The 288,358-nt window shown below is 41.8% G+C and overlaps 3 protein-coding genes across 10 annotated transcripts; 2 read left to right on the top strand and 1 right to left on the bottom strand.

The window, feature by feature from the left end:
• Window positions 1-8,112: 8,112 nt before the first annotated feature.
• On the top strand, window positions 8,113-33,464 carry PSEN2 (presenilin 2). Of its 4 annotated transcripts, none has more exons than XM_035111461.2 (11): window positions 8,113-8,270; window positions 14,898-15,071; window positions 16,344-16,576; window positions 16,917-17,058; window positions 20,229-20,296; window positions 20,620-20,840; window positions 22,390-22,488; window positions 24,298-24,375; window positions 26,560-26,667; window positions 28,478-28,596; window positions 29,350-33,464. In XM_035111461.2, the coding sequence occupies exons 2-11, from the start codon at window positions 14,928-14,930 to the stop codon at window positions 29,503-29,505; spliced, it is 1,368 nt and encodes a 455-aa protein (XP_034967352.1). In that variant the 5' UTR covers window positions 8,113-8,270; window positions 14,898-14,927; the 3' UTR covers window positions 29,506-33,464. The 4 variants fall into 4 exon arrangements, with proteins under 4 accessions (XP_034967352.1, XP_034967349.1, XP_060128949.1 ...); XM_035111458.2 differs by having other exon boundaries at window positions 26,557-26,667; XM_060272966.1 differs by lacking the exon at window positions 8,113-8,270 and adding an exon at window positions 8,290-8,442 and having other exon boundaries at window positions 26,557-26,667.
• An 18,729-nt stretch (window positions 33,465-52,193) lies between these two features.
• COQ8A (coenzyme Q8A) lies at window positions 52,194-109,760 on the top strand. Of its 2 annotated transcripts, none has more exons than XM_035111470.2 (15): window positions 52,194-52,330; window positions 69,663-69,857; window positions 73,487-73,903; window positions 76,823-76,889; window positions 85,039-85,113; window positions 90,478-90,600; window positions 94,674-94,759; window positions 95,170-95,310; window positions 97,944-98,025; window positions 99,486-99,579; window positions 99,822-99,963; window positions 102,617-102,724; window positions 103,975-104,040; window positions 105,919-106,005; window positions 108,388-109,760. In XM_035111470.2, exons 2-15 carry the CDS (start codon window positions 69,681-69,683, stop codon window positions 108,673-108,675), a joined length of 1,953 nt encoding a protein of 650 aa, XP_034967361.1. In that variant the 5' UTR covers window positions 52,194-52,330; window positions 69,663-69,680; the 3' UTR covers window positions 108,676-109,760. The 2 variants fall into 2 exon arrangements, with proteins under 2 accessions (XP_034967361.1, XP_034967362.1); XM_035111471.2 differs by lacking the exon at window positions 52,194-52,330 and adding an exon at window positions 53,152-57,052.
• On the bottom strand, window positions 108,904-276,255 carry CDC42BPA (CDC42 binding protein kinase alpha). 4 transcript variants are annotated; one of them, XM_035111463.2, is made up of 38 exons: window positions 274,553-276,255; window positions 236,958-237,049; window positions 228,207-228,290; window positions 223,489-223,584; window positions 222,658-222,806; window positions 201,143-201,236; window positions 200,084-200,284; window positions 199,255-199,503; window positions 197,856-197,935; window positions 196,854-197,020; window positions 194,810-194,932; window positions 188,484-188,617; window positions 186,251-186,493; window positions 184,851-184,961; window positions 182,011-182,258; window positions 171,554-171,659; window positions 170,320-170,444; window positions 166,542-166,647; window positions 165,583-165,731; window positions 164,396-164,487; window positions 162,110-162,186; window positions 149,871-149,990; window positions 146,431-146,511; window positions 145,613-145,718; window positions 145,195-145,331; window positions 144,205-144,344; window positions 141,959-142,040; window positions 140,738-140,954; window positions 138,670-138,732; window positions 137,452-138,045; window positions 135,977-136,074; window positions 135,347-135,431; window positions 133,171-133,294; window positions 131,793-131,910; window positions 126,552-126,737; window positions 121,249-121,366; window positions 118,727-118,884; window positions 108,904-117,030 (listed from the first exon to the last, which is right to left on the bottom strand). In XM_035111463.2, the coding sequence occupies exons 1-38, from the start codon at window positions 274,728-274,730 to the stop codon at window positions 116,899-116,901; spliced, it is 5,463 nt and encodes a 1,820-aa protein (XP_034967354.1). In that variant the 5' UTR covers window positions 274,731-276,255; the 3' UTR covers window positions 108,904-116,898. The 4 variants fall into 4 exon arrangements, with proteins under 4 accessions (XP_034967354.1, XP_034967358.1, XP_060128948.1 ...); XM_035111467.2 differs by lacking the exon at window positions 126,552-126,737 and having other exon boundaries at window positions 274,553-276,253; XM_060272965.1 differs by lacking the exons at window positions 126,552-126,737; window positions 194,810-194,932 and having other exon boundaries at window positions 274,553-276,254.
• Between the last annotated feature and the right edge of the window lie 12,103 nt (window positions 276,256-288,358).

Below are 288,358 nucleotides of genomic sequence, written 5' to 3'. Positions count from 1 at the left end.
TGGTTTAGACCACAGTGCCACCCGCATACCTTAGAAAATATACGTACATGTTTGCATCAACAGTTTCTGGGAATAAGATGAGGCCAATGTTATTGCTTGCTGTTCTTATACTGCCCTTATTATAGTGGAACAAAGCATTCTTACCAATAGGAAAGAAAATAATACAAGATTGTTATTATGATTATTATTAAAAGAATTTGCGTAATTTCCTTTCAAGAGGCAGAGTTAGGTCTTCTTTTTCTTGACAATACTGGGATTGCTGCCGAGTACTTGAGGCAGTTGCTTTGGTTACCACTCTGCTGGGCACAACAATAATCCTGACCCACCCCCCTCTACCCCACCCACTCACCCTTTGCTTCCCTCATATCCAAAGAGAGAAGCAGGGGCAGATGCTATTCCTCCTGTTCAGACAGACTGTAATTGTACAAGTTGCTCTCTCTTCTCTCTCTTTCTGAGAACCAACTTGTGCAGCCAGCAATGAGTAATGTATTGTGCTGACTATAAATGGTATGAATTGTGGGAGCTCTGACCATCCACTTCCATCCTCCTGGTAGCATCCTGAACAGTTGAGGGAGGAGAGTCATATACGGGTGATATGTTTTCAGGTAGTTTTAATTTATATATTATCTTGCAAGCTTTTTTGAGACCCAGACGTGGTTTTTTAAAAAGTGGGGTATAATGCCGACTAATCAATTGATTAATTTGTTGCCTTTTACATATGTCAGGGAGATTACACAAATATCATTAAAGGAGGAGGAGGAGGAGGAGGAGGAAGAAGAAGAGGAAGAGGAAGAGGAAGAGGAAGAAGAAGAAGAAGAAGAAGAAGAAGAAGAAGAAGAAGAAGAAGAAGAAGAAGAAACAATAGAAAATAAACACTAATATTATAGTGAGCTTTTATCCCGCCATAAGAGACACAGAAATGATTCTGTTCACCTCTCATTGTATACAATATGCAAACTGGGAGGGATTCTATCATCATCATCATCATTATTCATTGCATTTTTATACCACTTTATATTTTAAAGGAAAAAAAATTCAAAGTTGTTTACAACACATTAAAACATCAAATGACACAATTCATAATGAAACAAATTCAACCATCAAGAAAAATATTTCAGATCCATCTTTAAGTGACATTTTCATCCCCCGTATTGATTTACCTACTTAATTTATAGAGCTGCCCCATATCAGAAGGACTCTAGGAAGCCAGTGTGGTGTAGTGGTTAGAGCAGGCATCCCCAAACTTCGGCCCTCCAGATGTTTTGGACTACAATTCCCATATTCCCCAACCACTGGTCCTGTTAGCTAGGGATCACAGGAGTTGTAGGCCAAAACATCTGGATGGCCGCAGTTTGGGGATGCCTGGGTTAGAGTGTCAGATTTAGGACCTGGGGGATCAGGGTTCAAATCTCTATTCAATGTCATGCTCTTCTGATTCTTCATTCTCATGAGTTCCTCTGTAATGGAAGCCCATATCCATCTCCTTTGACTGGATGTTTTACTTGCAATACAGTATTGGTCAGATCTCTTATCTATGAAATGTGGCAGCTTCCATCATAATTTGTTTCTGTTAGGCAACTCCTAGTAAAACCCAGAGCTAATGGAAAGCAAAACACAGCAGCCTGCAATGCTGCAAACACGTCTCCCAGTGTGTTCTTCTTTTTAGCTGTGCTGCTCAAAAAGTCAGACAGAGGATTTACATACACACCAATAAATAGATAGCTTTAATTCAAATTAGTTTCCACCGGTTAGGCATCCCCCACCCCAATCTGAAGTTGTATAGCCGTGTACAGTGAACAGTTTCCTTGTAAAAGCAACTGCTGCATCTGCATGATTGATTAAAGATACTTAGTACCGTAGGTACAGTCTGAATAATAATACAGGGCTGTTGTAATTGCTCACAGAAGCAGGACTGCAAAATGCCAAGTCTCAGGGCCTCTGCCCTCATTACGCATTGCTTGGGGAAGCCCTTAGTGGCACAATGGCAATGTCTGGCAGCTGCAACTGTCAACAGCAAAGATATTTCCCTACATTCAAAGGAGAGGATTCATCATTCTCCCTCTGCAAACAAAACAGGCTCACTGCATCTTCAGGGATGGAAAGGCAATCCCAGAAAGCCTTAGGAAGGATTAGAGGTTCACAGGGAAAGTTCCAGGGAACTGTGGACTCCTTTTTCTGATGCATAAGAGATTTAAAATAAATGTGTGTGTGTGTGTGTGCATGTATGTGTGAAAGTCTCTGAATTCTCTCCCATTTAGGATTGACTTCGTTTTGAGAGGAAATCTCATTCATTTAGTACAGCAGTGTGGGAACCTGTGGCCCTTTGGAATTTGTTGGACTGCAACTCCCACCAGCTTCATCCAGCGTGGCTAATTGTGAGGGATTGTGGAATTTGTAGTCCAGCAACAACTGGAGCCTCAGAGGTTCCCCATCCCAGATTTAGAGGTTTGCAAAGTTACAGTAACACACACAGAAACGAAAGAAGGCCACCAGTGAATAAAGTTCAGGGATCCAGGATTGTACATCACCAGCAAATTAACAAAGCTCGAGAGCCAGGATTATTCAAAGATCAGTGCACGTGTACGAGAGTTCCCACATTACAGCACACTTGATTAAGGCCCTGTTTGGGCATTCAGGCAATACATTCCTGTCCAAGAGCAATGCCCTGACTTTCCCACATTAGGCAGGAAGGTCTGAAAGGGTTCTTTCAGTGCATTCAGATGAGCACACTTTGCCTTCATGTGACTGGGAGCCCTGGTCTCTTGAAGCTTTGATCTGTACCCACCTGAACAGGGTTGGAAGCCCCCTTCAGTTCTTGGTGCTCAATTTGAGAAGCTCTCCTGTGGGGATGAGGACACTGGGGGCTGGGCTTGTGCTGCTCCTATCGCACATCACTTTGAACGCCTGAAGAGGGATGTCAACAGATTATAAAGCCTCAACAAGGAAGCCATTGTGTGGACTTTCCACTGAAGTTTAGCTATGAAACTCAACTCCTGCTCTAGAACAAGCTTCTAGACCGTGAGTTCATTAAACAAGTGGTAGCTGGTGCCTATTTTATTAAGAGTCCTAGAAAGGTCTTAATCTGCCCCTGTAAACCTGGCCCAGTTTCACACAGAAAGTCAACAAAAGGACTTGATCCATGTTCCAGTTTTAAAACAGAGCAAGATGAGTTTTTCTACACACCTTAGAAAGGTTAGCTAAGCAAATCCAAATGCTTGCCATATCATGAATTGCTTTGACTTTTAGTTTACAGTCGCTAAAAGGGACAGAAGGTTGCAAATGTAATGGAAGTAAATAACATGGTGGTCAAGGATATGAAGCTTTCCCTCAGCACAATACTTCTCGGTCCTAGAAGGGGAAATGACTGCAATACTCAAATCAGAAATAGATGCAGAAGGCACACTTGCCGAGAAATCCCCTGTAACAAACTCATTGGGGTTTTCAAATCTTGCTAGAAGGTGTGCAAAACCTTCAAATGGTAGAGAAAGTAAAAGGGCCTCCCTTGGGGAGAAGCTCAATCTATATTTCAGTCTTGTATGCCTTTCAGAGACTCTGTGGAGACTAGTCTATTGGGGAAAATAGGGCACTGCCCCACCAACCTCAGTCAGCTCTCAGCTTGCCTTCTTACTTGCAAGCAATCCACCACTGAGGGTCTTTCTGTGCCCTTTCCCTCAGCTTTTTGTTAATTTAAATATTTATAATCCACACTTTCATAAAGTTTATCATAAAGTCAGACCATAAATACCCATAAAACACAAGAACACCAATAATGTTTTAATGTCCTTGGCTCCCTGTTTCCTTTGTATCCTGCCTCTTAGCACCCTAGCCTCTCTGAAATCCTCGGAATTATGTGAAGACATAAACATGGCAAGCATTAGACCCTGTCAAAACTAAAACAATATACTGTATACAAAACGGTGCTTTGTATAATTTATTTTTAATGCAGGAGATTTGCTTTTTCTGTTATAAACATCTATTTTTAGATACAGTGCTCCAGCATACTTGCCGACAATATATTGTGTGTGTGTGTGTGTGTGTGTGTGTGTGTGTGTGTGTGTTTTCCTGACTGGCATAAAGAATTTTAATAAAGGGCTGTATGCTTTTTACATAAATCAATGTAAACCTGCCGAAATGTGGAGCACTCCAGCTATGATGCACCAAAACATGTAAGTTTATTTGTGGTTGATTTTCAGTACAGAAGTAATCCCATTAAAGCAATAGAATTATTCTGTTTCAGAACTCAGCATTTGCTTGCCTACGTTTACAGAACCTGAGCAAAAATGAAGAGCATGTAAGTTATTTTATACACTTCTGTGGATTTCTACAAGTCTCTAGACCTCATGAGGCAGCCAGGGTGAACTTACAAGGGATTGAAGCAGAGGTGAAAGGTGCTTTTGCAAAACATGCTCCCAATGTCTCCATACACACTGGCTCTACTTCAGACCTTCCTAAGATTCAGTACCAAGTGCTGAGAACACACACAGAATCCTTTCTGCAATTGTTATCCCCTTATGGTGAGATGCTAAGCACACCTAGGAACCATTTTGCAACAGAACCTCTGTTTCGTCAGGATACAGTCTCCATTTATTGGCCTGACCCTACTTATGAATGGCGCTTCTGATTTAGAATAGAACTGAAAGATGGAGTTGGGCGTCACGTTCATATGGGTGGTAAAGGTAAAGGGACTCCTGACCATTAGGTCTAGTCGTGACCGACTCTGGGGTTGCGGCACTCATCTTGTGTTATTGGCCGAGGGAGCCGGCGTACAGCTGCAAGGTCATGTGGCCAGCATGACAAAGCCGCTTCTGGTGAACCAGAGCAGCACACGGAAATGCCGTTTACCTTCCCGCTGTAGCGGTACCTATTTATCTACTTGCACTTTGACGTGCTTTCGAACTGCTAGGTTGGCAGGAGCTGGGACCAAACAACAGGAGCTCACCCCGTCATGGGGATTCAAACCGCCGACCTTCTGATCGGCAAGCCCTAGGCTCAGTGGTTTAACCCACAGCGCCACCCGCGATGGGTGATACTGGACACCAAATCCCCAGCTCCCAACAATTTCATATAGGTATTAAAGAACATTAGAGACATGATGTTGCCTTGCAGAACCCCCTAGTAGAAATACCATGGGGCTGAGCAACAAGGACATGAACAAGGAGCCCCCCTGCGCAACTCTCTGGTATTGGTCCTGCAGATAAGAAAGGAAGCTTGCAATGCAGTCTAGAAGGACACTGTAGTCAATGACACCAAATACTGTGAGATCAAGGAAAATCAATAAGGTTGGCCTCCCACTCCCCTTTTCCCAATAAAAGTCAGCAAAAGGGACAGGTAGGTAGCCGGGTTGGTCTGACGCAGTCAAAACAAAATAGAAATAAAAATAATCCTTCTGGAAGGATTTTTTATTTTGTTTTGTCAGCAAAAGGGAGTTATTCATTTGTTACATTTGCGAGCCACCTTTCCACTGAATGGTATTGAAGGTGGCTAACAGCAACATTACAAAGACAGCATAATGTTGTTGTTGTTTAGTCGTTTAGTCGTGTCCGACTCTTCGTGACCCCATGGACCATAGCACGCCAGGCACTCCATAGCACGCCAGGCACTCCAGCATAATACAATACAATAAAATGGCAATGAAATTGAGAGTAATAAAACAAAGGCAGGTAAAACAACAACAACAACAAAACCCAATTATAACACATTTCCAAGTAGGCCAAAATCCTATGTAATAAAAATGTATTTTTTAAATACAGCTTTATTGTGTGGACTATTCTGTATGAGGATAGGGGGTTGAATTCAATGGGCTTCCCAGGAATACAATTTCACTTCAAAGTAGGTGTTTTTTTTTACTAGATCCTAGAGCCACTCATCATATTATACACTGACATAATATTTTTAATGCGTTGAAGACTTAGAAAAAGTCCTATAATAAATATGTTCATATGGAACCAGGGGGCGGGAGAGGCAGCATGTAGATGGAAGCAGGAACTGGTGTCCAAATACTCTAGCACAGGCATCCCCAAACTGCGGCCCTCCAGATGTTTTGGCCTACAAGTCCCATGATCCCTAGCTAACAGGACCAGTGGTTGGGGAAGATGGGAATTGTAGATGGGAATTGAAGATGAGAATTGTAGTCCAAAACATCTGGAGGGCCGAAGTTTGGGGATGCCTGCTCTAGCAAGACTTTTAAGTGTTGGCTCTAGCAGGGTGGTGTTACTTCAGGCAACAAAATATCTTAGCCGTGTGGAGTCCCCTCAGGTTTAATCTAACAGTCTAACCACAACACTACACTTATAATTATTTCCTCAGGAAGCTTGACAATTATGAATCAGAGAATGACTAGAAACAATAATTAAGTTTCCTCCAGGGTCAGCTGCTTGGCATGTGATCTATTTAGAAAAGTAGAATGTGAAGCGAGATTCCGCCTGCAGGGTTCTTAATAGCTGCAGTTAGAAACAAAATTCTGAAATATATACGAGTATATCCCTTCTCACAGTGTGAGTAGGCACAGGAAACTGTTCAAAAAAGTCCTTAATAAAACGTAAGCTGGTAGAATAGATTGTTCCTTGGCTGGTTACATTTATTTATTGCATTTATATTCCATATTTTTTCTCCAAGCTCAGGGTGGCGTACATGGTTCTTCCCGGGGGGGGGGGGGTGTTCTGCCAGAACTTGGCAGAACTCAGATCCAGCACCTCTCAGGTGGGCACCATTGCCCACCTGATCATGGAACTCATCATGGTGAGTTCCAGCACGGGTTCTTCCTTTCCTCGTTTAACCCCCACAACAACCCTGTGCGGTGCGTCAGGCTGAGAGGCAGTGACTGGCCCAAATTCACCAAGTGAGCTTCATGGCTAGGTGGAGATTTGAACCCTGGTCATCCAGGTTCTCGGCTGGCACTACACTATAAGTTGATTTTTTTAAAAAAATTAAGACAGATAGATAAAACAGAAGTCATGCCACTGTGTAGCTGTAAGAGGGTGTGGGAAGATTAGTTTGTGAGTGAAATCTTCAACAAACTTGCAGGGGAAACTCATTGTAACTCTGTAATTTTCTTCTGAATGTGCATGTTTAGGGTTGAGCTGTTCATCTGGGGAAATAAGCGCCTGCCCAGTTTTTAAGGAGCAGTGTTTTGGCCTTGAAGGCCTCTAGATTCAAATGCAAACTCAACTTGCTGTCCTAAGCATTATTACTTGGAAGCGATAACATGCCACCAGTTCAAACTTGTCCTTAAAATACAAAATACCGGTAGAAGATACAGTAAACATGTGGCTTGCTTTTGAGTAAACATGGTTGAGATTTGCCCTGCATCACTCACAAAACTGATATCCTCACAATTAGCTTATTGCATATCTTTGGACCATACATTCAGTAACTTCGTGATTGGATGCACTACACAGCTACCTCAACAAATACATCTCTCTCAGCCACATGCATATGTTATTAATAGTGTGGTGCAATGGTCAGAGTGTTGGACCAGGCACTAGGAGATCAGGGTTCAAATCAGTCGCTGCCTTTCTGCCCAGCCTGCCTCACAGGGCTGCTGTTGAGGACATTATTATTATTATTATTAAATTATTATTATTATTATTATTATTATTATTATTATTATTATTATTATTATTTATACCTCGCCCATCTGGCTGGGTTTCTCCAGCCACTCTGGGCGGCTTCCAACAGAAAATTAAAATACTGTACAATAATCTATTAAACATCAAAAGGTTCCCTAAACAAGGCTGCCTTCAGATGTCTTCTAAGGGAGCAGAACCAGGTTTTCCACCTTGAACCCCTTGGAGGAAAAGTAGAACATAAATGCAATCAACCAGCAGTGCAGATTTATAGACAGGAATTGCAGAAGGTGACAAAACTACTGCACTCCCTTCTCATGCATCCATGGCCGCGAGCCACAGATTCGGCCTCATTTCCCTACCGGGCTCCCAACGCGTTGCTGTTAAAAACACACACACACCCCAACAGAGGAAATACTGACGAGGCTTGCTTCCCATTGGTAGGTTGCCGCCCTGCCCATCTTCCTCATTGGGCAGAAGGCGGGAGGGAGGGTGGGCATTTCCTGAGCGGCAGCCGCCCGCGTCAATGAGCAGACGCGGCATTCCGAAAGCAGCCTTTCGAGAAAGAGAACGCGCCGGAGCCAATCAGGAGCGGAAGAGCCGTCGAAGGGGTTAAGGAGCCGGGCGGCCAGGTGAAGAAGTCCTGGAACTCGTGGCTTCGGGTCGCGGCAGAATCCGGCCGGCCGGGCGGCGCGACCCAGCAAGGTGAGGGTCTCGGAGGCGCGGTGCAGCGAGTGCTCTCTGTCCGGCAGCTCCCGACTTCCGGGAGTCTTTCTGCTTTTAAGGATTCCAGCCTTGGACTGAATCCGGTGCAAAGGGCTGCGGGCAGCAAAGTAAGACCGCGATGCGAGTGGGTGGGAAGAAGAGGTCGCCTTAGGTAAGAGGGGGGAAAGGGAATCTCCCAGGACTCTCTCCCTAAGGGTGGATCCCTGCTATGGGCCTTCCGTGGAGGAGTGGGGAACGCTGGAGGGAACTGTGCCCTGCAGACTTCCTCTTTACCAGGGAGTGGTAAAACATTTAAAATGCCTCCCTGCTTTGAGTATACTGTAGTTCGTGAAAGATGCCCAGCAAGCTCTTAGTGCAGGCTCTTCAGTGTGGGTGTTATTATTTCTGCCAGGCATAGGCAAACTCGGCCCTCCAGATGTTTTGGGACTACAAGTCCCATCATCCCTGACCCCTGGTCCTGTTAGCTAGGGATGATGGGAGTTGTAGTCCCAAAACATCTGGAGGGCCGAGTTTGCCTATGCCTGATTTCTGCCATCAGTAATATTTTGGGTGTTTTTGCATTGCCCTTTTAAGTGAGCACTCCCAAAATCATCGTTTTATGTTTTGTTTTCCTATCCAAGGAAAGTGAAAAGTATATTGCTGACACTTATCTGATCACAGTTATGGTACGCTATACAAAGTGTTGTCTCCAGGGTGGCATATGAGTTTAATTAATTAATAGCAACAACAACATTGAAAATGTGAGCTTAGCTACTGCTAACCTATGACCAGGGTGGGTGCTATCATTAGGCCAACTAGGCGGCTGCCTAGGGTGCAGACTTCGGAGGAGTGCAGTACTGACTTTTGAGGGGCATGTATAACTGTGCATGTATAAGCTACTCTGCTATTCAAAAAACAAAGTTGTTTATTACGAGAGTGAGCATGCACACACATAGAATACAATAAGCAATGTTAATATATAGCAAGATTTCAAGATCCTTCCTTATTTGAAAGGCAATAGCATAGCTGACAAGTTTTCCCTTTTCTTGCGAGGAAGCCTATTCAGCATAAGGGAAAATCCCTTAAAAAAAGGGATAACTTGGCAGCTATGCAATAGGTCAGTGGTAGAGCATCTGCTTTGCAGGTACTCTGATTCAGTCACCAACATCAAATGTCCAAAATCCTGGAGAGGCACTGCTAGTGAGTCTTGACTAAGGTTGGGTGACATTTGGTTTTCAACATAGTGATATATCACCAGCTAATCATCACAATATACCAATATCTCACGATGTCTGAAATAAGGATGGAACTATATAGAGGTATTGGCTGGCTTCATAGTTTTCCCCACATTGTGGTTTTTGCATAGTGCGCACACATCATGATTCTTGATACAGTCGTACCTTGGAAGTCAAACGGAATCCGTTCTGGAAGTCTGTTAGAAGCTCCTGCAGCCAGTCGGAAGCCCTGCCGGACATTCGGGTTCCAAAGAACGTTAGCAAACCGGAACACTCACTTCTGGGTTTGCGGCGTTCGGGGGCCAAAATGTCCCAAGTACCAGGGTGTTCGGGATCCAAGTTACGACTGTATATATTGCCAGGTCAAAACTTCTCAAACCAATATCAAATTATGGACTTCAAACTGGTTTCCGGCAATATATCACCCAGCCCTAGTGTTGACAGTGATGAGCTGGATCAACCAATGGTCTGACTTGGTGTAAGGCATGTTCTTTCCCACAGGGGAACATGTGGTGGGAGAGAGGTGGTTCAGCTTGTGTAGGTTGTGATGATTTCCTTGCTTGACCGTCATACTCTCATTTTCCACCTAACCTTGAGAATGTTTGCTTGGGTGTCAATCCTAACCATTTCAGGGAAAGCAAAGTACCTTTTAGAACAGTAAGTAACCTTGCTCCTGACTCTCTAAAGATTGCATTGTTCTAACCTGGCACATTGTAAACAAGATGCCTTTTTTTTTTGCAATGATATGCCAGCCGGAGTTGTGGGTAAATTAGCAGCTCACAATCCCAGCTGTGGACATAGCACGAAGTAGGGCTAATAGTATGTAGATATAAAAATTTAGCAATGGTGTGCAAGAGAACTCCATTAATTGCAAGTTGTGCAAAGGTTACCCAGAACAGATTGTGTCGTTGGGATTCTGTTAATGGATTTTGTTCTTAAAATTGAAAGGTGCTACTGTTGAGGCTTTCCTGGGCGCCTGTCACCTGCCCTAGGAGGAAGCCCTTTTCCTTAATTGTGTGGGAGCAGATTGCAGGAGCTCAGTGGGGAGGAAAGGCACTCCATTCATGCTCAGAGGTACTCATTTAGTCATACGCGTTTGTGCCTTTTTAAGGATGCATAGTCAAAGATGAGAGAGGGTAACATTAAAGGAGCAGTGGAGAGAACTGCAATATATATTTTTCTGTTAAAAGTACTGGTAAGAAATGTGAGGACTGGCCCTCAAAAAGGCCTATAAAGAAAGTTGGAAGTGGAGTGCCTAACTGTGCATTCCATGCTTGTCTCACAGTTAGACCTGTTTGCCATGTGGTTAGAGAAGCTCAAGTGCTGGAAGAAAGCCCCATTGCCTGTAAATTTAAAGGACCATGTACAGTAAGTGCAAAACAGGAGCAGATTGTGTCCGCTTCTAAAATAACCACTCTGTAGATGAGCCCTTTTCTTGCTCCACTTCTGTGCTAGTGCAGCAAATCTTGTCATGTTTGTTTCAGTCAGCCTGACTCCAGTGCACCTGATAATCACAAGCCACATGGGAGCTTGTTGGTCCCCCCTTGCCAATTGCTGCTCGTCCAAACAAACGCGCAGCATCAGCAATGCGACACAACACACTTGAGCTCTCTAAGCATATGTTCTCATTTTTGTTTTCCAAAGCTGAAGAAGACACAGTGATAGAATTACAGAATTGTAAAGTTGGAAGGGAACCCAAGGCTCATCAAGTCCACCCCCCTGCAATGCAGGAATCTCAACTGAAGCATCCATGGCAGATGGCCATCCAACCTCTGCTTAGAAATCTCCAAGAAATGAGAGTCTGGCACCTTCTGAGGGAGTCAGAAAGTTATTCTTGAGGTTTAGTCAGAATCTCCTTTCTTGTAACTTGAAGCCATTAGTTTGGGTCCTACCCTCCGGAGCAGGAGAAAATAAGTTTGCTCCATCTTCCATGTGGCAGCCCTCTAGATATTTGACGATGGCTATCATATCCCCTCTCATTCTCCTCTTATCCAGGCTGGACTCCCACAACCATTTCCAGAGCCTTCTTGGTCATAAGATATTTTGAACTAGAGGGGATTCCCTTGTCCAACTTTCCGCAGTCCAACTGGAGCCAACAGTGGAACAAAAGCAAATGTGTCTGGACCTGGGAAGGCAAAACTGACTCCATTTGTGAATTTAATGTCAAGCTTCACAACCCAGAAACCAGACTTTGCCAGCTGGGTGCCTTCCCATTGTTTTGGACTACATATCCCATATATAACCCAACACGTGCTAGCTAGGGCTGATGGGAGTTGTAGTCCAAAACATCTTGAGGGCACTTACTGGCAAAGACTGCCCTAAGCCATACATTGACATGCACATTAAAGTACAGATTTGCATCGGGGTTAATACAGATCGGATTTGTATATATCAAATTATAAAACTGGCCAATAGTCAAGAGCAGCCAGTTCATACTCTCCTACAGCAGAGGAAATCTTGAGGTTGGAAACTCTTGCCGATCAACTGCAAATCACCCCAGTGTCTCCCCATCTCTTCCTTAGAGGAAGCTGAGCGTGAGTTGGGCTTATCAGGTAACAGGGAACAAGTGTAAATATTTCATTTTGCTTGGTCTTGAGATTACAACATGAAGCAAGATAACAGGTAGAACTTAGAATAGAATCTAGGTTTCCTGCTTCTCAGTAGATTTCAACCTCTGAGGCCTGGATTTCAACCTTGGGAGGCCCTGCTCAATGTTACAATTAGGCTGAACAAAATCCGTATCGAAGGATAGCATCCAGAGATTCAGAACCAGTTGCAGCACAGGTGATTTTTTTCCTTCCCTTTGTGTGAGGTGATTATTATGTTCCAAAGTGTTTTCAGAAGGCTGTTATGAAGATATAGCCACAAATCAGTTTGGGCAGGGCGGATGCTGAACCCTGTAATGGGGGGGGGGGAGAGGAGCGTGTATGTTGTTTCCCCACTAGCTTCCACTCTACCTTAGGCTCATAGGCCACTCAGAAGCTGGATCTAAACGCATTGGTGCAGTAGTGTGCTTCTTTCAGGAAACAAAAGGGGAATGGCATGATGGGATGAGTGTGACTGTGTATGACCGGGGTCAGCAAGGTATACTGGCCATTGGCCGGATCACTCCCATGGAGATTGTCCGTGGGCCGGAATGGTGCAGCGCGATGCCGGAAATCACGTCTGTGCATGTCCGTGATGCCAGAAATCGCTTCTGTGCATGCCCAGATGCTGAAAACCGCACCTGCGCAGAAGCGATTTTCGACGTCTGGACGTGTGCCGATGTGGTTTCTGGTATCTGCGCGTGCGCAGACGCGATTTCCGGGCTTGGTGAGTCCCCACACCACGCTGTACTGGTTTAGCGCACTGCGTGGGGGACTCGCTGAGCAGGTAGCTTGGTTCGGGGGTGGCTCGTGGGCTGGTAAAACGGTCTTCGTGGGCTGCATCCGGCCCATGGGCCACATGTTGCCAACCCCTGGTGTATGGCTCTGTCCATGCTGATGCCCTTCAGTCCTGGAGGGCATGTTACCAGTTCTTTTGTGTAGGGAAAACGTGACCGTGAAACATTCTAAAAGGCCAACTTTCTTTGCAATTTACTACTTTTCAGTGAATGAAGGTTTCCTTTCCCCAACCCTTGGTTTAAGTGTGTTTCTTTGATTGCAACTCCCCATCCGCCCCACTGCCACAGGCATATCTAGATGAGCACCAGTGGTTTTTCAGCAAAAGGATCTTGCTTTTCTCTGAGAGGCAGGTGATTGGGGAAGGGAGATTAGGTGGGTAGTAAAGGTAAAGGGACCCCTGACAGTTAAGTCCAGTCACGGATGACTCTGGGGTTGTGGCGCTCATCTTGCTTTACTGGCCAAGGGAGCCGATGTTTGTCCGCAGACAGCTTCCGGGTCATGTGGACAGCATGACTAAGCCACTTCTGGCGAAACCAGAGCAGCGCACAGAAACGGCGTTTACCTTCCTGCCGGAGCGGTACCTATTTATCTACTTGCACTGCGTGCTTTTGAACTGCTAGGTTGGCAGGAGCTGGACTGAGCAGAACTCACCCCATCATGGGGATTTGAACTGCTGACCTTCTGATCTGCAAGCCCTAGGCTCTGTGGTTTAGACCACAGCGCCACCTGCGTCCCTCTTCTAGGTGGGTAGTAGTTACCACATATTCCCCATCAAGACACTCGAAGCACATCCTGAACCTCCGGGATGTTGTCCGGCTTTCCTTTCTTCAGAAGTGCCATTAATCCTTTTCCAAACCAGTCGGTCTATCTTTGGAACTGTGGAACTCAGAATTCCTATATTCTTTTGCCTCAAGGCTTTTTCAAATTGTGTTCCACTACTCCTGCCAAAAAATGAGCACCTCTCTCTGTGTGTCTTATATTTATATGTATATATGAACTTTTAAGTGGCACAAAATACAGTTCCAGAGTGTGGATTAGTTTAGCATAAGATTCACAAGATACATGGGTGCTTCCCTGTCACAGTGCCTCTGACAATGGAAAATATAATTTGGCATTGCTAGTTCTAGCTATATCTAAAAGAGTTTTTAAATCCTTTCTATTTAGGCTGACCTCCTGTTTTAGACTTGTGATTGATGAGCTTAAATTTAAAATGTTTTTGTATTCCACTAAGTCCTAGGTCTATGGGTTAAACCACAGAGCCTAGGGCTTGCCGATCAGAAGGTCGGCGCTTCGAATCCCCGCGACAGGGTGAGCTCCCGTTGCTCGGTCCCAGCTCCTGCCAACCTAGCAGTTTGAAAGCACGTCAAAGTGCAAGTAGATAAATAGGTACCGCTCTGGCGGTAAGGTAAACGCCGTTTCCGTGTGCTGCTCTCGTTCGCCAGAAGCAGCTTTGTCATGCTGGCCACATGACCTGGAAGCTGTACGCCTGCTCCCTCGGCCAATAACGCGAGATGAGCGCCGCAACCCCAGAGTCGGTCACGACTAGACCTAATGGTCAGAGGTCCCTTTACCCTTTCCCTTAAGTCCTTAGAACAGGTTCATTAATTTTGGTGGGTCTAAGTTAATCACATTCATGAACTTCAATGGGTCTACTCTGTGTAGGACTAACATTGAATATCACCCATAGGGTGTTTTTATGTTTTACTCTGCTGAAACTTACACAGGCATCCTCTGACACATGCACCAAAAACTCTGCAGGGGTGTGTGTGTGGAACAGGGGAACCCCCACTTGTACAGGTGGAACCCCTGTGTAAGTGGGGATTCCCCTGAAGTTTTGTGCCGATGCGTATAAATTGCCTAGTTTTTCTTCGTTGTAAATTGTATTGTGCTTTGGTTATGTGTAAGTAGCCTTATGTGGGCTGTGCTCAAAATAAGTTCTTAGGTGTCATGAAATTGACTTTTTCTTGCCATTCTCCCACGGCTCAACCTTTTGTGGGTCTCTAATATAGCACTGCAAGGTTCTCTGTGAAGAAGGGAGCATGATCACCTTCATGAACAACTCAGACAGTGAGGAGGAACCCTGCAACGAGAGAACATCCTTGATGTCGGCTGAGAGCCCCCTTCTGCCTTCTTACCAAGATGACACACAAGCACCGGAATCAGGAGAGACACTCCCGCACAGGGTAGGTGTATATTCCACTTCTGGGAAGAAGGAACACTTTGTAAAACACTGATCTTGTCCTCTATGCGGGTTCTTCCTGCATATGCCTTCCTGAGTCACTTATCTGTGTGGGTTTTTTTTAAGCCTTAGAATGAGTGACTTAAGGTGGAGACGGTACAGTGGTACCTCTGGTTAAGAACTTAATTCGTTCCGGAGGTCCGTTCTTAACCTGAAACTGTTCTTAACCTGAAGCACCACTTTAGCTAATGGGGCCTCCTGCTGCCACCACACCGCCGGAGCACGATTTCTGTTTTCATCCTGAAGCAAAGTTCTTAACCTGAGGTACTATTTCTGGGTTAGCGGAGTTTGTAACCTGAAGCGTTTGTAACCCGAGGTACCACTGTATTCCTGTTAAGAGGAGCTGGGGGTTGCTCAAATTCTCTAGAACAGAGATGGTCTGGTGACCAAATGTAGCCTTCTGGACTCTCCCCAGGCCACAGCCTTCACTAGCACTACACCTTCCTTTTTTCTGGACGTGCTTTTTTCTAGCTGGAATATCACATTCCGAATGTGTACCAATTAAACTGAGCAAAAGTATCTTGCTTACCTGGAGCATCAAATTTTGTGGGGGGGGGGGGGGAGGAGAGAGAACCTCTGACTGTTGCATGGCTGGAATGTAGCTTATAGTCCAAAGGTAAGAGTCCCACCTGTGTTTTGCCTATGCTTCTGCCCACTCCTGTCATGCGACACACACACACCCTCCTCAAAAGATAGCCCACTAGGGAATATGGACCTCTGTCTGAAAGAAGGTTCCTCATCCCTGTGGCAGAACATAGGCAAGCCCTGTGCACACCAAAGCCTCCAATTATTTGGGTGGGTTGTTGAATGGAGGGATTGCCGAGGGCAAGGATCACTGCCTGCTCCTTCTGTTTTCCAAGTTGTACCCTGTAGAACAGGCATAGGAAAACTCCGGCCCTCCAGATGTTTGGGACTACAATTCCCATCATTCCTAGCTAACAGGACCAGTGGTCAAGGATGATGGGAATTGTAGTCCCAACCATCTGGAGGGCTGGAGTTTGCCTATGCCTGCTGTATGTAGGACATGCTTTTTTTCTTTTTTACATTTTTGTGGGATAAATGAACTTGGGTAGGTTGGCAATTGAGCAGATGAGCAGAGTGGGATGGATGGAGGCAGGGTAACTTGGGCGGGCAACTGGTGATCCAGGTATAGGACCCTCTCGGGAGGGCAGGACCTGCCAGCTGCTAACCCCTGTTGCATGCTCTTCCTTTGTAGAAAGGGCGCCCTGGCAGCAGCGGGAGCTCCAACAAAACTGCGGATGGAAACGCGGCCGACACGGAAAGAATAGCCAGAGTGCTCGCTGCCGTGGATAGTGAGGAGGAAGAGCTGACCTTGAAATACGGAGCGAAGCATGTGATCATGCTCTTTGTGCCTGTCACGTTGTGCATGGTTGTGGTTGTTGCAACCATAAAGTCGGTGCGGTTTTACACCGAGAAGAATGGACAGCTGTAAGTAGTCCTTGTCTGACCCTGGGTAATGTGATTGCCTTTAAGGCTACATCCAAACAAGCCTCCTTTCTTTTCACTCGAGCTTTTGCTGTGACCCTTTGCTATTCCAATACGAATCTCAATCCCTACTTACTGGAAGGGTCAGCTTTGAAGGGATGCACCTTGTTTCTGCCACCTTTTCGTCAATTAGAGTTGGGGATTTGCATTGGCTTAAGTATGTTGCTGATCCGCAACACAACTTGGAGGGCTGGATTTGTGTCGATGATTGATTTGTGCCAGAGCAAAACCACTTTTTAAAAAAAGAAAAAAGAAAAAAAGACATGCTATGCTTTTCTTGCAGGATTTATACCCCATTTACGGAAGACACGCCCAACGTGGGCCAGCGTCTCTTGAACTCTGTGCTGAATACCATAATCATGATCAGTGTCATAGTAGTAATGACGATCTTCTTGGTTCTATTATACAAGTACCGTTGTTACAAGGTAAGGCGATGGCCTAAGATTTGCAAGCGATGAAAACAGACATACCATTTTAGCGGTCCTCACAATGGATCTTCTCAATTTGCCTTGTATACCTGTAAGTCAGAAACCAGTCATGTGTTTTTGCTCCTCCATTCAAGTGTATTGCTCACATTTTTATTTTTTCAAAGGCTCAGATATTTTTTTTAAAGCAGTTTAGATATATTTCTAGAGGTATCACCCATGAACAACTTACAAACTATTCCAGAACTTTTCCAGGGAGGGAAGTGTGTTGGTGATGCCATATGCCAGGGTAGCCAACAACCTTGGTGCCTAATAGATGTAGGATTTCAACTTGCATTAGCTCCAGCCAGCATGGACAGTGATTGAGGATGATGGGAGTTGTAGTCCAATAGCATGTCACCAACACCACATCTGGTATAATAAGCACTAGCCAATAGATACCTTCCACAACCAGCTTTTCTTCACTACAAACAGAAGAACATTGAAAACCTGCAGAATCATTTGATTTAGGCACTCACCTCAGGCTCTCTCTATGGTGAGAGCCCTTTCAGACTTCCCCCTTAGCTTTTATAATGTTATTTTAAGAGCCAAAGATGCATTGTGCTGTTTCCAAAATTCTGCCATGGTATTGCTGGGCAACTTCCGTGCTTAGGCTCAGAATTAATATGCTAATTATCTTTTCTGAACCAGACTTACTTCCATAAACGTGCTATTTCCAAAATTCTGCCATGATATTGCTGGGCAAGTTCCATGCTTAGGCTCAGAATTAATATGCTAATTATCTTTTCTGAACCAGACTTACTTCCATAAACATATCTTTTAACCCTGTCTGTTTATTTCCCTGTGTGGCCAGAGTTCTGAGTGAGAAGGGTTGGACTGATACTGCGCCTTGCATAGTACAATGGTGATCATGCAGTCTCAAAACTCCCCTTCCAAAAAATTAGGGATTCTCATTCCTTAACTGAAAGGACTGATAATTTGGTCATAGGCAAGAAGGGAGTCCGATTTTTATATTCAGCAACATGGAATGTATGGTCATCTAATAACTGGTAATAGTGTGGTTTTTGCTGACAACCCTACAGATATTAAGAACGTTGCAGGATACATCATTTTGTGCCTGTCCACAATATTTCAAATGGGTTTGGGTAAACAAGCCATTTCCATGGGATTAGACTGACATGGAGCTTCAAAAGAGTTTCTTCATGGCACATGAATCAATTTTTTTAAAAGGCAAAATGAAAGACCACTTCATTCCAAAATAGGTCAAGAAACTTGATTGTGTTGAAGCATGAAATTGGTCTTTTTAAAACAGGCCTGCACATTTTGTAACCCATCGAGCAAAGAGCAGCCCACCTGCCATATATGGTGGTCCACAAGGGACTTGATTAAACTGCCTGTCCTTGCTGTCTGCCTGGGATTACGAAAACAGAGCTTGGCAAGCTACAGTACATATCTGGTGGGCTCTGTCCAGCGGGGAGGTCAGAAATTGTACAGACCTCCTCTTTAAACAATCCCAAGTGCATCAAGGAAAATATCCAGCAGTTCATTATGAAGAGTGAGAAGTTGGGAGATGGCAAGTCTTCAGAAGACACCAAAGAGTGCTTGCGCAACAGCTTTCTCTCTCTCTCTAAAAGGAGACTGTGACCAGTTGTTCATCTGGTTTATTAGTTATTTTGGATGACCTCCCAAGAACTTAATAAAGCTCAGGCACTTTATCAAAGAGAAGGTAATTGAATGTTGTAAGGATTTAATGAAAGAACAGGAAGAAGCACTTGAAGAAAGCACAAGCGCCTCTTTAGGTAATACATAGCAAATGCATCCCTTCGCAAAGAGTTGTGTTTAAACAGTATCTGGGCGATCCCTGCAGGCTTCCTAAATCGCAGTAAATTCATATAATAGGAGGTTGATGTAGGCTAGTACAGGCATGGGGAACCTGCGGCCATCCAAATGGGCAAATTTCAAAAGAGAAGGGATCAGATCACCAAGAGAGGTTGCCACCTAGTTTCTATGAATCAGTTTGTTTGTTCTGTGTCCCCTGAACCGATAGGCCAAATAGCGCGTGTCACTTTCAGGCCACATGCTGAGAAGGCAAGGAAGAAGACGGGGAAGGGCTTGGGACCGTTAACTCCAGTGGAGAGAAGAAACCAGTGGAGTGTGTGGGAGAAAAGTGCAAGCCAAGTATAAAATGATGACACTGGCACCCAAGCAAGGAGCACACCAGGGTGCCTCTGAACTGAAGAGAATGTGGTCCAAAGATTCCTGGGACCTGTAATATGGAGATCTCGTGACAAGTACTTTGGAGCAGAAAGATTGGAAACCTTTTGTCCCTGTGGTCCTCACAGATGTTGTTGGACTCCAACTCCCATCAGCCCCAGCCAGTGGTCAGGCATGATGGGACTTACAGTTGAACACAATTTGGGGAGCCACAGGTTCCCCATCCCTGAGCAAGACATTGAAAAACCTCATGAATATACACTGACCTTTCACATTTTTGAGCTTTGCTCAAAGTCACTCTGAGCCAAAAGGTTACTATTCCCACACAATCCAGGACTTTCTAGTTTCATCTTTCCGTTTCTTGCACTTCCTGATTGCTGCATCAGAAATGTTTCCGTAAAGCAAATGTGCCTTAAAGCCTGATGGATGGTAGGTGCATCTGTTTCATTGCTCTTGATGATGTCAAGGAAGCCCTGGAAAGAGGAGGAACAAAACACCTCAAGAGGGAAGCCGCATGTTCAAAGTCTTTGGCACACAGGTCTAAGCCATGGTGTGCTTTAACCATGGTTTGTCCAAAGCCTATTTTGTTTTCCAGCTGCTCTTGGCTTGGTGTTTCTGTGGTGTTGCAAGTGTTTGGGATAGGGTGGCTAAATGAACCATGGTTGTTGGGTTCAGGCTGTACTTTGTTCAAGCCATGGTTCAATAGACACCCAAAAAAGCAATGGCTTCACATCATAGTTTGATGCTAATAAACAAAACGCTTTGGGTTGGATTCAGAAATTCAGACAAACCACACTTTGCCAAAACAAGCCATGGCTTCATGTTACAGTATATGCAAACCAAGCAATAGCCTGAAAAACAAGCAGTATGGTTAAAAAACTAGCTGAGGAGAGGGGCACTTCTTTTATATATCTGTGCAAAGCAACCACATGTACCACTGTCTTCTGTTTTAACAGTTCATTCATGGCTGGCTCATTCTCTCATCTCTGATGCTGCTGTTCCTCTTCACCTACATCTACCTTGGGTAAGTGTGAGTAAGTGGTTGATCCTTAGCAACTCAGCAGGGCTAGACAGAAGGTAGAGACCAGCCAATGACTGTGTCAGTAAATTAGCATGCGTTTCTGACTTCCGAGTGTTTGATAATAACAAAAAGATCTGTTTTACATCAGGGCAAAATCCTCATTGCATTGTTTGTCATGTTGTCTTCTAGTGGTTACGGTACTTTGCGAGCCACCCAGAGTGGCTGGGGCAACTCAGTCTCAGGTGGGCAGGGTACAAATAACAACATCATTATTCTTGTTGTTACTTGTTTCCTTGACTAAACTTCTTTTTCGTTTTGTTCTGCAGTGAAGTGCTAAAGACCTACAATGTGGCCATGGATTATCCCACTCTGTTCTTCTTCATTTGGAATTTTGGAGCCGTTGGGATGATTTGCATCCACTGGAAGGGGCCCTTGCACCTCCAGCAAGCCTATCTCATAATGATCAGTGCCTTGATGGCTTTAGTCTTCATTAAGTATCTGCCTGAGTGGTCAGCCTGGGTCATTCTGGGAGGCATATCGGTTTACGGTACGTCTGTAATGGAAGAGATTTCTGGGTAATGGAAGAGATTTCAGGGTGATCATTTTCCGTTTCTATTCTTCATCACATTCTTTAGCTAGGAAAAGGAAACTCATAGGAGCTAGCCTAAATCGGTGTTTGTACCAGCAATATTTCGTAGTCAGCTAGTGGCCCCTTTTCCATCACAGTGTTTTTCAGGAGGATGGCTGAGAGAGGAACCCTCGGGAACCTGGCTTGTATCGAGTCGCATAGTCCTGTCCACACTGATTAGCAGGGGCTTTCCAGGATTCAACAGGGGACATTCGCTTTTGCATGCACAGCGAATTTGCACCTGGATGACAATAAAATAATTGATAAGTTGTTTTTGTCCTTTTAATGGGCCCGAGATCTCCTCCTTGACACATCAGCTTCCTCTGCAAGCATTGTAGAAGGCTTCCTAGAAAGAAAGCTGGAAAAATATCATAAAGATCGGTGCAGGGATTAGGGAATCATGATGAATGGAAGAAGTTGGGAAGCTCTGTTTATGTTTTTGACACAAACTGTCAACAGATAACATTCCTTCTATATCCCTCCCCTGTAACGTTCTGTGAATGGAAGTAAAGAGGAGAGACCCATCACTTTTTTGTTGTCTATTGAACCATGGTTTGATCCAAGTATAGTTAGAGTTATGCCTGAACCCAACAACCATAGTTCATGTGGCCACCCTACACCTACTTTTTAAGTGTAGGTTTATCAGTGACAAAACTACTCCCCCTTCTCTCCCTCTCCCCTCCCTGTTTTTTATCTACACACAGTCTGTGTGTCTCTGAATCGGTCCCAAAGGTTTGAGAAGGATCCAAGTTGCTTTAGGCTGTTTTGGAGGACACCCACTTCACTCTGGACAAGGGTTGAATCTCTGAAAGACCCAGTTTCAGATTCATCTGAACCAAATGCTAGCTCCTCACCCTCTGGTTCCTTCCCATGCCTTGAGGTTGTTGCCCAAGGTCCCTTTTTCAAATTCTCCCAACCAATGAGGTTTGGACAGTGGCCATGTATGTAAGCACCTCTTCAGCATTGGCCCTGTGTCTGCAAGAGGTCTTCCTAGACAGGCCCGCCTGATATCTACCTTAAGTGTCTGTCTGGCACTAGGTAAAGATCTCTTTTGTTTTCCCAGGACTTGCAATTTATTTGGTGGGGTAGCACTGCAGTAGCTCTGATAATTTTTATTTCTCTGTTCTGATTCAATGCCATGGAGTTGCGTTCCCCTGCTTTCTATTTTTCAAAGTTTTTTTATAGCTGTGTGTTTTTAATTTGCTGCTCATGATTTGATTTTTGATTATTTTATCTTGTAAGCTGCCAAGAGGGCATATCTATAAATAGAACAACTCCTTACACTGCAGTGACTGAAATACGTCTGCCATGCATACTTAAAAAAAAAAAAAAGTAGGAAAAAATGACCTGCTAAATGGCAGGAAAATGAAATACTTATGAAGTGATTTGGGATCAAATTGATTTCTCTCTCTCTCTCTCTCTCTCTCTCTCTCTCTCTCTCTCTCTCTCTCTCTCTCTCCCTTTCCAGACTTGGTGGCTGTCTTATGCCCAAAGGGGCCGCTCAGGATGTTAGTGGAAACAGCGCAAGAGAGAAATGAGCCCATATTTCCGGCACTTATTTATTCGTGTGAGTAAAACAGAGGGGGTGTAGGGGCGTCCATTGCAGAATATATCCTGCAGTGTAGCAACATTGACTCAGGACCGCAATACCTCAAGGACCGCCTCTTTCCATATGAACCTACCCGGACCCTGAGATCATCTTCTGAGGTCCTTCTTTGTGTGCCTCCTCCTCAGGAGGTGCAGAGGGTGGCAACACAAGAACAGGCCTTCTCTGCAGTGGCTCCCCATCTATGGAATGCTCTCCCCAGGGAAGTTCGCCTGGCGCCTTCATTATACACCTTTCAGCTGCAGGCAAAAACGTTCCTTTTTAACCAGGACTTTGGTTGACTTGATTGACACCCTTTGCCCTTTTAAAATGTGGCTCTTGGGGGGGTGTTATTGGGTTGTTTTTTTAATTTTGATTATATATATACTGTATTGTGGTTTTTATGTTGATCTTTTCTGTGAACCACCCTGAGACCTCCAGGTAGGCTATAGGGCGGTATATAAATTCAAACAACAGCAACAACAACAACATCCAATACAGGAAACATTTGATCCTCCAGATATTCCTGAACTACAGTGCCCATTAGCTCCACCAAGCTAATGGCCAGGGTGATGGGTGTTGTATTTTAGCAACATCTGCTGGGCCAAAGCATACCTGCCAAGTTCCTTTCTGAAAAATAAGGGACCTGACCGGAAGTAGCATACCAGAAGTAGCGCGGCGGCCATTTTGGAACTGGGCGGAGCATGCTCAGAAGTGACTTTTGATGCTGCTGTGCCCAGTTCCAAAATGGTCGCTGCACCAGAAGTCGTGCTGCAGCCATTTTGGAAGTGGGCATAGCAGCATCAAAAGTCGCTTCTGAGCATGCTCCGCCCAGTTCCAAAATGGCCACCGTGCCAGAATAAACCAGGAAAAAACAAAAAAATCTGTTTTTTTGGCTGGGGACAGCTGGAAAAACGGGGGTTTCCTGGGGAAAACGGGAGACTTGGCAGCTATGGGCCAAAGGTTCCCCACACTTGCTATAAAGAGCCTGGAACTGAGAATGTGAAGTACAGCTGTTTGATGAACAGGACACAGCTGTGGGCAGCCTGAGGTAGTTCCAACAGACCTTGACACTTGCACATAAAAGCAAGCCCTGACGAGGGTGGCAAGCTTGCAGCTGCCACCAAAAAGGTGACACTTTCTCGGTTCCCTGGTTTGCACATAATGGGGGGAAATTGGCCTAATGTATGCTGTGGTCTTTGTGCTTCAGCTGTTGCAAAAATGGTCCTGTTTCTCATCCGTAGCTTCATAAACCATGGTTTGTTTTGCTAAAAAGCTTCATAAATGGAATTGCTCAGCTTATGAAGCTCTGGATAGTTGTCCAAACACAGCCAGCAGAAGTTCTGCTTCAAAATGAAAAATCTGTTTTGGCTTAACAAAACTTTGTGTTTCTTTAGTTTGGAGAATTTTTTGAATAACAAACTGATGGATTGGGCAAAATAGTTCCCAGTGCACGCAATCTATGTACAGTGGTCCCTTGGTCCCTGAACGGCTTAGATGTCAAACAAATTGGCTCCCGAACACTGCAAACCTGGAAGTAAGTGTTCCTGTTTGCAAATGTTTTTGGAAGCCAAACGTCCGACGCGACTTCCGCTTGAATGCAGGAAGCTCCTGCAGCCAATCAGAAGCCACGCCTTGGTTTACGAATGGTTTCGGGAGTCAAACGGACTTCCTGAACTGATTAAGTTCAAGAACCAAACTACCACTGTACTGATGGGTAAGTCTAACTACCTGCAATGCATTGTGGAATATGGAGCTTAGTCATTTATTATTTTCCTTTCTGCTCTATAGCTACTATGATGTGGACTGTGGGAATGGCAAAACAAGACATTGCACGAAGGAGGTCTTCTGAAGCGACACGGAATCAAGGTGACCTATGCATTCTCTGTTTTGTTTTATTTTTAAGTCTTCATCCTATATAATAATGTCCAAGTTGTCCCTGCGTCCAACCCGTGTGTCCCTGGGTCACTGCGCATGTCCCCCAGGGACACAGGGATTGGACAGCAGAGACAACCAGGGACACAGGGATTGGACGCGCGCGCTCTCCCCACCCCCCCACCCCTCTGCCAACCGCTGCTCCCGGCCGGACAAGCACCTCACTGCAGTTGCGCTAAAGCGTGAGGAGGAGAAGGCTGCTTTCCCCCCCTCCTACCCTCCCCGGCCACCGGCGACTAGCAGCAAGTCCCCCCACCCCTCTGCCTACCATTTCGTCGGTGGAACTGCCTCCGTCAAGGGACGGTGCCCCCACCCACCCACTCAGCCAGCCCAGCCGCCCAACACCATGCGCTCCTCGGGACGCAGATCGCTGTGCCTCTGACAAAGCCGTCTTGAAGGCAGGGAGGGTCGCCGTGGATGTAGTCGGGATGGTGCCGCCGCCCGCCGGGTTCACAATGGGGCGAAAGCGGGTGACTGCTCCTGGGAAAGTCAGCGTCTCAGGGTGTGAAGGAGGGAGGGAGGCTCATCCCCCCAAGACAAAACAAACTTCGCTGTCGTACTGGAGGTGGGGGAAGAGAGACACCTTTCTCCCATGAGCGCGGCTCCCCTCAAGTGCAGAAAAGATACCCGCTCCGTTGCCACCGTCCCAGAAAGCCCCCGTTTGCCTTTGTAATTGTTATCGCCACTCATTATGGTAGTACCTTACAGTATTTGTCTCAAGCCTCACACACTGACGAGGTGTGGAAGCCCCGCCTAGGAGCAGGCAGGACCCTGCCCGCTTCTCCCCGCCCAACCCTCTCTTGATTTCAACCTCCCAACCAGCACCCGCGCGCGCACGCTCCCGTGTCCTGCTCCGAGATTTCAAGTAAGGATTCAGTGAGATGGGTTACGGAGCAGCGTGCGCGCCTGCGCGGAAACACCGATTCCCTCCGCTCTCACTCTTCCCCCAACCAGCAGCCGCGCGCGCACGCTCTCACATATCCTCTAGCGCCCGTTTTCTAAACGGGCTGAACAACACTAGTTTGCTTATAAACAGCATATGAATTCATTCTGAAATATCTTGTTAGTTGGCAAAAACAGTGGGTGTACTTTGCTGACTGAGACTCCGACGATACACAGTGGGGCTACTTTCGAAATTAGACTTCCTAAACTTCAGTGAAATAGTTAACACTGGCCATGAAAGGAGGGCCACCTTTTACAACTTGTGTGTGAGTGAGAATCTCCCAAGATTTTTCTCAGACCCAGATCTATTTGGCAAGTACTGAGATCTGCGGATGAATCCCTGATTCTATTCCAAATGTTCCGGATGCTAGGATGCTTTCCACTAGGAGTAGGGTTTGCTACTGTTGTGCTTGGTTCCCCCCCCCCCATAAAAACAACCTGTAGTCCCCTTTTTCTTTTCAAATGCTATTTCATCAAGTCTTTGCGGAGTTGATGTACCGTATTGGCCTGAATATAAGCCGCACTTTCCCCCCAAATTCTGACCGTGAAAACTTAAAGTACAGCTTATATTCATGACCTTACAGTATGCAGCCAGGTGAGTGGGGCAAAGAGTGCCAGAAACATGGTGAAGCAGCGCCCACCCCGCGTGTAGTTCCCTGTCCTCTCCCCCAAGGCTGGGAAGGGAGAGAGCGAGGAAGGGGAAGGGCCATTGGCAACACAGCGCAGCAGCCCCCCCCCCCAGTATGTAGCCAGGAGCAGTGAGGAATGGAGCGGCTTATATTTGGGTATTTTTTAAAAAAATTCTCAACCCCCCCTCCCGAATTTTAAAGCCTTATTGGCCTTATATTTGGGCCAATGCGGTATTAAGGCTGCTTCTTCTTCCAGCCTTCATCGATTTGCTTTCATTGATATAATTCTGGTATGTCTGTGTTTAGGATACTTTCATTATTCTTGGCTTCACTTTGTGCTGTGAACTGCTTCATCAAATTAAGATGGGGAAAAGTGGTATATAAATATTGTATGGAAATCCTTGCCTGGAAATGTTTTGACATATACGGACTCTTTCTTACAACCGTCTGTAGAAGACTCCCAGCTTATAAGATGTGCTTGTGTGCCTATATCTCCAATAATTGTATGTACTGAATTTTTGCGGGTGGCTTTTGGTCTTCTCAGCAGAAGGAGCACGGAACCATGATGACGGTTCTTACCCTGAGCCAGCCGATACTGACATGAGGAATTCAAGAACAGACCATCCGATCGATCCTCCCTTAGAGGAGGAGGAAAGTAAGTTGAGACCCTTTTATGGCCACTTTGCTGGTATTTATACGAAATACGAACTTGGACATTCTCTTCACCAGCTTGGTGTCTTCCACATGTGTCTGGCTGGTGCTGATGGGAGTTGTAGTTAGAAACATCTGGAGGGCACAAGGTTGGTGAAGCCTGCTCTAGTATCTTTAAAATATAGGAAGCTCCTTTCAGATTGAGTCCATCGGTCCCTATAGCCAAATGCCACCCTCTGGCTAGAAGCAGCTTCCAAAGGCTTCAGGTTGGAGGTCTTTACTAGCCTATATTATGTGAAAGCTTTCAAATAGAGATACCAGCTGCTTAACATGAGATCTTGTACCCAAAGCAGCTCTACTCTCTTTGGCCCTTTTGTACTAATTTATGCCAAGTTACATGCCATGAATTGGAATGGAAAGGTTTGGGGCTATGGCAGAGTTCTTAACATCTCCCTGGCATTTTTGAGTGTCAGTTTCTGCATCAGCTGATAGAGGATCATTTGGTGATGAAGCTTATATCTGGGGGGTGGAGGGGTTTGCTTTTGTGTGTGTGTGTGTGCACGCGCGCGCTTTGAAGGATTTTTGTATTGTGTGCTTTTAGAAGTGAATTTGAGAGTTTGTGAAAAATGTCTAGGAAATTAAATTAAAATTATTCCTGGGAGGAGTCTTGGAATACATCTGCATTCCAATGCATTCCAGTGCTTTTTCCACAATAGTCCTGTGTCCTGGAAATGCTATGGTTACAAATCATTTGCTTTGTCAGTACAGATGGTGATGTTCAGTTAGGATTCACATGAGGCAATGGCCCCAAGGCTTCCCCTAATGATTTGTGTGGACATTATGTATGCCTGACCATGAACTGGATCAGATACAGATTCAAAACTTTGGAGAATTAAAATCCACACTTCACACACACACACACACACACTACACACAGTCTGGAGTGAGTCTCCAGAACCCACCTTTAAAGCAGAAGGAAAATTGTAGGAAAATACCTTTTCTCTTGAGAAGTATCTCTCTTGCATGGCCACTAACTGCATTCCTTTGTATGTCTTCTCAGAAGGAAGCCCTACCGAGTTTAGCAAGACTTACTCCAGTGTAAATGCGTGTAGGATTGAAGTTCTGTAAAACAATCTTCCATTGCTTGCTATGAACTCTCCCTCGTGGCATCCAGTTTCTTGCTTTAGCAAAAGCTAAAGAGCAATGTCCTACAGACATGCAGAAAAATGCACCCTACTTTTTTAAAAAAATTACCCTTGATGATGCTGGCACAGATCTGAAATGGATTTAAAGCAGGTGTAGGAAACCTAAGGCCCGTGGGCCGGATGCGGCCCAATCGCCTTCTCAATCTGGCCCGCGGATGGTCCGGGAATCAGCGTGTTTTTACATGAGTAGAATGTGTCCTTATATTTAAAATGCATCTCTGGGTTGTTTGTGGGGCCTGCCTGGTGTTTTTACATGAGTAGAATCTGTGCTTTTATATAAAATGTATCTCTGGGTTATTTGTGGGGCATAGGAATTCGTTCACCACCACCACCCAAAAAATAATCTGGCCCACCACATGGTCTGAGGGACGGTGGACCGGCCCATGGCTGAAAAAGGTTGCTGACCCCTGATGTAAAGTATAAGAAACTTGATCCAGTTTCTCTAGATCAGCGTTCTCTTTCCCCACCCACTAGAGAGCTGCAAATGCCATGATGATTTTGGCCCCGATAACAGTGGAGAATGGTTGGTGATAACGGCACTGCATTTCTTGTCAGAATAGCAATTCCATAGAGTTGACGGAATCCGTTCTTTCCCTCCCTTCTAAACAGGAGGCGTCAAATTGGGCCTTGGGGACTTCATATTCTACAGTGTACTTGTGGGCAAAGCAGCCGCCACTGCTAGCGGTGACTGGAATACAACTCTGGCTTGTTTCGTAGCCATCCTGATAGTAAGTGAAAACGATAGGTTATGTCTTGATGTTATGCCATAAAGCCAGGCTAGCTGAATCGATTTCAGCTGCGGAAGATGCCTGCCCACACGGGGTCCATCCCCTAAAAGGTGAGAACTCGCCCCACAAGAACTCGGCCATGTTGGCTGGGGTTGATGGGAGTTTGGAGTCAGACAACACCTGGAGGGTGCTAGGTTGGCGATGGTCGATTGATTGATTGATTGATTATATTTCTATGCCGCTTTTTATTCAAATAAATCCCAAAGCGACTTACAAACAAAAGATAAAAATAGCATTACGGAACATCACAAATACAGCATAAATCGTATAAAATACATAACAAATCATCAGTGAAACGATCACAAATCCTAATTAAAACAATTCCCATCTGTGTAACTCTATTAACAAAACAACTAAATGAAAAGCTAAACATCACAGTTACACCAAAAATCATAGGATTCGCAAAACGCGACAGTATTCATACCTATAAAACAATATTAACAACATTAACAAAATAGCAGCAAAACAAAGAAAGACCTGTTGAATTTGTACATAGACCTCCGGGTATAGAGCGGTGTATAAATTGAATAGATAATAAAATAGTAATAAAATATGTGTGTTGGGATTTTGACCTTAGTCTTTTAAGATGCTGCAAAACACTTACAGTATTTTATCTATTGGTTTTTTAATCTCTTAAGGGGGGGAATAACCCGGCCTTCTTCTGAGTAACGTTTTTCTCCTCCTCCTCCTTAGGGCCTGTGTTTAACTCTTTTGCTGCTGGCAGTATTCAAGAAAGCGTTACCTGCCCTCCCCATCTCCATCACCTTTGGCTTGATCTTCTACTTCTCAACAGATTACCTTGTGCAGCCTTTCATGGACACCCTTGCAGCCCATCAGCTATATATTTGAAAAAAGCAAACCAACTAGTGGTGATCTCCTCTGGAGTCTTTTGCTGTGCAACAGGACATTTTCCGATAGATATGGTTTTTACACTTAGTGCCATATATTTTTCAGGAATCCCAGTAATACACATGTGGGAGTCTCTCCTGAGACTCAGTAGCCCAGGGCCTTTGATTTCTGATGTGAACAATTTGACTGGGAGCAGGACACGCACAGCCTGATCCTATCTGTGTTTACTACTGATCTCAGTTGGACTTGCTCCCAAGTCAGCTTGCATAGCATTGCGATAACCCTGAGACGCCTGGCCTCCTGCTTTAGTTTAGCGTGTAAATGAATGTGAAAATGCATTGGTTATATTAGCCCAAGGTGAAACAAAATTCCTCTCCCAGGAGGTGAGCAGATGATGAATGTGTGAGATTCCAGTTTGCCAGAGATGTTGCAATCGTAGCGAAGAATAATCATGGTTTTGACGTACTGCTGCGCCAGCATGCTTCCACTGGCGTAACAGGGCTTCTGTTTCCTCTCTTCCCACCAGGTATCTCCAAAATCTGCGCCAGCCCCCCACAGCTGATTTTGAGGGTGAGCAGGGGGTGGTCTGGATGGAAGTTCAGTTTCATGTGCTGCAGTCCCCATGCCCCTACAGAGCTGCAATAGTACAGTATGCTTTAAAAAAAATACTATAAAGCAATAGAATAAATGAGATTTTTTTCTGAAAGGGTATTAGATATGTTAGCCCACGGTGAGAAAAATAATTCCTCGGCTGGGAGGTGAGTAGCTGGCAAATTTAAGATTCCTGCTTACACTACAAATTTGCAAAAAATGAGTAATTATAATGGTGGTGGTTGTGCAGTCTGTGAAAATGCTCCTTTAAAATAGGCATACAGCTAAAGTGCAGGGGTTGTGTGGAGGCAGAGCTGCACATGACTAATATGTAGCAGGTTTCCAAATCTCTTGTTTTTTCTTTAATTGCAGCCGTGGGGGGTTGGAGGCCCAACTGGAATTGCGAGAGAGGGGGGTGGGGAGGGAAGGTTTATCCTTTCCGCCCCCGGCCATGATCATGACAAAATTCAAGGGCTCCATGCGGCTATAAGGGTTAAGAAAATAATCCCATTGGCACCAATGGGACCTCCTCTTCCTCCTCCTTCCTGCTAACCCTCCCAGCCGTGCCAGGGGTATTTCATGGATTTGTTAGCAAAAATGTATGTGCCGCTGGATTGTAATAAAACCTTTGAGTGGTTTACAAGAAATATTAAGGTGATCAGTGAAAAGCATTTAGTAATAATTAAAACGAACCGTAAAGAGAGATTAAAACGAACCGTAAAGAGAAATTAAAACAAATCAACACCTACATGTGTAGATAGACTTGCCCAAACGAAAAAGTTTTAAGCGTGAAAAAGTGTGCAGCAAATGCACCCGCCTGATGTCAACAGGCAGGGAGTTCCAAAGTTGTTGTGTGATACTCAAATAGCAGTTTTTTTACAGTTGTGATGCCTGTAACAGTGCAGAGTCCATAGACTGAAGTGGTCGAATGGGCACCTACAGGGTGAAGTGATCGCATGAGTAAACTGGCCCCAAGCCATTAAGGGCTTCATATACAAGTAGTTAAACCTTGAACTCGGCCTGGTGAAAAGGCCCTCCCCAGCAATGACTTTTTCAGGAAAGTCATTGCTGGGGAGGAAAAGGAGAAATCTAATAGCCCCGCTTCTCATGCTACCACCCCAATAATTGTTGGGACTCCCGCACACCTGTCGCTAAAGAAAAGCCAGGGACTCCATTCAATGTGTGGTTTAGCCGCAGGAATGAAGCCAGAGTGCATGCAGGGCTTCTTCAGCTTTGCCACCAAAGCCCTTCCAAGGGAAGGAAGCAAGTGGATCTTAATAGATAACGACCTGCTTGCTTGCATGGGAGTTTCCACACACCCCTGCGGGACACAGCAAGAAGTGCAGGAAGCAAGAAGCACAATGGATGCTTGGCCTGTCTTGCCCTCTTCTCAACTGAGCTGCCTGGGGAAATTGGTGCTGGTTGGGATGGGGCTACCACCCAGATGTGCTGAGCACGTAAGTGTGGTGACACACACACACACACACACACACACACACACACACACACAATCAAAATCTTTGTAAGACCCAATGGTTTTTGTAGCACTGATCAATGTGAGCAAGCGGATCAAAAATAAAAATTGAGCTGTAGGGCCTTCAGTGGCAATAGGGAGCCCGTGGCCCTCCAAATATTGTTGGGATGCCAGCTCCCATCATTCCTAACCGTTGGCCAAGCTGGCTGGGACGCATGGGAACTGGGAGTCCATTCAATATCTGGAGGGGACCACCAGTACAGCATACTTTTAGATCCTCTAGCAGAGGACCCAACTTTAAGTGGAGGCTAGTTGTAAAGAATGGGGTTAGTTACCCTGTTGCCTCCCTCATACGTGAATTGACAATCAGGCCCAAAAGCAGCCCACATACAGCCTCTTGCTTTGCACTGTTCAGGAATGATTTGGGGAGAAGCCATTGATTGAGGCCAGGCAAACTTCTTTCGGCTGTGTGGGGTGTGTGTTAAATGACTAACTTGGAAATGCTATGAAAATATTTAATGTAAGAGTGAACTATTTGAGGAATAATGTTTGTACCAAAACACGGGGATGAGATTTTAATCTGGTGTGCACATTAATCTAAATGAGAAACAGTTGGTGCTCAAAATATTCCAGACTTTTGCCCCGCAAATACTTTACTTCTGATTTCGACTTCCTCCCAGGGACATGGGTTGTTTTAAGGTTTTGGTTTTTATTTTAAATCTGATCTGCTTTGCTTCCAAATATCCTCTTCTAAGAACAACGCTAATTATGTGATTTATCTGCCTAAGCAAAAGAAATAGTCTAATGAAGCAAAATGGACTGAGAAGGGTCGGGGGGGGGGGAATCCAATGTAAGAGACATTGAAGTGCAGCAGCTCCCATTGATTTCGATTTTGGATGCTTGGTGAATTGGATTTGTGTGGATTCAATCTAAACTGATCTGAACCTTCCTTTGGAATTTAGAATGTGATTTATTCTTTTCAGATTTTTGCAAAGCAGTTCATAGCTCAAGAAGCTTACCAAAATGTGTTTTTTAAAAACTGTATTTTAGGATGAAATGCATACATTTGGGCAGAATATGTGTACGCTTGCTCTTTTATGAGTATGTGTTCAATTCAGTGTTGATTTTTCTTTAGACATCTAAATGATAATTTGTAAAGGTGTACATTAATGCAGAAATGGGGCTGAACAGACTTCGGAATGAATATGTGTAAAAGTGACACAGACTGTTCATCCCTAAGCTTCAGTGGGCTTGAGCAACAGGATTGCTTTATAGATTGTGCCTGAAGTCTCCTTCTGCTTGTTGTTGTTTAGTCGTTTAGTCGTGTCCGACTCTTCGTGACCCCATGGACCATAGCACGCCAGGCACTCCTGTCTTGCACTGCCTCCCGCAGTTTGGTCAAACTCATGTTCGTAGCTTCGAGAACACTGTCCAACCATCTTGTCCTCTGTCGTCCCCTTCTCCTAGTGCCCTCAATCTTTCCCAACATCAGGGTCTTTTCCAAGGATTCTTCTCTTCTCATGAGGTGGCCAAAGTATTGGAGCCTCAGCTTCACGATCTGTCCTTCCAGGGAGCACTCAGGGCTGATTTCCTTAAGAATGGATAGGTTTGATCTTCTAGCAGTCCATGGGACTCTCAAGAGTCTCCTCCAGCACCATAATTCAAAAGCATCAATTCTTCGACGATCAGCCTTCTTTATGGTCCAGCTCTCACTTCCATACATCACTACTGGGAAAACCATAGCTTTAACTATACGGACCTTTGTCGGCAAAGTGATGTCTCTGCTTTTTAAGATGCTGTCTAGGTTTGTCATTGCTTTTCTCCCAAGAAGCAGGCGTCTTTTAATTTCGTGACTGCTGTCACCATCTGCAGTGATCAAGGAGCCCAAGAAAGTAAAATCTCTCACTGCCTCCATTTCTTCCCCTTCTATTTGCCAGGAGGTGATGGGACCAGTGGCCATGATCTTGGTTTTTTTGATGTTGAGCTTCAGACCATATTTTGCGCTCTCCTCTTTCACCCTCATTAAAAGGTTCTTTAATTCCTCCTCGCTTTCTGCCATCAAGGTTGTGTCATCTGCATATCTGAGGTTGTTGATATTTCTTCCGGCAATCTTAATTCCGGCTTGGGATTCATCTAGTCCAGCCTTTCGCATGATGAATTCTGCATATAAGTTAAATAAGCAGGGAGACAATATACAACCTTGTCGTACTCCTTTCCCAATTTTGAACCACTCAGTTGTTCCATATCCAGTTCTAACTGTAGCTTCTTGTCCCACATAGAGATTTCTCAGGAGACAGATGAGGTGATCAGGCACTCCCATTTCTTTAAGAACTTGCCATAGTTTGCTGTGGTCGACACAGTCAAAGGCTTTGGCATAGTCAATGAAGCAGAAGTAGACGTTTTTCTGGAACTCTCTAGCTTTCTCCATAATCCAGCGCATGTTTGCTATTTGGTCTCTGGTTCCTCTGCCCTTTCGAAATCCAGCTTGCACTTCTGGGAGTTCTCGGTCCACATACTGCCTAAGCCTGCCTTGTAGAATTTTAAGCATAACCTTGCTAGCGTGTGAAATGAGCGCAATTGTGCGGTAGTTGGAGCATTCTTTGGCACTGCCCTTCTTTGGAATTGGGATGTAGACTGATCTTCTCCAATCCTCTGGCCATTGCTGAGTTTTCCAAACTTGCTGGCATATTGGGTGTAGCACCTTAACAGCATCATCTTTTAAAATTTTAAATAGTTCAGCTGGAATATCATCACTTCCACTGGCCTTGTTATTAGCAATGCTTTCTAAGGCCCATTTGACTTCACTCTCCAAGATGTCTGGCTCAAGGTCAGCAACCACACTACCTGGGGTGTATGAGACCTCCATATCTTTCTGGTATAATTCCTCTGTGTATTCTTGCCACCTCTTCTTGATGTCTTCTGCTTCTGTTAGGTCCTTACCACTTTTGTCCTTGATTATGGTAATCTTTGTACGAAATGTTCCTTTCATATCTCCAATTTTCTTGAACAGATCTCTGGTTTTCCCCATTCTATTGTTTTCCTCTATTTCTTTGCATTGCTCATTTAAGAAGACCCTCTTGTCTCTCCTTGCTGTTTTTTGGAAATCTGCATTCAGTTTCCTGTATCTTTCCCTATCTCCCTTGCATTTTGCTTGCCTCCTCTCCTCCGCTATTTGTAAGGCCTCGTTGGATAGCCATTTTGCTTTCTTGCATTTCCTTTTCCTTGGGATGGTTTTCGTTGCTGCCTCCTGTATAATGTTACGAGCCTCCATCCATAGTTCTTCAGGCACTCTGTCCACCAAATCTAAATCCTTAAACCTGTTCCTCACTTCCACTGTGTATTCATAAGGGATTTGATTCAGATTGTATCTTACTGGCCCAGTGGTTTTTCCTACTTTCTTCAGTTTAAGCTGGAATTTTGCTATAAGAAGCTGATGATCTGAGTTACAGTCAGCTCCAGGTCTTGTTTTTGCTGACTGTATAGAGCTTCTCCATCTTTGGCTGCAGAGAATATAATCAATCTGATTTTGATGCTGCCCATTTGGTGATATCCATGTGTAGAGTCGTCTCTTGTGTTGTTGGAAGAGAGTGTTTGTGATGACCAGCTTGTTCTCTTGACAGAACTCTATTAGCCTTTGCCCTGCTTCATTTTGAACTCCAAGGCCAAACTTGCCAGTTGTTCCTTTTATCTCTTGATTCCCTACTTTAGCATTCCAATCCCCTGTAATGAGAAGAACATCCTTCTTTGGTGTCATTTCTAGAAGTTGTTGTAGGTCTTCATAGAATTGGTCAATTTCACTTTCTTCAGCACCGGTAGTTGGTGCATAAACTTGGATTACTGTGATGTTAAAAGGTCTGCCTTGGATTCGTATCGAGATCATTCTGTCATTGCTAACACTCCTTCTGCTAACACTCCTTCTGCTAACACTCCTTCTGCTAACACTCTAAAAACTATATCAAGATTAAGTTTCAACCATTTTTCTTTCCAAAACATATTTTAAATTGCTTACTTTCAAAAAGGCTATTAATTACATACAGTAATATATTGATGAATGTTACCTTTTTAAGACCGCTCGCAAATCCATACAGTATTTGCTATTCCATTCACATATAAGCCGTTTCAAGGAACTTTGTAAGAGTTTATGTTTTAAAAAATTGATCTACTTTTTCTGTTTATTAAATGAGCTGCTTCTCAATACTCTGGTGCTGCAAACATGAAGGAAGAATAGAAAGTTGGTCAGGAAAATATTTCCACTGTTATTTTGTGTATTGATTTCAAGATTATGAAGTATATTCATGGGGCTACTTTTGAGCTTTGCCATGTGCAAAGGTATTGAACTGATGTTTGCTTAATTGGTCTAGATCTCCCCCCCCCCTTTTTTCTAGACTGTAAGCTTGCCGTCTAGCATGTTCTGCACTTTTAGGTGCTTTTTTAAATACTCATTAATGCACCTGTCAACTGTAGCAAGGTAGCAAATATTTTGTGGACTAGAGAAATCTTAATCACATATAGGGTATGCACAAGCCAGAACTATTAACTTTCAAAATGTGGACTGATTTATCCCGCAATGATTTGTTGACTTCAATAGGATTGCTCTGATTATTCTTGGAACTGGAATTGAAATGAATAGCGACTACATGACAGATCTCTTTCCCTTTTATAATGGTTCTGACTTTCGTCATTAAATTTTTATACAGTTTTGCATAGATGATCAGGGGGTGGGCCAACAGGAAAGAATTCCACCTGAAATCTCTTTGAATGTAATTCTAGCAGGTTAATTCTCATCATGGGATGTTTGTGTGGCTGTATGTCTGTGTATTTGGTGAAAGGGAAACAAATATACTGCATATATACAGGAAATGCTTCTAGCTACATTAGGAAAACAACAACAACCCTGTGTACTTACTGCAAATGCAATGTATACAATAAAAATAATACTTACGAGGAAGCACTATTTTTAAAAAAGTGATTTACTTTTCTGAAATACATCTCTCGTGTTACCTGAATAAAAGTTGTGAAGAAGGTGTAGGAATTCTCTGATCATCTGCCAAAAGTTTCTCTCTCTCATTGAGCCTCTAGCAGCAAACTGAATCTGTGGCCAGCAAGAAATTTTCCCTCTTTTTTGTTTGTTTTTTTCAAATAATATTTATTAATTTTCAAACAATTCAAAATACAAAATTTGGCAAAACCAAAAAAATAAAACATTAAAAGGGGGGGGGGGGGAGAAAACCATATCAATTCTTACATTGAATTAACATTGTGGACTTCCTCTATTCCCCCCACACTGGGTCCAATTTTAAATCTAAATTAAGCAATTTTCCTTTATCATCTTAAATCCTTTTTTATCACACTTTTTTCCATTATCTCACAACCAATTCTAATCTAAAACAACACCAACTATCTTCAACCTATAAATTTCCCCTCTTTTGAATAAAGTAAGACAGTTGTTGTTCTCCATTCCACAAGATCAGTAGAATGAGATTTTTGTAGTTGGCCGCCAGAGGGCATTGTAACAATAGTGGATGTTTCTTCTCGGTGCTCGATATGTAATATGTCAGGTTTGTGTAGTACATTTTGCGCTTGAAAACATTTCACATGTATCTCGGAAACCCTTACGGGTAGCCAACACAGTGCCCTCTAGATCATAGAATCATAGAGTTGGAAGAGACCACAAGGGCCATCCAGTCCAACCCCCTGCCAAGCAGGAAACACCATCAAAGCATTTTTGACATATGCCTGTCAAGCCTCTGCTTAAAGACCTCCAAAGAAGGAGACTCCACCACACTCCTTGGTAGCAAATTCCACTGCCGAACAGCTCTTACTGTCAGGAAGTTCTTCCTAATGCTTAGGTGGAATCTTCTTTCTTGTAGTTTGAATCCATTGCTCCGTGTCCGCTTCTCTGGAGCAGCAGAAAACAACCTTTCTCCCTCCTCATTATGACATTCTTTTATATATTTGAACATGGCTATCATATCACCCCTTAACCTTCTCTTCTCCAGGCTAAACATACCCAGCTCCCTAAGCTGTTCCTCATAAGGCATCGTTTCCAGGCCTTTGACCATTTTGGTTGCCCTCTTCTGGACACGTTCCAGCTAGTCAGTATCCTTCTTGAACTGTGGTGTCCAGAACTGGACACAGTACTCCAGGTGAGATCTGACCAGAGCAGAATACAGTGGTACTATTACTTCCCTAGATCTAGATGCTATACTCCTATTGATGCAGCCCATAATTGCGTTGGCTTTTTTAGCTGCTGCATCACACTGTTGACTCATGTCAAGTTTGTGGTCTACCAAGACTCCTAGATCCTTTTCACATGTACTGCTCTCAAGCCAGGTGTCTCCCATCCTGTATTTGTGCCTTTCAATTTTTTTGCCCAAGTGTAGTAGTTTACATTTCTCCTTGTTAAAATTCATCTTGTTTGCTTTGGCCCAGTTGTCTAATCTGTTAAGGTCATTTTGATCCTGTCCTCTGGGATATTAGCCACCCCTCCCAATTTGGTGTCATCTGCAAACTTGCTCAAGATGCCCTCAAGCCCATCATCCAAGTCATTGATAAAGATGTTGAACAAGACTGGGCCCAAGACAGAACCCTGTGGCACCCCACTAGTCACTACTCTCCAGGATGAGGAGGAGCCATTGATGGGTTTGGTCAGTCAGCCAGTTACAAATCCACTGAATAGTAGCATTGTCTAGCCCGCATTTTACCAGCTTCTTTACAAGAATATCATGGGGCACCTTGTCAAAGGCCTTGCTGAAATCAAGATAGGCTACATCCACAGCATTCCCTTCATCTCCCAGGCTTGTAATTCTGTCAAAAAATGAGATCAGATTAGTCTGACATGACTTATTTTTCAGAAACCCATGCTGACTTTTAGTGATCACAGCATTTCTTTCTAGGTGCTCACAGACCGTTTGCTTAATGATCTGGTCTATAATCTTTCCTGGTATTGGGCGGTAATTGTTTGGGTCCTCTCTTTTCCCCTTTTTGAAAATAGGGACAACATTTTCCCTCCTCCAGTCTGCTGGGACTTCACCTGTTCTCCAGGAATTTTCAAAGATTATTGCCAGTGGTTCTGAAATCACCTCTGCCAGTTCTTTTAATACTCTTGGATGTTGGGGCATCATTATTAACCATTGGAGCAGATTGGAGTTGTAGCCCAACAACATCTGGAAAGGCACCACCAACTTGGTGACCCCATCTTGCGACAACTCCCTCAAGCAGATTGGTGCTAGACTCCTATTTCATTTGGATAGGAATGAACATCAAAAAAAAAGGCTGGGGCAAGAGTGATCACGTTTGTTTTAAGTTAAAATAACCTGCCATTAGTAACAATCCAAAGCAGAGTGTCACAGAGATGAGTGGAAAGCATGGAGAGTTGATGAAACAAACGTTTCTAAGAGAACCCTGCATTGCCGATACCATAAAGCTAAATAACCGCACATAGCATGACGAAAGCAACAAAGATGATGGCCAAGGTATGTATGGTACATGCACACTGACACCTGGACTAGAAAAGGAGAAGCATTGTAGAAGGAAAGAACAAATGCTGAAGAGCTGCAAGTCCATAAGAAATAGCTCTTTGGGTAGAACATGAGACTCTTAATCTCAAGGTTGTGGGTTCAAGCCCCATGTTGGGCAAAAGATTCCTGCATTACAGGTGGTTGGGCTCTCAATCAGCCTACACCTGCACACATTTTTCTCTTTTAAAAAATAATCTTTATTCATTTTATAAAAACAAAAAAATACAAAAACCAACAACAAACAGCACCTAATAATTCTTACTATTTTCTACTTTTGCTTAACATCTTTAGGTGACTTCCCCAAGTCCCCCCATCTGAACTCCACTTCCAATCATCTTTAGCAGTTCCTAAAATTCAAAATATATCTAAATCAAAATATTAACTATATTTTAAAAAATTACACTTCATAAGTCCTAAACATAGATTAAAATGCAACATATAACTCCTATTTCTACTCCAATAGCCTATATCAACTTCCTTAAGCATTTCAAAAAATTAAATATTACAATTTTCCCCCAAGTATAATTTAAATTTCTTCCAATATTATTCCATCTTCTTTCTGGTTGCGGAGTCTCCCAGTCAGTCTGGCGAGTTCCATAAAGTCCATCATCTTCATTTGCCATTCATCTAATTTCTTCTGCACCTGCACACATTTTTCGTTGGCTTCCTTGCCTACCTCCATACAAGAGGAATTTACATCTGCTTTAATCCACTGAGTAGCCTCCCCTAGGGAATGTATCAGTAATTCCTGCTTCCTCTCCTCACACGTAATCTCTTCCCTCCCCCTTGGGCTTTCTGAAACCCTCAAATGTTATTCTGGTTCAGGTCTGCGTCCTCTCCCAGGAATGAGAGGAGGTGGTTGGAACTGAAGACAACTGAGTACCAGGGGGCTGTTTATTTTCCTGCCACATACCAGCAGGGGAGATAACAACAATTACAGCCTGTACAAATGTGGGCACAGTGTGCCTGCCTCTCTGAAGGTATCAGTGCTCTGCACTATTTATGGTATGATATAAAGAGAGATATAAATAAACAGCCTCTGAAGTGATGGCAGCTGGAGGCATTTATATGCAGGCCTCTCTGAGCAAGGTAAAGTATTGGGACAACCGGGCTGGAACTTTCCTCAGACTTAGCAAGGCTTGAAGCAGTCAGTGTGGATGGACTGGCAACACAGAAGGCAGGGCAGTCTCGAGCAGGTCGGCCGCCCTGGCGCTGAGGGGCGGAGATCACTCTGGTGCCCCCGCCCTCGCAGGGTGCAGCATGGTTTCCGCACGGCTTCGCCATGCAGCGTCCGGCCTACCGGCCCGGCGCCCTGGCGCACCGCGCCACCGGGGGTCTACCTAGAGCCGGCCCTGACAGAAGGACATATTGGGATAAGGGACACGTCAGCCTGGGGCAAATGAGGTAACCCAGCAATGCTATGATAGGATATGACATAGGAAGAAGAAACCTATTTACAGTACAGTGAACTGTCTGCAGGGCCCTGTTGGGTTGAAAGGCAGCATATACATTTTAAATACTGTGTAAGCAAGACAACGGAGCCCTCTAGAATTCCTACAGGATGAACTTCATGTATCTGAAGCATGTATTAGGCAACAATTACATAGTCCTACCAGGTTTAGCGGATTCTCAACCCCAGTTCATATATCCTCCAGCCGTTTAAATCGAAACAGTTTCTCACTTAGAAAAGAGTTGAATAACACATCTAAATTATCTATATTTCCTAGGGTTGTTTTTTTTTTAAAAAAAATCCTCTGTGCTACTCTCTACCAGATTTCTCTAGACCGGCCTCTATTCATCTACTGAAAACAATAACACCATTTTAAAAAAATTATATCCCATGCTACAAAAAGGATTATTTGAGGATGTTTTTACAACACAACCCCTCCAAAATATAACCAAGAGAGGTACAATAATATAAAAACTAATAATGGATAAACAGCATATTAATTTATTCAGTCATTTAATTTAATTTATACTAATTCCTTCTCATCCTTTAACCCCCCTTACATTTTGGAAAGGAAAGCATGCCCTAAGCCACAATTTCTGATCAGACCAGGAAGAAAACATCCAAGACTCCGAAAAACATGTAAAAATTCCTCATTCCTGACCATATGCTGTAGGAAAAAGGGAGTTGAAAAAGGGAATTGACTCCCGCATGTTTGTTTGTTTTTTCTGACCCATTCCCAAGGAATGGAAAACCTGTGGCTCTGCAGACATTGTTGAGTCACATGCATCACCATGCATTAGCTGTGATTCCTACACTGCAGGGGGTTGGACTAGATGACCCTTAGGGTGCCTTCCAATCTTATGATTCTCTGATTTTAGAGCGCTCTTATACCACTTTAAGTCACGGAGAATCCTGGGGACCATAGTTTGTTAAAGGTGTAATTCCTATATTATATATTATATAATTCCATCCTTGGTAACTTGGTTGTAGTAGTAGAGTCCTTTAAGTTCTTGGGCTCTATGATTTCTCAAAAGTTAAATTGGTCAAGCAACATCAATAGTATTATTAAAAAGGTCCACCAGAGGTTGCATTTCCTGTGTCAACTAAGGAAATTTAAATTGCCCCAGGAAGTGTTGATCCAATTTTACAGAAGCATCATTGAAACTGTTCTCTGTAATTTTATTACTCCTTGGTAGGGTACAGCCTCCAAGACAGACAAGAACAGGCTCCAATGAGCTGTAAGAATTGCAGAAAGGGTAATTGGTGCTAGCTCGCCTACAATAGAGACAATCTATGCTACCAGAGTTAAGAAGAGAGCAGAGAGAATTGCAGCAGATCCTTTACATCCCGGTCATCATCTGCTAGATTTACTCCCATCTGGACGTCGCTGCAGGTCTTCATATACAAAATCGGCCAGGCACAGGAACAGTTTTTCCGCTTGTGCCATTAAATTGTTAAATTTGTAGATGTGTAGCTGAAGGGGAGGTCAATTATGCGTGGGTTTCTATGCTTATTTGTATTGTGAGTGGAGCAGTGTGTGTATCTTTACATTGCATTGTAGCCGAAACAAATTCCAAGTATGTTGGAAAATGTACTTGGCCAATAATAAATTATTCTTATTCTTATTCTTCTTATATCATTTCTTGCAACCTTATCATTTCTGTTCTCATCCTGGGGCAAAGTTCTCAACTAAAGGTAACTCTTCCAGGTTAGCGGAGTTTGTAACCTGAAGTGTTTGTAACCTGAGGCATTTGTAACTCGAGGTACAAAGTGGGTTCTTTTAATGTGTGTTGAGTGGGTGTAGCCTAAATACTTTTGAACTACATGTCCCATCAGCCCCAGCCAGTACAACCAACAGGGCAGTCTGGAGCAGGTCGGGTGCCCTGGCGCTGAGGCGCAGAGATCACTCTGGCGCCCCCACCCTCACAGCGTCCCGCCTGGCTTCCACGCAGCGTCCCGCCTGGCTTCCGCGCAGCTTTGCCGTGCAGCGCCCCACCTCCCGGCCCGGCGCCCTGGCGCACCGCGCCACCGGGACCTTACCTAGAGCCGGCCCTGACAACCAATAGTCAGGAATGATAGAAAATGTAATTCAACAACATCTGGAGGGCTACAGGTTCCTTAGCCTTGCAGTAACAAACTGTAGCTTAACCCAGTTTTTAGCCGTTTCTATTTTATCTGTAAAGCTGCCTTGAGTCACTGTGGCGCACATGAATTTCTGATGATATGGAAGTGAATGTCCTTAGTTCGTCATTGGTTGAACAAAGTTTTACTGTTTGAAACGTGCAAGGTTTTCCCAGCACGTATACAAGTAGATTTGCACATTCAGAACTTCCCTGCATCCTAATTCATATAAATGATGTGTCAGACAGCTGCAGGCAAAAGGGCAACTGTCTCACACCCCTGCTGATTCATGCCACGCACACAACTCAGATTCATAGATTCCATTATACCCAATACATATATTTTCTTTATTTAAAAAGAAGGTCTTATGAACTTCCAGGTCACAATAAGTTAAACATAACTTACACCAGCTTGAAATGCAAAATCTGGGGTGGGGGAGAGAGATTGGGTGGCGCTGTGGGTTAAACCACAGAGCTAGGGCTTGCCAATCAGAAGGTTGGCAGTTTGAATCCCCGTGACGGGGTGAGCTCCCGTTGCTCGGTCCGAGCTCCTACCAACCTAGCAGTTCGAAAGCACGTCAAAGTGCAAGTAGATAAATAGGTACCACTCTGGTAGGAAGGTAAACGGTGTTTCCGTGTGCTGCTCTGGTTCTCAAGAAGCGGCTTAGTCATGCTGGCCACATGACCCGGAAGCGAGATGAGCGCCGCGACCCCAGTGTCGTCCACTTTACCTTTAACTTACACCAGCTAGAAATGCAAAATCTGCCAGAAATAGTAGTGGCAGGCCAGGGATTTAAATGCCTGAATGACCAACTCCTCTGATTTCTTTGATATTTTTAAACCATACAATTACAGGGTCATCTAGTAGTCCAACCTTTTGCAATGCAGGAATTGATCACAATCAGTGGATCTTTGGGATCAGAAAACCAATTACAGCAGAATATTTTGTATCTGTGTGTGGCTTCTGGACACAGGCATGTATAAAATGTTTCATAAGGCTTCTGCAGCACTTTGTTCAAAGTTCATACCAAGTCCAAACCAGGGGTGGGGAGAAGATTTACTTAGCATGTTAATAACCAATTTAGTATTTTAAAACAAAGTTTGTGGATGCAAAAAACTACAACACAACTGGCAATTTGATGAGCAGTTGGGGTGGAGTGGGGAGAATCTGGACAAATTTCCTGTTCTGTTAAAGGTGTGTTCATGCAGGAGTTTATTTTGGGGCGGGTTCTTCTTCATAACAGGATAGCTCATTCAGTTAGACTAGAGCAGGCATCCCCAAATCTCGGCCCTCCAGATGTTTTGGACTACAATTCCCATTTTCCCTGACCACTGGTCCTGTTAGCTAAGGATCATGGGAGTCATAGGCCAAAACATCTGGAGGGCTGCAGTTTGGGGATGCCTGGACTAGAGCATGGTGCTGATAACAGCAAGGTCGCAGATTCAATCCCTATATGGAACGGCTGCAGGAGGTTGGACTAGATGACCCTCAGGGTCCCTTCCACCTCTTCAGTTCTATGATTCTATGCATTTACCTGTTTTGCAGCATCTACATGACGCTGTTGGCATTAAAATGCCAGCCTGTATCCTCCCTCCCTCCCCTTTAATCTAGATTTACAATGCTGGGGGGAAATCCAGTAAAACAACAAGCACAACTTGTTGCCAGCACCCCATCTGTGATCTCTGATTGGCCCTTTACAATACAAAGTCCTTGTCTGGAAGCCTCCTCAGAGCCAACTGGGTGAAGCTGGATTCATTTTGGAACATACAGATCTAGAGCTGAGCAGAAATGTTGTAGCTGGACAGAAGATTAGAGCTGTGAACTCTTTTTTGACCTTTGATTCCCTCAGGGGGGAAAGTTCAAGGTAAAAGGGGAGGGGGGAAACACCTGCCAAGATTTAGGACTTATATTGGATTTGCAAAGGTTATCTCTGGAAGCAGCAGCTGTTGGGCTTGTGTTTTCCCCTTCCAAGAAGACTGACTTGTGCTAAAAAAAACAGAGAAGTGGACAATATTCGTCAATGTGCAAAAGCAACCACAGTTTCAGTTCTGCTTCCCAAATCTTTGTAGGGTCGACCAGAACCTATTGATGGCATATTTTGTCATATTCTGTCAGATGTGACTTCAATGGACAGAGCATTTTGCTCAGATTTACTAAGTTCCCTTCCACATAGTCTTAAACTGTGCTTTAAGTTTATTTGTGTGCTGATTTTACCTCTACAGCCAATCTATCCTGCAGTTGCAGCATAAAACCAGTGGTTCCCTCCTTTGTTGTTGCTTTTGTTTGATGCAAACTACAGAAATCGCAGGGGCGCAGATGAAATCACAGTGGAATAGCTGCAGCCAGAACACTTTTTTTAAAAAACAACAACAACAACACACTACAAGCCTGCATCAAACTCGAATTCCTATTCAGGTCTCTTGCACACACCTTGTCTACCAGACCAGACCAGACCTCCTTGGGAGAATGTATTACAGTGGTACCTCTACTTACGAATTTAATGCGTTCCAAACGCACATTCTTAAGTCAAAAAAAATTGTAAGTCGAATCCCATAGGAATGCATTGGGAGAAAAAATTCATAAGTCGAAGCAACCCTATCTAAAAATTCGTAAGTAGAAAAAATCCTATCTAAACCGCATCCAAGATGCCGGACGGAGCTCCGTTCGTAAGTAGAAACATTCGTAAGTAGAGTTATTCGTAAGTAGAGGTACCACTGTACTTATTTCAGATATTTCGAACTGCTTATGTCTCAGTGTTCTCCCATCGGACCATGCCAATTCATGCTCAGGAGAGCCAAATCATAACAACATCATCATTACTTCTCACCCTCATTCGGCCAGCAATTCACCCCAACATTCCAACCATTTGGAAGTTTCTGCTCTTAATTAATTATCTGCCTAATGCCATAGTTGTGGAATGTTTCTCATCATCAGATAAACTGAATTAGGACTAGTCTAAATACCACTATGCAGCCCAATAATTAGAGCTTCCCTTTCTCTTTTATTCAGCTGCCAGCATACTTAAGAATCTCTGACCTTGATCACATCAGTTTGTGGTGAACTCATCATAAAACCCAACAGGCTTTCTTTCTCAATAGAACAAGCTTTGTAATGCAAAACCTCTGATTCAGCTCATCCCATCCGCTTACTGCTTCTCTCAGCCCACAACCAGCCACACAATTGCTGCTTCAGATTCATGTTGATACGAGACCAGGGTAGCAAGCTGTTTTGTTATGATAGGAGAAGGCACCAGCCATGTAGTCTGTGTGTGTTTCACAGCATGGCCTAGATTAGAATTACAGGGCAAGATTTAGCATCCACTCCAAGCGCGGGTGGCACCGTGATCTAAACCACAGAGCCTAGGGCTTGCCGATCAGAAGGTCAGTGGTTCGAATCCCCATGATGGGGTGAGCTCCCGTTGCTTGGTCCCTGCTCCTGCCAACCTAGCAGTTCAAAAGCACATCAAGGTGCAAGTAGATATATAGGTACCGTTCCGGCGGGTAAACGGCATTTCCATGCACTGCTCTAGTTCGCCAGAAGTGGCTTTCTCATGCTGGCCACATGACCCGGGAAAACTGTCTGCGGACAAACATCGGCTCCCTTGGCCAGTAAAGCGAGATGAATGCTGCAACCCCAGAGTCATTCATGACTGGACCAAACGGTCAGGGGTCCCTTTACCCTTTACCAAGCTCAGGTGGACTTAGGGTAGGCACTTTCATAAGCGTTAATACAACATCTCTCCCTTGCATGCCTAAGAACAATATGGCACTTCCTCCCTCCTTTATGTTCCAGAAACCACTCATGATAAGGAAATAAATAAATACTTCATAGAATAAAAAGAGGGGTTCCCTTCTTTCCCCACCTGTTTTGCAGAGGCACCATGCATCCATGTATATCCCAGCTATTTAGGAAAGCTAGATGGTATTCGAACTCCAAAATGAGAGTTGATTGATATGGTCTGACTACCTTTCCAGTAACCCCAAACTGTACCATGCAATTGCTAAAGGCTTCTCTGATTACCTCCCTGACAGGAAGTTGCCAATGCTGTTTGGCAGATTTTTGACGAATTTAGCAATGTTGGTGCTAACTCCTTAGCGCCACTGTGCCACTGTGTACATTAGGCGTGTACACAAAATAGAGGTGGCTTTGGAGCCTGCTCTGAGTTGCACGTGTCCAGAGAGAAATAATGACGTAGGCATGCAAAACAAAAAGGATCTTACTGGAAACAAGACACTACATGGATGACTTATGTTGTTATTGAGGTTTTTCTTTGTCTATTTCTGGGTCTGTCCAGTCTAAATTTTAAAAGCAAAACCCACAGGCACCTAATCTAATAGAAGATATCCTAAACAGAATGTTGGACTAGGTGGGCCTTTGGTCTGGTCCAGCAGCGCTTTTCTTATGTTTGTGGGAACCGTGGGACATATGGAAGGGTATTTAAGCAGGACCGGCCTTACCATAAGGCAGCCTGAGGAGACTGCCTCAGGCAGCAGGATCCCACTGGGATTCTGAGGTGGCATATCCTGCTGCTGCACCCGCCACTGAAGATGCAGCCTGAAGATGTTCTGTTTTGCCTCAGGCAGCAAAACAGGGTGGGTTGCCCCTGGATTTAAGCATTTCATTTTGATCTGCAGTTCTGATGAAAATTGCCTCCTCAGTAACTATCATTAGCCCCAGGGAAGTAGATCCCACTGAAAAATGAAGCTTCCCCTCGGGGCTAATAACAGCCCCTGGAATATGTATGGGGGGCAGTTAAAAAACCCTCACCTCGCATCGGGATCCTCATTAGAAGTGGCTATATTTAATAGTTATTTAAAAAACAAACTAAAAATGTAACTTCAAGCAATACATATAGGATCACAACTAATTTGGCTGCTTGTTACCACTTTTCTTTCATCAAAATGCCTGTCCCCTACTCTCCATGACCAGCTGGTCTTCAGATTTGGATCTCATTATGTGTGAGCTATGATGAAATAAACTCTTCCTCCTCCCACCAGCTTAAGCAGCTATTTCTTGTGGTATAGTGCCTGGATCTTTCCCTGTGCTTAACAACCACCACCACCACCACAACAACCACAGGAGGTTTGATCACAAGGAAGGAACATATCTGTCAGTCAGGGTAGCACTTCTGAGTTTGCTGGACCCAAAGGCCTGACACAATACAGTACCATATAAGGCAACTTCCTAAATCACTAGTTTGTTTTTTTAATATATTGGTCATATGATGAATGTACTTCAGTTGGATCATAGAATTGTAAAAGGACCCTGAGGATCATCTAGTCCAGCCTCCTGCAATTCAGGAATATGCAGCTTCCCCCATACAGGGATCGAACCTGCAACCTTGGCATCATCAGCACCACACTCTAACCAACTGAGCTATCCAGATATATTGGTTGACCCCAACATCTTGCTGTTGTGTTCTTATTTATGGAGTTAAATAAAGCACTTCTTCTTTCACTCCAGAAAATCCAGTTCCAACCACCCTAGCCCTGCCTTTAATCAAAAAAACCAAAACAAAAAAACACCAATGTAAACCCTCATAATTCAACAATGAGTGTAACGTTATAGGGCAACAAATGTTGATGGTACACATTTCAACAGACTGTGTTGCAAAATGCTAAGTATGTGGAACCTCCTTGTTTGCTTCCTTTGCCACCAGAAGATCTGTTTCTGTCCCAGACTTGCTGTGGCTTGTTGCCTTCTTCATCTATTCTAGACTCACTTGTGGTCTCTCTCGTGTCATTCAGTTTGTATTATCTTGGGGCAAAGCATCAGGTGCCGAGAATATTGCAAATGCATGGGTGCATCCAGTTTGGAAGGAGAATGCATACACATGCAAAAACTTCAGTGATGGTTGGTGCCTATTGGCACTGGTAGGGCAGAAGACCAGGAGGCCTACAGTAGGTAGAGCCAAAGCCCATAATTGGCAAAGACAATAAATCAGGGGGTCAACAACTCGCTGCTGTTGTGGCATAGAGAAAAAAGTAACATCTTTCAAAGCTACCTAATTACAGGTAGGTAGCCGTGTTGGTCTGACGTAGTAAAATTTTTTTTAAAAAAATCCTTCCAGTAGCACCTTAGAGACAAACAAAGTTTGTCATAGGTATGAGCTTTCATGTGCATGCACACTTCTTCAGACATGTATCTGAAGAAGTGTGCATGCACACGAAAGCTCATACCTATGACAAACTTAGTCGGTCTCTAAGGTGCTACTGGAAGGTTTTTTTTTTTTGTTAAAGCTACCCAAGTTGGTGACCATCAGGAGCAAGTTCCATAGTTTAACTATGCACTGTGTAAATAAATTATTGTTTTATCTGTTCTGAATCTTCCAGCTTCCTTGGGTGTCCATGAGTTCTGGTGTCATAAGAGAGGGAGAAAAGCCTTTTATTATTATCATGAATTATCAGTAATGTTCCATCTCAGAAACTGTTTACCTGATTTGCTTGGGACCTGTTGGGAATTATTTATGGTAACAAGTTTGTACCAAGCTTGATTGTTCAAGTATGACATACGTAAAACAAAAACTTTATGGAAAAACGAACCAAGGCTTTAGTACGTGAGACGGACCAATTAAATCTGCAATCCTCAAATAATATTGGATAGTATATTCCCCAAAGATATGTGGGACTACTCTTTGTGCAAGTAATGTCAAGCCTGATGCTGTACAAATTAAGATCCAGCTGTTGAAACTCAGCCGTCAGGGTAAATGATCTTATGAACAAAGACAATACAAAGCTAAAGTCCAAATTCAACACACAGAAAGGTTAAGAAAATTATCCACTTAAAACAAGATGTCTGAATAATATTTATTCCAGCTGAGAGGAAAGAAAGCCATTCAACTATATAAAATACTGGAAATTAACTTCAAAAACCCTGACATGCAGCTCTGTGGATACAGAGACAGATGGGGAAACTTGGTATTTAAAATTGATCTTTCTGAATGAAAGTTCTTTATGAAGTATGTCTAACCTATTGCTCTACAAATATTCCACTTAACACATGCATATCACACATACACGGAAAGATTGACAGAGGTGCATGATAACTCTCTATGGTTTGTTGTTATTTCTAGGCTGCAATCCTAAACCAACTTATTTGGATGTAAGCCCTGCTGAGTTCAAAGGGGCTTCCTTATGAGTAGACATGTATAGTATTGTATTGCAAAAAATGTACCAGTAAATGTTTGAATATTACTAAATACAGTTTGAGATATAATGGCTTATTGGATATATATTTATATATTTTTGTTGTTGTTGTTTAGTCATTTAGTCGTGTCCGACTCTTCGTGACCCCATGCACCATAGCACGCCAGGCTATAAATATTTATATTTATATATCCACAAAGGAATACAAACCAATATGACTGTAGCCAGAAGACACAACTGCTCTGAGGTCATAAGCAAATCCCTTGTGTTTACAGGTATTCTATAATAAAAGAGCAAATACACAAATACCCCGACAAATACACATAAGCAAATACACAAATACCCCGACCTCTTATAATTCTAGCATATCGCTCCACAGCTTGCCATGTGTTTGTGGCAGTTTTCTCACTTGGTTGTCTCTTCTCATGTGGAAAATGAGAATATGCCAACCTGCATAAAAAGAGTTGGGGTCTGCAGTAATTTTAGCTACTTTGGGCATATCAATTTACAGTATTTGCTAATGCAGGCATACGCAAACTCTGCCCTCCAGATGTTTTGGGACTACAACTCCCATCATCCATGAACATTGGTCCTGTTAGCTGATGGGTCCTGATGGGAGTTGTAGTCCCCCAAAACATCTGGAGGGCAGTTTGCCTATGCCTGTGCTAATGCAATGGTCCAAACATGACTATACTGTGCATCAGCTGAGAGTCTTTCAAGTGTTCACCAACACCACACCATTTTAAGCCTGGCAGCAACCAAGAGGAAAGTTAGTAGTTCCTTACAGTGTTTGCTGATTACGGTAGTCTTTTTATTTTTTGTTTTCTAACTTATTTAGCTAACTGCCCATCTGACTGGGTTAACTCAGCCACTCTGGGCAGCTTACAATTCTACCCCCACCTGCCACCTCTCTCTCTCTCTCTCTCTCTCTCTCTCTCTCTCTCTCTCTCTCTCTCTCTCTCTCTGTGTGTGTGTGTGTGTGTGTGTGTATGTACGTGCAGCTAAGTATTACACTTCAAGCATCTAATGAAGTGGATTCTGGTCCACAAAAGCACATGCTATTATACAATTATTTAAGGTGCCACAAGACTGTTTTATTTCAGAGAAGAGAGAAGCCAATGATCAAAACATCCCTTTGAGCTTCCCTTTGGGAATAAGACTGAGATACAAATGTAACGAATAAGATTAAAGTGTCGACTTTTATTTAGCTGCTGCAATCTGAATTGTCAACATGCTTTCTGTTTTAAACATGAATTCAGAAGCAGGGGGTTTGATAGCCCCAATAGTAGAGACCCAAACGAACAGTGCAATCTTGACTTGATGTTTACTCAGAAGTAAGTCCCACTGAATTCAGTGGGTCTTGCTCCCAGGTAAGTAGGGTCAGGATCGCAGCCTTATTTTATTGGCTGTCTCCTCTGCTACGAGTAAATAATTGGCAAGTGTGGCAGAGAACTAGGAATTCTAGGTCAGGGGCTGCATACTTTGGTGGCCGGCACGCTGGATGTCAAGCAGGGCAATTGATATTTGCTTCTTTCTGGGTGGCTATTTGTTTACGCTTCTCTGCGAAATGGTAAGGCTATGAAAACGAAGGGACTGCCAAGTCAATTTGAATACTTTTAAGTGATTAGTTGCAACATACATTTTTAACCCTTTTTGAAGTAACAAAAGGAGTATCCTAAAAAAGAATAATATTTTTATTTTTAAAAACCCAGCAACCTTTTATCTTTGCCTTTTCGCACCACACCATTTCTCTTCCAAATTATCCGCCCTGCAGTTACGAAGGACAGGCCCAAACCCCACTAACACAGGAAACGTCCACGCGTCTCCCCCCTTCCCTGTACCAACAAGCATTGCACTGAAATGCCCTGTGCTGTGCAGATACGTGCAGGGAGACACGTAAATTCAGGGCGGCAGACAGGAGCTTTTGGGAATGCGGCCTTTGTTAGACAGGGAGTCCGGGAACCTCAGCTTTGTCCGAGGGCGGGGACGACGAAGCACAACCCCGGAGGGGGGGAGGAAAGAAGCGCACGGCGGCAACAGCAACGTGCCCCGCTGCACATGCACCGACCCTCCTCCTCCTCTCCGCATCCATGCCCAGCCCTCCCGCCACCGCGTCGGAGCGAGCAGCGTCCCCCGTGCTGGGGGCGGCGTGGGGGAACGGACGAGCGGACACGCCGCCTGGGGATTGGCGGAAGCTCCGTCCGCCCCGGCTTCCCATTGGCCAGAGCGCGGGCCCCACGAGCCGAACACGCTCCCAGCGGCGTGGCAACCTCGGCTCTCGCGCTAATCCCCGGGCAGGGGAGGGCGGTGGTTACGGCAGAACCAATAGGCGCGCGAGGGGCGGAGCCTGGCCGCGGGGGTCTCCAGCCGACGGGGCGGTGCAGGAAGGGGGGGGGGGAAGGGAAACGCGAGTTGGTAAACAAGCTCGCGCACCTCGTGGTGCCGCGGGGCGGAGGCGAACGGAGTCGCCAAGCGGGCACGACGCTGCTGGTGCTGGTGCTGCAAAGCTCTCCTGCCCGGGGAGGTAAGCGAGCGAGGGGTACGGCGGGGAGCGGCCCCCTTGCATTTTGTACGGCGGGTGGGGTGGGAAGCGCGCTTGCGCCAGCGGGGAAAGGTGGGAGCCCAGCTTTTCCTCAGCGCGACGCCCGTCCCTATGCACGAGGCCCAGAAAGGGGCGCGGGTGGGTGGGGAAGAAGCCGTTTCCAGTAGACGACCTCTTCCTCTAAGCGCACACCCCTTCCACCCAAGGTAGGGCCGGATCCCGGCGGGGAGACTTTTAAGTGGCGCCGGGCCAGATGCGCTCTGTTAACGGTAGGGAGGGTTTCGGCTCCCCTTTGCAGCCCTCTCAAGTGCTTGCGGGTGGTGGGCGAAGCGAGCGGGACGACCCCGGGGTTGCACGTCGGTGCCGACTGCAGCGGGGGACGGGCTGCCGCTAACGGAGAGTGGAAGGGCCGCACCTCGCGCCGGACACGGTCTTTGCAGGGCCGGAGCTCGAAACAGGAGGCGTGGCGCTCTTTCCTGCTTTGCTCGTCCGTGGGGCGGCAGCAGCTGCTGCTGCAACCCCCATCCCTATACCTTGTATTTGTTAATGTCCATCGTCCCAATCTGCAGCCCCCTCCCCTCCCCAAATCTCCCCAGGCCTGCTATATTCGTTTCTCTTTAGTGGACGGCGTTTTTCTTTGTAAAAATATGTAGCGTATTTCAAAGTGTCTGGTTGTCAGATGGAAGGGCTCTGTCTGAAACCATTTTACGCCTGCCAAGGAAATGCTTAGAAAGCGTCGATAGAAACAAAGAAGGTAAAACCACTAGATCCGAAGGATTCAAGCTGTGCAGGCCAGTAAGTAGGGGCGGGGAGAGAGGAGGAAATTCTCTTTCGAAGTCCCCTTCCAGAAAGCTATTAGTTTGGTTTTCAGAAGCCACATGCTATGTGGCAGGCGATCCTGAATGCAAAAAGTAGCTAAATCCCGCCCCCCCATAAACATATGGAACCATTTTTCCTTGCTAGGTTAGGTTTCTTAATTTTTTATGCATTGCTTTCCACCAAAACGGCCACAAAGTGATTTGCAACTAAAGTAAAAATGCTATAGTAAACTCACATAAACATTACTGTAAATAAATTCAATCATACAATATATTATAGTACAATATAGTAATAATGATAATATCAAATGTTCCGATGATGTCCAAATGACCTTGAAAACAAAAATGTGTTTGTCAAAGGCCTTCTTAAACAGTGGGCCTTCTTGAACAGAGGCTACTTCCATAATCAGGGGCTACGGTACTTCAGAGAAGGCCCATTTTCTTGTCACCCTGTGAAGGTGGCATGTAGAGAAGAGCTTCAGATAATAGCCTCTCGGTCCTGGCAAGTTCATATGGGGAAAGGCAGTCTTTTAGATATAGCAGTCCTGAATTGTATAAGGCTTTAAAGGTCAAAACCAGCAATTGGTCCCAGAAACAAATTGGCAAGCCAACGCAGTTGGGTCAGAACCAGTGTTACATGTTTCCACCTTAATGTTTTGGTTAGTTATTTACCTCTGCTAAGTAGTCCTGCACTAGCTGTAGCTTCTGACCTGTCTTCAAAGGCAGTCCCACATACAGTGCATTGTAGTAGTCTAACCAGGAGGTAATCAGAGCGTAGACAACTGAACCCAGGTTATCCCTGTCCAGGTAGGGTTGCAACTGTGCTATTGGTCAAAGTTGCTAGAAGGCATTCTGTGCCACTGAACCCACTTGTGCCTCCACTGATGGTGTTCCATACAGAAATACCCCCAAGCTGCACACCTGCTTCTGTGCTTCTTCAAGGGGAGTGTGACCACATTCATCCAGAACAGGGTGCATTCCACTAGTGCCATCCTTTCTCACTTCTAGCCTCTTCCATTCCCCTAACTTCCCACACTTTTATTTGGATTGTTCCCCCACCCCCATTACTTGAGTGTTACAGATTTGAATTTGCCAGCTGTCTCTGTGCAATATGTCCATCTTGAGCCTAAATATAATATGCACTAAGGCAATCCTCTTTCCAGTCAGCCTGATTAACCTTGCCTTGCTCCTGAGGTGAGCCAGCTCTGTACCATTGACCCAGAGCTGCTTGTATGACTTGGTGGCACAAGCCTAAATACTCTGCATTGCAAAAAGCCTTGGATAGAAAAACGAAAGGTTTCTTTTGGTGTATTGAATAAATGTATATTAGAGTATATTTAATAATTCCCCATTGCATTGAGAAGAAGTGAAGAAAAGCACAATTTACCTGCTGTGTATTAGCGGCAATGCGATGGTGACTGAACATTTTAAGTGAGTGATGTCAGTGTTTGTTTAACGCACCTGCTGTGTAGGTTGTGGCTCTTGCCGGTTGCCTGATGTACACAGTGTGTCTGCTTGTATTCCAGACCTGATGAATTGGTGTTCCTTCCAGTGATTAGGGTAAATGCGAACATCTAAAGGGCTGTGATTCATATTTTTCTATATTTGCTGTGGATATACCGGTAGCTCTCTTGTAGATGCTCTCTTGATCCGCTTAATACTTGGTATTCCCCTTCTTGCAAATCCTGTATTCTGTCACTTGAGCAAGTGAAAGGGAAAAAGGAGGGGACTTATTTTGTCTGAGAGCTTAGGAAGAGTCCTGCTGGATCAGGCCAATGGCACGGCACGTCTAGTCTAGCCATCCTGTTTTCACATTGCCTGGCCAGATGCCCATGGAAAGCTTGCAAGCAGAATATAGTTTATTAGCCAGAGGAATTGAAAACTTCCCATAACTGCATGTGCACAGACCTTGGCTCTACTATGACCAGCCTTGCAGATAAGTGTGCAGAAATGACTACTGCACAAACACCTTACTACCTGTCCCAGATGTGTTTGTGGCATAAATGGACTGCATAGAGGGAAAAGATCCTGACAAAGAAAAACCCTGCCTGTCTGATGATCACCTGGAGTCAAGGGATCACAGCAATCGCTAGGTACTTCAAAGACTTTGGTCACAGACCTACACTTGCCTCTGGGAGAATTTAGTTGGCTGGCTGAGTATTTTTATTGACTTGGTAGCCTTAGTTGTAACTTGCCCTATAAAGACATGTTTATAAACAATAAAATGAAAAAAGTAACAACTCTTAAACCCATTCTTCCAGTACAAAAGCAACAGCAATAAAGATAGCATTATCCTATATAGTTACTTTACGCAACAAACAATTGAACAGTAGATGCTTGTGTGCAAAGTTGTAGAACTCTGCTTAGCATCACCTTTGTGGAAAGTTGTTTGTTCTCTTAGTTTTTGTTCTAGAGGGAAACCAGATGCTGCTTATTCGTCTTGCAGACTGACAACAGTTGAACTTTTAAAGTCTTAAGAATTCAGCCTTTCTACTTCATTGATAGGGACGCGGGTGGTGCTGTGGGTTAAACCACAGAGCCTAGGGCTTGCTGATCAGCAGGTTGGCGGTTCGAATCCCTGCGATGGGGTTTGCTCCCGTTGCTTGGTCCATGCTCCTGCCCACCTAGCAGTTCAAAAGCATGTCAAAGTGCAAGTCGTTAAATAGGTACTGCTCTGGTGGGAAGGTAAACGGTGTTTCCGTGTGCTGCTCTGGTTTGCCAGAAGCGGCTTAGTCATGCTGGCCACATGACCTGGAAGCTGTACGCTGGCTCCCTCGGCTAGTAAAGTGAGATGAGTGCCGCAGCCCCACAGTCGTCCACGACTGGACCTAACGGTCAGGGGTCCCTTTACCTTTACCTTACTTCATTGATGTTACTACGTTAGATACGCATTCACCAGCCATGGGCAGCCAAAGGGGTCTCTCTGTGTCAGAGAGTTGTGGGGCCTTGGACCCCAGGCTTGAATGTGCCCCTCTGAACACTCCAGTGTTAGAAACTCAGATATACAAGCTAAACCAGGGCTACAGTCGCCACAATGGAATGCCTACTTGCCATTTTGGGGCCAGACGGCTCGAAAGTCATATTTTTGAATACAAGTTTTTGGTTCCTGAAATTTGTTTTCATTGTGCAGATAAAATATAGCAGGTAGAATTCCATAGGATGTGTTGCTAGTGTGTGAAAGCAGTCCAGATCCAATGAGCCTAACTTCCAGATGGTGAAGACATCAGGTGCCATTCTCGTGCTTGGACTTCTTCACTTGGTCGCACGTGGCTGATAGCCAGGTGCAAAATGTGCCTGGCGAAATTTGGAATGCTGGAAGCAGCTCTGTCTGGCTCTCAGGACTTTGATCTGCCCACTGCTCTGGACATGCCCCCCTCCCCTAGGTCAACGCCCTCACTGACCCTACTTTGCACCCTCCATGAGTCTTGTTTGCCTGGCTGCCATCACTTGCTTGAATGGAGGATTAAAAAAGAGTGTGTGAGAATATAGAAAGTAGCTGACTACAGAGGTTGAACTTCCATTTCATTACTCCATTCCACATTTGCCTGCGGCCCTGCCCATCACTGACATGTGGCCCCTGGAAAGTTGCTCAGAAGAGGACTGTGGCCCTTGGGTTGAAAAGGATTCCCCACACCTGCAGTTTGTGGCCTCGTTGATGTGGTTGAAAGGAAAGCAGAGCAATATGTTTGGCACCAGCTTGGCTGCAGCGAGTTCCTGGAAGGACTCCACTCTGGATTCTGTTGGGTTTACTGCTTAGACTTTTCTTCTTCTGAAGATATCCCACAAGGATCAGAGTTTTTCTTCTCCTGGATGGGCTACCTTCCCAGGTTGACGAGCCCGCCTGCCCCTCATTTCAACGCCAGGTGCTGGAGACAGAAAAGGGAAGGTGAGTTCCCTTGGTGAGTTTTATCAGAGAGAGACGGCAAATGTCAGGAAGGCAAAGACTGTTTCTTTCAGAGGGAGGAAATGATAATGTAGAAGACTGTGGTTTCATGTCTTCGATCTAAGAGACTTCAGGGTTGCTCACGTTTCTTTACAAGGATCCCTTTAATCACTGCTGATAGTGCGACTCTTACTGCAGGCCAAATCTGCATAAATAACATGCATATCTTTCTATGACTTGACCAGGGTTGAAAGCCGTGACCCTTGTGACTTTGAAAACTGAGATAAAATACGTTCGTAATCATTTATCTTGCACTGTTTGCGTGTATGAGCCAAAAATGATGACCTTGGGAAGCCACAACAACCAACAGTGTTGCTTCTTTATCTTATTTGAATTCAGTGATGAAATGCAGGAGATGGGGAGAGCAGTCAAGGGTTCCCATACAACCGTGTTAGCTGTTCCATTTTATTCCCAACTTACTATTATTTGACACATTGGAGATGTGTATCGTGCCTGTATATATAAAAGCAGACGCCAGATGCTTTTCTTTTCCATGTGCTGTCACAGGCAACTGCTTAATTTGCAATATTTAAAAGACTAAGAATAGACCTTGAATCTTTACAGCAAGAAGAATTCTTTTTGGCCCTCTCCTCCCCAAAATAGGCAACTTAAAGGCAGGTGGTTCTGGGATATTATTTCACACCATGCCTGACAGATTGAAGAGCTTGGAGGTTTCTACTATTTTAGCCCTTGTTGTTAAGGATTGTGGAGAATGAAGATAGGAAATATGGAGCTGTGCTTTAACCCCCCCTTCCTTGTCCCTCCCCAAGTTTCCAGACTAGTAAGCGTCTTCCTATAAAATATGCTTATGCTTTCTATTTACTAGAAAATCACTAGGAGTTACAGCATGAATCTAATGTAGAAGTGCACTCGGGTGTTACTTTTGTATTGCTTATTAGCCATCTTTAATATAGCATTTGTGTTGCTGTTAAATTCCTTCCAGTCATTTCTCAGCTTTATTTGCACATCTCTGAAGTTGCCTGGCCTCTTTGTGCCCATGTTACTAGTTGCAAACAGGTAACAACCCAGTATGTTCTAATGTTACTGAAAGGAGCTTTTAAAAATAGGTCAGGCCTTCCTTGGTCTCCTTATTGGTCTTAAAATTGTCTGGAACTCCAGAGTGCATGTATTTCTTTTGGGACTTTGTGTAGGTAATATTTCCTGTGCTGGCACAGGTCTTCCTGTCTGCAGTTCTGGTTTGGCAAGAGTGGGAACTTGCCTAGGTGATGGGGCAAATAGAGTCAGCTGCCCTCATATAATTGTTTCAGGATGCTGAAGGAGATATTCCTATACAGTGGTACTTCTGGTTATGAACTCTTCTGCTTACGAATGCTTCAGGTTACAAGCTCCGCTAACCCAGAAATAGCTGCTCCTGGCTGTGAACTTTGCCTCAGGATGCGAACGGAAATCGTGTGCCTCTGGCGTGCATGCAGCAGGAGGCCCCATTAGCGAAAGTGCGCCTCAGGATAAGAACAGTTTCAGCTTAAGAACGGACCTCTGGAACGGATTAAGTTCGTAACCAGAGGTACCACTGTACAAGGCAGTAGAAGGTAACTCTCTACCCAACCTCGTTGGAGTGCAAACTAATTTCCATTCAAGTCCACATAGACATCCCTGCCTCTGATCTTTGCTGCTCCAGCTCTCCCATTTTCCCACTGTCATATAAGAGCTCCTGCTTCCTTAAATTCTTTATTTTATTGCTTGCTGCCCCGTAAACTTGGAACTCTTGCCAGAATATTTGCATTATGCCATCTCTCCCTTTAAAAAACATATTTTCTGTGAAGCCTTTGGCAGGAGACTGTTAGTCTCCTAGTTTCTGTACCTCACTATAACACATGCAACTGAAACAACCACTTCCCAATTTACCCTGCTTCCCACTTCATCTATCTTCCCTCTGTTGAATTTGTTGGAGGAACTGAACATGGAGGAAGTGGTTAATTTCCTTAATGAGCACAATTTACTCCATGTTCTGAGATAAGCCAACAGGTGCAAGGTCAGGCAAGCCAGTTGCTATGGCAACAGCCCAGTGCTGTCTGTATAAGAGATTAAGGCATGTCAGTGATTAAGGCTCTTTTGGTTCAGGGTTTTTGTGTAGTGTGTCAGGGTCAGTCTTCAGAAGTGAGTTGTTGTTGTTGTTGTTTAGTCGTTTAGTCGTGTCCGACTCTTCGTGACCCCATGGACCATAGCACGCCAGGCACTCCTGTCTTGCACTGCCTCCCGCAGTTTGGTCAAACTCATGTCCGTAGCTTTGAGAACACTGTCCAACCATCTCATCCTCTGTCGTCCCCTTCTCCTTGTGCCCTCAATCTTTCCTTCTTTATGGTCCAGCTCTCACTTCCATACATCACTACTGGGAAAACCATAGCTTTAACTATACGGACCTTTGTAGGCAAGGTGATGTCTCTGCTTTTTAAGATGCTGTCTAGGTTTGTCATTGCTTTTCTCCCAAAAAGCAGGCGTCTTTTAATTTCGTGACTGCTGTCACCATCTGCAGTGATCAACGAGCCCAAGAAAGTAAAATCTCTCACTAAAGAGAAAGTAAAATCTCTCACTCAGAAGTGAGTTGGCGCCTGTGTTATGTACTGTACTGAATTGCTGGAGCAACAGAGATACTTTGTACTTGTATATACCTGTATCTGTATCTCTGTCTGAAAAAGCCTACAAGCTGTATGTCCACATCGATGTCCACAGCTGTATTACTGAACCCTAATCTTCTGCAGCAGTAAACTATTTTGGAAAGCAGGTGACTATTGAGAGGTTGAGATCCATGCATTGTGTGGACTGGAAAGAGCAAGACCTCTTAGAAGCCAAACTGTGCGCGTGTTGTAAAGGTCGCTGAATATTTTGAGAGTGAACTAGTAACTGTAGGATCGGGGCTTCATTATGTAAAAGGTGTTTTGCCCCATATATAAGAAAGTGAGCTATATGGTTCAATACTGTGGCTTTTTGTAATAAAACACTGCATTTTCATAACTTGTCTTCCCATAACCCGTGCCTAGTTGGATAACGACCATTGAGGGAATACACCGGGATAAAATCTAGTTGGTGCTTTTGTGCTCATGGAAGCAGGTGCCTTCACTAATGAAGAGTGGGGGAGGTGATTCATCCCCCCCCCAAACTTCCTTCTCCTCTCAGTATCCCTAAAACCAGTTCCAGAGAATTGGTTTCAGAACAGGGTGGAAGCTGGGATGCAGAGGCTGCCATGCTAAAGAGGCAAGAGCACCAGTTGAATTTCACAGTCTGCTGTTAAGGTGACTAATCTTTTCCTGGATACCTAATTTGCATGTGTGGAGTTAGTGTGCAGTGTGCTATGTACTTACAATATTCAGCATAGTTTGCATCTCTTATTGCAAAAAACAAAAAAAAGTATGTTCTGGCTGTCTCCGCAGGTGAACAGTGTGTCCACTTTAAATTGTTCTTATATGGTGAGTTGTCAGTTGGAAACGAACTGCCAGTAGGCAAAGTCCGCACTGATTGTGCTAGTGTGTTTGTTTATGCAGAAATTTATATCTAGTTCTCCTTCTCCGAAGGAGATGCTCAAAAGAGGCCAGCAAACTATAAAAGCAGATCACAAAAAATACAATTGGATAATATCCTATCCCCAAGATAGCTAGATAAAATACCGTGAGTCAGATGTAAAAGGAGCACTACAGAAGGGATCCAGGGATAGCAACTGAGAAAATTAAATAGCAACAGAATCAAAGGCTTGTTTAAAAAGAGTTGTTTTCAGGGCTGGCAGAACTTGGGGAAAGAGGAGGAGGATTTAATGTTGATAGTCTACATTTGGATGTCTGCTAATGTTAATTGGTGAGTCAGTTTTCAAGCACTTTCAAGCACAGTTTGCTTGAATTATTATCACTTGCCATTATTGTTGACAAGTAAATGTTGAATTTCACTAAATTTTAGACATCCACAGTGATGTATTTGTGGCTGCTGTTGTGAAATGAACTGATTATCTAACATGGGGCCAATTTGTGTGAAAGCACCCTTGACTCTCCTGCCTGTGACAGAAAAAAATATTGCATGTTGAGAATTCTCTGTATTAGGCCCTCTGCACATAATTGAGCTTTGTTTGCTACTGATGGGGAAGCTAAATCTTTGATAGAAAGTAATGCAGCAATTGGCAGACTTGTGACAGTTTGTATAGAGTGGTCTTGTCCTATTAAGCAACTGATGTTATGAGAGGGATCTTTTGTTCTTTATAGCTTTTGTAGAAACAAATTGCTTTAACTAAGTTGAAATCCTCTGGGAGGGAAAAAAAGGGTTCCTACTTTTTAAAGGGAAACCTTGGGACTTAACAAACTATGTGTTATGAGAAATAGGTTTCTAACAGTGCACTGTCAATTTTGAGGCACAAGTTGAAGTTGGGTTTTCCTAGCTTCACTGTACAGAACGTAAAATGGTAAAATCCAAATGTTCACCTCACTTTTTGAACAATGTGAGCAATGGAAAAGTCCTGGGGTTGGAGCTGGGATAGGGTCCCTGTTGCCTCCCATATGTTGTTGCACTGCAACTCCTATCAACCCCGGGCACCATGACCAAGGATGATGGGAGTTGTAGTCCAGCTATATATTGAGGGCCACAGGAACCTCCTCTCTGTTTTAGAAAGAATGAGAGGCAGTGCTGTAAAGGTGAGAGGCGTCATGGACCCAGGAGTCCAGCAGGAGGACCAAGTGGCTTCTTTGTGACAGAGGAGGTGCTTCTGCACTACCACTACTACTGTGATAGCTAGAGAACCATGTTGCATCTGCTGGCTCAGTAGGAATCAGGTGACACATGGAGCCAATAGGGCTCTACCGAGTGCAATAAATCAGCTGACTGGAGTGTGACTCCTCAATTTGGTTTAGGGATTGCACGAACATGCAGGCTCTCGGAGAAGAACTTGTAGCCCTCTTTACTGCACCTCCTGGTCCATTTCACTGCTGTTTGGCTTAGTGATTCATCAGAACCGGGACTCATGCTTAAGTGTTCTCCTTTCCAGGCATGAGCTGAGAACAAACCCCATGTCTCACTGTCTTGTGCGGACCACGCCTCTAACAAACTCATTGCTCAGGCACAGATTGAGTTCTTATTGCCCATTCCCACTTCTGAACCCATACTTGGGGTCCCCCCCCCCAAAATTGATTCATACTAGTTTCTTTCTTTGGTCTGTTTCTGCTGCTGAAGTCAAGGCACTGATGCCAATATTTCCATCAGAGTAAGTAAGCTGTAATTGGCTTGTGGACATTATCCTAGCAGGAGCATGCCGGCTACTTGTTTGGAGCGGGTGGCCGGCGATGAGTAGGCTGCAGTTTTGTAATACTGAGCCTAATTGGGTGTAAGTGAATTATTTCTAGATCCATGACCAGCATAAAGGAGCCTGCGTTAATTCCAGGCATGCAGCTGATGGCTACAATTTTGCACATCCCTAGAAAATGTCTGACCTGACCTAATCATGATGATGTAAATAGAGTTGCCGGTCCAGAACATTCATACTTACTCTACTGATGTGTCTCTGCCTAAAATAAAGCAGTTGGCGTGCTTTCTCCTGGGTTGGATTTTTACCCCAATCTTTCTGTTGCCTCAGGCCTTTTAAGGAGAAAACTGTCCTTAACTGGCTATGACTTGTTGGCAGTGGGCTTCGGTCTTTCAGCAACTTTGGGAAATAACTATGTGCTCTAGTTGAGTACCTGGAACGAACTAAGTTCATAACCAGAGGTACCACTGTACCCAGTTACAGACAACTTTATTTTTGTTGGTGGTTTTAGAAAAACGACCGTAAGGTAAAGGGACCCCTGACTATTAGGTCCAATCGTGACCGACTCTGGGGTTGCGTGCTCATCTCGCATTATTGGCCGAGGGAGCCGGCGTACAGCTTCCAGGTCATGTGGCCAGCATGACAAAGCCGCTTCTGGCAAACCAGAGCAGCACATGGAAACGCCGTTTACCTTCCCGCTGTAGCGGTTCCTATTTATCTACTTGCATTTTGACGTGCTTTCGAACTGCTAGGTTGGCAGGAGCTGGGACCAAGCAACGGGAGCTCACCCCATCACAGGGATTCGAACCGCCGACCTTCTGATCAGCAAGCCCTAGGCTCAGTGGTTTAACCACAGCGCCACCTGGGTCCCTACCAGTGGGCTTCGGTCTTTCAGCAACTTTGGGAAATAACTATGTGCTCTAGTTGAGTACCTGGAACGAACTAAGTTCATAACCAGAGGTACCACTGTACCCAGTTACAGACAACTTTATTTTTGTTGGTGGTTTTAGAAAAACGACCGTAACCCACCCTATTTTATAATATTTGTAACCAACCCCATCTTGACAGCTTGGCAATTGAACCCAGCCATAAACCCCATTGCAACAGCCACCACACAGCTGTATTCCAGAATATCTAGAGAGCCACCACAGGTTAGCCCCCAATTGCTGTCCTTGAGCTCATGGGTGGGCTCTTGATCCAGGAGAGCCAACTGTCACCAGAAGTATAGGGGGAGGGAATTTTTGTCAAATGAAAGGATCTGATTTTGCTATGCACAGGTCTTTGGTCTGTGATCAGAGTTTGAGGATTGAGGGAAGCCTTTGCTTAACCTGGGCTCTTCTCTGCTTCAGAATCTCATTTTTATGTTTGATTTGTTCCAAGTGCTCCAAACATTGATGCAAATGAAATAGGGAAAGGGCAAAGTGATTGTGTAACCCAGCCTACGGTAGGGCGCTTTCTGCTCTTTTAATGATGATGTACCTACTCTTCTGGAAGGAAGAAAATCCTCCAACATGTCCTTGTTTTTCAACATAGTAAATCTCCATAGAATACTTCATGCACAATAGTTGCTGGGAATCAAAGTCTTTTCTGCTGTATTTCTTGATAAGAGTCCACAAGAGTTCAGTAGACTTTGAAATCCAAGGCACAGCAAGGAGAATAGTCTGCTGTCCTTTTATTTGATTTTTTTCTTTCTTTTTAAAAAGATATGCCTTGTGCAGTAATTGGTACAGATCCAGGATCTATTATCCTGTGCAATCTGCATTCATTCACGCTGAGATAGGGGGAAGCATTTTCAGCATTGCTGAAAATGATGTGAAACGATAAATAGCCCAGATATGTTGGGGGGGGGGGAAGGCAGAGGAGAAAGGGCAGTCTGTGCACTTGGAAAACAAAACCTGCTGTTGATCTCAAATGGGTAGGAGGAGGTTAGAATCTTCCTGATGATAATATAAACAGGGCCAGTTTGTCAGCAGCGCTCTGTTGATAATGAACCGATTGTTTCCTGTCCACATAGAGATGGGTTTGTCAAAACCACTCTGAGGGTCAAAGATCTGCTGGAAGAAGCTGAGTCACTCTGTTTTTCTCTTTAGGGTTGATGGTTTGCTTAGGGAGCTGCACGTCTGCTGTGCAGTGCCTCTGTAGCCTTAGCCCTGTTGCAAGCCAAGGGTGTCTAAGGGATTGTGCTGGTTCATAATAACCACGTGCTATTGGCTGCTATGGTGCTCAGTCTGTTGCATATGTGATGTCCTGAGAAGCTTTGCTTGCATTTAAAGTCAGGGTTCAGCCCATTATTTCTAGATCCCTGCATGTATGTGTCTATCTTAACTATCTATCTATCATCTATCTATAATCAATCATATGCTAATGGTGAGCTCATTCTCTGAAAGTGAAATCCTTACGTAGCCAAAACGGCACTGTCCATACAAAAGAGGGAGAAACTGGCATAGAACCATAGAATTGTAAAGTCAGAAGGGACCTTGCGGATCATCTAGTTCCACTGCCTGCAATGCAGGAATATGCAGCTGCCCCATACAGAGATCAAACCTGCAACCTTGGTATTATCAGCACCATGCTCTAACCAACTGAGCTATCCATGGTGGGGGAAATTCAAGGTTTGCAGAAGGACAAAAACATTTTTGGATAAACAACCCCAAGAGTGGGGATCCCCAAACAGCTCCCTGAGCATCTGCTGTGGTCACAGGATGCTGTTTGAGATGGGCAAAACAGAAAACCGGGGGTTGGAAAAAGAAATAGGCTACTCTTGAAGAGAACCCTGGAACAGGAGCACTCTACACTACAGCATTTTGTTGTGAGTCCCAAGGCTGGGTGGATATTTGAACCTGGATTTTCCCAGTCATTCATTCGTTCATTTTATTTGTATTCCGCTTTTCCACACAAAAAAACCCTGCTCAAAGCGGCTTACAACAAAGAAACAGGGATGCGTTTCAAACACAACAAAATCAATTTCATAATAGCATAGCAAAACAATATATAATAACATACCAAAATAACACATCCCACAACAGCATGTTGGTACAGTATGAGAAACTTAATCCCAAGGTTCTGTGTTCGAACCGCACGTTGGGCAAAAGATTCCTGCATTGACATTTAACTTGTCAAGGTAACAGAATTGGGCCTCTCTGTGAACGTAAGATAGAGCCCTGTTTCTATGACATTTTCATTCCAAGGAAGCATGTGGAATTCTGCCAGCCCTGAGCTTGGTCCAGTTATTTATCTGCTTCACATTTAAAACTAACAAAAGGGAACTGGCCCTATTTCCTCATCGATATATTTAGCTGGTGGAGAGCTGAGTACATGTTGAGCAATAAAAGTTTGCTACTTGTTTCCTTTGCAGCTTGTCCGTTAACTTTATTTTGGAAAACGGGTTGTTCTAAAAGATCTATTCTTTCAGTGTGACTGTTTTCTTCTTCTGTTGTTTCAATGCCTTGCTTGTTTTCCTCCTGATTTTGTTATGCTCAGTGGAGTGTTGCTGGCAGTGTATGCCAGTGAGGCTCCTTATACAGAGTCAGATCACTGGCCCATCTGTGGGCTGCTCTGACTTAAAGTGGCTCTCTCTAGCCTTGTGAGTGTCTTAGTGGTTGGACTGGAGAGACTGGTTCAAATCTCTGCTCAGCTATAGGAGGTCACTGGGTTTTGGGTAACCTTGAGCCTGTCACTGTCTCTCAGCCAAACCAACCTCACAGGGTTGTTGTGGGGAGTGAAATGGGGAAAGGGAACTGTGCAAGCTGCTTTGAGTTCCTTTGAGGAAAGGCAATGTAATGAATAAAATCAGTAAAAGGCCTTTCCTAGTCCTTCTACTGAAGAGCAAAACAGAGAAATACTCTCTGGACCCCTAGCACTCGGAAACAAATGAAAGGGCAGGGTAATAATGGTAAATTTTTACTAACACACACACATACTGTATATAAAATGTGTTAATGAATTAGAGCAATATCAATGGAGTAATTAAAACACCCACATGTTGAGTGCTATTTGATCCATTTTAATGCAGTCACTGAATGTTAATAAATGCCACAAAAGAAGACTTATTAAGCAAGAGGTACATGGATGCTTTAGCTGAGATTCCTGCCTAGCAGAGGGTTGGACTAGATGACCCTCAGTATCCCTTCCCCGCTCTACTGTTCTATAATTCTATGATAATGATTGCTTGTGGGAAGGGCCAAAGAGCTATGCAGGGTGCATAGAAATCTGGGGGCATATTCTCTGGCTTGAGAAAGAGAGAGAGCCCCAGGTGCGCATCTTAAGGATAGCTGGACCCAAGTCAAATGCAAAACCTAAATCGAAGCAAATAATTTCCCCTTAACTCCTCTTTGCTCTGTTGCAGACAGAGCCTTCTTTGTATTCAAAGTTCCCCGATGAAAGGCCAATTGTGGCACTAGTTGTGTTAGGTTCTGTTTATTTACTAAGGTATTCTTCTTTACACTGCTGTGCTTTTAATTTTTGCATAAGGGCTACATTTTTTTTAAAAAAAAACCCAAAGAGCTGAGATTCTTCAGGATCCTGAATTCTCTTCCCAAGACCTACTTTCTTTGCCAGTGAGTTGTTTGCCCAGAATACGCAAAGCCCCTGAACATGACAAAATCGTGCAACCATGGAACAATAATTTCAGGTGAAAGAAGCAGGACTTGGGAGTAAATGCTTGCTTAAAAAGAAGAGTTTATGCTCCTTTTGCTGAATTTGTTTGTCAGGGTGTTCCTGGAACAGGTCCCCCCCCTTACTTCTTAAGGTGCTTATTTCCATTGCAGAGAAGGAAGCAACTCTATGGTGTTTCCTTTCTAGGAAGCAACTCTATGGTGGCTGTTTCCTGTATATGACAGTGGCTGCTTGCAAGGAATCATGGGAAGGATTTGAAAACACAGTAAATAACTGTATTTGCTTGATGCCCATTTCGGTGCGAGCTGTACTTCATAAACAGTAAAAAGGAGAAGAAACGAGGGGCAGCGGCTGGGAGAATAAGGGCATTTGGGTTATCGCAAGTCATGTATGTGGTATACAGGAACTCCTCTGTCTAGGGGAAGCCAACCTTCATGAAAGGCCATCTCCATTCCGAAGTTCATTTGTCCGTTGGAATAATTTGTGAACATGGCCTAACTGGTGGTGCTTGTAGAGGAAGAGAGATCTGTGGGTGATCTAATATTGCGCACAAGTGGATTTCCAGTCGCACCAACAGAATGTCCTCTTCTTAAAGTCCCCCCTCCTACTCCAGAGGGTCTCCTAATTTATACAGAACATCTTTGGGAGGTATGTTTGAGGGGGCTGTGGGCATCGGGGAAGTAGACGCCTGTTCTGCCACTGGGTAGGCACAGTTGATCTGAGTTTAGGCACTACAGATTTTTGTTGCATTTCTGTAAGGGCACTTGAATCTGACGCAGAGGCTGCCTTCACATCATACATGTAAAGTACCTCCCCTTGCAAAAGAATAATGGGAACTGTAGTTTTATCCAGGTGCTGGATATTGTAGTTCTGTGAGGGTTAAACTACAGTTCCTAAGATTCTTTCTTTTTTGGGGGGGGGGTTGCTTTGGCTGTATGCACACCATGGATTTAATGTTTATTTCCTTAGAGTGCTTCAGTAAACTTTCTAGGTTTCTACTCCCTGCAGATAAGGGAGTTCATTAATTTGTGGAATGGCCCAGGTACCCTTTTCGTTTTCAATTTGCCATGTTTCTACCTATCTAACATATAGATTTGTTAAGAGGCTTTCTTTCAGCTGAGAGGGGGCTTTTGACTGGTCAGTTTTGGTAAGCAAACAGCTCCTCTGTTTGTAAACTGTCCTTGATTTCCCCCCCCCCCCCAAGACACTGGCATTTCTGCTCTGCTGTTCATTGTCTGCCATAAGCCTCTCATGCTGCCTATACGTGACGGATAAATCACAACTTTTTCAAGGTAGTTTTTTCCACTTCCACAGAATGTAACTGGACCAGCTTATTTGTGCGGCGGAACAAAGGCTTATTATGACAAAACAAAGGCTTATGACAAATAAATCTTCTAATGTCAACAAGCAGTGCAGACTCTTAAAAATGGTTACCTGGAGAATGGTTGAAACTCTGGCAGTTTCCAGGTTAGGGTGTAGCCAGAATTCTAATTGCTCAGTGTTGACTTTTCACAAGGACAGTAATTGGTGAATTCACATCAAAGGGGGCTGTTAGCCATAGATACAATTCTCTGCCAGCTAGGGCTGTTGGCTTGCTGGGGAGAACTGCAGAACAGTGATCTGCATTGGGATAGTGAGGTCTTTATGCATTTTGCAACTGCCACTGTGTGGGTCCATAGCAATTCCCTTCTGACTCTTAAAACTGCAGCAGATAAAAGGGACTGAGCAAAAGTTTCTTTTCAATGGTCCCAAAGACTGATGAGTACAACTTCTAGTCGAGTTGGCAGGTGCTTATTATAACATGGTTAATTAATTGCTCACATTAGAGACCAACATGTTTCTTAAATATTAGTCTTCTGAACAAAAGAACAATCCTGGTTTTTGAGACAAGATCAGAGAAATTTAAAAGGATATCCTTCTAAAAAAATTTTATTTGGTGTCTGCATGTGGCTTTTTTCTTTTCGTGCCATTTCCTACCCACCTAAAATCCTCTGGGCTGGGGTGTTGAAGGCTCTTCCAGAGGCAGCAGAGGTGGTTTCCAGACAACTGCTCAATCCCAAATGCAGTTTTCTTTTACATGTGAAGTGCAGACCCTTGTGTTGTGGTATAAATTGCATTGGAGATGTGTCCCATTTTCAAAGGGGGTTTGCTGTGCCATGTGGGGAAAGATGATTGAATGGCAGGATGCAAATTCCACCAATGGGTATGTTTTGAGTTGAAAGAAAATGTTTCCCTGGGTTAGGTTGTCTTAATGACCATAGAACAGTCTTCCCCAACTTGGTGCCCTCCAGATGTTGTTGAACGACTGATGGTAGTTGAAGTTCAGCAACATCTGCAGGATCATAGGGTGGGAAAGGCTGCCCTAGAATGTGTGGCTTCTTGTTCGGATGGGTGATGCCCGCTCTCAGGCTTTCTTTACACCTTTCACAGTGAGAACTAAACATTGCAAATAGTCTTCTGAGCTGTTTTCGCAAAAGTCTTGCTGGTAGCATTTTCAGGTCTAAGAAAGTTGGACCTTGGTGTCTGTCTGAGGGCTTGGCAAGTTTGGCATGTGAAATTCAAAGTGTTGAGGAGACAATCTCCTGGTGAACTGGTCAAAGCTTTGGAGACAGGGTTGAGCACCCACTGACTTTCTCATAAGTACTTGGAAGATAGTCCTTTGGTTTTGCTGTACTGCATATAACTGTTGGTTCTCTTTTCCAGTGCTGGAAGTCGTCAGTCATGGCAGGCGATGCCATCATGGTGATGCGAGGACTGGCAAAGCTCAGCAAGGCGGTTCTAGAAACACAGACAGTACAGCTTCGGCAAGCTGTCCTTGGTGGCGATGCAGTAACCATGGTCAGGAGCTTCCAGGCCACTGCTGAAGAGCAGTTCAGTGCTGCCATGGGGAAAATTCAGGTAAGAGTGTGGGTGCGCGCGTGCCACCATATCAATAAGTATTTAGCCTGTTTTTTGTTTCTTGCCCAGTCTCTTGTCAGTGAAAAGCATGTGAGGTTGCAATAATATACACATTTAACTGGAAGTAAATTGAGGACTGCAGTCACAATGTAGCAGTTGTCAATTTATGTGTCCCTCTAATCCAGGGTGGTTCTCCAGATGTTGCTGAACTACATCAGAAAGCATGGCCAACAGGCAGGGGTCTTGGGAGTTGTAGTACAGCAATACCTGACCAATGGCTGCTGTAGTCTCACTACAGTGGTACCTCTGGTTACGAATGCTTCTGGTTACAAGCTCTGCTAACCCGAAAGTAGCTGCTCCTGGTTGCGAATTTTGCCCCGGGATGTGAGCAGGAGGCGCATGCGCAGCGGGAGGCCCCATTAGTGAAAGCGCGCCTCAGGATAAGAATGGTTCCAGCTTAAGAACGGACCTCTGGAACGAATTAAGTTTGTAACCAGAGGTACCACTGTATTCTAGAAAGTTGACGTAACTGAAGATGCTGCTGTTTAAAGATCTGGCAAAACCTTTTGCACGCTGTGAATTTGGGTAATTGAAATGGAAATATCTTATTGCTGGATCTTTTGTTTTGTTTGTTTCTTAAAATTTATATCTCACATTCATCATCCCACAGGCTTTCTCGACATCTGACATCATACAACCCTAAAAACAATATTTGAATAAATCACATGCCCTTTTGAAAGGACATATTATTTTGATTTCAGGCAAGCTGATATTAGGAAGGGCAAGAATCAGAGAGGTGAAGTAGAATAGAAGGTGACACAAGGAGAAAGAAATTGAGCAACATGAAACCCTAACCTCCATGGCTATGTCTGTTGGTGCCCCTTTTGATGTGGGTTCTGCTTGTGCTCCCCATAGCAGCTAGCTAAAATTTAAAAAGTACACATCGATTACTGTACTTGAAACACAATTATCGTCATGTGTAGTTCAGCCCTTGGTGGCCAATGTATTATTTCTCTTTAGCAATTGTTTAGAGAAGAGGGAAAGCTGCCTTTTCCACGGATGTGCAATGTCTGCCTAAAAAACCTGTAGTTATTTTTGTTTCCTACTGGGGGTGGGGGGTGGAAATGTGAAGTGTTTTCCAGTAAATTACTCTTTGTTTTTGGTGGTGTTCTTGCCAACTTCTGATACTTTTAGCCTTTTCTAAACTACTTTTTATTGGAAGAGAAGTGTTTCCATTGTGTTACCTCTGTGGCGGTGTAGTTAAATCGGCCAAGAGGTGTTATTAAATGGCATTCTGGAAAAATCTGTTATTGGGACACCTAGTTCTCACAATGTAGAATCTAAAGACCTTTCATTTTATTATTACTCTTCCTTAAAAAAAAGGCTTCCAGCTTTCATATTTTCAGACATATCTTTGCCAAAGGTTTGGAAAAAAGAGGGGAAACCGGAGAGAGTCTCCCATTGTGAAAGAAGTCTAGGCGGTGTCTGAATCATGATACAGATCTTTGGAAGCACTGAATATATAACTTGAAAACAATTGTTTTATAAAATAGGTGTCGTAATCAACACTGTTCAGTGCTTGTCTCCATTCACAAGCACATTAACTAGCTGATACATGTAAATATATTATTTGTTGTGTGCATGAAACAGTAGATTTTCACACCAATGGCCCATGGTCACAGGATAGGGTTAGCTTATGTAGACTAAAAGAGAGCTATGAAGGGGAACTGCTAGCCTGGACTTCCTCAACCCAATGCCTTCCAGATGTTTGGACTATGGTTCTCTTCAGCCCCAGCTGTTCTGGCTGGGGCTGGTGGGAGCCAAAATATTTGGATGCACTAGATTGGGAATGGCTAGAATGGCTGCTCCCTTCGTAGCTCTCTTTCAATTGGGATTATTTCAAATGGGATTGGCCCACCCGTTGATAAAACTGCTGAGTTCTACAACGTCTCAAAATAGTAAAAATAGCAATTTGTGCAGTGGGTTGAATCCAAAGTTTCCACGAGTGCAGTTCTGTTCATAGGATGCTCTGCTGAAGGTCAGGAGGGAAGTGACTGTTGCTGATTCCTCCTTCCCACTGTCCTCCCACCCCCCGAAAAGCTGCTCTGAATAAATCCAAGGCCCCTGGAACTGTGCAAGAGGTGATGTGGTGGGTGGGACTGCATGGAGAATGGGTAGGAGATGGTTGCCTATCTCTTTCCTCAAGCAGAAGCTTCTAATGAATCGCAGAAGGAGCTCTCTGGATCCCACTCATTATAAACATAGGTTGATGTACACCATTAAGAACATTTGTGCTAAACGGTTTCTGCTTCCAAGGAAGGCATACTGATGGAAGTGGCACACCTGGCCCTGTCATGTTGCGGGATGAAGCAGCCTGTTTCAGGAAGAATTCAGGAGGAGGGAGGTGAGGGATAAATGAAGGCAGGAATTCTGGTCAGTGGAGTACAAATACAGTGGTACCTTGGTTGTCGAACGCCTTAGTTGTCAAACAAATCGGCTCCCGAACGTCACAAACACGGAAGTGAGTGTTCCAGTTTGCGAATGTTTTTTGGAAGCCAAATGTCTGACGCGGCTTCCGGTTGAGTGCAGGAAGCTCCTGCAGCCAATCGAAAGCTGCGCCTTGGTTTTCAAACCGTTCTGGACTCCTGGAACGGATTAAGTTAGACAACCAAGGTACCACTGTACTAAAAGTGTTGGCTTGTAGAGAGGGGTGGGGTGGGGGTTGGCGGCATCATCACTTGGAGTGAATCATCAGCATATTGCATACATTTTTGTTCCTTTATATGTAAGACTACAGTGGTACCTCTACTTACGAATTTAATGCGTTCCGAACACACATTTGTAAGTCGAAAAAAATTGTAAGTCGAATCCCATAGGAATGCATTGGGAGAAAAAATTCGTAAGTCGAAGCAACCCTATCTAAAAATTTGTAAGTTGAAAAAATCCTATCTGAACCGCATCCAAGATGGCGGATGGAGCTCCATTTGTAAGTAGAAAAATTCGTAAGTAGAGTTATTTGTAAGTAGAGGTACCACTGTACTTATAAACCACAAAATCATACTGATATCAAGAAACTGTATAAAATCATCACTATAAAAGTCTTGATTATACAGTGGACACTCGGGTTGCGAATGTGATCCGTGCAGGAGGCACGTTCGCAACCCGCAGCATTCACAACCTGTGTCTGCGCGTGTGCGGGTCGAGCTTTGGCACTTCTGCACGTGCGCAGAGCGCAATTATTGCTTCTGCGCATGCGTGCGCGGCGAAACCCGGAAGTAACCCATTCCGGTACTTCTGGGTTTGGCGCGGAGCGCAACCCAAAAAGACGCAACCTGAAGCAGCTGTAACCCGAGGTATGACTGTAAAATCATAAAATACAGGAATGACCGACACCAAGTGCTTGGTGACATAAACAAGTAGTTACTACTACTACTACTACTACTACTACTACTACTATAATACCACCTTATACCTATAGATCTTAGGACGGTTCACAACACAAGACATCGAACTATTAGGAATGTAGGTGGGTGTTGTGTCTTTTCAGGGAGGGATCGGTGTGAGTGATTGTGAGAGCAGTTTACACATTTTTGGCTGAGGAAAAACACCTTTCAATGTTCTGTTTGCAGGAGCTGGGCAAGCAACAGGAGAACATGAAAGATTTTGGTGAGGACTTTGGAAAAGACGAGAGCTTCTCTGAATTGGAGCTGGGAGGTGCTGCAAAGGACTTCTACCCTCCCCCTCTAGAACACCCTCCCAAGTCTGGTGGCGCAGAAGGCCCATCTCACTCGTACGTTGCCAGAGGACCTTTACCAAACGTCGGTGAGAGCGGAGACCCCAGTGTGGGTTGGAACCCCACCTCTGCCAAAGTGAATGCAAAGCTCTTTGGAGGCTTTAGGGACCCTTGGAATCCTTCTGCTCCTGCTTGGGGGCAAAGCCGGGCTTTTCACCAAGACCATTCCTCGGTGGGCGGACTCACGGCCGAAGATATTGACAAAGCCAGGCAGGCGAAAGCAGAGCCACAACAGAAACCGTACAAACAGATGGTACGTAGGCTGTGTAAGACCATTGGAAAATAGGAGTGGTTTTTTTAATTAAAAAAGAGGGTTATCCTTTTTTAAAAAAACAACAACAACAACAAAACCCTGCCCTACCAAACTTCTGTGCGATGAACATGTCTGGGTAGCAGTGGGAGCAGTGCATTATTTTCCTTTGTTTTTAATGATCTTTGAGGCATGTCTGCTGCTCAACTGGTAACTGCATGGGAAATGTGCCAAGAAATGCAAGTCCATTTTCTCCCAGGTCACTTCGGGAAACCAGGCCACCCATTTCAGTAACAATACTGAGAGGAGACTTTTTAAATTTAATCTTCCCATTTTAACAGGTGGGGAAACTGAATAACTTGCCAAAGCCCGTGGCTTTCTTAACCTATTATTTTCCTTGGAATAATCTCAATGTGGTACATGTCTTGTATGACACTCAGATGGGCTTCCATTTACTGGAGGGATGTACAGACTCCCAGGATTAACACTAGGTTAATCAGAGAATGCTGAACGTGTGGAGATGTCTTTCCTCAGTAGCTTCTCTTTGCTCCCTTTTGGTTACCTTTCCGTGGGCAGAAAAGATGTAACTAGTTTCTTTGGTTTGTAGTTGTAACTTGTTTTGTTTTTATTGGTTTGTCTGTTTATTTTAACTTAACATATGAATTGTTTCCCATTAAAAAAACATCCCAAGGTGATTTTAACAAGGAAAACCCATGAACACTAAAAACATACTTAAAAACAATTTCAACTCCACAAAAATAGGATTAAAAAATCCACCTTCACTTAAAAGGTTTTCTGAAAATGGAAAGTCTTCAATAGGCACCAGGAAGACAATAGAGCCAACCCTTGTCTGATATGTACTGGAAGGGTGTTGCAAATATTATGTGCCACCACACTAAAGGCCCAGTTCCTACATCATATGGAATGGAACGTCTGACGAGATGGGCCTTTCCTGCAGATAAGTTTGTGTATTGTTTCTTTTATACTGTCAGGCCTCTTGCAGGTCTGCTCGACTGAAAGGAGACTAGAGAGAGAAATTTAAATAGATGATAATCACATTTTGTTCCCCTCTGTTTTTCAAAGTGAAGAGAGCTGTATTGTAAATGTCCTCTTGCAATTCAGCAAGGGGGGCTAGCAACTGTCCCATTTGTTTAGAGAGTTCAAAATGCACCCCTAGGAATAGACCTTTGCTTTTTAATGTTTTAACAGGTGTTCACCTTCCCTTTGCTGGACACTCAATACTCTGCTAAATGCTTGGGATGGTTAAGAAGCTGTACTTGTTGTCGTGTGTTCTTGTGCTCCTCCAGCTGAAATTCAGAACAGGTGCAACCCAGGTTTGCATGCCATCCCCTCTGTCTTGCATTCCCTCTTAAGAGACTATTCTGTCTGCTGGAAGTTGAGTAATCTCTCTATAGCAGAAAATCATAGCTTAAACGCAGAACACTGAACTAGACTGCTCTACTAATCTCCCGAACCAAGCAGTCTGGCCTGGTTTAGTGGAGTTTCCTATGTTTCTTTGCAATTTTTTTGGCAGCTAGTTAAAAACATAATTAAAACAGAAATACAAATTAAAATAGAGCAGCATCAGAAAAAAAAACCAACCAAACAAATCAGTTCAGTACACATGAAGCTGCCTGTCAGATCATTGGTCAATCTAGCTCATCATTGACTGTCAAGTGGCTCTTCAGGGATCCAGACAGGTGTCCTTCCTAACTACCTGGAGATGCAAAAGATTGAATCCAGGCCCTTTTGCATGCAAAGCAGATGCTTTACTCGTTACAAGTGTTGCAGTGCATAACTCCTCTGAGTTTAAAAGGAAAAGAGCTGAACCTCTAACACTCTGCAGCACAGTCAATGGACCTGAGATTGTATTGACTCACTAACTTTGGAGGTGAATCTATCTCAACTCCCCTCCAAGTTGATGCGGGTTGGTTTTTTGGGGTGTGTGTGTATAGGTAACCACATCAGTGAGGGGCAAGCATGGGAGCTAAACACCATCAGTGAGGGGAGTTCTACCTTGTAGCGAGTTCCAAAATTCTGGTTGAGATGGTACTTTCTTGAGTTCTTTCCAAAAGCCCTTCAGATGTTGGGATAGAGAAGAGGCTCTCTCTGGATGAACTCTGAGTCTAGGCAGGTGATGCCTATAAAGCCGCCATAGGCTTTATAGGTCACACCCAGCACTTTCAGAATGATTGGGTGCCAGTGTACCCCTATAGAGCGGGCCCTAATAGTACTTAAATTTTATTTTTAAAATTTTGTATTTGTACTCATGGTGCAATGTTCTTTTCTTATATGGGAGGGAGGGAGAGAAAGAAATAGTCTAATCCAGATGCTGTGACTGCATCAGGGACCAGATCACCCATTCCCACCCACCTAAAGAGATCTACCACTAACAAACTATACCAGACATAACTAAGTAACTGGCACAGCTTGGGGAATGACCTAGTGCAGGAAATGGATGTTGTGTATTCTGTGATTTGAAGACTTCAACGCCAGAATCAAAATTCTATACTTGGTCAAATGGAAATATTCAATCTGTTTAATTTAGACAAATTATGCAACCTTATTAAATTTTTGTATGTTCCACACACCCCTTGCAATTCTGCCTTCAAACAACAGGAAATCATCTTCTTTCTCCCTGCTCGGCTTCTGTGATGTCATCAGATATTGGTTGTCAGGCTCATTTATTTAGGTCTAAAAGTTAGAGGCATGGTGGCATCTAGGATTGATCTGGATGTGATCACACACATTCATAAGTACTGTAATTACAGAACTAGTATTGTTGAACAGAATGGTTCTTTGTAGACTTGCATAGGATTGCACTGCCAGCCAATTTTCTGCTGCCGAAATCGAATTCTTGATGCATTTGCTGGGTAAATAGGTGTCCCTATTAATGGTCCGTATTCTCCTAAATCCCTGCAGCTCAGTGAACGTGCCCGGGAGCGAAAGGTGCCAGTTACTCGAATTGGGAGACTCGCTAATTTTGGAGGTGAGTCTTTCTGAATTGTGATGACAAATAAGACAGTGCATGTAGATGCTTCTGAAAAACCAGACAGTTTTCTGTGAACTGCACCATGCACATTCATGGATGTGTGTGTGTGTAGAAGAAACAGGGTTTCTGATTATCTTTTTAGCAGGGATGCTGAAACTGAATGTCTGAACTGATACTGCCTGGCAGTACATAGTATGTACCATAGTTTTGACTGAACTACAAAGATCTAGGTGGTATCATTTTGAACTTCGGCCCCCTTCTAAATTTATTCTCCGTTCTGGGCCCTACAAATCTTTTGTAGGAGAGAAAAGTTGAAGCTTGTGAAATCCTGGCTCTTTAAAGGCACTTTTCTACAGCTAGGACCAGACCAAGAACTCTTTCTGTACCTCTTTGGGCTCCCTGGAATCGCTAGCATCTTGAACCCTGTAGCATGATGAAAGGGTATCAATTTCCCTCTGGTCTGTTTGGTGTAGTGAGTGTATAGACAGCCAACATGCGTCCCTGCTGTTTTGTGACCTTCCCTATTTATAGCCAGAGTTGGCACCTCTCCTTAGTATTCATTTCTCCAAGATGAGATCTACTTCTATATGCCTTTTGAACGTTTCTGTTTATGTAGCGAAGTGTTTAGGAACTTGGCTTCCACAAGGCAAGGCCCCTCAGGCCTGTGCAGTATACAATTTTACTTGAAGCAGATTCAAAGCTAGGGAACAAAGTAAACATTTCCCTGAGTTAGTACAAGAAATAATGGTATGAATGCTTCCCCCTCCCTTGTCAATAAGTTTGTGTGCTTGCAAACACTTTAATCCGCATTGTTTAGGTTGGGACCTCCTGAATGCTTCCTCTTCCTTGAATGTGCTCACTAATATCTGCTGAGTTATTGTAGACATTTGTGGTTCTGCTGAGGAACAATTGCAGATTGTAGCTGAAGGAGTCCTTTGATACCTTTAAAAGACAGGTGTCATGGGCTGAATCCTATTTTGTCATCTCTGTATCAGCTATGGAAATAACTTCAAGAATTCTCCGAGTTCAAGTATTTTGTCACTTTTTTTTTGTGCAGGTGAGGAGTAGAAAGCTTTCCTCCAGGGCAGGGGTGGGGAATTGCATCCATCTGGTGGGTTAAACAGATAAATGATGTCAGTTGTACAGCAGGTGGGTGAAGATTGGCCAAAATGCTTTCACAGGCCAAATGGGGAGGCATGACAGAGATGGGGAACTTTTTTGGCTCTGATATCAAGCTGTGTGCCACAAATAATAATAATAATAATAATAATAATAATAATAATTAATAATAATAATAATTTATTAGTTATACCCCGCCCATCATGATCCTGTAGCAACAGCTTTCCCATTAGAATTTCCTCATGCTCAAGCTTTAAATAGGAAATATATGCTTCTGTGTTGAGTTGAGAAAGTTTAGCCTTTGGTTAACTAAGTATATGCAGCAGATATTTTGAACTGTTGACTCCAAAATGTGTCAGGAATGCACAGGAGGGGGATGACCAGTGTCTGAAACTTGACAGGCCAGGCTTATGAATTGACTCAAACAATTCAGCAGGGGTGGGAGTGCTGTAATCTGCTTCAAGCTTGGTGTGGGAACACAAAAGTCACTCTCTGTACTTAAACTAGCTTGGTATCTTAGTCAGTTTCCTCTTTCTACTGTGAACAGCTGTTTGCTGAGGCTGTATTTAAAATAAGCTTCTCCCAAAATAATTTTTCTCAGTGTTGAACTGGGCTCATTAAAAGTAGTGCCGAACTATGGTTTGGCAGTATATGAAAGAGGCTTTAAGGAGTCTCTGGCTCAGTGGCTTCCACCTCCCCTGCCCTCATGTACAATGCTTCCCTCCCTTCCTTGTATGAGGCAAACCATAGTTTTCTGTTTTGCATAAACCAGCAAACTCTGGTTTGCACTTGCCTTAGAGTCCAGCGTTTGGAAACCATAGTTTATTGACTTAGACAAAACAGAAAACCATGGGTTGCCTGCAGCCAAGGAAGGAAGGAGTAATTGTATACTATGGAAGGGGTGGAAGAAGTGTATAAGCCCAAGAATTCTTGAAGACTCTCTTCTCAGAAAACAAGTCATGGTTTGTGATTATATCTGATATCTCTTGTGCACAATTTTTCACTTAAAATACCAGTTTTTACAGCAGGCGAAGCTTTGCAGCTTTGTTTTGGCACTCCAGTCCTAAACAGGCTGATACACACTGTAAGTAAGTTCTATTAAGATCAGTGCTATTTGTCAGGCTCTGTGTGCATAGGCTATTCACTGAGCACTGAATGTGATCCTGGATGTAGGATTCACCAAACCTTCTTGAAAATATACCTTCTCTTAAAAGTTCATATGGCCCTCCTTTCTCTGTTCCTGGTTTACTGGTCTCAGTAAAAACAAAAACTCTCCTCATCTGCTATTTAAATATAACTGCAACGCTATATATATATATATATATATATATATATATATATATATATATATATATATATATATATAAAGAGTTAAGATCAACTTGGTTTTGGAGAAGTGAAAGCAATTTTTTAAAAAGTAATGTAAAGTCAGAAATTGCAGAGCACTGAGATCTCTTTTAAAAATCCGATTCAGGCCCACGGTAATTGCAGTTGCACTCACTCTCTGAAGGTGTAATGAGGTCCTTGAAGAGTGCAGTGAACACAAAAGTTCTAGTCTAGAAGTCTGGATCCTGATGATGCTGGAATGGTGCTTCTGCTTGGTGCTAGGTGTCTGGAGTTAATTCTGTTTTATTTAACTTTTGCCACTGAATGTGTGGTGTTGTAAGCTGCCCTGTGATCTGATCTGGTTGGGATATAGTGTGCCGTCTGCATCAAGGTTGATGTAACTATGTAACTTTAACCAGGGTTCACAAACACTGGCTTAGCCCAATGGTCAAGGATGATGGGCTTTGTAGTCCAACAACACCCTGAGCCTAAAGATCACTGCAAGCTGGTGTGGTCTTAAGCCAGGGGTCCCCAGACTTACCGGCGTTTGGGCCGGTTCCCACCGCGCCGATCGCGCGGCGGGCCGGAGGATGGGGGAGCGTGCGCCTGTGCGGGCCGCGGGCAGGGGAGTGCGCGCCCGTGCGCATGTGCACGGGCGCTTACTGGCGCGGCAGCGCGCTTCCAGGGTGGAAAAAGCGCCGAAAATCCGTTGTGCGCATGCGTATGGGCCTCCCCCGACCCAGAAGTGCACCAGAAATGACCTCTTCCGGGTCGGGAGAGGCCCATACGCATGCGCACAAAGGATTTTCGGCGCTTTTTTCCCCGACCCGGAAGAGCGCTGCTGCGCTGCGGGCGGCGGGGGTCGTCGCGGGCCGGATTGGCAGGCCAATTGGGCCGCATCCGGCCCCCGGGCCGTAGTCTGGGGACCCCTGTCTTAAGCTGTTTAGAGCCTTGATGGCTAGAACCAGCACTTTGAATTGAGCCTGGGCACAAACAGGAAGCTAATGATATTGATGTGTGAATTTGTTCACCTGCGCCATCCTGCATGCCTAGTATGGACTCCAGCCTTTTTTCAATCGGGTTTGCCTTGAGTCTTGTTTCCTTCTGGCTGCTTTTGCTAGAATGCATGTCACATTGGGGCAGATGAATGCAGACCTGCATGCTGTGCAACGTTTAGCTTTCCTCGATACATAATCTGGCCTATATCAGTGCATGTTGAATTATGGGTATTGATTTGATTTAATTATTAGCGCAGCAGGTAAGCAGTACTGGTTGTTGGGTGGACTTTCCATGTGCCTGCCTCCACAGCTGGCCACAGAGTTCAGAAGCATAAGAGCTCCTCCTCTTCAACTGTTAGAACCCTGGGAACAGGGGAGGACTCATCTGTACTTCTGAAGGGAAGCTATGTGTGTGGGGTGGGTGTATTTATGCCTGCCAAGACTCTGTGGCGACTCTGTAACAACAGGATTTTATTACAGTGTGAACAAGGTTATTGGTTGCATAGTTATCACTTGATTTTTCTGCTAATCATAGGCTTGTTTGCCAAACCCTACAAGGGTGTGGCTATCTTTCCAAACCAGCCTTCTGTTGTATTGCATTTCATATTTGCCCTTCACACTCCCTTGGTACTAATCTTCATGCATTGGCTGGACAGACATCTGATGGCAAATGAAAAATATATGGGCTGCTTACAGTTTTAAGGTGGGAGGGACCACATGAGTCATGTAGTCCAACCCCATGCAATGCAGGAATTGGACTAGATGACCCTTTTGGTCCCTTCCAACTCCACAATTCTGTGATTCTAAGAAGCATTTAAAAAACAAAAAAAAAAACCTGTTGCTGTTGCATTTTCAGATTAAGCTTTTACTTTATGCACTGATTTTGCATAGCAGTCCCATGTTATGTTCCGATCAGTTGTGATACATTTGGCATTGCAGGGGGTGGACTAGATGACCCACAGGGTCCCTTCCAATTCTACAATTCTATGATTCTACAGTGAAGAAGTTGGTGAAGGGGCTTTAACACAGGGTGGCCAAGTAGCCAAGCTGGGTTTGTGCCGGTGTAAATCAGCAGGTGGGAATCCTGCTGTTTGACCTGTTGTCATGGTCCAACTGCCCCACCCAAAAGAAAGGTTCCTAATGGCATTAATTCCTTAAAAACAGGAACCCCACCAAGAAGTAGATTGAGAATCGTGAATTGGAGCACGTGGTGCAAAAATTCAATTCTTTCTTAGGTGACTGTCAGATGTACAGAAAACTCTGCAGGCTTGAAAATACCCCTACAATGTTCTACTGCTGTTTAAAAGAGCAGTACCACCAACCTGGCTTTGCAATGCAATCTGTTTGCAAACACTAAGGCAAAGGAGAATGGCCTTGAAGGAGAATGGCCTTATCAAAATAAATTGAAAATGTAAACAGTTCTAAAACAATGAAGCAAGATATACCTCCTGGTTAATATTTAAAAAGCCAGCCATTTGGAGTTGTTTATGACATGTGCTTATCTTCGGCTGCAGTGGTTCTGGGGAGGGAGGTGAGTTTATGTGATAATTAAGGTGGAGCTGTGCAGTGCAAGGGAAAGTACATATTGTACATGTCTAAACCTTATCCAGTAGGTAAGAAGAGGTGCTGAAGATGGATGAGTCAAATAGAAGTGCATGTAAACGTCAAGTTCTTGGCTCATTTAAACTGCTGGCATAACAATAGGTTGTTTTGCATTGTAGTTATATAATTACTTTCTTATTTAATAAAATGCACCCCACTCTTCTACTAAAAGTTCCCAGTGTGGAATATAGCATAAATAAATTATAATTAATAAAAATGCAGGTACAGCCATTTCTAAAAGCCGTAACAGAGTACCCAAAGCAAAAAGCACAAATCTATAGCAAGAGTAAAAGATGCTAGATATTGAAATCTGCAACAATAAAAAGGCTGTTGAAATAAACACATCTTTCAATTGGGAGGGCATACTACAATCATCACACTGCCACAGAGATGGCCCCATATCTCATGCTCACTTGCTTAATTTTTTTGACATGATTGACCTGTATGGGAGCAACTCATCCTTAAGCCAGCATTCTTCAGTCTTGGGTCCCTAGATCAGTGGTTTTCAACCAGTGTGCCGTGGCCCCCTGGGGTGCCTTGCATGATGGCCAGGGGTGCTGCGGTCAGGGGTGCCTCCCTCTTCTGATGCCCTCTTGCATCTATGCCTCCAAAAGGCTTGCATTACTGTTTGTTGCAGGAGCCCTGGCTACAAGCTCCCCAGGCGAATGGTGCCTATAGGGCTGACCAGGGTGTGCTGGTTTGCAGGAGCTGAGGCAGCCTCAGAGCAAGCAAGCGGGCCAGCCTTGCTGTTGGGAATGGACAGTGTGAGCAAGTACTGTACCTGTCTTTTGGGGGGTGGGACAGCTCAGAGACCAGGGGCATCAGCAGTGGCTGCCTGGAGGACTCCCAAGGAAGAGAGGGGAGGAAAGGAGGCTGAGGAAACACTCCATAAGGGAGGATGTTTGCAAAAAGGGTGAGAGGTTGCTGGCTCTGCAGGCAAGGGGTGACATAAATGGGCTCCTGAGCCCCACAGGGGTGCAGAAAGAATGAAGTTGGTCAATGAAGCCGTGGACTCAAAAAGATTGGAAACCTCTGCCCTATATGATGATGGACTACAGTTGCCATTGTCTTGAGACATTTTAGCCAATGGTCATGGAAGAGGGGACTTGTAGTCCAACAACACCCCAAGCCTGAAGATCACTGCCAGCTAACATAGTCTTAAACTGTTAGGGCTTTGAAGGCTACAGGCAGCACTTTGAGTAGATCCTGGAATCAAATAGGAAGCTAATGACATGGATGTGAGAGAGCCCCACTGAGTGAATGCAACGCAGGTAGAGAAGTAAGATTTATCCCTCTGCATCGTCCTACAGGCCTCCAGCATTTGTTCAGCCAGTCAGATTTGCCTTGAGTCTTCTACCAACTCTTCCATAAAATTGCAGCCTTTTCTTTCCTCCCATGGGGTGTGTGGATATACACATATACACATAAATGTTAGTGGTAGCTCCTTGCTGATGTACTTGCAGATGAAGAGGTGATTAGAAGATCTGCCAGCCTAGTTATGGAGATATGAATCCTGTAGCTTTGGGTAATTATGTCACTGAACTGCTACTCAAGTGAGGATTGCTGAAATATCTCCTAATTTCATTTGACACTTCCGCATTCAAGGCAAGAATATAGAGATTCTCTTCAGATTTCACCTCTGCAGATTCCAAAATCTCATTCTCTAAGCAATTATGAGCTAAGTTGGATATCGGACAAACAGACACTGAGATCCAGTGCTGAGGGCCTTCTGGCGGTTCCCTCATTGCGAGAAGTGAGGTTACAAGAAACCAGAGGGCCTTCTCGGTAGTGGTGCCCACCCTGTGTAATGCCCTCCCATCAGATGTCAAGGAAATAAGCAGCTATCCTATTTTTAAAAGACATCTGAAGGCAGCCCTGTTTAGGGAAGTTTTTAATATTTAATGTTGTATTGTTTTTAACACTCGATTGGGAACCACCCAGAGTGGCTGGGGGAAACTCAGCCAGATGGGCGGGGTATAAACAAACAAACAGACAAATAAATAAAAAGTTGGTATTTCATAGTTGTTGATGCCAAACAGAGCTTAGCTGGGTGTTCCCTGTGTTATTTTGTGCAAATATTGCATGCATGTATGTGCGTGTCTGCATGTGTGGCAGAGTGGTACTTATCTTCCACAGCCATCATGCCAAGGTGCTATTGCATTAATTGCACTTGCAAATTGAGGTTTTCCATTCCAGTTTCAGCGTGTGCAACTTTCCCTCCCCCGTCCTGCCTATGACTGATCTAGATTGAAATCATCTTGTTATTAAATATTTTTTGGAGAGAACTTATTTTTCCATGTAAGAACTTGAGTTACCCTATCCTTCACCCAGATACCATTAAATGCTCCAAGGTACCAACACTAGGGCAAATATGCTGTTGGGGAATATAAGAGGCATAAGCTACGTCACCCTCTCCCATCCTCTTGGGGTCAAATTTGAGCCCTGCTGGCCACAGTAAAGTAAATGGTAAGGTAAAATGTAAAATGTAAAATGGGGTCACGAAGAGTCGGACACGACTAAACGACTAAACAACAACAAAATGTAAAATAGATTAAGGAGGAAGGGACTGATGAAATGTTGAGGATGCAAGATGAAGTGGGATATCTTTTATTTCAGTTGTGGGGAAAACAGTTGCATTAAACAAGCATGTGGGGATATTTAAAGGTCTAGGCACAGCCTCCAGGAGAGTTTACTGACCTCCCTAATTTATGCTGTGTCAGATCAAAGACCCTGTGTGACTAGTACTAAACTTGACCTCATGGATGGACAACCTGCAGTCTCTGCTACTGTCCCTGCTTGCCCCTTTAACTCTTGGTTTCTAAAGCCCTTTTCTCTGAACAGAAGATGTTTCCTTTGGACAGAGATTTTGCTGCACTGGGGGAAGTGGGCACAGCCTGCCTCTGAAACTGAGCGGAGCGGTGCTGGATTCTTTCCCTTTGTGCTCCTCTGTAGTCAAGTTTAAGCCATATTGAATAAAGAGCTACTTTGCTGCTGCTCATTAAGCCACAAAGATATGTAACCGCATACAGATGGCATTTTATCCTGCTGCCTTTGACTTTCTCTTGTCTCTCCCCCCCCCCTTTCCTTTTTGTCCATTAAAGGCTTAGCTGTTGGTCTTGGCATCGGAGCCTTGGCAGAGGTTGCGAAAAAGAGCCTTAGATATGAAGAGCATAATGGTGAGTGTTCCTTTGCTTACTGCTAATACAAGCATCCGGTCATGTCCTTGTCCCCAAACACAATTAGCTCTACAAGTGCACAGAATCGCAACTAAAGGAAGGGCAGAACGGCACTATAGTCACTAAGATAGTTACTAAAAAAAGTATTACAGTGTTTCTGCATCCCGATTCCACTCTCCCCCTGAACCTGTGCAGCAACTTTCAATTGTTTTCCTCTTTGAATAAATACTTCAAGGAGTAGTGGTGATTCAGTGCATTTTAGGAAAGTAAATCCCCTTCCCATTGCCCCTAAAGCAGGGCAGGAGAAAGCTAAACTGTGGAGCAGGGTGAGCTTGTCTACCCCTTCAAAGAGTCCTCCTCTCTACTGACCCTGATCAACACAGAAGCCCGCTGTCTATTTGCTCAGGAAAACGAATGACTTCATGACTGCCTGTCTTGTTTTGCAGCAATCCTTGAACTTGAAGTTTGCCTTTCTGGTTCTATCCTTTCAGATTATCAAATAATAATAATAATAATAATGGTCCCAGTCCTTGTTTTACCATAAATAGATCTCTTGTTTGTCTTGGCATTGGCTAATGATAAGTCACTGAAGTGAAGGTTATACAGAATATATCTGCGATAAGGTGTAAAGTGTTATTGCACAGCGACAGCAATGAAGTCATTTCTGTACTTGCATCTGATCTTGCCCGATGCAAGTTCACAAACTCAGGAGGGGTCAGCCAGGGCTGCAGAGAGAGGGCTGGACTTCGTCCTGCCCAAGGTGCTCATACCGCTTAAAAGCAAAATGGATGCACTTGGATTAGTTTGGGAAGAGGAGGACTGTGCCAAATTTACATCTTGCTGCCAGAACCCAGACCTTCTGCTTGTTGTTGTTGTTGTTGTTAAGTAAAGTGTTTCTCACCTTATTTCCCCACTCTTCAAAATATTATAAGAGAAAGCTGCCCAACATTGGTGAATGGTCAAGGTGTAAGTCTGGCAAATCTGATTCACTGGATGCCTGATTATGGCTGGTATTTCATCAGGGATGTGTATATTTTGCTTCTCTTTCTTCCCCACCGGTTTGCTACCTGTTAAAAATGTGCATTGGGAAAAGTAACCTGGGAGTAGTGGCCTTTAGTAGCATACCTAACTGTGACTCCACCAAGGGTTCATTTCCCCTCTGTAACAGGGCCATATTACTGAAAGATCAAGATCTCTGGTTGGCAGTGGAATTGGCCATGAAGCCAGCCTCGTGCTCAGTAATGTTGCAAGGGGCTGCCTTTCCACTGAACACCTGACCCACTGACATATGTGAACACCGATCCTTCCTTATGTGTGCACACCCCCAGCATATGACGGGGTGAGCCTCAGCCTGATTTAATGTGGCCCTTCACCTAATTGCAAAACCTCTTGGCAATATGCCCTTCTGCTTGGCAGATGGCAGAGAGAGAGAGAGAGGAGTGTGGCTGCCCATTGCCAGTTTCAGCACTGATGACTGAATGTTACACCTGTGAGAACAGGATGCTGGACTATCTGGGCCATTGGCCTGATCTAGCAGGCTATTCTAATGTTTCTTATTACCTGACAACTACACATGACTGGCTCTCTTCTCTGGTAGGCTCTCCAAGGTCTCAAGCAGAGATTTCTCTGTCTTAGCATTGGGGTCCTTATAACCTGAGCTGCTGGGGTTGAACATGAAAGTTTTGGGAAGGGGCATGGAAGTGGTGGAGCATCTGCTTTGTATGTAGTCCCTGGCATCCCCAGGAGAGTGACTTGCTGGCCAGCGTAGACAATACAGAACCAGAGAGAGCAATGGTCATGCAGCTTTCCTGTGTTTGGTATGTGAAGTGTGAGCTATGTCACTAAACCCTCTTACCTTGGTCTTGCTCAATCTGCGATAATCTGTCCCTGCATAATGGTCCTCCCGTATTTATAGTAGCATTTTCTTAGAGGTGCATATTATATTTGGAGTAACTGTTAGTTCCTTCCTGAGAGTGCAGATGGAATCTATCTGATCTCTCTTGATGCCCTAAACTTTACCATCTCAGTTGCAATCCTTCCAATATGTTGGCTCCTGTTTCCTGTCAGCAAAGCTTTCACTGTTCCCATCAGACAGGTTCACAAATGTGTGTTACCCCATTTTGCTTGTGTAGTATGTGAAAGTGTCTCAGTGCATATTTACTCCCCTGAATGGGACTCCTCGCTGCGCACAGAGCAAAACCGGGGCAAGCAGAACGAGAGTGTAAAGTCACCTGTGGTCAACCTTAAATCTCCTTCAGAAATGTCAGAATATCTTGCAGAAATGTCAGGCTGTACAATTGCAGAATCTGTGCACAGGTTCAAAATGTGGATCCGAAAAAGCATGGTGGCAGATCACCCTGAATGCCTCTGGAGGCATTCCCTTGCAACTCTCGTTCCTCTTATTGGAGAGAGCTTGTTCTCAAAGAAAGATTGTGTAACAGTTCTGTTTACATTTTTCTGTTTGCCAGAGGTACCTTGTATAATCGGGCACTCCCTGACCTGCATGCAAGCTCAGCCACACTATGAAAAGGTGTAGAACTTGCTGTTGCTGGCAAACAACAGCATGTTGCGGGTGAGGTGGGAGCAGCTATTTTTATGGGATTTGGTTTAAGGAGACATTGACCTATCAAGGGCTTTTTCTGTTAATTTGCTGGTGTGCTTAAGGAAGAAAAGTAGAAATGTGTGTGCAGTGGTCAGGGTCACGAGACCTTTTTCCTGACCACCTGTAGATTAGCAGTGGAGGAACCTGTAGTCCTCTTGGTCCTGTTGGACTCTGACTCCCATCATCCTCACCCAGCATGGCCTAGTGGTCGTAGAAACCTGGGAGTCCTATATGGAAGGCCACTGCTTCCCCACACCCCTTGCTGTAACTAAAAAGATGACATCATACATTCTACAGAGGGCAGGATTAGCATGGAAAGGATAGATCGCTGGTTTTAAAAGTGAGGTCTGGGTTCTTTAGTCAATTCTGCAGCTCTCAGGCAAAACCCCTATTTCCATGGAGAAGCTAGGAGGAAAGGGGTAAAAAAAAGGATGAGGCACAGACATGAAGGATGCTGCCTGTGTGGCTGCCTGGAGTAGAAGACAAGAATGGGTGAATTTTAAAATGTGCTGCCTCTCATTCAGAGGATAACAGGGAAACCAGCCTTTAGAATCGTTCTGGAAAGGAGTTAAACATCAATTGTTCACCGCTGGTGTGGAAAACGGGCAGTAAAGCAGGAAAGGAGATTTAGGCTCAACACTCAGAAGACAACCTTTGTAATCCTATAATATGGTTTAGGCTGATGATACAAGGTAGGCTTTGCATATGCTCTCCCATGGAGCTGTTCCAGTAAAGGTTGGAGAGGCATCAGAGAACGTTTTAGATATCTTAGACTGCAATCCTTAACACACCTAGTAGGTGTGGGATTTACACATTTTGGGTAACATTGCATAGAACAACTGTTAAGAATAGGGAGTAGGCACGAACGAACAGGATGGCTCATTTGGTGGCAGGTGCTCGCCAGCCAGTGAGTGCAAGTTTTGATCTGGCATTTGCTGTGTTCCTGAAGATGTTCTTCCATTTAATAGTAAAAACAATACAGAACATCAGGAAATGGCAATATCAATAAAAAATAATAGCAGTAAGTTCTGTAGGTTTCCTCTTTGAGTTTACCTCTGTGATTCCAGGTCAAGTTTGTTTTTCCGATGAAGTCAAAAGATGTACGGTATCATGTGGCTCCCTCTTGTCTCCACCTGCCCATCTTGCCGTTCATTCCAAAAAAAAGTTTTCAAATGAAGCATCACAGCCCACTTTTTTTTTTTGTTCTCTTCCTAAGAGGTGCAACAGTATGATTTTGCCGGTAGTGTTTGATCAGTGGGTGAAAGGCTGTTAAGAGCTGCTGCTAAAATTGTGGGGTAAAGTCTCCCACCTCAGTACCTAAATAGCCCCTTTCAGAGAAGAGTTAAAATGCCATGAGCTTATTTTCCAATGCAGGAGAGACCTTGGACCCACCAGCCAACTTGTCTTTGGCTGTTCCCATTCAAGCTATCCTGAAAAAAAAAGTGTGCAAAAGTTTATTTCCATCATGCATTCTGGATGAGATTCACTGTGTCTGTCAAGCAAGCCAAGTAAAAATAGCTCTGTTGGTCACTGCTAACCTTCAAAGCCGTACTTACGGCAGCAGAGGAAAAATTAGAGGTGATCCCAGATGGCTGTTGGGAAGGACAGTCCTTCCAGGGATGTGAAATGAAATCCAGGCTCTACATGCCCTCTTCTGTCAGGAGAGGAGAGTTGTGCTTTCAAGGTCAGTAAACAGATTTGTTGCAGCAGTACCTGCTTAGAGCCTCCAATGAGTTTCAGTATTTCAGAAACAAATAAGTTAGGAGTCCATGGCCCAGCAAATAGAATGTCCTGCCCTATGAAACCTTCTTGTTTTTGCTTCAAACTTCATTAAAAGGGTGGGGTTTCTTGGGATTATGCTGTTTTAGGATGCAGAAGGAGAATTATTACTGTTGTTGTTGTTTGTTTGTTTGTTAAATTTATCTGTTACACTTCATACGTAGATCTCAGGGTGGTTCACAATATAAAAATACTATCTATCTATCTATCTATATTACATAATAAAAATGAAGAACAAAAACAACCCAATATCCCCCCCCCCCGCCCGCACATTTAAAATGGTGTTGGATGTTGATCAGCTAAAGGCCTGTTTGGAACCTTCCTGAGGAGAGCATTCCACAAATGGGGAGCCCTGTTCCCGTGTTGCCACCCTCCAGACCTCTCGTGGAGGAGAGGCACACGAAGAAGGGCCTCAGATAATGATTGCAGGGACCTGATCGCTTTGTATGAGGAGAGGCGGTCCTTCAGGTATTGCAGTCCTGAGCCTTTTAAGGTCTAAAACAGCACTTTGAATTTGGCCCAGTAACTAATTGGTAGCCAGTGCAATCAGACCAGGATTGGTGTAAGATGCTCTAATAACTGTCTTGCCCTGGTGACCTGGCCACCAAATTTTGCACTAGCTTCAAGTTTCCTAAGTGTCTTAACTCATTAAGATTTCCTTGTTGTCTGTGGCAAGTAGCACCACCTCGACAAAGGCTTCTAAGCTCGTCTTCTTGGCACCCTACATTTGCAGAGGCAGGGAGGTAAAATGTGTGTGAGCACATTTGCACAAAGCGTTTTGAGATGAATTGTAGTCCAAAACCTCTGGTTGGCACCAGGTTGTCTGCTTTTACCTCCCTTATATTGAGGAAGACTGTACAGTGATTGATACTTCTCTACCACCTGAAAGGCGAAGAAAGCAAGGTCCTTTGGACCAAGTGGGTACAGTGCCAATAGTAGCACCCATGCAGCATTTTCCTTCATTATTTCTACCCTGTCCCCAGGCAAAAAGGCTGTTATGGATACCAGTCCATTTATGTCGGAGGCCAATGCAGAGAGAATCGTGAGGACCCTCTGCAAGGTTCGAGGAGCAGCGCTGAAGCTGGGGCAGATGCTGAGCATCCAAGGTAAGAATGAACAGCATGTTGGTGCTCCTTGAATCCTCCCTCTTCGATTTCTCACCTCTCGGGTGAATTTTTGACTCTCCCGACCATTTTTTCCTTTTGGAAGTTTCCTGACTCTTTTCCAGATTTTGTTCAGTTTTGTGGGTATTTCAGAGCCAGGAAGCAGAAGAGGCAGTAATACAGTTTCTGTTTAAGTGCCCTTTTTTTTGGAATTTTGTACAGAGGGAAAGTGCCTTTTGAAGTAACTGCTCAAGTTGATATCTTGTAAAATAACCATAGGAGATATTTGCCATAATGTCCTCAGCAGCCTTGGGGCAATATGGAACCAGTTAGTACCCAACAGAGTACCCATTAAGGCTGGAAATGCCCCCCAGGATTCCATGCTATATATTGCAAATGTAGACATTGTGGCTTTAAAAACGTGCTAGCTTTTAATTATTTAATTTTAATAATTAGAAGAAGTTAGGAGGGTGTTTAAAGTTGGAAAAGAAATAGCAGTGATGGAAGAATGAGAATTGTAATTGTTTAATTATTTATAAATACCACGAAAGCTGCATAAAGGATTTGGAGAATAAGAATCGGGAAGGGAGGGGCGGGGAGGTCAATGATAAGATGTTAACAAGAATGTGTTATTATCACTATTTTTTATTTCCTTTTTGCTATTTTTTAAAATATTCTTTCAATTTTTCCATTGTCTTTTTATCTTTTTTCTATTCTTTTTTCTTTATGTATTCTTTAAAAAATCAATAAACATATTATTTTTAAAAACCAAACGTGCTAGCTTTCTCCCCCTGTCCGTTTTGTTTAACATGCGCCATGTGAAGGATTCTGAAGAGCTTGAAAGCTTGCTCACTATTTTGTGACATGTTGCTTGCTCCCCTAAAAGGTATTGCTGCATTTAAACCCCCTCTCCCAAGGAACTGTGCAGTCTATCTTAAGTGTTAACAACCACCAACATTGTTGCTGGTAAAAATGGCCACCTTTCTAATTTGTTAACATACCTTTTGCAATTGTAGCATTTATTTACCTCCAAGGTTTTTGAGTTGTGTTTTTAAGAACGTCTTATTCTCTACCCTTTATCCCTTTCACCTTCCACCAGGTGAGAACCACCAGTACACATACCGTATAAATGCTGTTGCATCAAAAAGCCCAAATCCCACATACTGTTCTTGTTTCTATCTTCCCTGTAATCTTTATTTGTAGTTGCATATTATGAAGTGTATATTGCGTTAAAACTGCTGATAAATCAATGCCATGGTATTCATTTTGGGCAAAAGTGAGAAGGAGCTGTGCCCTTTAAAGTAAACTCTCAGGGCCTAGAGTCCGTTTCATCAGATGTTAGCCACAAAAGCTTCTACAGTCAAACCTCAGTTCACGAATGGCTCCATTTTCGAACGTTTTATCTCCTGAACGCCAAAAACCTGGAAGTAAATGCTCCAGTTTTTAATCATTTTTTGGAACTCGAACGTCCGACATTGCAAGAAGCTCTTGCAACCAATTGGAAGATGTGCTTCAGTAGTCGAACGTTTTGGAAGTCAAACGGTACGGATTACGTTCAACAACCGAGGTTTGACTGTACTTTAAAGTGACACAAGCCTCTAAGTCTGTTGCAGCAAACAACCACCATAAACATAGCTCCCTTCTGGACTTGAAGATTTCTCAAGCATGTGTTCATTATTTTTGGCTGATGTTTAGAATTCTCCCAACTCAGGCTAGCAGCCTGACAAATCCAGATGCCAGAAGTGTAGCTGAACATTGTGTTGTGACCAAGAGAAAATGAAATATTGGTATTAGCAGAAGAGAGTGTTTGTGTTTGTGTGTAGATGATCCAGATGTGACGTGGCTACCACCAAAGTTACTACAATGGCGGGATCTGAAGTAACTACTAGAGCAGGCGTGCCAATGTGGCTTCTCTCTCTCTCTCTCTCTCTCTCTCTCTCTCTCTCTCTCTCTCTCTCTCTCTCTCTCTCTCTCTCTCTCTGTGTGTGTGTGTGTGTGTGTGTGTGTGTGTGGTATTTTAACTAAGTTTCTTCCCACTAATAGCATAGCATTGCCAAACCCACTGGAGGCTTTTAAAGAAATAAACACAACCGAAGGCTAAGGCAACGCTCACAAACCTAGTAGACAGACTCATTCTGTCCCTCCTTTAAACTTCACCAGCCTTCTGAGAAAGATGCAGTTCTGTATTTCTGAAAAGGACCAGGAAAATGAGCTTTCCCCAGCAAGAGCCCTTTGCTTCCGTTAAAAACAATAGGTTGATGCAACTTGCAGGCTGCCATCTGCTTGCAGTTGCTTCACCCCGTAAAACTTTACCATGAACCCTTTCTGTGGTCAGTGTCTTGCCCAACCTTAACTGCAAGGGAGGAATGGACTGTCACTGCTTAATTGCAAGGGTGTCTTTTAATGCCTACTCTAAACCATAAGCCACAAAGAGGAAAATCTGTAGCTCAGCAGTAGAGGACATGCTTTGAGTGTGGAAGGTCCCAGGTTCAGTCCCTGGATTGCATCTGGGAATGTCAGCTTTCAGGCAAGTGTTGACAGCATTCATCTAGATGGGCCTAATGGTCTGACTCTGCATATACTTTGCTTCCTGTGTTTTTGTCCATGAGCATGCTTTGTTAAAAAATAATCCAGTTGGTTACTTCAGCACCAGCTGGCAAATCGTTCTTTCCAGAGTTCTTTGAAGGCCTAATAAACTTGCCACATAAATAGCAAGTGAAGGCGGTTCATCGGCATGTTAGTGAGCAAAGCAGATAAGTGTTGGAATAGACATGCAAGTCACAGCTGATGCAAGTGTTTATTCTCTGTTTATCTGAGGTGGTGAAAGTAGAGCAGCCTGTTGAGAATTGAAATGTTCTCCTGCCAACCCCAGCCCTTCCTGCTATGTCTCAGAAGGAACGGGGGTAGAATAGATGAGGTTTCAGCACACAACACTCCCATGGAGGATTCCACACTTGTTTTCTTCGCTTGTGGAAGCCTTAGGATGAGGGATATCGCCAGGATCTCATGGGCGTTCTTCCATCGCGCCCAAATTCTGTACCCCTTCTTGAGCAAAGCTCTTTTGAACCTTCTAAACTGCAAAAATGAGCTTGAAGGTTTGTGGGCAATGCCTGTACGTAGGTCAGGGGATCTGACCCTTTGCCATGCGTGAAGGAATTAGGTGGGTGGGAATGGATCACTCCTTACTGGCAGGTCCCTGTTTTTGTATAAGAGCTCCCTTCAAAAATAAATAGTGATACGATGCCACCAAAATGCTGGGGCCGCACTGTAGTGTGCCCAGCTGCTTCGAGGGTTTCTTGGTCCTGCTGCCAAGGACCCACTCCCCCTTCTGTTCTGCTGCAGGGGAAAATAAACAAGATGGGAATTTACTTTCCCAAAGCTTTAGAGGCACACAATTTTGTTTGTGTGTGAGGGAAAATTTGGAACACAACAGGTTGCTTAGCATCTCTGCAGTATCACACAGGTAGATTCCAATGAGAAAATTTAGAGGTTTGCTTTTAAAAAACAACTAATGAAACGAAATAACAAAATATAAATAAGTTTATTTGGGGAAGAGTGAAGGCAATGATTTTTCTCTTGCGCACACTCACAAATTCCCTAAAGATAATTGCCTTTTTTTATATGATGTTCTTTTTGTTTATTTGTTCTTTAAGTATTTGAAACCCAAATAACTAAATAAATTAATTCCCTGAAGTCAATTTAACTTGGCTAGCTGCATGTTATGTGCTGGAACAGAACACTGGGTTTCAGAGCATATGCAGAGTTCCTTGTATCGGGGGGGGGGGGAGTCTTCGGGCTTCTCACTGGATATTTCACGGAATACAAAAACTGAGGGTAAAACCTCACATGTTTATAGGAATTTATGAACAATAAAGCTGGCTCCTTTGTGCAAGATGGAATGTTGTCTGACCCAGCACAAAATCCCCTCTCATCTATATGTCAATGCTCAATCCAAAATGTACTTAAGGCTACATCTACTTTTTTATTGAAACTGTACTGGCATATCAAAGGAACTAGCTATCATGTTTAACTATGGCGCTGATTGCCTGACTAGGCTTGTGTTTTCCTCTTGTCAGATGATGCCTTCATCAACCCTCATCTGCAGAAGATTTTTGAACGTGTCCGTCAGAGCGCAGACTTCATGCCGTTGAAGCAAATGATGGTGAGGATTTGGCTTGGCTGTATGACAGGAGGGAGCCTCGGGGATCAAAGTGGACGAAAGAAGTAGACCTGTGTTGAAAGAGAAAGCAGGCACCTTCCTCTGTTTACAGGTTCTGGGCCATTGCTGAGCAGGCTGCAAGAACAAAGCGTTAAATAACCTTACTGCACCTTATTTCCTTGCTTACACCATTTTTAAAAAAAATCATGGTGGAATTCATCATTTAGCTCTCTAATTTGTATACATTAGTGGCTGCTTGGATTTTTATTCCTGGCCATTTATATGCCCTTAGTGCTTTTTTTGCAGTTGTCCGTATGTTATAGCTGGATTTCAAAGTCCCTAGTCTAAGCAACAAGTGGCAGTGTCTACCTGGGAAGGGAAAACTCCAATTTGTGTTTTTTATTCACCGCTAGAAAACTTTGAACAATGACCTTGGTCCCAACTGGCGTGATAAGTTGGAGTTCTTTGAAGAGCGACCTTTCGCCGCAGCTTCGATTGGACAGGTTCACCTGGGGCGCTTGAAGAGCGGGAAAGAAGTTGCCATGAAAATCCAGGTGGGCCTAGTAGTCTTCAGTGTTTTCAGACTTGGGGCCCGCCAGTAGCTCTGAATATGCACTTTGAATCCCACGCCTTGGATGTTTTACAATATATTAGTTTCATAGAATTGTAGAGTTGAAGGGATCCCGAGGTTCATCTCATCACCTTTGGCCCCTGTGTGAAGCCTATGCGGCCATAGGGTAGTTCTGTCACTGTGCCCCTAACACTTCTGTCTGGGATCAACAGACGTTCTCAGATGGAGGACAGGCTCCTTCAAATCCTGAACCTGATTCTTGGGTTGTGACAAAGTATATGGTATGAATGGTTCACACGTTATAGTTCCCTTTTTTGCTGATCAAACTGTGTGTCTGAACCATTTGTACTATAAACTTGCGCAATTTGGGGGATGATGTGCCAAGAGCATTTCCCTTTGCTGGAAATCCTGATTTTGGCAATTGCCATAGTTCTCTCCCTTGGGAGTTTTCATGATCCCCACGAATTCCTCTGACAGTAGAAAAGTCCTGTAGATGGGAAACCTCTGGCCCCTCAGATGTTGGGCTCCAACTCCCATCATGGACAAGGATGATGGCGTTGTAGTCTAACAACACCTGGAGGGACCACCTGCTCTAGATAGTTCTAAGGTTTTCCTAGGTGGCATTTCTTGGGCTGTTGTCTCTCTCCCCCGCCCCCATTTTTAAGCCCAGTGTAGGTTAAAAGTGACGGAAAGTCCCTGTTCTTGCGGCTGTTCATGTCAGTCTCCTACCCAGAGCACAGGTGCTAAGCTGTGAAAATTGGCTCCCTTGGCTCTTTTTTAGAAAGGAGGTGGAGAGGATGGAATTTTAGACTCCGCAGGCTATGCTTTGCGGTAGCATTTGAGAAGTGTGTTGTCAGTTTTGGACAGTCTAAATTAACTTGGAGAGAAGGAACTGTAGCTCATTATGCCTCCCCTTAATTAATTCAAAAACCTGCCTGTGTTTCTTAGGCAAAGTAAACTGCATTACCATAGAACTCTCTTGATTGCGATTGGACTGTATCTTTTCTGAAGGATTTTTGCAAATGATGGGGAAACAAACTGTCCTAAGTTCAACCCTGGGAAATTTCCCTGTTTGGCAGGCAACTCTTCAGGTTCTCAGACAGTCAAAAACCAAGGGGCAGAGCTGCTAGCCTCTAGGCTGGATCAGGCTCAGGCTCCAATACTTTGGCCACCTCACGAGAAGAGAAGACTCCCTGGAAAATACCCTGATGTTGGGAAAGATTGAGGGCACAAGGAGAAGGGGACGACAGAGGATGAGATGGTTGGACAGTGTTCTCGAAGCTACCAACATGAGTTTGACCAAACTGCGGGAGGCAGTGGAAGACAGGAGTGCCTGGCGTGCTCTGGTCCATGGGGTCACGGAGAGTCAGACACGACTAAATGACTAAACAACAACAGGCTGGATCAGGCTTGTTTGTAGAACCTTCTAGGATCATAGAATTGTGGAGTTGGAAAGGAGCCTGCAGGTCATCTTGTCCCACCCTGTGTACTCTGCCCCACTCTTTCCTCCTCCTCCCCATCTCAGCTCGCCCTCCTTTCTCCTCAGCAAAAGAGGCCTGCAGAGTAGCAGCAACTAGAGTGGTGTCTTTTCCTTCAGAAAGATTCTCTCACTGCCACAGTCCATAGTTGAACCTCCAGGCTTGTCCATGAACCTACCTACCTGTGCATACCTGCCAAGTTCCTCTCTGAAAAATAAGGGACCCGACCGAAATTAGCATACCGGAAGTAGCGCGGCGGCCATTTTGGAACTGTGCAGAGCATGCTCAGAAGTGACTTTTGATGCTGCTGTGCCCAGTTCCAAAATGGCTGCCGCACCAGAAGTCGCACTGCAGCCATTTTGGAACTGGGCAGAGCAGCATCAAAAGTCGCTTCTGAGCATGCCCCGCCCAGTTCCAAAATGGCCGTCGCGCCAGAATAAACCGGGAAAAACAAAAAAATCGTTTTTTCAGCTGGGGACAGCTGGAAAAACAGGGGTTTCCCGGGGAAAACGGGAGACTTGGCAGCAATGTACCTGTGACTGTTGTGGCCAGGTTTATGCTTTCCCAAAACACAAAGCAAGAGAACATCAGTGTGGCTGGGGAACAGGAGTGGGAGGAGGCATGAGAGTGTGTGTGAGTTGATCCTGATGGAAAGCATGTGGGTGAGGGGAGAGAATAGATGGATGGATGAATGAATGGGGTGTCTACTTGTGGGTGGATGGGAGGAACGAGGGATGTGGGGCTTGTGCGTGAGAAAGAATGAAAAGTGAGAAAGTGGCAAGCAGAGAGAAAAGGGGTGGCTCTACTTACTCTTAGGTCAGCAATACTGAGCTAGCTGGATCAGACACAGGATCAGCCAGCTTCCCGTGACCTCTTTTCACCCTTGCATTTCAGCCCCTTTATTTAGGGATTTTATTTTTGCTATGACTGAAGCCTTGGCCCTCTGTTTTAGTTCAGGAAAGTGTAATGATGATGATGATGATGATAATAAATAAATAAATTATTATTTATTTATACCCCGCCCATCTGGCTGGGTTTCCCCAGCCACTCTGGGTGGCTTCCAGCAAAATATTAAAATACAGGTGTTTGAACTGGAGGAGGTGCTCAGCATTTCCATTTCTCTCTCTCTCTTGTGCAGTATCCTGGAATAGCCCAGAGCATCAATAGTGATGTCAGCAACCTGATGACTGTCCTGAGCATGAGCAATGTTCTCCCAGAAGGTAACTTTGGGAAGGGGACTGTTGTGCAGCTCTTCTGTGTGTGTCTGCTGAGCACTACTCTCAGTTGTCTGCTGTCAGTGTTAAAACGGTTGGAAGCTTCACCTGCCGCCTCTTACAAGCAGTGCAGTTGCTGAGATGAGACCTGGAATGACGCTGGGGTATTGCCAGGTGCTTAAAAGACCAGGAGCCACAGGCCCATGACTTGCTTCTGGGCATATGAAGATGGGTTGTGCCCCAGGTTTCACTTTGTAGAGGGCCCAGCTGAGCAAAGTGTAAAAGAAAAAGAGGTTTTTTTGGGGGGTGGGTGGGTGGAGGGAAAGGCAGGATATCCAGAGCTTGGGCCCCCTGGGCTACCACCTCTGCCCCACATGTTCTGGGGCACAACCTCTCACTATTGCACAACGGGTTATTAGCATGAAATGTGGGGTGAGTTTTTAGCCTATGTTTACCGGATGCAAATCCATTCTGCTTTGCTCATCTGGAAGAAAAGTCCAATCATGGGCAAACCCATAGGAGAGCCCAGGAATGAAGAGAGAGTAGCAAGATTGCTGTGTAACGTAACTCATCCCTCCCTCCCTTTTTGGCAGTCTGTGGACTGGCTGCCAGATGGGAGCAGAGCTCAGGCAGACGGAACCACTTTGTCCTTTGATCTTGCTTTGCCTGGCTGTGGGAATGCTGGACAGAGATCCACAACCTTAATTGTAATCCCCCCTTGATAACTCTCATTAATCTTTGCATCAAAGAAGCCGTAGGAGGCTATAAGTCCGCTAATGCTTTGTATCTCCACCTTTTCCATTTATGGAGCATGGGTGGCTGCAGTAGTTGCCCCTCTGGATGCCAATACAGGCCTAAATGGATTTTGTATGTGTGGGGGGATGCTATTCCTGAAGTCCAGGATGCATTAATTTTAGGAGAACTGTTCATGCTTTGCAGAGAGGTGCAGTTGCTACAGTTAACTAAGGACAATTGTATATGGCTGAAAGTAACCCGCAAAGCGCTGTCTTCCAGGCTGAGCTCTTTGCTCAGTTCTGCCACCTAATGTCCTGCTCTTGATTTTCACTGGGGAGTTGAGGAACTTTTTCAGTCCGGGGGCCACATTCCTTTCTGGGCAGCCTCCTGAGGGCCATATGCCCGTGGTGGGTGGGGCAAAGAAGAAATGGCAGGTTTTACCTTATGTACACTAGGCTAGTTTCTACATACACTTGCGTGGCCCTCTCTGTTCACCATCCAGATAAGCAAGAGGCATTATCAGGGTTCATGGACACATGCCAGCCAGGGCAAAATATCTGAGGTGCAAACAGGGCCAGTGAGGGGCTTGGCCTGGGAGTGTTGCAAGGGCCAGGCAGAGAGAAGTGGAGGGCCGCATTCGGCTCCAAGGTCTGAGGTCCCCCACCCCTGATTCTGTCATTGTTTCTATTTCAATCCTAACCTGCTTCTTTCTCCTGCCGTTTTGCCTCCAGGTCTCTTCCCTGAGCATCTGATCGAAGTGCTGAGCAGAGAGCTGGCCCTGGAATGCGATTACAAGAGAGAAGCTGCCTGTGCTAAGAAATTCAGGTGTGTTTTATGGGGATCTGCCCCTGCCAGATGCTGCAATGAGGGATTCTGGTTTTACCCCAAACACCTGGGCTTGTGCATGCTGTCCGGCCAGGGGGAAAGAGGCTCAGAGAAGAGTATAGAGTAGCAAGTGGCTGCTTTTTGACAAAATGGCATTACCTCTGCTGAGCCCAGATGTTGCAGAAACCCCAGGCCCCTGCAGGGATTGGGCAGCTCTTAGTGTTTTGTCTGTTGCCCCTCAGGGAGCTGCTCAAGGACCACCCCTTCTTCTATGTTCCTGCCGTGGTGGATGAGCTGTGCAGCCCACATGTCCTGACAACAGAGCTGGTGTCTGGGTTCCCGTTGGATCAAGCCCAAGAACTCAGCCAGGAGATAAGGAACGAGGTATGGTCGCCTGGCCCCTTTTCAGGTGGGAGGTGGAGGAAGGAGATCGGTAGAGCCAGAGGACACGGGTCTCTTCCTCAGGCCATTTTGTGAGAGGCGCCCTTTGAATGGACAGGTTGGGGCCATGGCCTAAGTATTGTGTGCGGAAATCGATCACTTGGGAATGGTGGGCATCCTAGAAAATGTTTTGCTGCTGGTTGTGTTGTGCAAATCTCAGCATTGGGGCCACCTGCGCTGGGGACCCCAAAGCCACTGTCTTTGCTAACCTGCAAACCATCGTTAGACAGACAGTGTGACCTTGTGTGTAGGATGACCAGCTTGGCAAAAGAGATCAACTCATCCTGGAACGAGCAATCAGAAACACGTCCCCCTCTTGTTGCATAAGCACCCAAATATAGGCTTCTCAGTTGGGCCAATCCTAGCAGCTGAAGCCTGGTAGAAAAGTACTGGGTAAACAAGAGGTCGGACGAGAGGTGAAGCATGGACAAAAGGGCATCGGAGCCAAATATAGCAAGGGGCTAGAAAGTCAACGGGAGGACAAGCAAGTCTGACTACAGCCAGATTGGCAGGTGGACTTGGCCTGGTATTCTGAAGTGCCCCATAGGAGGCCATTAAACACCCTTAACAGCTGTCAGCAAGTCACTGAGCGGGAGTATAAAGTTTAGTCTCTAGACAACAAAACTCCTGGGTACATGATGTATGTAGGTCTAGGTTTTGTCACTCTGACGTGTTGCTGCTCTGTCCTTTTTCCCCTCCTGCATTTTTCTGGGCACTGCAATGTTTCTTATGGCGGATGCTAGACTTTTCGTCTGATCCAGCAGTCCTCTTTCTGTGTCGGCAGAAGCTGGTCTCGGCTCCGACAAGTGTGCTTGTATGGCGTCCGTGTTTTCAAGCACATGTTGCCAAGTTTGCCCTTTGCCTTCCCATCTGAGGTGCACACTTAAATCCTGACCCTTTCATTGCTAAACTAATGGTGCAACTGGTGCTCTGGTGCTCTCTTCTTCCTCAGCCCTTCTCTTCTGTAAATGGCATCTCGTCTCTGGGCCACTAACTTGGCCACGATGCTGGCTCAATAACTCCAGCCTTTCTGGAAGCTAGAGGGCAGTTAAGTGACCTGTTGCTGGTCCTTATAGTTGGGCGAGCAACGTAGTTTCACCCCCTGACTATATCACGTTACATGAAAGGGGCCACACTTCTTCTCGAGCTTTGTCCAAAGCAGTCACTCTTTGGCATCTCTCGCTCTTTCCTCCTGCCTCCCTCCCCAGGGAGATGTGTAATCCACCTAATCCCAGGAGTCTTTGTAGCATCCTCTGCCAGACAGACATTCATGATAGCTGTGACTTAGTTTCAGTAGGGGAGACCGGGGCACATTTTCCAGAGGGGCATGTTTTCCAACTCGCTTTAGTTTTGAAATGAGCCGCTAGATGACGCCAAGGGGCGAACTGGCTGAAGTAGCATCACAGCACACATCATCTACGGACGTTTTAGTTTAGTAGCTGCTGTCTTATCGTTGGAAGAGCTGTTTTCTTCATTTTTCCAACTTTCAGGTCTTTATTGAAACTTAAAATAAACATACCAGTACCGTGTTTCTCATATTATAAGACATGTCTTATATTTATTTTTTCCACACAAAAAACACACACTATGGCTTATTTTCAAGGGATGTCTTATTTTTTTCCTCCTCCTCCTCCTGCCGCGGCCGGCATTGCTGCTGCGCCTATCACTATGTCTTATTTTCGGGGTATGGCTTATATTCCTTGAATGCTTAAAAATCCTGCTATGGCTTATTTTATGGGTATGTCTTAAAATATGAGAAACAGGGTATTAAACTTACAGTTTTGACATTGCATGTACTAAAAAGGGGTTGGTTTCTTCACGTAACTATGCGTTTGTTTTGCAAATAACTTACACCGCTACTCGTCGAGGTAGTGTCAAAGTTCCAATATGGTGACGGGGCAGGTTTTCCAACAGCATACAGAGCACGTATTCCAACACGTGTCTCATTGGAAAATGGGTGCATGAAGAGTGCACCAAAGGGGATGTTACGTTTTTTGTTTGCGTTCACTGTGATTCAGACAATGACGACTTTTGTTTAAAAAACAAAATCTGTCTTTGTTAAATTGTTAAGTGACATGTTTTGTAAAATCATTAAGTGGCATTTGTTTCCTATGTCCAATTACTTTCTCGATTACTTTCTCTATTAGTCTATTATTATCTTACCTACTATTATTATGCCTTTTTAGTTTACAATAAAAATGCATATTAAGTAACAAGCAAGATTTATTACCTATGTTTTACCATTTAAAGTATAGTTGGAAAATTTGCCCCTGCACATTTTTAGTAGGCTGGAAAACTTGCCCCGCATATGGGGCACATTTTCCCATTTGACATGATCAGCCTTAACCATTTGCTGTCAAAAACTATATTTACTTTTTTGAAAAATAATTGTGCTAGTTTGTAGATAAAGGTATAGGAAATATAATGATATCCTGTTTATCTCAAAATAGATAAGATTTTTAAAAATACCAAAAATTAAATTATAAAAAGTTGGAAAACATGCCCCGTTCTCCCCTATATTCTGCTTATCTACCTAATCTGATGCAAGTGGGAGCTTTTCTAATTAATTTTCTTTCCTTTGTTGCAATTTTTGCAGATCTGCCACAACATACTCATTTTGTGCCTGCGAGAGTTGTTTGAGTTCAGATACATGCAGACGGATCCAAACTGGTCCAACTTCTTCTATGACCCAGAATTGCATAAGGTAAATGGCTCTAGCTGGACTTGGCACTAGCTGCTTATGCAGCACTTGCATCCTTTTTTTGCAATGGCTTCTTGACTAATATGCTCCTTTAGGTGGAGGTGGTTCGATTAGCTTGGCAACAGGGCAAGTGGGTTTGAGGGTAGCGCCTGGAACCTGGAGTTTGCAGGTTTTAGGTGGAAAAGGGAGCGTATTTCACGGAAACAATACAGCAAGAATGTAATGGGAGGGATAGTAAGACTGCTGGCAATCAAATAGAATTCCACTGATGATGTCTTTGAAGGAAAAGGTAAGAAATTCTGCCAGATGCCTAGAGCAGGAATGTGGGAAGCTGTTTTCCTTTTGAAGGGCCATTGACCCACTGGAAAAACCAGTTGGAGGTACAGCATTGCAGGACTGTATAGCTCAGGCATAGGCAAACTCTGAGCTCCAGATGTTTTGGGACTACAGCTCCCATCATCCCTAGCTAACAGGACCAGTGGTCTGGGATGATGGGAATTGTAGTCTCAAAACATCTGGAGAGCAGAGTTTGCCTATGGCTGGTATAGCTCTTCCTCTGTGCCCACCCCACCTACCTCTCTCACGTACCAGAGAGCAGGACTTGGGCTCCCAGGGTCTAGAGGGCCAGAAATTAAGCAGAGCATCACAGGTTCCTTACCCCCCAAGCTCTAGAGAGATTTACCATTAAACTTTCAGCATCTAGAAGACCCTTTCCATATCAACTTGTTCTGCTAAGGAAATGTGGTATGAGCATTGCAGAGGATTCTGCATCTTAATCTAGGCCCTGTCCATGTGTGCTTGAGCATAAACCTCATGCCTTCCTATAACTGCGCATTGCAGCCACTGCATTGAAATTTGCTGTAGGGACACACTTTCCTTGGTGGCTACTGGGTCCACCCTCATGTCCGTGCTATGTGACCCTTCCAGCCAGGTGGGCCTGTCCAATGGTTCTTGTTTCTTTAGCTTTGTTAGAACTAGGAACAAAGTGCTGAAATTCTCCCAATGAAAGGAGGGTTCTTGCCAGCCATGCAGTTTTTGTAAATAAAAGCGCATGTACTAAAGCAACCAGAGAAGTGTTGCTGTTTTAGGTTTTCATCCGTTCCCAATAGCAAGTGGGAAAAGAAAGTGGCTTTACGAAGAACTCCAGCTCCTTGTAGCACCTAAAATTGTTCTGACAAACATCTGGGTGCTCTCAGTGTAATAGTTTCTGTTCTAGTGTAAAAAAACAAACCACATTTGTACATCTCATCCAGGTGGCGCTTCTGGATTTTGGAGCAACCCGGGGTTTTGATGAGGAATTCACAGACCTCTACATAGAGGTGAGGACTCCTAAAACCTTTTGTGATGGTGTCTTTGTTGTTTTGTGGGCTTGAGAAGCATGTTTGACTTGTAAGTCACTGGATTGAAAGAAAACTTTTAACTAGCTTTTTAGTTCTTACCTCAGGCAGCCCAACTTTATTTGTTGCATTCTAAAACTGGAGAACTTGGACTGCTGTCATAATTCACTTTTTCCTAATGTGGATTTTTTAAAAACGTGCAAAGCGAGTTGATGGTGTGAGGGAAAGAAAGTGCTTTTAAAGTATTAGTAATGCTTAAGACGTGTTGCTGTTTGTTTTTATTAAAATGACCAGAGTACATATTTTATTCTTCTTGTGGACAGACTCAAAATTGCTTTTTAGCAAACTGCCATAGGGAAAATATGGTCCTTTCCCAGTGAAGTAGGTATTTGTTGCTCAGGACCCAGAGATTTTCTCTTAAGTGGGACTTGTGCAGTGAAAAATGCAATATTTTCCTAGTAGTCTAAAAACAAACGACACGCTGAGAAAAGTATTCTCCTCCTTTCTGGCAGTATCTGCTCAAGGCAAACACCTGGAGTCTTGAAAGGAGTAGAACCCCCTTTTGCCTGCTGATTTTTCATGGGTTGGATTGTGTCCTGTGTTTCAATTGTGACTAGCCATGTTAAATTAGGGCATCCGTTCTCTGTATACCAACACTTCTTATTGCTTCACTGGTAACACAGGAGGGAAAATGACCATTCCTAACTCTTAATTTGGGACGCGGGTGGCGCTGTGGGTTAAACCACTGAGCCTAGGGCTTGCCGATCAGGTCGGCGGTTCGAATCCCCGTGACAGGGTGAGCTCCTGTTGCTTGGTCCCAGCTCCTGCCAACCTAGCAGTTCAAAAGCACGTGAAAGTGTAAGTAGATAAATAGGTACTGCTCCAAGCAGGAAGGTAAACGGTGTTTCTGTGCGCTGCTCTGGTTCACCAGAAATGGCTTTGTCATGCTGGCCACATGACCTGGAAGTTGTACGCTGGCTCCCTCGGCCAATAATGCGAGATGAGCGCCGCAACCCAAGAGTTGGTCACGACTGGACCTAATGGTCAGGGGTCCCTTTACCTTAACTCTTAATTTAAGCACAACCACAAGGACTCCCAATTGCCATTTAGCTTTGCAATGTGGAATGTTTTCCATTAACTCTGTTTTATTTTGGGAGGACGATTTGAACTTTAGAAATAAGACGGCAGTGGACAGTTGCGAGGAATTCCCAATTTCTTGAAGCATGGGAACCCAAAAATAAATTATTCAGATGATTTGGCATAACATTCGGTTTGATTGATATATATATGTGTATAATTTGAAATATTGAATGTGATATAATTGGTTTTAATTGGAAAATTAATAAAAATATTTTTTTTAAAAAAAAAAAAAAACTCTGTTTTATTTTGTTTTCCCTTTGTTATTGCCTTCACTTAAAGCAGTTCACAAACCATTAACTTCTTCATTGACCACTAATAATGAACTGTATGTCACAGACATTACTTCTGCAAATTCATTATGCTATTTTTATGCAAATAATATGTGAAGACTTGGTCTATTCATTTGTATCATTATTCCTATGATCCTTGTTTATAAAACCCAATAAAAAGTTACATTAAGAAAAGGGCATGCATTCCTTTCATACTAGTTTCACATTTCTGGTCTCAAGTGAAGACAGCTGAAGTTTGTGATCTTTCAAAACTGCTCACACTTCTTAAAGGCTTGGCAGAATTCTTTTTTGCGGGATGAAAACAATGTAGCCTTCCTAGCATTGATCTTGTGTCTGAGTAAAGGATTTTCCTTGCTATTGAAGCGCTTAATAGGATTGGCTCCCACCTACACATTCTGGCTTTTGAATTTTTCTTCTTCTTCCCATACAGTTAATCAAAGCAGCTGCTGACGGGGACGGAGAGAAGGTGCTGAAGAAATCAATAGAAATGAAATTCCTAACTGGCTATGAAAACAAGGTACATAGTAGCACCAAACAACCCACTCTTTGTTTAGCTACCGGTGCGACTTAAGTCCCCTTTAGAACAGTGTTTCTCAACCAGTGTGCCTCCAGATGTTTTGGGACTACAACTCCCATCATTCCTGACCACTGGTCTTGCTAGCTAGGGATGATGGGAGTTGTAGTCCCAAAACATCTGGAGGCACACTGGTTGAGAAACACTGCTTTAGAAACCTCAGCTAAATAATTACTCCCCTTTTGAAGCTACATATTTAATGTATCTATAGAACTTAAGTATCTCTTTCTAATGCCACCATGGGGGTCAACATCAGCTGCAGCTCTTAAGGGGCATATCTCATCACTCCTTTCAAATCCAGCTTAATTTGTCATGTAGTATTTCACTAATAATAATAATAATAATAATAATAATAATAATAATAATAATAATTCATTATTTGTATCCCGCCCATCCGACTGGGTTTCCCCAGCCACTCTGGGCGGTTTCCAACAAAGATTAAAATACATTAACATATCACACATTAAAAACTTCCCTAAACAGTGCTGCCTTCGGATGTTTTCTAAATGTCAGGTAGTTGTTTATCTCTTTGACATCTGATGGGAGGGCGTTCCACAGGGCGGGCGCCACTACCGAGAAGGCCCTCTGCCTGGTTCCCTGTAGCTTTTCTTCTCGCAGTGAGGGAACCACCAGAAGGCCCTCGGCGCTGGACCTCAGTGTCCGGGCAGAACGATGGGGGTGGAGACACTCCTTCCGGTATACTGGACCGAGGCCATTTAGGGCTTTAATGGTCAGCACCAACACTTTGAATTGAGCTCGGAAATGTACTGGGAGCCAATGTAGGTCTTTCAGGACCGGTGTTATATGGTCTCGGCGGCCGCTCCCAGCCACCAGTCTAGCTGCTGCATTCTAGATTAGTTGTAGTTTCCGGGTCACCTTCAAAGGTAGTCCCACGTAGAGCGCATTGCAGTAGTCCAAGCAGGAGATAACTACCGTAGATATTCTTCTAATATCTGGGGGTGTGATCAGGGCAGCTGGCTTGAGCCTGTAATGGTGAATGTCTTAAGTTCCCTGCCATGTCTCTGCGAGTGTTTAGCTTGAGATTTTGCAGGTTTGGAAGCTTGTTTCCAGCAAAGTGTAGGTAGTTGGCAAGGATGCTATAAAACACACTTCCCAGGTGTCTCATGTCCCAGGTTCAATCCCTGGCATCTCTAGGTAGGGCTGGGAATGTCCCCTGTCCAAAATGTCAGAGAGCCACTGCCAGTCATTGTAGACCATACTGAGCTAGATGGACCAGTGTTCTGATTCAGGGTGAAGCAGTTTCCTATTATTTCTAAGTAGGCTCCAAAGCGTTGCCATTCAGGTTTTATTCTGGTGGATTGCAGTGTTACAGGATTGGGGAGTTGTGGGGTATTGGAGCTGTCATGGTCACATAGAAGGATGGTGGTAGAGCTGGAAGTATTCTAATGAGGTGTCCATTTTTGGGGCAGTGGAGATGTTCCTTTGGTTTTTGAGTAGGATAATCCCAAGATTTTTAGCATTTTAAATATGCCGGTAGGAAGTAACAAAATATCCACTTTGCTGGCCTCTCAATACTCTTTGCTGCCAGCAATCATTTTATTTAAATGTAGCTTGACATTTTTTTTTATATATGATGCACCGTAATATTGTAGAATTGTGGCCTGGTGAAAACCTGAGATGGGTGCAGTCCTTCATTTTTCTCCCTGGGGAGAAAGATTCCTGTTCAGAGAGTCCCCATTTGAATTAACAATGGAAGTGAGAGGTAGTTTATTAAGGGTCAGCAGCTGGAGAAACATTCTCCTTGCTACCCTTGATCAGTCTGTGCCACCACATTAGGCTGTGAAGGAAATAGTCCTTGATCTTGTATCTCCTTCACAGTAGCTGTGTTGGGTTGTCATTTTTCTATTTGCTACCTGTGATTAGTGGCACTTGCTTCTGAATAAATATGCACAGGATTGGAAGTGTTGGGTTCTGATACTGCCTGCTTCTCATACCTGGTGTACACTGTATTAAAAAGCAACACCCATTGATGTCTTCACCACCATTTTGTAACTGGCACCACCTAGTCTGCCTGCCTCTGCTTATGAGCAGACAAATAGAACATCTATCCCTCCAGACTACAACTCCTGCAATAATTTACTCTCCGTGCTAAGTGGGCTGAGCCTAGTATAGTTATTTGTGAATGTTTATTCCAGAGCTAGAGAGATTAACTATTCCTGCTGTTCATGGGATCATTCCTCGTCTTCTTCATGACCTGTAGAGTTAGTTACACGGGAGCTGCCTTTTTTACTTTCTTTTTCGTTGGTAGAACTATTCAGAACAGCTGATCAGAACCACCCTTCTTTCCATTTTTGTTTTGCTCAGGCTATGGAAGACGCCCACTTGGCTGCTGTCCTCATCCTTGGAGAAGCTTTTGCATCCAGTGAACCTTTTGACTTCGGCAACCAAAACACCACCGAGAAGATACATGGCTTAATTCCAGTCATGCTGAAGCACAGGCTAGTCCCACCCCCCGAGGAGACCTACTCTCTTCATCGGAAAATGGGAGGCTCATTCCTCATATGCTCCAAGCTGAAGGCCCAAATTCCATGCAAGGACATGTTTCAGGAAGCCTACGGAAAATACTGGAGTAGAAAGGCCAAGAAGGAATAGTAGCACAGAACTGTTGAACGTCCCCTTGTGTTTATGGCCAATCACCAAGGTTCTAGCAAACCACAGGGCGGTGTCTTCTCTCTCATACCCCCCCCCTTGAACACCAGCAGCCTGGCTCCTGGAAGCAGAATACCCGGTTCTAAGGACAGTGTTGTTCTTTTGTTGGACTTTTATCCTCCACTTTACACTCACCTGATTCCCTGTGTAGCCTCTCTTTTTACAGGAAAATGGTTGTAGCCTAGTGTAGGGATTGTGAGGGAAGATTAGGCAGCTCTGTCCCAGGTATCTGCTCTCTTTTTCAGATTTTAATACTGATAGGTGTGTACCAATTTGTTTTTTATTGAAAACAAAACAAAGCAAGGGGTCTGTGGAAAGAGAACCAAAACAAGTTGGCATTGAAATCGTAGTTCTCCAAATGTCTGTGGTTTCTCCCCCCCCTTCCCCCCCCCAGAGGTCCTTTAATTTTTCTTCTTCTAAGGCAGGATACAAATGGTTTCATACTATGAAGTGTAGATTGCCAACACAACTCATAAGAGAATCCTATTTTTGTATGATGCTTGCTGGGAATCCATGAAGGTCTGGATTTCCTGATGGTGCAGTGTAAGATGTGTACATAGCCTATTTTATGCCTTCAGTCTCTTAAGTTTTCAAGGAAAGTGAATTGTTTCAAGGATCTGATAGAAAGTGGTGCAGTGGCGTATGTAGAATGCCCTACTTTCAAATGTGGCAGCCGTCTGATTCTCTTGAGCTGAATGTATATGCAATGTAGTTAATGGGGTTCTCTCGTTAAATGGAGAATTAAGAAAAGCCAAAGCTCTTAACTGTGGCATTTATAGAAACCTTCATGCCTGCAACTTCGTAATGCGACCTTTGATGGATGTGGGGAGATTGATACTGCTGTGTTATCAGTGGTGTTTCAAGATTTTGTTGGAAAGCATAATATACATTAAAGTAGCTGAACGCACAACTTTAAGCAATTGGAGGCAACTCGGCAAATGTATTTTGGGAGGGGTTTTTTTGTACAACAGTTAGTTGTAGCTGTACAACTTTCAACCGATTTCCAATAAAGAAGTACTTGTCCAGAAGGTGTCTTGGCTGTGGTTTACTGACCTGGTAGAAGAAGCAAGTGTATGGGTATTTTTTCACTTCTGCTTACTCTGATTCTGTTCCAGTAATGCCTCTTAATTACTTTGTTTCATAAGCACAATATACTGCTGACGATTTTAGTTTTTCACCTTTAAAGCAGGGAAGCAGTATCTGGCTGGGCAGACAATAGTAGTTATCCCATTGCTCAAAGAGATCTTCCATCTCCACCCATGGTGAAGATGATAATTAGATTGTATTGGACTGGTAAGTTATGGGAATGTCATGCAGTTGTGCCATAAGAATTTATAAATCCTTCCTTGTTGGCTTATGCTTAGCCCATGGTATTCAGGGAATGCCTTTGAATGTAACAGTCCAGTTTAGAAGTCATGGCTGCTTATCCTCCATTATTTCGTTCAAATCCTTTTTTTTAAAAAAAGAAAAAAGTCTTAGGCTATCATGACATCTTGGAGAGACGCATTTTGTAAATTATGTGTTGCATGAAGAAGTACAGTATGTGAATCAGTTTCTGTGTTTGACCCTGAATTCCAGTTTACACGAGCAAGGGCAAAATTTCCTTGGACCATTCAGATTTTATGAACTTCAATTCATAGTAACACGGTTCTGGCCTGGCACCATTTGGCCCTATTCATTTGAATAATGAGACATTTAGCAAGTCAGGGGGGTGGACACTATCACCTATGTTTTTGGGAGGTTATTAACCACCCAAATGCAAACCATTACAAAAGAGTTGTGTTGTTACGATTTTATGAATCTGCCCAAATTGTGTGGCACACTGTTCCATGCAAGTGGTTCACAATACAGCTTCTCTTACCATTTTGCATGATGAGCGCCCACTTATTTGACATGCTGCATGTAGGAATGCTAGTTAGATGATGGCAAGAATGCAGGGAGTTTACTTACTTGCCCCTATTGTTCGATTAATTCCTAGTGCTGCTCTTTCAGTGTATAAGTTTCACAAGTGTGATGCAAGCCCCCTTTAGGTGTTACTTGTGTGCCAGAGCTGCCTGCCAGAGCTGCACAACTCCTCCCACTGTTGCCATGTTGGTGCATAGCTTGAGGCCAGGAGCCTGCTCTACAGGTGGTGGCACCTTGGGTGATTTATAACCCTCCGCAATTAGGGTTTTCCATTGCAAGGAAAGCCTCACAGAGCAGGAGTTAGGTCTCTGCATGCATGGTGATGGTGGGAGTTGTGCCACCTTGGCAGGCAGGGCTTAAGTATGCAACCCCCTTGCATGCATATTGAGGACTGTAGCGAACTTACATTTTCCCCTGGGCTGCTCTTTGCAGTTGTGCTCTGTTAACTTCATTTAAAAATTGACTTTATGAGAAGAATAACTGAAGTTTGTATCCTTTTAAGCTTCTATATTTAATTCCAGTTAAAATGTTGGCTGATCTGGCATGTAAACCATTTGCAGTTTGAGATATTCAAACTAGGAAATGCTTTTTACACTTTGATTCTCCAAAAAAGAAACATTTTAAAGTATGTAATTTGGAGGGGGGTGGCAAAGGTGAATTATGAAGAGATGGTTAAAGCACTGATAAAAAGTATAAAAAGCTGACAAGGGGACTTGTTGAGCCAAACACATGTAAGCTTTCTAACCGCCTCAAAACCAGGGCTGGAACCCGCCCCCCCCCCAAATAACCTCTACCTTAAAACCAGTTCTAGTAGGGTTTCCACACTGAGCTATTATAAAAAGTAATTTGCATGGAAAGACCTACTTTCTGATCAAAGCATCTGCCATCTGGGAATTGTTTTTTTCAGGAATTTGGATTCTGTCTTAACCCAGCTAATGTCAAGGACAAATAAAAAAATAGGGGGTTGTATAAGTGCTATTAGAGGCATTGCCAACCATGCATTAGCTGTGCTGCTGCTGTTTCTTTTGTAAACAGGAGTTTCCTGGGGAAAACACGTCAGAAATCAGCCAAAAAGGAGAGACCACAAAAACTTCAGTGTGTGAAACGACTCCGTGTTGTTATCTTTGGAACTAGGCAACATTAACAAGGAAGTTTTCTCTGCTAAGGGTGGAAGAGAAGGAAGTCTAAAGGAATAACCACACAAAGCTATGTGTGGTTAAATCCGCTGACTGCATCCAATCAATGGACTTCACTGTGCATTTAAGTGTGCCTGATTTTGTGCTGATTAAAATCAGACCCTTCATGGCATGACTATCACATGGGGACCATTACGTGCGCCACTCACAGACCCTTTTGCACAACCAAGTGCAGGATGTGATGCACCCTTCTCCTGTCCAGTAGCTGTGGTTATAGGGGTGGAGCATTATGAAAAGCGAACGCTGCATCCTTTCTCTGTGAGACTCTGGAATCAGAAAAACCACGAAGCTTCTGAACGGGAAATCGTGTGGCAGAAGGTTCTTAATGAAAAACTCAGTTTTCTGTTCAAGAGGAGTTCTATCTTGTGCATTTGAAAGCTACTTACCACAACCTGCTTTTTATTTTATTTCTGCTGCCCTTCCTCTCTAATGGTTGGGGGCCTGGTTTGTAGAATGCTGTGCTCCTAATGGCCTTCAAGGTCTGAGTTTCCCCCAAACCCAGTGTATTCCTTCTGCATCTCCTAGCTTGGGCCTCCCCATAGTTGTATCATCGTCGATGGGTGTGATGGCTCATGGCTTGAAGCAGCTAGATGCAGGGAAAGCAATCCAAAAAGAAACCACCTGCTGAAAGGAACAAAACTTTCAATCGCTGAAGTTATGTGACTATCCCAACATATCCTCTGCAGCCCCGCTTGCCTCATAAAAATCTGGTGGGGTAGGAAAAAAGACAAACCACCTGTATTTCTAATAGTTCCCTGTTTTATTGCAATACATCAAAGTAGGTTAATATTAAGTGTTACCAACATAAAATATTGGTGACCTGTCATTTATTACATCATTGACTGATCCACCTTAAATATTTCTGTGCAATAGACTCTACATCATTGTTCTGGAGCAGAGAATCTCTTACAATGTCCTCTACAACATTGAGGACATAAATCAAAAATAAGAGAAGAGTGAGAAGAGGCAAAAAGCAGAAACCTTTTCCCCACACGCACACTTGTCAGCTTTTATACTCTAAAACAAAACAAAAAAAGTGATTACATCTAGGCCATGCAAAACTGTACAATAATATTACAATGAAAAAAAAATCCCTAAAAATATATTTTTTAAAAATAAATGATATGAAACCATCATACATAAAAAGGCAGGTATAATTACTGTGAAATACCAACACTGTTTTTGGTTGTGGATTGCTTCCTCATGAGTGAAAAAAAAATTCTTATGTAGGATGGGAGCATTTATAGAATGAAGAAGACAAGGTGACAAGTCATGTGGAATTGCCTTAATGCACAACATGGTCATAGAAGTTGAAATCTACAGCATATTTGATCTCTGAAGGCCCCTTGTAGACTAGTTAGAAGCTCAGAACCCTATTCCAGGAAAAGCCTGATGACTGTGATTTTGGAATGAAACAGGCTTGTGCCCTTATTAGCCTCTAGGCACAAAGCCTTATTGCACTGGGCTAAATTTTTGTCATGAGCCTCTCAGTGACATTCACCCTGAGGCATATGCACTTCCCTAAGGGCTCCAAACAGGGCACCTGTATATGGAACGTAGGTTGGAGAGAGGTAACTTTCACACCTGTGGTGAAATGGTGTAAGGCTAAGAACATCCCATCAAGCCTGATTTCAGATTCCCAATTTCTTTATGACTTAGCAGGTGGGAAAAAGAATTTGAGGCCCTGCTTACTCCGCACTGGCTAAAAAAAAGACACAGATAATTTCCTCAAAGTCGAGACCTTTAAACTGCCACCCTGAATCCAATCACCTACCCAGGTTTGCATCATTTCAGAACAAAAACTTAGTTGTGCTCAGGGTACATCCTCTGGTGAACCTCATGCCCAAAATACATTATTGCATTCCATGCTTATCGTATGAAGACATCCTGCTGCGTTCAAATACCTGAGAGAGTAACACAAATATCAACTGTATTTCCCCCCCACTCCCCGCGCAAAACCAAAACTGCTGTTCTTAAAAAAAAAGCAGGTTAGGAACACGAAACGACACACAAATCAACTTTTAAGAAGCCAGCAAATGAGACTGATTCAGCAGTATAAAAATGGGTATTATGACAGGAATGTGTTTTGAAAATAAAAAAGTAATGATATGTATAGGTTGTGTGTGTTTAATATAGAAAAAATAACGGAGCTGTACAATCTGAGGTTCGTTTACAATCAACACCTGATTTATTGAGCCTCAAGAAATGGGCTAAAAGCGTAAAGAGGCAATGACTGAGGTGTCTGAATTAGCCCAGTTAGGGAAATAATAGCCCATGTACACAAAGGTGTCATCAAATGAGTCAGGATTCAATTAGAGACTATGAAAGTGCTTGGAGAAATGTAATCAGGTGTGCCTGGAAACTGAGCAATGCCTATCAGCAAAGCTTAACTTCACCAGCCAACCATTTCAGAGATATGTTTTCAATTCTGCCAGTGCTCAAATGTGTCCATAATGTACTTGGTATGCATCCTAGGTCAGCATGAAAAGAAACTTTTAATTTGTGAAATGGGCCAACGTTGTATAAAATGTAACTCTTGGGATGCTAATTTCTTCTCATTCTAGACAGGTGTTGTCTTGTCTAATTTTCTTTCTCAGATGGAGCAAAGATCAATTGCCACAGGACCTAGCAAGGACTTCTAAGGTAACTAATGAAGTGGATAATTGCTTGGGCCTACTGTGGATTTCAAGCCCTGGCAGCCTTAACCAGATGACCTATTTCCCACTAGTTGTATTTCAGAAATAACTAAGACCCATCTCTTCACAAGTGTATAGAACGGTGGGTGGGCATGAGTGATAATATCACAGGGTGGAAAGATGTAGAACCTTTTAGTAGCCAATGCTGAAGAAGTAGTCAATGGATTTTAAACTAGGCCTGTCCTTGTGCTCTTAGACATGCTAATTTCCTGCTCAGCAAAACTGTCAAAACTGGCCGCTATGAAATGCATTTTGCAAATCTCTTGTTTATACCTGTGACAACAAAACACACATCATCAACTTTGAGATTCTTGACAAGCCAAATTCCACAGACAGGATTAGGACACCATACGCAGTAGAAAAAAGCTTTGTGTCCCCCCACCCACCCACAACTGTTCCCCCCAGTATAAAATAGCTAAATGGTAGCTTGGGGTGTGGCAGTCCACTTAATGCAGAAGAAGACACAGACCCAACAACTAGCAGACTCAATACAGCTAGATGGTGAAAGACAACGCTCTGTTATCTCAGAGTACTTCTAAATCAGTACCTTGTATGGTAGTAGCTGACATTTTTCAGAGGGAACCTGGGAAACGCCACTAGTTGCACTTCTGTTGTTTGGTTGGAATGGTCTGATGATAGCCATGAAGTGTTACCAAAACCCAGAAGCCTAGTTTTCTAAATTCAACACACACCACCATCCAAACTCTTATCCGCTTGAGCTTGGTCACGTCATAAAGATAGTAATGATCCCAAGGATTTGAAAAAATCACATTCATCTAGTCTCAAATCGCAAACCGCACTCAACTTGTTCAAGAAGGAAAAGGAGGAGGCAAGTGGACTTTTTCTATTGTTTTGTTCTTGCCCCCTATTTGCATGTTGCACTGCTTGCTACTGTTTATTTAGGTGGTGATGGACCTCCACTGTCTGCTCTCTCCAGAGAGGAATGCTTTGCCCTGCCAAGTGCTTCTCTGTGGGATCCAACCGTCACAGTATTTCACGGCAATAATAGCACTAAACACACTAGGTCAGGCCCGGTGGGAGAGCAGGGATGACATAATAAACATCTTCGGAATAGTTGTCCTGAAACACCCGGCGTTCTAGCAAATTCTGAAGACCAACGGCACGTTATTCGCTTCAGTGAGCTAGAGCAGCAAGTTATATTTTTAAAAGATTCTATTTCAAGACCAGTGCTGTTTGAATTTGGCTGATGTAGGCTGATCAATAAAATTTGGAAAGTCAACTTACAAGCTAGTGGTTACTGGTACTAATTGGCCAGATGGGTTTGGAAACCCATTCCCAACCCTCCCAAAACTAGTTATCTCTTTGCGCTAGCTTTGGCTGCAATTACTTCAGTTTTGCTCAGGGCTGAATACTGATTCTCTGCAAAACTGCCCTTGAGCTCACTTCAGGCTTGTTGACCAGCAGATCATGAGTTTTGCTTGTACAGTGAAGCAGACAGTAGAAGAGGGAGATATAGTTAAAAAGTGAGAATTATGGCTTTAGTTCACCTACTGACAAGAAGGTAATGTTACAGAGAACATTGAGAGGATGGAATCTCCCTCCAGGCTCTTTTTATCCAGTGCCATGTTCTATATCCAGATCACATCCTCAATCCATAGATTATTTAGTATGAAAAAGGGAACAACACAAGTCTTCTTAAATTAAAGGATCTCTTAAATAGGAATCCATCTTTCGCTGCATCACAATGCTTCTTCTTTTATTATATACATATGTACTAACTCTTAATTTTGCGTATTTACTTAAACTCTACTGTAGTAAAATATGCATCATTTCTTTTTAAATCAATAAGGATTTGCTGGCAACAATCAGATTGACATTCAAATAGAGTGGTTGCTGAAAGCGTGCGTTATCTGCCCCTGCAGGGCAAATTTTGCCCCATCACCAGAGATGGGTGGGTGTTGCTGTGCTAACTCTTGAAAAAATACAATGAGATACTGTGTGCCTCAAAGCAAAATCTGGTTCTCTCTTTCAGATTCTGTTTTGGTCAGTCTAACACTACTATGTTTTGTTTGGAACAGTGGCATGGTGTGGAATATACCCATAAAAATGGAAACAGCTGTAACCCTATGAAATAAAATAGATACTAATACAAATATACCAATATCTCTTGTATACCAACCCCTCCCCCGCTCTGCCCTCCTCAAGGTTTTCTCTTGCTTGCTGCTACTTTTGAATGAGGGGGGAGCTTACGCTGCTTGTGTCAAGAGAAGACAAGATATACCCTCTTCCTCCCCTCCCTCCCCTAGTCTGCTTTTGGAGGGAAGCTGGGGGGCGATGACAGTGAGAGCAAACAGAGAGTCATGGGGACAGTAAGCTGCTGAGATGTAAAATCTGAGTGCTGAAGCAGTTCATGTGTCCCAACTTGCGTGGTCAGAGCTCTCCAGGGAGAGGCTCTTGGTCTTGTGAGGAGAGATGGGGCTGGGAGGACTGCTCAGGTTGGAGCTGTTAGAAGCTGTCGAATGCCTTGGAGAGTCAGAGTCCTGCAGCCCAAAAAATGCAAGAGAACATATCAGTGAGCGGGAGCAGAAGAGGAAGGCGTGGGTGGGCATAAGGGGAAAGGGTCACCGAGGACAAGAACGGTTTGGAACCAAGTGACTGCCCTGTTCCGACACCCCACGCCTTAGCACACTAGGGAGTGATGCCAACTGCTCTAACTTCTCAAGAGGACGCATCTCATATTGCCTCCCAAGTACAGTGGCTGGGAGGGAACAAAACACCAGAAGTTATTTTCTTGAAGTGCACCACTGAGGGCAGAGCTGGCCGGTGTCCACTTGGGGTTGGTAGGGCATATGGAAGAGAGACCAACAGTAGGTGCAGCCAGACTCCAGTTTTGTCCCCATCCTCCCTTGCAGAGTTGTACAAGGAGGAGGAAAGTTAGTAGGCAGTGCCACTACCTGGACTCCTTGTAAGGAAGAAGGCAGGGAAGTGTGGGCTAGCTGAGATTGAGATTGGTGGGGCACTGCCCCATCTGCCCAAATGAACTGGCTTCCATTGATTCAGGGCTGATTCACATTTTGCCTGCATGCAAGCAATGCTCCCAAAGATGCATAGGAACATTTGCACACAGATCATTAGCACAACACCAGACACCTGCCAGATATTAATGCATATGCTGGATGAACTTGGAAAGGCGATTAATATTTTTGTTGCTTCTAATCAGTTTAAATGTCTTCCCCCTTCCATTTGTTTTCTTTCTCTTGTTTCGTGACTTGCAGATGATTTGTCAGCGGTTTTGTACAAAGGGGATCACTCTGTGTTATTTGTTCTGACATGAACAACTCATACGGATTACTGTAGATTTTTGCAAAACACTCTGCAAAAAATACCTTAATGAAAGCATCACTTCAAGACACAGAATAATATATTGTAGGAACCGGTATCTCCACAGATAACAGCTGAAATTTGTTTTGTGCAAACTGCCGCCAAGGACAGCAGGTTCTGTCGCAATAAGAGCAGCCACTGCTGAGAAGGAGTGGCTGTATTCACAGGAAGCTTGATTCATAGAGAACTCTGCTGTGTCAATGCATCCTTGACTGCATCAATTGGCCTTAAGCTGTGGGATAACAAAGCTGCTTGTGGACTGGGCAGGGCAATGCCAGGAGTCCTCCTTTGGCAACCAGCCACCTTTACTTGGCCAGTTACTTCTTGCCCCTGTCAAAATTTACAAACTAATGTGAACCAACATTCAGCAAAAAAATATATCAGAATATAGATTTCCTTATTGCAAAACTAGTATAATAGAATAAGGACAAAAGTCAAATTGATTTCAGTGGGAAAGTTAAGCACATGTTAAAATATTTCCAGTGAAATCAGTGAGACTTAATTTTGCCTAGATTCATGCCCTGCTTGGTTACTTGTTAGAGGCAGTAGTAATTCTCTTTGATGCACCACTATCACTTCATGTGCCAAAGGAAGAAAAATCTACAAGTGCTGCTAAAAAGTTTATTATCTAAATCCACAGCATTTCAAGTCATAGAGACTCCTGCCTTGGGGATTTCTATCGTATTTTAAATAGGAAAATACTTTTTCCCTTCAGTAAAACCTGTGGTTATTCTTCCTGGGGTCATTGTCCTGTGCAACACTTCTCTATCCTTTGTTTGACCACAGCAGAGTAAAGAACTTGGGCTCCATGGAGCAGCTTCCCCTGCCACCCCACCCCTGCCACGTTATACCCACCTCTCGCTCATAGTCCCTCGCTGGTGCATCACTGCCTTGGTCCAAACCGCCAGAGGACAAGGAGCCATCCGAAGGGGATGCCATTGGCTGACGCTTTGCTCCATAGCTACCTCCAGAGAATTCCCTCCGCAAAGCACTGCCATTTTGTGCAGATGATCCTAGGAAAGTACCCAGGGATTTAGCTACATAACAAATATGAAGGCATTAGAGCTGTACGCTCAACTAATTGTTTTCCTGAAGCTAATTTTTGTTCAACCGCCTGCTTCCGTTTCCCAGCTGCATCCTCTGTAAATTATTTACGTAACAATTATTCATCGACACCCCAACCCCACCCCCAGCACCAATCTGATTTTACACTGGGCCAAACCACCAATTATACTAAATGTGTCATTTGACTTCACGGTCTCTTGGTTGCTATTGTTTTATTTGTGTTTTATTTGTATTTCTTCAAATTAATCCCCACCAAGGACCTCAACATAATAGGCGTTTTGCATCTTTAACAAACTTCATTTCTGCAAATAAGAATTTCCTCTCATTTCCTTCCTACATTGTTGTTGTTGTTGTTTAGTCGTTTAGTCGTGTCCGACTCTTCGTGACCCCATGGACCATAGCACGCCAGGCACTCCTGTCTCGCACTGCCTCCCGCAGTTTGGTCAAACTCATGTTCGTAGCTTCGAGAACACTGTCCAACCATCTTGTCCTCTGTCGTCCCCTTCTCCTAGTGCCCTCAATCTTTCCCAACATCAGGGTCTTTTCCAAGGATTCTTCTCTTCTCATGAGGTGGCCAAAGTATTGGAGCCTCAGCTTCACGATCTGTCCTTCCAGGGAGCACTCAGGGCTGATTTCCTTAAGAATGGATAGGTTTGATCTTCTTGCAGTCCATGGGACTCTCAAGAGTCTCCTCCAGCACCATAATTCAAAAGCATCAATTCTTCGGCGATCAGCCTTCTTTATGGTCCAACTCTCACTTCCATACATCACTACTGGGAAAACCATAGCTTTAACTATACGGACCTTTGTCGGCAAGGTGATGTCTCTGCTTTTTAAGATGCTGTCTAGGTTTGTCATTGCTTTTCTCCCAAGAAGCAGGCGTCTTTTAATTTCGTGACTGCTGTCACCATCTGCAGTGATCAAGGAGCCCAAGAAAGTAAAATCTCTCACTGCCTCCATTTCTTCCCCTTCTATTTGCCAGGAGGTGATGGGACCAGTGGCCATGATCTTGGTTTTTTTGATGTTGAGCTTCAGACCATATTTTGCGCTCTCCTCTTTCACCCTCATTAAAAGGTTCTTTAATTCCTCCTCGCTTTCTGCCATCAAGGTTGTGTCATCTGCATATCTGAGGTTGTTGATATTTCTTCCAGCAATCTTAATTCCGGCTTGGGATTCATCTAGTCCAGCCTTTCGCATGATGAATTCTGCATATAAGTTAAATAAGCAGGGAGACAATATACAACCTTGTCGTACTCCTTTCCCAATTTTGAACCAATCAGTTGTTCCATATCCAGTTCTAACTGTAGCTTCTTGTCCCACATAGAGATTTCTCAGGAGACAGATGAGGTGATCAGGCACTCCCATTTCTTTAAGAACTTGCCATAGTTTGCTGTGGTCGACACAGTCAAAGGCTTTTGCATAGTCAATGAAGCAGAAGTAGACGTTTTTCTGGAACTCTCTAGCTTTCTCCATAATCCAGCGCATGTTTGCTATTTGGTCTCTGGTTCCTCTGCCCCTTCGAAATCCAGCTTGCACTTCTGGGAGTTCTCGATCCACATACTGCCTAAGCCTGCCTTGTAGAATTTTAAGCATAACCTTGCTAGCGTGTGAAATGAGCGCAATTGTGCGGTAGTTGGAGCATTCTTTGGCACTGCCCTTCTTTGGAATCGGGATGTAGACTGATCTTCTCCAATCCTCTGGCCATTGCTGAGTTTTCCAAACTTGCTGGCATATTGGGTGTAGCACCTTAACAGCATCATCTTTTAAAATTTTAAACAGTTCAGCTGGAATATCATCACTTCCACTGGCCTTGTTATTAGCAATGCTTTCTAAGGCCCATGTCCTTCCTACATACTATGTATCAAATAAAAACTATTCTATTTACTTGGGTATTCAGTGGTCTTCAGTTACTTTTATTTGACTGCTACTCTTGCTATTGTGTTGGAATGTCGGTTTTCAATGAGAGTCTTATCGGCTGTGTTCTGCTAGATGTTAATATTGTTTTATGAGAAAAAACAGTTGTAAGGTGCCTTGAAGTCTATGATTGGAAGGCAGGAGTCAAAGTATTTGAAACAAACAATATTCCCAATATGTTTTTCCGGTACTGGACATGTGCCAGATTTGGGTTGGTGTTGGTGTTACCAACACAAGCAGGGGACCATGCCAGCACCGGAGAGTTTCAAAAGTCACTTGTGAAAGCATGTTTCTTTGCCCTCCCTCCCCAGCCCAGGTTGCACTGCCTATATGCAGTCACTTGTATATACGTGGATGGACTCTGCATTATGTGTCCAAGATAAGGTGCAGCAACTTACTTGCCGCCAAACCACTGCTAGCACTCATGGAGCGTCCGGGTTCAGTGCGGGATTTCGTGATTGATGGAATACTGACAGAACCGCTAAACATGGTCCGACTTTCCTGAGGTCGAAGGTTCTGCAACAGAAACGAACAAAGAGAAACAGAAAAGAGGCAAAATTCATTTACAGTGCAAATACCAAGGTTATCAAACTACAGTCCAAGCAAATGGTCAAACATTGCCTTGGGTCTCCAGGTTATCTAGATGGCAAGTAGGCAAGATTGCAGAGGTTACTGTCTATAAATAAGCACTGTGGATGGAACCACACAGAATGCCAGCAGCAGCAGCTGCAAAATGCTAATTTATATGTGGCAGTAAGTAGCCAAATCTGCAAGGTCTGATATTTTCTTAGGAATTTGAAACCTATCACACACCCTAGTGTAATGTCTTCAATGTTAACAGTCCCCATGGATGCTGCATACAGCTAAGCAATGTAGCCAGAGACTAGATGCTATACAGCACCTGCTCCAATTATTTACTATCAACATGGATTTTTGCATCTCCCAGTTCTCCCTCTCTCTTTACTACATTTCAAGATTCTTCAGCTCTCAATGACTTTTCTGAAACACATTGGGTAGAAAAAGAATAGGCACTGAATTTAACCCCAGGACAACCCTTTCAGAGGGTTGGAATGCTTCAGACACTAACAATCCGTACAAGGTTAGATTACTGCAATATGCTGCCTCTGAAGAAGGCTGCCTCTGAAGATGGTTCAGAAACTTCAGCTGGTGCAGAATTTGGCGGCCAGGTTGCTCACTGGTGCAAGATGGTTTGAGCATATTACACCATTCCTGGCCTGACTGCACTGGGTTCTAATTAGTTTCCCAGTTCAAAGTGCTGGTTTTGACCTATAAAGCCTTAAACGGCTCAGAACTGCAAGACCTCAAGGATAGCCTCTCCCCATATAAACTGACCTGGACCCTGTGATCATCATCTGAGGCTCTTCTTTGTGTACCTCCTCCTCAAGAGGTTAGGAGGGTGGCAACACAGGAACGGGCCTTCTCTGCAGTGGTTCCTCTTTTGTGGAATGCTCTCCCTAGGGAGGCTCACCTGGCGCCTGGTTTGTTTCAATTTTTTCCTTGTTTTTATTATGCCTTTTGTGGTTTTATTCTGTATTTTTATGCTATGAACTGCCCTGAGATATTTGGATGGAGTGTGGTATACAAATTTAATAAATAATAATAATAATTTTTATACAGGCCTTGAAAGATACACTTGTTATCTGTTGCTTATTTCAATACCTCCTGATTATTTCAATTACATTGTGTTTCATTATTGCACTGATTGGCTTGTTGCTTTGTGAACTTGTAAACATATAACGGTGAAGTGACAATATTTAAAAACCCAATTTAAAGGTTACTGTGAGTTTCAAGTTACATGATTGCCACTTAGTGAAGCTATTTTTTTTGAGAGGCAGGATAAAAATATATTAAATAAATAAAATTAAAATAATAATTTTTCAGGAATTATATTTCATTGCTTTTTTGCTTTGTTTTTCAACACATCAATAATAAGCACATCTAAAATTAGTACTCTGCATGCATTCAAAATTCAGAAATGCAGTCTTATAATTCATTAAAATCATTTGGGCTTATTGCTTGGTTGGTCTTTAACAGATAGCCACAGCTTATTTGATTACAGTATATTATTATTTATTTGATTATATTCAACTATCCCCTGTACAAAATTGGAATAAATGGCATATTTTAAGGATGCATGAAATAAAAGGTTTTTCTGAGTTTGAGTTGGTGATCTAGGATACATTTTGTTGTTGTTTCATATAACACATGATTCTATAATGCATGCTTCTACCATTAATCTATTGCATTTCTGCTTTTCTGTTTATGCAATGCACCAATTAGCATCTGACTGTCATAAAGAGCTAGGTAATCTTAATTATTGTTTTCTGCTTCTCTCATTGAACAGTTTGTTTGCCACCTCTACACTGTGTGTAAATGATCCCACTTCTCAATTAAAAGATTAAAGGTCAGTTCCTTGCTTCCCCAAGTCACATTAACAATGTAATCAACAACTCTGGGTATCCTCCTGGTAGGAGAAAACAAAATATGGTTACAGGATGAAGTTGACTGCTAGAAAGCTTTCAACTCATTCACTACCCACCCAAGCTATCCAGTAAGCAGTGAATCTGATACAGGCTGCAACAATATGCATTTCACAGAAGCTGCAACACTGGCTACACCAAACAAATGCTAATGGAATGAAAATGAAAATAGATACTGATCATGACACATGAAATTCAGTACCCTGATGTCCATCTGTCCGTCTGTTGCTTAGCTACTTCCTAACTGTGTCTCTCATTTTTCCAAAGCTGAGTGCAGAAGAGAGACTGGAAATGCCAATCTTTCATGTCAGAAAACAGGAATCTGACAGTTTAGTCAACAGATAACAAACACGCTTATCTGGAAAGTACACTAACTTAAAGTAACAGAATCCAGGACAGGGATATAGAACGAACAGCCGGGACTGAGAGATGGTTCAATTTCTAATGGCTCCTATTGAATTATATGGGCAACATAACAATTTGGGATATTGCAAGGAGGAATGATTCTAGACTTTATTCATATGAACTCTGGAGGATGAGGGGAAGAGTCCATGTGCATTGATATGTAGAGTAAAAGAAGAAGCTTGCAAGCCCATCCCCTTCACTCAGAACGATGGGCATTTATGATGGTGATGATGACAGCAACAACGGCAATTTATTTCTTACACCTTGCCCATCTGACTGGGTTGGCCAAACCACTCTGTGTGGCTTCCAACAAAAGTACAGAGGGAATGGGGAGAGAGAAAAACCATCAAGCATTAAAAGTGTCCCGAAGGAGGGCTGATTCCAAATGTCTATGAAAGGAGTTGTTTAACTCTGACATCTGATGGGCAGGTGTTCCACAGGGTGCATGCGACTACCAAGAAGATCTTCTTCTGCCTGGTTCCCTGTAACCTCATTTCTTGCAATGAGGGAACCGTCAGAAGGCTCTTGGAGCTGGAACTCAGTGTCTGGGCTGAGTGATGGGGGTGAAGATGCTCCTTCAGGTATATTGGGCCGAGGTCGTTTAGGGCTTTAAAGGCCAGCACCAACATTTTGAATTGTGCTTGGAAAAGTACTGGGAGCCAATGTAGATCTTTTCGGATTGGTGTTATATGGTCATGGTGGCCACTCCCAGTCACCGGTCTGGCAGCCACATTCTGGATTAATTGTAGTTTCTGAGTCACCTTCAAAAGTAACCCCACGTAGAGTGCATTGTAGTAGTCCAAGCAGAAAATAAGCAGAGCATGTGCCACTCTGGCGAGACAGTCTGTGGGAGGTAGGGTCTCAGCTGGTGTACTAGATGGAGTTGGTAAACAGCCACCCTGGACACAGAGTTGACTTGCACCTCTATGGACAGCTGTGGGTCCAAAGTGACCCCCAGGCTATGAACCTGGTCCTTTAAGGGCTGAGTAACCCTATTTGGCTAGTATATCTAATCAACTGTATAAATGGGTTTTGTTAGGCTGCCATCCTTTAAAGAATTACAGAGCAATTTAAAGATGACAGGATACAAATGTTTTATAATCCAGATGAAGTAGTTCTAATGACCACAATCAATTTTAAAACAAGGTGGAGGCAACTAATACAGCTGCAGGTATATGAGAAAGATACACTCATTTTATTTGACTAAAAGGCAGAGTCCATCTAATTCTTAGGTGCTCTTTACCTCAAACAAATGCTTCACTGCCCTTTTCCTAAACATTTGTATAACTCACTGCTAAGATCAGAGAACTGAGAAAGAAAATCCATGGTTGCTCAAAACAGCAGTTAGGAAATGGTAGTGAAGCTTAACCCTATAGCATCTCCTTTAAAATACCGATGTTATTTTTTTAACAGACCAAACAAATCTTCAGAGCAAATACATCTCAATGGAAAAAAATATTTTTTTATTTATTTATAATAACAATTTATATATCCTGTATTTCTGTCAGCAGGACTGAAATGTCATTCTTTTGAAAGGTAGAAAATATAAATTTGATTGCAGTTCACTGAGTGGAACTTTTAACTTCAGAAAAGAGAAGTGATTTATTTAACAGCCACCAAATGTAAGATGCTTTCTTGGAAAATATAGTTTGGTCCGTCAGTTAGGGAAACAATCTTGTTTACAGGCTAGCCCTTAAAGAATTTGCAGTAAAACTAGTATAAGTTCACATATTGGCTGGAGAATTAGGTGAGCTGCATGTGATAGAACACAAACGGTAACAAACCTGAAGCTCTGCCACTTGCTCAGCCTTACTGATCTATTTGGGATTGGAGAGATTTGAGAGACACCTCCCTTTAGACCAGGATTGTTAGGCCACAAATAAAAAACATTTTTATGAAGTACTTGACAGAGCAAGAGCCTACTTCTACAGACCTAACTAGAAATAAGAGGAGGCACGGCCTCCTGCTCCCTGAAATGGCGCCCCCATTTCTCCAGTCCTGCTTTATCAGGAACTCCCTTCCCTTCCCGAATCCACAAGGTGCAGGAGTTCTGTGTCCTCTCTTTCAATCCCAGCTCAAATTCCATCTCCCAGTTAAGTCTCTGCCTTATATAAGTCTGCACATAGATATGCCTCCATCTCTTCTATCTTCCCTCTGCTACCCCCGCAAAGTTGGAATGTAGACTGCAAACTCCTCGAGGCAGGGCAAAGGGTTTTCTTTTTGTTAGCGGACCCTGTATAGCAGCATGTACATGGGTAGTGTGGCAGAAGTCATGTAAATCAGATCAGACTGATGTTTCTATTAAGCGGACAGAATTGTATTATCATACTGAAATGCAGAATTCCAACACTATACACAAGGTTACCTCTAATACATAGGCCTCAATCAAGTCCCCTCTGAATCGATTAATCTCAGTGGACAATGGGACTGTGGGGAGGCATGCGCAATGTACTGAACATGTTTTAGGACACCAGTCTCCTCACTGTGGGTCCTTTGAACTGGGAAACTCATGTGAAATTCTCTGGTGAATTTTAGTGGGATTGCAAAAGTTGTGAATACTTAGCAATTTTGAGAAAAGGTCAAGGACTTCTACTTTGGGAGTTGCCCAAGTTCACACCCCTGATTTGGGGGTTAGAAAGAAATGTGAATGAAGGGAAGCAAAAGGAAAAAAGAAAGACCCAGACACAAATGAAGCCAACTGCAAAGCTGAAATCTTGCCAGATGTTAGCCAGGCCAAAAAAGAAGGAACACCACACAGTGTTAGTAGCAGGAACACCTGGCTGAACAATTCATACCCTTATATTCATAAAGGCTGGTGTACGAGGGACAGAGCGTAGAGGTGGGGAATATGCACGGTTTATGGAATCACGGGAGAGGAAATTTTCAGCTGAGTTAACAGTCATGTGATAGACGTGCTCGAAGTTGCTTGGAGAAGAGATGAGATGGGAGTGATGATGAGAGGGTGGATAAGGGGAGCTTGGCTATCAAAGACAAGAGAGATACAGAGAACGAGACAGAGAGAGAGACAGAGACAGAGAAAGAGACAGAGAAAGAGAGATAATGAGGGAGGTTTTCTGTGATCTTAGGAATACAAATCATGGAGCATATGCTCATTAAAAATGAGGCTTGTAAATCAACAGGCATATTTATCATCTGCATACTGCCTGACCCATTTCCAGAGACTGCTTTTGTACATACACAACCACAATCACCATCGTATTTTAAAATCTCGCTCTCCAAAGTAATCATTACTATCTTGAAGAGAGTGAGCAGTGGCATGTGAACTGCAGTCTAGCATATGCCCTTCTCCTGCCTTCAGACATTGACGTGTACTACAAACATCACAGTTAATTCTTCCCTCCTGGCTCACCTTTGATCAAATCCTGTCCCCTCCTTCCCCCTACCACCTGTGAACCTGTGGAGCTTCACTGGAAACACAGCCTGCTTGAATTAGCAAAGGACTGAAAAAGGCATGATGTGTTTAGTGACTTCTATGATGACATCACACCTTGGGTGGTGCAGGTAGGTCAGGCTGCAGAGGCTTTCCTCTCACAGTCCCATCAGACACACACAAGTGGGCTTAACATACATGGTATACAAAGGACCAGACATTCTCACACAGCCAATTCAATCCCACGAGAATATGTGATGTACATATTCCACTGCACAAAGGAAAAAAAAATGTTTTGTATCTAAGTCATACTCAGAACAGACCCTTTTTCAAGCTACAGATTTAAGTTAGTCATGGGTTAGGCTTTGGCCAAGTCAAGGACTTCATGTACCTTCATGTACCAACAAAGTAGATGTTGTATTATTATCCATTGAGTACACCTCCCAGATTTATGTGGTCTAGTTTTTGAATAACGTTTGCTTTTATGAATCTATAGCTTTTTCTCTTTTCCCCTTTCCTGTCATTCCCCTTTGTTAACAAAAAGAAAAAGTGTGAACATAACAAAAAGAAAGACAATTACACAGGTAAACTAAAACCCTGGATAGCTGCTGCCAATCAGTGTAGACAATACTGAGCTAGATAGACCAAATGTCCAACTCAGTATAAAGCACCTCCTGATATTCCTTATGTATTTCTATATCTATATATAAATGTATTGTAAGCCTTGTAGATAATACATAATTTAAAAGTTTACCCTGCAAAATAAGCTCCATCTAGTGGTAAAAAGCTAGGTGCTTAAGTGTATGGGGTTTTTCTTTTTCTTAAAAAAAGAACAAGACTGCCTTTAAAACTATCTTAGAAAAATAAGGAAGAAGAAGAAGAGTTTGGATTGAAATCCCGCTTTATCACTACCCGAAGGAGTCTCAAAGCAGCTAACAATCTCCTTTCCCCTCCCCCCCCCAACAAACACTCTGTGAGGTGGGTGGGGCTGAGAGACTTCAAAGAAGTGTGACTAGCCCAAAGTCACCCAGCAGCTGCATGTGGAGCTTTCCCTGAATTCATTTGTAAGAAAGAAGCAAATGGAACATAACCCAAAGAGACCCAAGATCTGACACAAAATTAACAGTGAAATCCCATACATGTCTACACAGAAGCAAGTCTGACTGAACTCAATGTGACTGATGATCATTGGACTAAAACAGTCAGACAAATTACAGTGGTACCTCGGTTTAAGTACACAATTGGTTCCGGAAGTCTGTACTTAAACTGAAGCGTACTTAACCTGAAGCGAACTTTTCCATTGAAAGTAATGGAAAGTGGATTAATCCGTTCCAGACGGGTCCACGGAGTACTTAAACTGAAAGTACTCAAACCGAAGCGTACTTAAACCGAGGTATGACTGTAATAGCAATTTTCATTATCACCTCTTGCAAAGATACAATAATCTCACATATCTTGATGCAGCTAATCTTCCTAAGAAGCGCCACTTTTAGTAGGCATCCCCACCACTGGGAAGCAACAGCCCTGTTTCAGAATGGTGCAGTAGAAAGCATCCTTCACTCAGTGTGCTGGGGACAGCTATACTAGAACAAAAATACGGCAATATAAAATCCAGGCCTCCCTCCCTAGCATGGTACTCTTCAGGCAAAGGAAAAAATATAGCTGGTGGCAAATTCCTACTCCCATTTTCTTATTAATAAACGAAACAAATGCAAACATTTGATTGCACGGAAACACAGTACCGGGGGAGGTTACTAATGTTTTTGGCGCTATCCTCCTTCGTGTACCAATCATCCAAACATCTAGATACTCGGTTGGGGGGGGGGGAGAACCCTGAATGTACACCCTTGTTTACTAGAGCATTCGCAAGCACATCAGTTTCCCTACATGTACCCTCAAATGTAGATCATGTTCTATTTTCAGTGTTTTTCACATAAGAGGGAAATCCTGTAGGAGATTTTGCTTAAGGACCAGCCATTGATTTTATTGAAGAACTCTTGCTTCCTACTTGCTGCTACCATGGAGCCCAATTACAGTGGTACCTTGAGTTACAAACACCTCAGGTTACAAACACTTCAGGTTACCAACTCCGCTAACCTGGAAGAGTTACCTCGAGCTGAGATCTTTGCCCCAGGATGAGATCGGAAATCGTGTGCTGGCGGTGCAGTGGCAGCAAGAGGCCCCATTAGTGAAAGCACGCCTCTAGTTAAGAACAGTTTCAGGTTAAGAACGGACCTCCAGAATGAATTACAGTATGTTCATAACTAGAGGTACCACTGTATTCAATTAGAACTTCATGTACACAAACAGGAAGGTGGACCATCACCAGAGTTGTATGACCCATCAGGAAGGAAAATGGTATACAGTATCACATTACACTGCCATCATATTTCAGACTCTTTACACACTGGCTTTGTTTGCATGTAATACTAAACCACGGTTTAGTGCTGTGTAAGATGAGCCTGAACAAGCCTGAGTAATGAATTGGGCTCACACAATTCCCCCTCCTCTTCCTGTGCACGTGGGTGATGACTTCCACGAGGTTTAGTTTCACTTTTACAGAACCTCGGTGTAGCATTTCATTAAAAAAACTCTGGAAAGTTTCATAATAAGTCAACTTCAAACAATGGTTTATCCACATACCACAGGGCTCAGGATCCGTTTTTGGCTGAAGCTGACAGGTGGGCAGGGCCAGCCACCAGCCTATCACCTGACATCATACTGACCTCAGGTGATGGCTCTCTTTGAAGCCCCAATTGTCAGGACTTCAAAGCAAACCATGTGGCTTTCAAACAGCCCTTCTTTAAATATCCTTGGGCAGGGATGTTTATAAAGGGCTTTCAGACATCCTCCCCCTGCTGTTTTTCCTTCAAACCACAGAGGCTTGTAGGGAAAGTGGAGCGAGGGGGAGATTGGAGGCACGCTCCCATGTACTTGGAGGGCACCTCCACCCTGCTCCTTCATACTTCCAAAGCTTGAATGCCTTGAGCAAGACATGTTCCAGCAGCTGCTGCAATGGGAACATGCCTTCAAACATTCCCCCTCTGTGTGTCTCCTTTAAACAGCACACCTTGCTTGAACAAAGGAACAGCAAAGAGCTTTGGGTCCCCGGTTTGATGTTCTGCCCTGACCTGCCTCACACATAGCATGTAGGGGGTGGGTGGGGGTGGCTTCTTGAAAATGGCCTTATGGGCCCAATAGGAAGGCCTGATGGGCAAGGGCAACGTTTGATCTGTGGGCTGGAGGTTCCCACCTCTGATAAAGCACAAAATAGCTTAATTTTGTTGTTGTTGGAAAAATTGTAGGGACCCAAGGAAGTCAAATAATTTACTAATATGTTCCTGCAAGCATTTGAATAGGATCCTCTTTTGCTTGTTTAGTTAGAACGATGGCAAATTTTCAACAGGCAAAATCAGCACAGCAACCCTAATGTGGGGAGAGCTGTCATTTACTATGTTGTGGGGGGGGGGAATGCTTGAAACCTACAGAATCATGAAAAGAGGACTCTGTGTCTGGTATATATCATGAGGGGAAACCACAGGAAAGGGTAACCCTTTATACAGATAAATCCTGGGCTGTGAGTTTTGCTGACTGCACATATGAGAAAATAAACAGTGAACTGTTTCCTAGCACCTGTCGTGATCCTCTCTTCTTTCATGTCCTCTAGTATAGCTCAAATAATTTAGAAAAATATGCAGGGAAAGAAAACAGAATGCTTTTGTATACACAGAGGGGAAGAACAGATAATATGAAGATTTGAAGAAACAAAAAACTGGTGGGACACTTGTGTGCCCTGTAGACAGAAGCAAGAACTTGGCCCAACCTGCTATTTTGCTGAATACTGAACTTCAGGGTGACTCACCCTTTTGGGATCCAGGACACATTTGGAAATCTAAGAAACTGTTGTGGTCACATTTCACAGGCAAATACTGTCAATACTCAGAGCCCACCCCCCAACAACAGGTAAAACACCTACACCCGCCAAACAAATACAACACAGACTAAAAAGCAGACCAGCTTTTTTAAAAAAATTCCCCCAATCAAAGCAACCCCCCCAGCCAATAAAAAATGGGAGGGGCAGGTAGCCTTTGTCAGCTTCTGCATTTCACCAATGGTTATAACTATTCAAGAACTATTGCGTAAGCTACCATGAAGTTATTGTGTGGAATGACTTCCTTAACGCTGGTTCTGAGTTTCCATATCCATTACCGGTAATTAACGTAACTGTGGAACTGGTGTGTCCAACAGATGCAGCCATTGACATTTAACTGTTAAACGTCAACCTTTATGGGAAGTAAACTTGGGCACTGCCAGTGACAGGTTCACCTTGTGGCATCTCTAGTTAAATTGATTTTAGGAAGAGGCCTTTCCAAGCACCTATTGCATGAGAACCTGGAACGTCACATCTAGGCGGGACAGATGAGTTGGCAAGATGGGGAAAGGACTTAAGGCAGCTTCCCATGTCCCTAAGATTTGTATTTCTCTATTTTTATCAGTTTCAAGCCCCTGCCCATGAAAGTCATTTTTTATTTCATTAAAACCTTCCAACTGTTCAATTTATATCACAATTTAATGCCTATATGTTCATTTTATCTATTATATAGAACAATAACATCTACGTGTGGACACTCTCTCATATACTTACCATAGGGAGATCTTTGAGGATTTGTATACCATCTCCTGGGCCCATGTGTGCTATGTGGTTAAAGTTAGTTGGATTAGAAATTAATTTATTTCTCATTTCTGGATCTCGTAGCATCTCCCTGCAAGAGAGGATAGCCAGGTCAGGTATTTTGTCCACGAGGATATTCGTAAAAATGGTGAAATATATATTTACATACATATTCATATAAGTTACTTTAAAACATAAATAAATAAAAAATATCTGGCCAGGTTTCAAAGGAGGGTAACTTTAACTTCTGGTGTTGATTCTATGCCAGCTCTCAGCCTGATGAAAGGGGAAAGGGTCGGGAAGAACAGAAGTTTGGTTTAAAGCCTTAAAAGCCCATGCCCGTAAAAAGTCCTTAGGGCTACTGAGACTCAGAGAGGGAGTTGAGACAACATTCAAGAAAAGGTGCAGTTGCGGGCTCAGTGGTGACCTGGCACTGCAAAGATGGAGGCAGAGGTGAAGGACAGAAGAAAAAAGAAGAAGAAGAATTAGAAGAATATTGCACTACCCTTCATATTTAACTGTCACAATAACTTTAAGAGTTTGTAAAGGAAGGTGCCACTCTAGTGCAGGATACAAAGTAAATGCTTTAAGAGTTCTCTCCATCTTTGAAAAGCATAAATCTAGGCAATCATACAATAAGTGTTGCTATAATAGTTTTACAGAAAGAAAAGCAGATCTGGCTACCTTTACCAGTGAAAAGTTCCGTTCTTTACATATGTCTTTCCTGTAGTTATACATGTAAACTTCTATGGATGGAAAGTACACTTGGCCAGAAACACTGAAATATCAGTCCTGTGCTTACTGAAAACATTTTCTTAATATTCAGAAAGGTTTGTAGTTTTTTCATATACCCCAAGACACCATTTTCCAAGGTGAGCCATTTGTTACATAGAAGCCACGCAAGGGGACAATTAAATAAATAACATCTAAATACTGAGGAATGTTACAGAGTATGGGATGAGCATTGCCAAAAGTACAACAGCAAGTACTAGACTTTGAAAGTAATACATATGCATAATTAGCAATGTAATCCTCTTTTGTAAAAAAAATTTTATTATCAATCTTCATATATACAGTATATGCACACACATGCACACACAAATGTACATATATACAGTACATGGAGACATGCATTCAGAAAATTACAGTAATTGTTTTGCACAAGGATTTAATGTTAAATGGACTAAATTTTTTAGACTGGTTTTTATACAAAGTATATACAAAGAGTAAATGTAAGGGAAGAGAGACAGATGTCTGTTCTAACAAACAAAAAAACTACATTGACAGCAGACAAACAAGTCTTCAGGGCCTACAGGCATGTACAGAAGACAAGTACAGGTTGAATACCGACCTCCTCTGTTGCATCCTCTCCTCCTCAGGCACTCTGAATGAGTAACGGCGTTTATTGTTGATATTTCGGACCATTTGCTTCCGGCTGTTATCGGATGTCTCAGGAACCACCAGCTCATCTCCCTCTAGGAAAGATGCAAAAAACCCAGCAGGTTCCATATTAAGTTAATTAATAAAATGGTTGAAAGCGTATTAAGCTATGTATTTCCCCTATTCTGGGTTTTCATCTAAACAGAGCCCCTGGGAAATTATATAAACAAACACAAAAATAACATAGGAAGAAGAAACTGTAAAAAACTATTTCTGTAACGGCAATCCAATGCTAGTTGTGTGTCACATGCACTTGCCACCCCCCTTTTTAAGTTGGGGGGGATTTTGAGACAATAAGTGACAAAGGGAGGAGGGTGCTTGACCTGTTTCCTTCCCACTGCTTCTCCAACTCCAAATTAGCCTTCCTCTGAGATTCAAACATTGGGGCAAGGGAAGCAAAGTGGATTAGGGATGGCAATCTTTCGAGCAGCAGCAGCAAATAAGGAAAACGTTAAGCTCTTCCCTACTTCTCAGCTCCCAAGTCACCTCCTTTCAAAGGAAACAAATGTATTGGGGGTTAATTAAACAAATTACTGAGTTAACTCTCGAGTCTCAGTGAAATCCATAGTGCTTATTTCTGAGCAGACAACTATACAGTATTATAAAGCTGAATATATATAAAATATATAATGAATGATGTTTGATACATGATACAAAGTGTGTACAGGGAGAATGACCCAAGAAGTTATGGTAGGATAGAAGGGGAAGAAAAGTTAGTACAGCAGGATGCTTAAGTAAATGCTTCCATTTCCATTTATTTGGGGTAGGTAACCTTATACCTGCACTAATACCTGTGTAGGTGTTTGAGACTGTGCTTCATGACGGGGGGACGGACGGACTTTGAGATCTGCTTTGAGAAAAACCTCAGCTAGATAACTGAATTCTAGCACTAAGCAGGAAAAAGGAAAATATCACTTCATCTAACCCTAATAACTCTGCTATTGTTTATCCATTTTTTGTAAGATTGACATACCTGAAATCATTTTCAGGTAAATCAAAATTGGTACCAATTTAAAACTTACCTGTTCACCCAGTTTTGCAGGGGAATGATTTAATACTGAATAACCAACTGGCTGTTGTGAAGCTGCTGTAGTATTATATCCTTCTTGCTTATCAAATAGTTTTCAGTTTATTTTTATATAGCTTTATTCTTTTTTCTAACCTGCTCTAGGATTAAATAACTAATCTTAGGTTCTGTAAATAAATAACCTGCTTTCTGATACTACCGTAGGAACATACACTCAATATTCTATAATACTCAATACTCTAAAACATTTATAAAGAAAAATATATTCATTTCTTGTGATGATGTAATCTTCACATTTTGCTCACGACAGTAAATATATATGCTAACATAATTTCTAATCTTTTGTTTCCTCTTCTCATTGTTTACAGTGCATGTCTTAAATGTCAATGGTGACTATACTGATTGTACAGTATATATATAATTACAACTACTGTAGTGTTGTGATCAAGGACTGGGTTTTTCAAAAAGTGCAGTTGTGTTTGTGATTTTATTGTATTTATGCAGGTGTTATTGTCAACTGTTTCAGGAGTCTTTTTCCCCACAAAGAATTATTCTGTAAGTTTGAGAAAATAGCAATAAAAATTTCCATTTTTTCCATTTTATTTATGGAAAAATAAGCAGAACCTAAAACATCTACAAATCACAAGTGGTAGGCCAGAATAAAATAACAATAGATTTGCAAGTCAATTATGCTGCCGTACTAGGGTCTCCATAGCCTCACAGTTATTTAGGGCACATGGTACAATAACTTTTTCATAGTTTTGTTCTTAACCCTGAGAGAATGAGTGTCTTTGTAAGATTACAGCTGAAATGTTTGTGTGGCCAACCAAAAATGTCTTATACGAGACTGAATCAACAACGATACACAATATTTAATGGGCTATATCGTGGATGGGGATCCTGTGACCCTCCAGGTGTTGTTGGGTTTTAACTCCCATCAGCATAGCCATTGGTCAGGGATGGTGGGAATGGTAGTCCAGCAATGTCTGAAGAGCCACAGGTTCCACATCCCTGGGTTATATCAAGACATTAATGTAGCAAGGAATCTTCTTTCACCCACCTGCCATCTTGTTTTTGAAATATATTAACCTCACTGTTTCTAGTCCAAGGACATTCAGCGATCCTTCAGTGTTCAAAGGACGTACCTGAAAGCACATGGGTTATGAGTAGCTTAGTAAAAATTGGCTTTAGAAAAATATTTCTCAAACTCAAAGGCTAATGATGCAGAACAATAATTAACAACAGTCTTTAAAAAACAAAATCTGAAACTGATTAGTGAATCAGTGTTAAAACCTTTGCCAAAAACCTGGAGTCATTTTACCTAAGATCTGAGATATTGTATATATATTTTTATTTTCATTTGTTCATAATATTAAACAGAAGTTTGCAAGCATTTTTTTCAATATAGGAAATGATGCAGTACGAATAAAAAAAGAAAGAAATTAAAAACACAATGATCATTACATGTGATCATGCAATAATTCTCAATATAATAATTTTAAAAAATACTGGTGTATGAGAATTTCAGGGGGAGGAGGAATTGTATTGCATAACAAAATGATAAACACAGATAGGGAATTCTTTTATAAGTTGCATTTGATTGAATATGCTAACAGGTTGAAACATTCTTTACTCTTGTTGGAATCTATCCTATGAAATGGTTTGATCTTCAGTATCATTTGCTATTTACCTTCTTGAGGGGGATAGTCTGAATCCATTCCATGGAGTTCACATCAAATATATCAACGGCATTTTCACTGTATACTGAGAGGTATGGGGCATTGTAACCTGGGGAGAAGTAAAATACAAGTCTGAGTAACAGATTGTGTTGAAGGTTAGAAGAGAGTCACTTCTCAATATACAGACTCTGTAGACAGCTTAACAGTAATCCTTTCTTTATTATCCTTCTAATGATTGTGTAGAAAATGGTAAGATTTATTTTATTTTTGATTGTGAACAAAAGGATCTTTGATTATTACTGGAAAGCAATATAATATTTACTAAATCACATTCCTTCTGGTTTAATATGGATCTCAATTTTCCAGCTATTGATAGCATTTTGAAGTGGTCACTTTGCCTCAGGTGGGGAGGACCCACCTTAATTCTGTGACTGCAGGTTGTTTCAAACTTTAATATATTTTTAAATTGTAGTAACTCACCCTGGAACCTTAGGGTGAAGAGTGGGTAATTTTAGAAAGCAGGGTCTTGCAACAAATATTACAAGTGTATTTTAAAATCTGGGTCTGTGAATATACTTTCCAGGTGTAAAAAATGAACTGTATAATGTCATGGGACCCACAGTTGTTAAGGTTCCCATTAACCTTGGTATACCACTGGTGAGAAACAGTGCTCATGGTAGTGGATGCTCTTGCCTAGCAGTAAAGTATGCCTAATACCAGGGGGGGACGGACTGTTTTATGTGTATGGTGCCATTTGCTTATTACTATTAATCTTTAGTCATGACAACTACAAGCCAGTGCTATGAACAGGACTACTTATCCAAAATACATAGTTCTAGAAGCAACACACAGCCGTATTCTGCCATGAGACTCTTAATCTCAGGGATGTGGGTTGGACTAGATGACCCTCGTGGTCCCTTCCAACTCTATGATTCTAGGATTCAATGATCTGGCCAGGTGTGGCACTTGCCTTCCAATGCAGAATCAAAAAACATAATCTGAAGTGGGTTTCTGACTCTGGTTTGGAGGACAACTGCTAACCATGGCCTGCTAAATGAAACACTGCGAGTGGCATTCAACTAAATCTACTTAAAGTGGACCCACAAAAAATATTGTTCCTAACTTAGCCGTGTTTATTAATTTCACTGGATCTACTCTAAGTATAACCAAATTGAACGCAACCCAGAGTTAAACTACAATTAACGATGAACAGAAAATGGAGAGAGAATCCATAGTCGGAGGGAGAGAATGGTAAGGAATAATGTGTACATCTGTGTCTTGTTTATGACAACATGGCATTATTTTAAAAAGCTCTTTCTTACAAATGTCTTTTGTGCATCGTGTCCCCATGTAGCCTGTTGATGATGCCATCTTACAGAAAAAGAAGGGAGTAACTACCTGAATATTATCCCAATGTTGCATGTGTTCTCTCAAACCAGGAGAAGAAATGAGGCTATTGTGAACTAACATAATGAGAGGAACTTACAGGAAGAGGAAGGAGTTGCAGGCCACATCAGTTCCTGTTGCCTTGATCTTCGGCCTTGGCAGTCCACATAAACCCCCACGCTGCTAAAACACAGCAGGTATTCCTTATTTGAGATCTCAACTGCACAGATGGCATCAGTTGGTTGCTGTGCAATGAACGACAGTGTGTGATCATCTGGGTGAAGCAAACTATGTGGGTTTCCTTCTCCATGCAAAGGGTATTTTAAGAATCCTGACTGGTAGCCCACACAGAGCCGCTCACTAAAGATTGCCATCCACTGGACATTCCCAGCCACTTGGATCTCTTTAATCTTTTTGTGACGTGTCTTGCTGTGATTTAGTTCATAGCAGAGGACCTGTCTTTTCATTGCTACACACAGGCAGGTAAGGGCTCCATGGCGCACTTGCCCAGAAACTATCGTCTGGCAACCTTTAGTCTCTGCCAGTTTATAAAAATCAGTCTCTCGTCCATCCAGGGCTGTCATAGGGAATAGCCGTACATGACGGTTTCGTCCTGAGATCACTGCAATTAGCTGCTCATTTGGGATGAGCTCAATCTGATGCACTTTCTTATTGTCACCGACACGAATGATCTCTGCAAAAATTAAACACTTAGGTTAGTACCCATGCAAACAAGCAGTTCTTCCTTTGAAATTTTATCTTGTGCTAAAGCCCCAATATGAACTAATGAAGACAGACACGGCGTTTTTCTCAAGCCACCATAGTCTCATCTTTCAGCTACCTTTTTCTTACAACTTATTTCTTATGGCTTTAACAATAATTTTCTGCTTCAGTCCTTATTGCTGGGATATGTTATCCCTCACTTGCCATAATCAAGCCATAGGGAATCTTTTTCTTTTTTAAGTTGAGAGCCTGCATTCCCTCATGGGTAATCTTGTCATGGGCCAGAACCTATGATGCAGAGAGATGCTAGGGTTCTGAGGACTCATGGGGTGAAGCTTCATCCCTGGCATTTGCAGGTAGCCATGGAGAACATTAATCTTATTTATCCCAATTCACGAAGTAGTTATTGAGTCTGGGTTCCAGTCCGCCAACACAGCACAGATTGAAAGGCTTTCTTGGTAGGCAGAAGGAACTGAGAACAGTTTGACTTGCCAACTTCACAATCAAAGACGGCACTAGAAGGAGCTGACAGAACAAAATGTGCAGTTTATTATTTCAACCCCCGACATTTCAAACAAAAGCCATGTTCCCTTACCATCCTTGGTGACATGAACCACAAATAACCCTTCTTCATTGCCCAAAGCTATTCTTTCGTGATCTGCAGCAGTTAAAAGAAAAGAAGAGGGTGGGTGGGGAGGAAATCCAATTGGAGGCACATGGCTAATAAGAAAGACAAATGATAATCAGATAGCAGATCAACAGGCTAATGATTAGAAAAGAATACTTACCATTCACTTCCATATATCACTTTTAAGAATTAAAAACAACATTTCCCCCAATTTCCTGAGTGTAATAGAAACACTGTAAGCAGACTTAGAACCCACAGCAGTACTGCTATAGAGGGTTAGAATTAAGTGCAGGTGTCCCTCTACAGCAGGGGTGTCAAACTCAAATTCATTGGGGGCCGCATCAGCAGTTTGGTCACCCTCAAAGGGCCGGTTGTGTCTGTAGGACTATGTGTCCACTCTTTATTATCATAAATTATTGTCACTGCATTCAATTATTACTGTTTTTTGTAATAATGTAAGCTCATTCCCGCCCCCACGCGGATCACATTCCTGCGTCGTGGCGCGTGTGTGGGAGGGGATGTAAACGAGGGAAATTTGAACAAAAGGTGGGGATCGACAGCTTCCGGGGGGGGGGGGGCTCAACTAAACCTTCGGCAGGAAGGAGAAAGCCACTGCTGGGATTAAAAACCTGCAGATGGAAAGAGGGCTTCCCTCTCCCGCCCTGCGCACACCCAAACCCTGCTAGGCAGGATGCCACACGCTGCAACCCACCCCATGCTTTGGAGAGGGGCAGTAACATGCGGTGCAGCGCCAACTCCCTGCTTTGCTTTTGCATCCTCCCTCCTCAGCACCAGAGTCCCTTCCCCTCACGCTGAGGGAGGGCAGAGGATTTCCCGAGGAGGAAGGCGGCAGCAGCCCCAGCGGACGTGCATCTTCGCCTCAGAGATGCTCTTCCCCCCACCCACGCTGTTGTCGTTTTCGCCGCCGCCTCTCCCTACCGGGACTGCAGGCAGAGGAGGCTTGAAAACCTCCCCCCCCCAAATTTCCCTCCCTCCCACCTACTCAAACCGCGAGGCGACTCCATCTGGAGCCCTACATCACGAGGGGCTGAGAGGAGGCGGCGGCAGAGCGGGAAGAGCAGGAACCCGTACCGTCGTCGCTGCCTCCCTCCCGGCCGCCCCCCGGGGAGCAGCTCCGCCGGAACTGAGAAGCCAAAGGGCGGCTCGGGGGTGGGGGGCAGAGCAAAAGCCAGGCACCCTCCCGAGTGTCTATGAGGAGAAAACGGGGGAAGAGGGAAGAGAAACCCGGCTCCATCAAGAGAGCGGCTGTTGCGCTTCGCCTACTTCCCCCTCAGGCTCACTCCGCGTCCCTTTCGCCCGCTCGCTCGCCCACCTCCCGGATGCAGCTGAGGAGAGGAAGGGAAGCGGCGGGCGGCGGCTCCCCAGTGCCGCCTCACTCGCTCTCGGAGACAACAGCAAAGCCCGCCAAAAAAAAATCCAGCGCTGCTCCGTCCCGGCACCAACTTTGCCGGCGGCGCCTGTAGGGCTTTCCTACCTCCTCGGCGGGCTTCCTCCTCCTCCTGCATCTCACTTCCCCGTCTGGCTGCCTCAGCCTCATTCGAAATTGAAATTCCCTGGCCAAGGCCGTCAGCGCGGCTCCAGCGCCCCGGCCTCCGCCTGTAGCCCCACCCCCAGTTTTGACCCTCGGCCAATCGCAGGCTCCAGAACTACTGTCAGTGGATAATGTCGGCGGCGGCTACGCGGGCCACATGACGAGGTCTGGCGGGCCGGATTAGGCCCCCGGGCCTTGTGTTTGACACCCGTGCTCTACAGGGTGGGATTTGTGCCCACTGAAAGAACAGGCAGGCGAGAAAGTATTGCTGGTAGTGCGCCATGAAACAGGCAATTTTGAGGGAGTGGGGATTTATCCATTGGATCCTAAGCCAGACCATTTTCTGCAGAGGAATCTGGTACTGGGCCTACTCTGCTGCACTACGGTAGTTGGCATAGCAAAAAAGAAAAGGGAGGGGGAAGCACCCAGCCAACTTCCATTAAGATAGAGTCAAGTATTATTGTGGGGTTATCAAGCACATACCTATGATTGCTGCCGCCTGGGTGGTTTTAATGAGGGGCAAGGTGCTGTCATAGGCCTCTTTGGGAACATAGACTGAGCGATCTTTGAGCTTGTTCTTCTTTAAAATCCTGTGCAGTTCATTTAGGACTCCTACCCACTTGCTCTTTTCATTCTCGCTGTCAGCTAGGATCAGGATTGAACACTTGTTACTGCATGCTGATAGCTGGGAAGCTGTAACCTGGAAAAGTTAAAGATGTGTGTGTTTTTGTGCAATGTAAAAGACGGCACACATGAGGTAGAGAGGAAGGAGATAAATATTCAAAATAAACCAAAGCGTAGAAAAACAGATGCCTTGACATTTATGATCTGTAGAACATAATCTGAGCCTTGCTTGTAGTCAATCAATTGAGAAACTCAGCATTATAGACACATTTCAAGGTGAACTAGCAAGAGTTAGTGTGGGATTGCATATAAAGTGGTGGACTTGATTTGGGAAGTTCAAATCTCTGCTCAAGTACTGTAATGTTGAAGCTCACTGGCTGCTCTTGGCTCAGCTAGCCTCTCTCAACTTGGCTTATCTCACAGGCAAAAATGGAAAGGGCACAACCATGGATTGAATCCAGATTTTGCCTCCCATGAATGGAAGTGGTCCTGTTTGCTAAGAAAGTCTTCTGTTACAGTGGAGGCATCTTGCTGATGAGACAGGCAATTTTTGTTTCTCTCCCCCCCCCCAACCCAGCAGCCCCCTATGCCACTCAAAAATCTGCTTTGTATGGTCTGGATATCCTTTGGAATAATGTGGAAGGTGGTGCTTGGGGCAGCAGAGGGAAGGGAAAGGCAAGGAAAATTACCTCCCTCATTCTCTTCTATCCGTGAGAACGTACTGAGCTTCTAGTGGCGAAATTTGCTGGGATAAAAATCTAATTGAAAAAAATCAACCGATAACTATCAGGCAAAGCTTTCCATTTATTCTAAGTTAAATGTTTGTTCCCTTCAGACTAGCTCAGGGGCAGTACCATTTCACAGACCATTAAAAATTAGTATGTTGTGACATTTTCATACTTCCTCCTAGTGTCCAGGGTTTGGATGAAAAAGACATGAAATTTCAAGGAGCACTTGAAACCACAAAGAACGACAAAGGTATTTTTGATAATAAAGGTAATGGAAACAAAAATTAAACAACAGTATTGGCTCCATTGTACTTATAAGCAACAGATTTCAACTTTAACATGTATTACTTACTCTAAAGATACAAGGAATATCTTTTCTATTTGCATGGATCACATCAGAAGCCAAGACAGAACTCACAGAGAATTCTTCATCCCTTTTTGAAAAACAACAGTGCAAAAAAAATGTTTATCAGCATACTGAAGAAGTGCACTTCTTTTATAATTAACTTTTTAAGAGTATCTATTCAAATTATAGTGGAAGTGCATATCAACACAAAATAAATGCTTTTTATCTTAAAAAGGTAACCTTAAGTCATTTAGGAGGCGAATGATCACCAGTTTCATTTCTTTTATTTTTATGTTATTTCTCTAGAATATATTCTTTTCTACTGTCCATTTTACACCCAACTACGCAAACGCATGCTATCTGCTTTTTTGGATAGTAACTCATGGCACAATGAAAATAGGTTTTGTCAATAGTGTCTCTTAGAGTGGCGAAGGGCACTATTTAGTGGGAAGAAACTCCAATGAAAATCCTCTTTCTTACATATTTTTGTATAAATTTTTAAATTTTACATATGGATGTTTTATGATGGCCTATATTCGTAATGCCTAATAAAGGATTGGTGAAGAAGAAGAGTAAGTAAGGAGGTAATACAAGAATACTTGGCTAATTTAGATGTATTCAAGTCTCCAGGGCCAGATGAACTACATCCAAGAGTATTAAAAGAACTGGCAGAGGTGATTTCAGAACCACTGGCAATAATCTTTGAGAATTCCTGGAGAACAGGCGAAGTCCCAGCAGACTGGAGGAGGGCAAATGTTGTCCCTATTTTCAAAAAGGGGAAAAGAGAGGACCCAAACAATTACCGCCCAGTCAGCCTGACATCAATACCAGGAAAGATTCTAGAGCAGATCATTAAGCAAACGGTCTGTGAGCACCTAGAAAGGAACGCTGTGAGCCCTAAAAGTCAGCATGGGTTTCTGAAAAATAAATAATGTTAGACTAATCTGATCTCATTTTTTGACAGAATTACAAGCCTGGTAGATGAAGGGAACGCTGTGGATGTAGCCTATCTTGATTTCAGCAAGGCCTTTGACAAGGTGCCCCATGATATTCTTGTAAAGAAGCTGGTAAAATGTGGGCTAGACAATGCTACCATTCAGTGGATTTGTAACTGGCTTACTGACCGAACCCAAAGGGTGCTCATCAATGGCTCCTCCTCATCCTGGAGAGTAGTGACTAGTGGGGTGCCACAGGGTTCTGTCTTGGGCCCAGTCTTATTCAACATCTTTATCAATGACTTGGATGATGGGTTTGAGGGCATCCTGAGCAAGTTTGCAGATGACACCAAATTGGGAGGGGTGGCAAATACCCCAGAGGACAGAATCACACTTCAGAATGACCTTAACAGATTAGACAACTGGGCCAAAGCAAACAAGATGAATTTTAACAAGGAGAAATGTAAAGTACTACACTTGGGCAAAAAAAATGAAAGGCACAAATACAGGATGGGAGACACCTGGCTTGAGAGCAGTACATGTGAAAAGGATCTAGGAGTCTTGGTAGACCACAAACTTGACATGAGTCAACAGTGTGATGCAGTAGCTAAAAAAGCCAATGCAATTCTGGGCTGCATCAATAGGAGTATAGCATCTAGATCAAGGGAAGTAATAGTACCACTGTATTCTGTTCTGGTCAGACCTCACCTGGAGTACTGTGTCCAGTTCTGGGCACCACAGTTCAAGAAGGATACTGACAAGCTGGAACGTGTCCAGAAGAGGGCAACCAAAATGGTCAAAGGCCTGGAAACGATGCCTTATGAGGAACGGCTTAGGGATCTGGGTATGTTTAGCCTGGAGAAGAGAAGGTTAAGGGGTGATATGATAGCCATGTTCAAATATATAAAAGGATGTCATATAGAGGAGGGTGAAAGGTTGTTTTCTGCTGCTCCAGAGAAGCGGACACGGAGCAATGGATTCAAACTACAAGAAAGAAGATTCCACCTAAACATTAGGAAGAACTTCCTGACAGTAAGAGCTGTTCGACAGTGGAATTTGCTGCCAAGAAGTGTGGTGGAGTCTCCTTCTTTGGAGGTCTTTAAGCAGAGGCTTGACAGGCATATGTCAATAATGCTTTGATGGTGTTTCCTGCTTGGCAGGGGGTTGGACTGGATGGCCCTTGTGGTCTCTTCCAACTCTATGATTCTATGATTCTATTTCTTAGATGTGGAAGCTTCCATAGATTGAATTCTCTACAGTGTGAATTATAATTGGTAGCACTTGCAGTCTCTTACATTAAAAAAATACACTTCCTACCTCATATCAAGAACCTGACTCACTACCACACTGGGCTGGGATGCTTTTCCTTCTGCAATATCATAAAGGAAGAGCTTGAAGTCACAGACAACAGACAGTGCTCTTTGCCAGCCTTTCTTCACTCCAGCTGGTTTTGGGACCTGTAACAAAATTAATGTAACTGATATTCAAATGTAAAGAAAGAATTGTAAAAATAAATAAATCATTCCATTAATTAGTTATTAGAAATGCCCTGTATATTCTCAATGTATAGAGCATGCCTGCATTGCAAAACCAAATGGGTTTAATTACTGTGACTTTCTACAAGAAACTCTATGAGGTTGCTGAGAATTTTTTGTTAGAGATCCTTTGCCCTTTCTCAGAACTGCGGCTTCTGCAGTTCCCTTGGGAAATACCACGACAGACAAATTGGAATAGGTTTGTAGTGTGCATCTTTTTACATGATTCAAAAGTCTGAGGAAACCTCCACGCTTGCATGCAGAAGGGCAGGCCTCTTTGCAAACATGTCCTTACTGCAAGCTTATTTCAGCTCAGTCACATGACCTAGAAACCCAGGGAAAGTTACACCACACTTTTCGCTGGTCGTGTGCCAAACTCTTTTTTATAAAGGCTTGTTTTCTCTCTGTCAGGCCCAGCCTGGCTTGGCTGGCACTAGCCCCGCTCCTGAAAGCAGTCTGGAATAGGGTAAATTATACCAGCATAATCCACTCCTGTGTATATGGCCTCCTATAATTTGGATAGCTGCAGAAATGTTTAGTGCACATTATACTTAGCTTGAAGTAATAATATGCAATAAAAATGTGGGGAGGGTAAAGTTTAGAACAGAGTACTTCTTTTCTTATTCACACACTCAGAAAAAAAATATTATATAGAAAATGAAAAGCCAAGATGATCATCATTCCAATATAAACCAAGCTGTTCGATGCTGCATTATAAATTTTTGTAAGAAAACTATAATCAGACCATGACATTCAGTGTTCCTATACTTACTCGGACATGGCCTTCATAAGCCGTTCCTATGCCTTTCTGTGGATCAATACCCAAAGGACCCTTTGTCTGTTCCGGTGGAATTGGACACACCGCTGGTGCTTTGTCTGCACAGGTCACATGGCATGAAAATCCGCACACTGGGAGAAAATATAGAATTCAATCAAAATATGCATTTCTCATTATTGAATATGCAACAGATTAATCTAGTAACATATGAAAGTTATTAACATTTCTCATGTCAATCTTGTTAGTTACTTTTGCAATATCTGAGTTTGGATCAGTTCCAGAACTAAACAAAAACAAGTAAATATTCTTTTTCAAACTGGTCTGGACTGTTCTTGCTTCCAAAAAATTAATAATCAACAGAATAATACAATGAAGTGATAATTTGCTAAATAAGATGGTAAGTCAATCTTACCTTCACAGGTACAGCCCTGTCTTATCAAGCCAACCATCAAAGATGTGCACTGATTGCATTTGGTAGGGGTATTAAAGGATTTCACTACAAACTGATGGGCCTTTGGCTGTGGAATAAATAAAAACAAAAAAAGCTTTGCTCTCCAAAGATTACTCTTAAATACAAATGCTACGTGTTAAATTAATGGCCTGGTTTGCTGTGCTGATAAAAACCAGGTGCTTTTTTTTGTAATAAAAACTCCAGACTGTTCCCATGTCTAAAAATAGCCAAAGCATTATTGATTACTGTTCAGAGAATAAAATTGGCAGTCTAAAGAAAGCTGACCCATGTCTCAGCAGTCATGTCAGCTGTCTCTTTGAAAAGGACACTATCAAAGTTAACATCATAAATGTAAAGTACTATTAAACATCTGTGCATTAACAAAAATATTTTTTTTAAAGAAAACCCTCTTTTGTATAAGCAGATGAATATACAGAAATGAAACAGGTGACAGAGTCATCCTGTGTTTATTTATTTTCTGTTAAGAGACAGACAGCTCTGCAATCTCAATGGTCAAATATCTAAGGTAAGATTCCACAGAACCAAAATTGTGAATTTTTGCTTCCCTTAGCTATGAAGACCATTTGGTGATAAATAAACACACTTTCCTCATCACATTAAAGTGATGACATCTGTGTTGTGAACCAAATGATTCATAAACATTCCCAGGAAACTATATGTGAAGGGCTTCAATGTTGCACTTCTGAATGATTGTTATTATGATTATGATTAATAACAACAATACTGCTATTAATTGTTGCAAGAATTTCTTATGGTACCTTTGGCACAGAGAGTCCTGAACCAATATATGGTGACCTCATGGTTGGTGTGTGAACCGGACGCAGAGGATGATCTGAAACCTGAACATATATATGTTGAGAATTACTTAAGGTGAAAAAAGCTCACCATTAGAAGGCCTTTCACAAACATAAACTTTAGCAAAAAGAGCACAAGAACTAAAAGAGGCAAATAAATGAATGATTGTACAAGTAACATGCTCATCACCTTGCTACCTAGCAAAATATTTAAACATCTTTTAAGTTCTCCTTTACAACCTTGAGGATAGCTATGCTGACAATTGACAAATGCATTTTACTTAATGATGTGTTTCAATGGATAAACTCCCAATGCTCAGTGATTAGCAAAGATAATTCATGAATGTAAAACTTCCACCCTACAGCAACAACAAAAATGTATAATCTTACTTTCCTTTGGTTTTGTAAATCAATAACATTAATTCCAGTATGCTAGCGTCCTATGATTTGGGACAGCTGTGATATTTTGCATCCATAAAGCAATTTTGGGAATTATTCTCTTTGATGCACACCAAAAAAAAGAGAAAAAGTCTCATTTTATCAGAATATGATATCTGTGATCCATGTGGTTTGTTAGAGGTCAATGCAGGGAGATCAATAGTGAATTCATACTTGTACCAGAAATGTAACTGTTAACTAACAAAAAATGAAGGCCAGTTGCATTGCAAAAAATCTACCTAAAGCATCTTGACGCAAATGCCCTTACAGGAGTGGCAGAAGAGTTTAGCAAAGTGTGACTAATGATAATGGCTTTTGAAAAGAAAAAGATTATGTGTGGGGAAGATGAAGTTTTTTGCAGCATATTTCAACAAATGAGTGGCATAGCTGAGGCACTAATCCTATATAATAAAGTCCCTGTGTCTCTGCGTCCAGTCCCTGTGTCCCTGTGTCTGCGCTACTGCGCATGTGCCCCAAGGACAGCCGTTGGGACTTGGAGCGCAGAGACACTTGGATATATCTCGCTCGAGCGCCCAGGGGGTGTCCTGCGCGTCTCACAGGGATCAGAAACAGCGCCGTCGATCCCTCAGCTGTGATGAACACAAGCCTCCCCTTCGCATGTATCTTTAAATTTAGTCGCCTGCCTGTAAAAAAAAGGAGCAGCAGGATCAGGGGCAAGAGAGGCCTCTACCCCTTTGGCTGCGCCTTCCCAGCAGGGCTTTCCAGGGGGAACCGCGAGCAGAGGCCCGGCTCTGTCCCCGCCCCCTCTCCCCGCCCGGCCAATCGCTGTCGGCGCCGCCCGTGCGCTGTGGCCATCCTGGAAAGGGAGCCACCCTGCTGTACCAAGACGAGTGTCTCTTGGGCTGTTTCGGGGAAACTTCTCGGGGCTTCCAGGGCGATGGCTTCCAGAGCGGAGCGAGCGGAAGAGGCAGTGGGGCTGCGGAGCAGGGGAGGGACGGGGGAAGGGGAAGGGCGCTGGGTAAGCGCCTCTATTTGCCCTGGAAGAACACCTCTTCTTCTCTCCTTCTAGCCTCTAGTGGGGTCAGGTTCTCTCAGCGCCCTGTACCGGGAGCTGAGCCGGTTTCCTCGTGTGACTTATGCCAGTGTAGGAGTTGGGTTTGCTGCCGGTGGTGGTGGCACCGAGTGCCTGCCCCTCTACACGGGTGAGCCAGTTGCGCGGGTTAGGCGCTCTCCTCTCCCGGTCCCGGCTTCAGAAGAGCCGAGGTTGTGTAGACAAGCCCAGTGGGAGGTTGGGCTGAGCTGTTGGTGGGTGGGCAGTTTCCCTCCCCATTCTCTTTTCGATGGGCTTCAGCACTGCTCCGTTAAAAATACTCTCGCATTGAAGTAGTGAACAGCATGTTACAAGTAACTCAAGCCCACGCTGGGGAATAGATTGGCTTAGAAACCACATATGTTCTAGCACCCGTTAATTTAACGGGCTTAATGATACTAGTACTTTTTATAAACTGGTTAAGCAATCTTAATGGTAGTTTGACAGCATCCAATCAGTTTGTAACAAAAGGGGGATTGTGTCCGCATTGGTATGGACACTTACCTGGGAGTAAGTTCCACTGAACTTCTCTATAACCCTGCTTAAGTTTGCAGTTAAGAATGGGGGGGGGGAACGGAACTCCTAATTTCAGGGGCTGTGTGGCCCTCCAGATGTTGTTGGACTACCAACTCCCATCTGCTCCAACCAGCATAGGCAATGTTCAGGGATGACAGGAGCTGCAGTTCAGCAACATTTGGAAGGCCACACCTCAGCAATCCCTCCCTTATTTGAAAGGTTTAGTGCCATTTGAAATTCAAAAAAATGCAAGGAAGAATGATTTTATTTCATTTTTTGGAATAGCAAGAGTATCTGTCAGAGACGTTGTATGAACATTAAAACCCCAAGTAATTTCAACCAAAACAGAAACATAGTCCAGGAATATAAGGCTAGTAAACCGCCACTTCGACTCATGGAAGGGGTTTGAGCAACCCACAAAAAATTTCCTTTCCTTTTAAACCGGACACCATCTCCATGCAACTATGCTGTATCATGAATTCTTTTCAAAATGTCTATAAGTTTCAAAAATACTTTTGCCACATAGCATAGGAGTCTGCTTATGGTTAGAAAACCTCCATGGGTCTTTGGATCCTGGCCTAAGTGTAGAACATGGTTGTAGGTTTCCAGAGGAATAATGTAATATAATGGGTTCAGATGGGACCCAAAAGGAACATCCCAAGAAAATGTTGCAAAGATTATTTGGCAAGGTTCAGCAGCCCAGGAAAAAAAATGGAAGCAGCAGCAAATAGATGCAAAATGAACAAAGCAGCACTCAATCCTAGATGCAGTTGAATATCTGAAAGGAAGCAGCGAGAGCACTCCACCTTACCAAACTTCGCTGGTACCGTGTTTCTCATATTATAAGACACGTCTTATATTTATTTTTCCCCTCAAAAAAACACACTATGGCTTATTTTCAAGGGATGTCTTATTTTTTTCCTCCTCCTCCTGCCGCGGCCAGTATTGCTGCTGCGCCTATCACTATGTCTTATTTTCGGGGTATGGCTTATATTCCTTGAATGCTTAAAAATCCTGCTATGGATTATTTTATGAGTATGTCTTAAAATATGAGAAACAGGGTACCATTTCCCACCTGCTACTTGCTTTCTTAGGGCAATTTCACACATTATTAAGATGGCTACAAACCCAGGCTTGCCAGGAAGTGTATATTCAACAGGGATCTGGATCCAACCCTCACAGCCTAATTATTGTGTTTTGTACAGTGTACAAGTGTGTGTTGCATTCGTACAGTACCCACATTTAAACAAATGCATGTGAACTGGTTCTTGGATATACCTAGTTTTTAAGTCTAATTCAAATCAAACACTATTCAGGGCTATTTTGCCTCCTAATTCATTCGGAACCTATCTGACACTGTGGGGTGGGACAGATGAATCTTAAGCAAATGAGAGAGTACCTCAATTGGTTCAATGTCACTAGCTGTGGAAGGGGACCTAGATCTTGAATGAAGGTGACACTTGATATCTTCATCCCGCGAAGGCGTATTAGATAAGGTAAAATTTTCAACAGAATCAATCTAGAGAAACAACCAAGGAAAAGAAACAAGCAAAAGGAAGGGAAGAGGAAGGGGAAGAAAATTAAAAGCCACTTTTTAATTATGCACTAATTTTCTCAAAAACATAGAAATGCAAATCAGGTGCAAATTTTTTTAAAAGGAATAAATAATAATTTGCCACTCAAATTGTAAATGTTTGAGCTAGGTTACCTGCCTGCAATGGCAGCATAACATCAGTTTATCTGGCTTGTGCAGGGATCAGTAAAGCCCACATTTGTTGGCAGCTGGATAGGATAATCAATTTACATAAAATTAAGCCTGTAATAATCCCTGTGAGTCACTGAGACTGTCTTATTCTTTAATTTAAAACCCCTGAGATTAGGGTTCTTTTATGAATTGCAATGGATAGCAAAAAAATATGTTAAGGTGCTTCCCCACTGTTAATTTAAATCTTGATCGTTAAGGAACCATACCAATGAATTAAGCATAAGAATACATTATGATGATTATTAACAAGAAATTTCCCACCATGACATATGAAATTATTTTGTACAAGCATACTATAAACAATGAGTTATACGTTTTTGTTTAATTTGTAGTAGTCTGAAGTTTTCAACACTAAGCAAAAGAAGCTAGAATATATTTTGCCTAATAAAAGAATCTCGTAAAGGGTGAATATCAGAAGCAAAATAATAGAAAAAGATTCTGTTCTGCAGTGAAGCCTTGATCTACATTTTCTAATTTAAATTACTTCTGTTATTGTAATTAGAAATTGTTTGATGGCTTAGGTGTTATGCAATATTTGATTTCATCTTGTTCTGTCCATATTCATGTTAAAGATTGTATTAAACACAATGGGCTAAGTCTACATATTTTCTCATACTGCTATACTAGACATGGCTTTGCTTCCTTGAACATATATTTGAGGGAATACAGTTTTAATTAAAAATCTAATTCCTTTATTTAGTTGAACTACAACTTTCTCATACGGGACACGGGTGGCACTGTGGTCTAAACAACAGAGCCTAGGGCTTGCCAATTGGGAGGTTGGCAGTTCGAATCCCTGCGATGGGGTGAGCTCCTGTTGCTCGGTCCCTGCTCCTGCCAACCTAGCAGTTCGAAAGCACATCAAGTGCAAGCAGATAAATAGGTACCACTCCAGCAGGAAGGTAAATGGTGTTTCCGTGCGCTGCTCTGGTTTGCCAGAAGCAGCTTAGTCATGCTGGTCACATGACCTGGAAAAACTGTCTGCGGACAAACGCCGGCACCCTCAGCCTATAGAGCAAGAGGAGCGTGCAACCCCAAAGTTGTCCACGACTGGACCTAACTGTCAGGGGTACCTTTACCTTTACAACTTTCTCATTAGTTACCAGCTCCCCCAACCTGCCCCGCCCTGCTATCCCCCTCCTCATAGCATAGAGGTCAGTCCAAATATTACATTTTTTCTGCAAAAATAATCTAGTTGCTTCAAATAAACCCAACAGCTTAGAATATTTTTGTTTGTAATGCAATTCACTATTGTGTTTTACCAAACTGTTGGGAGAATGTGTTGTCTCAGAGAGCACAAAAATTTAACTATTTTAATTACTACTATTTTAATTACTGGGCTGTATATAACAACAACAACAACAACAACAACAACAACAACTTATTATTTATACCCTGCCCATCTGGCTGGGTTTTCCCAGCCACTCTAGGCAGCTTCCAACAAAATATTAAGATACAATAGTGCATCAAACATTAAAAGCTTCCCTATAAATTTGCTCCTTAAAGGTATTAGTAAATAACAGTGCATAGGCAATCTTAATGACTGATTTCTTACATGTGCCTTTTCTTTTCTTACATGTGTTTACACTGGGCAAAGCAGAAACTGTGACACAAAGCGCTGTTCAGTTATTTTAAGAAAGATGGGAACTACAAGTTGTTAATACTATAAGCAACCAAATGCTAAACAAGACTGTTTCAAGCAGTGCAGCAATCAGCGGCAGAAATTCTTTTCTATGCTCAGCATTTTTTAAAAAAATGCATACCTCTCTGCATATCAGGAATTATATTTTCTTTAGTTGATATATATAGATTACAGTATTAAAAAAGGATTGATTTCTACATTTTTTGAAAATATTGCTTGTAAATACTGGACATCTATAGGAGGCATTGTAAAAGCTCTTCCCATCTATAGGAGGCATTGTAAAAGCTCTTCCCATCTCCTCTGAGGGCTGTGCCTGACATTGTTCCCGGCATAGTGTCAACCCCCGGATTTGAAGATAAGGAAATCCTATTGTGCTGTCAACTCTCAGATATGAAAGTAAGGGCGCCGAATAAGGGAATTTCCTGCAAAAAAGGGGAAAGTTGAAAGCACTGGTTCCCGGGGAAGCCTGCCTCACAATATCATATGCCTTATCTATGTGTCAGCATGGAGGAAATATAATCAGAGGATGTGCACATATCTAAGTCCCCCCCCCCAAAAAATTGGTGCTTTCCTTCATTCCTTCTCCCAAATAGGAACACAAAGGACAAGGGAAATGCAAAAGACTGGTTTGCACATGCTGCTTGCACCTTCTATGTACATTGTTCAAAAAACCAGAGCTTACAACACAGTCCAGAAAGTACCACTACACTCATAGATCTAATAATTAGCCTTCAGCCATTCATGCACTGATATACCCTAATCCGAGAGCAAAAGGCTACTGGGTGAAGAAGTCCCTCATCAAAGAGGGACCTGATGTAGGTGTGTGCAGTGTCCTGTACTGAGAACACACACTGCCTATCCAATTATCAGTTTTCTCAAGTTGCATAGTGCTCGTCACCTGTTCAAATAATAGAATGGTAGAGTGGAAAGGGATCCAAAGGGCCCTCTAGCACACATACACACCCTGTGCAATGCAGGAATGTTAGGTTGTGTGAATTGGCTTCTAGACTAGGTCACGGTTGTTTTTTCTGCCCAATAAACAAACAACTAGAACTGACAACACCATTAGTATTCTTGACAATAAGCTGGGTGAGGCACCGTTCTGCTTGCTCCCAGGTAGGGCCCATTGTGTTTAGGACAGAATCACAGCAATAGTAAGGATAACTGAAATTGATTACTGATTTTAAGTTCAGTGTCTCCTTATTAAAAAAATTAATCTACCACAACAAAAACTTGCGTATTATCTTGTCTTGCTACCGGTGTTTCCTACAGGAAGCAGGGCAGACGAAGAAGTGGGTTTTAATTCTGTTTATAATCATGCACTGCAACCTAATTAGTATTAACAACTTCAGTTTACCGTCATCTTTTGTTTCTGTGACATTCGAATGCCAAGAGTGCAATATTAAAAAATGAAAACGCCACACACATTCTCCAGAACTTTTACTTAAACAGTATTGAATGCAAGGAAAGTATAAGAGCAGCAGTAGCACAAGACAAGCAGCAAGATAAATATGCAAGGCATAAACAGCATCAACAAAAATGGTCTACATTAAACAAAGGAAAAAGCATGTGCATCGTGGGCAAAACTAAAAGGCCACACACAGCAAGACATCCTCTTACACGTCTGCCTTTGTGAGCTGGAATACAGGAAGGAGAGCGCTTTAACAGAGAAAGGAGGAGACTGTTAACAGAACGAAACAGAAAGGCACATAATCCAAATCCAAATTTCTATCACAAAACACATACAGTAATAAGTACAATATTTTGAATTGTGAAGACAGAGACATATAACAGGGAATTCTTTTTTTAAAGGAAACCAGACACAGGAGAACATTTTTTCAAACTTGCATGTTCGTAACAGCTACTTCTCTCACAATTATTTTAAGGGCCAAAATAAACAGAAAGTTAGTTAAATGCATCTTTGTATTTAGCATGTTGTTGTTGTTGTTTTTAAAAAAAGTGAATAACATCAGCTGGGGAAGAGTGATAATTATCAGGTTTTTATCAGGCAGAGAAAAGCAATTTAACCCCTTTCTGATGCAATTCCTCTCCACTACTGTCAGCAGGACGACAGAGGACGAGATGGTTGGACAGTGTTCTCGAAGCTACGAACATGAGTTTGACCAAACTGCAGGAGGCAGTGGAAGACAGGAGTGCCTGGCGTGCTGTGGTCCATGGGGTCACGAAGAGTCGGACACAACTAAACGACTAAACAACAACTGTCAGCGGGAGAACTTCTCCCCCAAGCAAATCCTGATCTCCATGTGAGCGCCGAAAGTGTTCTGCTTAAAATGCAGCTATGAACCTTTCCTAATAAGTGCTCAAATACTTAGAAATGCTCAAAGTCTTTCAACTCAGACTGATAAAAAGGTCATTCGGCATAGGCTTGAATAATTTGTGACCTGCTAAATTAACTATACATTGTGGCTTGCTATGTCTTGGCAATCCCACAGTTTTGCAGTTTAAGGCCTTCCAGGTTTACTCAGTGGCCGGTGATATATAGCTTAATAGGTTACATTTGGCAGTTGTGTAGGCTTGACCTAGATGCTATATAGAAAGTTCATTGTGGCAAGACTACATCTGCAAGGCTATAGAAATGACTGAGCATGATTTGACTCCACGTGAGAAGAAATCATTTCAGGAACACTAGGAATACTGTTACTTACCAGTAATGAAAGTTTTTTGACAAATGACTGTATTTAGGGGTCTCCTAAGCTGAGTGTGTAAATGGTAGGGCTGCTGGCATACAAACTACTCTGCCCCTTCTTTTTCCCCACAAAATGTGCCATAAGGTACTGGTAAAGTAGGAAGGAAGGCTCTGGTAATACTTCAGTTCCTTCCAACTTCTTCACTAAGCTTTCATATTTTAACTTGATCAAGAAGGAAAGATGGATGCACAAGGATATATGCAATTACTGGGAAGCAGCTCTGCATTCCTCAGGTTATGCTCCTCACCTATGGACGACAAGGCAGCAATTCTTTGCAAAGAAAGGTAATATGGGGAACTAACTGAAAACTGAACCATAAAAACATTTCAACATTTCAATAGTCTAATGATAAAAAATAAAAATAAAATAATCTTTTTTCAAATATTATATTGCTACCAAGAGTCAGGATGGTGTAGGGCAGGAGAGTCAGAGGTTAAAATTCCTGTTAAGCCATGAAGCTAAGTGTCATGGCCCACCCTGAGGACTCTGGTGAGGACCGTGAGTGCAAGGAAGAGGCCATGAATCAGAGCTCTCCCACTCAAGCACCCAACTTGGAGCTGGGCCCTTCTGTTGAAAATCTTCCTCAAAGTTTTGCAGGCTCCCTCCACCTTGGCTCAGAGGGAGGAGGCGGGACCACTGAATGCCAGGGAGGCCCCTTCAATGGTGGTAGAAAGAGGGAGCCCCATGGCACAGTCCGAGGTGTCAAAGGAGGAGGAAAGCCAGGCATTGTCTCAAAAGAAGCAGACCCAGCCCCCCAAGAAGGTGCATTTTCGAATCAGGTGGATTTATGAACTTTGCTTTCAACAGTTTTTTGTTTGTTTTTTAAAGAGAGGGCATTTCGAATACATTTTTAAAAACCTATAACAGATGGCAACTTAACTGTATCTGCTATTCTTGTTAATAGAATCATTTTGGAGTGGTTGGTGCAAAGTGAACACAGCTACTGTTAAAAATTAGCACTGCTTAACAATGTTAAGGATAAGCTGGAAGTTTTACTATAGGAGCATAAACTTTGTATTATGATCATAAACCTACTGATGATTGAGAAACACTTTACGTTTCTTGCCCTACTATTCTTTCTTATAGAACATGACGGAAAGCATCTTAAATTTATAAAAAAAATCTATGCTAGTTCGAATTTCCCTTTCTAATGAAGGGATCTCAGCTCAAGACACCCCAGGACTCCTCTATTAACTGTCATTCCAAGGACAGTCTTCAACGATTGCTGCACACCTTCCTGGCCTCCTTTTTTTCTTCTTAAATGAATTTGACCTGCCTGTATCCAAAGTATGAAATCAGCAGTCTGAGGACTTCTGCTTACTGTGATATATTTGTAGGGCAAGAGTGAAGGATGATGGTTCTATATGACCGTATATGTGTGCATGGACATATTGATAGACCCAGGAACTATTGGGGCTGAGTTGGTGAGTATCTGGCTAGGAAAGGGGAATCATTTGGGAGGAATCTTTCCAATTCTAAATATTTTGATACTTGCATTGAACTGCACTGAACCAATTTTATTGTATTTTATTGTATTGAATTATGGAATACTGTAATGACAAAATGCACATCTTTTGAAAAAGCAAACTTAGTGAACTTGTGATAATCAAGAAACCTACTCCTGGTCATGAATGATATGGGAGGTATGGAGAATGTAATAGCAAGGTCCTCAAGAAATCAAGTTCTAATTTTGGAAATAATCGAATCATTCTAGCCCCTTCTTCATATTACACCACCTTAACCTCCTGCACCTTGTGGTGGAGGGGAGGAGGGGGAAATCTAAATTCGTACAGCACAACATTCTTTATAACTGGGAATAGACAGGGTCACTTAGTATTTTCAGAAAGCTACAACGGTGGAAAATGTTTATTTGAAGTAAAGCATAACTTAGAATGTTCTTGAAGAAGATGGGCTAACTGTGCAGCAGGTCTTCAGTGAGCTACCTCTGGAAGGAGACAAAATGTAATGCAACAGCACCAATGACTCATTTTCACAGTGGGATATTTGTTCTCCTTCCATCTGCAGTCTACTGTTAAGTGCAGCTGCGAACCTAGACACATATCTTTCCCTAGTAAAAATAGAAAAATTATATGCTTCCTTGTTAGCCTAATTAAAGTAAGCTGCAATTGTTCATAGTTTTGTTTAAGTATATAAATTACTTGTGTATTGTGTGTAACAGAACAAATGCAAAGGTTGCAAAGATGGGGCGGTGCTCCCTCAAAAGAATCAGGTAAAGTGACCTCTGTGGCTTGAAGCGCCTTTCAATAGCTGTGGTGACTTTACCCAGATGGAGTTAGCTTGGCTACAGTTGGCCATTGCCAGGGACTGGCTGGACACTGAGGGGTGGTGGCTGGGTACTGTTGAGTGGACACTGGGAGAAGTGAGGTTAGAGACTGACTTGGAAGAAGGGGTCTGTGATCTGGGGGAGCCCGTAACAGTCAGGAGACGAGAATTCTATTATTCATAAAGGGGCTGTTTTAAATCTCAGTATGTGGAGGCTTCTCCTTCACAGTAAGCAGTTTGTCTGAAGCGGGTAGAAGCCTAGCATTACCATTATGCACAAATCCACTGACCATTCATCTACAGCCACCTTAAATGTATTTACTACCAAGATACTCTTAATAAAAGCAGACAATGCACCCCAATTCTTGAAATAAGCACAAATTAATTTCCACTTTATGATCACAGCATGCATATGAAGGAAAGAACACATCCTGCTAGTCAGTGCCCTTGTTTGCACATAACTCTGAGCCAAACCATAGCTTAGCACAAATGAGTAAAAGGTGCAGGACAAACCTTGGTTGCAGCTCATCATTTGCCAGGAGAGAGCTAAATCACAAGCATGCTAAGCCAAATCGCAGCTTAGCTTAGAGAATCGCAGCAACAAAATACCTGAGGAGGTGAAAACAGCCGTGATCTCCTTTCCACATACTTGTTTGTTCATGTTATGCTATGGTTTGGCTTAGCGTGATGTGTTAACAGGGCCAATATCTCCATTAGCTAACTCTTCAGCAGCTACAATCTTCTGAAAACTTGAGTTGTGTGGTAGATTTCATTAGTGTGCTTGGCAAATTAGTTAAGCTACAGTGAACGTAGAACTATTGTTATGTAAATATGTGCAAATATATGCACAATGCTGTTATTATATTTGAAATCAATTAAACAAGCAATGAAGGCAAGTAGGATCTTTGATTTGGAGTGAGGTGGGAGTGGAGTTATGCTACACTAAAAAGATCATTTTTTTTAAAAAAAGGATTTTAGATAAAAGGATGTGCTAGTTCTAATGTTGCAGATGGGGAACATGTATACCATTAAGAAACAAATGGTAAGCAACAGAAAACAAAAACCTTTCTTACACTCATGTAAAATATAGGTTTGGAAGTTCTGTTTTGTATCTAGAACTTATCTATCATTTTTACACAAAAGGTCTACTTTATATAGCTTGCAATCCTCTAAGCACTGTTGAATCAGAGTGCCTTTGAAAGGTACTGAATATAAAAATCCAATCTAAGGTTTGTATCCAACTAAGTCAAGAGTTGATCCAGGGAAATCAAATCAATGCACCTAAGTTAGGTGGATTAACTGATGTCCACTGATTTCCACAGGTCTTCTCTAAGTATGACATAGTTGGATAAAACCCTAAATCTTTAAATAGGGCAGAAAAGTGCACTGCTGAACTCTCAAGTCTATTTTAAAAGACAAATTCCTTTTTGCCCCTTGTTAACTCAAATAGCTGTCAAATACTTCAATGGTGAAAATCACAAGCACAATGATGACATCACAAGCACTAGAGCACAGTACTACTCACACCATAACTGGATGTATACTTGTGAAACATTTTTTTATCAGAATATGAGTATTCACTGCACCCTCATTATGTCACCATTCTCTATGGACTCCCATATTCAGTGGTAAGAATATTTTTTCTACCACATGGTTGCATTTAATGCATTTTAAAAGTAGCTGGGATTGCAGTTTAATGAACAAACAGGCAATTTTATAAAAAGAGTGAGCTATGTATATTCTAAGACAATATTCCTAGTCTGTAATTTATTGATCCACTACAAAAATCCTTGTCATAAAATAATGCAGTCAATTTGAAAAACATTCATTAGCTGGTATAAAATCAGTTAGGTTAATTTTTTTGTCAATGTCCAATATTAAAAAGTAAAATAAAAATGGATGGTGTTAAGAATCATAATGCTTAGTTGACATCTGAAATTCAAAAAGTCTGCAGAAATCACTGATATGAAGGGAAGGAAACTGAGCAGAGGAAAGAAAACAGCCACAAAGCAAAGGAAGATAATACACTTACACTCACCCCAAAACCAAAAACCAAATTGCAGCAATATATTTTAAAGGTCAACTTCTGACCAAGCAATATCATTAACAATGTAGAAAATATTAGGGCAGAGTGAGTGCAGGCATCTCAGCTCCTTTTAATAGCAAAACAAAGCAACAGACACATACACATACACAAATTCATGCCAATAAAAAAGAACTATATTGATAAATACTCAGGATTTAAACATATCAGGAGCACTAAAACCTTCTGTAGATTTTCATGCTCTTGATGGCACGGCTTGTTAAAGTGACTGCATTACTATTCAAATTTGCCAAATCAATCTGATTTCTACTGAATAATTTGCTGTTTCGACTTACGTCATCCATAAAATCAATCAATGAGGATGAAGAAGAAGAAAAGGAATCCTATTTTAACGTATAGAGCAGTAAAGAAACAGAAACAGATAGATGAAAACTTCTGTTTTGTGAAAATAACCAGCACTGCCATACTGTTGAGAAATCAAGTGAAGAAAGATTCCAAATGATTTACATATTTATTTATTTTAGTATACCTTTTGAACAGCTTTTGTTAACTGACTATTACCGTGTTTCTCATATTATAAGACATGTCTTATATTTATTTTTTCCTCAAAAAAACACACTATGGCTTATTTTCAAGGGATGTCTTATTTTTTTCCTTCTCCTCCTGCCGCGGCTGGCATTGCTGCTGCGCCTATCACTATGTCTTATTTTCGGGGTATGTCTTATATTCCTTGAATGCTTAGAAATCCTGCTATGGCTTATTTTATGGGTATGTCTTAAAATATGAGAAACAGGGTATTCCACCTATATTACATAGTAGTTTAATTACATTAAAGACAGTGCAATGGAACACAGGATTGTTAGGGCAACAATATAGACTCCTTAGGTTTGCTGTACCTTTAGGAGAATTATGCAGATGTGGAATGTGCCATTAATTGTCACATTTTCTTAGTGGCAGGATTTTACTATCCAAACTAACAAAATGTCTGTGGCCATAAAGATAGGCTACATCTGTGTGACTGGGCAAGTGACAGCAACAACTTCCTTTTCCAGCTCCAAATTTTCTTCCATTTGCCCTTGCTTCTCCTCCCTCTCAATCAATTGGGACCTTCACCCTAATTCACAATCTCATCTGTGTTCAGATCCCAGGTCCTTGCCTTTCCTCAGTCCCCTTTGCTTCAGCTATAGTACATTACTGTGGTCATGTTAGTAAGGTATCCACCCGATAGTGATAAAGCACAATGTGTAAACCATAGAACAAATCTTGGTTACAGCTCATGGCTTGCCTGGAGAGGGCTAAACTCAGGTTGGGACAACATGCTATACAAAACTATGGTTTAGCAATGCAGCAGCATTACAGCTGTGATATTCTCTCTTGAGGGCTGATCTATTTGTGCTTAGCATGGTTTGGCTGAATATAACATGTGATCTTGGCCAATGTGTCTTCTTCCCCAAATTGAGTTGTGTTTCTCAGTTCTGCTTACAAGCCCTGTTCCATGCTCAATAAGCACGGGACGCCTTTGCCCAGCGGCGCTGTGGCCCATAGATTGCAGCAAAATACTGGACAAGGTTTTGTCCAGTATTTCTCTGTCCCATGAGCCCTTGCTGCAGAAGGGAGGAGGAAGCCTAAGGCTGCTTCCCTTGGAGCTCACAGTCATTTTGCTTTGAGAGCTTCCTGCCCATCCACCCTTGGGTTAGAGCCTTAACTGAGGCTGGAAATGAATTTTTCTCTCTCAACGTGATTGGCACTTGGTTGGGGTTTTTCCGCTTTTCCTTTGGTGAAATTATGGCTTTCCTTTGTTAAGAAGGTTGTTTGTATGAGGGTAGAAATGGCATTGGTCAGGATCAACATATTATAGCCCCCCCCCAAGGGGCCCGAGGGGAGGATTGACCATGGCAAACCCAAGTGTTGGTTTGGTATCCACCTGGTTGGAATCTGCACCTGGTCTGCCAGTGAGACCTTGCTTGCTTGGCTTGCACCACAGCAAGGTTCAACACTGGCTGACTCCTGTTGTACAGGTTTGGAGTGATCCAAATCCAGCGGATCCATTCCATCAACATGGGGCTTGTGGAATGATGATCCTGGGACCCAATGCCATGCCAACCCTTGCCCCGCCTGCTGGTGTCAATAAAGATTTGGCCTGATTTTATCCCATCACCATTGTACGGTCTGCTTATTTTGCTGCTCTCATGGGTCAGATAATGCGCCTGCCTGGAGAAATAATAGTTGTGGTATTATAGTTGTGTTAGTCCTGAGCTTTCTAAACATTTTAAGCACGGCGTCCTTAAATGTAAAGTGTGTAGATTGCTGAGTGCTAATAATACAAAGAAGCCTAAAAAGAAGTGTCATGCTTGCTGGTGTCACAAAAGCACTATCATCCTCAAACAGGACAAAGCAATGCTCTTCTTGCATGCAGTTCCTAAAGTGAAGGGGCATTTGGGTGAAATTTTGCAGGTTGCTTAGACACAATCTATTATCTTGCACTTTGTCTTGGCTTTCCAAGTTCATCTGTGCTAAGAAAGCAGTTCAGGAAACAAAGGGAGACAAGAGGTCACAGTATTTTATGAAACTATTCTGTTCTGTATTTTCCATTCATAATAGAATGAGACATAAATATTGTTAAAAGTAAGACTTGAACTTAAGTGTTTTAACATAATAGGGCCCTTACTTTATTTGAAAAAGGAAGACAATGGAATCCACAATACTTTTCATTTCTATTTTAAGATATGTCCCCTGCTTTCTAGGAAATCAGCAACCTAATTATTTTGAAAAATCAGAGACATGAAAACAAATGCCTAAAATAAATTATCTGAGAAAATAACAGAATCTGGAGGGTTTCTCCCTTACTACGTGTCTGAAGTAAACTTCTGATTTGAACATATGGGAGTTGCAATTAAAAGGTCCCTATAGCAATGCATGGAAATAATGCAATAAAAAAACAACACAATATCAAAACCTAAGTATAAGGCAAATAATACACGTTCCTTGGATATCAAAGGCTGAGATGCTATATACATGTACACAGGAGCATGCATCACTGGATTCAAGGGGACTTGCTTCTGAATAGACATGATAGGTTTGCACGGTGAATTCCAACCCCCCCCTCACATAAGTGTAATTATTTCAAAGCAGTAGTGACGACAAACTGAATATGCATATGACATCAAAAGATATAATACACCAGCTGTTTACTTACTTCAAATTGATCCAGAGCAGAGGTAGGCGCATTCAAAAATGCCAAGAAAGAATTCTGTGAGTCTTGGTGCTTTACACCTAGAAAACAGCAGCAAGTCTTTAACCTATAGAAAATGGCCAATTGGGTCATTGTCTATAGGTTGTCCTTCTTGAGATATCTCGGTTCCTACTCCAAAATGCACCAGCTTGCTCCATAGCTCAGGAAAAGAAAAAGGAAGCAGAGCTGTAACACTCCAAAGTACAACATCATGTCATTTGCAACAAGATCTCAAAATAATTAAGTTTGCATATTAATTTCTTAGCATCTTTTTCTAATTCTCATACTTACAACCATTGTACTTAAAACTCTTAGAGCTACATCGTCTGCATACAATGAAGATTTCCAGTACTGGTGCAAGTGCACAACTGGTAAACCTCATTGCATCTGAGAACTATTCTCTGGCCTTATATATCAAGAACTGCTGTACCACTACTTAAAAAACTCTGGCTCCTGCAGCAGCAAAAAACCCCACTCTAGTACCGTGGCAGTTGAAACAGTTTTTTTAGGATCAGATTGTATAACTAAGGACTCAGCTAGAGTGGTAAAGAAAAAGTGTTTTATATGCGTTGTTATAACACTGTGACACCAGGTGGCGTTCTGGAGTCCTGTCTTTCCCTACCAGATTGCCCTGTATGAGTTTACAATGTGTTTAACTGAATCACTTCTTTTGATGTGTCTAGATCCAGCTTAAGACAGAGTAAGGTTACGTTTACAGATTCACGGAGCTATATTGGTTTGGTCCCCTTATCTCTCCTTTCACAAATGCAGTTCTCACCACACTCTACCATTAAAAGGATCCCCTCTCTATCTACTCCTCCAACAAATATAACTTCCTGGGCTTTTTCCTGGGTGGTTTTAAATTTAAACTGAGTGAAACTTTGGCCAGTGCAACTAGAGTTCCATGGACAGTTTTTCAGAGGAGATTCCCCATTATGAAGCTATCAAAACAATACTGTATTCTACCCTACTACTGATTTGTCACAAGGACTTCACTGTGCCCTTTAGAAAGAGCAACTAATAAGAAGCACCCATGAGCTTAAATCAGATGTATACATAATAACTCAGCTAAGTTAACACATATTTTGATCATGAAAACTCACCATCATCAATAGGGCAAAAGCATAACAATTAAAATGAATAGGATGATAGTACATGAAGGAATCAACCTTTTCTATCTTAATGTTCACCTCCTGATTGTGGTATTGTTTAAGTTGTAACCAGTGGGCTTTTTTGTTTTTGTTTTTTGAAGAAAAATAGGTGCCAGTACACACCACTACCACCCTGCTTGCTCCCCCCACCCACCTATGCTGCTTCCTCCTCTGTCGCTGTTGCTTCCTGCAGAAGGCACAGCCTCCCAGAGGCGCTTTGGTGCAACCCTTACAATCACCGAACCACTTTCCTGGAAAGTGCCTGACTATCGTAAAAGTCGCACCAGAGCAGAGGCACTTTGCTGATCGTAACAGTCGCACCAAAGCGCCTCTGCTCTGGCGCGACTTTTATGATCGCCAGGCACCTTCCTGGAAGGCACTTTGACGATCATAAGGGTCACACCAAAGCACCTCCGGGAGCCTGTGCCTGCAGCCGTGGGAAACAGCAGCGATGGAGGAGGAGCAAGCGGCAATGGTGTGTGGGGAGAAAGGAGCAAGTGAGGAGGAGGGTGGGCAAGTGGTGGCGGCAAGATGGTGGCTGGGGGAAAGAGGTGGCAGGACACTGTGCCAACAGAAAAAAGCACTGGTTGTAACCCAAAATGGCACTGGTAAAATATGAAGAGCAAAGTAAATAAATAAACAAACAGAATTATTGTAGGAGCAATCGATAAGACATTTATTTTTGAGAAAATAATTTAAATTTATTTTCCCACTCTATAAGACTACTCTAGGTGGCTTGTAGCTTAAATCAAAAGAATGGGCACATTTTAAATGATTTCTTCACCATACGATACATAAAATATCTGAGTTCTAACTACTCATTATGCCAGCAACTTTCTATTAAATAGTGATCAACTGCTGTACAGTACAAAAACAAAAAGATTTGGAAAAAAGACATTATGAACCAAGACAACTGTCCTTCTGTATTTTTATACCAGCTGTGGGTACATCTTATCATGTAAGAGCTATGATGATATCTTAGAAGCCAGAGTCCACATTCTGTCAGCACACTCTAAGATGCCATTCTTATTTGATAAGATGTACCCAACTGCTGTGGAGTGGATTTTGCCTTCCTTTATTTGGACACCAATTCTCGTACCCTTTTCTGATCGGAGTTCTTCTGTCTCTTTTTTCAGTCTCTCTATTTCTGACAATAGGTCAGAGTTCTTCTTGTCAGATTCCTGTAGTTTGCTTTATACAAATAAAAAGAGAGAGAGAGAGATCCAATTAGTAAGGGCCATGTTATTTAATCGTTACTTTGAACATATTGTTCAGTCAAGATCAATGTCAGACATGTCACACTGTCAGAAGAAGTATAACACAAAACATGGAAATGAGCGCTACTGTAGCAAGGAACCTTGAAAAAGGAATTAGCGATTGTCTCTGATTCCTTTGACTCTAGTCTCTGTTTATGAACAACAGTATTAGCAGCAGGCACGGGAAGAAATGATCTCTATTTTAAAATACAGCACTGATTATTTTTGGTGGCCATTTCCTAGCAACTGTGATGTTTACTGGTGGAAATGCATGTTCCAATATGCAACTCCAGTAACTAATTCTGGAAATTCTAGTCTAATACTGGCTTGTTAAGCCTTTGGCTACCTTTCAAAAATGTGTTAATTGAAGCCCGAGTTGGTCATCACCCCTTTATGAAAAATAGCTATTTGGGTCTTGCTATTCGGGTATTACTATTAAAATAGCTATTATGTTAGCAGTCATAGAATATGTTTCATGCCAGTTTCATTGCTGAATTCTGTTATGGGGGAAATTGAGCAGAATTCATGCTGCTATTTAGCTGGACTCTTGCTGCTACTTTTAGTTTTCAAAGGCAACTAAAAAGTCTTGCCTACAGAATTTTATATAAATTATATGACCCGGAGCAGTCAATTTACTAGAAATTATCTGCCTTCAATCAGCTCCCTTGATCATTGAATTTCTTAAGTCAACAAAATGGATCATGATGGAAAAAGATCGTTCTTCAGAATCCATAAGCCAATCGTGGTAAACTAGCAGAGGAATGCATTTTATTGCTTTTTTTAATGTTGTAAAAGGCAACATAAATTTTATTTTCAACAAAGGTCTTTGAAGCACCTTAAAAAAGCACAGATTTTCCAGTAATGATTCAATTAACTACAAATTATAGAAGGATAACTTTTGCTTTTAAGTCAGGCTGCCATGAATAACTGTAGGATTACAGTTTGACAGGCAATATATTTTAGGACTTATCAGTATGTCTTTTGTAGAAAAGACTTTGCAAGCTAGAACATTAGAACCACCAATTCTTACCATTCTGTTGCAATATTGCAAGCTTTAACTTTATTTAACTCCTCTTGAATGGCTTGTTTGGCTCGTATTTCTGCATCAAGGGCTGACTGTAGCTCTAACCTTGCAGACATATCCAGTTTTGCGAAACGCCGCATCTTCCAGGGCATGTCCTAAAAATAAAAGCCGTTTCCTTTTATTTAAGGCATTTGTGACATTTCAATCTTATGGTCTTCCAAAAGAGTCCTACCAATGCCCCAAATACATTATCTTTCTTTGATCCAAGTAATAAAAAAGGAGTTCTACTATCTTAATCTTTTATAGGCAATAGTAGTTTTATGAAATATCCCATTTATGCTATAGAATACATTAGCAACAATTAAAATACTTATTCATGGGGGGTGGGGGATGAATCTATCACAGAGGAAGTTTCCATGCCCTCTCTGACCTCCTTTAAACAAGCTTTAATAAATACAACCCAATAGTCCCCATTCCATGACTGTTTAAACTGGGATGTCATGGAATGGGGACTATTGTCCACAACAGTGATTTTAGTCAGTTTGATTATTTAAATGTAATGTTGCAATAACTGTTTTTATATACACTACCTTATGAACAGATTAAAATCAGTATAGAATTATATGGATGATCACAGAATCATAGAATTGCAGAGTTGGAAGAGGACCCCAGAAGGAGATATTAATCACCTTCCTGGCCCAGCCAGCTGTCCTGTCCTTGCCAGTTTTCATCAGCCAAGAGGGGCAAGAGTCCAGAGGGGAAATGGTTGCCCTGACCGATTGAAGCACCTTGTCTGCATCCTCAAGCCTTACTAACTGAAACGTGTCCAGCTAACAGGATTAGACAATTCTCTGGAACACCTTTCAAGATTCATATGCTGTAACTGGTAGCTAATATAACTCACACTAAGCATTTATTTGATGGCACAGGAAATCTTAAAAAAAATACACTGAATAATTGCTTACTGTTGCTCTTGCCCCCAAACTGGAGTTCCTCAGGGCCTCTAGTTCTTCAGTCATTTTGGAGGCTAAGGCTTGGAGATAGCCTCGGGCATCCTTTTCATCGCTTACCCTAGTCAAGCAGTGAAATAAGATTTAAGAACTTTGGCAAAAGTAAAGGCTAAGTTTTTGCTCTATTGTGACATTTAAGTTAGAGAGATAATGAGGATGTTGAAAAACAGCCATAACGAGAATTTCATAAAATCAATCATAATTATAGAACAATCAATTAGTTAATCTGCAAGCAGACACAACCCACGTGATGTCCCTCAAGTTTTCTTGGGTGCTGTGGAACTGAATCCTTAACATTTCTATTTTTAAAAAAGGCATCAAAGGACATAATGCTGCATGGTCTTGTACAGCTCCCATTCATTTCAGTGGTGCACAGGTGTAAACGGGCAGACGGTGACCATTGCATATAATGTACCGTAATACTCTTATTTTCTATCTTCATTTCATTTATTGCGTTTATATCCCATCTTTCCTCCAAAGAGCTTGAGGTGGGTACATGGTTCTCCTCTCCCCATTTTATTCTCACAACAACCTTGCAAGGTAGGTTAGGCTGGGAGTGAGTCACCCGAAGAGCTTCATGGCTGAATAGCAATTATCCCAGATCACAGTCTAACACTCTAATCATTACACCACTCTGGCTCTCCAAAAGCTGACACTGAGTAGTTGTTTTAAAGTAACGAAATAAATGAATTCCCTTTTTAAAATAATTATAATGGGGGGACAGCTGAATAATACATACCGTATATACTCGAGTATAAGCCTACTTTTTCAGCACCAAAAATGTGCTGAAAAAGACGCCCTTGCCTTATACTCGAGTGAGGTGGGCAGCGGCGGAGAAAGGCACAGGACCGGGGGTTTGGAGAAGCGCTGTGCTGCGACTCTCTGAACCCCTGTCCTGTGCCTGCTCTCTGCGAGGTGGCGGGGAGGGAGAAGTGGCAAAGAAGTAATCCTTCCTCGCCACTTCTCCCCCCCATCCCACCGCCGACAGCTGGGAAAGGCATAGGATGGTATTTATTTTTATTTTTGAAATTTACCAGTAGCTGCTGCATTTCCCACCCTCGGCTTATACTCGAGTCAATAAGTTTTCCCAGTTGTTGTTTTTTTGAAGTAAAATTAGGTGCCTCGGCTTATATTCAGGTCGGCTTATACTCAAGTATATACGGTATATATTTTTCAGGAAATCATGATCCTTACAGTTTTTCTAACATGTTCACAGGTTGTGAATGCTGAATAAACATGTGAATGATGGCAGCAATCAGCATGGAATTGGCATAGCTGTAACGAAGGCCAAATGTTTAGGATCATAGCCAAAATCACAAACATGCTCCTTTGAACACATGTAATTGCAGCAACTCACACACTCATGCATTTTTCACACGAGGGTGCACATGCCTTTTCCTACATGGAGATGCTGTCTGTGTAGGAAAAGCCACGTGTGGAACAGTTCCTGGGATGTGTTTAATTACGACCAGCATTCCATCTGCTTCTATATTTCAACTGGATGGACCGTTTTATTGCAAAATTGTTGTCATACAAAATTGTTGTATGACAGGCAACGAAAGGCCCCAATCTCTCCTGCACACAGAAATGATAAAATGTTCCTTTTAAACAGCACAAATAGGAAACTGGTCCTGAGATCTGTGCAAAAGCTGTATGCATCTTTAGCTACCTTTAGCTACCAGTAGATGGCAAGAAGTTCCAATATGCCAGTTCATTTGCATTATGTAGAGCTAGGCTGCATTCCTGCAGGAATGGCAGTGCCAGGCTCAGTATGCTAGGAAAATCTTCCTAATTTTCTCCATGCTTGTTGTTTGGTGCCAGGTCCGTTCATAGACAGACCACCCTCATCCTTGATCTGAACATGAATGGAACGGACCCGAGGAGTATTATTGAGACCTCGGTGGGTGAGCTGAACTAATTGATGTGGCACAGCATTACCTCAGACTGCGGGTGCAGGGAGTTGCTGTGGTTCAAAATGACTCCATTAACCTCACTTGGAAACCCTTCCACCTTGGGGTTGGGATTGCCATCTGTTGCCGGGTCGGACTGGGGATACCATTGTTGTAACCAGTGCTTTCTTTCAGTGGGAACTCAGTTCCGGCACCTCTCAGGTGGGCACCATTGGCATTATAAGAGAACAAGGGAGGCGTTCATAGTGAGCTCCTGTACCCCTTTTAGCACTGGTTGTAACTGCAGCCCACAAACATCTCTGACGAAAGTAGTTTTGGGAGAGACTGAAAATTCACACTGAGGCTCTGTCTACTGCTTTTGCATGGGATTTCACAATCTCCATGGAAACCATAGGGCTTATCTCAATTTCCCCTGCCCTGGTTTTAATGTTTGCATGCATGTTACAAGTTTTCTTGTAAGTTGCTTTGAATTGCATGTGACAAAACAAAAAAACAAAAAAACAACCAACACAAATATATTTCATAATAATAATTAGCAGGATCGGCAGGAGAATTAATCTCATATCCTGAGTTTTGACAGGTCCAAACAGACCATACTTCAGGCTTTTGTAATATTCAAGGTACATTGGATTCTATGTGTACTAAATTTCACCTTTCTGCTAGGGAAGTACCTTAACACATAACCACTTAATTTCTAGTCAGTGAGAGAAAATATATAAACGTATTTGTTTTACTGGGTTCCCCTCACCCGGCTTGCATGAGAGACTTTTGTTTATGACAAAGAAGTACAATAAATCATCCAGCTTTGATTCTTTATTCTTTGCTTCTGTAAAACCAGACCTTCAAGGGTGAAAAATGGACCCTGATCCTTGAGTTTGAATTATGTACATTTATGAAATGAACTACATTGCTTGGACCACATCCAGTGTTTCAGAGCCCAACGTGCATTGACTAACCATACTCCAAAGCCAGAGCTATGCCTAAATATGGACAGTAAAGTTATACTGGATGTGAAAGCACTGTCTAGCTAACAAGGCTTCCCTAAAAAGACTATGTTTATCCATTTTTACTTAATACAAAATTAAATTATACAGCTGCTATGAAAGCAGATAAGAAGGACACAATCATTTAAAAAATGATACTTCCACAAGACACTAACATTAATCAGTGTAAATGATCTGTGGAAATGTTTAGGTACAGATTGTTTTCAGAGTTACATTTTACAAATGGTCCAAAAATGGAAAAACAAATCACTGCAAAAAATTGTTTTCCCCAAATGAGTTTAAACTCATGCCTGCATCTTTATTTCAGAGCCGGGGGATCGAGCATTGTCAGTATGATAGAAGGGATATTAGAAACTATTGCTTGAAGGCTACTTTCCATTCTGTACCAATTTCCAAAGGGGCAGCCTCTTAATGTATATGAATAAGTAAACTGCAGTCCAGGAAAGCTTATAGATTTGGTTGTCTTTAAGATGCCACAAGATTCATTGTTTTTATATTTTGTGTTTGGAATTTGATTTATAGGATACCAATAAAGAAGGATAGTATGCCAATTTTGTGACTAAAAACAAAACAAAAAACTTCCACCACCTTTTATTCTACCATATATGAAGCTACTTAGAATTCTACTAGTTGTTACTTGTATTTGAAAATGCAACAACTATACCCAGTGGTGGTTTACACTCCTGAAAAGAGTTGTTTTTTCTGAAGCTTGGAAACAGAACACCAGGGGACTAAAGAATTAAATTCTGTTTGTCCAAAACAGAATGTGCCTTGTTGCACGAGGCACAGTGGCAGACGGGATTAGAAGAAGGTTCTTACCACTGGATGATCTCTGTGATCTGGGCTTCCCAGTGTGCTACAGATTCTTTTTTCTCAGCAAGATCTCTCATCTCTTCTTCCAGTTGCCGGTTGTTCATACTTAGTCTCTCATACATGGCTGTAAGCTGAACAGATTTTAAAGACAAGAGGTATGATCTTGGCTTGCTGGCCTAAAATGGCTTTTCTTGTGTTTCTTGTGAACTTTTAGAATCCATAAGTGTGCACCACTATTTAAAGAGAGAGAGTAGCAATGGCACAGGTTCTGCCTACGCAGACTGAGGAGGTATACTTCTGAATAACAGTGGCTGGAAACCACAAGGAAGTGCTCTTGCACAATTGGGTCATGCTTGAAGGCTTCCCATAGGCATCTGGTTCGCTACTGTGAGAACAGGATGCTGTCCTAGATGGGACATTGGCCTGATCTAGCAGGGCCTTTTTGTGTTCTTATTGCATTCCTATTTTCTGAGGTGGAAGCCCTCCTGAGACACTACTCACATGAAGGGGGCATTCAAGGTGGAAGGAGCTGAACATTCCTGAAGTTGCATGACTTTTCTCACCCCTGCTGGGGCAAAACTTATGAAGTAGGGAGTCTGCTCTCTGTTCCCCATGCAGGAGGAGACACACAAGTCCGGAGTACTAAATATACTTCCTTTCACCATAATTGCCCCTTCATAAGAACAATGCCTAGAGTGGACTATAGTGGTAATTTTCTTCCAGCTAAGGCTGTCCAATGCTTTTTCATGTCAATATAAGGGTTATTCCAAAGTCTTGGTGTAATCTAAGTCCAAGACAGTTTCACATTTTTCTCTTTGTTTCCTTGTAACACATTTGACCCTCACTCAGTTAATAAATTTTATTTTATTCTGATCCCTTTTTTAATTGTCTTTCATTAGTATTTTTGAACCATCAATTGAAGCAGTCTGTTGTCCATAAATACTTCTGGCATAAGTTTGGATATGTAATTAACTTTGCATATTACCAGACAGAAATTACCCTTTGGCTCCTAAAGTAATCAGCATGCCAGTGTATCTTAATCTACATTATTCAGCATTTTTGTGGGATCTAATCGGAAATGAATAATAGAGATATCATCAAATCTAAACTCCCATCATGGGAACATAATTAATTATACTTCAATCAGTATTGGAAGATATTCACATTTTCCCAGTTATATGCTCCTTTATGAACGTTTCAATTTTGCTCAATTTTTAAATTTTACCCACAAAACACTTACCTTGTCAAGCTCAGCAGAAAGCTTTTTGTTCTCCTCTGTCAACAGAATCTTCTCCCGTTCATATTTCTGCTTGAACTCAGTTTCAAATTCTTCTCTTTCACTTTGGCTAAGGGATAATACACAATGCAATAAATCATTAGCATATATGGAAAATAGTACAAATATATGCTTCAACAGAAATCTTGCAGAACATTAAGGACTGACATATACAGTAATTAAGAAACTATAATACAGTAATCTGCACATCCGCTGAAACTGGAATAACATGATTATCTGTTTTGCCTCAGGACAACAAGATTATGTGTTCTGTGTTAGCAGTATACAAATTAACCTCTCTTTAATGTGGGACATCAGAGTCCTAGTTAGCAGGCATTTGTCATTCTATTGAAAAAAATACTTAACATTGATCTCTTATTAATTGTCCAAATACAACATATTGGATGAAACCAGTGAAAGCAATGGAACAAGTTAAAGTTGCATTAATTTTGAAGGAAATTAGGCAGGGCTGGAGTTCTCTGGATGACACCCAATCTTGCTTTAATGCTGTGCGAAGGTTTCCACAAATCCCAAACAGTCATAGTTAAGAGTAAACATTATGATTCAATATCCTTATTCATTTTTACAACCCTCTGCAATTCTGAAGCTAGTGAAAGAAAGAGTTGCCATATATGGTGCCTGGAACTGCAAAACTCCCATGCATGAAGATTCTCATTAGGTTAATAGAATGGATCCCAATTATGACAAAATCTAATACCTGAAAACATCCATGTGTCAATTTACCAGATACAAAATAAGCCGAGCAATTTCTAACCATCACCACAAGTAATAAATTTACAGTTACCAGATTGGAGAATCCCACAAATGAAAACCAGACACATACCGGTACATCCCTCCCTAAACTCCTGTCCTGGCTAAATGCATTGCTAGAGAAGAGCAATGGGAGAGCAAAGAGCAGATACTTCTATGAAGAATAGGGAAGCAGTCCTAAACTGGCATAAAGATGAGCATGAGCCACTGGCTTTAATTCCAAAATCTGTAAGTGGGAAGTTTATGGAAGGGAATCTGCCCTCATCCCAGTACTTCCCAGGAAGGTTCTCCAGGATGTGTGCTGAGCCTCCAGCGCACAGAAGAATGAGACTTTTCAGGGGTCACTGGGGTCTAAAGTGGGAGGAGGCATAGGACTTAGAATGTCAAAAGGTGCTAACACCAAGTAAGGCCATTGGTTCTATTCTGTCCACACTGACCAGAAGCAGCTCTCCAGAGTTTCAGGCAGGAGTCCTTCCCAGCCCAAGCAGAGACCTCTGCATGCAAATCTGCATGTACTTTAATTTAACTGAAAACAGAATAAGTCTCAAGATGACCAAGAGCAGCAAATCATGGGATCCCCAATTTAAAATATTTATCCATTTGGATCCCTAGTTTGTTTTGTTTTATTTATTTCAAAATATTATGATTTTTCTATGTGGCCTATTATGTTATCGCTCTACATTTACTGAAGTATGCCATATAAAGTATAAATAAACCAAAAAGACCACATCAAAACATCATGATAAAAATGCAAAGCAGCAATCAAGAGCTGTTGAAAGCCTGCTAGAACCAGTATGCCTTAAATGCCCATCATAAAGCAAGTCAAGAAGGAGCATGCTGGGTCTCCCCGGTAAAACAGGGGATGCTTCTCCATCATATCTTTAACATCTAGTTAGTCTTAAGCATGGTAGATTTCACTGTGGATGTAATGCTTAACCAGACCTGAGGGCAACAGATCGAGAGGGAATGCTCAGTAATACACTCCGTTTCTAATCTTTCACCATGGTTAAGAAATTTCAGTCATACTGGTCTGCCTTTTACATCAGGCTAAGTCAAACCATTGCTTAAAGTGAATGAGCAGGCATGTGAATCGATATGGCTAATCTGACCCAACACGCCCCCTCACACATACAAACCACAATGCAACCAACCGAACGTACCAACCTCTCATCTCTCACACCAACATACATACATACATACATACATACATACATACATACATACATACTCACATCACGCTGACACAAAAACCCTGTACAAACACTATGCAACAGACAGAAGGATCAGTATCCCCCCTTTCCCCCCAACTGTGTAATGTCTACGACAACAGTATCTCACACCAAATGTAACTAAACTCTGAAAAAGATTCTATGAATTGAAAATGGAGACACTATATGTACTCTTGTAATACAAGTAAATCTGTAATAAAAAATATTTTTTTAAAAAAGTGAATGAGCATACGTGGAGAGGATATTGTGGTTGTTTTTCTCCTCTGGTTGTTTTGTTGAGCTAAGCTACGGTTTAGCTTACGGAGTTACCCAGATCTGGGGTAAGTGGTTTAGTTCTGTCCATACAATCCATGGACTGTATTTCCTATAGTTTCCCATTTGTGGTCTGTACTGTACTGAGAGAGCTAAACCATGAACCTGGGTTCAGATGACACACTAAGCTTAGATCAGCAAAGTGAAGCACTAGAACGACCAAGAAAGAACAATGCAGATCCAATATTTCCAGGATCCTGCATGTTTGCTTATTTGTGCTAAGCTATCGTTTGGCTTAGTGTTACATGTGAATGAGGGCTATGTTGGCACAATGTCTTGGTGATATAATTTAGTCAATATTTTTTTACAGTTCAGCAAAACTACCCACCAATGTTTATCAGCCAGCATTTGAGCCATGACAATAGTACTCAGTAAGAGTATTTTTGGTTTGAATTTCCTATCTCTAATTTGAAATTCATTTACTGTTTCAATAAGACTTTGAAATATAGCACAGCAATATCAGACCCAGCTCTGAATTTGTGTGTTGCTAGGCATCATTTGAAACATAACACTTCATTCTAACAATGTAGCATATTAATCACTACTGTTTAAACTCTAATTCTGTAATCCAACACCACCCATCCCTCTCCCCAACCAACAGATTCCATGCATATGAAGAACAATCTGGGAGAAAGCCAAAAAAGATTAAAGCATTAACTGTCAGGGGAATGGATAATGGGTCTCACAGTTATGTGGGAGACATGGGTTTAAGGCTAACTTCTCAGACAACAGGCCAGAGTCTTTAATTAAGCATTTGGTTGCATTTGTGTTTATATGCACTTAGTACTTTTTGTGCTTCTAGTATTGGTGGTTTCATTCACAGCTTGTGAAGTAGCTTTAAATTTGCATCTGATGCAATATGAGACGATGAGGAAAATGCAATGTGAAGCTTTTATGTTAAACCACTTTGGTGGTAGCCTTAGAAATCTGATGTGCTGTGAGTCTCAGCTGAGACTGCAGTGTTAAACAGCTCTCCTGAAAGAAACAAAACCAGTAAATAATGGAACACAGAGAAAAGTCAGAAGTAGTTTAGAATGCTAGCTTAGAGCTAAGCAAACATAAACTTTAGAGCCACAGTGGAGAGTATTTGTTCTTCCTAGTCCCTGAAACACTTCTCCTCTGTCCATACACTTCAGTTGTCTATTGGCACAAGAACTGTAGAAAATGCGAAGCAGAAACCAGAGCATGGTTAAATATTTCAAGACTGCAGTCAAAGCAAACTATGGTCTCAACTATGGCCTTACTTGTGAGTAACCATTCACAGAATCAGGCTCCAAGTATCACAAAAATCAGTGGAAATTTAAACACGTATACCAAGTTGCACCCGTGAATGTGTACTAGGTTGATACTTTGTAAAAAAAGAGGGGAAACAGTAAGTTCCAGTTCTATATACAGTATATTTATGAGATGTTACAGGTTCAGGCATTTTTCTGAACACATACGCTCTGCATCCATGGATGGGGGAATGCAATTTGTGGATTCAAACAAATGCCTGAACATGTCTATGGTGTTATCATTTAAATATATGTTTTCACAGTGGAAGGAGAATACAGATGCTGTTCTTTTGTAATTCTGAAATAAAGATGCATAAAACTGATCAGTATTCCCCTTGCAGTATCTTCAGTTTTTAAAAGAATACTCAAAACTGTTCTAGGCACTCCTTTGAAATATCAGTAGATGTCACCATGCACTGTATCATGTGAGGCAGCCCTTTGTTTTTAAATGAAGACTAAACTATGCTAAGCTAAGAAGGGTAACAAATATAAAAAGAAGCATAAACTCAAAACAAGGTACGCTATGATGCATGAACTTGCCAATATTTTAGTGACTCCCATTGGGAACATAAACTGGAACCAAATAGGCTTTTTCAATACATTTTCGAATCAATAGGAAAGCAACAGTCTAACTAACTTGCTTTAGTTCCTTGCAAAACCACAGAATAAGATGAAATAAAAGTACTCCTGCTCATTCACTGAGGTATTCAACTTGCTTTTTGAAAGAATTTAAAATTAGTGTTGTCACACAGCCTATCCTGCCTACATGTTATTTTGATAAAGGACATTTTCGGCATATTGTTTTGCTTCCTATTTCTCACAATGACCCCATTTGGCAATTTTATCTCACATGCTTCCCGACTTCTTTTACATAACTTCCTTTCCACTCTTTATATTGCCCAAGAAGGTTTTTTTTTTAAAAAAACTATAAATAGCCCTAACATACAATTATAAAAGCACAATAGTAAGTTTGGAACAAAACTAAAATAGCAAAACAGAATAGCAGCAGAAACCACAACACAACACATTGAGAATATGCAGTGCAACATCCTTTAACATTAAAGGCACCTCAGAGAGTAAGCGAAAAACTAGAGAAAGGCTAGTAGCTAGGTTGATGCCAACTACTCTAGTGTTGCTTCCACATCTAAGGTGTATTAACTAGTGCAGATGTTGATTATCTACAAACCCACCTGACACCTGCAAGCTGGAAGTCTCAATCAAAAGTAGCCTACGTGCATGTACTGCAGTATACACAGGTCTGATCTAGACCCCTGCAAACTGGGAGGATTACACCTGCACATGTCAACTCCATGCATACAGGCCTCTATTTAAACACAACCTCAAATCCCAAGGGCAAGGTCAGAGGGCACAATCTCAAACTTCCATTGAAGGTAGATACTGTTTGCACAGGGCTTAAATGAGCAATGAAAAGAGTTACTGTTGGCAATAACCTTTGCAGCTTCTTTTTCCAGAAATGGGTTGTGTAAGGTACATGTGTGGCATAAAGCTTTTATTATTTCCTTGCCTGGAAATACTCTACATAACTCATTCATGGCTTTGACAATCATGGGCATGTAGTACAGCTAATAAAACTATTCTATCACATTCATCACCTCAACATGTAGCTCTGACAACTGTTTTATGGTTTTCAGGTGTGTGTGCTTTTAAAAAAAATACTGAAGCACATATTGTCTTTTTCAGTAATTCAGCTTGATTCCACCTAAGACCCACAGGTGCTTCACCTATTCTTCAGTCCTATTAGCCAATATTACAGTACCAAAGCAGCCCTATTCATATTTGTTTATGAAATAAAACCAAATGAATGAAGAATGATTTGCCTTTTAACACAATGGTGTTTTCTTAAGCACTACTTGCTTTATGACTTTTCACGTTGGTGGTAATAGATTCAAACTACTGAATTCCAAATGTCTTACAAAAGCAATTTATTTTGATTTTTAAAGCCCAACCTACTGCAGGAATTTTAAGGCTGCCATAGAAAAAATTCAGTAAGGGGAATGGTTTATGTTATTTGGAGCAGAAATATTCTTAAATGAGCGAACACCAACCCCATGTTGTGGGGGGGGGGACCTAAATTTTGAAGAGAAAGTTGTGTCCTAAAACAGCAGGGGATGTATGGTCCCCAAGTGTTGCTCAACCACAACTCTCATCGGTCACAACTATAATGGCCTATGGTCAGGTCAGGGTTGATGGGAGTTATAGTCCAACTACTTCAAGAGGGCCAGATGTTTCCACCCCCACCTGTAGTTGTATCAGGTTATCTAAAAGAGAATACAGCATGAAACACACACACTCTCTCTCTCCTTTTATCATCTTCTGGTTCTGAATGGTAAACAAGAAACTGCAACTGTACCTTGCATGGGGAAACTCAAGGATCCTACATGTTCCATGTAGGTATTTCAGAACCCTAAAGGTAAAGGGACCCCTGACTGCTAGGTCCAGTCACGGACGATTCTGGGGTTGCAGCACTCGCTTTACTGGACGAGGGAGCCGGCATACAGCTTCCGGGTCATATGGCCAGCATGACTAAGCCGCTTCTGGTGAACCAGAGCAGCGCACGGAAATGCCATTTACCTTCCTGCCGAAGCGGTACCTATTTATCTACTTGCACTTCGTGCTTTCAAACTGCTAGGTTGGCAGGAGCAGGGACCGAACAACGGGAGCTCACCCCGTTGCAGGGATTCGAACGGCCGACCTTCTGATTGGCAAGCCCCAGGCTCTGTAATTTAACCCACAGCGCCACCCGCGTCCCTACTACCCTAAATACATATAGATTATCGAGATAGCCCTTCACAAATGTCTACTTATACCGTGTTTCTCCTTTTTTAAGACGTAGGCATAATATAAGACATAGCAGGATTTCTAAGCAATTGTGCGATATAAGCCATAACCCGAAAATAAGACATAGTGATAGACCCTTCCCCCCTCCCGCCAGCCAACTCCCCCCCCTAAAAATCTCTCCCCATTTTGCTGTCGCTCCAAAGACACGTATTTCTTTTAAAAGCTTGTAAAAATGCACCGAAGAGCCATAACTGCTGGTTGCTGCAGCCTCGTGATTTCCCCTCCCGTTCGAATTTTTTTTTTTTAGCTAGGCTGTGTGAGCTCTACTTGGTGAAGAGGAGAAAAGTGGCATTCGCGGTGGGGAGGAGATGAAACAGGAGGAAGAAAAGAGGGGCGATTGAAGACGCTGCCTTCCCCTTAGGGAGAGACTCTGTGTGCGCGTCTGTCTCTCTGTCTCTCTGTCTCTCTGTCTCTCTCTCTCTCTCTCTCTCTCTCTCTCACACACACACACAGCCCACCTCTCGCTTCCCCCCACCTTCCCCCCTTTTAAAAGCCTTTTAAAAAGTGAGGATTCTTTTTCTTTCTATTGCTTGTCTGTAGAGCTGCCCCTTTAAGGATTTTTACTGGTACCGGGATCGCTGCCGGTGGCTTCTCGCTGTTTAGGAGCTGCTAAAAGTTAACATTTTGTGGGTAAGAGAAGCAGTTAGGACCAGCAGATTATCTCACCCCGCTTTCCTGCTGGCTCAATTGCTACTTAATTGCTACCATTTACCATCTTAATTGCTGCTCAGCTGCCTTCTTTGTTTTCTACAGTATCTCTTAGCCTGTTCTCAGCCGGTAGCCTCTTTGCTATCAGTGCTACAAAGTGCTACATTGTTGGAACTTTCGCTCTTAAGTCTTGGGCTGGCTGGTAGAGATCCTTATTTGCTTTACGTATAGGCTACTGCTACGACTGCATCACACAGATAGATTCCATTATACTGTACTGGTTTAAATTTAAGAAGCTCCAGAGTAGCAGATTGCTATTAAGTGAGTCCCCACCTGGGAGGAGAGAGAGAGAGAGAGCAGCCCTTCGGAGGAGCTCCCTCCTTCCCTCGCGAACATCCCAGGGCCGGGGAGAGAGGGCTGGGCCAGGGACGCACACACCTCCCTTCCCTCAGACTCCCTCTCACGGAGCTTGGTGGTGGCTGTTGCCCGTCCTTTTCTTTCAGTCAAGAGTCCTGCCCCGCAGGGAGCAAGAGGGGCACGGCTCCTGACGTAATAAAAATAAGACATTCCCTGAAAATAAGCCACCCAGTGTTTTTTTGAGGAAAAAAAGTTATAAGACGGTGTCTTAAAATGTGAGAAACACGGTACCTTGCTACATCTGGAAGTGGGAAAGGATAAGCCAATAGTTTCAACTCTCAAGTCTGCTCTACTGACCCAACCATACACCAAACATTTTTATGAAATGACAGAAGGAACCTGCGTAACATAGGGGAATGCTAGCAGCTGAACAGGGGAAAGTTGTGTGACTGTTATTGTATCAGCCTCATCTACTTTTTGAAAGCAAGCTACAGCCCTTTTACAATTTGCAAAGCTACAATTAGATCAACAGGAAAGGGCTCAGTTGATGCTTTTATCAACCGCTAAATGTCTCCACCAAAAAAGTCAAAGGAAGAAAAGAATGATAAAACTTGGGCCAGGTGGGTGGATAGCTTACTATGTTAATAGTATCTTCAAAACCTCACAAAAGAAAATTGCATGGCAGTGCACCGTATTTTCCTGAAAAGGGGGCAGCTATCCTGCAAGTTTCTTATTTTCATACACAGAAAAAGGAAAACACACGTCTGTTTACCAGTACCATCTAACACAGGCTTCCTCAACCTCGGCCCTCCAAATGTTTTTGGCCTACAACTCCCATGATCACTAGCTAGCAGGACCAGTGATCAGGGATGATGGGAACTGTAGTCTCAAAACTTCTGGAGGGCTGAGGTTGAGGAAGCCTGATTTTTTTACTGTGTCCTGAGAGAAAGTGACACACATAAAGTTGCAGGTTATCATTATATTTAGTTTCCTGCTTGGGTACTGCACTGATCTTTATTTTTGTCCTTCTGATCATGTATGGGCTACACCTTTTAAAACCCTAGAATCTCCTGTTAATGTGAGGCAACAGTAGCATACAATTATAAGATACTTGAACATTTTATGAGCCAGTAAGTAAAGTTTGTTACTGATAAATACAATTGAGAGGCATTCTCAGTGCCACTTCTTGCTACCATGGTAGAGAGAGAAAACAAATCATCCTGTCAGAACAGATAAAGAAGGCTTGTGTCTAGGGTGGATTGATGACGAATGTTAGCACTGGATGAAGTCTGGAGCCGAAAAGCCTCAGGACACCTTAAGTGACACTTCTTGTGCTAGCAGATATAAGCAGTACCTTAACTCTGACATATTACTTGTTCACGTCAAAGACAAGCAGTGTATTCGAGAGGGGTAGGGGAGAGAAACAGCAAAACAAAACAACAAAGCAGATTTACAACTTTGGGACTTCCTGGTTATGTCAGTGTTCATAACTCCAGTATACAGAGTTTGAACAAAGAGGCCAGGCATTTTAACAATTCTTACTGTGTGAAATGAATCACTCAAGAGGGCAAAATCCAAGATTCCACCTGGCCTCTCAATTCTAACCTGCATTTCTCTTGATCTGAAAAAGTAGTAAAGTGCTGCTCACCTCCTCACCTCCACCAGTTTTTTCACTTTCTGAAGCAGATTGTGCTGCAGGTCAATGGGAAACTATATACTTAATGAGGTGGGTTCTTTACTTTCTCAAGTTTCCCTTATCCAACTGCCTCATAAAGCAAGCTCTGTATCATTCCAGTGGATTATGATATGTTCAGATGGGTGGGAAGACATGGACTGCATGATTATTTCACCGAAAATTAAATAATAAAGGATCCCTCTCCCATTTACTTTGAGCAATCTGAGCTCAAACAAAGAACAGGCACCAGCAATCATGTACAAACATGTATACTGAGTAACAACACATGTACAGTCTTATATGAACAAAGACACCTACATAAATGTTTCTGTGCAGTGCATCATTGATGAACCGCAAGTACAGGGTATTGGGACCCAGCAAACCTGTGCCCAGGGAAATCTGTTTTCAACTCCATATTTCAGTCATGTGATACAATGAGTGACATGTCATCTCAAAGTGTCATTGTGAGAATATGAGATGATTCCATGTACATCATGCAGATGTGACTAACAAATATCAAAACTTGCTTGCTGCAACACATGAAGGACAAACGATGGAGACGGCTTATGGACACTATCCATCAGAATAGAAAAGGTAAAAGTAAAGGGACCCCTGGCCATTAGCTCCAGTCGTGACCGATTCTGGGGTTGCGGCGCTCATCTCGCGTTATTGGCCGGGGGAGCAGGTGTACAGCTTCCAGGCCATCATGACAAAGCTGCTTCAGGCGAACCAGAGCAGCACAAGGAAAAACCATTTGCCTTCCCGCTGTAGCAGTACCTATTTATCTACTTGCACTTTGACGTGCTTTCAAACTGCTAGGTGGGCAGGAGCTGGGACCGAGTAATGGGAGCTCACCCTGTCACCGACCTTCTGATCAGCAAGCCCTAGGCTGTGGTTTAACCCACAGCGCCACCCGCGTCCCATCAGAATAGTACTGCCACTCTAATATAAAGCTCATGCTCAAGCCATCAGTTTTAATTCCTTATCAATTACTTATTCCTCCTAATATTTAGTTGGAAATAGTTTCTACCAGGTTTGCTTAGAACTGCAGGTTAGGTACGCTTCAGAATCTAAAATAGACTTTTTGTTGCCTCAAAGTTAAACAAAGTTGAACATTTACATACAGTCAGTGTAAGTACAGTATGGTGAAGTACCACATATATTGAATGTAACTATTGTATTTGATTTGCCACAGTGGCATTGGTTTTGCAAAAATCTTGCAGAGATTCAGGAACAGACATTGGGTTTTGCAAATGGACACATAATCAAGCAGCAAAATAACTGAGTTATGCATACCTTTCTCTCCTTGTCTTTTCTAACTTGTCTTTCAAGATTAGGATCTCTTTTTTGAGAGCAAGTTGTTGGCTTTCTGCATCACGCAGTTCTTTCTTTAAATTTTTTATTTCATTACAATGTATTAGTTCTCGTTTAGATATCTCTTCTTCATAAAAAACGCTTTTCTTCTCCAAGTCAGATTTTAATTTGGTGATCTCTTGTTGATGTTCTGTGCTGCTCACCCCCGGGGAGCGACCAACTTGTTTTTGCTATTAAAAAAAGGGGACATCTCATAATTAGCTTGCAAGATTAGTCTTCAAAGCAGAACTATGAGCTTAGAAATACCTCAATCTTGCGGGGGGACGGACATTTAAATGAAAGTGCAACTAACTGCAATTACATTTTTACATCAATATCCAAGTTTTGAAATCAATGTCAAACTAAAGTAACAGCCAGCAAAGACACCCTATACTGTGTCAAGCAATGGATTGCCTAAACGTAACATGAATCCTTAGGGCTTTAACAGTATTGCAGTGAAAACCTATGCATATATACTTAGAAGTGAGCCCCACAGCATTTAATGGGTCATACCCTTAAGGAAAGCATGCATATGAGTGCAGCCTTAATCGTCTCCTATCATTTCAGCATTCTGTTCAAGAACAGATTGAGAAACACTAACAATTTTTTTAAACAGTACACTGAATTTCTTATATTTAAAAGCACAATTCTACTTCAGGATATGCTTTTATGCCTGACAATATATAAATGGCTGTAGATGGCATACCAGCCAAAGCTGGTAAAAGGTGCTCCAAGCCATGACTACTACAGTGGTACCTCGGGTTACGAACACGATCCGTTCCCGGTCGCGGCTCGTAACCCGAAAAGGTCGCAAACCGAGCGCCATTTTTGCGCATGTGCAAAGCGCGCGCACGACGAAAACACTTCCCGGGTTGCAGAGTTCATAACCCGAAGTGTTCGCAACCCGAGGTACGACTGTACTTGGTCTCCCTACTCTTTCAGAGTGAGTGTAACCTCATCCAGTCAGGAAACTGGTCTATCTCCCAGACACAAGAACCTCTCACCCACAGGGTCTCCAGCTTAACAGGATTTGTTTCATTGGCCCACATCTAGCCACTGTGTCCAGGCATCAGTTCTCGGCATGCATGGCCGCTCCCAATTCAGGTGTTACGGATGACAATTCACTCCAAACAAGGCCTACTCTCAATAGCTTCATATAGATGTTAAATAGCATTGGGGACAGAATTATGTCCTGTGGAACCCTAGGCTAGCTTTAATTGGCCATGAATGGTATGGGTAGAGTGGGCATGTCATCAGTTGTATAGATGCAAGTTCCTTGTCCACGTCATCAAGCCGCATCAACTGAAACTGATCCCACAAAACTGACCTAGGTGTGGCACAGGATGCCTCAATGGGGATAGCATAATAATGACATCAAGACAGTGAAGGTGACTGATTTTGCTTGCCTAATAGGTTATAGCAGTCCTGATAAGACAGGTGTTAGTAACAGCTCTGCTGTGTGGCTATCTGAGGATGCAGCAGAGGCAGCAAAATACGCATTCTCCACTGCCTGCACTGCCATCTTGTATGTATGATTATATGCTCTAACCTTTCTTCGGCCACCTTTGGAGTCAGACAGTTGCAATCTGCACTCTAGCTGTTATCTGGCCTGTTTCATTGACTACAGTTCTTATAAATACCAAAGACAAGCATGGAATCTGCAATGCCAGAGAGGACACTCAGAAATTATCATGTCCATGGTCCATCTCATCTTGCCATCCCATAGCAAGACAAAGTTCCCAACAAAATCCCCTGTCCGAGCCACTTGAAAATGGCTCATAACATTCAGGAATCCCTTGCTTTCCATTAGTCACTAAATGCAGACTATTCTAGTTACATCTGGCAAACTCTGCATTAGAAGAGACAAACTAGCCCCATTGCATATTGGGGTGGTGGTGGTGGTGGTGGTGGTGTGGAGAGAGTCTCTTCCTTTCAATTCCTGGGAGTTTACCTTAGTGAATACCTCACTTGGAAAAACAATATAACTCAGGTGGTTAGGAAGGGCCAACAGAGACTCCATTTTCTCAGGGTCTTGTGAAAGAACAATGTTAAACAAAAATTGATGACCTCCTTCTACTGGTCCACAATAGAAAGTGTCCTCTCATATTGTATCACAGTGTGGTACGTTGACTTGACAGCCACGGACAGAAAGTCTTTACAAAGGGTGGTGAACACAGCACATGATATCATGGGCTGTCCCTTGAGCCCACTAGATGACATTGCAAGAGATCGTTGCCTTAGGAGAGTGAGAAAAATTTTCAGGGACAATTCACACCCCGGGCAGCACTGCTTTAATCTTCTACCCTAAGGCTGGAGATATAGAAGTATAATCAGTCGTACCAACAGGCTAAAAAACAGTTTCTATTCATGGGCTGTTAGGCTGGTGAACAGAAAATAATATAGTGCAACTGACGTTCGGGGTTGGTGTGTTGTGTGACAAGCACACAGAGTGCAATGAGATTGAGTGTTTTTTTGGGGGGGCTCGGTTAATTTCATTGTACACAGGTTGTACATTGACAATAAAGGTGGTATTATTATTATTATACTAGTAACATTTCTTGGGATTCTCTAACCTTTCATATTACATGTAAATGAGGTAATTGAGGAAAAGTTTGTACTAATGTGCTGGAAGTACATTGAAACAAGCATTCACAAGTTTTTGTTTTTCCCTCCATGACTAGATACAATAATTTACACTACTAACTTGCATTCCTCTTTATTCTGTGTCTGACAGTGATATGTGGCTATTCCATTTTAAAATGATGAAGTTAACAAAGACTGACCTTTAGTCCTTCTAACTCATTTTCCAGCTGCTTAGAGTACTGCTCACTTCGCTCACGCAATTTCCTGTCCTTGGATGCCTCAGCAGCTGCAGCTTCAGCATGAACTTCCAGCTACAAAAATATTTTTTTAAAAAATCATAACCACTCTTTTGAACGTTGGTTTCTTTTATAATGCACAGAAAAAGAACTCACGTATCTTAGTATTCTGTCCTCAACTGTGGCCTGTTTTGGATGGTTAGGCAGAAGCCAAGGGCAATGAACTTCCCAAAGCACACTGACTTTCAGTAAGTCCCGCTGACATCAGCTGGAATAAGGGTGCTTAGAATTGTACACCAACAGTTCTATACATGTCTACTCACTGAACTCCCACTAAGTTCAATGAAGCTTACTCAGGTAAGTAGGTAAGCAACTGCAGTGTATGATTCATTCCTATTTTTAGCCTCCAACCTCTGGAAACCAGTCATACTACAATGCAGCTGTGTTGTCTAGCAATCTTCACTCAGAGCTGCAAATACTTCTATTCTCTGTTATTAAATAATCATTGTTTTGTTGTTTTGCCATTACATACAAAAGCATGGCCAATTCATTTACATACATCAATAATTAAATATTAATAATAAATAGTGAAACAGATTATATAAAGTAAATATATATAATCAGACACTTACACTGCAATCCTATACACATTTACCTAGGTACAAGTCTCACTGAACTCAATGAGGCTTACATCTATGTAAATATATATAGGATTGCTCTCTTAAAATGGTAAGCGAATATTGTATTTAAAATCTATTCACAACAGATAAAATGGATTCCTGATACCTGACTTTATTCTGTATTTTTTCCAAAAAATGAAATAAAAAGCATTGATACGTTATCATCAGCTTATTCAATGATATTGGCGGTATTCCATTAAATAAATGTGTAAGCTGAATAACCTCTGCTTGTGCAACATGACATCCCCCTCGCCCCCCAACACCATGACCACATCTGCTCTGGAGGTTTGGGAAAAACCCGGAAGACATTTAGGGGACATGGGAGGGGTAAGCAGAGAGAGAAGTCTTGTTAGACAAGTAGAAGCCATTCTGCTCATGCAAAGTGCTACTGTACTTAGCACTATATTGAATGCAACCCTTCATCTTCCCTCCATTAATGTTAGCTAGCTTGCAAATTTATACTGAGATACTCATTTTTTTAAAAAAAAATCTTCCAGACTTCATAAAGCCAGACTGAAAGAATGAAACTTTGAAAATATACTGAAGCTACTGCAGAGAATTACAAACAAATAGCAAAAGTAAATTCTTTGTCAAGCATTATTCCATGCCAATCAAAATCACTGGGAAATAGGCTTTATTTTGAGCAACCTTCCTAAGTAGTTACTATCCCCAAAAGTGACTTACTTCCTTTTTCATTCTGTCTGTTCTGCGTAGGTCTTGCCTCAAGCTTTCTACTTTTTGCATCACCACTTCCATCTCTTCTTCCTTATCTCTGACTTGACGAGTAAGTTTCTGTTTTTGTGAATGCAAGTCAGTAAGGCGTTCATTCATCTCAGAGAATTCCTGCATAGCCAGTTTCCGTTGGCTGTGTGCATCTTTCAGCTCTTTGGTTTGGGCCTTTAATCTTTCACTAGACTCAATTAGTTCCTGCAGTCAAAAGCAAAAGATAAAATATCCATAAATTTATTTATTTGTTTGTTTTTATTAGCTTTTTGCATAAATTTTACACATCCTTTAACGTTCGTATCTTATACAATATTTTGGACTTCCATCAACCACGTCTAAGGATTTCCAATCTTCCTAATTTCTTCTTGCATTTCCTAATTCATTATTACTTTTAATAAACAATATCCAATTTTACTTCTCCTAAATTTTCTCTGTAATATTTCATATAGTTCTCCTTACAAAACCATGAATTTTAGAATTCTGCCACTAGATGGGTTGCAGAATTAATACGAACAAATATCAGTTGCCCATTTCTCATCCCCAAACAAGAGATCCTGTACAGAATCTTTAACAAGTGTTTTAACAAGCAAAAAAGGTTCCACAAAAATGCTAGCATTCATTGGAAGTTCATAACCAAATTTGAATTGGTTATGATTGGTTATTATTCAGCTAATTATATGTAGCTATGGCCAAAGTTAAACCTTTCTGTCAACAGCTCGCTTTCATTATGTTCCCCACACTCCTATCTTAGTCTCTCTCTCTTGTCTTTAACTGCTAGTTCGGAAAAACTGACTCTCAAAGACAGACTATATTGGCAGGACCAGCCACCACCCTCTTTTGTCATGGAAATTAATATAGCCTTGTCTTCTTTTCTCTGGGCTAAGGAGATCGTGGATGTGCCAGATCACAAGATCTACCGCTTCTGAATTCAATCAGGTGAAACACCATGCCACTCATTAACGGGGCCCTTATACCAACTAACTAAACCGAAGATAGAATACCTGCACCTTTGACCCAAAGCAAATTTCCTATCACTCATCATGCTGTACTTCTGTTGATTTGGTTAAAGGTAAAGGGACCCCTGACCATTAGGTCCAGTCGTGACCAACTCTGGGGTTGCGCACTCATCTCGCATTATTGGCCGAGGGAGCCGGCGTACAGCTTTCAGGTCATGTGGCCAGCATGACAAAGCCGCTTCTGGCAAACCAGAGCAGCACATGGAAACGCCGTTTACCTTCCCGCTGTAGCGGTTCCTATTTATCTACTTGCATTTTGACGTGCTTTTGAACTGCTAGGTTGGCAGGAGCTGGGACCGAGCAACGGGAGCTCACCCCGTCACAGGGATTCGAACCACCGACCTTCTGATCAGCAAGCTCTAGGCTCAGTGGTTTAACCACAGCGCCACCTGGGTCCCTTGATTTGGTTAGATGTGCTCATTTATTGGGTGGCTCTACCAGACCCACAGCAACCTGTCCTCTGGCAAGAATAGAACAAGGACTGCTATGGGAAGAGGTTCTCCTGGCACTAGAGCAAATCCCCGCTCCCTCCCAGTTGTTTATGTACCAGAAGGTATTACTTCATGAGCAAGCAAAAGTAGATTTCAGGCATGTATAAAGACACACATGTCAAATAAGCATGGTAACATGCATAATTTTTTTTAAAAAATGTAGCTATAGGTTGATTTAATATGACACTACAAAAGTTTTTCATGCTAGTTTTACTAGATCCCACGTTTCTTGAAAACTGTTCCCCAAATCACTGTGTTTCCCTTCTCCACAGTGTATTCGTAGATACACATTCATCTTAATACCTTCAGGATGTCCAAATCTTCTTATGATCTTCAGACTTCATTTTACATCTCTACTCTGGCATAGCTATTCCATGGTTTTCCCTGTACCATTTATACCTTACCTGAATCTAAAAAGGTGTCCTATAGAAAGAGACATGACCCCATGGAATAGTTTAAAGTCTGGAACCAATCAAACAAGACCACATATTTGGCAATGCTTACAACGCTCTTTAAATAATAACTATTTCATAAATAGCATTTAGATTGATATGTTTATACAGTGCAATATTTTTTCTCTGTATACCTATGTTAAGACCATTTAAATCTCAAGTAAAGCGTTCCTCAAGTGAAGTGGGTGCAAGCGTTGTCTTTAAATAAAAGCACAGGTGAAATCATTTTTACCTTATTAAGATCATCCCTTTCTTGCTTTAGTGCTTTGATTTGCTTCTCAAATGTTTTGATGTGTCTGGAAGCATCTTCTAATTCTCGCCTTGCAGAACTGGCCTCTTCAAGCTGCTGCTCCAGTCGTCCAGAATCTAGGAAAGAAAATTATTGTTAAACATCACAGGGTAAAATATAATACTTACTGCTATACAATAGTAATAGCCAATTAAGACCCCAAGGCTAAATCCAGCCCTCTGAGGAGTACCAGTTGAACAATTAGTTGCCAACTACAAAGCAAGAGAGATGTCTGTGGAGTTACAGGTAGGTAGCCGTGTTGGTCTCTGTGTGTGGAGTGTTATTTATAGCAACAGGGCTTCCTAGCTCTGTTTCAAACTGTCCCTTCTGTAAAATAAGTTGCTGATGAGGCTCCACATTTAGTTATGTATCTGAAAATTTGCACATATCAAAACCAGAGTCTCTTTAAGGTCCACTTCCCTATACTGATGTTACTAATTTGCTTGTTGATGGATAGAAAACAGTGAGCTAGTGTGAACATTTGCCTAGGTAGGCAACTGAATATCGTGACAGCTGGTTGCTCTCAACCTCTGTCTTAAACATGTTTGTTTCCAAGCATTTTATTGAACTTTCAGGGCAGCTTTTAAAAAGTTAAGCACATTTTTGTTGTTTAGTCGTTTAGTCGTGTCCGACTCTTCGTGACACATTAAAACAGATATAAATAATAGAATTACATGTCAGGGTAGACTTGCCTAAACAAGCCCTGAAAACAGTGAAAGTGCCTGCCTAATTTTAATGGACAGCAAGTTCTAGAGAGTAGATGCGGCCACACTCAACTTCCTTTACCATCACTTTACCAGCATCATCCTTGTTCTATCTAGCTATCATTTTTTGTGTGATCATGCACAGCAGACTGTGCGTGACTGTCCATATTCAACTCCCATCCCCAAATTTCTTTTGTTGATGAGAAAAAAAGAAGCAGCAACAGCTACATAGAATAATGTATTACTCTGCATTTCTAAATGTTCCCTGAATTGTACTATATATAATGTCAAAGCTAATTATTTCTGTAATGAGAAAGAAAAAGTATTAAGAAGTCGCTGTCTGGAAGGTTTTGCCTTTTTAATGGAAAGGGACAGGAAGAAGACAGAAACAAGAAAACATGGCCACACATCTCGCTTGGACTTGAATAATATGTGCTAACCCCAGAGATGAACCTAATACAGGAAAGAACACACAACCAGAAATAAATCTGCTGTATGTAGCCACAACCATGACAGACAGAAGCACTGAACCAGCCAGAAGTACAACAACACTGTGCTGTCAGGGACAAGGTCTAACTGTTTCAGCATATCTTAATTCCAAGGAAATGGAACTCCAGGTTCAGCATAGCAATTTTAAGATCAGATTTAAAAATCCCCTTCACTGTTTAAATTTTCAACTTTAGCTGATTGCCAGAAATAGTGTGCAATTTTATGATGTATAATCACAACATGCAATGCTAGGACATTACAAATTAAATAGCAGAATATTCTGTATTTTGTGTGTGTGTTTTTAAACAAAACTACCAAAAATATTGAATTACTAAAGGCAATATCTTGTTGATCACATTCACATTACATTCAGAGAGCTTTCTTTATTTCTAATTATTTCTTTATTTCAACCCATTGCGGGGGTTGGACTAGACTCTAAGATTCTATTATTTGTGTTTGCATGTCCTGTTAGGTTTCTTGCATCAGCAACTACTGAAGAAACATATTCCTGAAACCTTTTATTCAAAGAAAACCCTGTGAATCACCTTAAAAAGCAAACATGCATTTTAAAAACGCATTTAGAATATCTCAGCTATGTCACAAAATGTCATAAAGAAATCCACCCAATCCATCCAAAATTATTTCAATCAGACTAAAAAGTTTGCAACCAGTTTTCTCTAGTCTAGAACCCCAACACTGACTTAATCTTTTTCACCAACATGGTTCTGAAAGAGCAGCAATTGTACACATACCGGTAGCTAGTGGTGCATGCATGCATGCATGCATGCATAAATAAATGTAGTATAAACACTGACAACTGGGAAACACTGGCCTGCGAGCGCTCCAGTTGGAGAACAGCCTTTACCAAAGGTGTCATGGGCTTTGAAGACATTCGAACTCAGGACGCAAGGGAGAAATGTGCTAAGAGGAAGGCACGCTTGGCATATCCACACTGTGATCAACTCCTGCCCAGAAACCAATGTCCCCACTGTGGGAGGACATGTGGGTCCAGAACTGGCCTCCACAGTCACTTACGGACTCATTGTTAAAACTCATTGTTATGGAAGACAATCTTACTTGACTAGAGTGATCGCCAAAGAAGAAGAAGAAATTCTCAACTCTCCTTTTAATAAGTTGGGAAAGCTTAAACAACAGCTGTATCTCAATGGCAGAAATGATTAACTCTCCGCTGAAGTCACCAGCACACGAAATTGATATATTGTTAAAGAGAGCCAAAATAAATCTCTCTTTCACGTGTAAATTACTTTGCTCTCTTGTCTACTCTTTCCCTTACATTTTTTTCACTATATTAAAGATTCCTCAAAATTTTCTCCTATGTAACTTAGATAACTTAATATTATAACTTCGACCTCAAAAACTAAAAGCATATGCTAGGCTACCATTGTTTGGAATGATGGGGAGAGAAAAATGCCATAATTTAGTAAGACCACTGCTGAGCAGAACTCCAATGTGAAACACTTCAACTCTTATTTTCACTAGAAGTGTTCTTAAGCAAGCATTCAATAAAGAAACAAAATTAAAATCCAGATTCAGGGTATATTATCTAGTGATAAGCTATTTCTCATTCAGTCTTCTTGTTCTATGTTAACAGCTGTAGTTCTACACAAAAGCAGCTGTATCACTATATAACAACGGTTCTCAAACCATGACCACCACAGCATGCTGGTGAGTCTTAGTGAGTCTTAGTAGGTTGGTGAGTCTTAGTAGGTTGCCAGTCCTATACTGTATACTCTTCAGGAGTAAACTGAACACAGTAGAACGAAGCTCCGAACAAGGCAGCTAACAAACAGCATCAGGCTGCCTGTGAAGGATTCCCAGGACCCATTGTAGGATCCAATGTCTTGTTTCTGATCTGTACAAGCATAAGATTAAATGACTCTGAATCACACTCTGGGGCCCCACAATAAGAGATGCAATCTGAGAACAGATTAGTACCGGTAACAGGAGAAATAGCACTGGAAAATGAAAAAGAGTGGTTTTGTAAAACCTTTTTATACTCCAATATCCTTACAGATACAAAGAAGAGTATTTTGCTTATTTTACAGTATGGGTAATTCTTTAGTGACCAATGTAACAGTTGTAAGCTTCTTTACATATATATAACATTAGGCACAGCACATAATATTTACTCTGATGAACATTAAATGGATTGTTAGCTGCCTTGACCAACCCTACAAAAATAATCGGGAAGCACTTTGATGTGCTTTCGAACTGCTAGGTTGGCAGGAGCAGGGACCGAGCAACGGGAGATCACCCCATCACGGGGATTCAAACCGCCGACCATCTGATCGGCAAGCATAACTTGGATAAGTATTTTCTCTTAAATTATGGATATTTTTTTCATCTGTGGTAATATATATGTTTCATAGGCAAGTGCTGAATACATGTCACACTTCAGGTTATTTTACTCATGTGTAAAATACCATGTTGAAAAATTGTTGCTTGGAAAATTATCTTTAAAGTGATATGAAAATGAAAAATGAGTCTGTATGGTCACATTTTCATGGAATTATCCAGTTCTCCAAGTACATTCATACCTCAGTTTAAGTACTCTTCGGTTTGAGTACTTTCAGTTAAGTACTCCGTGGACCATCTGGAACGGATTAATCCACTTTCCATTACTTTCAATGGGAAAGTTCACTTAGGTTAAGTACAGACCTCCGGAACCAATTGTGTACTTAAACCGAGGTACCACTGTATCTGCTGTTTGTGCATTTATAAAAATATTCTGTTGTCCTTTTTCTCATGCAATGGAAACCCATTTAACAATAGCAACACTTTAACTTTGTGCTTTTCACAGCTGCATCACCAGTTGGAAATATATAGAAGATTTTTTTAAATGTAATGTACCATACAAATAAAAGGGACCCAGGTGGCTCTGTGGGTTAAACCACAGAGTCTAGGGCTTGCTGATCAGAAGGTCGGCGGTTCGAATCCCTGCAACGGGGTGAGCTCCCGTTACTCGGTCCCAACTCCTGCCAACCTAGCAGTTCGAAAGCACATCAAAGTGCAAGTAGATAAATAGGGACCGCTCCGGCGGGAAGGTAAACGGCGTTTCCGTGCGCTGCTCTGGTTCGCCAGAAGCAGCTTTGTCATGCTGGCCACATGACCCGGAAGCTGTCTGCGGACAAACGCCGGCTCCCTCGGCTTATAGAGCGAGATGAGCACCGCAACCCCAGAGTCGGACATGACTGGACCTGATGGTCAGGCGCCCCTTTACCTTTACCTTTACCATACAAATAAAATTGAAGCTCTGACTTAAAATTTAGGTGAGAAAAATCCATGCAGGTATTCAGAGATCTTCTTCAGCCACAACATTAATCCAAAATTTAAAATGAACTTTGGTTGAATGCACACAAGTGCTTTGCTCCTCCCCAAGGCCTCACTATATTGCATGGGAACAAGTCAGGTACATGCATTTTTTTCATGCTCTATTTATTTTTGCCCCACCCACCACTGGTATGTGGGCCCGGGAAGGTTGGAGAAGTTCCAATCTATCTCTCAGTCTGAAATAGTTCCCCCACCAATGTTCAGTATAATTTGGAAATTACTACACAATTTAATACAAACATGTCACTGAGCTCATCAAGAACTGGAAGAACAAATTTCATTATCAGACAACTCATCTCAATTTATAAATACAGTATTGAATTTGATCCCTTTTTCAGCACATTTTTGAGAAACAAGTAAGCTACTCTATATATACTCTCTCTATATATACCAGCCATAAATTTCACTTCAGCATTCATACTTGAATAAGTGATTTATACAAGAAACCAAATCAGATTATAAACTCTTCCATGCGTAGCCTAACAAAGTTGAGATGCCAGTTATTCAGTGTAGTTTTTCCATCCACAGTTGTTTTGGACAGAAAATACATTCCTGTACAGCTATGTTCATGAAAAAACAGCTATATTTTAGGATTTTTTAAATAAATAAAAAACCTCAAATAGAATGATCTTATCTTCCAATTTAATTCCAACTCCCCAGCCAAACCACAGTCTCACTCAAAATGCCAAGAAAACCAAGAGTTTAGTTGATACACTATTTATTTAAAACTTTGTTTCTAGCAAGCAAGTACGATTACAATCAGAATTGTGATCACAAACTCATTATGTCTAAAATATCAAGAGCCAATATTAATTCAAAAGGCAGAGTTCAATCTCCAAGGACAATAGCCTCTGCGATGATGGGGATGAATTATTTAATTCTATATTTGCAAATGTGAATAAATACCAAACTCTACTTATAAAGGCTGGCAAGCTCCCAATTTTTATGGCTACCCTCCTTGTGTTTACAAAGGTAATCAAAAAAAACCTTTCTGGAATGTTGAACAGCCTCCCTGCTGCCAGGCACAGCTGGAAGAAGTGCTACTGTGTACTCATGTAGGCCTATGAGTCAGGGCAAATTGGTCACTGAACTGCTTAAGCAAGCAAAATCATAAAGTGAGCATAGGCCAAATATCTGCCTCAGAAAAATGTTACTGAAACCATTAGCTGCAGACAGTCACACAACTGTATCCTGTCTTAACAAGCCAGGATTCGCATGGGCTACATAAAAGCACATGGAGCCCCTTCGCTCCTCTCTTTATTCTAGTGGTGACACGAATCTGGTAGCTGCAGTTAAATCATAGCTTCCCACTACATGCAAACATGGACCATGGCTTCCAAACAAGCCAGATTCACAATCCAATTTGAAATTGTATCTCTGAGATCCTTTTTGAGAAGGGGACACCAGACTGCACACAGCATTCCAAATGAGGTACAGAGGCTGTAATAATGCATCAGCATTATTATTAGTCTACACTCAAACGTGTAGACCATAGCTGCCAAGTTATCCCTTTTTTAAAGGGATTTTCCCTTATGCTGAATAGGCTTCCTCACGAGAAAAGGGAAAACTTGGCAGCTATGGTGTAGACTAATTGATAATGTAAACGTGGATGTTTGTGTAGAACAAGCATTGTTTGCTCCTTATTTTCTGATAAATATTAAATGGAAAATAAAAAGCAGAAACAGAACTAGTGATGAGTTAAAATGTCAAATAGCTAGGACTTACCAGTCACCTGTTTTCTTAGTTTTTCGATTTCTTCTTTTAGGCTTTTAATTTCTAAATCTTTGTTTGCTGTTAATGGACCATCTACAGTTGAATAATGCAGGGCCTGGATTGTTTGCGTGGACTCTTTTTTTAAAAAAGAGAGGGAGGGAAAGGGACACTTGTGAGAGACTGCATCCACAAGTTACAGTCCAGTTATTGAGCGTATAGGAGTTCTTGGACCTTGAGACCTCACATAAAATATTGCCCAAGGAATAACCAAGGCAGTGTCTATGGCCTGGCAGATGTCAAAAACACATATCATCTCTTTCACATGCAGTGAAGAAGAAGAATCTTTAATGGATCAATAAACATTTTCCTCACTCAAGATAGCTTGGACTTCCCCCTTTTCTGAGAGTAAGAAAACAGCCCTCTTCCCTTTGAGTGATCAGAAACACCAGGAAAATGTGCATTAAACTGTCCAGATGTTCCCATGTTACAGGAACAAAGGATGGACAACCTGAAGTAAAAATAAGACCAAGTAACAGCGTTTGTACTGAACATATAAAACAAGTACTGCTTATGCCCTTTTAAGTCACGTAATGTGAAATCATTGTTCCTTAATTCTTCAAATCCTTTGTCACTTTATTATGATTCATATTAAGGTTTCTGCTAATGTCTCCTTTTCTTTTTTCACTTTCCTCCCTCTCTTGGAGTCTCACAAGTTTTGGTGGCAAGTCTATACAAGACACTCCCAGGGATAGCATGCAAAGCCCAAATCATGCATAGTCAAAACACATTGTGTTCAATGGTGGTTGTGAATGCCTAAGTCCCTTTTCCCTGGGTGTCCACCCCCTTTTAATATATATATTTTTGTCAAGCACTTAAAACACGCACACAAGTTAAATGTGCATGTTGCGAGTTACCTGTATGGCTCACAGTTCCACTACTTGTTTCAATGGCTTTCACTACTGCCCATATATACAGACACCTTCTAACAGAATTATTCACTGTCCAAGACTGCAATCCCACTCCCATTTACCTGTGAATGAGCCCCCCTGAATGCAGTATGACATTTCAGAATAGATATTGCGAGGATTGCACTATTACCTCTCTTCTACTCTAGAAAATATCTGATCCCTTCTCTAAAATTCCTAGTTGGAAGACTTCTCAGTACTTCACTCAGAGTATCAAAGGCAAAGCTTCTAGTTTATCATTCATCCTACTGTCTTCCACCTCTTACTAATCCACTTGATACTCAACCTTGTGGGGGGGGTTGGACTATATTGTCCTCAGGATCTCTTCCAACTCTACAATTCTATGATTCTATTGTTTCTTCCTAGGTTCAGAACCTTATTTCTATCCTCATACTTAAGGTTTTTCCCCCCTTTCAAATACTACCATTTACCCTCCAATTCCACTTTTCACTTAATCATCACTACCAGCAGTTTGATCACATTGCTCTCCTTTTCTGTTGCCACACTAGGTTCCCTTTCTTTCTGTATGGTGTTTAAACATTTCAATTCCAAAATCAAATACACTTATTCTTGTGCCTTCTCTCCTTTCCTTCATACCTTCTCACATTCTATGCTCCACCAGTAAGAATATCCTCAGAAAGCCTTCTTCTACCCCTCATCTCTTCCCCTTTGCTTTAACTCTTCTTGGCCACAAATTTCTTCTATACACATGCTTTTAAATCTTTCTTCAAAACCCATCTCCTTTCTTCAGCCTTCCACAACTAATTGCCTCCATCATACAACTTTAAAGGAAAAGTGTAAGCCTGGCTCAGATTTAGTTTTGTGCAGTGGTAAGTCATTTATAGATATTTTTGAAAAATCATAATAAGATGACTAGTTCTTCAATTGGCTTCCAATGATCATACTGTCTTTTTTAAGTCTTCCAATTTCTGCTTGCAAAATATAATATTTTTACTAAGACGCAACTATGTCAAACTTGGTAAATTATTACTCATGTTATATATGGGTAATATATACCACCTTTTATCCAATGAATATATTAAATGAATTTAATTCAAATAAATGATTAAAGATCCTTCTTATAGGAATACCTTGTAGTTTTCTGCTAAGTTCAAGTTTTTCCTGCTCCAGGCGCTTTATTCGCCTCTCATATGCTTCTGTTGCTAAGGTATCCTCAAGTGTCCTTTGAACGTTGGCATCGAGATCCATAGCCCGTTGCCCAGCTGCATATCTTAGACTACTGCGGTCTGAAAGGACACTGCGAAGATAGAAACATGAAAAAGCCAACTTACTCATTATTCCAGCAGTTCAACTATTTTATCACATTACGATAATTTAATTCATTTTAAAAAAACTGCATATAACATTTGCAAATTACTCAAAAATACAGGCATCATATGCATTTTTTTAAAAACGTGGTTCAGGTTCTGCCGATTTCACACATTATGTATTGGCAAACTTTGATTTGCCACTCCATATATTCACAACAGGCAGTTGCACCAGTCATGGCATCCTGAGGAATGCACCTGTATGGTACAGTGTTTGCAAACACTGCTGAATCCACACATTACCTTCTTAAACTTGGGTACAACCTACACACACTGACCCAAGAGAAAGTTCCACTGTATTTAATGGAGCTTACTTCTGAAATAGTCCTGTATAGGATTGCACTGTTAAAAACATTTTATGTGTACATCTAAATAATGTAGTGAATGAAGTGACCTACTGTGTGGGAGGCTCTGTCCTATGAGTGCAAGCCGCATGGTGTCATCAGGTGATCAGTTCTCCCCATAGCTAAATAAATTATGCCTGAACATTTTGTTGTGTCATTATGATCCAGCATACTATTTCTCACTTCACTGAAGAAAGAAAGCAATACCTAACCTCTAATTATATTTGTATTCAGCCATCATTCAAGCGATAGAAAGGAAACAAAAATAATTTACATGTTTACATTTGAACTGGAGAAATATGTCTGTTATCAACATTGCATTAGAATGCATGCTTTGTGTGACAACTGTAAATAAGATAAACTTGCCTTCTTCTAGATTAAAGTATATAAATTCTCTTGAAAACCCAAGGCTTCTACTCACCAGCTACTTGTATATGTGAATCCTACAAAGGGCAGATGATGGCCAGAAAATGCAGTATGTGTTGGTGGGGGCATTGTCTCCTGTGGGATAAAAGCATGTTAAATTTGATGTCATTAGTTTGAAAAAGAAAAGAAAAGGCTGATATATTACATCTGAATCAACTGAGAACTCTTTCAGGGCAAACAGCAAATAGCCTTAGGATATAAATTAATATCAGCACCTTTACCATATTCTTGGTGGTTGCAATGTTACCATCCATGAGCTGAAAAAAGCACCATAGAATTGATGCAGCTGTCTTTCCTGGGCCTTTATGATACTGCAGTCCCCTTTGTAGCCCAGGGCTTCTCATTCCCTGTAGCACTCAGCAATCAAAAGTAGAGAGATAGATCGCAAAAAAGCAGCCTGAAGACTGCATGTCAATGGAGAGTAGTGGGGCCAACTCTATGGAACTCCCTCCCAACAGAAATCAGGCAATTACCTGCTAAGTTTCAGGTGCCTCGTTTTTTTTTTTATTCCAGGAGGACTTTGCACTATGAATGGGACTCTGATGTTTAAATTAATAATGTTTGATATACGTTTCATATTTTGTATGTTCTATTCTTTTTTTTGTAAGCTGCTTTGGGACCCAGATGGTGAAAATGAAGTATACATTTTTTAAATGAAAATGTAAATATTCTATATGCTTTCTCTCCTCGGAGGTCAGGCAAGCTTTTTTAAAAAATTAAAAATAAAATTGTTATTTAAAGCCTTCTTTGCAAGTCAGCATGCATCTAACACACCATAAAAACACATTTTTTAAAACAAACAGAAAACCCCCTCAATTACGGTTTATTTTGTACCTCTTTCGGCTATAAAAACAGTAAGGTATCTTATTGAAATCTAAAGTAATCTGATATAAATGCTGTATTTTGGGCATAAAAAGGTAAAAGGTAAAGGGGCCCCTGACCATCAGGTCCAGTCATGGCCAACTCTGGGGTTGCGGCGCTCATCTCTCTCTATAGGCCGAGGGAGCCAGCGTTTGTCCGCAGACAACTTCCGGGTCATGTGGCCAGCATGACAAAGCTGCTTCTGGCGAACCAGAGCAGCGCACAGAAACACTGTTTACCTTCCCTATTTATCTACTTGCACTTTGATGTGCTTTCGAGCTGCTAGGTGGGCAGGAGCTGGAACCAAGCAACGGGCGCTCACCCCATTGCAGGGATTCAAACTGCCGACCTTCTGATCAGCAAGCCCTAGACTCTGTGGTTTAACCCACAGAGCCACCTGGGTCCCTTCATTTTGGGCATATTCAGTCCAAAAAACCACAGAGCCACCTGGGTCCCTTCATTTTGGGCATATTCAGTCCAAAAAATGGGATTGGGAGATCAAACTTTGCAGAAGTTGCGCTGGAGTAACTTACAGAATTCTTTAAACAATCATCATCTACATCAAAATTTGATGTATCTGTTGGACTGCTAACTTCAGGGATGTAAGGTGCTTCGCAGTTTCTAATGTTATCCCAGTCAATCCCGGAAAAAAATGGATGGCCTTTAAAGTCTTCTATTCCATTCTGCCCAAGTCTATGCTCTCTGCTACAAATGAGTCTTCGAATTAGGTCCTTGGCATTTTCAGACACATCCGTCATTTGGACAGGAAACTGAAACCTCTCCTTAAAGAAAAAAAAAGATGGGAAAATTAGGACCATACCGTGACACAAAACAAAACAAAACAGTTCAGTGTTATAAATAGAACAGTGCCATATTTCCTAGTATTTCTGTGGCAATTTTTTTATAATTTAACCAAGACAACAACAGATGGTCCACTCACTAATGTATTTGTTTATAAATGCAGCCTCAGTGGCTAGTTGGACTTCTTAAAGGAAAAACAGTGGCAATGTTTTAAATTTGTTTCTACTGCAATTATTTTACAGTTAAATATGTTAATTTTGTCAAGCATCCATTACTCAATGAATTATCCAATCACTTTCCAGTAATGTTACACAGCCAACATATATTCATATGCAGTGATTATAGGACTTCCACTATGTCCAAGCTAAAAATATCATTATAAAGTAAAACCTGAACATGAGGTCAACAAAGACAGTACTCTAAGCACTGAAGCAGCTAAAAGCCAAGCCTATAGTTTATTGAAGATAATATATTCTCTTGGTGAAACAATCAACGTTAACATCTTAAGGACTATAAAGCACTGAGCAGAATTGTTGGTCATCTGTTCACAAATACACTCACTTTGTGGTTCATTATCTTTCCATATGTCTCCACCAGGGATTCTGCATAAAAGGGTGTTTCTCCATAGAGCATTTCATACATGCAAACACCAAGGGACCACCAGTCACATTCAGGACCGTACTTTCCTTTCCCATCTTCCATGGCTTGCAGGATTTCTGGAGAGATATAATCTGGTGTTCCAACTGCCACTGAAGACTGAACCTGAAGGGACAATAAATTCTATTACTAAAATGATCTATAATATTATGTGGGTTTCTGTATTGGTGCGAATATATCAATTTCTGATTTGATACAGTTACAGAGGACTCAAATGGGTTGGGTTATGCCCCTTGTCACACGACAGAGAACCTATCAAACCATTCTTTTCATGTGGTGATTTGCCCAAGGAGATGAAAATAAAGAAGGTTGCTTGCCAGAAGGCCATGGTAATGTTACAGGCAAAACAAAACATTTCCTCCCCATTACAATATTTACTTGAAATCAGTATTATTATTTAGTTTCCAACACTTGAAGCGAAATGCTGTGTGCGTCTATATTCCTATAGTCTTGTACTGTATTTCTTCTAGACAATGTCAAGCATTTCAGGAGTCTTCCACGCCAATGAATCTTTTAATTAATGTCAATGGATCCACACTTTGAGTAAAATTTAATTGAATACCACAGGACCCCAAATTCCTTAGGATTCTGCATTTAATAAAACACAGCAAATAAGCTTCACTTCTCCTGACATGTATTTATTTTACGAATATACTGTATATAATTACACATAGTTTTTTTGCTATAATGAATGAAATAGACAAGAGGAATGAAGTAATGAAATTTATTAAACATGAATGGACAATAATGGTGAAAAGTGAATCAATCTAATTAACCAGTCACCCAGATAAAATGTGTCCCTTTTATGCTATGTGTAATTACATTACCATAAAACTACAATTTTTACAGAGGTATATATTAAGAAATATATCAGATATATTCTAAAAAATTGTAGTGGCAGACTAGGGACAGAAATGAAGGTGACTAAAACTATATTTTAGCTTTGTTTTTATTATTATTTACCGTTCCATCTTCCATCAGTTTCAGACAAGAACCAAAATCTGCTAACCGAATATGTCCATTCATATCCATCAGGATGTTGTCTGGCTTGATGTCCCTATAAAATAAATTTATTTGAGTCATTCCATGTTGATTTTCATTATATTGAGACAAGTGCAATAAAACATTTTGCATTCAAAATTATTTGTATATCATTTTGGAGACAACTGAGACTAAAACATATTTCTCTGAGGGGTCATCATCTGATTAAAGAAATCTTAAGTCAATTAATGGTATAGCATTTTATCAATTAATACATCATCAATGTGCATTTAAGTTTTCATATGACGTTAAAACAACAGTTCTGAACAGCTTTATTTTTTTTAAAAAAAGATGATACTTGCATGTGCCACAATAAGCATAACCTTAGAAGGAGCAATCCTTCAGAAGTCACATGCAGTTCCATAAATGCTTTATTTTTATTTTTTTAAAGTAAAATGTTAAATAAAATTTGCTGCACAATTAATTGGCAGGATTCTTCTGGTTGATCAGAGCTATGGCAAAAAGGTCCTTCCCACAAGTTTCTAAGCAGAAAAAACATGTAATTGATTGGACTGCCCTTCAAGGCAATCCCAGGATGAAACCTTGCACCCCAACTGTTATTATGAGGGCTAACTAGCTTTCACTGTATTGGCCTAGAAAGGACGCCTTGAAATGCAGTCTGAGCATGCTCAGAGCTGTTCCCTAAAGCCATGCCCATACCCCAAAGCATAGTCTTTGCAGGTAGCCAGGAGAAAGGTGTGGTTGCAAGTTTGAGAAGTTTGTTTTTTAAATTAATATTTATTTGGAGAAAATTATGGTAGAGAGAGCATCTTTCTATACTGTCTACTTTTTGCTTAATCATTTGCAGTTATTTTTGATGTTTTTCTTTGTTTAAAAATGTGTGTGTTTGGCTTCTGTGAGAACAAAGTGCTGGACTAGATGGGCTTTTGGCTTGACGCATAGGCTCTGCTGCGGTGATTATACAATGTACAATTGGCTGGAGAGAGACTGTTTACTCTGATTATTCCTTATTTAGCAGACATAATCCACCTCAGAAATTTTACATATCTATAAATACTCAACAAGGAAATACAGAATCATTTAAAAGTAGTCAGTGGTTAATCTTGGAAAGCAGAGCTTTCCAAACTTTTCATGTTGGTGACACACTTTTTAGACATGCATCATTTTGCGACACAGTAATTCAGTTTTAATAGCAAACCAGAGGTTAAATGAACCCCTTTCCGAGAGTTCGCGTAACACATCGACACCCTAACATGTCACAACACACAGTTTGGAAAGCTCTAGTCTCAAGTAAAACACATGCTGATTGATCCTAGCATGAGAAAAATATGTGATGTTACATATGTAACTCACGGCACATTTTGGCAAAATATTCTGTTATTAAATAAAATTTGTTCCTAAAGCGTGTACTTTTCTTAACACTAAATTCTTTTGACCAGACTTTATTCTGAAAAATAGTGAAGTATCTGCTTTATGGTATCTGGCTTTCTTTATGAATTTAAAATCCTAACAAAGCAAGCAATAACACACGACGGGATATACATTCACCAGCCAACATACGCACGCCTTGGGCGTGCTCAGTTACTGATGTTTATTCATAACACACACACACACTGTGCAAATCTTGGCCAGGGAATGCATGCCTCGTCATGTTTCACTACACTTACAAAATAGTCGCTTGAAAAAATACCCTCGTTCAATATACAAAAGGGAAAGGGAGGGAAGTATAAGGAGAAGGTTTGTTAGATGCAGGTTATATAGACATTCCTATAATTCCAGCTACATTTATGTCCACTTTTATTGAACCCATATCCATAATGGATAATTGATTCAAATGTCGTGGCTTATTTATAATCTTTCCTACCAGACAAACTGATTTAAATCCAGACTCAAAAAAAACAAAGGTGCTTTCAAGTAAGTTTTACACAGAGAACACCTATTGAAATTAATGGACCTAATTTAGTCATATTTAATAAGTTCAATGGGTCTACTCTGCATAAAACCTAGTTGAATATCAAGTCTGATTATAAATAAATTTGTTCGGTAACAATGAGCATAAGAATTAAGTGAGGTAGATAATGTACATACGGTAACTTTTGAATCCCTTATCAATGACCTGGAAAAATGTGCCCGGCAGGGGAAATTTACATGCATCTTGAGTTAGAGGAACAAACATACACAAACAAACCACTTCTTAATAAACAGGACTAATTTGTCTTAGTTTTCCTATACCTTCGCACATTTCTAAATGTTATCACATACCATGAAATGCCCAGTCTTCCCAACAGTTAGCATCCCTTGCTCCATCCTGCTACACTTCTCTAGTTTCAGAATCTAGATCTCTGTTCTGAACAAAAGAGTCCTCTTTAATCTTCTTTCCAACCCAGAAAAAAAAAATGTTCAGCCTGCTTCCCCTACTGCATATCTTAATTATATATCAGTAAACCCTGTTGCCATCACACTGGTTTTACATTATGTTTTTTTTTCTCCTTGTTGAACAATATCTAGATCAGGGTTTCTCAAACTTGGGTCTCCAGCTGTCTTTAGACTACAACTCCCATCATCCCTAGCTAGCTTGACTAGTGGTCAGAGATGATATAAACTGTAGTCCAAAAACAGCTTGAGACCAAAGTTTAGGAAATCCCTGGTCTAAAGAAACCCAGATAATCCAGAAAGAGTAAAGCATTGGTCTAGGGGTCAGCAAACTTTTTCAGCAGGGGGCCGGTCCGCTGTCCCTCAGACCTTGTGGGGGGCCAGACTATTTTTTTTTTTGGTTGAGGGGGGGAGAGAACGAATTCCTATGCCCCACAAATAACCCAGAGATTCATTTTAAATAAAAGCACACATTCCACTCATGTAAAAACACGCTGATTCCCAGACTGTCCGCGGGCCGGATTGAGAAGACGATTGAGCCAGATCTGCACCCGAGCCTTAGTTTGCCTACTCATGGTTTAGGGAGACGTGGCCACACAGAAGGCAAGTAGTCACTATGTCAATAAAGGTTTGAGATTGATTGAAGTAGTCAGTAGTCAAGTTGAAAAGAAATTGAGATCTAGGCTCAAAAGACTTTTAAAGTATGTTTAATACATATAGAATGACATCAAACTGCACAATTGGACTTCTGCTCACACAATACTGCTTTCCCTTCCTTTCCGTCCCCAGCGGCCCACCCATCACGCTCACAAAAAAAGCCTTGGGAGCAGATTCGGAAGTTCACAAGTGACTACAGGGGAAGGGAAAGAAAACTCAGCTGCACATATGGAAATCTATTGAATAACAGAATGGCCAACACTGAATGTCTCCCGTAGCATCCACTTTCTTTGCTCTGTTTTCAAACCAGCACTGCCCAGTTCATGAAAGGATCGAAATAAGGCATGTGAATAGGCCCCAACCAAACTTATTGCCATCACTTCAGAAAATGTAGTGATTAAGCAAGAATTATTTTACATTTCAAATGGAATTTTATCTCACCTAGGAAAAATAAGGAAGCAAGTGATTTCAAATTTATGGCAACAAGAGAAACACAATTCTTTCTGCGGCACCCCTGTGGGGCTCAGGAGCCCAGTTATGTCACCTCCTGGCTGAAGAGCTGGCAGCCTCTCACCCTTTTTCAAACACCCTCCCTTGTGGAGTGTTCCCTCAGCCTCCTCTCCTCTCCCTTTGAGAGTCCTCTGGGCAGCTACAGCTGCCCTCCCCTCCCCCGGTCTCTGAGCTGCCCGCCCCATCCCAAAGAAAGGTGCTTCCTCACACTGTCCCACAGGGGCCTGGGACTTGTCTATGCACTCCCAACAGCAACGGCTGCATGTTCATTTGACTATGCAAACATGCTCCTCCTTCTTTAGCCCCACAAATGTTGTATGAAAGAGATTAACAAACATTCGGGTGGATAAATTCATTTGAATGTCTAATGATATCATACACGTGTACATTCATAAAGATGTCTCAGCACAAATTTGCAACATAATATAGTTAAGAAATATATTTCATATAAGTTACCAATAAAAGAACTTAATGAGATCTTTGCAAAAAGACTGGTTTTCTAATTTTAATTTAGATTTTATCATCAGGTAGGGCAATGTACTGCAAAATTCAACAACCATGTCAACCCAATGATTACTGATTAGGCCATGTGAAAACCATACTGTTTGACAAAAGAGGGGTGGTGCTAACAAAATGATATTCTATTATAACCAAAATCCATTCTGAGGAAACTGCTTGAATTTAAGAACTGCAGCAAGCACCAAGGGAAATTAGTAAACATGTTGCTAGCTGATCCAATTTGTAAAGCTCAAGCAGTAGACAATCTTAAGGAAATGAGATAAATAACCTTCAGTTGAAACATGACAAATTGCAACAATTATGGAATACTATTCCAAGGCTCTGGAGGTTAGCACGCCATTCGTTAATCAAAGCTAATCCTGAATTACAATGTTTAATTATTTGCAGGGCTTCCATTTCAATTTTGTGTTTCCACAAGATGGTGATTGCATTTTTTCAAAAGTTTCCCAATCTAATTTAAACTACAGTAAACTTATTTTGCAAACCTTAGTTTCATTAGTCAAATCTAGTTTCCATTTCCTTTAGTTTGTTAGAAAACATGTGCTCCATACAATCACCATAAACAAGATATTATTATTGCTCTTACAGAAGTTTTGGTATGATGTGTAAAAAATAAAGAAAATGTAGTCTCTCATTTTCACAAAAACTGTTCATCAAACTGAACCCCCCCCCCACCACCTAAAGTCCTAAAAAATTCTATTAATCTTGCCAAAATCTTCATATTAGCAATGTGGGTATAGGCAGTAATCTACAAATTCCTGCTATAACCATTCTCATGTTAAATGAAATGAGGTCTCACAAAACTTATGAATATTATATTAACTCAAAATATGCATACCATGGCTCTCTACTAACAAGCTTCCAAAGGTGGCTTACAAAATCAACATAACACCATTAACAATAGAATCCAATTAAGACAACTGGGGGAAAATCAATCAAACTGTAAAATCCAGTTTAAGGAAACAGCAGCAAGGTTGTTGTTTAGTCGTGTCCGACTCTTCGTGACCCCATGGACCAGAGCACGCCAGGCACTCCTGTCTTCCACTGCCTCCCGCAGTTTGGTCAAACTTATGTTAGTAGCTTCGAGAACACTGTTCAACCATCTCGTCCTCTGTCGGCCCCTTCTCCTTGTACCCTCAATCTTTCCCAACATCAGGGTCTTTTCCAGGGAGTCCTCTCTTCTCATGAGGTGGCCAAAAGTATTGGAGCCTCAGCTTCAGGACCTGTTCTTCCAGTGAGCACTCAGGGCTGATTTCCTTAAGAATGGATAGGTTTGATCTTCTTGCAGTCTATGGGACTCTCAAGAGTCTCCTCCAGCATTATGAATCCTTAACTTGTCCCTCAAGTCTCCTTTATGAAGGCAGGAGCTAGAAGGAAGTTTCCTTGAGGTATTTTTTTTTTGCCTTGCTCTAAAAACTTCTCACATGCAAGTCAAGAAATAAGCCTAAATTGACTCAAAGCACAATTGTATGTGAACATGTAAGATCACCATACAGTCGTACCTTGGATCCCGAACACCTTGGTACTCGGGACGTTTTGGCTCCTGAACGCCATAAACCTGGAATAGAGTGTTCTGGTTTGCGAACGTTCTTTGAAACCCGAACGTCCGATGGGGCTTCCGATTGGCTGCAGGAGCTTCCTTCAGCCAATCAGAAGCTGTGCTTTGGTTTCCGAATGTTTTGGAAGTTGAATGGACTTCCGGAACGGATTATGTTCAATTTCCAAGGTACGACTGTATATATAATATCAGAAGGGGTGAGAATGAAGAGGCAAAACAGTGGAAGCTGGGTCACTCCCAAACAATGAGTTCAGTGAATCACAAATCCAGGTCTGTATTCTGGTAATCTGGTGATGATCTGCAGGGATGCTTCATGTGTACCACTAGTATCAAATATTTGACAGTATTAAAGCATCCTATGATATGTTCAGCAGGAATAGCCATATTTTACAATTATCTGTACCATGTACATAGCTTTACAGATAACTATGGGCGCACACACAAACACACAATGCAGCATACCACAAAGAAACTTTGTCACCATAGGCCATGTTATTCTGCTAAATTTGCTAATGGAATGGGATATTTGGAATCTGAAATTTATTTCAGAATTTATTTTTTAGAATTCAGCTGAAAAATCCAGTTCCATCAAACTACTTCTAAAGTAGAAAGCAGTGCCTGTGCCTTTTCTCATTTCATAAACAACTTTATCTAGTGGGAAGGATTTGTATCAGTACAACCGAGCTAATGACCTATATGACCAGGCTTAATGTTCTACATACTTATACACAGCTCACAAATTTCTTAGCTCAAACTTGATTTTGATAAGTATCCCATGAGAAGTACATTCTTCACGATAAAAGTAGCTAATTGTGTCTTAAGAAATGAAAATATTTAGCAAATTAAATATGTGGCATTGTGCAACACACATAAGATTTTACACCTTTTCAGTTTGATACATGTTTTTATTTGAGGTATTTTAACTGGCTGACAATGTAAGCTGCCTTGAGAATTTGTTGAAGGATGGGATATAAATATCCAAATTCAACAAATAAATACATCATTACATATCATTTACAAACATACAAGAAAGCAACCACAGGTTGCTTCTAAGCAGTGGCAGGACATTTAAGCCACTGCATTAACCTTCAGGCCTAACAAGACTCTCCAACTGTAGTTATTGCCAAATTATTCTTAATTTAAAATTCAGTTTCCTTTGACATTAAATGTCATGAATCATTAACCATCAACATTCAAAATGTACTGCTAGATTATCGGAAGAGCCTAAAACACAAGGATCCAACTTTATATTAAACTCATTTTTTCCTTCAAGAATGAAGGTAACATAATAAACCTAAAGTACTGCAGATTTAACATTCTGCATTTAATATAACAGCCTAGCTGCAAGGGTGGAAGTATTCTTGCTTTTCAAATGTGTACAGCTGCCCAATATTATTCTTGATTTAGCCATCCTGCTTGCTGTCTTTCAAGCTAGGCTCTGCATTCCTCAAAGGAAATTTTACACCAACAATATGCTCCAGAGGATTCACCCATTTGATTCAGCAATTTAAAGGATTATGGCTTTCAAGTTACAGTTTCCATACTGTGGTGCAGATTCTAAAATGCAATTTATAGGATGCCTGTCTTCTACAATTTTCCATATAAATAAATTAATACATATTTTTTAACATGCAGACTATAGTATGACATGCTGCTATAACAACATAAAAGAGGAAACAGGCGGTGCAAAGTCTACAGTGCCTTTCCCAAACTGCTGTTCTTCGGATGTTTTGGGCTACAACTTCCATAACCCCTAATCAGAATTGATAATGGTCAGGGATGGGAATAGAACACATAATGTAAACTAGAGGTCCTACAGTGCCTACCTCTGAATTACCAATTGTACAGTGGTGCCTCGCTAGACGAATTTAATTCGTTCCACGGGTCTTTTCTTATAACGAAAAATTCGTCTAGCGAATCCCATAGGAATGCATTAATTGAATTTCAATGCATTCCTATGGGAAACCGCGATTCGCTAGACGAATTTTTTGTAAAACGGATTCGTCTAGCGAGACAACCTCCGCTCGAAAAATCCTTTCGTTAAGCGGAAATTTCGTTAAGCAGGGCATTCGTTAAGCGAGGCACCACTGTATAAAAGTAGGCAAATGAATTAAGGTAATTTAATTACCCATGTAAATATTTATTTCCAGACTGAACAGAGTTCCAAGAGAAAACCTGGTAGTAGCAAGGAAAAGAAAAGGAAGGCAGAAAAACAATCAGAAAAAAAACCAGTAGCATGAAGTATACTATGAAGCTGGGTTGGTAAGTCAACCTTGGTTAGGATACAAACCTTGTTATTGAAAATATAAGTATTGTAGACAACTTGTTAATACCACTAACACAAGCCTGTAGCATGGTTTAAAGATTAAATAATTAAAGTCTGCTAAGTATAAGGCTAATTCATGTGAGAGCTTTTAGACCCGCGTGGTAGTAGGAGTTGCTGGCTGCTAAAGGAGTAAAAAGAATAATCTCCTTAAGAATGTTACATCCATCTGTGGATACCATCTGTCAAAGGAATCCTGAAAAGGAGAAGCTTCAGAGGAATCCAAAATACGTTCAGCTGTTATAATATAAATTGCTACCTGATACTGTAACCCCAGTCTTTAGAAAGACTTTCACCTCTTTTACTTCTAACTAAATATAGGCCAGATACCTTTTATACTGTTCTATTTTGACACAGCTAGCAAAGCCGCTCCCTTTCTCCATGAAGAATGGACAAACACTGGCACTGACTGAGACTAGACTACAGAAGAACCGATTCCTACCATTTTACTTGTGGGGATGAAGGTTGTACAGCCACATCAAAACATCTCTGGATTAAAAAAATATTACTATACTATACATTGTTCCATGTGAGTAAATCCAACTGAAGACAAAAGGACTAAGTAAACATGCATAGGATAAGGCTTCAAATTCCACTGAACAGAAAGAAAATGGAAATAAACACCACCATATCTACATATGGCAATATACGGTATGTCTATTGACATATACTACCATTTTTTAAAAAACAAGCAAACAAATAAATACTATTTACTTTACGATGGACTGCAATCTAGAGCAATTTCATATTTTAAGTAAATAAAGAAATTATTTGTTTACGCTTCAGTCAGAGGGAAACTGCTCTGATTTTGTATTGGTGGAATAGAACGCTCAAAGTAAAAATTCTTGTGCAAAATAAACGAAATGGGAGATCTAATGTGTTTTGAATGGAAATGTCCATTATAGGCTGCTCCTCCCTATCTTTCCCTTTTTCCTTTCTTCTCTTCCCTACTCCTCCTTGGGGGTGGTTGTTTCGGCGGCAGCAACGGCACCAGCGGAATCAGGGCGTCCCTTGGCTCCTGGTGCCCCGGTTCTCCACGTGGCTCCCCGATGCAGTGATCCCTCACCTGGGGGGGGCCTCCCTCCTTTTTCTCTTCTCCTGGGGCGGCTGGGGTGGCGACGGCTGCGGCGACGAGGCAGGGCCGTCGCGTGGTGGGAGGTCCCGGGCTTCGGAGCTCTTCCAAGCCGCAGGCCGGGCGCCTTTGGGTTAGGTCCAGCGGGCTCGCTGGGGGGCTTTAGCGGCTCCCCGCTTGATCCGCCGGGCGATTCCGACGCCCACGCGGCTGCCGCGGAGTCCGGGCCTTGTTCTCGGGCCTTGAGGCCCAGGGGTCCGTCGATCCTCCGGCCGGGCGCTTTCGGTGTCGCTCCGGTGGGGTCTCGGGGGGGGGGCCTCCAGCGGCTCCCCGGTCGATCCGCCGGGCTCGCTTGGCGCCCGCGTACCGGCGGCGGTTCCGCCGGTTCGGAGGCTAGGCTGGCGGCACGGGCACGCTGGTCGCTCTCAGGAGCTTCGCGCTGCCGTACCGCGCGCCATCTTGCCTCGCCGGAAGTCCGCCAGGCACGTAACAATGCAAATCGCCCTTCTCGTCGCCGCATGTCGCGGCACACCAGCCAGCGTCTCGCGGCACACTAGTGTGCTGCGGAACAGCAGTTGAGAAACACTGATCTAAAGAACTTTTAACTGAGTTAAGATTTAAAAGGGATATGTACAAAAAATGGAAAAGGGGGAAATCACCAGAGAGGAATTGAAACATATAGCCAACACGTGTAGAGACAAAGTCAGAAAAGCTAAAGCACAGAATGAACTCAGGCTTGCTAGAGAGGTTAAAGGCAACAAAAAGGGCTTTTATGGGTATGTCCGTAGCAAAGGGACCCAGGTGGCTCTGTGGGTTAAACCACTGAGCCTAGGGCTTGCTGATCAGAAGGTCGGCGGTTCGAATCCCTGTGACGGGGTGAGCTCCCATCGCTTGGTACCAGCTCCTGCCAACCTAGCAGTTCGAAAGCACGTCAAAATGCAAGTAGATAAATAGCTATAGCGGGAAGGTAAACGGCGTTCCCGTGTGCTGCTCTGGTTTGCCAGAAGCGGCTTTGTCATGCTGGCCACATGACCTGGAAGCTATACGCCGGCTCCCTCGGCCAATAATGCGAGATGAGCGTGCAACCCCAGAGTCGGTCACGACTGGACCTAATGGTCAGGGGTCCCTTTACCTTTACCTTTTACCGTAGCAAAAAGAATAAGGAAACAGTGGGGTCTCTTAGAGGAGAAGATGGTGAAATGCAAACAGGGGACAGAGAAAGGGCAGAACTCCTCAATGCCTTCTTTGCCTCAGTCTTCTCCAAAAAAGAAAACAATGCCCGACCTGAAGAATATGGAGCGGATGATTCAGCAGGGGAAACACAGCCCAGAATAAGTACCGTGTTTCCCACATTTTAAGACACCGTCTTATATTTATTTTACTCAAGAAAATAAGCCTATGGCTTATTTTCGGTGGGGTGTCATGTTTTTTTTAATTAAGCAATCTACATTTTGACCTTTGGAGCTGGGCGCGTGTCATACTTTTTCACAGGCGAGCGTGGTCAGAGCCAGGAGCGCGCCCAGCGCTGCCCGCGCTCCTCCTGGGGCCGCGATGCTCAACTCCCATGCCCAGCCAACCCAGAGACCCTCCCTCATTACCGCGGGGCATTTCTTTTCATAGAATCATATGATTCTATGCCTCTTTTCAGGAGGAGGAGGAGGCAGATGGAAGATGGAGCAAGCTTGTTTTGTCCTGCTCTGGAGGGTAGGACCCAACATAGTGTCATATACATCTGTTATCATGGCCTCAAAGCAGAGCTCATCACTGTCCACAGTGAGTTTATCCTATTCTCTTAAGGGCTATTTCCCCAGCAACATCTAATGTGCAAGCCTCTACCCCTACAAATTAATACAGAAAACGTTTCCAAAGTCTTGCTTCCCAAGGCAGGCAAACCCTTCAGAATGCTCTACTGAATGCTCTACTAGCTGTAATAGTGACCTCTGCGGCCAAGACCTCTGCCAAAACCCTCTAGGGAACAGAAAATGCCCTGGCTATTTAAAGGTTGTTTAAAAAGGGAAATGAAATACAAACTACAGAGCAAAGTGGCTGTAAAATGTTAATATACCTTTTCCAAGTTTTAATTGTGGAACATTATGATTCTGCTATTGAATGTCCAAATAAAATGGCTAAGAGTGCCCTTAATAAACTCAGTATTATTTCTCTAGGTTATTAGTTCTCAAGCTAAAAAATGCTGGAAGCTAAAAGGGTCTTCACAGTGACACTGTCTCTTTCACATCCCTTTCCAAGCAAATGGCACTAGCCACTCCAAGAGAAAGAATATCATACTGAATAGACCATTTCCCTACAGCTCTACAAGAGTTCTTAAATTTTTCACTTGCCCCCTGCCCGGGGGGGGGGGAGGGGGGGAGGGCGCTGACTGACTCCAGCTACAAAAGTTGAGATTGTTGAACAGACTATTGGGTTGGGGCATTCTAGGGGTTTTGCTGGTCTTATTTATACTTTTTATTATTATCTATTTTATATTTTATCATTTATGTGGAAATTGTTCAATTTGGTTGTGTATTTTTGATGTTTTATTTATTGTTTATGACTGCCTTTGGCTGTTGTAATTATATATTTTTTCATGTTGCAAGCCACCTTGAGTATGGTTTGAACTATGGAGAGGTGGCATACAAATAAAATTATGTATGTATGTATGTATGTATATTCTTATAAAATATTCTAAATTATATGCCTTTCTTATGCCTGAAAATGTCTCAAAATAAATCTACACATTCAATTATCTAATTACAGTCCCTGTTAAAATGAGCATAAGCTACTTAGAGACCATCATGTTAGTAAAGCTAGGCTAATAAGGTAACCTATATATGAAAGGGAGGGAGGGAGTGATGAAAATATCCCACTGCATAATGTCAGGTGGGGGTTGAAATTCAGACCTGATTAAGTAGATCACAAATCCAAACTACTAGGAACGTTAATACCTGTAATCTCTTGTGGGCTATACAGAATCTATTTTAAAATCTTCAGGAAAGATCTGTACTGGGGTGTGTGTCAGATAATTCAAGTATGTTTAACCTATATGTATTTTCCAAAACATTATATTTCAAATTACTTTGTCCAGAAAATAAACAGTTTGTGAGCAATTTTAAGGGAAACCCATGCAGATATTAATGGAAAAGTGAAAACTTAGAAACAGAGAGAGAATTTTCTAGAGCAGGGGTAGACAAAAGGTCGATCTGGATCTACTGGTAGATCTCTGGGTGATTTGAAGCAGATTGGCAAGCATCTTTGACTCCTAGCTGTTTAAACAATAGCATTAAAAGCATGCCACCTTTCTTAATCATACTGCTGAAATGAAGAAAATTTGGGGTCAACAAAAGTGAAGTTGGTTCCGTTATGGGACTCATAAATCTTTAATTCCAGGTGTCTATTTTCTGCACCAGGTTAGTAAGCCCTCACAAGGAGACACTGATTATCCAGCTGGTCATGCCATTTTTGCATGATTTTCTGCAATGAAACCAATCTAATTTACCCTCTGAAGCAGGTTAGCAACACTCAGAATCCAAGAAAAATCAAGCATTAAGAATAGATCATATTTTCCATTCAGTGAACTAAATCTAATAAGTAAAAAACCAAATCTAAGGAATGAAAATCAAGGATTAAAGAAAATTGCCTTCCCTCCATTTATTTATTTTCTTATGCCAAGTTTTAAGAATTACAGCATTAAAGCAAATTTTATCATTTGTCAGTTAATCCCATTGCCACTCTTTAAGCAATGTTATTTATTATCTAGTTGCCTCTTTGTTTTCAACTAGCTAACAAACCTCTTGTAAGTGACTGCTTGTGACCTTTTCTGTGGTACAAATAATTCAAAAGTAAGAGCCCTTGCCATTATGCAAATGTAGTTACAAATCTCTATTACGGTTAAATTTCAGCATTGCATGCAACAGAAGTAATACATGTAAAACATGTGCATGCTAGGAATTCTAATTATTATAAAGGGCTAGGAGTAGGCACACTTCCGAAACGTGTGAGTTTACATACACTGTGTGAACAAACATTCATAGCAGCTGGTGAGCAAAGAATGAGGTGTTTTCTTAATTTACTTTATGGACTGACGGTTTCAGCCATTATGCTAAACAGGAAGAAAGAGGAAGTTAAAATACCTCATTTTTCTTTTTCCTCTGTATCTCTTTCTCTTTCTTACAAACACACACACACACACACACACACACACACACACACACACCTCCATTGAGGAGATGCGGTCCGGGGTGGTGGGATGTGTGCCAAATGGTTACAGATAATCTCTTCCCATGCTTCAGAGGAGGTCTCAGGATTGTTTAAACTAAGGTTTATTCCCCCTTTTCACTGTCCAGATTTCTCTCCCTGTGCGCGCGCGCGCACACACACACACACACGTACTGAATCAAGGCGAGCAGCCAGTCTTTAGCTCTTAGTAGTAGCACAATGGAGGAAGGATATGGAGGAAAATATGGTTCCTTCCCAACTTCCTCCAGATTCCATTCTGGAAGCCCTGTACAAGATTCCCATCCCATGTTGGCTGGAGCTTAAACAAGAGCAAACCTGTTAAGGGCTGGGGATACACAGTAACCTTGGGTGGTGGTGGAGAACAGCCTCACTTACTCTCAGTTTAATCAAAATTAAAAAAATTCCTTCCAGTAGCACCTTAGAGACCATCTACTGTAAATTTGTCATTGGTATGAACTTTCGTGTGCACGAACACTTCTTCAGATAAGAGTTTAATGCCATCCTTAGGCTCTTTCAAGTTGCTCTCTGGTACTCATGACCTTGCCCTAAGTTATGAATTTTCTAAAAACCCAAATGTTAGAATCCAAGCAGTACAAGTAGATATTTAGATGATTGGTTCTGAGCAAAGATTTTTGGTTGATCAATTTATATGGGGTCCATAAAAATCCTGTTACCAATGCAGATAGGGCAATATGAGTCTCAGTAAAGCCAAATCTTTCTTAACTTCTATTAAGTTATATCAGGTTTGCAGCTGTCCAGGCAGGTGGGTGAGGACCATGATGCAAGGAGGGGAATAGATCCCTTTGACCTCACTGTAGTCCCAATCAGAATCACTCCTCCACCCCTGGCGATAACATATCTCATCTCGCCGGGTCATGGTCCCAATCTCAGGCCTTCTTTTAAACCATCTTTTAGGTTTGCTTGGTTTTTAAATCAGTGACTCAAGACATAAAAGATGTCATGTCTACTTTGTTCCTCTTCTGAGGTATATTTCCCCCACAATGTACTTTGCTTCCTTAAAATTTTACAGCTTGGATTTTAGCCAGTTTTGCTATTTGAAAGCAGCTGAACTATAGGAGCAATAATATCACTACTTCCTGCTGCTCAAGAAACTGTTAAGATTTCTGAAATGTTTTTATTAGCTTTTTAAACTATATAAACACAACTGCACCTGAATCAATAGCAGCTCTTGACAAACCCTATTGAAAGACATCAGGAAAAGTCTAGCATCAATTAGCCCAGCTACGTGTTGCTCAACTAGGCATATATCTCATAAAAATGCGACTCCTGATGAGAAAATCATAATTTACATGATTAGGAAAGGTCCAATTTTCTTTTAAAAGTGACAAGGTTTCAACATTTAGGTTTGGCATCACTGGTAATTTAGCTGTAATCCCAGGAAGTACGACAGACGTTTTTGATCTGTCTGCTCAAACAGATAATTTTCCACCTGCTGTTTCACAGTCTCTTTGTGCAAATGCACTAAATGGTAATAAACTATTTCTGATGTCACCTGAAGTAGTGAAAAAAGGAAAGAATGATAACACCCACTACACATGTTCCTCCCTTTTAGGTAAAGAAAAAAGCATAATCTTTGAAAAATCACTGACTGAGAAGCAAGCAAACAGTACTGGACTATATGCTGAAGCAGATGCCCAAAATTTGAGGAATATCAACAGTCAACATGCATAGCTTGAAAAGTACAGTGGTACCTCTACTTATGAATTTAATGTGTTCCGAACGCACATTCGTAAGTCGAAAAAAAATGTAAGTCGAATCCCATAGGTATGCATTGGGAGAAAAAATTCGTAAGTAGAATCAACCCTGTCTAAAAATTCGTAAGTAGAAAAAATCCTATCTAAACCGCATCCAAGATGGCGGACAGAGCTCCATTCGTAAGTAGAAACATTCGTAAGTAGAGTTATTCGTAAGCAGAGGTACCACTGTATGCATCTTTTTATCCCCCTCCCTTTTCTTGAAAAGAAGGTATATATGTATTTGAACATTTGGTCTAAATTGTTCATAGTGTTCTCAGGATTACAACTGAACAAATTGAGAGCCTATGAGGAATTGCAGGGTGGGAAAATAATTAACTAGGAAATTACACACACACCCCAAAAAACACACTTTCATATAGTACAACATGACCCTGCTGAGCTTAGTCTGCTCACCTAGTCAAAACCTCCATAACAAAGTACTATAGTCCTGTTCACAGTTTAGGCAAGCAGGAAATTGCTCATTTTATAACGCTAAGAGAAAGCAAGCTTTGAGATCATACAACTCAGCCTATATGCATCCACATTATCCCTTGCTATTTCAGCCCAATTTCTTCCTCTGAAGTCACTGAAACTCAGGACGTTATGGGGCAGTGGTATGCTGACCCTCTGCTTTCATTCTGTTTGGAATGGACTATATAAGTAGTGGCCAGCTGCATATTCTTATTTTCCATTAGTATTCCCAAAATGGGAACCCAAATGACTTGGGAAAGCCCTCAGTATTAAAATGGGTTACTGAGTTCTGGAGCTAAATGATCAGCTTCCTGCTCACACAAGCTCTGAACTCTAACAGTATTGTACATTATTATTATTGTATTATTATACAAATAGGATTTTATTATCATAGAAAACCACTAAGATAAATAAACTGGCAATTTGCTTTTAACATATGTAGATGCAGCAGATGTAATATTCCAAATGAATATCACTTATTAAGAACACAAACAATAATCATCCTTAGGTTAAAAGCAGCTGTACTATTCTGCTTCAGACTAATTCTGTCTTTGCTCTTTAGGTTTCCTTTGGCCTCAACATAATCACATTTCATCAGAAATTCCAAGCTTAATTTCCTTACATTGCCTTGGGAAATTTCTGAAGATGACTAATAAATGCTAAAAATAAATCACTAGATTTATTTATGATGTAGGGGTATGGAAAAGAGACCCAGTTCTGTCACTTGGCCATCTTTAACAGGCACAGGCTTGCCCAATAATAAATGGAAAGTATTTAATCTTTGACCAATGAAGAGTACTTTGTGCTATTGTCATAAGCAACTGATCCCTGACATAATGGACTTTTGGCTCTCACAGACTAGCAAACAGTCCTTAGCAATATACTGTGGACAACTATTTGATACATCTAGCAAAGTACTGAAATGATGAAACAGGGGCTCTGAGGCATAGTTAAGTATTTGCAATTTTACAATAAGAAAACCCTGCTATTTCCCAATAATAGCTGGAACTCAACTGCTGCTTCACTGCCATGCCATCTGCTTTCTTGCTCTACTGCTCTAGGGTTTTCTATGGCTCTACTGTGGCCAACATGTATAAAAGAAATAATAGTGCTCAAGTGGCATTCTGTAAAAGACTGTTGATGGACCATCAGTTTCATTTTTATTACATTTATATCCAATATTTCTTCTGTCATGAAACCAAAGGTAGCACAAATGTGCCACCCAGGCAATGTTTTGCCCATGGGTATTAAACTGCAAGTGGAATAAAATTTTGATGGGTGCATGGTAGAAAGAGAAAAGGTAGGGGAGGCCCTCCCAAATATGTGCTCCTTTTGTGTGACTGAGGCTATTATCTGGCATGTCTATTGTTATCACATAACAATGTTCCTATACAGGAGACAATAATCAAATGAATCAGAAAAAGGGTCAATCTGGGTTAACTGAAAACTAAAGGTAAAGGTACCCCTGACCATTAGGTCCAGTTGCAGACGACTCTGGGGTTGCAGCGCTCATCTCACTCAATAGGCCGAGGGAGCCAGCGTTTATCCACAGACAGCTTCTGGGTCATGTGCCCAGCATGACTAAGCTGCTTCTGGTGAACCAGAGCAGCGCACGGAAACGCCATTTACCTCCCCACCAGAGTGGTACCTATTTATCTACTTGCACTTGATGTGCTTTTGAACTGCTAGGTTGGCAGGAGCTGGGACCAAGCAACAGGAGCTCACCCTGTTGCGGGGATTTGAACCACCAGCCTTCCGATTGGCAAGCCCTAGGCTCTGTGGTTTAGACCACAGCGCCACCAGTGTCCCTAACTGAAAACTAATCAAGGTTAATTGAAATAAAAAATAAGAACATCACGTTTGACTGTTTGACTGTTTTATATTTTCATTCAAAGGGCACAGTGGTAGCTATATTGAACTATATTCTCTTAATTTTTTATGAGATGTTTTGGATGAGTCATTCGTTTTAAGTTTAACCATTGTGCATTTTTTTTTTTTTCCTATTGTTTCATTTCTGTGGATCATACTTCCCAAGAAGTATTTAAAAAGTCACTCTTTTATGCTGGGATAAGAACTAAATTAATTTAAATATTTCAATTAATCCAGGAATTACAGAAGGCATGTTAAGCCTATTCACACACTTTTAAAAACAGAGCTCAGTGATCCATCCCCCTTTAAAACAAAATTAGCTTCAGCAGAGTGGAAACAAAGAATAAGACTACCTGATAATATAAAGGCCTAGAGGTCCACAATCAGCCCCCAGGCCTGAGGTTACCTGCCCCTACCTGAAGTTCTTGAAACACATGCTTAGGTTTTTGTCACCTCTATTAAGTACAGTGGTACCTCGGTTTAAGTACACAATTGGTTCCGGAACTCTGTACTTAACCTGAAGCGTACTTAACCTGAAGCGAACTTTCCCATTGAAAGTAATGGAAAGTGGATGAATCTGTTCCAGACGGGTCTGCGAGTACTTAAACTGAAGCGTACTTAACTTGAAGCGAACTTTCCCATTGAAAGTAATGGAAAGTGGATTAATCCGTTCCAGACAGGTCCACGGAGTACTTAAACTGAAAGTACTCAAACTGAAGCGTACTTAAACCGAGGTATGACTGTACTGGAAAATAGTTATCTTGTCAAATGCTTCCCCTAGACAGGGAAAGTTCCCAGGCTTTCCCCTAGAACAGAGCACTGGCACATATAAATTTTCCCTTTTCTTTCTACTGTTACAGCTGCAAGTAAAATAAAAGGGAAATGGGTCGCATTTCAATGACTGGTCAAGTTAACGACTTTTGCAGCTTTTAATTTTTGAAAGAAAACTATGCCTTACAAGCATGGTTTGTGTAAACTGCAATCCAAGTGATAAAATATGTCATTTCGGATATAACAAGGAGATTTATGAAACAGGCAAGCCAGTCTCGTTGGCAAAAGCTGTAAGTAATACTTGGAAAGACATGGGAATCTGTTATGAAAGGAGTATGAGCAAGACAAGAAGCATGCCTGCAAACATCTAATTTAACTAACAGCTAATCTAACTCTGGTGTGCTTAACCATTTGAAGATGGAAAATATTACAGAACGTTATGCACTGCAGTCAAACGATGGCTCAAGATGGAAAGGCCCAAATAATTTAGTCATAGCTACTGCAATAATGCTGACACACTGAAGGGCAGTCCTTTCCACTCTGCATCCACTCTTTTCAGTTCCACTCCTTTCCATGTCAAGCCACTGCCCATTTCTCAGAGACACATTGCTCATAATGCTTGCCATTTCTTGCCATGTTTCATTCTTCCTAAAATCCTTCACTTCACCTCATCCATGCTATCACACCACCATTGGCACATATCACACCACAGTCATGTCCACCAACTTTCACTTGCCCTGTTATTTTATTCAGTCTTTCTCCCTTGGTTCCTCAGCATACTCTCTCCCACGTATCTCTAACTGCACATTCTGCTCCTTAGGAACATCCTCCTCCTTTTCGAGAAAAGTACTAGAATCACAGAACTGTAGAATTGGAAGGGACTACAAGAGTCATCTAGTCCAATCCCTGCAATGTAGGAATCTTTTCATCCAATGTGGGGCTCAAACCCATGACCCTGAGATTAAGAGTCTCGTGCTCTACCAACAGAGCTATTCAGAGTACTATGTCCTACCTTCCCTTTTTCATTCTTAATCTTACTGCCCTGGAAGCTTTTAACTTTTCTTCCTTCCATCTCATGTATTTCTACTAAGTCTCAGGACCACTAGAGTTTCATCTGCTCTGGAGTATCCACTAGTGCTCTTCCCATTTAACCAACTTTGATTTCAATACTCCGCCACCATAACCCATCTCTACTATTCTCTCAAGTTATTTAGGTTGTAAACCTACCTTGAATTGATTAGTGGTTATCCACTAATGGTTAGTATTGCCCCTCCAAACAAAACCAAAATCAAAATAACTTTGGTTCACACCATGAATCAAAGTATGGTTTCTCAAATAATAACATAATAAGCAATATAATAAATATGTCAATCTTCAATAAACATTCAAGGAAATTTCACAGTTCAGTAACTATCCAGCTTTTCTTAGACAACCAATCCGCTACTGTAGTTCCTGTTGAAGTGTTGGATCTCAAGAAATCAATATCCATTACTTTTCTTTTTGAGACAATTTTTGTAAGAAAATATATGAACACACATAGATAATATAACTGACACATCCTAGGAAAGAAACAGAGTCAGTTTGTCAACTAGAAATATGTTTGGAATTCACACAGCATTAACTGAGGATGCTACACTGTCCCGTGTATGTAACCAGAATGACTTAAGGAAGGCACAGTTTGGAAGGTATGCAGAACACAGCTCTCTATTTAGCAGGAAAACCCTCAATGAAATGTGACAGCAAGATGGAAGTTACAGGCAAGAAAGCAATGACACAATTTTAGTGCAACACTGTCTTGGAGAGTGTCAATAAAAGTCATAAAGCAAGCATCAAATAGGTGAGAAGCACATACAACTACAGTCATAAAGTCACTGTTTATTATATTCAGAAAGTGACATTCAGTAGCAATGAAGTATGGAGTAGAACAAGATAACACTCAAAATTGTGCACGTTTAGCTTTTCAATCCTCTAACCCAAATATTTTCCTTGCAGATTACAAGCAAAACAGTATATATAGTAACCACAATCACCTTCTTGAAAAATAATTCATTATAATTATAACAAATTTAGTTTCAGCAGTATGTCAAGTCAAATCTTAGTCCTTTCTGTGCTGGTTTTCATCTTCTATTTCAGTAGTTATATAAGCAAGAATTGGAAATTATTTACAAGTTACATTAGCAGCACAGTCAACACATGGGGCATAGGCCCAAACTAAGATCATAAATACACTGGAATATTATTGGAACACTGAAACCTCAAAACCGGAATGTTCAGAACTTCATAGCCAACTCACAAATAGAATCAATTTGTTAAAAACACACCCACAATCTAATTCAGTGACACCCACAAGCTCACTATCTTCTCTGAATCTATCAGCTGCATATTGTTCTGTGAACCACCCTGACACCTCTGGGTATACGGTGGTAAGTAAGTAAGTAAGTAAGTAAGTAAGTAAGTAAGCAAACAAACAAATAAATAAATAAATAAATAAACAGCACAAAACTATGTTGTCTACTCAGAATTAAGTCCAGCTAAATTCAGAGGGACTTATTCCCTGGAAAGTATTGTAGAATTTATATCTTTATATCTTAGACCTGGGATGCCAAATGCCCTGCGGAAGAGACAAAGTATGGTACACAAAACTTATCTGGTGTGAATGAGTTCAAACAGGGATTTCACTATCTGCATGCATCTTGTGGAGGAATTGATCGTGCCCTTATTCTTTTATAGAAATTGGTTTCAAAGATATCAGACCTAAGCAAATACGATAAATTATGGAAATATCTCTGCCTGCCTTTGGCATTACAACTCTTATATGGATAATCTCTGCATTAAAAGAGACAAAACAGCTGTCTGAGTTTATAAGCTTCTAAATTATCTGCGCAAATAAGTTTATCCATTAATTTTCTGGACACAAACCAACCAGTATTTGATCTCTTTGATAATGTATACAAAAATCAAACTTCAAGTCTCATTCCAAATGCAAGTCCTGATTCTGCAAAGCATCTATTCTAAAAACAAACCATACTTTTCATAGCAAATTATATACAGAACACAAATTATATGCAAGTATTGTTATTCCATATGTTACTGGATAATATTAAATGCTGTTTCAGCCAAGCCTCAAAAGGACTGATTTAGTGAAACTCATACAGATGAAAAAAGTTTAAATACCACCAAAGCGTTCCCTCCAGTTTTATCAAAAAGCCAACTGCCGTAATAACAAATAGCAACAAAATCATCTAGTTGTAATTCTTTAAAGAACAACTAAGTACTTTCTTCATTTTTTTTCTGGAGCTGAAATGTGAGCATTGTTTTAGATCAAAATAGTGAAGATCCATATATTTCATTGATTATACTTACCGGTGGACATAATGCAGCTGATGTACAGAATCAATTGCTACTACCATTTCAGCCAAATAAAAGCGAGCCATTTCTTCAGGTAATCGGTCCTCAAACTTACTAAGCAAGGTAAGCAGATCACCACCCACATAATAATCCATAACCAGGTACTAGGAAAAAAGAAAACAGAAGCCACTTATAACAAATTTAGAAAGGCAAATACAGTATGCGAAAAGCACAACAGAACTAGGGCAGGAAATACCAGTGCTGCTACAGTAATTGTGCTTTTCCTATTGCAGAACTACTGCATCCTGTTCTATAGTAGAAAGTTCTGTAATGCTGGGGCAACCTTGAAACTGTATTGCTATGGCAGCAGTGTCTCTTATGGAACTGCAGCATTTTGTTCTCTTTCCTCTGTGCCTTACCAATTGCAAGGGAAGACAGTAGAACACACCAGCCATATACTTTAAACATATGGTGTGTATGCACCTTTAGTGTTGCAGCTCGAGTCCCCTGGAATCAGTTACCAGTTGAAATTAGACAAGCCACCTAGCGGCTTGATTCTTAGGCAGCTACTTAAGAAGCTTCTGTTTAAGAAGTCTTACCCAGAAGTAGGATCTAGTCAATTTATGAAATATTAAGTGTATGATTCTAGAAATGGTTTTATTGCTTTTAGAGTCCTTAGGAACAGATTTATTGTTTTCAGAGCATATATATTTTGTTTTGAGTTACATTTTCTCTTATTGTACACCACTCTGATAGCTTCTGACTTTGAAGCAGATTATAAATCTGTAAAATAAATAAAGTTAAAAAATGAAGGAATTTTAAAGAGTACAGTAAAGTAACACTCACTAAATAGTTTTCGTCCTGAAAGGCATAGTGCAATGTTGTAATCCATTGGTTATCTCCGTTCACTAACACATCCCTCTCTTCTCGAAAACAAGCTGTCTGGAGGGTAGAAAAATAATATTTTAGGTACTATTTCAAATAATGAAACAAATATATTTAGATACATGCTTAGAAACACTGCAGGATTACAAGGAAGTCATCTCTCCCACAGCCAAAAGTAATGATCTGATTACTAAGAGGTTGTATTAATCTTTAGTACCAATGCATACTCAATTTTTCTCCAGTTAAAATGGAGGCGGGAGCTATAGCCCTCCAGATGTAGCCCCAGGCAGTGTTGCAAAAGGTCAGGGGTGGTGGGGGTTGTAGTCCACCAACACCTGGAGGAACACACTTTCTCCAACCCTGAACTAAACGATCACTTAACCACAGCAAAGTTGTGCTAACCATAGGAAAGCAATTTGGGGTTGGCCATGAGTAATACCACAACTTTTTTACTTCTCACCTGCTGACAGTTAAGGTGGCTTTCAATTATGATAAGGTGGGATCCTTGAATGATTACTACTGCTGCCATCATAATATTAGCTTACCTACACTTAAGGCTAGTAGGGGATGGGGTTTTGAACTCCATTAAGAAAGGAGCGTGTAATCTGTGCCTCCCATACTTCCTTATCAATCAGGAGGTTTATTTGTGCACAGCGTCAGCACAAGACCCAAAATTCCATCCAATGGAATTTCTCTCAAATTCTAATTTTTCATCAATTTTCTGTGAGCCACATTGGATGCAGTAATAATAATTATTATTACAGTGGTCCCTCGATTTATGAATTTAATCCGTTCCAAATGCACATTGGTAGGTCGAAAAATTTGTAAGTCGAAAAAAGCGGTTTCCCATAGGAATGCATTGGAAGCGGAAAAATCCGTAAGTCGAGTAAACCACATCCAAAATTCGTAAGTCGATAAAACCACATCTAAACCGCAATGGTTTTCCTTTCGGATGTAAAAAAAATACGTAAGCGTGTGGCCATTTTTTTTCATTCGTAACTCGAAATTTCGTAAGTCGAGTACTTCGTAAGTCGAGGGACCACTGTATTAATACTGTGCAAGGTATTAAGCAAGATACAACATGTCATGGTGCCCAGACAAGGAAAGCCCACAAGACTCTGGGAAAAGAAAGAAGACTGTGGTGGTTTTCAAATGCTGGACTTCTGAGGCAGGTGTCTAGGGGCTAGAGAGAGGAGATCTAGTACCAGTTGTGTGTAAATGAGAATATTTTTTTAAAACATTTAATGTTAGCTTTTATAATGTTTCATGTCAATTAACACTCCTAAGATTCACATTTCCCCCCTACATTTTCCTCCCTGTCTCCCTGTCTCCATGCACCAAGGTATAGGTTTTCTGCCTAGTATGCTTAAGCCTCAGATATTAAAGTTACGGTACTATATGCACACATGTATTAATATGAAACCAGCAGTATAATGAGAATGCTCAAGTTTTTTATACACTTTGCACAACATTAAGATCCATGCTGAGTAAGAGGAAAAGTATAACTAGTCCAGTAACCTGCTGTCCACAGCAGCCAACCAGATTCTTTTAAGGAAGCCCACAACCAAGCTGTGAGAAGGCAATTGCTCTCCCATAGCATGCCCTCTCTCAGCAACTAGTATTCAGTTGCACAAATATGAAGATTCCATCAACAGCCAATGACAGACCTATGCTTCATGAAATATAACAGCTTTAACTCCCCATAAATATAGCCAACTTGTGAAAGTAAAGTTGCCTTTCTCAAACATCAACCCACAGCCCTCTGCCATGGCAAACTGCCTTTGAAACTGGGGAAATTGTGATACTATATGGGTGGCAGCTGTTCAAAGTTGTTTGTGTTTCTTAAAAAGCAAGTTAACAATTCAACAGAGCAAAAACAAATAAATTTTGAAAGCCCAATACTGTAGTACAATGTTTACGCAGCCTAGGGATGCAATCCTAAACACTCTTCATAGGCATAAGGCACAGACAAACAGAATGTGACTTACTGCCAAGTAAATAGTCATTGGATTGCACCACAACTAGCTCTTCGGATCCTGACCTTTGGCACACAATACCCCAAAGGCTAAACTTGCTCCATCCAGTTGTTTCAGGTTTCTATTTTTAACTAGAAGCAAAAGCAATATTTTTTTTCTAAAATAATACTAACTACCATTCAGAGTTGTGGAATGAACTATAGAATACATGAGGGAATTGAGCTGCATTTTTGCATCCCACTGTTTATATTTGGATGGAGTCTAAATATCTAAACTGCCAATTTTCATTAGTTGTACAATCTACCATGGTCTGGAAGGGATGCCATTCCACACGCTAAAACTTTGTGTATGTACGGTATGTGTATCTAGAGTGTGTGTTTTCTTCATGTGTGTGTGTATCCAACCCCCACCACCACTACCACTAGGCATTTTAAGCATGGCATTTTATTATAAAAATATCATGCATATCATTACTTGCATCTAAAAAATATTAGCAGTGCTTTTTGAGTTACTGGCTGCATTGGCAGGTAACAGCAAACTAGTTAATGGTCTACTGTGAACCTCCTAATTCACTCATCGTCACATGTGTGGGAGAAACAAATGGCAATCCCTAGTTTAGCACTATGTCCAAACTGGGGGTTGTGTTTATTTCAGTGCAAACAAGCTGCTGGGTGAAGCCATGGTTTGTTCTTGGCCATTGCAGGCATGCAGCCCCAAAAATGTTGCCCTTGAACTCTCAGGTTTCCCCAACATTGAGCAAAGGGAGGATCCAAGTCAGGAACAATATCTGCATCTACAGTTAATTATAGTTCACTATGATGTGGCAATTAGGCCACTAGGTTCTCATCATGATTTCATCATGAGGCATTTTAGATTTCAAAAATTTAACAAAAAAAAAAATTCCTTCAGTAGCACCTTAAAGACCAACTAAGTTTTTATTTTGGTATGAGCTTTCGTGTGCATGCACACTTCTTCAGATACAGTGAAATGTATCTGAAGAAGTGTGCATGCACACGAAAGCTCATACCAAAATAAAAACTTAGTTGGTCTTTAAGGTGCTACTGAAGGAATTTTTTTTTTTTTACTTCGATCCAGACCAACACGGCTACCTACCTGTAACCAAAAATTTAACAGTTGTGGTATGTAAAAAATAAAGCTAAATAGAGATAGCTTTCTAAGAGAATGTATCATAACAGAGTTGGTTTGAAAACAACCTCCCCCTTAAACTAAGGCTATTTATAGCCTATGAACTATTTTCTCTATGCGAGCTTCTCTTCCCACAAGTTCTGCTGGTTGGAATTCTTGACATCCATTGTATCTTGAGAGAAACTAACTATAGTTTCCCTCTCTCCTTCTGCTATCCAATGCATGGATATTATAATGGTAGAGCACATGCTTTCACATCTGAGGTTCACTTCCTGGCATTTCCAGTTAAAGAATAAGCTGGGCTGGGAAAAGTTCTGCCTGAGCTCCTGAGAAAGCTGTTACTAGCCAGAAATGACAATATTGGACTAATATGATGCAGTGTAAGACAACTGTGTATGCACATATGTTGATATCATTTGGTTATATAACAAGGGAGATACTGGAATTATAAGTGTGACACTCAGGTTTTAAATTCCTTTTTTACATATAACATGCAAATAATAAATGCTATTCAAAAAGTAGAAGGAGTTTCCATCAACCATTACTAGTATCTGTCACCTAAGGAACAAAATCCAAATATACCACAAAATACTACTGGTGCCATACCTGCCAAGTCTCCCGCTGAAAAATGCGGGATCAGCAGTGGCGAGGCACCGGAAGTTGCATAGAAGCAACTTCCGGTGCCGCTCTTCCCATGTGTGGGCACCGAAAATCGGGCAGAGCGGTACCGGAAGTCGCTTCTACGCATGCCCGGCGGCTATCATGGTGGTGGCCGCATGACTTCCGGTGCCGCTCTGCCCGATTTCCGGTGCCCACACATGGGAAGAAGGGTACCCAAAATGGAGGCTCCCTGGCAGGTAGGAAATATGGGGGATTTCCGGGATTTTTCTCCATTCGGGAGAACAGCGGGAAACGGGTTAAAATCCGGGGGTTTCCTGCGAAAAACGGGATACTTGGCAGCTAAGACTGGTGCATTGATATACATAAGTATCTGTACACAGGGGTACACACTCTTGGGCACTGTAGACGTATCCCAATCCAGTAATATGACCAAAGTGTACAGACCTATATGCTTAATGCTGAGATCCAGTGACAGAAACTCGTGGGCACATATAGACTATTGCATATTGTTCCCAGCAAGTGACCTATGCCTGGAAGTCTGCAAACAGAGCTAGATTATTTTTAAACACAGAACTGTGTGCAAATTGTATATATGCCTACTAGCTTTTATGGTACTCTGTAAACACATTTTTGGACTCTCTGGTTGCAGAATCCATATCAAAACATCTTAGCAGACTTAAATCTGTATTTTAAAATTTTGATATGAAAGATCTTAAATCATTTTTGCAAGCAGGGGAATATTAAGCATACAAAGCAGAAGGAGTTTTGGAAATGGAAATGACATGGTCCATGTTTTAGATTGGGCATTATTTCCCAAAATGTTCTGTGTTTAGAAATAATCTAGTTCTGCATTTATTTCATATTTTATTTCAATAATGGAAGCCAAAACTAATAATCTTAACAGACTCTTGAGTATACATTTCTTGAGAGTCTTACCTCAGCTCTTTTCAGCATCTCCCATTTATTTAATATTTTCATGGCAAATACCTTATCTGCATTTTTCAATTTTACTACTGCAACCTGAAATGATAAAATTAGTTTTTAAATATATATATATGTTTGTTCATAATACACCAAGACATATCCAGTGCAGTTCATTTTCACACAATCCTACTGCAAATAATGGTTGCATAACTTCAAATTTTACTGAAGAAATATAGACCAACAGATCTTTAGACCAACAGATGTTTAGATTTCACATATGCTGCAGTAGCAATGCATAATGCATAATGACATAGCCACAGATTGAGTACTATATATTACGATTTTACCCATTTAGGTCAGCAGATTCCATGAAGAAAATAAGGAAGCAACAGCTCAGAGGGAGCAGATCATGCAGTACAAAGCCCTGATAGAAACATTATGCCAAATATGATGAACTGATGCTAAAATGTGCCCCTTCAGACTTGAAATGCAGGATGGACATATTTTTTAATGCTCCTTTGCATACAAAGTTCCCTATTTGTAAGCAGATTAACATATCTGAGGTAGGCTGAAAGACACTAAAACCCTATCTCTAATGTTTATTTATTAATTACATTTATTAGATACTCAATGGCTATCACTCTTGAGGCATCCTACAAAGTGGAAGAGGGATTAGAACCCAGTAATTATGATATAGGATCCAACAATTACAAAAAACAGCAGCAACAGTTTTGAAATGCAAGAAAAGTAAAAACATATTTTAAAACTACAGAAACAGATGAATTATAACAGGAAATTTTAAAAGCAGCAGATTTTTGCCTGTCTGGGGAGTGTATTTCATATACACAGAAGCATCACTGAGATAATAATTTACTACATTAAGAAGTGACCTCTTCCCATCTGCATAATGAAACAGGATACATAATTCTATTGTCTCAGTTATCATCTCAATCTGCATAATGAAAAAGAAAGACCTTAAGTGCGTTACCTGGGTAACCACTGCATCATGGCTCCTTCTTGTGCCATTGGGGTGGGGGACCTGTGAGAGGTGTCCATGCTGTGGCTTGTTCCTATGCCAACACTGCTCCAGTTTCTAGAACAAGTCACAGCATGGACCATATATAGCCAGAGGTTTCTGATGGGACCTTCATGTTGTGAGAAAGCACCACACTTAAGCAGTTCCCAGGCCATGAATGCTAGGCTGGTTCTAAATAAGTTTTCCCTAACACCAAATTCCTGATTCTATCACACTTACTCTATGTTATATCTGTTTTTATGATACTGCTTAAAGAATTTTAAATTTTAAGTTGTTCAGAAAAGCTGTTAAATAAATAAATAAATTGAATTCTATTAAACTTGTGGAAAACAGAACTCCAAAGTCTAATCAGAGCTTGTCACATAGCAGTAGGAGTACGCCACACCCAAAATGAAATGCTCAATGATGAAAGCATTTTAAATAGTCTCATTCCATACTGCCATCACTCGGAAAGGAAACTCCCAATCAATTCAAAAAATATTAACAATTATTTTTGTTTCTACCTGTTTACACTCTGTGACAAAGATTTGTATCTGATTTTTCCCTTTGGGCTATTGACAAAAATAAAATAAGGTTGAACCTTGCCCTCTTGTCTATCTATCTATAAACTTCCATTCTTAGTGTGAGCCAATGAATTTGTGGAACAAATGCTGCAGCAGATGACAGCTTGATGAAAGAAGTGTCAAACAAGTCTCTTTCATGAGCCCAAGCAAAGTCTCAAGCTAATATACCATGCTGAATTCTTATAAAAGTATAAGGCAGGAAACATGAAAACTTGGATGGAACAGTTATTAGTTCCCAGAATTGCTATGGTATAATAATAAAGTCTGACCTCTTCCACAATTGTACACTTGTAAAAATAAAATAGAATCCAGGAATATATAAAAATGAAGGGACAGAAGAAAATGTTTAAGTTAAACTTTGTTTTGAAAATGTTTGTGCCTACCACTAGCAATAGTTAAATATACTTCTCATATAGTATACCTGGTACAGATTTTATAAGAGTTCTTTTTCTTAAGTGTCTTACTGATCAGAACTAAAGTGTTCTTATCTAAAAATCTAAAAACTTCTCTAGAAGTCATCACATTATTGTTGTTGTTGTTTAGTCGTTTAGTCGTCTCCTCCAGCACCATAATTCAAAAGCATCAATTCTTCGGCGATCAACATTCTTTATGGTCCAGCTCTCACTTCCATACATCACTACTGGGAAAACCATAGCTTTAACTATACGGACCTTTGTCGGCAAGGTGATGTCTCTGCTTTTTAAGATGCTGTCTAGGTTTGTCATTGCTTTTCTCCCAAGAAGCAGGCGTCTTTTAATTTCGTGACTGCTGTCACCATCTGCAGTGATCAAGGAGCCCAAGAAAGTAAAATCTCTCACTGTCTCCATTTCTTCCCCTTCTATTTGCCAGGAGGTGATGGGACCAGTGGCCATGATCTTCGTTTTTTTGATGCTGCGCTTCAGACCATATTTTGCACTCTCCTCTTTCACCTCATTAAAAGGTTCTGTAATTCCTCCTCACTTTCTGCCATCAAGGTTGTGTCATCTGCATATCTGAGGTTGTTGATATTTCTTCCGGCAATCTTAATTCCTGCTTGGGCCCATCACATTATAAGGGCACAGTTAAGGTGAAAGCAATCCTCAGAAGAATATTATTTTCTTTTCATAGTTTATCTTATGCCACAGTTAAAAGTAATGTTGGTTGTACATGAATTTTCCCAGTTTACTGTTTTGTGTACATTTACAAAACATAGAGATGGACACATCAGTTAATTTTCATACCACTTTGTATGTTTTCACAAATTCTGGAGTAATCTGCTAAAAGCAATCACATTTAAACACATATTTTATATCAATGTTTGTGATAAAATGTATGTTACATTGTGAAACACCTGCTGGACTAGCTAAATTGACAACAGGTCCTGCAAGCTTTTTTAACAAGCCATTTTGGAGGCAATGATAGCATACTAAACTGACAGTCTCAGGATGCATGAAATTTGGTTCAGAATTAATGAATTTGACTTAGGAAGCAGGAGCTGGCTATGGTACTGTGCACTCTTCCCCTAACCCAGGCATCCCCAAACTTCAGTCCTCCAGATGTTTTGGACTACAATTCCCATCATCCCTGACCACTGGTCCTGTTAGCTAGGGATCATGGGAGTTATAGGCCAAAACATCTGGAGGGCCGCAGTTTGGGGATGCCTGCCCTAACCTCTCTCCTCCTAAACACAAATACACTACTGTACGTGATCCTGCTGTCTAACCAGAGATCACTCTTAATCCAGCATCAGAATGTGAAACTGGTTTTAAATCCTGTTTAAAAAAATTAACAACAGTGAACTTATTTCTACCTCTCCCTTCCTTTGTAAATTAATTAACTGGCTAACCTACCTCTTATTTTACTCCCAAACTGGGAGGCACAAGAGGGCTGTGGAAATTTGCAAGCTTTCTGGTCTGGCCAGGCAATGGTCCAATCCATACCTTCCTCTTATTTTCTCTCAAAAGTATGGAGCAACGTCTGGCAAGCAGACAAGGCAGATTCTAAGTGAGCAAAATCCTTGGTGAAATCCAAGTTCAAATTAAAGTTCTTTATACATGAGATTCAAGATAAAGCAAGCAAGAAAAACAGGAGGTTGTTTTAAAAAGAAAATAAACAGCATTTTATAACTAGCTCTTATACTTGAAACAGATACTAAAGTTAGTTTTAATAAGTTACATATGAACTGTAAGATACTTCAACACGCCAATCACAAGCAAGCAGGCAAAGCTACCCTAAGTAAAACAAAGAAAAGGGTATTTCTGAAAACGATCTGGTTTTATTTTGTGTTCTAGGGGGCCAATGACAAAAAAAGAGGGAAGCAAGTGACCAATCACACAGGGTGCAATGCTTTTCAGTTTTCACTAGTGGTGTGAGGTTTCTAGAAAATTTGAATTGGAACATTTTCAGTTTGCATCAGAAAATTGTCTTTTTGCTTAGAGAATAGCCAATTTTGCATGTTTCTTTTACTTATGCATTTAGTGAACAAAGCTAAAAACTTTGAAACTATCAAGCTTGCCTAATAATTATTTGCATCAATTCATTATTAGTAATGAATTTATGAAAAGGAAAGATTTCTGTGGAAAAATAAAGCACTGGAATGTTTTCTCCTTTCTTCCTGAATACATTTTTATTGTAATTGTAACAGTTTTTTATTTCAACAGTGCTGTGGCTTTATGGGAACCTAAAAGGCAACAGGCAAATGGCAACATGGGTAAACAAAGAAAGAAAACAAGCAGAAATGAGAATGACAATGGAAAAGCAATTCAAAGTAGTCTGACTTAAATCCAAATTTATAGTGCAAGGATAAAACTTTTCTTGTTCTAAAAGTGGTTTAAAGTGAGAATGTCCTAATATGTCAGAATGGACTGATTTAAATCACCAAAAATAATAATTAAATATTTAGACTTAATCAAGTTTTTCTGCATTTTCAGAACAAAAGTACACACCAATTGGTTGCTACAACAATTAAAAAGCATACTGATCTGCAACTAAATAAAGCATTAGAACCACAATCCAAAATGTCTGGTTATGCAACCCACGTGCCTTTTACATTACACACATTCTGCTTATAGACAACGGAGGACAAGTGGGAAATTAATAAACTTCTGTTTGCCTCTATGTACATTTACCATGATAATTGCTAAGATCACGTACTTAGAAACAAGGAACACAATACAGTGTGAGATAAGAGAGCTGGATTGTTGGCTAAAGACACATAACTTTCCAGAAACAAGAGTAGTAATTATTGGACAAAATTTCCTGTTTTTCCTTGTGCAGGATTTAATGAAATGTGCCTGCCAAGATGGTTTTTCAGGGAAGTAGAGAATATAAATTTCAAGTACATAAAATCTAGTGGGACCCAATGGGCAGAATTATTTTTATTGCAGGTGCCATGGGGTCACAAAGAGTCGGACACGACTAAATGACTAAACAACAACAAATGGGAACATATTCTTATGCTCACTTCTCCCAACACAAATCGATTCTCATTTCTGGCCAAAATTCTTGGAAAGCTAAAGAAATCTGCTGAGGGATCAATCATATTGGCTAGGATCCTCCGCATCTTCCTGCTATCAATCTACTCTCAAGTGCTGGCAGAAGATTTTAAATAATTATACTTTAAAGGGTAAGAGACCACTTTAAATTCTTTACACAAAATCAGATGAGGGGTGGGCATTGCCCAATACTGACTTGTATTATGAAGCATTCCAATTCTGCCAACTTTGTTTCATGATGTTAAAATCTTGGAAACATCGGACCACACTGTAGAAGGTACAAGGTCCACACCTTTTTGGAATGAGAACATGGCAGTACTACAAAAATTTTTTGCTTTACTCGCAACACCTTTCAAACATGGGAAGTGTCTCCCACCTGCTCCTCATTATTTCAAGCTTAGAGATTTTTATAAGAATAAAAAACCGGTCACCCAGGAACAGCTCTGGGTGGACCTGGGACGCTTGGGTCTCGGCCTCACAAGGTTTGAGGCCATTTTGCTAATAGAGGGCAATCTGGGAAATGATTGTTGGCTAATATATATAGGTCACTGACAGACACTGCTGAGGGGCCCCTAACAGAATTGAAAAGTATGTGGGAAAAAGAGCTTGGAAATAAGACTGAGGATAGGAGATATATACACACATATTTCACAACCTTCAAAAGCTCTCTAACCAGCAGTTAAACAGCAAAGAGAAACAAAATCAAAGTGACAATTACACTATTTCATCCCTTCCCTGCAAAAGTCTGGTCACTGATTTATTAAATCTGAAAATTTAATATTTTAAGTGTATTTTTCCTCCATGAACAGCCTGCTAAAAATGCTTGGTATGTGCTGATATAAACATTTTGGTTTTAGTTTGAAAGGAGAAAGAAGCCAAAATCATTCTTCCAACTGTTTTCCATATTTCCCACAAACAGTAATGCTGCCTGGCTTGCTGTCAAACTGTTTCTGCCTCTTCACAAGGTTTGGTCTCTCATGTACTTGTACATCAACACACTGCCATTCCTTCTTCAATTATTTTAATGTGTGCAGCTATCTGGAGAAAAAAATATCTGCTAACAGATTCCTACTGCTTCTTGGATAAGCAATGGTTTAAAAAGAAACACACTTGAAGTAGTAGGAATGTTAGTCATTTTGTGCTCATTTGGCTTTTAAGGGCAGCACACATATGAATTTCATAAAATCAAAGAATTGTAGAGTTGGAAGGGACCCAGAGGGTCATCTAGTCCAACATTCAGATTCACACAAATAATCCACGTCTTGGAATAAAGTGGCACTGAGATGAAACAGCCACACCCAATTCTTCATTCTAAGTTAAGAAAAGCCTGGACTCCTTGTAGTATACCCCAGGGATTTCCCCTGTAAACTATCCCAAGTTATGCAGACTGAAGGTCTGATACCAAGGAACTGTAATCAACTCCTCTCGTCTTGCAGTCTCTTGCTCCAGCAAGAAGCCTTTGCAAAGCAGAGGGATTTCGTGTAAACCACCATCTCATCCCTCAATGACACCCCTCCTCTTCTCCACCCTGCACCACATCTGCAAGAAGATCTTAATTTGGTCTGGAAGACTACTTGAAAAGCCTGTATTGGCTGAAGGCTCCCTGTACTACATAGAGCTCAGGATCATGCTGCCTAAGGGTTAGAAATTATCAGCAGATATAATACTCTCCTGTAAAATGTTGCTATTCTCTTTAGCTCCCCTAAAAATTACACACTTTCCAAAAAAGAATATTACGAGTTCCATTTTGCAATAGACTAAATTTCAGTGACTACTGCAATTATCCGTAATAATTGGTTAAATCTTATCCAAACCCTTCAGAGTATAGTGACAGAACATTTCATCCAGAAGCAGGCATGCTCAGTCTGGTTCTTTTACTTTATGATGGAGATGTTATCTGTACTAACAAGTCCAACACATGCACACAAAAGGGAAGTTAGGGTTCAAACAAATGCCACATCTCATTTAAACACATCACAAATTTTATATTTTGTGAAGTACTTCTTTTGTCTGCCCTGACTCTACTTCAAATCAAGCTCTAAAAAAATGAGAAAGGACAAAACCCTTCTCTCTACATATTCTCTCCATCTAATGTTTCTATAAACTTCTATTATGTATTATTTCTAAGACAAACAAAAAAGCCCAAAAAACATGGACTCACATCATAAGGAGGGCGTTCCAACTTCATGAAGGTTTTGTTTGTCCTTTCTGTATCTTTTCCTGCCTTTTCGAGTTGAGGCAACCAGAACTGTACACAGTATTTTCAACACAGCCATACCATATACATATTTTAGGGTACCTGTTAGCCCCCCTCCCCCTTTCTTAATCCCAAACATGGGATTTTTGTTGTTCACAGATGCTGCACTCTGAGTTGACATTTTAATGGAACTATTAATCATTACCATACTGAAATTTTAGTGTTGTATGGGTACTACCAAACCAGTGAAACACCAGCTCAGACTGAGCCTGCTCCCCTGAAAGGAAGTGGCAGTAGTGCCAAAGAACTTGTCAGCAGAAGTACCAGTTGCCACAGGAACCCAGGCCAGCAGAGCTGTACCAACCAAGTTTCAGGGAGCCAAACAAAGTGCCATTGCAATGGCACAGTGTCCGAGTCCAGAACAGAATGATGCTACATGGGAGCATGTGCAGCTTTCACTGACCTACTTCTAGCAAAGAGACCAATGTTAGCCTCAAGAGACAAAGACTGAATTGGGAACATCTCCCCACCCCCACCCCCCACACACATAGAAGGCAGGAGGAGTGTGCTGGCAGAAATCCTGCAAAGAATGAGCAGGAAGCTGAAGGAGTTGCAGAGACCAGAACAAGGACTTAGCCACCCTAGGTAACCTTCTCAGTCTGCCTCACTGTTCACACCTACTTCCAGATTATTTCTGCAAGTAGCACCAGTGTTAATCTAGAACAGGGTGGTCCAACCTATGGCCCACAGGCCACCTGTGGCCCCATGTGGCCTTTTTTGACAGCCCTTGGCAAGAAAAGAACATACTGAAACCTTAAAAATTGGTGGTTTTCTCGTGCGTTGTTAACAAAAGCACACACATCTGTTTGTGTTCTAAATTTGTTTAATAATTAAATATATTAAATCTATTGTGTGTTTTATTATGTATTTAATTTAGTATATAAATTGTGTATATTAAGTATATTGCAAACACTTTAATTAATTATAAGTAAATTTAATTCAGTGTGTGGCCTGCGGGTTCTGTGTTGAAGTACTCTTGCAACCCATTTGGTATGAAAAGTTGGACTGCCCTGGGAGAACCTACTGCTTACATCCATCCATTGCAAGAACTGTGTTTTTACACCTATCCTAAACAGACTTAAGAAACCGCTATAGCAAAGGTCCTTCCAGATCATTATTCCTTCTAGTACTGTGACTATATAGTGATAACTTTAGAAAGGTTGTACAAAATGTTCAGCCCACAAACCCTTAAATATGCAAAGCAAGCAAGCAAGCAAACAAAGTGACATTAGTAATGAGGTCATAATGCCCCTACAAAAATTAAGTGCAGAAAACCAACAAACTGTGGAATGAAAAGGAATTAAAAATTGAATTCAAGTGCCCAACAGTGCATACAATGCATTTCCAGATCAAAAAAGCTTAGAAGTATATCCTGTGATTTAGCTGTACATATGATGCTTACACAGGCCCATTCAACATCTAAATAACTCTTACCTCCCCAAAGGCTCCTCGGCCAATCACCTTCAAGATTTCAAAGTCTTCTTTATGTAGTCGCATCTGTTTGACTTTGGACGTGAAAGGCTTGGCTGGAACAAAGGAAAATATCAATCATTTTAGGCAGAGTAGCAATATTAATATATTAAAAACCTGTACACGACTAACATTTAAGAATGAGTGCTATAACCCATTATCTACTAAAAACTAATGAAAATGATCACGATTTCACATGTTCACAGTAGAGATCATTCCAAATACATACAGCATGTATTTTCAAGGCCTCTATAGTATTTACATATTACAGTCTGCAGAAATACTTGAAGTTAAAATCTTATTGAGCTTTTTTTTGGGGGGGGAATACCATAAGTTGTTGAGCCCCCCCCCATTTTCTTTGGCTGAGTCACAAATAAATTAGACATTTTTGAGCTTTTTTTTTTTAAAGAAAAATTAGCAAAAATGACATTGCCGACATTGGTTGCCATAAGTTCCCAGACAATTGGCCGATTTCTGGCCGGATACTGCTTTCGACTGTGGTATTCCAGCTGTGCCCAGGAAATTCTAGACATATATGGCACCCTTAAGCTAGAAGGTTGTTCATCTATCCAGATCAAAATGGGAGCAATCTACAGTTATTTAAAGTTTAAAATTAAATAAATAGGATTGGGAAATACTACAATGAATTTCCATATTGTAGTTATTTGATACCTTAAAAGAGCTATGCAAAAGAATAGACTTTGGAAAAGAACTGTGGTTTGTCATGTGGGGATTGTGGAAAGCTTCACCTGTCAATTTTTTCTTTTTCCGGCTCTCCTTTTCTCTGGTCATTCTACAGAAGAACTCACAAAACACAAAGGCCGAGAAAATAGAACTGACAGTCTACACCAAATGGATAGTCTGTGATAAACTGTCATGGGATAGAAGAGGTAACTCATTATAAACACACTTCAGCTATAACCTAAGAGGAGTCCAAATTGGAGGCTTATGGGCAGAGCCCTTCATTTTAGTTATGTTGTCCACTGAACTCAAAATTTCCCCACCACCTTCACAGCCATTTGAACACTAGAGGAAAGAGCCATAGCTCAAACCCTGCCCACTGGCGGAGGAAGAGGAGTGCAGGGGGAGCGCACTGCCCCCAGCAGCGCGATCCCAGCAGGCGGCATGCCACACCCCAGGACACACGCCATGCTGGTACAGGTGGCGTGCCACGCCCCCAGGATGCGCGCCATGCCCCTGGGACGCGCACCAGCCCCGCCCACGCCTGCTCTCCACCACCACCACCCCGGTGCTGGAGCATGAAGCTCCGCCACTGTCCCTGCCATCTCCAGGTCGGGCTGGGAATGTCCCCCACATGGAAGCCGCTGCCTATCAGTGGAAGCAATACTGAGCTGGATAGACTAGTTGTCTGACTCAGTATGAGACAGCTTCCTATGTATGATTTCAAGAACCCAGAAATGCTCATGCAAGTTATCCTTGTGCCAAGATTTTATTTAAACACTTCAGAAATTAAGCACCTGAGCAATTTAATCACCTTGTGGGTTGTGGTAGAGCCATCTGCTTTACATGCAGAAGGTCCCATCTTCAGTATCCGCATATATGTTTGGAATAGGCTCATATGTGAAACCCTTGAGTGTTGCTGCCATTGTTGACACTACTGACCTAGATGGGCTCATAGTCTTAAGCAGGCATCCCCAAACTTTGGCCCTCCAGATGTTTTGGACTACAATTCCCATCTTCCCCGACCACTGGTCCTGTTAGCTAGGGATCATGGGAGTTGTAGGCCAAAACATCTGGAAGGCCGCACTTTGGGGGTGCCTGGTCTTAAGCGTAAGGCAGCTTCCTACATTCTTAAGAAATAGGGTGTGAGGAAAAGTATACTGTCAAGGAAAATGTACTTATCAAAAATATAGGAGTCAATCTGAATTTATGATGCAAGTTTCTTAATTTTGATATTTTATACTACTCCTCTAACCCCCTGATCTCTCTCTATGTGTCTCTCTGATGCCTATTACCCTTCCCTCTCTTTATTTGATATTAGATTCCTCAGGTCTCTACTTCTCCTTACATTTAACCAAGTAATTGGCAATCTAATCTACATACTGCTTGTATAATGTTTCTTTTCTTTTCTTTAAACTGCAACTTTTTTTTCATTCCAAACTTTGGATTGTTGTTTGGCTATTAATTTCCCCTTATATGAATGGTGCACCATGACTCTTAGCTAAAGATCTCAAACACGTGCTGGTGAAGTGTACATTCATGTGCATGTGCAGGCGAGGTCATGCATTAACAAGAAGCTGTCATGGGAATACTCGAAAAATAAGCACTGGTAAAAGTAGTTGGGGGGGAGTAACTTCTGAAAAAAGGCCTGTGCTACATCTGATGATTTATGATATCACTACATCTTTAATAATGTTTAGAATACTTTTCATGACTAAGAAAATAGTTAAGGAACTATGTGACCATAGGGTTCCATAAAGACAGATAGTGCAAGAATAATTAATTCCCTGGGCCATTTATTTCTGAACAGCTCTAACTTGAGAGGTCAATTTGCTGTATCATCAACATCATCATAATTTCTCTGCCATGTAAACATCTGCAGTCTTTGCAGCAGCAAAATCATTAAGAAAAAAACTCAGTGGTCAAACTATGAAGATGTTCTCTCACAGCAGTTTCATTGCTTGGTCAGCAAAGAGGTCTGAGCAAGCAGCTACTGCTTACTGAATAAGAACATAAGAAGAATTCTGCTGAGTCAGACCAAGGATCAACCTAGCACAACATCACATTTCTAATATTAACTATGCAGATACTTTTAAGAATCCCACAAACAGATCGTGAAAGCAACAGTCCTTGTCATTTTGCTTCCTTTATCACCACTGAACATCAACAAAGCTTCTATCATGTCACCTCTCACTCATCTTTTCTTTGAATCAAAAAGCCCAAATGCAACCTTTCATTACATCTGGCAAACTGGAATCTTGTGCAGAGGAAACAAGCAGAAGAGCACAACATTGACCTCTACCTATATTGAAGTTTGCTGCCCTATCACAGAAGAGTACCACTCATTGCCCACCCAGTTTAAAATTAAACTAGGAGCATTTCTAAAGTGAATCTACTTCCTAATATAAGGGTATTTAACCAAATCCTATGGAATAACACATTAACTTTTCAATCATAATGGGTGTTATACAGAGGATGTTGACATGGGACTCCATCTTATCAAGTTCACACACATTACTGCCTCCCACAAAACCAGCAGAGCTTAGAATTCTGGCTCTCTGTGACTGATTCTGGAAGAAGATCAGAAGGGCAGTGCTATAGGGCTTACTGGCTCTGGAAATATGATGTGGGAGGATCGGAACTAGGGAAAACAGAGGAGACAAGCAGGGATCAGGTAAACATAGAATTTGGACTGAGAATTCTTAGTGCATACATCAGGCTTAGCTTACAGAAGGGATGGAACAGAAAAAAATACCACAAACGCGGAGACCGAGAACCACAAGATGAGATGCAATGAAGAAATACTCCTGTCATGTGCTGTTGACCAGCCTGTCAGCAATCTCTTTCTACTTAGAGGAGGCAGGACTATTGTCCAATGTTCCAGCACATGCTTTGCATGCACAGGTTCCATTCCTGACATCTTAAAAATGAGCAGATAGAAGGTGTCTGAAAAGACATCCTCGTAAAGCCTTAAAGAGTTGCTGGCTGTTAGCATAAACTAGACAAAAAATGATCTGACCTTTTAAGGTAGATTCCTGTGTTCCTTTTACAGGACAGAGAGAGTCAAGAATAGCCAGATGAGTCCAGTTTGTGCTTAACTGTCAGTCAAAAACATAGGGAGGAGGACTGGTTTCTGTCATATAGTTGAACATACATCAAACCCATTAAATGACTGTGCTCTGGACAAAACACACTGAAAAGTGTGCCTTGCAAAAAGAATTTCACAGTGGGAAAGTGGCCAAATAAAAATGGCCCTCAGGCTCTTCTGATTTGGACTCTGAAGCCAACACAGCAAGGCATGATACTGTTACACAGGATATCTATAAAATACTGCTGCAGTGTAGATGGATGATGGCAGCAATGTGCAAGAGGAATTTCTCTGTGCAACCCTTCCTTCTTAATATAGGCATAGAAAAACTGCAGAGAATGAAGGGAAGGATAGGCACACATATACTATAAAAGAATAGGAAAGGGAAAGGTCCATTAGGTCCAGTTGTGACCGACTCTGGGGTTGCGCGCTTATCTTGCATTATTGGCCAAGGGAGCCGGCATACAGCTTCCAGGTCATGTAGCCAGCGTGACAAAGCCGCTTCTGGGGGGGGGGGACACACACAGAAATTTGGTTTGCAATTCTTAGCTATCAAAGCCAAAACAGAGAAGAAAAACAAAAGATGGAATGGAGAAGAGTGAACCAACCTTCCACACACAAGCACACATATATTCTAAAGGCACTTAAAAAGAAGAAGACTGCAACTGCCTGCCAATTTTCTGTCTAGCAGATGAGGGAAAACCCTATAGTCTGCAGGAATGGCAGCTGGGTAACAGAATGTTATTTACACCAAGGTTAAAAAAGAAAGAAAGCCACAAACATCTCTCTCAGTTTTAACAGTTATTACCGGTACTCTGTTTTCACTCTTTAGAATCATTCTTCACATACTTTTTCTGACAAACAGAAAAGTGCCAACATCTGGAAGTAAAGCTGAAAAAGATCTGGCATTTCCTGAAAATATAAAGTACACCCACAGGTTCCTGTCCTTTAATAGTATAGTTACGAAAATAATATTTTTACTCCTGATCATGCACAAAAATGTAACACATTTCTAGCTAGGTCAACTGGAGATCACCCAAACATCATTGGCTACACCCTATTCCACCCTAGGATGGATAATTTAATTTTTTTGTTAAACAATCAGTTTTTTAAAATTTAAAATTGGGTTATTTTCATTTAAAGCAGATTTTTTCAAAAAATAAATAAAATAAAATAAAATTGAAAATTCTACATTTCTGGCCTAACCTCATGTAGCTTGCGTTTAAGATACTCATATCCTGCTTCAAAGTCCTGATAGTCTCTCAGAGTGGTTTACAAAAAGGTTATTGCAATAAAAACCACATTCAAACCTGGTATCAGAAACAGAAATAATGTGGTGACCTATGGTACGATTGTTCAGGTGACATTTCCTGCCCTCATCCTTCTGCCATCACCTACTAGGCACTGGAGCTCACTGATGATCTATGAGGCAAGGGAGTGGGGGTTGAGAACTTTTATCTCATTCCGCCCATGACAAAAGCAATCCTTCCCTTGCTGGCACTGTAGTTACCAGGCAACAGCCCCCATGGATATGAGACACAGCAATTTGCTCTTAATCAGCCTGTAATGGAATAAAGCCTTCTTTTGCTGACAGCAACTTTAAAAGGTGGACTGTTCATTCATTCATTCATAAATCATACTGGGGTCTCCAGATCCAGTCTTTACCTATGTTGCTAGATTCAGGTAGGTAGCCATATTGGTCTGATGCAGTCGAAATAAATTTAAAAATGAAAAAAATGAACAATAGTCTAGTAGCACCTTAGAGACCAACTAAGTTTGTTCTAGATATCTAGAACAAACTTAGTTGGTCTCTAAGGTGCTACTAGACTATTGTTTAGTTTTTTTGGGTTGACAGAAAAATAACTTTTAATTTATTTTATATGCACCATTACATGCACAACCTCCCCACCCCACCCCAAATCGCCTTGATTTAAATCAATACATCCTGCTCCACTCTTGGCCCCAATAAGCAACATATTTAAGGTCAGAATGAGAAATCAGATGATTTTCTCTGTGAGCGATAAACTATCAAGCGTAAAGGACACCAAGTAAATTGCTACTGTACAATTTACAATTGCAGTGCAATCCTATGTAGGGTTGTATCCAATATTCCACATGCTTAGTTCCACTGGTGCAACAGGACTTCTGTTTCCTCATGTCCCCCTGCATGTTTCCTAAATTGCTCCAGAGGGTTCCCCAATTCTCTGGAGCTGATTTTGAGAGTGCAAATGAGGCTGGAGGACATGGGAGAGGAAGAGAATGAGAAAGTTCCCTCGTGACAGAGGTTTCTTGCACCTGCAGTATTGGATGCCACCATGAAAATCCCAGTTTCCTCCAAGGACCCCAAGACTGTCATTTAGCCTACCAAAAGCCTTAGGACACAGGTAACCTTAGATAGGAACTTGGTCAATGCCACCTAACAAGTGTCACAGCTGAGCAAGGATTTGAACCAGATTCTCCCATATTGAAACTACAGTTTAATCACCATGCCACACTGTCTGTGATATATATCCAACAATGCTGAGGCTATTTCTGCTATTATAGGATCAAACTGAAATAAATAAAATAAAAGCCTTTACTACTTTAGAAACAGAACCTAAAATTAACTCGCTTTACATATTTAATTGAAAACAGTCAAATTCACTGTATCAGGGTTCACAGAATATCTACAATGATCTACTGATGGACAGCCTATTGCTTGGTGGTTGCTGGGATTTTTTGCAAATAACACTGATTTGTTGGGCTGAACCAACAAATGACTTGTGTTAGTTAAATAAGAGTACACAGTCAGAATCAGTTAACACAAATTTGTTGTGTCTTAATAGTTAAGAGATCTGAGTATGCCACTCTTGCTTTGTAAATTTAACGCGCATGGTGGATCATGGGAATTCTATCTTTTAAAAGTAGTTCACTCAGGGCTGAATTCAGTCCACTCCTACACTATATCTAGACTCATTTCACATATGCTTACTTTTTGAATATTTGGGTACAGTTAAATCTACCGTGCAATTAGGCTGGAAGCATATTTAAAATTCCTAAGCAACTACCAAAAAAAATTCTTCGGAATTATACAGGAACAAGCTGTTTGTTGCTTTAAATTAAGTGATGAAAAGTAGCTGTGTAGTCTGAATTTCGTACAAGTCCCAGTGGGTTGTGTGTCACAGAGAAGCAAATGCAGCACTTCTTTAGAACCAACATAACATTTTAATGCTTTCCTAAAAAGATCTAGCAGAAGCCAGCTATGGAGAGTGAGGTGGCAAGTCACCACCTCATGGTTGTTATGGTTGGGGAACCTGTAACCCTCCAAACCCTCCAAACTACCATGAGTCCCAGGTAACATGACCAGCAGTTGGGGGTGATGGGAGCTGGAGTTCAAAAAACATTAAAAAGGCCATAAGTTTTTCAACCCTACTTTATATTCTGGGAACTTTTCTCATCCCCAACCATAATTTACCCCAAAGTCGAGGGATTTTCCAATACATAGTGAAAAAGCCACACAAACTCATATTAGCACAGGACAAGTATTGCACGTAAAATAGGAGGTCAAGACCTATTTTCCAGGTAAATGAAGCTTGTATTCTGCACATATATACATGTCTCATAGTGCAAAACCCTATGAAGTCTACAACATGAGAGAGAGAGAGAGACACAGACAGACACTGCATTTCCCAAAGATGGTATTTTCTTTGTCATCAACAGTTTCCATATACAGACTGCCTTCTTATGAAACAGAATAGGCACCAGTTTATCCTGCCAATTACGGTATGCTCTTGTATTAAACAGTGTTTTATTACAGTCATACCTCATGTTGCATCCGCTGCGGGTTACATTTTTTCGTGTTATGAACGCAGTGGACCTGGAAGTGTTTACTTCCGGGTTTCACTGCGTGTGCATGCGCAGAAGCGTTCTTGTGCGCTTTGCGCATGTGCAGAAGCACTCTATTACGCTTTTGCACATGCGCAAAAGCGCTGCTCGGGTTGCAGACTTTTCAACCGCAACCCAAGGTACCACTGTATATTATATTTTTATATTAGGCCTTCATTTACTTTTATTCTTGTTCGATAAAATCTAGCACTGAAGCTACTGCAGAATATCCTATAGTTGTGGCTGCTTAGTGTAAAATGAGGTGGATCCACCCATCAGGATCAAGCACTGCTAATGAATGCTCTAAAATTCTAAGCAGTATATTCCTGCCAGGTCTGCAATGTTTTCAAGTCTTTGCAGCATTCAACAACCATTCTTCTGAGAAAGCGTGTTCACCAATACATGCAACATATCAACAAAGTAGCCTATGTTTTTAAATGTTACTAAATAAATGTAAATACAATATTGTTCTTCTGAACAGAAAACTAAAATCATCTTCTTCCTTTATAGTAAATATACATATTAATGGAAGTCAAAATATCATTCTGGCACCAAGTTATGATTTTCTTATTTACTTTTGGTTGGTTGGGTTTTCTGGATGGTCTTTTAGCTTCTATTGTTTTGATTATTGTGTTTTGCTTTTATTATTTTTACTGTTGACGAAATTGTAAAATACCCTGTGATCTGTTTAAATGAGGGGTGGCTTAGACATTTTTTAAATAAAGAAAGCTTCATTATGTTTGTTTGTACTCACTCCGAGGTAAGTATGCATAGGATTCCCACCTTTACTGCACGAGTAATACTCTCACTTAACTCAAAGGGACATTTTCAATGGTTATTAATGTGCAGGGATTAAGCATTTAAGTATTTCCTCCAACATTTTTACTTTTTCATAACCAAAAAGTATTCATCTTAGTTAAAAATAATGTTAATGATATATTCTGATTATATTACACAACTTAAATATTAATAAACATAAAATGAAATCCACATCTCATTATTTGAATTAATAATACCACTTTATGTCCACAGACTCTGAGGAGCCTCAAGGATTATGCAGTCTAAAACTGTGCAATGAATCAGTACACCTCTGCGAACTCCCTATATTATACATGGCATTGCTTCTGAAGTAGTCTTGCAGAAAAGCTATCAAAGATGAAAAGCCAAGTGCTGAGGATTCATCAAGCTGCTCTTCACATCTGGTAAATTTGCAAACCTCAATGAAGTATAGTGCTTTTGCCTTCTTTCATGTGCATGTGAATATGCCTGCTTTTCAGGAACCAAGAAGGGAATAGTAAAGCCCCATTTTACTCAAAGCACTCAACTCATAGATATTACTACTCCTACTCCTACTCCAACGCTGACTACTTTATTACCCACCCTTCACCCTAAGGTGGCCGGGGGGGGGGGGGAGAGAGAGAAAGTGCATCCCTGCAAGTAGTTAGCCTTGCGCAGGGCACAAAATAGGCTGGCAGCAGCACAGTATGCTGTACTAGTCTCCAAACTAACAAGTTATTTCATTGCTTCAGATAGAAATGGTATATTAAAATGATCTGAAGAAATATCAGAGATGGTGGGGAAGCAAAATATATATTTTAAGCACAGATCCCAATCTCTCCTCTTTCCAGCATTTACAAACTTAACCCAAACTTTTATTTTATTTATTTGAACATTTATAGACCATAAAAATATCCAAGCAGAGAACACTAGATGAATACGTAAGTACATGAAACCTTATACCATGAAACGTTTAAGTTTTCGAATGTCATAAACCCGGAATTAAGTGCCTCGGTTTTCGAATGTGCCTCAGAAGTCGAACCAGAAATACGGCTTCTGTTTTGAGTTTTCCATATTGAGGCTTCCGGTTTTCAAATGTTTCGGAACTCGAACAGTCTTCTGGAATGGATTACGTTCGAAAACGAAGGTACCACTGTAAAAACAATACCAAACAGCATGTGGAATTCCTTTTGTATGTCAGCCATAGGCAAAACTAGTAACAGTTTATTTTAAATATGTGTTCTTAATCTTCTGGTTAAGTCTACATCTGAACCAAATAGCCACTTGAGATCAAGGTGGCATCTGTCAAATTAATTGTAAATAAGCTTTTGCTCCACTACTCTACAGAGTCAGATCTAAAAACAGGAGCATAGAAAACCCTATACAAAGGAAGGAAGGAAGGAAGGAAGGAAGGAAGGAAGGAAGGAAGGAAGGAAGGAAGGAAGGAAGGCTACACTAGCTTGCTACAGACAAAAAAGTGGTCCATGTACTGAATTCTGACAGTATATTCAGCAGCAAAAAGGAACACAATTTTCTCACCGAAGACTCCTGTTATGTATTAATTTATATACTAAAAAGGTAAAGGGACCCCTGACCATTAGGTCCAGTCGTGACCGACTCTGGGGTTGTGCACTCATCTCGCATTATTGGCCGAGGGAGCCGGCGTATAGCTTCCAGGTCATTTTGGCCAGCATGGCAAAGCAACTTCTGGCAAACCAGAGCAGCACATGGAAACGCCGTTTACCTTCCCGCTGTAGCGGTTCCTATTTATCTACTTGCATTTTGACATGCTTTCGAACTGCTAGGTTGGCAGGAGCTGGGACCAAGCAACGGGAGCTCACCCCGTCACAGGGATTCGAACCGCCAACCTTCTCATCAGCAAGCCCTAGGCTCAGTGGTTTAACGACAGCGCCACCTGGGTCCCACAATTTATATACTACTTAATGCCAAAACTGGCTTTACAAAATATGAAAACCAACTATGCGACATTGCTAAAATACACCATAATTTAAAAACACTCCTTAATTATAATACACAATAAAATAGTCCTGTTAATAAGGAGCTATAAGATAAGAGCTAAGATAAGAGTCCTATGAATTGGTAACTAAATAAGGTGAATAGGAATAAAATGATGGTTCTTGCAATAGAGAGTTACGGTATAAGAAGTCGGGAAGAACCCAGATCATAACTGGGATCTGGACTTTTAAACTTATTAATATATAGAGGCTGGTAGATCAAACCAAAGGCCTATTTAGCCCAGTGGTCTGTTCTCACAGTAACCAACCAGATGCCTATGTGATGCCTACAAACAGGACACATGATCTCAATAGTACTTTTCCACCATGATCCCCAGCAACTGGCATTCCGAAACATACTGCCTCTGATACTTCAGGCAATAGAGGCATCATTACTAGCAGCCACTGATTCAGCAGGGCTTTTTTTTAACAATTTCAGAAATATGCACATGTATAATATATTCACTGAAGGTTGGCTTGGCTTAATCCCAGTTAGCAAACATACTGATGCACTCTTAAATGACTCACCAGTAATGGAAAAACTAGTCAAAAGGGAGTTACAGTATTCAATTCTCAGAGTCATGTGAGTAAATGTTAGTTGTTCTGAAGCAAATAAGGGTGTTCCCTGTGTAAACTGAACTACTGGAAAAAACATTTCTACACAAAAGCAAAAACTGACCATGGCGAAATTAGGTCATCATTAAAATGGCATCATCTTTTTCTATGGAACGTATTTCAAAGTTATTTCAATTTTTTTGTTGTTGTTCAAGAGCACACTTGCTTTGGAAATTAATTATTACTGACATTTTCTGAACATTCAAACATAGACTGGGTTCAATAGCACTGAGGGTAGTTTTAGAGCTGTACAACAATGGCTACATTGTACCACTTAAAACTGAACTTTGGAGTTACATCTCACCTTGGTTAGCTGCATGACTAACAGTTCCAAGTCATAATCATATATTATGTCTAGAAATAGTCTCTATGCAGCACTCTGCTGTGTAACATCCTGCAAGCTGCTTTGAAAAGACAGGAGCTGTATGGCAGCAGTGCCAGATGGACCACTGAGAATACACTACGTTCCTCCAGGCTTGATGAACTGAAACTCAGATGGAAAGTAAAACTACTTGCTTCTTTTCTTAGCCATTACTTATCTGAGTGGTTCACAATCACATCAGAAAAAGAAAGGCAGGATTCTAAGTGTAATAAAATGAAAGGCTTTACAAAGGGTCAGTGGCAGGTCACAACTCTCTCTCTTCTAAACACAAAAGGCCACTATACAATTTTCAATTAGAGCAGACCAATCATAGTCTAGAGTTGCTATCTTCCTAGCACAAGATATTAGCAGAATTTACCTGCATCCTTCAATCCACCAATATACTCTGTCAAAACCATTTTGAATTGTTTACTCGGAAAGCTGCAGTGAGCTCAATAGGACTTACTACTAATAGGTACCACTGCAGCGGGAAGGTAAACGGCGTTTCTGTGCGCTCTGACTTCCATGGTGGTATCCCATTGCACCAGAAGCGGTTTAGTCATGCTGGCCACATGACCCGTAAAGCTGTCTGTGGACAAACGCCAGTACCTCAGTCTGAAAGTGGAAATGAGCAGATGGTTTCAACTGGACTTAACCACCTAGGGTTCCTTTACCTTTACTACTAATTACGAGTACATAAGCCTTAGACTGACAATTCTCTATTTTGTGTGTGTGTGTGTGTGTGTTTTCCCGTAATTTTTTATCATCTTATATTTACACACAGAGAACTATGTTTTGGGCAGCCAACAGAAACACTGCATCTAAATGCTTAATATATCTACAACTTTTCTTATAAAATGTTTAGATGAAACCTACAACTTTAGTCTTAAACACTGAGAACAATGCACCTTTAAACCAACAGAAATGCCCCATTCTATAATGTATGTTTTGAAGAGTATTTTAAATAACACACATCACACTACATGAAATCCCAAGGTTTATTAGCAGAGAACTCGTATATCCCCAACTGTCTATCTAGATTTTTAAGTGTTCTACATAAAAATAAACTGACACATTAATCTTTCTATAACATGTAGAAATATGCAGAAAATGAGGATGGTAACATGTTGCCCAACTGTGGCTTCACCTGTCAGCCTAGTGGAGGGTATCTTATGCTAAGCTCTCAGAGACTGCTAAGCTCTTTCTACCAAATGTAAGTCAATAAGGTGCCCTTTTATATTTGCTGGTGGTTTCACAGCATTTCTCACTTTGCACTGGAAGAGGATGACGCATGGTAATCTGGGGCAGACATTATTGTTGGCATCCATCTGTCTCTAGGGATGAAGTCAAACTGTGATGTTAGCAGCACCAAAGCGACCTCTCCAGGGCACAAGTCTGGGTGGTGTTTATGGAGGGCCTGGGCCGCCCAGATGCCAAGACCCCCCTCTCGGTCTTCGGATACAGCGATTTACTATTAGGAGTTAGAAATATAGCATATATGACCAAAATAATTACTATTCTCAAAAAAGCAAAGCAGGTGGTATCCACTTTACAAGAATACTTAAAACTCATTTTCAATGAAGTATTGAAGTTAAGATTCAAGACAGTGCTGGGAATTATAGAGAGGATACTAAAATAAATGTTACATTCCCAGAGATATAGTGATCATATGGTTTACATTGTAAATGGATTAATCTATTGTTTTACCTAAACTAATCATGGATTCTTTTGTCTTTTCTTTTTATTGTAGAAAATTGTATAACAGTATCAATGGATTCTGTTTAATAATCAGGCCTTGTTGACCTGAAAACAAAAATGAGCAATGTTGAACAGAAGGATACAGATGGGGTAAGGATTAAAGATTTAGGAAGCAGTTGCCACTATTTCCCAGACAACTTCCTAAATCCTTAGATACCCTCCAATCTACAATCCTAAAAATCTCCCAAAGGATGTTTATGAAATCTGCTTCTATCAGATTGCCTTGTGCAGACTTAACTCTGTTGTGATTTAGGCGGCTTACCTGGTAGAAAATTCCATTTGAGCTCCATGGAATTTACCTTTTTTATGTGGTTCTATCAGGTTTGATCTTTTTAACTTTGTTATAAACCTCCCTGTAAATCTATGAGAAACAGAAGGGCAAAATCCCATTAAAAACAAAACAAAAAAACAGTTCACTCCTATATGTCTGCTCAAAGGTAAAGTCCTATGGAGTTCAAATGGAGCTTACTCACAGGTAAATGGAAAAGTACTGCAACCTAAGCAGACATTAAAAGGTTTCACAGAATGAACTTGCAAGGTCAACTCTTGGTCTCCATCATGAATGTTCACTGTCTTGCTCTCTGATCTGACATAACAAAGTAGCAATTTCTTATGGCTGTCACTTATGCATGACAAGTGGGATGGTTGTTACCTTTTTTTCTTTGAACAGACCCTCTACAATTTTCAAAACGATGATTTTGATACCAAAGGTGGGATACTTACTATGTGGTCTAGGGGCATACACAAGCCCAAAATTCCTTTTGCTCATCCAGAACTAGCTGTACAGTTCTTTGGATCTCAGCTTTTGTATATCAAGTAGAATTATGATATGAAGACATTTACATCCTCTGTCTATTTACTTGCATTCATTAGATCATAAAGATGTAAGCTAAGCCTGACATTCAGAATTTAACAGCACCTATATTTTGAGAGGATTTGTAAATACCTGTAGCAATTATTATTGTTGTTGTTGTTGTTGTTGTTGTTGTTGTTGTTGTTGTTGTTGTTACTATTATCTGCTGGTTTTAAACAAAGTTATATTGAAAAAGCAAGGAATGATGTACACATATATGTCATATATAACCTGAGGAAATGAAATTACAAATTTTCAAAGTTTAGTCTACATACTCTTGTTAGAGTATGTAGCAAACAAAATTCAGATGAGGGAAGTGGGAGCCACAACAAAATGGTGGACCCGCTATGTAGAATGCTCCAGCATATTTTAAGCTGGAAGTAACTGAAGCAGAGCACTATATCCCTCCAGTTTTCCCATTTCCTTTTCCAACCGAGACTCAACAGTTAATGACTACCAAGACTCCATTCTCTTTGTGCTGGTTTTCTCTCCCTCTCCTTAGTTTAAGATTAGTTCTGCAAACACTGAGGTTTTCCCAAGCATTGTTTCTCAGTGGCCCCATTTTGGCTCCAAAACACTTAGCCCAAAACATTTGATAAAGGAATCTGGCTGTCCAATTCATAATCCAGTAAAGCCTCATTGACCATAATCCTTCACGTCCTCTTGCAGTCCTCAAATTAACAAGCAAAGCTAGCTTAGTTTATTGTCTCAAAACACACACACACACACATGAATGTGGTATCTCGGCATAATCCTCAAAACATCTAAGCACAGAATGCCTATAACTGTAAACATATCAGAATGTGCTTGCTTAGTCCTTTTGGTTGGCCCACTTTTTTCTCCAGCAACCGAATAACGCTGGGAAGATTAACAAAAATGTAACACATTCAATGAGATACCTTGGACAGATCCATTTTGTCCTGAAAGGAATAGGTTCTTTGAGAAGAAACCGAAGCAATGCAGAAATCTAGCAAGCTGAGATCTGGAAACAACAACTACGCTATACATTTGGAGACAGAGGTCTAGAATTATGGATTTAGAGACAGATCTAGAATTTACAGCTTTACTTTCAGACTTTGAAGCAATTGCTTGCTCCAATAAGAGACCGTTCACTCTATAAATCCTAATGTGAAAGCGAGTACCTGTCAGGAATTTAGACAGCACCAGAGTGACGATCCTCCAGATCTAGTAAGACACAAGAGACTCCACAATCAGTTGCCCTAGGGCTATAGGTTGAAATATAAAGGCTGCACGGACCCTTGAGAAATATGTTTGTTTTCCTGTTCACTGTTAAGAACTGGATACCTAAGATGTGGTAGCCAATGTTGCACCTTCCAGATGTTATCAACTACAACTTTCTTATTACAACAGGCTTTTGGGAACTGACTGCTTTTAATAGCTTTGAAAGGGCTGGTGCTGTGCTGTTTTTATTGCAATTATCTGTATGTTTTAATATACTGTGTGTACAGGTAGGTAGCCGTGTTGGTCTGGATCGAAGTAAAATAAAAAAATTCCTTCAGTAGCACCTTAAAGACCAACTAAGTTTTTATTTTGGTATGAGCTTTCGTGTGCATGCACACGAAAGCTCATACCAAAATAAAAACTTAGTTGGTCTTTAAGGTGCTACTGAAGGAATTTTTTTATTATACTGTGTGTGTGTGTGTGTGTGTGTGTGTGTGTGTGTGTGTGGATCAGTGTTGTCTGCTCAAACTATCTTGAGGTCAATCTGGAAGGCTTGGTGGACTGGATCATGCATGCAGACCTAGCTCCAGCTTACTCAGTGATATGTGATCAAGGCCAATGTCATTCAGCTTTAGAAAATAGGAAAATAACTCCATACAATTACAGGTGGCATACTTCTGGGGTGGAAGGACTAAAATTGATTGCATTATTTCAGCTAAAGTTCACTGTGGCTTAATTTAAGAACAGAGAGTTCTGCTGGAGGGGGGAGGCGGCTGCGGCAGTGGCAGCGGCGGGCAGGCGGCCCAGGCCAACTCCTCCTCAAGCGGTGGATCGGGCCAGCCCGGCTCCGGCAGCGGGAGCGGCAGCATGGCGGGAGCGGCAGCGCGGCGGCGATGGGGGGAGGCGGAGGGGGGAGGCGGCGAAGGGGGCCATCAGGGCGGCCGTGGCAGGCAGGCGGCCCAGGCCAACTCCTCCTCAAGCGGCGGATCGGGCCAGCCCAGCTCCGGCGGCGGGAGCAGCAGCGCGGCTGAGCAGCTGCGCAGCTGCGCAGGGAGTCGCAGAAGGAGCGCAGAAACCCTCTGCCGCCCTTCGCCTCCTCCTCCTCTGGGCCTGGCGGCGCTGGCGACCGAAGAGAGGATGGCGCCAGCGTTGGGCAACCTGGCTCTGCACCCTTCCGGAAGGAAGCGATGGGGCCGGGGCTGCGGCTAACGGCAGCCCAACCGGAACTGGGGCTGGAGCTGGCCGCGGTTGGCAGCTGCCTGGGCTCATCCCCCCCACCAGGTCGAGAAGGCACCAAAAGCCCGGGAAGAGTCCCGTCTGGGCGGGCAGATGTAAAAAGGTAGCCGCTTTATTCCTAAGGCGCATGGCGGGCTTCTCCCGGGACTGCTGCCCTCGGCGTGCCCTCCCCCTCGGACAATAGAAGCCCCCTCGGACAATACAGGCAGGCAGGCAGGCAGGAGGAGGGATGCCGCTGCGATGCCTGCGCCTCTGAGGCAGTGGTGGCGGCGGAGGCGAGAGTGGAACGGGGCAAGTAATGCTGCTGGGACAACCCAAAATAAAAATACTTAAAACACACCCACACACCCACATACCCCTGTGTCTTGCAGCAGGGGCTGCTTGCGGCGAAGGGTGGAGCGGCAGCAAAGAAAGGGGTTTCTCCGGCTGGCTCTGCTCTGGCAAGAAGCGGCTGCTGAAAATGGCGATCAGCCAGCTTAGCACAGCCCCCTTCCTCCTGCACACGTGCAGCTGCTGCCCACCCATTGGCTGGAGCCTGAAGCACTTCAACTTTTTGATTGGCTGCTACTGGCCAGCCCACGATGAAGGAGAGGGGGGAAATGGCGACGAAGGGGGGAAAATGGCTATCGGCTTGACTCTCGGCTTAAAAAAAATTTTTTTAAGTGCAGGATGGCCATGCTGATCCCCAGACCTTTCGCGGGCCGGATTGGCAGGCCAATTGGGCCGCATCCGGCCCACGGGCCATAGTCTGGGGACCCATGAGCTTCAGTTTATTGGCTCTCATCCAATCCATTACTGAAGCAAGACCATGTTCCAGCACATCCACTGCCACAACTGCAGATGTAAAGGAGAAGCAGAACTGTGTGTACTCCAAAACTCTGGATGGCCCCCATTTAACAGTTTCATTCTTATGTTAAACAGCAGGGAGGGGATTAAACTGTGAGTAAACCCACACTGACAGCTCCACAGGGCTGAAGAGCACTCTCCAAGCATCACCTTCTGGAGATGACCATCTAAGTAGGACCAAAACCACTGCAAAGCACTGCCTACCCTAACTCAGTCAGCTGCTCCAGAAGGATACCATGGTTGATGGTATCAAAAGCTACTGAGAGGTCAAGGTTTTTGCCCTTTTGGGAAGCAGACAGAGAACAGGTGGATGTAAAAGAGAGTGTAAGTCCAACTTTGACTTTGTCAGTTGTCTGAACTACAGGAAGGTGCCAGCAACTGCAAAGACTTCAGTATTCAAAGAACATTGGACCACAGACAATCCCTGCTCCTTGGCCACAGGACATTCCTCTTTGCGTGTGGTTGGGGGGCGGGGAAGTATGATCAAGAACTGAACATTCCTGAATGACACATACATTTTTTAAATCTGTTGTAATATAGCAAAAGTAGAAAATTAGTAATTACAAAAGCAGCCCAGGCCCATATTATTTAACTTGCTCTTGTAAAAGAGCTAGAAAACTTGTTGTATGAAAATAATAGAATAATAAATAGCGTTACTACTTATTGAGAGTGTACTGTTTTCTCAGTTCCAATCCTTAAAGGAGAAAAAAAGATGAATCGGGGAGGGGGTAGTGTGTGACCTTGCCAAAAGTATAAATAGCAGTAAGGAATGAAAGAGTCACTTTACCAAAGCCCATTACAAGAGAAAGTCATTTCTCTGATCTTTCATAGCGTAGATGGGGTCTCAAATGCCAATCAGTCATTCCTAGCCTAAAGGAGAACAGGTGCTGCTCACATTCCACACAAGGCAGGTAGAAAAGCAAAGGGACCTGCAGAGCCTCTCATGCTTGCAGAAGCATCTAGCAGAGTATGGGTGCAAACAAATACTACAAGATAATATTAAAAGGTCAGTGTACATTTAAAAAACGCTCTTTATAATTCTTTAATTCAAAGTAAATAAACCAAAAGCCCTTCCTGATCAGGCATATTGTGGCAGGATTCAAAATCTCCATTACATATTTAGAGCTGCTTCTAATTTCAAAATGGAGTTTCCCCAGGAATCATGGTCAAAAATAGATGCAAAGTATCTACGTACAACAATCCTCTTTAACTAGCACAATGACAGGACCTAGGAAATCATCAGATTCTGATCCTACTCAATTAACAGACCTTGAATCTAAGATGACTGCATATATTGCTATTCATACTTTTGTTTTTTTAAGACATAACTTGGGAGTATCTCGCATCCCTGAAATTTTATCATGACTAGATATAATAAATGCAGTCCTTTTACACACACACACACACACACACACACACACACACACACACACATATATATATATATATATATGTTCCCACTGCGTGCACGGATGTAACACCCTTCCTCCGTAACCGCTGAACCGAAATGCAACAAATTAGGAGAAAGCATACCTTGCCCATCAGGGAGGGATCTGGCATAATTTTTTTTTCCAGAAAAGCACACCTTTCATTCCTAAAATAATGATTAAACACAAAAAAGTGGCACGCAAATCAGACATCACCAGCAAAAACTCTGAAGACTCCAGCAGCATCCAACAGAAAGGCAGGTCGCGCACTGTCACCAGCAAAAGCTCTGAAGGGCGGCGTCAAATAGTGATGTCATCAACCAAGCAACTGAAACCACCAAGGCGGCCATTACCAGACAACCCACAGAGTCTCCAAGGAATGGAGATATAGGGCGGAGGCCTCGGCTCACATTTAAATACTAGCTCAAGCCAAGGCCGACAGACTAGGCCTTGCCTCTACTTTAAAGCCTACAAACTAGGCCTCGGCTCTAATTTACAGCCTACACACTAGGCCTCGGCTCTACTTTACAGCCCACAGACTAGTCCTTGGATCTAATTTACAGCCTACAGACTAGGCCTCACCTCTACTTCACAGACTAGGCCTCGCCTCTACTTTACAACCTACAGACTAGGCCTCGCCTCTACTTTACAACCTACAGACTAGGTCTCAGCTCTACAGCCCTTTAAATACTATCCCGAGTGGAGCCCTGGGTGGGGGGAGGAGGGGCCCAAATATGTTATGGGCTGGTGTAGGGTGGGGGGAGGGGGGACAGGATACCTCATGGGTCACTACAGAATGGGAGTAATCACAGGGATGAGACACAACCGGGGGGGGGGAGGAAAAAACACATAGTCCAGGGGGAAACGGACACATCCCCCCCTTCCCTGGGAACAAGGACCCCGAGTCAGGCACAGCAACGTGTCATGGATCGTCACAGGGTGGGGTCAGCCACAGGGATAACCCACAGCAACACATGGGAGGGTCAACTAGTCAGTCTATATAATTTAGACCAATGACAGACAACAAACCAAAAATAACTCCTCCAACAATTTTATCCCGTTCCTGATGACTTGGCAGAAAATGTCATGAAAGAAGCAGTAATATTATGAAACAGAGATGCAAGGCTGTGGTCATTCTTTTGGATTTTGCATACAATATGGAGGCCCAAGTGATTTTGGTGGTGCTACTGAGAAGCTTGGTTCAGCATGTTTCTAATTTTGCTCTGAGAGATGAGTACAGTGTCATGGCCAGGAGATTATCCTCATATTTTTGATTGACTAACAAGGCAGGAAAAAATCAATAGATTTCTTCAGTATTTTTGGTCCTGCATATTTCATAAGGCATTGTAACGTAAAACTTAGTTTACTATAAACACTGTAAACATCAGCAAAAGTACTGTGTAAGTTATAATGTCCTAGGAGGACTATGTTATACGCATGTTTCTGGGTCAATTCTGCAACAAAAACTACACTCAGGGTTGGATTTTGTCCCAGCCTGATTGCTGAAAGTATGCTAAACACTGCTTTAAAATTATTTTTAAGAAGACAGGAACAAGCTTTTAGAGTTCCATATACAATTGCTATTAATTCTATTCATAGGTTGTATTTTGCGTGAGCTTAGATAAATCTTTCTTCCTTTCATTAAGATTGCATAACTTTTGTTTTAATTTGTTATTTTACTGAACAGAGATATAAAAGGGCTAAGTCTTATAGACTGAAAAGCCATAGTAATGTTTTCTTTTTCAATGCAAACAATGAGTTTGTGAATCTGCATTGCTTTGGTAATATTCTGCACATACTACCATAGTATCTATTTTTGTTGAAGGCGGTTTTGTTAGTCAATAAATAGAAAGACAGGAATGAAGAATTTAAAAACACCTCACCATACGCTGGCCTTCTACACTGACTAAGGGATTATGAGGATAAAGCCAACTCACACCAGGAAAGAAGCAGCTTAACACAGTTGTATGCAAAACACATTTTTCCTGCCTTTTCATCACTTCACATTTTAGATCTATCAATGTTAAAAGCAAGTCATAGGCATTGCAAAATAATAATAAAAGGAAGTTCTCTCTATTGAATCTTGCCAGCCCTACAAAATCACTAGTCTTGTGTCTTTTCAAATAAATCCACAAATCTATTAGACTGCCTTAACCACACACCTATGTTGCTTACTTAGGAGTAAGCCTCCCACTGAGCTTTTTTAAAAACTTCATGATCTCCTGGAGGCATTTTTACTGACTATGGCCAGCCATATGAAAGGCTACTTACAAGCCCGCCTAAAGAAAAATATAATTCGAGAGATTAAGTTCATGAAAAAGGGAAGACACAACAATGTTTAAAGATCAGAATGCAGATCCCGAATGGAACAGCACTGGCAGGCTGGATAGACTTAGGCATCTGTGTTTATCACTTGGGCATTGAAATGCCTGCTGTAAAACGACTGCTAGGAAATAGAGGTTTCCCCAAAAGCTTGTTGGAGGTCGCAGCACAAAATTATCAGTGAGGACAAATAAGGTTCCTTGAAAGGCCACTTCTCCAGCACAAATACTGTCTCCTGACATGACATACAGATGGAAAGGAAAGACTGAAATGATCCTAGGTCACTCTCTTGGCATGCCTGAGGCAAGAGTAGGGTGACACCCGCACATACTGAGAGTTCCCTCTAAAAGTGTTATATAATCGAGGTGTTTATGGAAAACAAATACTCTCCTGAGCTAACTAATTCATGTGGAAAGTCAGAAACCATAGCTGTGAAGAATTTTCTCCTTCATACCTTTCAAAGAACTTAAACTGCTGAAATGCCTTTTGTCTTCAAAACTAAGTTCATTCAAGGTCCTCAAAATTCCTGGGCATTCTTTTTAAAAAGGCTAACTCCACCCTTTTCCTTTCTTTTGAGAACAAAGCTTTTGCTGCAATTTATCTGACGTTGCAAAAAATGAAAACCCTAGATTAAAATTTCCACATTCTCATTTCAGGGAAGGGTCCTAGAAAGCTGTGATTCCCACCCCCCTCCCAATAAAGTGGTAGCGATTTTCTGGCATTGAATAGAGATGGGAAAGAGGCAGAGGTGGAAGAGTATTATTTTGGAGCAAACATTATCACAAATGTAATGGCTTAGTCCAGGCTTCCTCAACCTCTGCCCTCCAGATGTTTTTTCCTACAACTCTCATGATCCCTAGCTAGGAGGACCAGTGGTCAGGGATGATGGGAATTGTAGTCTCAAAACATCTGGAGGGCCAAGGTTGAGGAAGCCTGGCTTAGTCAAAGACTTGGGTGACATCCAATGATGGCTTCTCACCTACACAATGAAAAACTGTTTGTGCAATGGGGCTTTCTGTTTCTCTTTTCTCCCAACCCTCCCAACTTTGGAGTCACATGGGGGGCTGTGGAAGCATGTCCAACAGGTAGATCACTGGACATCTGTGGTAGATCACTGGTATATCTCCCCAAAGAAACTCACCAACTTTGGCTCCCCTAAAAAAAGTTCAACAACTTTGACCTGAACCCCCCAAAATGGGGTAGATCACTGCCAGTTTTTAACTCTTTGAGTAGATCACAGTCTCTTGGGAGTTGGCCACCCCTGCTCTACAAGGAACAAGGCCACCACCTCGCTAAACAGGAACATAGGAAGCTCTCTTATACAAAGACCACTGATTCATCTAGCTTGATTTTGTCTACACTGCCTGCCTCTCAAGTGAGGAGTCTATCCCAGCCCAACCTGGAGATGCCAGAACATGGGAACTTCTGTATGCAAAGCACATTGTCTACCACTGGATTAGAACACTTCCTATAGATCTAGACCCAGATCTAAGCAGGTCTGGGTCTAGTTAGTGCAAGAATGGATGGATGATTGCTTGGGAACCACATGTATGGTGGCTTAGGTTCCATTACAGCAGAAAGGAAGGATGTTAATGTAAGAAAAAATAATAAAATAAATGCTACAACAGTCTTTTGACTTCAGTGATTTTTCCAACACCAGATGTGGAAGTAAGCCTCAAACATAGTTGAATACAGTGGAACCTCGGTTTATGAACACCTCGGTTTATGAATTTTCGGTTTATGAATGCCGCGGACCCATCTGGAACGGATTAATTCACTTTCCATTACTTTTAATGGGAAAGTTTGCTTCAGTTTATGAACGCTTCAGTTTATGAACAGACTTCCGGAACCAATTACACCCATGTTTCAGTTTATGAACGCTTCAGTTTAAGTACTCCGCGGACCCGTCTGGAACGGATTAATCGACTTTCCATTACTTTCAATGGGAAAGTTCGCTTCAGTTTATGAACGGTTACTCCGCGGACCATCTGGAACGGATTAATCCACTTTCCATTACTTTCAATGGGAAAGTTTGCTTCAGTTTATGAACGCTTCAGTTTATGAACAGACTTCCGGAACCAATTGTGTTCATAAACCGAGGTACCACTGTATATGTTTAAGAGAACACAAAGATACCTTGTTAGTGTGTTTGAAAATGAAACATGGTCCATTGCCTGCATGCATTCTCATTAACAACAATGTGGGGAAGAAACTGAGATAGACTGGAGTAGGAAAAGGTGGCCTTACATAATCACACAGACTTGTGGCATTAGGACCAGGGACAATTAGTTTTGCCTTTTTCAACTAACCAATATTCAACCACCACAAGCATTTGCTTGCTTGTGTTTGGCGTCTTTTTTTTTATTAACTCAATCAAAATGCTAGGTAATGAGAATTTTTTAAAAAATGAAAAGCAAATTCAGTTTAGTCTCTGATCACCTTCAGCTCCTACCACCTCCATGTAGGAGATGGCCAAAGAAGTATGGCAGCCATTGTGGTGCAGGCTAGAATGTTGAGCTAGCTAGCTCCAGGGAGATTGGAGCTCAAACACCTGCTCAGTCACAGAGCTCACTGGGTGATCTTATTTTTATTTATTTATTTAAATATATTAAAACCACACCTTCGTATAAAATATCACAAGGCAGTATATAACCTAAAAAACACAGTACTACAATATATACAATAAGAACGTCAAACACATCAGGAAAAGCTGGTTGGCAAAAAACAACAACACCTCAGTATATTTTACTTAAAATATTGGACCTGTCTCTAACCTAACCTACCTCATAAGGTGGTTGTGAGTATAAAAGTATAAAAGAAGAGAGTAAAGAACCAAGCATGCTACTTAAGCTCCTAGAGGAAAATAAAATACTTTTCCTTAGAGGAAAAGTAATAAAATAAATTATGGAAGCCCAAGTAGTGGAAAATTCATGCTCTGAAAGATTTCATTTTTAAAAAAACCACTTGATGAATTTTTTAAATAAAGACAAAATACTAACAACACTGAACATACTGATACAAAAGGGAAGAAAGGGAAAACTAGAATGGTTAAGAAGGGAAGAAAATGGAAAATAATATCCTACATTAATTCATGTGATGCATCTTTTATAATCACAATCCAAGGCATCGAGAAATCATTTTATTTCTAATGGTTGTAAACTTCCACAGGAGAGGTCAGAAAGCTTTCACTATTGCTATTAATGCTTATTTTGGTGCTTCCTAATGGACTTAAGAATACTACTTACAGTGAAATCATATGTATATTTACGGTAGTCTGAAATATTTCCTGTTGTTTTCTATCTTTTTATTCTTAGGATAGTGTAGGTCAGATTGCAGAATAAATTTAGGACATTTCTGTGTTTTGATATGAAACATTTGTGTTTTTTTATGGAAGGAGGTTGGTTTTGGGGAGGGGGTAGTTAAAGTGCATGGCCTGAGCAATCTCAGCCACAGGATTTCCTGAGGTTTTGTTCTTTACCATACAGTCACATAATAGACTGTATGCAACTTCCTATTGCAAACCAAAAGGAGTTGACTAAGTTCAGAAATATTGCATGACAAAAGGTTTGTATATCCTGATGACAGCATGAACAGTTCACACCTGGTACAAGTTCAATGGCATTTTTTAAAAGATTCTGTTTAGCTCTCTTTTATAATGCCAATCCACCAGTAAACAGCAACTGCCTTCCAAATACTGCTATTCAACAAACTTTTACAGCATTGGAAAGGACTTTAATTTGTTTTGCGGCCTTAGCTATGTTACCACTGTATGGTTTAATTTTAAGGAGATACCTGACATTGCTGATGTGTTTTAGAGATTTTGAGCTTTCAGAATAAGGTAACCTATTAACTTGGAAGCACTATAAAGTGTATTAGGCAACAAACCATAGTAAATATTCAGAGGCAAAAATGTAGGGCATGATCCGCTCGGGTGACTCTTTTTGCTCTTTCCCCTATTCTGCATACAGCATTCTTTTCCTATGAACCCAGCCATCACTTTCCTTTTCAAGGCACCAACCCATAAGTCTTTTTTTTTTTACACTAGAGCAGAAATAACTTTCAAGCCAGGGTCTGGATGGCTTGATGTATCTATGGCAAGCACAAAGGAGTCTTGTTTAAGAGGAACGGGAAGCCAATGGAAACCAAATAAAAAACGGTAACAAGAAATAGCAGGTCTACATAGCTTTAATCGCTCAGGTAGATAGTGGCCCAAATCTAAACCATTAATGACATTACATATACAAAATAAATTAAACAGTACTGACTTGCATATTGGTGCAATAACATCAAAATTAATTATTTGTTACTTGGTGAAGTTCTTGTTACAGTCTGATGAAAATTACATTTCTCACTAGTACATGCATTCAGTTTTACCAATAGAAGTTGGTTGAATAAAGCCATTATCTTATTAAAATGTCTCTCCACTTCTCTGTGATGAAAACAGCAACAATTCTCCAACCTTAATTAAGATCAAACGAAGTAATTAAAATACTGCTGAGGCCCAGATCCCCAACTCTCAGGTGTTTAATTACTGAACCCCTCTTCCATTTATCTAACTTAAAATTCAACATAAACAAAATTAAAAATTGTTTTCTGAGAGGCAAGTATGCATTACACCACAACAGTAAAAGAGAATGCAGTCAAGATGCTCAAACCTTCTTATTAAGAGGGAAATTGCTATGTACCTGGACTGGTGAAGGTATGTTACCTATGGAGGAAATTATGTGCTTTTAAATAATAAAGCCTGAGGGACATTCCTTATAAATATCCGAAAGCTGCTCTGCACTTTCATGTGTCTCAAGTCAAGGGCTAACCCAGTTGTTCAGTGCTCTAGAAAAATTAAAATACACACAACACACACATTCATGCCATTATGATGAGCAGCACAATAGCCCACTGGGCAATAAAGAGTATACTGGGATATTTTCATTTTTTTAATTTCAGTAACTATGCTATTACACCATTGCAGTCCACATTAGTTAATCTGAACTAAATGCTAGCTCTGGATTCCTGGGTACAATCATCACTATGACCTTTCACTGAAAAAAGGAGAGGGATCCAGAAGAGCTGACAGCAGCTCCCTCCACAAAATATTTACATAGCTGAGGCAAGCACTCCTGGAATTTTGGCATACCGGATTATTGTGATTATCCATTTTGCCTGTATTGTTAAGACGCCCCTGCTTACATCCTGGAGAAAGGTCCCTTCCAACACCTTGCATGCAGTGCAACTCTCTGCAGTATCTGCACTCTAGGACTGGGCCAGTCATTCTGTTTGAATCTATACCTGCCTTGTCCAACAAAGTGACACTGTGAGATGCTGTTATGTGAGAGAGGTAATATGATGGTGTAAAGGGGGAGATTCAATTTGGAAGACTGGAGAACAGAAAGAAAAAAGGAGAAAAAGAGAGCAGAATTATCTTACGAAGAAAAATAAGTGAGAAGGCAGAGAAACAGAAAAGAAGGGAAGGGTATAGGTGTGAAAGGGAGAGGGGATTATGGGGACATTTAAAATACATGGCACGGTAGGAACAGCTCGTGTAACCTGACTGAACTGTACATATTACTGGAAGTCACTTAAAAGTGAATTAACTAATGATGATTTATTGCCATCTTATGTTAACATAAAAGTTGCTCTGCAGGATGCACTGAAGGACCATCTAATCAATCATTCAGCCTTTGACAGTTGGTTCTGGGAGGCTCACAAGCTGCACATGATGGTGATCCCCAATTATTTTTCAGCAGATTAATCTTGCGGCAAACTTATGCATATGTCCAGTGTTCCTGATACAGAAATAAAAGTGGCCACAGAACTGTAAACTTAGATTTAAATCTGAACTATTCTTTCACTAGTCAAATGTATTTTCCAAACTGGAAGGGAGTGAAAATGAAACACATTTCCTATGATGATCTAGATTCTAAAGCATTTAAGACAGATTATGAAATTCTCCAGAAACTTCTGTTTGAAAAAGCATTTTCTATAAATTCTTCCTAAGCACACAAAAATCACAAAAAGAAAACAAAGATATATTCTATGTTAGCTTCTACAAGAATATTAATATCATACCAATTAGGACCAAACTGAATAGCATGCTTAGTCAAATGCATTGCAGGGGATAGAGGATAAAGCACAGCTGTTCCAAGTCTGTTAAGAATCCTCGTCTTTCAGCAGAGCCAAATGCAAGCCAAACTGGGTAAAAATACTTGTATTTCTGAACAACTGCCCTGTGGCATTTTCTGTCTAAAATGTTAAAATCCAGATTTCTGGGTGTGTTAAGAATTATTTTAGGCAGCAGCTACAGAGTCCATTCATGAAACAGGCACTATTATATATAAATATGGAAGCAGTATACACCACTCTTACAGTCTGAGATGAAATAGCCCTTCAGTTGAAGTAAAAACCCATTAATTACTGTCAGTTGCAGACACATAATCAAATAGATGGTCAAAAGTTCCATCCATTTCTAACTATAGTTTAAAGTTACAAATAAATATGGGTGGGAAGCTACAGCATGAGAACACTCCAGAAACATGTAAAGGTCCGTCTCTCCCCATATGAACTGACCTGGACCCTGCAATCATAATCTGAAGCCCTTCTTTGTTTGCTCCATCCGTGAGAGTTCTGGAGGATGGCAAGACAAGAACAGGCCTTTCCTGCAGTGGCTTCTCATTTGTGAAATGCTCTTCCCATAGAGGCTTGCCTGGTGCCTTCATTACATATCTTTAGGCACAAGGCAAAGTGCCCTCTTCTCCCAGGCCTTTGGCTAATTGAAAAATTGATGGCCTTTTTTAAAAAAAATGGGGGGTAGTTGTTTTTGTTTGTTACTATGTTATGTTTTTGTGTTTTTATATTGCAAACTGCTTTGTGATCCTTGTATGAAGGGCAGTACAGAAATTTAATAAATATTAATAAAAATAATCCAAGTTACGCCACTAGAAGCCAGTTTTTTCTTCAAAGAAGAAATGCCTTTGGTTATAACAGTTATAATGAATGAATCACCATTCATTCATTCATTCATTCAGGTTATGCATCATTTCCATTGTCGAAGAACAAACTCTAAGAAATACCTAAATTTGGAATAAAACACTTGAAAACTTTCAAAAATCATTTACTTTTAGATATCCTAAATATGAAAAGATAAGAAAAGAGGGAGGGAAATATGCTAGTGTTTTAAAGCCGTAACATTATTTTTTGTTGGTGTACCAGGAAATGAGGCTCAGTAAACATGCATGCCAAAAGAGGTTATGTGAACCAGCAATCACATGGCTTCTCAAGTGGCATGAGATTTTATCAGCAATACACCTGAAAGAGTCAATAATGGGTGTTTCTGAGCAAATGCTCCCAGATTCAGCATTGTGCTTAGTCATATATCCTACACTGGAAAATTCAGCAGCATTTGTAGAACTGTTAAAAGCTAGGCTCCCAGATAAAGTAACATATCTCTTCCTTCACAGAATGTCCTTTCCGATCTGAATTATTTTTTCTTCCTTCCCCTCACCCCTCCCCCAATTTTAGTGCTTCTTTCTCCACTGCTTTAGGCAGCATAGTCCAATGGGGAATGAATGGGGAAGCTGCTTTTGTTACATATTAGCTCAAAGGAGTGCAACAGTCACAAATTTTACAGAAGCACGGGATTAAAATGGTTATTCTGTATCAGCCTTGCTTTTCTGCAGATAAGAAAAAATATTTTAAAAATTGGAGAGCGGAAAGGGTGTAGCTAGCTGTCATCTTAAAAATATTCGGTATACAGTATATAACAGATCCAGGAGAGTGAAGTCAAATGGGCCCTAGAAAGCACTGCTAATAACAAGGCCAGTGGAAGTGATGATATTCCAGCTGAACTATTTAAAATTTTAAAAGATGATGCTGTTAAGGTGCTACACTCAATATGCCAGCAAGTTTGGAAAACTCAGCAGTGGCCAGAGGATTGGAGAAGATCAGTCTACATCCCAATCCCAAAGAAGGGCAAGTGCCAAAGAATGCTCCAACTACAGCACAATTGCGCTCATTTCACACGCTAGCAAGGTTATGCTTAAAATTCTACAAGGCAGGCTTAAGCAGTAATGTGGACCAAGAACTCCCAGAAGTACAAGCTGGATTTTGAAGGAGCAGAGGAACCAGAGACCAAATTGCAAACATGCGCTGGATTATGGAGAAAGCTAGAGAGTTCCAGAAAAACATTTACTTCTGCTTCATTGACTACGCAAAAGCATTCGGCTGTGTCAACCACAGCAAACTATGGCAAGTTCTTGAAGAAATGGGAGTGCCTGATCACCTCATCTGTCTCCTGAGAAATCTCTATGTGGGACAAGAAGCTACAGTTAGAACTGGATATGGAATAACTGATTGGTTCAAAATTGGGAAAGGAGTACGACAAGGCTGTATATTGTCTCCCTGCTTATTTAACTTATATGCAGAATTCATCATGCGAAAGGGTGGACTGGATGAATCCCAAAATGGAATTAAGATTGCTGGAAGTATCAACAACCTCAGATATGCTGATGACACAACCTTGATGGCAGAAAGTGAGGAGGAATTAAAGAACCTTTTAATGAGGGTGAAAGAGGCAAGCGCAAAATATGGTCTGAAGCTCAACATCAACATCATGGCCACTGGTCCCATCACCTCCTAGCAAATAGAAGGGGAAGAAATGGAGGCAGTGAGAGATTTTACTTTCTTGGGCTCCTTGATCACTGCAGATGGTGACAGCAGTCACGAAATTAAAAGATGCCTGCTTCTTGGGAGAAAAGCAATGACAAACCTAGACAGCATCTTAAAAAGCAGAGACATCACCTTGCCGACAAAGGTCCGTATAGTTAAAGCTATGGTTTTCCCAGTAGTGATGTATGGAAGTGAGAGCTGGACCATAAAGAAGGGTGATCGCCAAAGAATTGATGCTTTTGAATTATGATGCTGGAGGAGACTCTTGAGAGTCCCATGGACTGCAAGAAGATCAAACCTATCCATTCTTAAGGAAATCAGCCCTGAGTGCTCACTGGAAGGACAGATCCTGAAGCTGAGGCTCCAATACTTTGACCACCTCATGAGAAGAGAAGACTCCCTGGAAAAGACCCTGATGTTGGGAAAGATGGAGGGCACTAGGAGAAGGGGACGACAGAGGATGAGATGGTTGGACAGTGTTCTCGAACCTACGAACATGAGTTTGACCAAACTGTGGGAGGCAGTGGAAGACAGGAGTGCCTGGCGTGCTGTGGTCCATGGGGTCATGAAGAGTCGGACACGACTAAACGACTAAACAACAACAACAATAATGTGATGACTTCTAGAGAAGTTTTTAGATTTTTAGATAAGAACACTTTAGTTCTGATCAGTAAGACACTTAAGAAAAAGAAGTCTTATAAAATCTGTACCAGGTATACTATATGAGAACTCACGAAGAGTCAGAGACGACTAAATGACTAAACAACAACAACAACATATAACAGATCCACCAAAGTAGGTAAGTGACTTCATTTGATAACGAATCACCCAAGTGATAAAGCAACTGCAAGACCAGGCATCCCTAAACTTTTGCCCTCCAGATGTTTTGGACTACAATTCCCATCATCCCTGACCACTGGTCCTATTAGCTAGGGGTCATGGGAGTTGTAGGCCAAAACATCTGGAGGGCTGCAGTTTGGGGGTGCCTGTGCAAGACTATGCAACAGTATATGTAAGTTATAGCCAAAAGATCAAAAAAAGTTGGCACTGGTGAAACTTTTGCCCTCAAACTCCCTACCTATGACACAGTAATTTGCTATACTTGTGTGTTTTCAGAGTTTAAGTTGTGAAAGAACAGTTTTATTATATCCAGAGCTTTGGTTGTTCTCCACTGAAGGATTCTATGTAGATTCTAGATGTTTCTTCTACCTTATAACAGCACCAATACATTTTAGTTTAGCGGGCCAAAACACACCTCTCTCCACCTCCACCCCAAGTCCTAACTTCCATGGCTGTCAGGGAAAGTAATATTATTCTAAAAGTACATTGTTTTGTTACGAGTTTAATAAACTTAAAAACAAACTCATGGTTCTTGCAGACAAAATACTGGATTAATTCTTAAAGCTTCAAATATGCTTAAACCCTATTTAGTTCATTAATCATGTCATGAGGCTTGCAACATAGCTTCTAAAATAGTTCAGATCTCTCTATTTTTATGTTTTTCTAACCAAAAGCATACCAAGTATCTCAGGATGGAATAGGAGGAATTCCTAAAATACTTGTAGATGCAGCATTAAATATTTCTCTCCTGTTCCCATTTATTAACTTAGCTGCAATCCTCTAAAATTAAAACAATCAAACTTCAGCCATCAGGCCAAACTATATATATGTTAAACACACTTCTTTCTAAAGTGTCTTTAAAGGCTGCCACTTTTAGTTTGAAAGTTTAAAAAAACCAAAAACTGCACAAGGACCTAATCAAGGATCCTGCACTTATTTCACATCTCCTTGCCAGCCATTATTTACATCCAAATATGGTACAGTATTGGTATATAGAGCACCTCTGTGGGCAAAAAGTAGCAAGGGGAGCTTTTTGTCAGGAAGTGGAGGAGAGGAGCACAGACTGGATCAGGGCCCATGCAGCTGCTTTCCCTTCAAAATAAGAGTGCCCAGGTTAAGCACACATTTAATGCCATAGGCAGTGCAGCTCCTGTCAAAGTGTCTCCTAAGAAGGACATGTTGCACCCACCACCCGCCATCTTGAAGTCTGCAAGTCGAAGGCTTGCAAAGCCAGCAAGCAGATGTAAGCCTCTGGAGCTTTATAGCAAAAGCTCCTACCGGTAGGCTTAAGTTCAAGGTAAGGAATCTTGTGGGTGACCTGACATCCTGCATGCCCCAATCTGAGAGCAGTGCCCAGCAAGATGAGGTAGAACTTCTTTTTCACCCGTCTGGGAATACTTTATCTCAACTTTCCTCATCCTGAATACAATCTCTGTCAAGGGATGAGAGCCCCCCCCCAGAGGTGAAATTCCCACCACCAGATATGTAGGCGGCTCTGCCCTAAACCCAGGGTTGCTATACAATAGTGGCTTTCCTCCTGGCTGTTCCCATCTCCATAGCTCCTCCAAAAGCTTCCTTTCCTCCATGGGGCCTTTGGCTTGGCCCTCTACACCTCTGAGCTAGAGACTGCCAGACTCCCCAACCTGCTGCTCCCATCCAACCTGTTTGTGTAAGCCACTCTTCCTGTCCCCTTTCCTCTTTGTCTTCTCCAGTCCTACTCTCCATGCTCCCTTTCTGCTGCCTTCCTGGTTTCTTCAGGCCATGTAATGGTTCCCAGTGCCATGAGGTCACATCTCTATAGTGACCCTTGACAGCACCCACTCTTTACAAATCTAGAGCTCACCTCATATAGCGCAAACCATAGTTGGCTTGCAGTGAAGGCAACATTTAGGTTGAATTTCTAAGTTCTTTAAGAACTATGTATGTGAGAATATGCGTGAGTACAGTCTTAAGTATATGCCTGCAGTTTCACAGTGGAACAGCAGGTGTGTCTTCTGGAAACCAAAGCAGAATTCCTACATTAACAAATGGTCCTACATTTATCATAGGCTCTCCAAAGCAGTCACAATAAAACTAGTCAGTACTTAGCAAACCATACAGAAGCAGATCCAAAATAGGAGATGTTGTATGTAGACAAGGCCAAATAATTCGGCGTGGGGTGGGGGGGGGACACTACTGTAAGAAGTTACAGTAGTGCTGTAGCATTCCTAATTGTAGGTTTGCTCTGTGTGTTGTTCTCACTTAAAATTGTAACTTCGGTCTGACAGTCTGAGCCCACAAATGGGATACTTCCCTGCTCTCCTCCCATCAATTACATTTCATGTTTAAATATTTAATGTCAAATATACAAAAACAACAACAAAGTTTATTAATTCAGTGACCAAAATACAGTTTTATATATTGAAATGTGTGCATTAGATAGACTACTATAAATGAACTCAGCCTCGGAGACAAGATTATAGTCAAGCACAAGTATATTGCTTATCTCATTCTCCATATATATATGTAAATTTCTGCTATATATGCTGTGTATAATCCCTTTGCTTTCAATGAGAATTTTCTATTTAACTTTAATGTACTTTGAAGGTCTTTGCTTTGCTGTGCTTAAGTCAAAACATCAAAATGTAATTGCCAAATTATAGTAGTCAAACACTAGTAGCATATAATCCAGCCTCTGATAAATACAAGACTAGCATTAAATGTCAAATCTCTCTTTTGAATAAGATGAGTTGCTTGCTCTTTTTTTTTTTTTTACATTTCCAGATTAGCTATCAACTGCATGGAATTGGAAGTTCAAGTACTTTTAATAGTAAGGCGGTCTCAAAAACATTCATTTCTGCATTTATTATGCAAAGCCTGGGAAAGAAGTAACATTCACCACCCCCTGCCACATGCATGTGAAGAAAACACTTCCACATATACATACTGGGGGAAGGACATCCCCCCCTAGCCCTTCATGCTGCTCCAGGAACATCTTGGGTAGAAGCCTTTTGGAGGGGGGATACATGTGACTGCTTTATGAAAGGGGGTCCTTAAAAGTCTCCATGTGCAAGTAGAGGTACTCAGGCTCATCAAGACTCCAGCCATAGTATTTTACTTCCTACTAATAGGAAAGGGAAAAATTCAAAATAGAAACATTCTACATGGATTCCCCCATATCATGGAATATGTCACCTTTGGTGGAATAGAACCATCAGCACTTTTCTAACACTGGAAGTATATCAATGACCAGATCAGAAATTCTGAATTACTTATAAAATAACAGAACTATAATATAGTAGAGTCAAAATATGAGGTTCTGTTTCCCCCCCCCCTCATTGGTATAAAAGACTGTAAATCATTAATAATGCTAATTATAATGCTAATTATTGTAGTGGTTGTCTATGCACATATTTCCAACAGGAGTAGCTGAGTTTCAACAGTGATTTCCATACAAGTCACAGCTCATCACCTGACTTATTCTTGCCACATTATTAGGTGCTTCTGATATATATTTATCTCATTTATTAATTTGAGATAAAGAGCCAGAAGAATCCATGGCATGCTGAACATGTCAGCTCTGAAAACCCCTGCAGGCCATGAGGACATTGGTACTTCGGCTTTGGTTTGATGCTATAAAACTGAGTTACTGCCAATTTAACGCATAAGGCTGTACAAGTGAAAGAGTCTATGTTGTGCAACAATGGACATACATTAAAAGTGCTGTCATAATGATGAGCTATTACAGACTAAGGTGTGAACCAAGATCCTTCAGATCTCACATATTCTATGAACTCAGAAGGTGGCCTCAGGCAAGCCACTCCCTTTCAACCTCAGTTCCCATTGGCAATATAGAGATAATACTACCAACTCATGTTATGTAGTTATCATGTTGTGTAGCTAAGATAAAGTACATTAAGCATTTTGAACACACTACAGCACTATATAAACACCATTATAATCATTTAAATAATAGCTTAAATAATAGCTTAAATAATAGCTTAAATTACTCCCTATGATATGCATGTGACTTACTAAGAAATTAAAATAGTATTAGGACTGCAGCCTTAGTAGCTTTCATTCCAACCCTAGAAATAATGCTGATACCTTCCTTTAAGGAAAAAAATTGTTTTAAAATTATCCGATACCACACTTCTAGCATTTATTTCACTGCTGTATTACTTCTTCTAATCCTCTGCATCCTTGTCCTAAGTTACCTCTTCCAGGGTCACCACCGACAACGGATGCTGTTATACAAAAGGAGGACAACATGCTTTGCATTCTCAAATCTTTCCAGCTGGCAGGCTCCAGTTGCTACAAGGAAAGGATCTCCTTATTCTGTCACTTAAGTGTAACTAGCGTTCAGTGGAGACTAAAATTGCTCATGTATGCATGGAGTACACTCAAATAAACAAAGTGGCTCAATACCAACATTGTTATGTATTTCCAGGATTTATAAAGATTGGTCCTCAAGGATTACAAAATAGTACTGTAAATTATAAATGAATGAAGGTGTTCTGTAAGGATATTTTTGCATCCAGAGTATTTTAAAAATACTTTTATGTGTTATCCTTTGCTATACTACTCTTTGCATATACATCTTTAAGCATGTTATAAATACATGATAGCATTTCCAGGAAAACATTTTTCCCACCTTCAGTTTTGGAAACTATTACAAAGCGGCTACAACAGAAAAAAAAGATGGGTCTGCAGGGCCACTCCATTACTTTTGAGAGACCAGTTCCATTAGGCTCCTCCCTCCCTCAACTGTCAATTAGCAGCAGCCATTCCATCAGGCTGTAGCAGAAAGATGGGAAGAAGTGTTAATCCTGCTCTGCTAGGAGATCAGTTCCAGCAGGCTCTTTCTGACCCATTTCCATTTAAGCTGGTCATCCTAATAACTTTGCAGTCAAGACTGCTCCCCTCCCTCTCCATCCTCTTTTCCTTTTGTGTTATGTTGTTTAGATTGTGAGTCTGTGGGCAGGGCTGCCTTGTAATCTTATGCAAGCCACGGGGAGCCACTTTCCCCTGAAAACACCAAAAATGCTTCAAATACATAAAATAATCACCCTCCTGATCAAACACAATAAGAAGATTGAACAAAATCCACCTCAAGCCCATGTGAATGACTTCAAAATAATATTTCCTACTGAACTGCTACAAATATGAGTGAGCTGCTGCAGCTCTCACAAATACTATTCACACCCATCAATGTAACTGTAAATTTAGGTGAAAGAAAGCAACGAAAATTCAGATGCTCAGCATGATTCCGCAAATAATTCTTGTCCCAAAGAACTATCACCAAGAAATTAATATAAAAAAGCTGAAGACAAGTCATGAGAGCAAAAGCTATAGCCCATATTCCCTACATTACATTTCCTGTTTCCCATAAGCCCTACAGGAACTCACTATCCTACAATTTACCTTCAAATACTCTTTGTTAATATATGTACTTGCTTGCCTGCTTTCTTTCTCTCTCTGTAAATTATATAACCATACACTTCAAACAAACTGAGTATCTGAAATGAAATGAATATTTTCCTTCTGCAGTTGAAAAGTTTTATGTGAGAATAAAGTAAATTTAAAGACTAAGGCACATGTACTGAAGTATTAAAATCTTCATGATAGTATTTTATCTTTTGACAGTGTACAGTGTAAGTTCCTAATGAGTGTACTAATTTAAAAATCTGAAGTTACTTTGAGAATCATGAAACATTCATTTGTCAAAGAACTCTCACTGAGAGACTGAAAGACGTACGTTCAATGTGATGGAGCCTCACTGTCACATTCACACTGCTAAGTTTATCCTGTTTCACACAGATACTAATCTATTGATTTAAACCTGTTTGGTACAGCATTAAAAAAAACATTTTACACAAGAGAAACTGCCAAACTTCATTTATACAACCAGGTTAACAATTTCAATCTAGTTTTCTTTTTAAAGGCATCTAGTCAGGGATTATGACCTAATATCAAACTGCAACTGTTCTAAACTGTGCCAGAAACAATACAGAAATGTCTAGTATTCTAATTATTTCAATGATGCTTACTCCCAAGTAAGTGGGTATAAAACTGCAATGTTAAGTAACACTTAGGCTACAATCCTTTACCCACAGAGATCAGTGAGACTTACCATTAAATAAACTGTTCAAGTTTGGACTGTTAGTGCCTAAGCTGCCTTAACTATCTGTACACCAAAAATGAAGAAAAAAAGAACAACCTGCTATGCTTATTTTGATTTAGGGCACACAATGGCTTTCTTTCAGGGATTTTATTATAAAGATCCTGGTTATTTGATTTAACTAGCTTAAACCAAACTGGTTTAAAAAGTTTTCTAAAAATGTTTCAGTCCTCTTGTACTATTTTGGTCAAACATTTTTAAAAATGCATGTTTATTTACAGTATGACTTTGACATTTGAAGGTCATACAATAACTGTTCTCATGTGACTTCATCTCTTGTGCTCTGACTACTGTATATTTAGAAGGAAATAACTAACCAGCCTTGTCATGATGCCAGCATTGTTCAGTCACCAATTATCATTTGACTTTCATTAAAAATCCTGAAGTATTACAATACTGTGTTTAGAATGAGAAAAGCACATTTGCCTGCCTACCAACTTTACATTTTTACAATGTGTTTTACACAGGTCAACAGTAGCTGAGGATACATCTGACCCTTTTGTACTCCCACTTCCCCAATTTTTGCAGCTATTGCAAATATTTCAGGTAACCAACATACAATTTCACTATCTTTTAACTAAGTAAACTTCTACATATATATGAGTAAATCATATGGTGTTCCACTGTCACTCATTCTACAGATGTAAACTTCAAGTGCAGAGCCTTAAAAGGCCCATCATCAAGACCAGTCCCTAGATTTGCACCTGAGATTCCAGATGTAAAATTATGGTTATTCACCAGTTTTGTATTGTAAAATGCAAACACAAAATGACTTAGTAGCTATAAACTCTAGCTATAAACACATGCAATCTTAAAATAAATCATACCAAAATACTAAAAGTGGACAGGAATGTCATGTTTGATCAAACTTACCCCATTCTAGATACTCCAGAATATTCTTCTCTCTCCTCAGGGGTGAATTATTACATTCATCATAAAGGCAGATGAGTATATCCAGCAGCGTTTCCACACTAAAGCATTGCCCATTTGTCTGAGTTGGTCCATCCAAAATAAACTGTTCCAACTGTCTCAAGCGTACCTCTCCAGACATGATTGCTTCAGTTCTTAATGGGCCTCTCCTCAATTATTATTATTGGTTATTTTCAAAAAATCTAACACATCAGAATGTTTTACAGTTGATAAAAAGTGTTTTGAAAAGTCAGTGCATCTTCAGGGATGGTGCTGAAGGTACAATGCATCTCAAGAATTCCCACTCCATGTTCTCTGTCTTGGTCAGCTGTTTCCACACACACTCTCTCTCACACACACAATATATATATATACAGGATATTGGAGAAAAATAATTACCCTAAAATCTCTTTTAATACATTTAAAAAGAGAAAATATATATTTTATACATTTAAATAATATTAAAAAGAAACCCAAGACTGAATCCACTCTTCTCTCATATGGATGCGATTTTATTCTCTCTTTTAAAGGTCTCCTTCATTCAAAATTCAGATCATGCAACGTAATCCCGAAACGAATCCTTACTGCATCATTAAAGTGTAAAACCCCCATCCAATTTGCACCGGTGATTCACTTTTCAAGGCAAGAGCAGCAGAGGGAGATGGGGAGAGGGGAGGCCCCCGGCGAAAAACAAAATGCACAGGCTTGGGAAGGTCTAGCGCTGGAGAATATCCGCTGCTGCTGCTGCCGCCTCCACCGCCGCCGCCGCCACCTCCACCACCACGGCTTCCACCTCCACCACCTCCACCTCCACCACCCTTTGGAAAATGCATCAGTGGCAATTCTTCAGAGAGCGGGGGGTGGGGAGAAGAGGAGGAGCAGCAGCAGAAGGGCAGGAAAAGTCCCCGGGAACGGAGCCTTCTTCTTCTTCTTCTTCCCCTCAGGGTCGGGCTCCCTCTCTCTTCCGTCGCACCAGCTCCTCTCTCCGGCTACCCGAACAAGAAAGGTGAAGCCTTCATTTCCTCAGGCCGCCGCTCCTTCTTCCCGCGGGTGCATTGGAGTGGGGAGGGGGAAATGCCGGCCAAAGGGAGGCTGAGCGAATAATCCCTAGCAAATCCTTTCCATGTCGCTGCTCCTTGTTTTTGTCTTGCGGGTGGCGGAGGCGGAACAGGGTGACTAAGGGGGGCTCCTTCACACACACAGCCGGCTTCCCCCCACCCACCCACCCTGCCGCTGTTTTTCCAATCCGAGTGCCGCGTTTAAGGCATCTTCTCAGGGCGACGTGCTGGTGCTGCAGCTTCCCGGCCTCCTTCTCCTCGCAATTGCCCGCCCGCAGCCGCCGGTTTCCTTTTCCTCCTCTCGGCCTCCGCTTCTCCCCCGCCCCGCGGCTGCTCCTGACGCCCTCACGCACAAACTGCCGCCGCCGCCACTGAAGTCTCGGGATCCAACATGGCGGCCTCCCCCCCCTTTTTTTTTCCCTCTCTCGCTCCCCAGCAACTGAGTGAGCAGAGCAGCGGAGAGGACAAGCCGCGGCTGTTGGGAACGAGCGAGAGCGAGGGGATAGAAGGGAGGGAAAGAGGGAGAGACGAGCTGGCTTCGGAATGGCCGTGCCTAGGAGGGATGCTGCTGCTGCTGCTGCTGCCGCCGCCGCTTCTCTCGCAGCACGGAATGCAGGGATACAGGCGGACTGAGGGGAGGGGACGGCAAGCGCGGAAACGCCCTGCGGGCTGCTGCAGGACCAGGTTGCTAAGCAGAGCTGGGAGATTCTCTTGCTGCCTCTTGGTCACCTCGCGAAACTGGCCCCCTGCTTTTTCTCTCTCTCTCTCTCACACACACCCTTAGGGCTATGAACCCCCATGCCTAGTTTGCATTGTATGCTCTCCCCCCCTCTTATAAAGAGCATCCTCCCGGGTTGGGGGCTCTCTCTGTCCCAGAGTATTTAATAGCCCCCTTTTTATTACTTAAAAACGAAAAGGAAAATCTTAGTTTGTTGTTTTTTTTTTGGAAAAAGGCACTTGGGTGAGGAGAGCACTCATTATTTCAGAACTACAGCTATTGACTTTTTTAAAATAAATCAGTTGAAAACGAGAATAAAAAAACCCTAGGGTGGCCTTGATCCGCCTACATTAAAGGTGTTGTTGTTTAGTCGTGTCCGATTCTTCGTGACCCCATGGACCACAGCACGCCAGGCACTCCTGTCTTCCACTGCCTCCCGCAGTTTCGTCAAACTCGGGAGAAAGTCCCACTGAATTCAGTGGGGCTTTCTGAGTAGACATATCTAGCATTGTGCTGTTAATGTTCAGAAGGTTTCTTTCACACGAGTGTTGTCTACACAACCTTATTTTCCTTATTGCCTTATTTTCAAAGTGCCCACAGAGGATCACCACTCAAAATGCAGGGTTGACAAAGTAACTGCCCCATCACACTGATTTGGCACTTCCACCACACACACACTGAAGCTTTTGTTGTAGGTCCTTCCAGCACTTTCCATTTTTAGGTAGTCCTCTTTCTATTGTATGTGTATTTTGTCCCCTGCTTGCCCACTTTCACCCTTACATTTCTTTCTAGATCCTGGTGTCTCTTCATCCCCTGTGTCCGCTGAATATGCGTGGGTGGGAGGGATGAAGCTGCCCCCCCAGTCAAGTAGATAAATAAAAATACTTAACTAACTGACCAATCGCATCACAGACAGCTTGGTTCTGCCCCGCCCCCAATATAAACCCTGCCCTCTCCAACATACGTAAATCCTGGCTACTCCCATGTGCATAGGCACACGGTCTGCAAACAGTAGTATGGTGGGGACATCATGTTTTAATATACAGGGAGACAAAGGTGTATTTGCAAAGGCCAACATTTCTAAACAACTTTGTAATAACTTGCACTTTTAGAATTGCTATAATTTCACAACTTCTTGCTGAAACACATTTTTCCATATTTTCTCATCCAGGGCAATAGACTGTCTTTAAAGTCAAAGCTGCTGTTTGAGAAAAAGGCAGGCTTTGTAATAGAAATTGTCTGCAACTTAAATATAAAAAGGGCTAATGGATTTCCATTATGCTAGCATGTCATGCCAAGGTACACAAAGGTATAAATAAAATCAATACATATTAAGCCCATAAAACTTAGTGTTTTATTCCAGATGTCTTGCATGATCATATCACCCCATCTTAAAGCACCATCCCATTTCAAAAGCTCCAAGAAAATAATGAACTAACAAATCTAAGTTGTGGGAGATAACATTGGCATGGAAGATTATTTCTACACCCAGTGGAGTTTTGCTTTCCTGCAAAGTTTAATTTTTTAAAAAAATGTTATAAAGATTTATGTTGCTTTAAAATGTTTTGGAGGATTTATGAAAAGATAGTACAAAAGAGGAATGATGTATTTTTAAAAAATGAGGAATGGTAAGTAGATATTAATAGCACAATTGGAGGCATGTCTACGCAGAACCAAGTTCCATTGAGCTCAATGTGATTTACTCCCAGAGGGTTTCAGCTTAATTCTTGGAAGTATGGGTTTAAAAATATTTTTTTCCTGACTCAAGCTTTGCATATTTGTGCAGGGAAAGAAAGAAATGGTTGATGCTCTAAATTTATCTAATGGTATGCATTAATTAAGCACTGATGCTCTGTTTAAGCCCTAATCTTCAAACAGATTCATTTCAGTAGACATTCTCAGTGACAGTCATATAATTTAGCCCCTATTTTGCAAATCCCACACATCCCATTAACATTTACTTGAAAGTCCAAAGAACGTGGTCCCACTATTATTATTATTATTTTTTGTTGTTGTTGCAGCTTATTATTTTACATGAGCTGGATCACAACTGATTTTATTATGAGACTCAGCATCCAGTCATATAAACAGCAATAGTCTGAATCTCTTGACTATACTTACTACTTCTAAAGACCATTTCCCAGCTTTTTTTCCACTTCATAAGCATGAGATATCACATTGTTTAGAATGCAACAGTGTAATCTAAAGCAGGGCTGTTCTCAACTCTAGTTAAAGTAATTGTAGTTGATTAACCATGTGAGTTTTACAGCACAATCCTAACTATGTCTACTGAGATGTCCTACTGAATTAAATGGTGCTTACTCCCAGGTAAGTAGGGTTACGATTGCAGCATTTAGTCAATAACTATTGACTGTGCCACTGACCGCAGAGCTTAGCAAAGCTGCAGGACTACCAGTGCTCCACTGCCCTGCCAGCCAGGCATGCCAGCTGATAAAGAAACTATGGGATAACCAGCCTCATACAACCAACTTGCTTAAGTCTACCTGAGAAACAAAATAAAAAACATTTCTTCCAGTAGCACCTTAGAGACCAACTAAGTTTGTCATTGGTATGAACTGTCGTGTGCATGCACACTTCTTCAGATACACTGAAACAGAAGTCTCCAGACCCTTATATATAGTGTGAGGGAGAAGTTCAACTCTCACAGGCTATTCTTGAATTCCTATACTGCACCAATAATTTAGGAACTTACACTGCTTTGGAACTAAACTCAGTTTTACTGCCTGTGCAACTTTTTCTGAATGCTGTATGGAAAATCACATGAATCTGACCTTTGGGGAGTTTGTATGTAAACTATTTTTAACTTACCAAATGTGTGGCCTTTTTCTGTGCTAGAGGGGAACTTTGCAAGAAACTTAGAAGGGCATATTTTAAAAGTAACAGCCTATATTTCCATGTTTTTTTGCATTGCTGCATATTTTGTGATCACACATTTATTTTACATCCTGTGTAAAGATTTGTTATTTTGGCCCCCTTTGGACAATGGCTTTGGACAAGTCATTATCACATAGCCACAGTTCCTTGGTGCATAAAAATGGAATAAACATCTACTTCACAGGTTTATTGTGTGGTTGAAAAGACTAAAAATCAGAAAGCAATGTACAACCAAGGGAGTCGGCTCCTGGAGGCTGAGGCATTGGGGGGGGCTGGGTTTTTTAGGGGGTCAGCCCCCCCCCTCAATGTTCAAAGGGTCCTGCACATGACATTCTGACTTTGTGTGATGTCATGTCCCTCGATCCTCCAGAGAAGGTAGCGCCTCTGCTAACCACAAACTGCAAAAGAACACAGTTACGCTTGCGGGTTTGTCTGTCATGATTAACTGTTACTGAGTAAGGAAAATAAAATGGTAACAATGTATTTGTTGGGACAAACCACGATTAGAGCTTTTGATGTAGAGCTCTCTTAAATCTGAAGTTTTACTCTGAAGTCACACCAATCAACTGGTTTGCCAACAATGCAAATATCTTCTGTACGACACAGAAGATAAAAGGTGTGTCGTGTGACTTAAAATATCTGTTAAGAATAGCAGGTTTATGTATGTAGATAGCTATCTCAGCTGTGCAGCTGTAGTTAAGTATCGGTCTATCCATTACATTTGTATATCATATGATATATGTAAATGAATATGTGCTTGTATCATAGCTATTTATGGACATATGCACAGATAGTATGGCAATGTATGCATAGATAGGCATGATATAAGCACATATTAATGCAGAGAATTTAAATATAGTTAAAAGTGCTATGCTGAAAAATACATGCCATCTGTTTTCAATCAAAGCATCCTATTTTAGATGAACAGTGGGATCCTGAGTCTGGATTCTTGGATTCCATCTCTGTTTCCGCAAGGGAGTTTCTGCGCCGTGTGTGTGCCCCATGCAACCCCCCCCCTATTTGCACAGAATTATAGAAAAGCTAAGAGGAGCACTAAGCATAGAGGCGGTCTGGCAAATGATAATATGGAAATTGATTGTAAATGTTCCGTATTTCCATTTTAATACAAGCAGAGAAAACTTGCATGCTGGTAGACTTTAGTCAACAGAAGCAAGATAAATCTCTTGTTGCGTTGGAGTTTGGACATTTTCCAGAGATGGCAGGAAAGGAAGCATGCCACCCCCAGCATATTTCTGTTTGAAGCGGGGGGAAGATATGTGTGCTCTTTCCCCACATTGGGGGAAGAGTCATATTTTGCTTTCAAATATGACTCGCAAGTGTGAAGATGGCAAAAGAGACTGAATCCAAAGACATTTGAAGGGGCACTAAGTGTGTTTGACGATTTGGTGTCACTAAACCCACCGAACTGACAAAGGTCATCAGACTTAGACCGAGAGTTAACACTTATTTATTCACAGTAATGATAAATACTGGACCCAAGTAGGAATGAATTCCTTCGGGATCTCTGCAGACTCCCGAAGGAACAGAATTTCTAACATGGAGAACACAGAAACCCAAAGATACTTGTTGCACAGTAGTATTAAAATGGAATCAAATTTTGGAACACAGATAAGTAACTTAAAGTTACATTACAATGGCTACTCTTAAACAAAACAACAGACAATAGAGAATTCTGCCTGCACACCTTGAACAATTTCACCACTGGTCCATCCAGTGTTCTATTCTCACTAAGTTTTGGGAGACTGTATAAATATGACTATATGGGGAAACTTAAAAAATTCAGAGGAAAATAGTCTTCTGAATTATATACTATTAAATGGAAGTTGACAACTGAACAATGAAAATGGACTCTAGCTATGAACTCTGCAGCCAAGAGACTGGTACCTTTGAACTGGAAGAACAAAATTATGGCCCTCTTTAATCAATGGATTGAAGACATGACACAACATATGAACAGATTGCTCATAGACACAGACTTTGTTTGGGTAAATATATTGATATTTGGAATGTGTTTAGTAGGTTATTAATAATAATATATGTATAGGCAGTGCTTTTTTCTAAAAAATGTTTAGGAGTGCTCTCATTTTCCTGCTCATATTGAAATACTGCCCCTCAATGAGGCCAAACTTAGATTCACAAAATGTTTAGGGGTATGCATACTCCTGCGTCCCCCCCAGAAAAAAGCACTGTATATAAGCATATACAGTCAAACTTTGGTGCTCTAATGGCTCCGTTTTCGAACATTTCGGTTCCCAAACACCAGAAACCCAGAAGTAAATGCTCCAGTTTTCAAACATTCCTCGGAACTCGAATGTCCAACGCAGCTTCCACTTGAGTGCAAGAAGCTCTTGCAAACCAATCAGAAGCCACGCCTCAGTTGTCGAGTGTTTCAGAAGTCGAATGGTCTTCCAGAACAGATTATGTTTGACTGTAGAAGAACCATATATTGCACTTTTTTCTCCTCTTTTTCTTTTTCTTTCCTTTATTTTGTACAACTGAAAAAGAAAAAAATAAATATGAATATATTAATCAACACTGCATTTTTTAAAAAACAAAACACCAGTATCCTATTGCACTAGTCTCCTTATTCATTTCCTGAACCTTTTAAACCTAAAACCAAAATTTAGCAAGATGTAGGCACAAGCGTATGTGCTGAGGATAATTCAGTGGGACTTTTGAGGAAACACGTATAGGATCAGGATGCACGGTAACCAAAACAGCAATTCTGCACATAGAAAACAATACATAAATGCATCTTGACAACTGGGGTTGGGGATGCAGAGTCCTGCAATAAGCAGTAGAGGAGCAAGTAGTATCTCGGGGCCACCTCCTCCACTTTCCCTAGTCTAGAATCTAATAGCAAGCAGCCATACAGAAAAGTGCCTGTAAAAAGCACCTGTGTGAGAACCCATAGGGAATAAGGGAGGGGAAGTACAAAGGCAAGGGAAAATGGCTTTCTTGCACTGTTTCCTTTTGGCCATGGCTGTTTAATTCACTGTTTACCAAATGTAAAACTTCATATAAGATAGGCTGGTGGCTCTCTGACTTTTCATAGCCAGAGAATCCTCTCTACATCCACTTGCATGCTGAAGAACCCCTGTGCATTGCAAATAATTCCAGGGCATTTTCTAGAAAGCACAGACTGCTTATGAAGATGAGGCTTTTCTGCCTCATCATTGCATCCTTGCAAACTGGGAGTGTGCCTTAGAACACACCCAGCACTGCCCCAGAGCACTGCATTGCACAAGAAGATCAGGAGTGGTGAGTGAGCAGGGAGGTTTTTCTGCTTTTACGGATTTTCTCTCTGAGAAACACCTGGTGAATCCCTAGAACAGTTTGGTTACCATTGGGATAGGCCATTGTTTTCCATTTATGTTAGTAGGAGTGTTTAATGTAGATATTATATACTAAATTTATATCCCATCCTTCCCCTTAAAGGAGACCAGGATAGCAAACAGCAGGTGATAAAACAATAAAAACTTACTTTAATTTTTTTTTAATCCAGTACAGATGCAGACTGGGAAAGAGTTCAACTTAAAAGGCTTCAACTTAAGAGGCACTGAAAAGACGGCAAAGGTGATGCCTGTCTAAGATACAAAAAGAGGGAATTCCAAAGGGGAGGAGCCACAGCACTGATTCATCCATTGTACACAATAGACCTCCTGATAAGGTGTTATCTGCAGGAGGTCCTCACCCACAGGTTACTAATTCAGTATATAATGGGTATGCCAATTGTTCAGGTATGCTGGTCCCAGGCTACACCCAAACCAGTACCTTGAACTTAGCCTAGCAGCTAATTGGCAGCCAGTACAATTCTTCCAAGAGCAGCTGACCTAAGACAACTTTGTTGCTTGACATGAAGGGAAATACTGTATGGTGTACTCTGTGATTGGCAGCCTCTTCCACTGTTCTTGGGGGCAGCAGCCTAGGTCAGGGTTCGCAGGGCAGGCCATGTGGCATAAATCACCCTGTCTTCCACTACCTTGCTGCTGCTGCCCACCCAGCAGCACTGGCTGCCTGAGGCAGCCACTTCACTCTGCCTATTGGTAGGGTCGGCCCTGAGCCTAGCTAATCCAGAGGCTTCATACAGCATGAGAGACACAGAGGCTGATGTTGCATACTTCACACACACATTTGTGCCTGAAGTGAGTGCTGAGATTTGAGAACCACTTTGTTCAAGGTAGCTCCCCAGGCTAGGTCCCAGCCTCCACAAAATTTTTTTGGTTCAAATACTGTGCAGCACCCTGGCAACATCAGACAGAGAGAGCAGTTTGCTGTTATTATAAATCAATGTATGATTAAATGTCTGCATATTCCAAACCACAGTCTTCCTAACATCCTCATTGTTCCAAGTTTGATGAGAATCCAGATGCCAAGGAAATTTTCCAAAAAAACAAAATGAAAAAGGTGGAGCGGGGAGTAAGATTTGGCTCTGCGTATTGAAACCTGCAAGGAATCTAATACAGTTCCTCAACATTTTCTTTGAGGACATTTTCCATCCCTCTGCTTAATGGATCATATTTACTTTTTCCATTTTGTTCATAGTTGCTGCTATGACTATTTTCATAGTCAAGATTAGATGCAGGAGTTCTGTTTTCTCCCTTACCCTCCAACTAATCTCATAATCCTCGCCCAAGTTGTCGACAGAAGCCAAGATGTAACATGTAATTTGAATACTAATTCCTGCTCTTTCTTTGCACTTTTCCTTGTGCATTTATTAGATTAGCTAAAAAATCCTGATGGCTGTTTTTAGCAACACTGGAAAACGGGGAACTGTGAGAGCACCAAGGGCTGGCTTAGACGACGGAAAATGAAACCTTTTATCTCCACGTGTGGGTTTGAGTCTGGTCTAGGTCAGTAATAAGTCAGAAGCTACCACAATCCGACATCTGGGTGGTGATACATGTGGAAAGAGCCTGTCACAAAGAAAACTCCAGCCAAATGACAGACTGCCATTAAGCTGACGTCTTTGCTATAATTCATTTAAATAATCGAAGGCAGCCATTCCTAAGCAGGGTGCCAAGAGCTAGTACTGCTAGTGTGCTTTGAGAAATAAGTTAAGTGAAATGAGGAAAAGTTCCTGGGATTCCATAGAATCATAGAATCATAGAGTTGGAAGAGACCACAAGGGCCATCCAGTCCAACTCCCTGCCGAGCAGGAAACACCATCAAAGCATTCTTGACATATGCCTGTCAAGCCTCTGCTTAAAGACCTCCAAAGAAGGAGACTCCATAGTGCACACTCCAGAGTGCACACCCTCAACAGAGGCTCCCCATTGCCTCTCTGCAATGATTCACAGCTTTGGCCTTGTTTCCTGAAACTGCAGGTATGTAATTTCATTGTGAGTCTTGGGCAGGTGTGAATGGAGCATTCTACCACTTTTTATGTACAGAGGCAGCAGAATTATCCAGCCTCTCAGTGTGAGTCAGTACTAATTAGGATATACACCCAGGACAATGAGTCCGCATTTGTGGGGACACTTGGCTAAGATGTCTTCAATCTCTCTCTCTTTCTCCCTCTCTCATTCTCAATGGAATCCAGTCAGGGCCGGCCCCAAGGCAAGGCTGGGTGGCGCAATACGCCAGGGCGCCGGGCTGCCAGGGGGGCGCCGGGCTGCTGTGCCTGCGGCAGCCGCGCTGCACACCAAACAGCCGCGTTGGGAAATGGGGTGGGGTGGGGCGCCGGAGGGATCTTCGCACCACGGCTTAAGTCGGCCCTGAATCCAGTGATTGAAGCACATAGCTATATTGAGGCAGTACCGGTGAAGTAAGCTCGGGCCTATGAATGTCAGGCTGCTGCGAAGGAATCAAAAAGACTCAGAGAAGTGGAGAATATAAACATCCTTAATAAGTACAGCATCTTAGTAAGACAAAGAGAGAGAAAAACTAGGATTTTAGTGAGACAAAGGCAAAATGGCTTTATAGCTCATAGTCTTGAATTCTATATACCTGGGGAGCAATACCTGTGGTCTATACCCACTCACATCACCGGGTGTTGACATTTTGTGACCCTAACAATTCTGCGCCCGGGACAACTGCTCCTGTGTCCGTCCCGTCCCCCCAATGCTACGCCACTGCCTCCAGACAGGACATCTCTTAAGGGGCATTTGAAAATTACAAGAACCTTCTGACTGCACTAGACATCTAGTTAGGCAGAACTTGGAAAGTGTCTGCTGTATGCAATATGCAAAGAGTTGAGAATGGCTGGTGCCATGCTCCATGCTGCATTGTAAACACAGACTGGCCAGAAGTGACTCAGCATGGCAGGTGGCAGTCCAACACACTGCCTCACCTACAGCAAGATAAAGGGGAGCTTCGGTTGGCAGAGGAGATAGAGGGTGATATTGGAAGTTCTTAAGAAATACAAATGGGATATCCTTGCCTTGATGAGCACATTCTGTTAGCAATAGGTCCTTGCCTTGCTCAAAGGGCATGGACTTCACATGAAAGGCAAAAGCGTTATTTGATTTCATAACAGTAAGTAATGCTTCCCAGCTGATAATAATTTATTCCCAGTGGGAATTATTTGCTGAATTAAGGGTGTTGTTTGCATTAGATGTGGTGCTGGATTCTGGAATTAGTTGGGTGCTGTAAATCATATGAGCTGGGTATTATCAATGACTCTCACACGTTATCACTTCCTCAGTCCACCACTGTGATATTATTATGAATCAAGCAATAATAATAATAATCATATAGTCATGGGGCAAGTGCAGAATTCCAGCTGAACTGAGCTACCTGGTTACAGGATATGGCAGAACCCTAAGCAGGAATGGGTTGCTCTCTGTAAAGGTTCCTGTGGAGGGTTCCAATGTTGAGCTTGGTGTCTAAACTCTGGCTAAAAGTGGCAAGGACCCTCTGTCACTCCTCTGAAGTAAGAGGTAGTGCCGGAGCCCAGGGCACTTTTCAAATTTCCCATCCCAGCCTTCTCACGCAGTCACCACTTTTGCTAAAGAAGCAACTTTCCTCACCAACCACTGCTTGAGTTAAATCTCATTCACCTTCGTATTGATTCCATATTGGATTTCCATATACCTGAAGGAGCATCTCCACCCCCATCATTCAGCCTGGACACTGAGGTCCAGCTCCGAGGGCCTTCTGGCAGTTCCCTCACTGTGAGGTTACAGGGAACCAGGCAGAGGGCCTTCTCGGTAGTGGCGCCCGCCCTGTGGAATGCCCTCCCACCAGATGTCAAGGAAATAAACAACTATCTGACTTTAGAAGACTTCTGAAGGCAGCCCTGTTTGGGGAATTTTAATGTCTAATGTTTTATTGTGTTTTTAATATTTTGTTGGGGTATAAATAAATTATTCTTATTCTATGTTATTGTATGTTTTCTTTCACCACTGGACTTTTCCCTAGAGAACAAGCCAAGACTTCATTGGACTGAAAAGAGAAGAGAAGAGAAGAGAAGAGAAGAGAAGAGAAGAGAAGAGAAAAGAAGAGAAAAGAAAAGAAAAGAAAAGAACCACTTACACCAATAATCAGACTATCCAGAATTCTGGTATGCAAGATTGGGATGAGGAACCCATGCTTCCCCGCACAATTGCTGGACTACAGCTTCTGATCATTGGTCAGGCTGGGTGTGGGGAGCAAAGCTCCTCTGTAAATTAAATTAAATTAAAATATTTGTATATGTGCTAAAATATACAAATTTGTATATATGTGCTAAAATAAATTTCAACTAATATGATATGTGACCTCCCTAACATTGTATTATTTCTTTTTACCTTTTTCTAAAGTGTTCTAAAAGGGCAGCTGCAAGAGACAGAGAAAGGCACACCAGGAGAGGGAGGGATAAGCTTCAAGCTGAATCCTCACATTTTATGCTCGAGTTGGACAGAAGTCCTTTCTTCTTGCTGCAGACCTACTCTGTGGGCATCTAACTGTGACTGTTGGAAAATAAAAGCTGGCGACCTCATGTCATAGGATTGCCGGCAAATTCTGGGGGGAAACTGGAAGTTTGGCAACAGATGCTCGGGTCCAACTGAGCTGAACATACCACTAAATTTGGATGGGAACAAGACAGTAGGAAATGGCCTAGAATAGTGCTCTGTCATGCCAAGTTGTACTGAGATGCATAAGGTCTCACAGCTCAAAAGTACTACAGCTTCCACAGATTCCTGTTACACAATGTATGAATGGAACCAGCCAGATGCCCCTTGTCTTCTGCAAGTTACACAACACCAACCTGGACCTTCTCTGGTCCCTGAGGTGACTATCTTCTTCTTCTTTGGCGATCACTCGTAGCCGAGTAAGATTGTATTCTATAAACACGATTTTAACAATGGGTCCGTAAGTGACTGTGGGGGCCAATTCTGGATCCATACATCCTTCCACAGTGGGGACATTGGTTTCCAGGCAGGAGTTGATCACGGAAGCGTGCCTTCCTCTTAGCACGTTTCTCTCTTTGGTAAAGGCTGTTCTCCAACTGGAGCGCTCGCAGGCCAGTGTTTCCCAGTTGTCAGTGTTTATACTACATTTTTTAAGATTTGCCTTGAGACGGTCTTTAAACCTCTTTTGTTGACCACCAGCATTATGCTTTCCATTTTTAAGTTAGGAATACTGTAGGAGCAGCAGGGAGGGTGAATTTTATTCACAGGTTACACCAAGCACAGATTATTCTAGTCCCTGGTGCTGCTCATCAGCCATGCACACCAGAGCCCAGAGGATTCTGGGAAGGCACGGCATTTCCTTGCATAAAAGAAGAGATCCAGCAGAGCCTAGCAGGAGTGCATGAGAGGCACCTTCCTGGCACCATTGCATTCACTGAGACTGTGGATGGGGCAGTGTGAGACACAGGTGAGGTCTGGGGAGCACTGTACAGTATTGGTGTCTGCATCTTGCAAGTGTGCACGCAAGTGCAGGCCATCATTGCTGCCAATCTGCAGCTCCCTTGACCTCACCTGTGTCTCACCCTGCCCTGTCCCCATGAAGATAGTTGCTTGCCGCTGAGAGGATGGCCCTGCAGCTCCCTCCTTATGCACAAACCCCAATAATTACCTGGTCTTGGAGCAGCAGATGGGTTCGAAAAGTGCACCTGTTGTGAGAGAGAAGGAACTTCCTTATATTTTGCGA

This window comes from Zootoca vivipara, chromosome 3 (assembly GCF_963506605.1).
Source record: "Zootoca vivipara chromosome 3, rZooViv1.1, whole genome shotgun sequence".
NCBI classification, from domain to species: Eukaryota; Metazoa; Chordata; class Lepidosauria; order Squamata; family Lacertidae; genus Zootoca; species Zootoca vivipara.
The sequence above is the reverse complement of the archived record's forward strand: the minus strand, read 5'-3'. Positions and strand labels throughout refer to the sequence as shown.

What these genes read in the sequence shown, in the direction of transcription:
- CDC42BPA (XM_035111463.2), bottom strand. Translation starts at nt 274,730, where the DNA reads ATGTCTGGAGAGGTACGCTTGAGACAGTTGGAACAGTTTATTTTGGAT. An exon ending in GAAAAGACAAGGAGAGAAAG is followed by an intron (nt 171,660 to 182,010) that starts GTATGCATAACT and finishes ATTATCCCTTAG; the next exon opens with CCAAAGTGAAAGAGAAGAAT. An exon ending in ATATTCCTTGTATCTTTAGA is followed by an intron (nt 140,955 to 141,958) that starts GTAAGTAATACA and finishes TAACTTTTCCAG; the next exon opens with GTTACAGCTTCCCAGCTATC.
- COQ8A (XM_035111470.2), top strand. Translation starts at nt 69,681, where the DNA reads ATGGCAGGCGATGCCATCATGGTGATGCGAGGACTGGCAAAGCTCAGC. An exon ending in GAGACTCGCTAATTTTGGAG is followed by an intron (nt 76,890 to 85,038) that starts GTGAGTCTTTCT and finishes TGTCCATTAAAG; the next exon opens with GCTTAGCTGTTGGTCTTGGC. An exon ending in ATGACCCAGAATTGCATAAG is followed by an intron (nt 102,725 to 103,974) that starts GTAAATGGCTCT and finishes CATCTCATCCAG; the next exon opens with GTGGCGCTTCTGGATTTTGG.
- PSEN2 (XM_035111458.2), top strand. Translation starts at nt 14,928, where the DNA reads ATGATCACCTTCATGAACAACTCAGACAGTGAGGAGGAACCCTGCAAC. An exon ending in ACAAGTACCGTTGTTACAAG is followed by an intron (nt 17,059 to 20,228) that starts GTAAGGCGATGG and finishes CTGTTTTAACAG; the next exon opens with TTCATTCATGGCTGGCTCAT. An exon ending in TGAAGCGACACGGAATCAAG is followed by an intron (nt 24,376 to 26,556) that starts GTGACCTATGCA and finishes TGGTCTTCTCAG; the next exon opens with CAGAAGGAGCACGGAACCAT.